The following is a 259,056-nucleotide window of genomic DNA, read 5'->3' as shown; positions in this document are numbered from 1 at the left end:
TGTTCTGTTGTCTATGGTTCAAGAGCAGATTTATAAGAAAATGTGTAATTTAGGGAAAGATACAGATTGCTTTGCTGACATGACCTACCAATAGTCATAGTCTATGAGATTTGAGTTTAAGATAAATTTGCAGTGTAAATTTCTGAATATTTTCCATCAAAGCAACAGGATTTTAAAAGTAATGAATGGTTAAATTACAGAATGGCTTACTTAAAAACAGTTTATTTTGTAATCACAATTCACATTGGAGTTTTCAATTATTGAGATGCATTTTTGGTATCATACATGTTGTGGCATTTCGTATACTTGGCTGGCCTGACCTGAAGTCGTTTTGATTTGTTAGAAAAAGGCTATGTCCATTGCGTGCAAATACTGTTCAGTACTTGTGGAACACTTTAAACTACTGCATGTGAACTAAGCCCAGCTGGACAAAATAGGGCAACTCAGCGGCCAGTCAAGTTGGGACATACTTGCCTATGCAAAGTCAGGGAGACACGAGCAGCTCCTGAGTGAGTAAGCAGTGAGAAGATGAGACCTACCAACCAAAAACTGATTTAATTATTCTACTCACACATCCGATGACAAAATGAAAAAAGAGATGTCATGGCCATTATGTCGCTCCCAGATGAGAGGGAATAATTTTAATTAAAAACAAACTTTTCAATTAATAGAGGTGATGTGAATATAGTTTCTAAAAAACTGATGAAATTAGACTTTTTGAAGAATGGTTTAAAATAAACAGCTAGGGACTTTCCTGGTGGTCTAGTGGTTAAGACTCCATGCTCCCAATGCAGGGGACCCGGGTTCGATCCCTGGTCAGGGAACTAGATTCTGCATGCTGCAACTAAGACATGGTGCAGTCAAAAAAATTAAATAAATAAAACAAACAGATAAAATTTATTTTATTTTATTTTAGCTTTGAGGCATTAACACTAATTTTCTTGATTATTTTTCTACCTAATTTTAATACTGTGTTTTCAGATTGTAGGGTTGAGACTATCGTGTGCAGAAATGGGTTGGTGAATGAAAATACGTTTATAGCAACATAACTGCATTTTCTAATACAATGCAGGGTGCTGAATGCAATCAGAACAATGGCAGTGAGTTTACAAAAGGTGACCAGGCAACTGCAGATTGGTCACAGAGAGACCGAGGCCACGCTGTAGCAGGGGGTGAGCAACACAGTCACAAGCCAGTTTGGCTTCAACCAGCAGGCTGGAAGGATAAATTAGGGAGAATGCCAACGCTCCTACTGGCAGGGCTCCTTTGTCCACTCTGCTTCAAGCTTATAGCCCCACACCTATTGCACCTGAGATTTCAGGCCTCAGAGATTACGTGGCCCTGAACCAGTTCGATTTTCAGTTAGGTGTATGGATTGTCCTGCTGCATTAACTTCAATGGAAGTTTTTAGGTTGGTCTTACTTCACTATTTACATATATCCACTTCTATTTAATAATAAGTTAAAAAATGAACAATGGGGCTTCCCTGGTGGCGCAGTGGTTGAGAGTCCGCCTGCCGATGCAGGGGACGCGGGTTCGTGCCCCGGTCCAGGAAGATCTCACGTGCCGCGGAGCGGCTGGGCCCGTGAGCCACGGCCGCTGAGCCTGCGCATCCGGAGCCTGTGCTCCACAACGGGAGAGGCCACAGTAGTGAGAGGCCCGCGCACCGCAAAACAAAACAAAAAACAATGAACATACTATCTCTCTATATCATGTATATTATATGTATTATATATTATTTATATATAATAGTTACATATATTGCTTATTTAAATTGTGAATTTTTAGTTGGTAGGTCTATTCTACATTCTACAGTGTACATTTAAAAAATGTAGCTATAGGAAGCTACTAACAACAAATGCTACCTAGTAACAAATGTATGTTCCCATTTAGAAGAAAAAAGCAGCATATGATGTGGAAGGTAAACAGTACTGCAGAAATCTGATTGTACTGATTGATGCTTTTTTCATTCTTGTGAGCAATTTGCAAACTGGAAACCGTTGCAGAGCCCTGCTTCTCCCATTTTCTAGCAGTTCCCTTTTCAGCTATCTCTTGCCTACTTAACTCAGTAGTCACCAAGTTAACTACTACTCTAGGTAGATTAGAGAGAATTTTAGAATTGTAGATTGTTTCAGCATCCTAAGGTAGTTGAGGTTATAATTACTTACATATCCTCTCTCATATTTTCCAAATTAGCAGAAGTTGGTTTAAAATAGCATCTGCAGAATTATACCTACCACCTTTCAAGGTCATCAGCAGAACTGAAACGTAAAGAAATTAAGAATTCAAAGTCATTAAAATCAATTATTTTAATTGCTTAAATAAACATAAGGAATTAAAGTAGGCGAGGGAGATCGGAAGCAGTTTGATGAAATTCTCAGTGTCATCCCATTCACTGCTAGAGACGGTCAGAAAGAGCCCCATCCTGTGGACAGAACTGAAAGGGGGCACTGAGCCTTCAAAGACATGCACTTCGTACAGGAGTCCAAGCAAAACTCGAAGCAAATAATTAATAGCTACATGTTTGGAAAATATGTTGAATTACACAAAAAACAAGGGTCGTGACCAACTGTGTACCTGCTGGAGCCGACATTTTAAAAGATGACAATCTATGAATACTAAAGTGTGATGGTCACGTGGTCCATCATCAACACAAATTCAAGTGGAAATCATTTAATTAAACTTTCAGGAGAAGCCATTTGAAGAACAAGGTCAAGGCCTGGGTCTTCCAGTGGGATTCTGGTCTTCATATCCGGATGCGCGCGGGCAGGGCAGGGTCCCTGGAGGCGGCTGCGGGCGTGGGCGGGGCCCTAGCACTGCAGCTCCTCCCCCTCGGCCCGCCGGGGGCCACCGGCGGAGCTCTGCGCGCTGGCTTGGGCCGTGGAGCTCAGCACCTCCTCGAAGCTGCCTCCGCCTTGGTTCGTCCCGCCTACTTTCGTCTGAAACGGATTGAGACGCACACATGCAGTTATTTCGTTATTTCTGTAATTTTAAAAATAAGATTGATTGCTTTCAAGTTCACAAATATACTTGTCTTCTTGAAAGGGGATGCAAAGGATGTAGAGAAGTTAGTTTCCTTTAGCAGGGGGCTAGGATATCATTCATATTTGGGTTCTGCGACTGGACTCGAAACTTTAATTTGTACAGATTTAGTGACTCTCTGTCTCTTCTACATCAAAATTCTCAGTCCCTTCAGGGGCATATGCAGATCTGTGGATTTGCACCATCTACTCACTCACCCAGAGAACCGATTTAATCAAATGGAATGGGATATTAGATAAATTCCCCCAATTTCACAAATGTGTGAATGCCTTTTAGTGACTCCAGCTTGAGTTTTCCATTTGGGATTTAGCAAGGCAATCTGGATTTCCGAAAAATGTCTCTTGAAAAGCAGAGTGGCTCAATGGAACATGATTTCTGGTTTCTAATACTTTGAGAGTTGGAGATGAATCATGGCTTAAGCACTGCTCCTCTCACATCTTTCCAGGCAGTTGTCTTTATAGGAGGAATATACCTTAAAATGCAAAGTTATGTTTTACGAAGCTCTCTTTTTGTGTACTTGTTATTGGCTAATAAGAATATAGTCAGGGGCTTCCCTGGTGGCGCAGTGGTTGAGAATCTGCCTGCCAATGCAGGGGACACGGGTTCGAGCCCTGGTCTGGGAAGATCCCACATGCCGCGGAGCAACTGGGCCCGTGAGCCACAGTTATTGAGCCTGCGCGTCTGGAGCCTGTGCTCCGCAGAGAACAAGAGAGGCAGCGATAGTGAGAGGCCCACGCACCGCGATGAAGAGTGGCCCCCGCTTGCCACAACTAGAGAAAGCCCTCGCACAGAAACGAAGACCCAACACAGCCATAAATAAATAAATAAATTTAAAAAAAATTAAAAAAAAAAAAGAATACAGTCAGGAAGAAATCAATTTATAATTAAGAAATATGGTTAAGTATTTTGAAAAATTCCGTATTATAAGTTCTCTCAAAAGAATATTTAATGGTCCAAAATGCTTAATGCAAGTCTTGTTAATGGCCACATCGGCCTTCCTTTAACCGTTAACAATATGGAAAAATATTTTGAGGAAAAGAAAGGTATAGAAGATGTTGCTCTTCCCAAAATGCTGTCTACACCTCACTGTCACTTATGATCACTCACAAGGACATAAACCACACTGGGCAATGTACCTGCCAATTGCCTGGCCTGCCCTTTTAAAACCTTAACCAGGATTTAAAAGCAGTTCAGTCATCGCAAATCACACACGAACTTTTCTCCCATTGTCACTAAAATCCCTCTCTGCCTCTGTAAATTCAGTTACTAAGTTGAATTTTTCCACTCTGCTTGGGATTGGAAAACTCATTCTGGAAAGTGACAGATTATAAATATTTTAGGCTTAGGAACCACATCATCTCTGTCACAAATACTCAAATCAGCCATTGTAGAAAGCAGCCAAGACAATACATAAGTGAATGAGCATGGCTGTGTTCCATACAGGCTGTATGAATGGACAGTGAAATGTGAATTTCATGTAATTTAATTTTCAAATCACAAAATATTGTTCTTCCTTTGATTTTTTTTAACCATTAAAAAAAAGTGAAAACCATTCTTAGCACACAGACCGCTCAAAAATAGGCAACCAGCTGAATCTGGCCCATAAACCTTAGTTTGCAGACCTCAGGGACAGAGCACTGATTCCTCCTCCACTCTGTGCTATCTTAGCACTGGAAAGAAGCAGGGGGTTGGTTTCAACTATCTGATTGTTCACTATGGTTATTTCTTTTCCGAGAGAGGCAAGGTTAATTCAATGTAATTAACTCTATTAATAGTTCCCATCTTCCTCTTTAGTCGCATTCTCTTTAGCAATAGAAGTCACACACACTGTTGAAATCAGGTGAATACCAATTACTGATGTTTTCTTCTGGGCTTTGTTTTGTTCTTCTCTTCTAGTTCCTGATTTCTCAAATCAAAATAGAAAAATAAAGAGGGAGGAAACCACTTGGAAATAAAGCAGTTTGGCCAAGAAAGGAGTGGACTAAAGGGGTTTCCTAACCATGCAGGTTTAATAACTACACACGACAATACTTTAGCCAAGGACCTCCTTAAGCAGAGATGTGAACAATAAGCTTCTCCCGGACCCTTCCCTTCAAAATGGTTTTTCATCCAAGAAGTTGTCACTGTGTCCCCAACACTATAACTGCTCTTTGCAAAAAAATGTTATTTGAATTACTGAACTGGGCTTCCTGATCTTTCTTAATAAAAGTATCCGGTTGAAAGGACACAAAGAAACAGTAAGTATATCTTACCTTTTTTTATGGTTTTAATTCAGGCCATACAATGTGCTCACCAAAAAGTAGGGGCACTAAAAATATGTTCTGCTTGACATGGGTGCAGAACGGTCAGGGGGGATGTAGTTGCTCATGATTCACTGGAACATAGTAGAACATTCCAAATATGGTTTCACAGGAGCTGATTCTGTTTTCTGTTTGCTTGTTTTAGATGAAATAGAAATTGTGCTTATTGAGTGTACAGGTGACACCAGCCAAGATGTCAAGTAATACATTGATGTATTACAAGGATGTAGGCAGAAAGGACGAAATTTTATATGATTTTGATGAACTGGCAAGTTTTTCATGGGAAATCAAACTATCTACACAATTGGGTATAAAATAAGAACTATCCATTGGGTGCAAATGCCAGATGGTGTGACAGATTGTGTGCAAAGATGGCAGGAACGGACCTCGCTTCACAGCAGAACATTACTTCTAATAGAACGCAAATATGAACACGATTCCCTCTAAGTGGTGTTTGAAAAATCAAGCTTAAAGCAGGATGTGTGAGTGGAAACACAGCATATAGACCTGCAAGGAATTTCACTCATCTGTACTGATTCATGAGTCATTCCCTCAGCAGGAAATAACCTCAGGATTGAAAAGTTACAAAAGTTTTGGAGAAGATTCAGAACACAAAAGAAAACTATGCAGAAAATAAACTATACACAGAAGGGTTAAATATCTATTGTTTAGTCTGGAGGGAAAAAAAGGAATGAGAAGTTTGTAATTATTGAGGAAGTGGGAGGTCTGACACACAGCATGACTATTAGCTATTCTCTTGTTGCCTGTGTGGGCAGAGAAAGAGAAACTAGGTGGTGGGTGGGCTGTGAGTCTTGTTAAACCCATGGACAATCATGCAGACATAAAATCTGCTTTCAGGAGGTCTTGACACAGGCTAGTATCCAGTTGGCTGAGTTAGTTTTGTGCATGTCTGAGGAAGGAGGCAGGCTCTGTACCTTCCATCCAGATGCGGTGAGAAAAGTGAGAGGCTGACAGTGTGGACCAGACACTTATCTCATATATGAACTGTGAGCTAACCAGAGTTTCCTAAAAGCAAATGAAAACAGGTTGTTCTTTATTCCTCTTTTGCTTCTTCATACCTCCTTCTTCTAAAGAAAACCTAAAAAGCACAACTTCTCCTATGTCAGAACTTGACAAGAGAATCCATCCTTCTTGGATTGTCTTAAGGCTGAGAACCAAATGTTGAGAAATTAACTCCTGGGGTTTTTGGAATCTTTTGTTTTGAAACTAGATATTCTGGCATGAGAAACGTCTGTGACACTGCAGGTCTCTACCCATAAAAAGTTTTTCCTACAAACAGCGGCAATTTAATGGCTCCTCTGGGTCCCTAAATAAATGATAATGTTGACAGGCAGAGCAGTAAAACTGCACAACTAGAGACTGCTGGTAAATGAAATCAATGAAAGCACGGTAAATGTTGAGTAATAATTTCATTCTTGAGCCTTAAACACCTAATCACAGGTCTGGAAAAGAGAAGACTACGTGAAAGCCTCTTCTAAGGGGAAAGACCCTCCAGGTCAAAATCAATAAGAGCATCTAAGACCTCGACTAAGGAATAACTTATACCCTCACAGACTCTCATCAGGCAGCACATGTGAGGGTCATATGATTCAGAAGCAGCTGGGTAATCAGCACGAGCCTATATGTGCTTTTGATCTGATTAAAGATCACACATATTCTTAATTTTCCTAGTAATAGGGAAATATAGAAATGGATTGTATGTAAAATAGTGATAATGATATCAAGATGTAATTAAGTTTAGGTGGTATCTTTAAAAAATCTTAGTAGTATCAATGACTTTTCATGTTTTAAACGTTCTATACAGTTAGGACTAGACTGATTTTACTTTTGCTCTTTTATCCTCTGTACATTAACTTATCTATGCTCAAACAATAAATTCAATGATTTTTTTTTTTTTTAGCACCTACTATAGAACAGGCATACTTTCAGTTTATACCCAGGGAACAAACGCACTATTACAAAATAATGCATTTTGTGATTCAGCTTTATTTTCCCTCCATGATAACCACGCTGTGCTGTGCTCAGTACGTGAGTGGAGTAGGCGAGTGGTGTTGATGGGCGGTGGATGGCAGGACAGCGCATGGAACCAAGTTCATTTCTACTGGTCCGTGTCCAAACCAGAGGAGCTCTGAGCTGTTACTGAACTTTCACTTACACTCTGATTTCAGAGTTCACAGATCCTTTGTCCTATCCACAGTCATCTATCACATATCTGCTTCTTGGGGGATAGCATTAAGAGTTCTAACCAGTGAACAGATCAACACAAATCCCAATTCGCTTTCATGAACAGTTCACTTCTGAATGATTTATTTATATAAACAACTTGGTATGGCTACAGTAACACTATTCAATATTGGTTTTCTTTATAGATTTATATTTGAAGAAAAGTGACTTTGTGCAGTGCTGCCTTCAAATGCTGGTAGCCCCGCCTTTGAAGCCAATGGCAGCAACGCCTAAGCTGTCCTGATTCAACGAACCCAGCGACACAAAATTCACTTCATCTGTACCTTAAGGCTTGTGACAGTTGTCTCAACCCTCTCCTCAAATGATTTGAAAGTAGGAGAATTCCTAAAATAACAAAAAAAGAGAGGTCAGCTCCGAAGACCTAGCTGTCTTAGCAGTCGTGCTGTGCTGCCTGTTTTCTGCTCTTACTTGCAAACATCACCTCTGCACCAGAGTTAGTTGCTGACTTGCCACCTACACCAACCATGTTTTCAAATTTATTTCACTTCTGCTAGGTTAGATCCAGAAACCATAACCCGACATGGAATTTTTCTAAGTAAAATAGATAACTATAGAATAAATAATATAGCATTTGGCAAGGATACAACTGTAATAATTCCATGGTGCACCGTACATCATTTCCAATGAGTCAAAGGAGTGATAGCTTAATTTTTCATTTACTAATTAATTGTTTCTATCGTAACACTCCTTTTCCCAGCTCAGTTATTTTATAACCAATAGAAAGTCTATCTGAAGAACGTCACATTCGAGTTTTCCCACTTGGAATTTTAAAAGTCATTTATTTTAGTGAATGTGACACAAGACAGAAATAGCTAAAGGAAAAAAAAGGTTCAGATGTTTTCAAACTTTAAAGTTTTAAAACTAAGCATTTTCTCAACATCCAGGAAGCAGTGTTTCTGAAAGTCAGTGCGCCCATTATTTTAGGTTGAAATATACTCACTACTCGTTTAATGCTTGATCAAAGTGGTGATATTGGCACGTGTTATATTTCCTCCCAAAGAAGATACACTTACTTGTTCTTACCAGACAGAACCTTTGCTGTCTATCGACAATTTATTTGTGACTCATTCACTGTGTTAAATAATCTACATACCGTCTTGTAACTTTAAGATTTAGATCTTTATCTGGTGCTTTTTGGTTTCCTATACGGGATTTGGCCACATGACATTATGAGTTAATGACATCATCACCATTAAAAATGATATCACCAAGTCCAACTAAGGAAACAGGAACTGAATTAAAAATGTGTCCTAAATCTTGTGTTCATGTTGGCTTTCAGCAACGACTGCCATCATTTTCAGGTCAAAAAATTCAACTGAACGTTACTATACTTGATAAGCCACTTGCTATTCTCTCGAGTGCAGAAGAAATAAAATAAGAGGAATGGCCTAAAGAAACTTCATAAGGGCGGATGGTTATAAAATACGGGCTTCACTGTATGGTGTGGGCTGTAGCATGGCTCTAATACTATCAAGAGGAAACTAATGTAGAGGATATGTTTTTGAATGAATTTGGCTTCATTAGGGATTGTCTCCCAAGACTCTGATGCTCCGGATGGTCACAAATGCATTTGCATCCAGGCTGTATGAAGTAACAGTGGTGAGTGCAGAGGGCCCCAGCATGGCATCACACCTTGTATATGACTCAAACATGAGTCGAATTCCTGTGAGGAATCCTCCACCGTACCTGTCTCATGATGAAATATTAGTGAAAAGAATGATTCAGAAGTGTACACTTATTAGCACTTTACTTCCACTACATGTTTTATTTGGCCAAGCTGGTCACATGACTAACTACCTGTCATCCATCAGTTGCACAGGACCACAGTGGGCAGACAGTTCAGCCTAATGGTTCAGGGTTTATGTTAGTTGAGCAAAACCTTTTTTTTTTTAAAGTTAATTTCAGGCAAGCTCACAAGGAATACATTTGACCCATAAGTCACTAGATGGATTCCTGGTTCACAGAGGAAAACCATATTTTTTTTTCAAGGCTTTTTTGGACACCCAGACTTAAAATTTAACAAGTAAAGAAGCTCAGAGCTGCAGGCTGCACTGCTCAATTCTGGTGCTCTTATTCTAGGGGCAGCAAGTCATTCAAATATGAACTAAGCCATCTTGAATCTATGGTCTCTACTTACCACCAAATTAGGGAAATCAAATGCTGTGGTTAAACTTCCAAAGTAACCACATAACCCCAGTGTAGAAGAGACATCATCAGATATATAAAACAGACATTCCTCTAATCAAATTACACTAGAGTGCATGCTGGGGAATACGGAGAAACTATTTATTCAGATTTAATCATGTCATATACAACTACAAACTTGTAGCACTGCAAATGACCCTGGAAAGAATTTGGCTTCAGTGGGCTCAAACCATTTAGAGTAACTGAACTCCCTCTAGAATGTATTCACACCACAGTATATGATATAAAGCAGGAAGAAGAGGCACAGTTCTGACTGAAGTGAGGGAGGGTCCCAGAGACTAGATCCCCTCCCATGGAGCCCCAACCAGGGCAGCCCAAGGAAGCACTAGGGCTCCTGGGAGCACCAAGGGAAGAGCAGTAAAGCTGGTTCTAGCCTCTTATTTTTAAACATGATGAAAATGCTGTCACTGAGGTGACCTTCCCAAGGCTGCCAAGTTCACCCCTCAGGTCACACCAATCAAGAGTGGCTGGACTTAACCCAGTGCGTCTGGTCAATAGCCCAAGCCCATGACACCTACAATACTTATACAGGGTTGTCAGCCTTTCTTCCTGAGGGCCCTCAGAAAAGAGCATAAGATAGGTCATGGCATTTCCCTTTACATAAAGAAGGAAAAAACCCACAAAGTATCAATAAAGTTAACACTTCATGCACATTATACACTGATATTATGTAAAATAATTTACACAGATTACCTCATAGCAGGCATACTTATGGAATGGCGAATGGAGTAGCTTCAGGGCAAAAGCAGATTAAAGGGAAAAAAAAAAGAAAGAAAAAAAGATAGCACAATATAAGTACATGAGAAACTCCCTATTCACAGTTTCAAAACAGCAATTTCAACTATCTGAAGTGTTCCCTGCACACCCCACCAAGATGAGATTTGTTTTTGTTGGGTAGGATGGGCCACAGTCACTTCCAAAGGAATAAGGAGACCAGGTGGTCCATGGCTGCATATTATTTCACTTCCTGTAGGTTCCCTGTAGGCCAGGGAGGAGAGGAGGAGACTGTCTGGTTTGCCCTAGGTCAGCCCAACAGCTGGTGCACATGCTCACCTGGTCCAGCTCCCTTCTCCTGTTCAGGAAGACAGTAAGGGGCAAGGGGCAGTGCCTAGCACATACAGCCAGGCAGCTGAAAGCTCATCATTCCATTGCAGAGAAGCACTCCAGAGGACTGTGTGTAGTTAACATGAGTCAATCAAGGAAACACATGCCAGGTAAACTCAATTCACACAGTCCAACATGGTGGCAGGGCTTCTGCATCCATCCCAGGACATCCGGTACAAAGATCAACTTTTCTGAGAACTCTTAAGATCATCAGCCTTCTCACCCTGTTGATCCTACAGCGGCTAACTCGCCTTCCCTCTGATCGACTGCCCGTTATTTCTACGTGAGTTCCACTCGGAAATCAGGCTGCAGGAAGGGAGCAAGCAAAATGGGGTCCATTTTCCTAGGCTAGCATGTCCTCATCCAATTTCCACCACAGTCCCGGCCTTCTCTTCTTCCAGGAAGCTAACAGGTAGGGGATCAGACTCATCACCTTCCCCAACAATATCCACTGAGGTCATCAGTAGGGGCGGCACTTTACTAGAACTCAGAAAGAAAAGGACAAAGAAGTGCAGGGGATACTTACGGTCTTACCCTAGACACTCCATTTAGAAATCATAGGCAAATATTTCCTCATAAGTTACATTAAAAAAAGAATTACTAAAAGAACTTCATCAGCATTATAAATTATTCATCTCTTTAAATACAGGTAGTTTTCTTAATAAAAAAAAATTTTTTAAGGCATGTAATAAGATTCTACCTAAAAGGAGGCTTAATTCAGAGACCTGGGACTGACAGTTGCACACTTGCTAACATTTGAGCTCTTCCGGTGGCCTTTCTCCTCTTCAACTTCAGAAGGTACAGAGAGTTGAAGGTAAATCATCTGCCTAAGTAACAGTTACTAGGAATTCAGAAAAACACAACAATCCAGAGGAAAAAACTCCTGTTTCTCGACTTCACTTTCTGAAAGTTTCGTAAACATACGCAACTCGCAATTGCCACTTTCCTCTTCTTTGAATCTAAGGACCTTTGCCAGTGTAAGAAGGCATGATGCAGAAGGAGATTCCTGAGGGATGGCTCAGCAAGTGAAAGTCGTGTAAATGATTCAGAAGTGAGATACACAGGGGCTGAAATAGATTCAAATGCATTAGGTGCCCTATACTCTGTAACTCTCCCTAGTTGTGAACACTCTCAGCAACAGAGACCTGGTCTTTGGCTGAAGCGCACCCACAGTGGGGCTCCGGGGAGGAAGGGAGCTGCTAGGGAGCTGGCAGGGCCCTGGGGGCAGCGCTTACCCGATGGAGTGAGACCTGCAGCCGGAGCAGCACAGGAGAGAAGAGCAGGAGCAGGGTTAGCACATCAGGATGCAAGGAACCGGCCTCACTGCCCACTGTCCCCTCTTTGAAGAGCCCCAAGGAAAAGACGAGGGGACCCCATTTGTTACTCTTTTTGAGTACACTGACTTTTTAATGTCTTCACAATTACTTTACCAACCTACCGTATGTGTGCTTCTCACTATTTTTCTCATGGACATATAGAGGTGGCTGGATTCTCTAATAAAGTCACACGCCTCCTCCAAAGATTTCCTCTCCACTAGATCACACGCAGTTTGAACAAATTCACTGAGAAGTCCCAAGAAGATGGCAACATTATTAATATAAAAGTGATTCTAATAGCTTGCATTTCTTCAGAGTACTTTCATAAATGTGACCTTATTTTAACTTCAGAGAAAACAGTCTAGTTAGGTAGCTATTAACCACGTTACCTGACAGGTGGAGAAGAAGTCAGAGCAATTCCGTGACCAGGCTCAGGGGCCTTCACTTAGTGGCCGTCAGGAGAAAATGAGAACCTTAGCTCAGGAAATCTTATTTATTTTTATAAAACATCTAAATTAAATCCTAACATAGCGCTTTTCATCCAGTTATTAAAAGGCCCAAATTCTAGGTTTTCAAAACCTGTAAGCATTAACTTTTAATTATTTTAAAGAAAAACTGAGAGGGGATTCCCTGGAGGTCCAGTGGTTAGGACTCTGAGCTCTTACTGCCAAGGGCCAGAGTTCGATCCCTGTTCGGGGAACTAGGATCCCGTAAGCCTCGCGGTGCAGCCAACAACAACAACAACAACAACAACCAAAAAAAAAACCCCACAAAACTGAGAGGTACTGTTTTTCTTCTCAGGTATCTGAATTTTTCTGTCAATCTTTTTGAAGAAGTTCAGAAATTTGTTCCCAGAATTCACAAAAGAATTTTATGGTATAACCAAAAAAATATAAAATAATATGATACTTTCAAACTGAAAAGGGGTTCAAAGTAAAATGCCTGTGATAAAATTTTAAAATTTCCCCACTATCATTTTATAAATTGGCAAATTAATTTGAACGAAAAATTTAAAACTTACTAATTGTTCTCTTTTGAGAATCATTATTATATTAAACTTAAATACTTTTCAAATATGACTTTTACATATATTACTTGTTCTAGTATAAAAGTAACAATTCTTTGTAAAACTTTTTGCTTTCACAGAGAGTTATCCTCATTTATTTCAAATGTTAAATATTATAGTTTGAGAAAAATATAGGCCTGAAAATATAGGTCTACAAACTATTACAGGCCCATATTTGAATGTGGACTACATTTCCCAATATTTTTAGCCACAGTTTGTAATGGAAGTTTTGTATCCTCTACACAGAGCAATAATTAATGAAAAGTTTGGAACTCCTGGGAAACAGGTTATCCATTGTGCTAAAACAAAGCCACATTGAAACAGGAGGAAAGGCAGTCAACACAACCTTGATATTATGCCCAGCTCTTGTAGGAACACGAGTATGTCAACATGCTGCACGTGTGAAACACAGTCCTCGTTCTCTACAACTTACGAAACACACTGCACTCCTGTTCACGGACTCTCCCAATTTCAGTCCTGTGGGGTCACCTTGTAACTGAGACAGTCACTTAGTAAAGGTAAAAACTGGCATTTATTGAGTGCTTAATACATAGCAGGCTCTCTTTTGCTACTTGTATAATGAACTGAAGACGTTGTTACTTTTATCCCCATTTATAACTGAGAACAGCCACAGATTCCCAGACGCCACCCAAGACCTACTGAGGTGCAACCTTGGAGAGAGAGGTGGAATCTGGGAATATGCATTTGTCAAGTTTCAGAGGTGTCCCTAAGGTCTGCTACCGTTAGAGAAACACTATTCTAGTCGGCAGTATGATGCCACTGAATCCCAGTGTTCAAGTGAAAGGTTTCAACTAAGTATGTGGAGAACAAACTTTATAAACGTGACAAAATATATTTTCTTGGATATAACTGGTGATAAGGTCTTTCCTGTTTTAAGGAGTTATTTAATTAGTTTAGATAAATGTTTTAATGCCACTGAAATGACTGCAAATTTTTATATAATAAAGTTAGGGTTAATTCATAATCCAGAATATCTACCGTTCATCACACACTGCCTCTGAAGAATTTTAACTGCTTTTTGTTATTGCTTTATTAGCAAAAATGAAGAGAAAGCAATGTACTCAGATTCATGCACATGTACTTACTTAACTCTAGCCTCATGAATGCCAAGTTGTTAAGATGATGCATAAATTTGGGGCACAATCCAGTAATTTTTGACGTCAAAAAATAACTTAAACACAAAGATATAAATATTTGCCTCTAGGTATCAAAGCTGCAGGGTAACAAAGAAAGCAATAGTTTAAGAATCCAGTAAAATAATACACACATATTTTTAAAAAAGAAGAAATATAAAATGTACTTGAGAAGTTTTTAAAAAGTGAATTTGATTTCTAGAGAGAAAAATGATATTGATTTATACGAAAAATCTCCTAAACATATCAGCCAAATTCAAAATAAACTATGAGAGGTATTTAAACAAGCAAAAAAAATGAGAGTAACAACTCTATGTAAGAGAACTTCCTAGTACATAATATGAAAAATAAAAATGGTCAATACTACATTGTTTTCCTGGTGCCTATAGTGAGGTCATTTGGTTCCCAGTTCAATATCTTGATATTCACCCTAATTTTATATAACAAATACTGAAAATAACCAAAATGAACAAAGGGACTGGTTTAAACATTTTGCTACAGCTATGCACTGGAAGATAATACAGCCATTAAAAATGAAGATGTAAGGACTTCCCTAGTGGTACACTGGTTTGGAGTCCACCTGCCAATGCAGGAGACAAGCAGGGTTCGATCCCTACTCCGGGAGGATCCCCTGTGCCGTGGAGCAACTGGACCCATGAGCCCAGTGGCCCCTGCTCTCCGCAACTAGAGAAGGCCTGTGTGCAGTGACAAAGACCGATGCAGACAAAAATAAATAAATAATTTTTTTAAAAATGAAGATGCAATAAACATTTATTAACATATTCACAATATATTGCTAAAGTAAAGAAAGAATACTACCAGGAGCATACACTATATGGTACCTTTTTAGAATAAAAGAATAAACTATGCATTTAGCATAGAAAAAATACATGTACTAGTTGGATATATACAAAAATGTAACCAAGAATAGTTTATCAGAGAATATTCCCTGAAGGCATATTTTAACTTATTGTTTAAATTACAGTGATTAAAATTCAGTGTGTGCTGCATTCTTTTGAAATCTCTCCTTATTACTGGTGATTAAAGGCACCCTCTATCTTCTATTTCTACTAGGTCGGGTCCTAGTGGAAAGGGCATCTCTGGGACCAGGCCCACTAAGCTGACCTTCAGGCAGAAAATGTCCCAATATAAAAATGTATCTCAGTCACCAATACTGTCAGCCACATAAAATTTTAATCCAACTTAAAAAAAAAAGGATGTGTTAGGAAGACCAGTTGAGATATATATATATAATGCTCCCCTTCTCTCAGAAAGCCAAAGGCTTAGCCCCATTCCCGTGGTTCTTTCCCACAGTACCTCATGTCTCCAAACTTCTTGCTGATGGCCGTCCCAACGTTGCTGAAAGCTGCAGTTGCCTTCTGCCCTGCGTGACTCAGAGTTTCATGTGTTTTCTTGTAGCTAGAAATAAAACAAAAAATAAAACAGAGAAAGATAATATCATGATTTCCCATAAAACATTCATCTTACTTCTCTCTCCTGACTTTGAAAACTCCCTTTCCAAGCCAGATTTAGGAAGATGATCCACAGAAGTAATTGTTTCTATTCATTGTTTGGGGAGGATGGGTTGGTGGCCGCTCATCAGAGGGAAACTCAGACCATTAAATCTGAATTCAGGAAAAATATACAAATATAAGTCCAGATCTGAATGTGCAGATCTTTAATCACAAACAGTGGAACTGCTCTGAGAGTAGAGAGTTATTCTTGAAGAGATGTATTAACTCTATGAAGTGACGATGAAAGCTCTAGCCATCAGTGGTAACACTAATTAGAAAATGTATATTTCAAAGGGAAATTTAAGCTTTTACTGCTTATGTGGGTAAAAGTAACCATAAAATGGCAAAATAGAACTAGTTACTTAATTTTCAAATACTTAGAGCTGGGAATAAGAAGGGTGCATAATCTTAATATAGTTACTTTTTTTAAAACAGTTTTAGGAATATAGTACTGCAATGATCTGTTCACAAACCTATGTCCCCACAACGCTGACTCCCTGAGGGCAAGGAAGCCATTCATCTTTGTGTCCCCAGTATGTGGCAGAGGGATACAGGGGAAACTTAATAAATATTAGAGGAATGAATCAATGATCAAAGAGGAAGCTCCTCTGTAGCTCTGAACTAGGAGTCACGACAGTAAGAACAATGCAGTGTGATGGATTATAGAGAGAGAATGGACGGACTTGACAGGAGGTTATAAGTGACAAATGGAACAAGACGAATAAATTGGTTTAAGGTTTTGAGCATGGTGACAGGAAAGGTGGTGGTGTATCCACTGGGCTAGGAAATTTCTAAGTGTTAACTAATAAAGTAGAAAACAAAAGGCACCTAACCTGAGGGAATAAAAAGAAATCAGCCGAAAGTTTTGTACACCATTTCACAGTATATGTAAGTCAAGTCATTATGCTATACAGCTTAAACTTATGCAGTGTTGTATGTATTATATTTAATTTAATATACCTCAATAAAACTGAAACAAACCAAACCAAAAAGTGTTCAACTGATTTTTAAAAAATAAACGAATTCTTTTTTTTTAACATCTTTATTGGAGTATAATTGCTTTACAATGGTTTCTGCTTTATAACAAAGAGAATCAGCTCTACACATACATATATCCCCATATCTCCTCCCTCTTGTGTCTCCTTCCCACCCTCCCTATCCCACCCCTCTAGGTGGTCACAAAGCACCGAGCTGATCTCCCTGTGCTATGCGGCTGCTATGTGGCTGCTTCCCACTATAAACTAATTCTTATAATGCACATACCATCTTCTTCCCAGGTAAGTTCCCCCAAAGCTCCTTGCTTAGCCTAGAACACTTGCATGCATATGGTACATCTAAGAAGTCTATGCCCTGTGACATTCATTGTGTAGGAACTTCCGTTATCCCTCCCACCCTTCCACTTCCCACAAATCATCCGGCCCTAATTATACTATCAGACTCTACACAAATGCTTTAAAACATGCTCCTTGGTCTTCCTTGGGACTGAAATCACTTTATTAACATGGTATTCTATTATTCTTTTTTTGTTAGCAGGAAGGAATGAGTCTGATATTATCAGCACCGTATGTTATTTATTTACACAATGCCTGTTTTTCAGGAAGTGTAAAAATCAAGTATTATCTAGATGATAAAACCAAACCAAATATTCATTTACTAAACAGACATTTTCTAGGGAATAGGGAAAGACTGACAGGAAAAAGGGTCAAAGCAGAATTTGGTGAACGGGAGGTAATTTGTCTCTGGGGAGAGGTATGTGATTAGGGGAGGTGGACCCCAGGCGGCTCTGGGTCAAGCAGCAAATGAGAAGTGGGAAGATGAAAGAAAGGAACAGCTTTTAGAATGTTTGCTTAATTTTGTTCGCTGCCAAGTTACAAAAATATCAGTTATTCAAATTACAACTTTCTTTTTACATTTCACTATAGGATGTTAGGTTTTAATTATGGCGGGAGAATATTTCTGATCATGTGAAATCATGGAATTGCAGGCAGATTACACATAAAATAAAATATTAATCTCTAACTTCTTATTAGTGATAAGGCAGTTAATATAGCACTAAATGTGGACCAGAAATAAAAACCTCCATCATTATTACAAGAATTCAGGAGATGTGATCTTGAAATGGCACACGCTGAGAATCCTTCAGAAGAAACATGCTACTAAACAGGTTCCCAAAGCAGTGTCCTGATGCTTGGATTAACTAGGCATAGAGAGAACCTTTAAAACAAAGATTTAAAGGTAGTAGTTTTAGCCTTAAAAACAAAAGGATTTATTTACAAATAAACAAAGGAAAATGTGGAATTGCTATTCCAGTTATATTTTTAGGATGCTGACAAAGTTTACACAAAGCAGTAACCCGGCCATGAAATCAGATCTGTAGAGGGAACGCCCTGGCGGTCCAGTGGCTACGATTCTGTGCTTTCACTGCCGAGGGCGTGGGTTCGATCCCTGGTTGGGGAACTAAGATCCCACAAGCTGCACAGCATGGCCCAAAAAACCCCCAAAAATCAGATCTATGGAAAATGGGCTGTAAAACATGAAATCCATACATGATGGAAGTGAGGAAGACACTATATTATACACAGATGAAACACGGTCTTGCACTATGGACTGGAATTTAGAATTAGGCTCAGTTCTAATTAGCAAGGAAAACGTTTCCCTATGCAAAAGTTTCTCAGGCATATTGGTGAGGAAATAATCCATTAAATAACCCAAAGAGGAGACTTTGTATCTTCTCTTCCCTTCTATTCCTTTCACACTCCATAGCCAACCCGTCAAGAGACCCTGCTAGTTCAGCCCTCCAAACAGATCTCGAATCTGTCTACTGTCTCACCACCTCTACTGGTCTCTGCCTTAGTTCAATTCACCATCATCACTCACCTGGGGTCTTGGCCAAGTGAGTGTCAGAGGAACAGAGTTGGGTTCTGGGGGGAAATGGGCACAGAAGAGGGAATCAAGGAAGGCCAAGGGAAGACAGTCAATCGGGTATCCACTCAGTACTGCATCTGTAAGGCCTGAAAGGTGACTCAAGGGAAAAGTAAAAAATTACTCTGTCACACTGTGGTCTTTGCATGAGGTTGGGACTGGGTACCAGTTAGAGAATTCCTTCTTGTGTTGGTCCTGCATTTCTTTCAGGAATTTCTTGCAATTAAAGCAAATATTTAATTTACCTGTAAACTTTCCACGTAGTTTAACTTTTATATATTTGAGAATGCTTTGAATTTTGAGGTAAGAAGTGGCTTTTGAACACTTTGTGTGTGTGTGTGTGTGTGTGTGTGTGTGTGTGTGTGTGTGAGACATTCTAAATTTAATGGCTTCATTTAAAAATAGCTAGTCAGGGAGAAGTACAGTTAGCCCGTCGCGTCTGTGGGTTCTGCATCTGTGCATTCAACCAACCACAGATGGAAAACATTCAGGAAAAAAATTCCAGGAAGTTCTAAAAAGCAAAACTTGAATTTGCCATCAGTGGGTAACTATTTCCATAGCATTTACACTGTATTTAGAACTATTTACACTGCATTAGGTATTATAAGTAATCTAGAGATGATTTCATGTGTATGGGAGGATGCATATAGGTCATGCAAATACTACACCATTCTATATAAGGGACTCGAGCATCCACGGATTTTGGTATCTGCATGGGTCCTGGGACAAAACCCCCGCAGATACCTAGGGGTGACTCTACATATAGTAAGCAATAAGTGTTAGCACACTATGTTTTAAACACGCTTCTGTATCAAAATGTGAGACAGGTGTTTACAGGCATCTGACTACTTTAGTGAGGTATTAGGGACATTTAAGTCCTCACCATGAAAAATGCATCTCTATATCTATGTGAAATTTCAAAGTTAAAATTCAAACGTATGGAGAGCTCAATGGAGTGTTAAAGATTTTAGGGACTGTTAACTCTTTATTTCTGGGAATTATAAAATGTTAAATCTGAAAGGCACTAGAGCCCGATCCCTTAAGACTACAGATGATGAAACTGAGGCCCAGAAGAGCTGAGTGACACTTTAATGACAGAGGTAGGGTTAGAGTAGGCAGTGTGCCTGCCTTCCACCAGAGGGTCTTGTTGCCTAGGAGATGACAAGGGTGAATTAGATCAACTCCAGTGTTTGTGGAGAGAAATAATAATACTATATTTCGAGAAATTTTAAGATGCACATTTTCTACCCACACTTTTAGGCCTCTTCCCCTAGGCTAACCACTACATTTCTTGAAAACAATTAGTAGTCCTTATATACATTACTTAGAGACCAATCATTGAGGACAAGAGATTTCTAGGGGTTAGGCAATGAGAGAGGGTTATACATGGGGAAGTGAGCTCCACGAACAAAATAACTAGGGAATCCATGAGAAATAGGTCAGCAGGCTCAGAGCATTTAAAAGCTCCAAGGAGTACCACACACATTACAGCCTAAGTGAATGGTCCCTCTGGAGTTGTGTACTGCACAGACCCTGTACCTTATGGTGCATCCTAACTGGGCTTGATCTTAAAACTGAATAAGTAATATACATCCTCATCCAGAGGCTAGGAGCCTGTGTCTTGAAACAATGCTCTTCTGTCAGGCCACAGATAACCCCCAAGGAAGTCGGTGTGTTTGCATTTTACTCCCTTTATTGTGCCATGAAATTCTGTACATAGTTTGTACTACTAATACTGAAAACTGTTTTTTCAACTCTATCACATAAAATTATGTTCAACAATATTCAAATAATGAAAAACAATTTAAATACTAACATTCTGATTGACTTGACAACCTTATAATTTAAATGGAAGTGGTATTTAGCATTTTACATTACTAGCATCTCTTATTTTAAGCTAAAGATAAATTATACCATTGCTGAGTTCCATAATTGATAGAGCGGACAACTAACACATTTTCCTTAAATAAAAATCAAGTGTTAAGATATCCTCAGGGACTTCCCTGGTGGCACAGTGGTTAAGAATCTGCCTGACAATGCAGGGGACACGGGCTCGAGCCCTGGTCTGGGAAGATCCCACACGCCGCAGAGCAACTAAGCACATGTGCCACAACTACTGGGCCTGCGCCCTAGAGCCTGCAAGCCACAACTACTGAGCCTGTGTGCCACAACTACTGAAGCCCGTGCTCCTAGAGCCCGTGCTCCGCAGCAAGAGAAGTCACTGCAATGAGAAGCCCATGCACCGCAACGAAGAGTAGACCCCACTCGCCACAACTATAGAAAGCCTGCGTGCAACGATGGAGACCCAACGCAGCCATAAATAAATAAATAAATAAATAAATAAATAAATTTATTGAAAAGAAAAAAGATATCCTCAGGTTGCTGTCAATTGTGCACTGGGAGGCAAGAAAATTGGGAGTATTTGCTTCAAGGAGTCTGTGTTGGGTGCCTCTCCTCAGGGTTCCCATAATCCCCTCTGCACAGCTCTTTGCAAACATCCTCCCAATGTGCTGCAATTACGGTTTTTAAACCTCTCTCTGGGACTCGCCCGAACTTCCTGAGGGCAGAACCACGTCTTTTTCATCATCACTGTATCCCCAGTGCCTGAATCAACTACAGCAAGAGTCACGTGAGTTTCCTCTGGATTCTGGAGGCTGGGATGCCCCAGCTTCAGCTACAGGTGCAGAGTCAGGGCTTGGCAGTGCGAAGTTTCTAACTCTGGAGAAGAGCCACGGCGACCTTAAGGTGAGTGAGGGCAATTCTGCCTTGCGTGCTCTAAAGCAATCCAGCTAACAGTAGCTTTGGAGGAACCTGCACTTCCCAACAAGGCTCGAATATGGTCCAGTGTTGAACCTTTCTTTGGCAAAAGTTTAACTGTGATAAGCAAATGGCAGCTCACATTTATTAAGCACTTTGTATGCGTTAACCTATCGAAGATGCATTTTGTTTGCTTGTTTGGAGTACAAGTAATCTTCCTCTTTTCCAATGAAAGTCAACAGAAAAATAGGCTTTACTTTTCAGAGATTCAGTTTGGCTGGAATGGATAGCTTCCCCCTTCCCAGCTTTACTGAGGTATAACTGACGAAACAAAATTGTGAGATATTGGATTTGATATACATATACACTGTGAAAGGACTCTTTTCCATCTAGTAAATTAACATATCCATCACCTCACATACATATGTGTGTGTGTGTGTGTATGTGTGTAGATGAGAACATTTAAGTTCTACTCTCTTAGCAATTTCAATTATACAATACAGTGTTACCAACTATAGTCATGATATTATACATTAGATCCTCAGACCTTATTCATCTTATAACTGAAAGTGTGTATTCTTACCAACCTCTCCCTATTTCACCCATACGCCCACCTCTAGCAACCACCCTTGAACTCTGTTTCCAAGAGTTTGATGTTTTTTTAGATTCCACATATAAGTAATATCATGCAGTAACTGTCCTTCTCTGACTTACTTCACTTAGCATAATGCCCTCAAGGTCCATCCATGTTGTCGCAAACAGCAGGATTTCTTTCTTTCTCATGGCTGAATAATATTCCATTGCACTCGTGCGTGTGTGTGTGTGTGTGTGTGTGTGTGTGTGTGTGCGCGCGCGCCTTTAAGGAATGGGTAGCATTTAACTGCTACAACAGGTGAGCTGTTTGGCCAGCACACCAACAAGGGTGCTCTTCAGTAGTGTGGGGTAAGGTTCTCTGCAAGCCAAATAAAAGGCATTCTGTTGACTTTTCATGCAGATTCCTCTTCATGTCTTACAGATTTGAAAGTCAGTGTTAATAGTCAAAGGAGAAAGCGTGTCATCTTCTAACATGTTCTGACTTAAAGCATTTTTCTACATACAGATCGAAGAAAAAAATTTAAATTCAATAGTCTTTTTACAAGAAGATATCTTATAGCCCAAATCTGTTTTCTATTACGGAATTTAAAAGAGAGCATTACTTGAACGGTTGCATATGCAGCATTTCACCAAAGACACAAAAACTATTTAGGCTTCTTTTCTTCCAAAGCTTCCCTAAACACACTATCAAAACATAGATTTACCACTTGAATCTAGAAAAGCAGAACCTACTTCCTGCCTTGTGTGATAAGATGAAAGCCGAAAGGTAAGAAGAATGAATGACCATGTGAGAGATGCGCTACGTGGTCTTTTAAAATTAGGTCTTTAATCTTCACTGGCACTTCTGAACCCAATGGTGCCACAACAGGCTCCTCATAAAAAGAGATAATAATCTTTACTGACCATAATAAGCTGGAAGTCTTAGAAGCACAAAGCAAAGAGTAAATAAATCATAAATTGAGCTTCAATTTTCAAGCACTGTGCTTTTTTTTTTAATGCTGAATGTTAGAGTTTTACTCCTCTGTATATAGGATGAAGTTATTAAGTTTTCTGAAAAGATGGAATGGTTTAAATTCCATTCCACAACCTTCTCCCCTTTGTAGACCTGCCATTTGTTCTATGATACAACTCAGTGTTTATTGGTGGGCAATTTCACCGGTTAGCAAAGACTGAACACTCACTAAAATGAAGCATATCAGTTTTAACAGCCCCCCACGACATCAAGCTTACAAATTCCTTTTCCTTCTATTTCCAGAAGAGATTCAATTTCTCCTCCAGTGGTCTCCCCACCTCTTCACCCCAAAGCCGCCCACCTCCCCCATGCTTCCTTGAAGCCTAAAAACATTAAAAAGCTTCAAAGGATGAGGGTGGGGGGAATTTTTTGTGAGTGTTCTTAGATTCTCCAAAATCAAGGCAAATAAAAAACTATGACAAAAACAACAGCAACGACAAACCCAGGGACACAGATGGCCTCTCGACCTACTACTGTATGGTTATCTTTCTATAAAGGAGATACTTTTAGTCTGCGGTGTAGTTATTCCTACTCATCTGGTCCTATTCCAATTTGAATCCTACCACAGACTAAAATATGCCAAGATCTTTCATTAACATATCACAGATTTTCTTTTCATTATAAATCAAACTAAATAGGTCATGATTGCTTAATCAGTATGCAAAGTATTGCCTCTGGGATACCTGCAATACTCTGACAGCTGAAATTCTTTTTGGTGCTTTGAAATCTAATTCTATTCAATCTAACCTTACCCCAGTTCATCATTCCCCCACATCAAAATTTCATTGTATGAGGTACAGATATTGTTCTAGAATGGGTATCATGGACACTAATAGCAGGGATCTAAATATTCAGGGGAAAAATAGATTCTGCTTTTCTGTCCGCCCCCCTCCCCCCAACATATGATTAAGACTTTTCCCTTTCCCTCAGCAGCCAAGAAAAAATGGTGGGAGAAAGATGCTCTCCTGAAACTATGTTGCTGATAGACTCATGCCTCCCTCTTAAGAAAGAGATTTATTCTTCTTTACCAAGGAAAGTTCGCATCATTCCTAAAGGTTAGTGAGTCCATGATCATCTGTATTTATTAACTAATCTCTGAGCAAATCTCATCTAGGTCTGCAGCTTTCAATGCATCAATATGTCGATGACTCTCAAATGTCCATTTCCATCCCTGACTTCTCCTCCGAGTTGCCCTCTCAATATATAAACTCGTTTATCTACTGGACATCTCAGACTGCGCACAGCCAAAGCAGAATTCTTGGGTGTCCTCACCAGGCCTGTTTCCTAGAAGAGTAAACAGGCCGACAAAGTATCAGACACTGTTCTGCGCTCATTGAATCCTCACTACCTACGATAGGCACTAATACGATCTCATCTCATGGAGGCAGGGGACCTAGATTTCAAACCAGGCAATTGGTTGGAGTCCACAGCCCACCAGCTTAACCACAATGCTAAATCCCCACTGCTGTAACCAGTCTCAGTATTCACCCAGTAGCCCAAGTCAGAGACCTAATGTCACATTTGATCCCTCTATTTCCCTCAACACCCCACATCCAAACCACTGGGAAGTCCCACTGGGTCGACCTCCAGATCCTGTCCTCTCTCTGCTCATGACTCTCCATCACGACAACCTGGGCCACTGCAACAGTCTTATAAATGATTTTCTGGTTTCCATTCCTGCCTCTTCACAATCAATATTACACAAACCAACCAGAACGTTCTTTTTAAAAGGTGAATTAGAACAAGTCACTTCCTGCTGCAAATTCTCCAACGGCATCCAAAGCTCTTGGAATAAAATCCTCACTCCTCCCCTTGGCCTGGGAGGCCCCAGAGGCTCTGACCTCAAGCTCCTCTCACTACACTCCAGACACAGCCCTTTCCTCTGCTTCCTGAAACCTGTAAAGCTAGGTCTTGCCTCAGTGTCCTTGTGGCAATATTTTCCTCAGCCTAAAAGCTCTTCCCCAGATCCTCACAAGATCATATCTTTCTGTCATTCAGGTCTCAGCTCAAAGAAACCTCCCAGGACAGGATTTCCCCGTCAGGGAGCCATCAAGGCAGCTTCCACCCTCTCCGGCAGGCAGGTCACTCTCTAGTACCTCAACCTATGCTGTCTTCATCATAGCGTCCCGACGGATCCTCATTTGTTTGCTGCTTGTTTCATGCCCTTTTCCCTTGCAACATTCATAGAGATTAGGAACTTTGTCCATCTTGTTGAATCCTGTATCCTGAGGGCTTAGATTAGCCCCTGGGTAATAATGCCTAATAGCAGACACTCACTAACACTTGTTGGGTTAACAAACTGTCAGGACCCCCCCTAACAGCTTTCTATTGCCTGTGGATAAAGAATAACTCTGTTATAAACAGATGCCACAAGCCCCGGCCCCTTCTCCCCACCATCTCAACAAGCCTAAGTAATTGGATGGATTTTCCTTAGGAGAAGGAGCCTTCTCTGCCAGCCTCAACCAGGCTGTGCCTGTGCGTCCCCCAGGACGTCCCTCCTGCCCCCCGTGGCCGGATTAAACTCCAAATCATCCTCCAGAGTTCTGCTTAAACATCTTACTCAAAAAAGCTTCCCTGAGACCCCAGGCAAGGTTCCATCCCCTGTTTTACACCCCCTACAATACCCTGGATTTGCCGTTACAACCCTGTCACACTTAGCTTTTAACCGGTTACTTGTAAAAACTTGTAAAATAAACAAAAACAAAACTCTGTTTTCCTGACCACGACTTTAAACTCGATAACCCCAGGGAATAACTCTGTTCTATTCATTCAACAAAAAGCTTGATACTAAGTGTACTGCCTGACTATAAAACCAATTGGTTTTTTCAAACATGGGAAAACCAGAAACTATATATTCTCCAGTGTGCAGAGGCTACAAGCCTTCCTTGAACTTGCCTGCTTTAATCCCATGTCTCAGGAGACCATGACCCATGCCCCTCACTCCCCGCCACTGCCTGCCCTGGAAGACCCAGAACAAACTGGCCACATCCTCTGCTCAGATATTCGCTGCTCCCTCCCTCCTCTCAGCAGCAGAAGAGCCAGATTGCCCTCCCTCCATTGCGTTCTCTTATCCTTGCAGTGTGGTCAGGGAGGCCAAGCAGAAAGATCCTGCCTGGTTCTGACACCCCAGAAGGAAGTTCAGATCAAGTGACAAGAAAGCCCGGGATTAAATACAGAGGCCACCAGACCCAGGGAATTAGAGATGGCTCAGCCTCACCCTATCAGGGCCATTAATTGGTGTAGGCCACCAAAGTGCAAAGACAAAAAGCAAAACTACTGACAGATAAGCTCATTTAATTTAGTGCCTAAAATCCAGCTATCCTGAATTTTCAAGAGATTGTTCATATGGTGTTGGCGATATATATATATATATATATATATATATATATATATATATATATATATATATATATATATATATATATAAATTTTTTTTTTTTCTTTTGTGGTACATGGGCCTCTCACTGCTGTGGTCTCTCCTGTTGTGGAGCACAGGCTCCGGACGCGCAGGCCCAGTGGCCATGGCTCACGGGCCCAGCCGCTCCGCGGCATGTGGGATCTTCCCGGACCGGGGCACGACCCCGTGTCCCCTGCATCGGCAGGCGGACTCTCAACCACTGCGCCACCAGGGAAGCCCGATATATATTTTTTAAATTGATAAACATCAGTGTGTAGTTTCTTATCTTCGTCCATAATCATCAGGTTGGGGAAGGTTGGTTAACCTCTGGAGAGACACTGATGGGCTCCCTGGCTCCACCCTGCCCTACTCTGGACTGTGTCCTTACCCTTTCTGGATGAGCCCACGGGGTGCACATGCACAGATGCAGATAGAATTGCTAGGCTCTTAGAGCTGGAGAGAATATTCCCCTTTACATGGACACTAAGGGAACCACAGTGTGGAGACGTCAGGCTCCTCTTAGATCTAACTCCTCATGCAAAGGGTATCTTCACTAAGATCTTAGATCTTAGTTCTCAGTAACCAGCAGGCAAAGTTGGCCCCCAGCCAAACTGAAATAATTGCTGTCTATCATGGGTACCTTTTCTTACTACCAGGCCCCTCTACGCCTGGGAGAAAAGTACCAGCAAAGAGAAAAGTTGTTTCCCACTTAGATACTAGCAATGTAATATCTTTACCTTCCAAGGAGGAATACTAGGGAAGAAAATGCATAACACAAAGACAAAAATTTCTTGATGGTGGAATCTGGGGTCAAGGGATAGGAAGCCTCTGTGGTTTCTCCATCGGCCCCCAGCTCCCAACACACAAAAGGAAGCACAATCGCATTATGACGCGGGCACCTTCTTCGCCTTGGCACAAGACCCCCTGGCAAGCAAAACATTTTAAATCATAAGAGAAGTACCACAATAGTTAAATATTTCACATAATTTAAAAAGTAACCCCATGAAAGCATGATTGTAGAACGCCCAAACCTATTCTGTACCTTGCCTAACATCAGACAGGAAGATAATGGCAAAGCTGAAAAACATTTCTGTTGGTCTAAGTAAGAAAAACTTGCTTCTCCTGTGTTTCTCCTTTACTCTCACATTACTAGCAGACTCACAATACTTCTGACATCAGCTATGGGGGCGTTTCCACACACCAAGCAATTCCGTGACACCAGCTGGGCATCCTACAATTTAACTCAATTCTGACACTATCTACCTGGAGATCGAGTCAGATCCCACAGGTTAAGGGCTCAGCCCCACAAGACTGCCCCCCACTCACCTCACTCCAGATGCCAATCGCAAGTCCAGATTATCACCAGTGCTTCTGACCAGTGGGCTATAAATCAGAGGTTCCCACAACCTCCTCCTTGAGTTCAATTAATTTGCTAGAGTGCCTCACAGAACTCAGGAAAACAGGTTTCTTACGGGGTTACCGATTTATTGTAAAAATGATATGATAAAAGATACAGATGTACAACCAGATGGAAGAGGCATGTGGGGATGGGTACCGAGCTTCCATTCTCTCTCCTGGCACGCCACCCTCCCGGCACCTCCATGTGTTCAGCAACCCTAAAGCTCTCCAAACCCCATATTTTTGAGATTTCTATGGAGGCTTCATCATGTAGGCATGATAGATCACTTCCAGCTCCTTTTCCCTCTCCAGAGAACGGGGGTGTGGGACTGACAGTTCCAAGCTTCTAATCATGGCTTGGTCTTTCTGGTGACCAGCCCTCATCCAGGAGCCCACCAAGAGTCACCTCATTAGAACCCAGGATACTGCTATCACCCAGGAAATTCCCAGGGATCTAGGAACTCTGTGTCAGGAACCAGGGTCAAAATGCAAATGCTAGAACAAAAGATGCTCCTGGTGTAGGAAATTATAAGGATTTTGGGAGCTCTGTGCCAGAAACCGGGGGCAGAAACCAATATATTCTATTATTTCATGTGGCCTTAACTCAGTTCTAACATTCCCTAGAGTAGTGGGGATAAAAGCACACCCCCAAACATGAGAGGTACAAGCTTTTCTTTTCATGTAAATGGACAAAAAGTCTGTACAGTTTTTAAAGCTGTCAACCATTTTTGATAGTAACTCAAAATATGCAGTGAATGCCAAGTATTCTGAAGATTTAGAATTTTATGAGAAAACATAAGGAAAAAGTATATATTTAACAAATGTTAAAAAATATATATATAATGAAGAGAAAGAACTTTAAACTGTACAACTCCATAAAAGTAGTCTAAGTGAAAACAGAGTGTTGGTGAACAAAGTTTCATTTCATGAAGCTACTTTATAGAGTCTGCATCATATTAATGATTATTCGTATTTCCTTATTTTACTTCTGGAGAAAATATTTTTCCCTAGCCACCAGTATGAAATCAGCCTCATGGGAAAAAGACCTGAAGAGGCAAGACAGCAGGCTGAGTGATTTTTTTTTAAGAAAAACGTATACTCACGCAGTAGTAGTCTGCACGTCATGCCAGCTTCTGCTGAAGTTCTGTTTTAATTCATTCATCAAGTTCATGCCGAGTTTTTGTTTTATCTCAACCAGACGCCTTTCTTTCGCTGATAAAACTTGTCGTAATGTTGTAATTTCGTCTTCTAGCTACAGGTAGGAGGGAAAATGGTGGGGAAAGAGGTCAGACCAGCTGAAACACACACGGGTGCCCTCGGTGCTCCAAAGCAGCCTCTGCGCCCTCTTGTTTACATAGCCCAGTGCATGGCCTTAGCAAACACATCCTGTAGAGAAGACCGTCTAATATTTAAAAATGAAAGTAGATTTTTTTAGCTTTAATAATTCTAAAAGAAATCACTACTCCTTGTAAAAAATTCACTCATACAGGGGCTTCCCTGGTGGCGCAGTGGTTTAGAGTCCGCCTGCCGATGCAGGGGACACGGGTTCGTGCCCCGGTCCGGGAAGATCCCACAAGCCACGGGGCGGTTGGGCCCGTGAGCCATGGCCACTGGGCCTGTGCGTCCAGAGCCTGTGCTCCGCAACGGGAGAGGCCACAACAGTGAGAAGCCCACGTACCGCAAAAAAAAAAAAATTCACTCATACAGCAAAATGTAAAGAAAATAAAAATCCTGTGTAATCTACTAGGAAACAGCCACTGCTTAATTTTTTTGGTTTCTAATCATCCAAACGTTTTTCTAAAATTATACATAGATATAATTTTTGAACAAAAGACTGTTTTTGTAGTCTATGCCTAACAAGTTCTTTTAAGTGTTATTAGTCAGTGTTGTTTATTTTTTGCCAACCACACCTAGCATATGTTGTGGTTTGCCAAGGTGGTGCCTCAGGAGAGAATGAACAAGGGAGGAGAGGAGGTATGCAAGGGAGTGATTTGTGTTAATTTTTCTTTTTAACAATCTTAACTGACATGTAATTAACATACAATACACTGTACACACATAAAGTGTCCAATCTGTAAGTTTTGATATATGTATACTCCTTTGAAGTCATCGCCTTAATCAACATAGTAAAGAAATCATCTCCTCCAAAAGTTTTCTAGTTCTTCTTTGTAATTCCTCCCTCCCTTTTCTCTTCCCTCACCCAGGCAGTCACTGATCTTTCACTGGAGTTTACTTTGTATTTTCTGGAATTTAATATAAATTGAACTACACAGTATAAACTCATTCTTGCCTGACTTTGTTCACTCAATATAATAATTTGAAATCATTTGATTCATCCATGTTGCTGCATCATCAATGGCTTTTCCTTTTTTCTGCAGAGTAGTACTCCATTGTATGGATATACCACAGTTTGTTTTCTATTCAACTACTGAAGGATATTTGGGTTTGGCTAATGCAACTAAAGCTACTATTAACATTCATGTAGAAGTCTTTGTACTGATGTATCTCCTGTTTCCCCTGTGTTAGCAGAACAGTAAATCTCTCCAGCATCATAAAATTGCTCTTGTACACTATGGAAAACATTATGGAGATTCTTGGAAAAATTGAAAATAGAATTCTCATATGATCCAGCAATTCCACTTCTGAGGATTTATCCAAAGAAAATAAAAACACTAGCTCAGAAAAGATACATGTACCCCCCCCATGTTCATTGCAGCATTATTAACAATAGCTAAGATATGGAAATAACCTAAGTGTCCATTGATAGATAAATGGATAAAGAAGATATTTTACATACACACACACACACACACACACACACACACACACATACACATACAGAAATATTATTCAGCCATTTTAAAACGAAGGAAATCTTGCCATTTAAAACATGGATGGACCTTGAGGGCAATATGCTAAGTAAAAGAAGTCAGACAGAGAAAGACAAATACCATATGACTGTATGATCTTATATGTGGAATCTCAAAAAAACCACCAACCCCACAGATAAAGAGAATAGATTGGTGGTTGCCAGTGGCAAGGGAGGGGGGTGGATGAAATGGGTGAAGGGGATCAAAAGGTATAAACTTCCTGTTATAAAATAAATAAGTCATGAAAAAACTGCTCTTGCAAATCTAATTTCTAATAAAGGAGTTCTGTAAAATACCCAGATTTTAGAGAGCATTGCTATATTTTGTGAAAATAATTTTGAACCTCCTCAAAGTCTCTGATTCCAGGTATCATACTTTATTCCATTGTCACACTCTAACATATTGCCCTGGTAATATTGCTTAAATTTACATCTTTGTTTTCTGAAAAGTATAAATATTTGTGACTTTCTTTGTGAAGCCAGAAGAGAATCAATAGTACTCCCTTAGTATCCCACACGCACAGAGGTAAAAAAAAAAAGTGCCTGACACTTTATGAGATTATTATTTTTTTTAATGGACATCTGGGTCTCATTTACATTCTAAGTGTCACTCTACTTCTGACCACAAGGAGCATCACTAACCCTGTCAGTCATCTTGCAAATGTGTTCCTTGGGTCACCAGAGACGTAGCTGCTAAAAAACACATCTCAACAATGACAGTTACCTTTGCAAAAATTAGTCCTTTTTATTAGAGCAAGGAAGATTTTACCGCAATGGTGAACAGACAAAAATAGCATTGTAAACCTTCGTATTCACAAAAAATCACTTAAGCAAAACAGGCAGAAATACTGAATCAAGCATCTTAAATAATCTAGTAGAAAAGAACAATATCTTGGAGCTTTTAATATCAGCAAAATGTCCTAGTAATCTAACATTATCCATTTTTTTTATGGTTATGGAACATTTCTTTTATGTTCATGGAAATCTTTCTGAAATGAATTTCACCTTCCATAAACATGTTATAATCAATAGCACCCTGTCTTTTCTTGATGAGCAAGAGTCTTCAGTATGCAGACATATGCTCATTACTGCATAAGGAGTGTACCTAGGGACCAGCAAAGGGGATCATGTTTTTAGTCTTTCCATTAAATGAGAACACACTGTCATTTATTTTATTTATTTTTGGCAGTACGCGGGCCTCTCACTGTTGTGGCCTCTCCCGTTGCGGAGCACAGGCTCCGGACGCGCAGGTCCAGCGGCCATGGCTCACGGGCCCAGCCGCTCCGCGGCATGTGGGATCTTCCCGGACCGGGACATGAACCCGTGTCCCCTGCATCGGCAGGTGGACTCTCAACCACTGCGCCACCAGGGAGGCCCAGACACTGTCATTTTAAAGTCAAACCCTTCTATCCTTTTGCTCTCATGTTATATTCCACTTTTTCATCTTTGTCAGTGTGTTCTTCTGCATTTAGTTTGCTGCCTAAGATTTCTCAAGGTTGTATCTCTATCTCTCTTACCATAGAAAATACGTGGGCTTCATTTCAGCCTTTTATTCTGTATTAGAAAGACCTTTTTGGCTTTCTTTCAGTTTGGGTGACTGAAATGACTAGGAATCTGGTTTTGTACATATATAAGGTATTACTGTAGTTTCCAACTTGTAACAAAATTAATGGGAAGTTTTTTAACTTGCAAAAAGAAATTAAAGATGTAGAGAAGAAGAAAGAGGTTTAAACATCTTGGTATTCTCAACCTTATATCTATGGAACCCCAGAAATTTATTCAAAACTATGGGGGACAGTAAGATATTCATTAGTTATTTGGGGGTGGGAGGAGTGGGTAAAGTATTCACAATTTTCTAATGAAATCCACGATCCCCAAAAGTGCTAGAAACATTGAAGTGACCAATTTACCAAACAACATCCTAAAGAAAGATAAAATTCCACACCTAATAATTTAAAAATCGAAGCATACGTTAAAAGGCATTTGTAGAGAAAAAACTTCTAATGATGGAAACATGAACTCAGTTACTCTGTTGGGTCTATTGTCAGGTTCTATAATGAAAGTCTCACCATTTCAATAAAATGTAAGGCTCACACTTCTTAAAGCTTTCATTTATTTATCAGTGATCTAAATATATGCCAAAATATCTATGAAGCAAAACCCAGAAGGTGAAAAAACAGATAATCTTAAATTACATTAACATGCCAGCCTGGAAATGGCCAATCTCATCTCTCTCAGCAGAGCAGAGAGTCCTGACACAGCAGAAGGGCCTTTAATCACAAATGGTTTAAATGACAATCCTGGTAAGATTCATTCACTTATTTGACTAATGAGAATTTTTGGCCTAGTTACACCAGTGGTTCTCAATTTCAGTTTATATAAAAGTCACTCAGAGAGCACATTTAAAATGCACATTCCAGAAGTAGGTCCCTTTTAATGCCCTAAGATTCTGATATCTCAAATTTGGTGAGGCCAGCCTACATATATTTTTTAACAAGCACCCCTAGATATTCTGATGCAGGTAGTATGCAAATTCTACATTGTAAGTACCTCTGCAGCCATATCAAATTCGTTTTGGAATGAGCTGGAGAGCAGGTAAATCATCAATTAAAGTATTTAAGATATCCTTTCCCCTTTAATTTTAAATTAATCATATCTTCACTAGAAACTGATAGTCTGGTTCTTTGGTTTCTTGACCCCTTAGAAGATCCTCTTTTTTTTTTTTTTTTTTTGTGGTACGCAGGCCTCTCACCGTTGTGGCCTCTCCCATTGCAGAGCACAGGCTCCGGACGCGCAGGCTCAGCGGCCATGGCTCACGGGCCCAGCCGCTCCGCGGCATGTGGGATCTTCCCGGACCAGGGCACGAACCTGCGTCCCCTGCATCGGCAGGCGGACTTCCAACCACCGCGCCACCAGGGAAGCCCAGAAGATCTTCTTATAGGATAAATATTTATGCACAAGGTTAGATATTTCAACTTGATTACTCAGATATGAATGAATAGGAATGAAAGTGTTGGTGAGGATGTGGAGAAATTGAAACCCTTGTTCATTGCTGGTGGGAATGAAAAATGGTTCAGCCACTGTGGAAAACAGTCTCTCAGTTTCTCAAAAAGTTAAACATGGAGTTACCATATGACACAGCATTCCTGCTCCTAGGCATATTCTCCAAAGAATTGAGAACAGGTACTCAAATAAATACACGTATATGCATGCTCAAAACAGCACTACTCACAATAGCCAAAAGATGAAAACAACCCAAATATTCATCAAAGGACGAATGGATAAACAAATTGCAGTGTATACATAAAATGGAATATTATTCAGTGGTAAAAATGAATGAAGTACTGATATAAGCTACAACACAGGTGAACCTCAAAAACACTAGGCTAAGTGAAATAAAGCCAGCCTCAAAAGGTCACATATTGTATGATTCCATTTACATGAAATACCTAGCTAAATCCACAGAGACAGAATGCAGGCTGATGGCTGCAGAGAAGAAAGAGAAATGGGAAGCAACTGCTTACTGGGTATGGGGTTCCCTTTTGGGACGATTAAAATGTTTTGGGGCTGGACAGAGATGGTAGTTACACAACACTGTAAGTTTCTAAATGTCATTGAATGGTTCAATTTAAAATAGTTAATTTTATGTTATGCCAATTTATTTCAATGAAAAAAATTATAAATTTAGTAATGAGTTAGCTTCAATATGAAATTTATATTAGAAGATTGAAAACTTACTTTTCTATTTAATCTGCTATATTACATAAAATATCTAACTTAAATCCAGAAAAAGAAATACTTTTATAAACTATTAAGTATCAGTATGATGTTTAGGAGTAAGAGCATGTGGTCTCTTGTACACACTGCTTCAAGTCCTGCCACTTCTCCTGGTTACTCCTGCCTTGGCTAAAAATATGGAAGAATTAAAATTAAAACGCAAATAGTATCTGGGAGGGTGTGACAGGCCATGGGGTGCCCAGACATTTGGTCAAACATTATTCTGGGTGTGTCTGTGAGGGTCAGTCTGCATGAGATTAACATTTGAATTGGCACACTGAGTAAAGCAGATTGCTCTCCCAAAGTGGGTGGGCCTCATCTAATCAGTTGAAGACCTAGATAGAACAAAAAGGCTGATCCTCCCTTGAGTAAAAGGGAACTCTATCTGCCTGTCTGCTTTTGAGATGGGCCACTGTTTTGTCTTGTTGTTGTTGTTGTTTGTTTTTTTGTTTTTTCCTGCCTTCAGATTCAAACTGTAACATTGGCTCTTCCTAGGCCTTCAGACTGGAGCTACACAATCAGCTAAGTCCTTATAATAAATCTATTTCTATATACATATATATATCCTATTGGTTCTGCTTCTCTGCAGAACCCTGATTAACACAGAGGGGTGTTACAATAAGACAGTATTGGTTGTGAAGATTTAGTTGTTCACCAGCTCAGTCCAGAAAAAATGAAAGTCTTGAAGGAAAAAAACTGAGAGAGGAAGGAAGAGCTTAGGGCACTTCTTTGGAAAGGCTAAGAGATGGGTGGCTTGAGGGCACTGTGTGCTTTTCTTGGGGAATGACACACTGAGCAACAGCCATTGTCTACTTGATGATGCTGTCTGGTATTTTTCCTACTATTAATGCCCATTTTTCTTGAGTCATTTTATCTAGGGGACATTGGCAGTACTTGATTGTTATATAATCATAAATTTATGGTTCTAATGCTAACACTTCATCCTTTTCAAAAGGCAAGCCACATTATAGAATACTGAGCATCAAATGCAGCTTAGCGAAATGAAAGTGGGAGTGGGATGTCAGTAGCACAGAAATATTGAGCAAGTTTATCTAAAAAGGGAGAATGGAAAAAACAACCCACAGAATAGATGCATAAAAACCTCAGGAAAGATGTTAGGAGCAGCTGGTAATAAGACTAATGAGAACAAATATCTGAAACAAAATAATATTTCTTTATATATTGACAAGATTTGTAAAAAAAAATATATTCTTCTTCCAGTATTCACAAATATAAATGTTTGTTGGTGCTATGATTCAAGCTATTTATAAATCTTAATTGCACACCTTCTGTGCACAAACTACTGCACCAGATCAGAAGTGATATTGGCCCCGCACTGAAGGAACTTTTAAAAACACACATATTGCGTGAACATAATAACAAACTCGAGACTGAACTGTGTTAACGACAGATTACTCTTTTAAGATGCAGACCTCAGCTAAGATGTAACCCCTTGGACAATACTGGCTTATTTTATGTCTCTCCCCACAAGGACAGGTCTTCCTTCTGCCAGCACTTGGTAAGCACAGCAACGTGCTGGCTGTGTGGCTGAATGGGGTTACAGGCTCGCTTGAAGTCTAAGGGCGCCCTCATGAGAATACAGACCACAAAACAGTGCAGGGTAAAGCAGTGGGGCGGGGATCCAGCACAGTCAGCAAACAGTAGGAGAATCTGAGGACACAAGGGAGAGGAGTGTACAGAAGAGGAGAGCGGGTGCCTGGAACACCCCAAGACCCCTCTAAGCAAAGCAATCAGACGTAAGAAGTCCTCCTACACGAAGCTCTTGCTTTGGATCACGGCCACAACTGACTGCCTGAATCAAAAGCAGTCTAATAGGCTGACCTGTGAGGTGTCCTGTTACCCAAGTGGCTAACAGACCCAGTAGGATGTTCCCTCAAACAGAGAGGGGTTGCTTATGACCAGGGGCCCCAGAGGAATATCTGTGGAGAATTGAGGCGGAGAAGCTGAGCTGTCTGCACGATGTCTCAGTTCTTCATAGGGCCAGCCGTGGGACTGCTGAGATGTCCTTGATGCAATTAAACCCTAGCATTTACAGTAATCTGAATGCATGTGTGATCTGAAAGAACCTAATTTGTGGTGTGTGTGTGTGTGTGTGCGCGCGCACGTACGGTGTGAAAGGGCAGAGAAAGTGGATTTAAGAGAAGAATGAGCAGAAAGCAGAGGTGGCCTAGATGGAGGGAGAAGAAATGGAAATGTGAAGAGGAAAAATAGCAAAGATCCCCTCCTTTGCTTTTTGCTGGGCCTGAGGCAAACAGCTGTGCCCAGTGCCCCTGGAGGTTACACTGCTACCTTTGGCAAGACATGGCGCTTCTCCACCCCTGAGGAATCCAGAAGTAAGAGACAGGAAGCATGGAGGCTAATGCATCCTAAAGGATGAAAACATCAATCCTGGTAACGTGAAAAAGTAACAAGGAGTCTGGTGTTATTTTCAGAAGTCAGGCTCAAAAAGTCTTAGGAATGAGACACACTGGAGGGTCATTAATGTGGCCAAATGAGACAAGAATGTGTGAAAACACTGGGTTTTTATATTCATGGGGGCATCCATTGAGAACCAAGGCTTACTGTTTCTTGATTATAAACATAATACTTGCTCACTGTTGAAAGTTTAGAAAATACAGCATGCAGGCACACAAAAAACACAGATGTATGTACGTGTGTGTGTGTGTATATATATATATCCCAGTAATCCCAGAACTGAGAAAAATCAAGTCATTTTATAAAAGTTGGTCTGTTACAGAGGTTGTGTATGAACTTAAACTTGGACGATAACAGTGAAGGAGTTAAATTTCAGCTTAGAATCAGTTAGCTGATGACAGTCTGCAGAATATAACTTTAGTCAACACAATTGACAGGAACAAGTCATAATCCAGGATTCCAGGCCCTAAGAAAACGTGGAGCTCAGATATTCTCTGTTTAGGTTGACTTTGGTCCATGCACTCTGGCAGGTGTGGCCAATCTGAAATAAACGAGGTGGCTCTGGATCAGGGCCACAGACAGGTCCAGCTAAAGAACCAGGCTATTTGATCTGAGGCACTGTCCTTACTAACAAAATTTCTGCTGTACTAGAAGAACAAGCTTCTCCTTCATTTTATCATGAGGTTATTCTAGGGTGTGTCTTACGAAAGCACCTGAAATGTCTTTAGTATTATTATGAGCTGTCATAAACACACACTATCAGAACCTTAGAGCTTGGAGAGTCTGGGGTGGACACGGTGGGGTGAAGCTTAATTTAAAGCTGTGTCTCCAGCCTGTAGAAGAGGCCAGAGGAAGAAGACAAGCCTTGATTCCAGCTGGACCAGGAGCTTCCTACCCTCTGGGCCAGGGATTCAGATGGGGAGGAATGCTGGCCCCTTCCCCTCTTGCTCTACTGCTTCTTCTACTTGAGAAGCTCCCTTCTCCTGCCCTTTCCTCCTACAATGTAAATGCTCCCTAGCAAAGTATTTAAGAGGTAGCAAAGTGTATGTAGTGGGTGCTACAAACAAATGGCTTGAACAAAGAGATGTCTTCACGACAAGCCAGGCACCCTCCTCATCTCTAGGTCCAGATGCCCACGGCAACTACACAAGCTCTAATGAAGCCTAAAGTCCTCATAGCTTCCCTCTCTACCGCCGGAGCTTTATTCTTCTGAAAAAGAGCACATCAACTTAACAAATTCAGTTGCTTCTATGAATGAAGTTTTCATTATAAACATAAATCCTTTCACAGTATTTGTTGAGCTAAGCTGCTGACCTAAAACAACAACTGCTCTTCAAAGGCAGCTTGCGACTGTACCAAGGTCTTGAAGGAATTCCATAAGGTTTGTAAGTGATTTATTGTCCCCATAGCATTGTGATACTAAGAAGAGTAAGAGGTGCATATTTACAACTAATTATTGTTGCTTAAGCAGCATAACCGTTTGTTTTCCTATGGCCACCAATGGATAATGGACAATTAGCATTACAAAAATACCTCAGAAAAATGAATCATCTTACAATATATCACTTATTAAATCTTATTAAATGAAAGACGACATAATTGTAATATGCAACTTATATCAACTAACAATAATTCTCAGGATTTGGAGATAGACATAGCAACAATAAGAAGATTACTAAACATACCTGAACTAGTTCTGCCTTTAATTCTTCTTTTTCCTCCTCAGAGAGCATGCTAGGGAAGTCAGCACTGGCTCCTGTGTCTTCATCTCTTCCTTGCAGTGGTTCAGTCTCCAACAAACCTTTAGGCAAGATTGGCAAAACATAACGCAAGTTAAAAAATGAATTTAGGGCTTCCCTGGTGGCGCAGTGGTTGAGAGTCCGCCTGCCGATGCAGGGGACGCGGGTTCGTGCCCCGGTCCGGGAAGATCCCACATGCTGCAAAGTGGCTGGGCCCGTGAGCCGTGGCTGCTGAGCCTGTGCGTCTGGAGCCTGTGCTCCGCAATGGAAGAGGCCACAACAGTTGAGAGGCCCGCGTACCGCAAAAAAAATAAAAATAAAAAAATAAGAATTTAGCCAAATTCTACTTCCATGGTCTGAAGAACTAGATACTCTGACTGACCCTCCCACTGAAAAATAACTAAAAATTCCAGAAGAAAAAAATCCTTCTAAATGTGTCCTGAGCTGTCAAGAAAGTAAAGAATACTAAGAATCCCCAAAACTAAGTGAAAGTGGGAAGTGGAGATGTAAACAAAACAAGTCTTCATTAATTCTACATTTACCACCCAGATGAATCCCAGCCTCAGTCTTTACTGTCCCATGGGATGCAGGGGGCAGAGGACAAAGCCCAGGGCCACGGAGGGAGAGAAGGTTATGGTGAGACCCTCCTGCCCACAGGGCTACACCCTGAGAGTAAGGTGACCTGGAAGTAAACACCTTCACTCCCCACAGGCATCTGCAAGGCAAATTGCCTGCCTTGACACTCAGCATGAAATGGACAGGGCAAAAGGGCTTCCCCTGAGAATTCACAACCTCCCAGGTGATCCAAAAGAACCTCGAGATAAGAGAGTATTAAAACTTTTTTCCACTTCGATGTGGAAATATGCAGATACGGAACCTGGAGCAGCTGCAGCCGTGAGGAAGTACTGTGGCCACACTGACTCTGTCAGAGGGAGGTGGGAAGTGCCTGGACATCGCAAATGCATATGTCCTCTGTAAACAGGCGCACATACATACGGAAGCTTTATTTATGACACGAATTATGACAGAGCTGGCATTCATACATCTCTGGAAAAAGGGAGGTCTTTTAATAAATTGTCCTGGAACAAATAGTTTTCCATATAGTAAAAATAAAATTGGACACCTTCACACCATTAACAGAGATTAAATTATAAATATTTTAGAAGACAATATGGGACTTCATATTTATGAACCTCTGGGTAGGAAGGGATTTCTTGAGACACACAAAAAGGGTAAATCATGAAAGAAAGGATGGATAAGATTAAGAATGAGTTATCACTTCACACCTGTCAGAATGGTTATTGTCAAAAAAACCACAAATAACAAATGCTGGTGAGGAGAAAAGGGAACACTTGTGCACTCTTGGTGGGAATGCAAATTGGTGCAGCCGTTATGGAAATAGTAAGGAGGTTCCTCAAAAAACCAAAAATAGAACTACTATATGATCCATCAATTTCATCTCTGGGTGTTTACCCAAAGAAAACAAAAACACTGACTTGAAAGATATATACACCCCAATGTTCATAGAAGCATAATTTACAATAACAAAGATCTGGAAGCAACCTAAGTGTCCATCAACAGATGAATGGATAAAGAAGACACGGCATATATATATATATATATATATATATATATACACACACACACACACACACACGCAATGGAACATTAGTCATATAAAAGAATGAAATTCTGCTATCTGCAAAAATGTGAAGGGACCTAGAGGGTATTATGTTTAGTGAAATAATTCAGACAGAGAAAGACAAATACTGTTTGTTATAACTTATATGTGGAACATAAAAAAATAAAACAAATAAAACAGAAACAGCTCACAGATATAGAGAACAAACTAGTCATTACCAGTGGGAACAAAGATGGAGGAGGGAAAAGATAGGGGTAGAGGATTAAAAGAGACAAACTACTATATAAAATAAATGAGATACAAGGATATATTGTACAGCACAGGGGATATAGGCAATATTTTTAGAATAACTTTAAATGCAATATAATCTATCAAAATACTGAATCACTATATCGTACATTTGAAACTAATATAATATTGTAAATCAATTCTTAATCAAAAAATAAGAATGGGTATTCCCTGGTGGTGCAGTGGTTGAGAGTCCGCCTGCCGATGCAGGGCACGTGGGTTCGTGCCCCGGTCTGGGAAGATCCCACATGCCACGGAGTGGCTGGGCCCGTGAGCCATGGCTGCTGAGCCTGCGCGTCCGGAGCCTGTGCTCCGCAACGGGAGAGGCCACAACAGTGAGAGGCCCGTGTACCGCAAAAAAAAAAAAAAAAAAAAAAAAAGAATGTTTCTTCATCAAAAACACTAACTGTATGGAAAATAAAAAGACAAGCCACTAATGGAAGAAGATATCTCCCAGATGTAGAACTAGCAAAATTAGTTCCCAGAATAAACAGAATTCCTACCAACCCACATAAACAATGGAAATAACCCAATAGAAACATGGGCCAAAAAACCCAAACAGATTCATTACAGGGAGAAATCACAAGTGGTTAATAAATCCCGAATAACATGCTCAACCTCACTGATATTCCGGGAAATACAAATTAAAACATTTCATACCCACTGGATTAGCAAAAAGTTAAAAGTTTGATGATATTAATAAAAGTTGATGACTATGTAGAGGATGGAAACTCTGATACACTGCTTACAAAAATATAAATAGATACAAATAACTTGAAAAAAATGTATCATTATCTAGTAAAGTTGAACATTCACACACCCTACAATCCAGCATTCCACACCTATGGATATACCCAAGACACTCATACATCAGTACCTGAGGTCATTAATAAGAACTTTCATGATAGCAAAAAACTGTAAATCAGCAAAAGTCTATCAACAGGAGAACATATAAGCACACCGTGGTCATTTACACCAAGACAGCTCGACCCTAGTGAAATGAGTCAACTACAGCCATGCACGCCACATGGGTGAAACTCAGAAACAAGATGCTGAGTGAAAAACACAAGTTGCAGAAGAATAATAAAGTATAACTGCACTTATATGAAGTCTCCAAACACACAAACTAAATAAAGTACTGTTTAGGAATAAAAGTAAAAAGACAAGCAAGGCTATGGTAAAAAATTCAGGACCATGGTTTTCTCTGAGGAGTGGGGGAGACCAATTTCAATGCTAAGTATTTCTTTTTCATGAGTAATACCTGTTCGTTGTAAAAGATAATAAAATAAAATGACCCATTAGTCATTAAAATTACTATTAATCACACTACCCAGGAATAATGATCATCTTGTCCATCCTTTCTGGTCTTTCTTCTATGCATTTGTTTACATTTTCTTGTATATATTTACATGCATTTACTGTTGTGAATTTAATTTACTTTTTCAATAGGATAACATGATATCCTTCATGTCTCAAAACACATATCTACCTTTATTTATTTTTATGGTTGTACAGTATTTTGTCTCATGTATGACTGATAATTTATCCTGTTTATTGGGGAGCTGCAGTGAACATCTCCTTGCCAAGTCATTAGGCAAAATCTTGATGATTTCCTAGACACTGGGTTACAGAGGCAAAGGCCACGGACATTTTTAAACCTTCTGCCTGGTTATCCCCCAGAAAGGTGGTGCCAATTTTATGCAAACATCAGCAACCTAGGAGAGTATCTCTAGATTCTCCGTACAAGAATGTTAAGTAGGTCATTTAAAAGGTTTTAAACACTGTCATTTATTTTTGCTGGTAAATATTTATGTTTACATGTGGCCAATATATTTTTAGTCAGTGTTCTAGGATAACTGTCTAAATCAGGAATCAGCAGTAATTCCAAGCACAGTTTTAAGAGATGCGCCCAGAAGGTAAGCTGCCCACCTGCACTGGGGGCTGGGGAAGAGCCATAGGAGGAACCTGTAAGACACTCTGGTCTTCTCCCCAACTCAGCCTGGCCCAGGAACTTAGCAGATACTGCTCAAACTTAGCCAGAACCTAAATTCTCCATCTTCTCCTTTCTTGACAGTATGAGAGGACATGTACCAGGGAACAGAAAACAGTTCCAGGCAATTAGACTTTTCAAGACATCAAACGTCTTTAGTATCTTCCTATATTCTAGGAAGATTCGAAATCCATTTAAATTGCTCATATGTGAACTGGGAAACTTCTACCAAATTTAGGGAAGGACAGACCTCCCCTTATCCAGCAGGTAGCTTCTACTTTTCAGGGGGAAGGTATATACATCTCATAAAGTGAGATATTTCCTGCACTGGCTTCAGCTCTGATCTGTCACACATGCCACTCCTCAGAGACATCATGAATCTCAAAGTTTCTCTCCCAGAAAGCAGCCATTCAGGAAATCTGCCTGGAGCCCAGAAGCTGCTAGTTAGATCAGGTCTAATTAGACCAGCTACCTTCTTTACTCTTGTCTTTGAAATAAATGTCAGTTCCCTATCATTTTTTTGACTCACTGCGTTAGGGAAGCAGCAATCACTCATGAGGTCAAAGGATAATTCCAGAATCAAGGAGTAGGGGGAAAAACGAGTTCAATTTTAAAAAGTGATTAAACAGTGAAAGAGTCAAAATCAGAAAGAAAAAAAAAGCAAATAGGAAGAGATACCAAATGACAGATGATAATGTGAGAAGGGCAGTAAAATGAGAATAAAATAACCTAGTTACTATGGAAGAAGATATTAGAGAAGATTAAAAACATATTTTTAATAAAAGCAATAATTAGTGGGCAAAACTGTTCAAGAAGCACAATTTTTAGCGGGTACCAATACATTATGAATTTTGTTCTCTTTTCCAAATGTGCAGACTATGCCGCCTTTACCTGGCATAGAAGAAAGAGTACTACAACAGGAGTTGGGACACCTGGAATTCTGCCTACCTGTGGGCTTGCCACTAACCAGCAGAGGACACTTGACCTCAATTATCTCATCTGTAAAATGGGTACCTTACAGGATTGTTGTTAAGATTAAATGATGTTAAATCAGATAAGATATGTGAAAATGTTTAAATTTCCATACAGACCTCAGCAACGTATTGGTGAAATTTGGGGGTGACAGTTTTTAAAAGTATTAATGTGCTATGTTCTCTTTTGTGTTTTAGCCTCCCCAAGATATAGTATTTTCCTAGCTGATCTAAGGCATCCATCTGTCTGAGGTAGAGAAAGGAGCAAAAGAAACACAAAGATTAATATTTAGATTTTTGGCATCTGAAATTGGATTTGCCAGGAAGACAACAGTTTTGCAAAATAGGCAATATTCTTAAGAGAGGATGTTCTCCACATCTTTATTTCCCTCTTTGTACATCAGAAGCCAAGGCCAGGACATCCAGGCCAGGAAGTTCCCCTTAGGTACACAGTGCATGAGGATTTACCAAGGATGTACATACCTCCTGCTCTGTGCCCCGGAGCAGGGGGGAAGAGGGAAGGGAGAAAGAAGGAGAGGAGCTGTGAGGTGTGTATGTCCAATCTTTCCCTTTGGGTTTTGGCCCAGAAAGATTTATAGAGGAACCTGCTGGAGGTTCTGTTTGCTTCTCCAGACCCACCCTCTATCCTCTTCCACTCTGCTCTGTGCCTGGAAGACTGGCCTAAGGATTACATCAACATGTTTCCCTCACCCTTCTGCTTCCTTTCTGCATTGGCCATCAGAGCCCCAGCGGGACCCTGTGGGACAGAAAGGGGCAGGGACTGCCTCTCTCCCTGCCAGGCTGCACTGTGCAGTTTTATTTTTCCACCACCAAAGACCACAGCTTCTGTTCAGTAGTTTTCTTCTACAGCTCAGCTCTTGTCAAGTTCCTAGAACCCTGCCCTGTCCTCCAGCCTAGGGATTGTACTGACTTCCTGCTGCTATTGCTCTGAGGAGCTTCAACATCCCCTGTTGGTTTCCCTTAATTCTTCCTATATTTCTAATAGTCCCTTCATTAAACTCTTGAATCAGGCACCCCTTTTGAGCATGTCATCCATTTACTTCTTTCCTGGTCCCTGACTGATATAGGAAGCCTGCCCCACTCTGATTTGGAGGGCAGTGGTCGCTCCAGAGAAAACTATCTTTCAGGCTGTGCTGCACCAACCTGGAGCACAGCCATATCCCTATCAACAGGTGCTGGGTGGTTGGGCATCTTGGCCCTTGGTGTTTAGTTCCCCAATTCACTCTTCTGCAGTCAGTTAACCACACATGGGATCCAGAACTCCCCTTAGCACTTAGAGAGAAACTTGCTGCCTTGGCAAAGGGTTGGTGCCCCTGCAGCAGGAGCGGAGGTTACTGGCCCTGGCCAGAGGTCTGGGTGGAGGGGGTGGAGAAATCAGCCATCAAGAGCCAAAGTGAAGCTGAATCAGCTTGGAAAGGTTACTGGGCCCAGACTCAGGTAAGGAAGACAGGATCATAAGTAACACCTGCAGAAAACGTCAGCATCGGAAGACTTCATGGTCCCAGTGGCCCAAAGAGCCAGAGGAGAAGCCAAGGCACTACGTGGGCCCTTCCTGCTTCCATATACCAGACATCCCCTTAGCTGGGACAAGGAAAAGGGGAGCTGAAAAAGGAGAATTCTGAGCTAGAGGGTAATTTTACTAAGGAATTAAGTACTATTTAAAGGGACTTTTAAAATGATTGTATTGGAATGGACTAAAGCTATTTTTTCTTCCCCACTATCCAAAGCGCAAGGGTAGTAGAGGTACAGGTATAGGTCAGGTATGGAGCACAAGTATGTGCAGCAAGGTGTGGTGTGAATAAATCTTGCAAACCTGCTGTGGGGTATTTTGCACTTCAAGATGCCCATTTTACTTTCATTAGTACATGCAACAAAATATACAGACCTGTGTTAATTAAAGTAACAGATATTCACAGGAATGACTCTACCGCAGGAATTGTGCTTCTGCATTGGCCAGGTGACATCCTGGTCTGTAAATACTTGTCAAATGCTACCATCCGCCTGCTTTCACTATACCTACAATGACCCAGTGATGACTCATTTAAGTCCCACATATGGGACTGAATGACACAACAAACTGAACCAGATCCAACTGAGAAGTCACTGTGGGCCAGTCTCAGCCTTTGCTAATGGGGACCTTCACTCATGGGACCTGGGTTCAGAGTCTGGCTCAGCTACAAGTTGCTGTGTTCTCACTTAGGTTAGTCTGAGTCCTAAGCCTATGCCTTTACCTGGCTTACAACCATCTGAAGAATAGTAAACAAAATGCTGCTGAGTACAAGTCAAGAATGAACTTTGGATGAAAGTGCCTCCCCTCCAACCTTGAGATGAAATCACCTGTTGGCATCAACGTACTTGAATGCATCCGGCCAAGCACTCCCCTGGGTTAGGCTGTGGCTTCATGCACATACTGAAACAGCACAGATAGCTATGAGGTAAAATGATTATGAACTGTGACTTCAGACGAGTGACCATACCCTGAACTGTTGGCAAATATATAAAAGTTCCAGAATTTCTTTTAAATAACAAAAGAATCTTGCATGTTTGTGTGCATACACCATATTCAGGAATTAAGAAATAAATCCAGCGAAGGAAGTGCATATTTTCAAAAAGAATACAAAGTTATCCTAGGACTTAATAAAAAAAAAAGATAGACCTGGATAGACCTAGAGTCTGTCATACAGAGTGAAGTAAGTCAGAAAGAGAAAGACAAATACCGTATGCTAACACACATGTATGGAATTTAAGAAAAAAAAATGTCATGAAGAACCTAGGGGTAAGACAGGAATAAAGACACAGATCTACTAGAGAATGGACTTGAGGATATGGGGAGGGGGAAGGGTAAGCTGTGACAAAGCGAGAGAGAGGCATGGACATATATACACTACCAAACATAAGGTAGATAGCTAGTGGGAAGCAGCCGCATAGCACAGGAAGATCAGCTAGGTGCTTTGTGACCACCTGGAGGGGTGGGATAGGGAGGGTGGGAGGGAGGGAGACACAAGAGGGAAGAGATATGGGAACGTATGCATATATATAACTGATTCATTTTGTTGTAAAGCAGAAACTAACACACCACTGTAAAGCAATTATACTCTAATAAAGATGTTAAAAAAATTAAAAAAAAGAATGCAATAAAATAGCATAAATGAAAATTCACCATGCTTTAAATAATAAATCTACAACTGTAATATTTATTACTTAATTATATTTTCTTCATGATGTTTGGTAAAAATAGCTTCAGGCATTCTTTTAACATAAAACTTCAAAATATCTCCATTTATTCCCTAAGGGAAAAGCTATTGAGCTAATCTCACTATTGTTGGATTTATGATTATCTCTGAGTACACACACAAAAAGCTAATACATGATAATTTGAGGAGGGTAGAAATTAAAGCTATAAGACAAACTTGTTTATTAGAATCCCTTCTGCACATTTACTAAATCTTCCACACAAAAAACCAAAATATTATTTCTTATGCACCTCCCTTCTTGAACTGCTGTTCATTCATTTACCAGAAACTCGTATCTAGCCTATTGCTGAATCACATGTAGAGCAGATAGGGCTTCGAATGCTTCTCCTTGTTTTGCCCTGTAGTTTTGGCAGAGGGCTCAAATGCTAAGAACAATATAATGAGAGCTTTACACTCCCACATCCTAAAAGCAAGGCTGGAACCCTAACGTAGGACACGCCAGTGGGATAACCTATCTCCAGCCTTTGAGACAGGGGGTGACACATAAACCCCAGCTGCCACCTATGGCAGTCTGTAGCTTTAATATATGCAGGGTCTCCCACTGCTGAGCACCGGGAAGAGTCCACGGTGGGCTTTCATCTCCCAAACCCTCTCATATAGGAGTTGCTCAACTAATATTTGTTGAGTTAATCCCCTAGAATAGAAAATCAAGCTATCAACTCTTCTTTTTTTTTGCGGTACGCAGGCCTCTCACTGTTGTGGCCTCTCCCGTTGCGGAGCACAGGCTCCGGACGCGCAGGCTCAGCGGCCATGGCTCACGGGCCCAGCCGCTCCGTGGCATGTGGGATCTTCCCAGACCGGGACACGAACCTGTGTCCCCTGCATCGGCAGGCGGACTCCCAACCACTGCGCCACCAGGGAAGCCCCAACTCTTCTTTTTTTTAAAAACACTGAAGTATTGTTGATTAACAATGTTGTGTAAAGTGATTCATTATACATATATATGTCTATATATTCTTTTTCATATTCTTTTCCATTATGGTTTATTATAGGATATTGAATATAGTTCCCTGTGCAATACAGTAGGATCTTGTGATTTACCTATTTTATATATAGTAGCTTGTATCTGCTAATCTCAAACTCCTAATTTATCCCGCCCCCAATCCCTTTCCCGTTTGGTAACCACAGGCTTGTTTTCTACGTCTTACCAAGTCTTCCTGATGCCCTTTGTGTATCTTTTCATCATCTATCATATCTGTCTATCCTGAATTTTCATTGCTGTGACACAGTACTGCTTGCTGTGTATACTGCTTGCTGTGATTTAGGGTTTTTGTCACTACACACTCAAAATTATTTAAATCTTAGCTAAATTTTATCTCCTTGCTTATAGTCTCTTTCTCCACCACCCAATCTACACAACACTCAAATTAATATTTTGAACACATAACCTTCATCATGTTAAAACCCAGTTGCAAAAACATTACATGGATGGAATGGAATTGCTTCTAGCCTAAATTTGAAAATTCTTACACTAGCATTCAAAACCTTCCACGGCTGGCTACAAGTGGTGATTCCAACTAGCCTGCCTATGATTCTCCCGCCAAGGCCTCAAAACCCACCAGGCTGTCATATGCAGTGTTCCTCACTCGTGTTCTATTCATTCTTATGTTTTTGTGCCACTCCATCTCTCTCGAAAGCCTCTCTTCCCTTCCTCTTCAGTTTCTCTTCTAAGAATCCTACCAAGTTGCCAACAACACTAGAATAACAAGTTAACATGTCGTGTGCCTTAAATTGATCTAAAATGGCTCTTTTGCTTTCTCTGTGTATTACGACGCACATTACTCTCTATATTATGATATACATTATTCTATATATTACTACTAAATATTATATAGAGTAAAAGCTACATTACGACTTGCATTTTATAAATTGCATTAATACACATAATACTATATATTACTATAATTATAGTTAAACAAGTTTATGGGGAAAATATTTCAGGCACTGTCCTGTAAAATTTTATTATCCTTCTTAAAATATGAAGAACACATGAGTCACCACTACTAATAGCATTATTTTCTAAAGCTTTGGTGTCATTTAATAATGTAGCTAAAAAAGATCATCTCTGTAATGCTCAGCCTGAGAGTGTACTAATCAGTTGAATACGGACTTTATGCTTTTTATTAAGTATTTTATCTAAAGATGCTTCTGAGGTTGTAGACGACTAAATTAAATTCTTATACTCCATCTTTCCCCTTTTTTAAAAATATGCCGTTTAGGTAATAATCCACATAGTCATATGCTGGTTAAAATAGACTCTACTCTCTAAAGAAAAATTTGTGACTGACCAAAACCTAATGTTGGCTAAAGATGGAAGTGACATGCTATTACAGATAGAGATAAACAAATACATGGAAATATTTCCTTCCATTTCTCATTTACCCATATGTACAAGGTAACTGTCTTCTGACTGTAAGAGGAAACATACCCTTGATATAGAATTTTTAGGTGCATTGTGTATTGATGAGGTTACCAAAATTCAATAGGATACTAAAGTTAGCAGAAAGTATATGGCACGCAAGAGTTAAATAAGTACTGCACAGCCCTGAAGGGCAGGCCATCTTCAAGGAGCTCAAATCAATCAGGGATGCACATAAACCTAAATTATCATTTCTGTGACTAAGGTCTGATTAGGACTCTTACCTACCGTCAGGGATAAGATCCCAGACAGTCTGAACTGGCCCCATTTACCCAAGGCTTCCCTGGGCTCATGCCCAACCCACGCCTTTAGGGTGCTTCTGAAGGTACTGAGAGCTGTGGAAATTTGAGGGATGGAGAGGCCCTGCTCCCCTTTGGCTACAGTGGTGCTGCCCAGGCCCATGGGAGTGGCTTGATTTGTGGTATCATTTAACTGGGCTAACTACAGAAAATGTCCTTGCATTAAGACACGGCTTCAATTATTGTGAAAGACCAGCTGGCCATTCAGGCTGGGATCCCCAGGTTGGCTGCATCTTTGAGAGATGTCATATCCTGTAGTCTGTTAAGTCCAGATATTTTATTTCACTACTTCACATTGTGGTAATCAGCCTCTTAGATGACAGTTTCCACTAACAAATCTTCTGGGAGATTGATTTGCCAAGAAGACCAAATTTCTTTCGGGAAATTCTGTGCTCTCTACTTTCTCAGAACAAAATCTACTAGAGAAACCAAATGAACAGCAAAAGATTATCTGGTAAGCATTGGGAAGAATAAAGAGTTTGACGACGTCAAGATATTTATCACTTATGCTATATTTTAACCGCACAATTCATTGTCTTTCTCCTCCTTCAGATTATGAGGTACTTTATACACTCTTAATACAAGGTTCTCCATAAATATCAATATTTGTGGACTAATTTAATTAGCTCTCATGACCTTACATATATACTATTCAAATGTCTATAAATTAAATCTGATATTCAGTCAGGGGAGCCTCTGTCTTTTTGCAGTGTTGAAGACAAAATGATCGAGACTTACAACCATTAAACTCTTAGAGGAAAACATAGGCAGAACACTCTATGACATAAATCACAGCAAGATCCTTTTTGACCCACCTCCTAGAGAAATGGAAATAAAAACAAAAATAAACAAATGGGACCTAATGAAACTTCAAAGCTTTTGCACAGCAAAGGAAACCATAAACAAGACCAAAAGACAACCCTCAGAATAGGAGAAAATATTTGCAAATGAAGCAACTGACAAAGGATTAATCTCCAAAATTTATAAGCAGTTCATGGAGCTCAATAACAAAAAAACAAATAACCCAATCCAAAGCTTGGCAGAAGACCTAAACAGACATTTCTCTAAAGAAGATATACAGACTGCCAACAAACACATGAAAGAATGCTCAACATCATTAATCATTAGAGAAATGCAAATGAAAACTACAATGAGATATCATCTCACACCAGTCAGAATGGCCATCATCAAAAAATCTAGAAACAATAAATGCTGGAGAGGGTGTGGAGAAAAGGGAACACTCTTGCACTGTTGGTGGGAATGTAAATTGATACAGCCACTGTGGAGAACAGTATGGAGTTTCCTTAAAAAACTACAAATAGAACTACCATATGACCCAGCAATCCCACTACTGGGCATATACCCTGAGAAAACCATAATTCAAAAAGAGTCATGTACCAAAATGTTCATTGTAGCACTATTTACAATAGCCCGGAGATGGAAACAACCTAAGTGTCCATCATCAGATGAATGGATAAAGAAGATGTGGCACATATATACAATGGAATATTACTCAGCCATAAAAAGAAATGAAATTGAGCTATTTGTAATGAGGTGGATAGACCTAGAGTCTGTCATACAGAGTGAAGTAAGTCAGAAAGAGAAAGACAAATACCGTATGCTAACACATATGTATGGAATTTAACAAAAAAATGTCATGAAGAACCTAGGGGTAAGACAGGAATAAAGACACAGACCTACTAGAGAATGGACTTGAGGATATGGGGAGGGGGGAGGGTAAGCTGTGACAAAGCGAGAGAGAGGCATGGACATATATACACTACCAAACGTAAGGTAGGTAGCTAGTGGGAAGCAGCCGCATAGCACAAGGAGATCAGCTCGGTGCTTTGTGACCGCCTGGAGGGGTGGGATAGGGAGGGTGGGAGGGAGGGAGACGCAAGAGGGAAGACATATGGGAACATATGTATATGTATAACTGATTCACTTTGTTATAAAGCAGAAACTAACACACCATTGTAAAGCAATTATACTCCAATAAAGATGTAAGAAAAAAAAAGACTTACAACCAACGCAGTGGCCATTGACAGAAGTATTAAATAACGCAGCAGAGAAGTAACAATCAGCACACATCAATGTATCAGCTGTCCTGGCACCATCACTACATTCTTGTTACTGCATCTAGTCCCTTCAAGAACTACATTAAGCCAGAGGCTAGCTTTCATTCTATCAATGTTCTGCTTTAGTTTATACCTTTATATTCCCCAATAAAACAATTCTGTTTCTACTTCCTTGAAAAAGATACAAGTAATTAAAGGGAGAAAGTTTAAGAGGAACTAGGATCCTCAAGACATGATGGGTGTCCCTAGAATATTAACCCCATTTGGTAACAGAAAACACCTACAGCAGGATCTTACCCAACATCCCGACAAGTTGAAAATTGACATATACCTGGGACTATCTGTGGTAGAAAGGTGTCCCTTCATGTCACCCAGGACATGGTTGTGTTACACTGTCCAACTTCTGTGTTAATTTAGGTTGTTTAGAAAATATCAATAAAAGAAAACTTTAGTTAACTGTGAATACTGTAGAAAAAAATTTCTTTAAATGTTTAAAAGTGGGTCAAGGGAACAAGTATAGAAAACACTGGGTTTTCTTTAATGAAAGCCAGAAACAGAGAAGCTTAAGTTCCTTACAGTTGATGTGGTAGATGTGTTCCTCCGGGGGCTGCTTCTGAAATTCACTCATGTGAGGCCAATGTGAATCACAACCAAAGAGTGAGCCACTCAGACCTGAGTTTTTATTCCTCACCTGAGGTCACATGGCCTTATCCACACCAATGGCTTCTGTTGGTTACAAGCATTTCAAGTGACCACACTCAAAGCCATGGGAAAAAACCACGAAGTCAATTTTCAATTAAAAGATGTGACACGAGGCAGGCCTGGATGGGGAGGCTGCAGGATGGGGAGAGGGGACAGAGCCTGGAGCCGTGCCCCATGCTCCCGGCTGGGACATCAAGGCTGTCCACGGGGCCCGGTCTGCCGTGCAGGCTGTGCAGCGGGTCCGCAGTAGGCTGCCCAGGTGGGTGCGAGGGACAGGAAAGCAACCCTGGCAGGTTTGTAGCAGCCCACCCGGATGGACCCCTTTTGAGGACAGCAGCTTAGCTTGCACTGAGGACTGTGAAAGCATTTCATTGAGCGCTTGCTATGTGCCGAGCCTGGTTCTTGGCACCAAACGGACTGTGCCAGCCATGCAGAAGGGGAGCGTGGGAGGAAATGGACGGTTTCCTGAGCGACAGGGACCTTGATGACGGCCGCTACCTGCCCAGGCCCAGGCCGTCCGCAGGTGGAGATGGCTATCCCTTGTACGGCAACCCACAAGGCAACAGGATAGCAAAATTCCTGTCTCCTATCGTGTGCAGGTGGTGACCCTGGTGGGGTAAACGGCCAGCTATTCCCAGTACAACAGGAGGAGGAATTGTTTCAGGACAAATGAACCAGAAAACATCTGAGGCCTTGAAGATCCACCCATTGCTTTGAGAAAAGCTCCACCCAGCAGCTGCCCTGAAGGATTTTCTCTTCTGTCTGCAATAAACGTGCTACCTAACCAAGAATTCCTAATTCCTCAGACACCTCAGTCATGATGAGGTAGACAGCTGGACCTTGGGTTGTAAAAAGATTGCTTGATCTGTTGGTTCCATCGTGAATCCGGACAGATTCCAGCTCTGGAATGAGCTCCAAAACTACCTCCTGGTGTGACCTCAGGCCATGGCCATGGTCACAAAACACAGGGGCAGCAGAATGACACTGGGGTCTTGGGCGGGAATGCCATCGGCTTCTAAAAGATGGAGACAGACTGCTGTTTGGGTTTCCAAGAAGCTGGTAAGAAGCTCGACTGATGCTGCAAGTTCCTTAGTTATGTCAGGAATCCAGACCCGCTCATCACCGCCCATGAATCGGGAATGAGTGATTTCTGACACTAACGGCAGAATTTGAACATTATTTCAGCTCACAAAAGTATTGTCATCTGCAGAGGATGAGGCTGGATTTGGGAAATTTAAGTGCAAGATTGCTGATGTGGAAACCGTCTCGGGGAAGTGATCATGGGGTGCTTTTTCCTGTGACATAGTACAGTTTCTACATTTTTTTGTAGAACGTGGGGTAGAAATAGAGATTTGCAGATGTTGAGGCTTTTCGTATTATTTTTGGTCTTTGATCCTCTGTGGGTACCAGTTCTTAAGGTGACGGCAATGCTTTCCTTGGTTTATACTTTTCTTTTTACTGGACTAGATTATCTTCTATCTTCAAACATCTAAAAAGTATACTATATTTTAGTAATACTTTAGGGGAGAGGAAAAAGGATGGTTTGGGCAGATGAGTATAGTTTGATTCAACTGAGATTAATGCTGATAGAATTTGAGAGTTTAAATATTAGAACCAAAGAGGAAACCAGTCACCAGAATCTGGATCTCATAAAGAGGACACATTAAAATCCCAAATATGCATGCTTTGTGCTCACCCTTAAGGATCGAGAGCTAGGTCTCCAAAGAGAAGTTGAAAGCAGAAAGCGTTTGAAAGAGCTTCCCCAAAATGGAAAAGAACTTAAAACTAAAGATCCTGATTAGATGTGTCAGAATTGCATGACTTCCGTCCTGGATTTACAAAGATTTGAGCCATTTGAAGACAGCCTGCATTTCCTATTTTAATATGAATGTCCTAGGCCTCTTCCCAAATCTTGTTGAGCTTCCCCAGAAGTGAGGATGCCCGCTACACATTTCCCATATATGATTTTTAGTGGAGAGTTTAACTCTTGTTAAAAAGTGCGTGTATGTACACACACAGATGTACATAAATGGAACTTAAGCATTTTTAAGGTAACTCCATCCATTTTCTGTAACTGTCATGGGCAACTTTTCGTCATTTAAAATACATGTAAGAGAATAAATAAATAAATAAATAAAATACGTGACATATTTATCATGAATCTTCTTGGCTTCTCCAATTGCCTACGTTTCAAGTATAAGATTAAGGCACTTGGAATATTCTTCCCATTCCGAACCATCATTTGCTATTCTAGAAAGGCACAGTTTGACACACACAAAACAGATGCACAGTGGATAAATCTGCAACTCAGACCAAAACAATCCAAAAGCAGAGTGATAAAAACGCAGCAGCCACAAAGTTGTGAATAAAAAACCAAACAAACAGTTATGGAAAAACAAAAAATAACTAATCTTCCTGATGGACAGACTCTAGGAACTTCCTTCTCTGAATAAACTCCTACATTGATGTGGAAAAATAAAACTATTGCAAGAATGTGTATAGACAAACCAAAAATAGGTAGATCATTTAACTTTTAAATAATCCTTTTTTTGTATCCCCATCCTCATTTCACAACCCCCAGCCCTATATATACATATTCAACTTTACCTCTCATGAAACTTGGAAAAGGAAACCAAACCTGACAAAAGATAAATCCGCGGAATTTAACACCCAGCCTTAGATTTTTGCCTTGAACAAGAAGGAAGACAGTCTCACTTATATTACAAGAAAAGCCCAAGGTAATAAACTATCCTGTTTTCAAACTCATCAACAAAAATTAACACTCATTTAAAAAAAAGAAAGAATCCCTTCTCCTTTTCTCTCTACTTCTCCCCTTTCTTCTTACACCATCAGAAATAGACTCGAGAATTAGATTTTCCATTTATTTATCTGGTGAGTCATCTTGAGATAACTGAGCTACAGTCAAGGGACCTGGGACCAGTTTCTCATTTCCTCCAACCCCTGAGGGAGTGAGACAGACACAAGCTTGCCTATGGTCAGCTTCACTGGACAGGCTACACTCCCATCCTCACTCATTCCTTGAATGCTCATGGGTCTTTGTAAAGGTCTGGGTCATTCTTCAGGGCAAGTTCAAGCAAAAAAAGTAAAACCATTACCTTTACAATAGAAGACATCTTCTAGGGACTCAAGCAGAACAAAATATAACTTCCCCCCACACCGCATATTTACAGAAAGGGGTAAATAGTAAGAAAGACCTCCATAGGACCAAGGTTCTTTTTTTTTTTAATAAGCTTTTAAAAGTTCTTTAGTCCTTATACAACATTATGGCTATGGTGAGAGCTAAAGAATAATGCCAAGATGCAGCCTATTGGTACCACAGGCAGACTTGAAGGCCTGATCATTTAAAAAGCATTGGCCAGAATTATAGGCAGCCTTCCCTTTACTGTTAACAATCAGTTCAGTAGCATTCACATTTCCCCAGTTTTGCTTATCAAATCTTTAGCATTTCAAATAGCTGCTACTGACAATGTCCAAGAGAAAATCTTTTTCTCCTGAAATCTCAGTAGGAAAATAAATGCTAAAAGAGATGGAAAGATGTGTTTCTGCATCATGAAATGTTTAGCAGAAATAAAGTATGCAAGAACTAGGAAAGTTTAAGGCAAGTCATATACAAGAAAATACAATGGCTAAATAATATATGAAAAGACAACCTTACTAGTAGAAGGAAAATGCAAATTAAAATTGCAAAGTGGTATGATTTTTCGTCTAAGAGATTAGCAAAAATTCGAGCGCTGGAGGACAGCCTGTGTTGGCAAGGTTGTAGAGAAACCGGTCCTCCACCACATCACTGGCTTCCGGACTCTGACAGCTGATTGGGAGAGCCTCTGACCCTGCCATCCCACTCTTGAGAATCAATCTTACAGAAAAAAACGAGAAGGTGTAAGAAAATAGGTATAAGTATTTACTGCAGCATTGTTGGTAGCGGCAGAAAACTAAAAAAACCTGGCTACCCGTCAGTAGGGGAACACCTGAAGGAAGTACAGGATTCCCATACTGCGTACTATTTTTCAGTTATTAAAAATAATGAACTGGATTGACATTCATGGACCAGGAGGAATGTTCACTGTATGTTGTTAAATGTGTAAAGCAACCTGCTACATCATGTTCACCCATGACCCATTTGGGGACAGCAATGAAAACTGTTGGGGAAGGCAGTCTCAAGCATGCAGTCTTTGGACCCCCATTTGGCTGAACGAGAAATGGGCCTTGTGCCTGGAACACTTCCTTACTAAGAGAGAAAGAGCCCACATAGCCTGTGCTGGGCTTATCACCTCGTGAGGGAATCTCTTTCCCTATCTCAGGCTCAGTGGTGCTCTTTTGCTCTGCTTAAGCATGTGTGTCCATGGCCTTCAAGTGCACCCCAGCTTTCAGTATTTCAGACTCCACAGGGGTGCAGTTGGGATCATTCCTCTCTATTGCTGATGGTGGTAGAAAGGAGAGGGATGAGTAAGGTCAACTGCCCCAGTCAGCTGCTGGGGGAGGGAGGGGACCTGCTAGCCATGAAGGACCTAGGCACAATACTGAAGCTGACCTTGCTTTCTCTTCTATACAAGCAAAGCATTGTTCCATCTAGAGCCTGACCACGTTGTTGTATTTTCCTTGGCAACTCCAATATCAAGATACAATGGACAGGAATGTTTAGAGTCCTCTCCTAGCATTGGTGCACAGTGCTCTGCTCCCGTGGGATTAATAACCAGCACACAGTACTCTGCCCAACAAAAATACCTTTTATATGTGGACATGAATGTCTGTGTGTTTGTAAGAACACTGAGGAAGGTGAGAAAAGATACACCCAAATCATTAATGCTGTTCTCTTCAAAAGGGTGAGATTGGATACGGAAAAGATTAACTCTGTTTTACATAGCTCTGTATTACCTGGCTGGTTACAGTAACTGAATGTTTGTGGTCCCCAAATTCACATGTTGAAATCATAATACCCAATGTTATGATATTAGGAGGTGGGGGGTCTTTGAGAAGTGATTAGGTCATGAGGGTTGAGCCCTCATGAATGGGATTAGTGCCCAGAGAGATCTCTCCCCACTTCCACCATGTGAGGACATAGCAAAAGATGGCCATGTATGAACCAGGAAGTGGGCTCCCACCAGACACAGAATCTGCTGGCACCCTGATCTTGGACTTCCTAGCCTCCAGAACTGTGATAAATAAATTTCTATTGTTTAAGCCACCCAGTCTATGGTATTTTTGTTATGGCATCCCGAATGGACCAACATAGCATGTAATTGTTAAAATTTTTCAAAATTTGTAATTTCAAATTTCAAATTTATGTATAAGTAAAACTTAAAAGGATTACAAAAGTATAAATATAGATATAAGATACTACCTATCCTAGTTAATTCAGGTAAGAAAGCTAATACTTAAATCTTGGCTATTAATTTTTAAAATATCCAGAAAATGGGTTCAGGAGTCCCATGGTTGCAAATATGTCTCACAATTGTTATAGTAAGGAAGTCCTTTCTAATGTCTAACTCAAATTATTCTCACTACCATCAAAGCAAATGCCTGATTTCCATTCAGGTCAACCAACATTTATTTATTTACTATTTATTATCTTTTGTCAGTGGAATTAGTGAAAAAATACACAATATCACTGATGTGGTACTTTTAACAATATTAACTGGTATGCTCAGCAAACTATCTTAAAGACAAATATCGAAGACTAACAACAAAAAGGGTGAAATATGTTAAATGCCAAAAACTGGAGGACTATTTATACACTCTGGCAAATCCATAAAAAGGAACATTTTGCATCATAAAAAAATCATTTTCCAGAAAAACAATTAATAATAACATTAAAAGTTAAAAATATCATGTTAATTTTAAAACATATAAAACCATAGTTTCAAATTTTATATCAAATATTAAAGTGCATAGGGCTTCCCTGGTGGCGCAGTGGTTGAGAGTCCGCCTGCCGATGTAGGGGACACGGGTTCGTGCCCCGGTCCGGGAAGATCCCACATGCCGCGGAGCGGCTGGGCCCGTGAGCCATGGCCGCTGAGCCTGTGCATCCAGAGCCTGTGCTCCGCAACGGGAGAGGCCACAACAATGAGAGGCCCGCGCACTGCCAAAAAAAAAAAAAAAAAAGTGCATATATTTTCTATGCATAGAAAAAGACTATATGAAGGAAATCCACAAAAATCTTAAAAATGAATATTACTGGGAAGTGGATTTACAGGTGATTTTTTTTCATTTACTTCCACTTTCCTGTATTCTTCAAATTTTCTAAAATAAATATATATTAAGAAGAAAGTACAGATCTTTCTAGTTGGGTTCCTCAGGGTCCCTACATCATTCCTATCCTGGTCTGTAACATCACAGTAGAGCCTTTGATGTCTCTTTACTGGATTCAGAATAGAATATAACCCTCGAAGCAGAGCATCGAGACTGAGTAGAGCCCCTCTATGCTGGGCCCTTCAGCCTTTCTCCATCAGGCAGCCTACTCTCCAGCTGTACCAGCTCACCAGTCATTCTCGGAGCCCTGGGCAATCTCTGCTCCCATTCCTCTACTCATGCTACTCTTTGGCAAGTCATGCCCTTCCCTACCATCTTCATGTGTCCAACACTGCTTCGTCCTCTAAGCCCAGGTCAAATGGTGCCTACACTGTGAAAGCTTTTCTCTGAATTAACTGCTTCCTCATGTATGTGTCTTATCTGTTCTCACTGGTTCCATTCCGGCACTCATCACATTGAATTTAGGGCTTATTAGTCCTTACCCATGAACTCTTCAAGAATAGAGACACTGTCATAATCATGTCTGAATCTCCAGCACTTAGCATCGTTGTGGCATATAACAGGAGAATTATTGGAACCTCCAGCCAAAAATCACCAGGAAAATAGAAAAAACAAGAAGGATCACTGGATCAAGGCGACCTTTCTGAGCAAGAGAGTCAGAGTCTTACAAATTGCAATCAAAAATCAAAATCAAGGACGATTTTTAAAAAGCCATACGTGGGAAGATAGATTTTTTACGTATGTAAGAACGAATATGTAGAACGAATAGATGAGTCTTTTCAATTGTGTCAATGTTATCATCAAAGAACAGTATATATACAGTATATGTATAAACCATTAAATAACTCATTCACTTTACAGTTTTGGTATCAGTGGGAGACAATGCACACTTCTAAATCATGAATGGTGGTTTTCATTTCAAATACAGAGTGGGCGAAGGAACATGCATGAAGAAATCCTAACTTACACAAACTGAGCGAAATGGACCCAGGCAAAGGGGGTCTGGCTTTTCGAAGGTGGCTGAGGAGACAGTGCCTTTGGAGACAGCCAGGGAGGTACAGGGAGAGCATACAGTTCCAGAGTTCCCGCCCTCCCTGTCTCTCAGACAGTGTTCACATGCCCACCGCAATCAGAAGTCTTCAGAAGCTGGTCGACTGTCCCACACTCGCAGACACACAAGCCTTTGCTCACTCTGGGGATAAATGACTATTGAGGAACATTTAAAAATTAGCTCACACTGAATTATTGAGAAACTGTGTATATCATTTGTCTCTATTTTGTGAAAACATTTCTGATATTTTCAATGCACATTTTTTCAAAGAAAATACATTAAATCTGTGGCTAGTACAATTTTGTACACATGTCGTCAATTTTCAACACATTTTTAACAGATGACTAAATCTAGAACTATTTTTTTTAAAAAGATCAAAGCATTTATTAATGGAACTTATGGCATGCTAAACATAGAAGCAGGAAGAATCCTGGTCCTCTTTTAAAATCCTTCCCAGTCGGTGGCAAACAAAACTTAAAAACCAGACTTCAATAAGATGACTGAAAGAAGGGTTTAAATAATTATCATGGCTTTAAAATGTATGTTCTTCTAGAAAGGTGCCACCGCAGAAGTTCAACACAGCTACGAAACATGGCAGTGACTGCAGGCTCACCTACGTATCCCAGGCAACGCAACCCAGGCAGGCAGTGGTAATCACCCACTAAGGAGACTTCATCTAATGATGCAACAACGTGGAAACACAAGGCAAGTCGAGCTTTACAAAGTGCCCTATGATTCTAAAGCATCCTTGTGCAGTAAGTCATTTAAAAATTTTCAGCAACATCTGGTATTTTGTGATACAAGTGCTCAATGCTAGCACATTTTCTTGTATATTAAGGCAAGCTGAACTTGATATCTTCTTCCTTTAGAGTTTCATTTGAATTGAAGTAAGTGTCTAAACACAGAATTTAACACTTGACCTTTTCTTGGTTTTGTGTGTCATGCAAACATCAGTAATTATTTAGTAAATCATACAAATCTAGCAAAACATTTTTTAGGCTGTATGATTGGTAAAAATTAAAATCAATAAAATCCAGCCTTAGATCCTTCAGTCCACAATCAAGAAACCAGCTGAACAGATAGGATTGCTTGTTTAAATTCAAACAAACAAACAAACAAAATACCTTTACTTTTGTCTTCTTTCACCACAATCAGATTTAGTTTCATAGCACTGTCTAGATTTTATAGGCAGTTTCTTTAAGTGCCAGAAGAGGTCAGTATTGTTATGTTATCATGTATGTTCTTTTTCCTAAGGATGAAGGAAAATGAGCCAACCTTGCCCTTTTTTGCTATGACTTTTCAGTCAGATGGGTTTCTCAACCCCAGCACTATTTGACATTTGGGGCCAGAGGATTCTTTGTTGTGGAAGACCGTCCTGTGCATTGTAGGATGTTCAGTCATTTACAGGGCTTCTGCCAGACAGATACCAGTAGTACCCTTCCCCCAGCTGGGACTATCAAACTCTCTCCAGACATTGTCCCGTGTTTGCAGAGCAAAACCACACCCAGTTGAGAACCATTAAGGAAGCTCTCCTGGGGCACAGAGGCAGCCCCACATCCACAATTATGGCTGCTGGGAAGGAGCTGACACTTGTGTTCTTCATGTGTCAGGCCCTAGGTCAAGGGGCTTGATGCTCATTAATTCATATGGTTAGGCATCCCTACCCCTAATTTATAGATGAGAAAATTGATGTTCACAGAGAGAAAACGGTCGAGCCAGGTTTCCCTGCTTTTTCTATATTCAGGCAACGTATCATCTCAGTGTGTCCCTAGGCCTCCCAGCTCTGGAAGCTGCTCATGTGTTTGCAAATAGATTTCCCTTACTCCATGCATCTAAACGTGTGTAGAGGGGTAGAATAGGGGCAGCCACTGCAAGTGAGTAGACATGTAAAATAAAGAAGAATTTTGTGATTTTTTTTCCATCTCCAGTGAATAACTGAAAACTCACTTAACCTGGCCACTACAGGTTTCAAACACTACACAAGATGCCTTCAAAGACAACAGACACAGAAGACTCAAATTGCCTTAAAGGGTTTAAAGTACTGTCAGAGCCTCCCAGTGGCTGAGAGCCTTTGCGGCTGCCTCTGCTGTAGTCAGGATCCACTGGAAACTAACCGCAGATATTCTGTCCCTAAAGGTGGACAGACCTTGAGTTCCTCCATTCGGGGAGCAAAGCAGAGTTCAAGATCAAATGAAGATGGGGCTGAGGGCCAGGGTCTCAGCTTGAAGCCCTGGGCACAGTCCTACTTCCTGGTAGTGCTTTGACAGTGCTGACCTTCCCAGATCCTGACCCTTACTTATTTAACTGGAGCCACGGGCTCACTCAGAGGGCCCTGGGCTGCCTGATCCCTCGGCCAGCCTCACGCTGACCCAGAGCTGCAGAGGCGCTGGCCAGCCTCACCCACGTGGACACCAGCAGTGACTGTCACTAACCACACTTGGTTGTGACATCCCCTACCTCTCTCTTTTCTTTTTTTCTGGAGACACTAGTGCCTCTACTGTCTCAGGTAAAGGACACCCAAATGCCTCTTTGAAAATTGGGTGGGGCAACCCCTCACCTCTGAGGTTCAGTGGGCTTCATTCAACTCCCTTTGGGTTCTTCCACATCACCAATTATGTACACTTTCGTTTACTTAGTTCCTGCCACCCATCTGAATCCTTAGCACTAAGATGAAAGGAAAAGTAACTTGGCAAGTTTTTAATAATCTTTTGGGGTACAGCTTAGTTAAGAGTAATCACTGGAAAAGCAATCTTGTTTCTGAAGTGTGGTCTAACTTTAAGAAAGTATTAAATTATACATTATTTTAGAAATAACTAGTTTGCACACCTGATTAGAACATTATACTTTACTTTGGGTAGAAAATAGCTTTTGCTTAAAAAAATTCGTCCAACTATTCTGCCTCTTACGGTCCTGAATCGTACACTTGACCCTCAAAAAAGTCTTTACTTCAGGGTCTCGCAGGACGAAAGAGGGAAGTGCCTCCTGATTGGGGGGACAGACATTTCACTAAAATACTCTACGGAAGAAAAGGAACTCAAAGAGACATGAAAATGAGAATGCAGAAAAATAAGAAAAGTTACGTTTCCTGCATTTCTGAGCATGTGAGCTTGATTCATACCGCTCAATACTGAACTGGATCAAGGGGCAGATATGTGCTGTTTAGAACTATTTAATTAGAGATTATGAAGAGAACAGACCTACCAAGAAGAAAGAGTAAAATGGTTCAAGGATTTAGAAGGTCAAAGTGATAACATATAAACAGAGATTTTACTCTAGAAAAGTGACATCTCTAGAGACTGTTCATATAGGGAGGTGTGTTAAAAGGAAAACGACAGCAGCTCTTCTTTTCAGCAAGCAATAAGAAAGATGAAATAAAATTTCGGCAAGCAAGATTATGAGTCTATGTTTGGAATATTTTCAGATTATAAATTAAATGTAGTTCCTCATGATCTAGAAAAGGTTGGGAAAATCCTTGCTGGAGCTCCTTAGTGGGAGATTCACCACATGAGTGTTCTGATTAAAAGCACAGACTTGTCCAGATATCTCTGAGGAACAGTTTTAAGGTTGTTGTTTTTATTTCCCTGCCTAATGATTTAGGAATATGACTACACTTTTGCTACTAAGGGGGAGGAATCCTGATGCTGGGTCTGCCGCTCACTGGGTAAGTGGCTCTGGGCAGGAATCTTCCTCACTCTCACCTCTGTGCCCCATGTGTAAAATAAGGGGCACAGCATGTCATAGTCATAAATCTGTTTAGATACCATGGTGATGAGGGAGGTGGAGAGTCTAAGAATAAAGTCTGATATCAAATACACAAATATGAGGAAAAAGAAAAAGTTCTATTTCCACTGAAACTTGTTTTACAATTTTAATGGAAGCTGATAAATATCAAAGTACATATTATGGATAAAATAAACATTTATTTCAAATACATTACTCAGTGCCATGTATTTTATATAAGCTAATAAAAAATAACCATTTAACATGTAGTATATTTCTTAAAAATAATTTGGTGATTGTTGGTCTTGCATTGAGACAGAAAGCCGGATGATAATTATATTTCCTTTATTTGTAGGGCGACATACCCAAACTCGTTTCAACATTCAAACTATAATTAAGCTCTTAACATTACTGAAACGGTAACTAAAACTTTGGAACTGCCCCAGATGCTTCTTTGGCTAATGTAAGTTCATGTTTGATCTTCTTATTATCTCTCTGTGACAGTCACGAGGATTAAGGATATGAGATGAGGTCTTAAAATAAAATATAGGAAGTCTTATAAACAACCACAACTTTGGAAGCTGTGGAAAGCTTATCTTTCCTTGTTTTCCTGAGCTTTTGATGATTCATACATTTAGAGCTAAATTTAAGGGCATCACTCCAGGTCAACTGAATTGGAATCTCTGAAGTCAACTTGGCACATCTGTGTTTTTTTAAGCCCCACAGGTGACACTGGTGTGCAGCCAGTGTTGAGAACCACTGATTTTAAATAATATAATATGATGTAAGTGATGCCACTGTGAAACCGGCCCTGGTCTAGTTCTTAGATAAAGCCTCTGCTCTCATGAAGCTTAAGAGACGCTTGATGAGCAGATAAGCAACAACTCTCGTGGCTGTGGCAGTGCTCTGGTACAACAGGGCACCGTGACAGAGCAACTGGAAGCAGGGTTTCTGTCTCAACACATGACCGACAATGATTTGAGAAGTCAAAGGAAGCCTTGCTAAGATGGGTCATGTGTGCTGACCCCAAGAATGGGCTGAAGTTTAAAACTCCCAAAAGGAAAGAGAGCTCCAGGGAGAGATAACAGCTAGTTCAAAAGCCCTAAGGTTAAAATCTCTGCTTGGAACATCAAAGAATCAAAATATGCAAGTGATGATTAGAGCAACTCGAGATGACAATGCTGATTTGCCCAGTATTATCAGGGAATGTCACATCAGTTCCTTTTCCATAGATCTAAAGTTTACTTAATGTTAAAGCATTTTAAACTACTCATTTTATATAAAATCTTTCTCTCATTGAAGGGTGATACAAAAAATGCATGACATGCTTCTTACCCTCAAAGAACTGAGTAGGGAGCCTTAGTGTACTCAGCTAACTATAAATTAAGAATGTATTAAACACTTTAGCCAAGGTCTAAACAATGTATTATTAGCATAAATAAGAAATGTTTAACGCAAAAACTTATCCTGAAGGTCTTCACAGAGATAATGTTGTTTGATTTTGGTCTTACAAAATAGGAGAATTTTGACAGGTAGAGATGGGGAGGGAGATCTTGTAGGAAGAGCACTGGCAAAGTATAAGAACCAAAAAAGTTCAGGTATAGTACAAGAATGAAGAGTTGGTTAACTATCTGAAGTTAGGCTTTTAGGGGAAGGAGTTAAGGAATGTACCAAAAAGCATGTTTGGTCTAGATCACAGAGGATCCTGAATTGGAAAAAAGATGGAAAGGAGACTGGAGGCAGGAGAGGAAAAGAGAAGCACAGGTTGAGCAGAGGAGTGATAGGATGTGCTTAAGGAAGAAAACACAACTTTCCTGATGCTATGATGTGCTCATGGATGACCTCAGGGGCTGCTGAATTATGAATGGCCCTTTCATCCTTAAACAGAAAACCCAGAAATGCTGAGCTTCCAGATCTATCCCTGTTTCTTCCAGACTTTTCCCTGTTGTGAACTGCCACTTCTCATTGATTGCAAACTAGACGTTGCCAAGGGAAACAAAAAAGTCGCACTCAATATTAATCATTAATTGAGTAAATAAGCTTGAATTCCAAAGGTGGTCCTAGTCAGCTCTTAGGGACTAAAAGGCATGGAGCCTTAGTATTTGTTTTCTGGGTTTTTTGGGGGGGGGGTTTAGATTTTTTTTTTTTTCACGTGGACCATCTTTAAAGCCTTTATTGAATTTGTTACAACATTGCTTCTGTTTTATGTTTTGGTTCCTTGGCCGCAGGCATGTGGGATATTAGCTCCCCGACCAGGGATCAAACCCGCACCCCCTGCGTTGGAAGGTGAAGTCTTAACCACTGGACCGCCAGGAAAGTCCCTATATTCATTTTTTAATTCTTTTACTTTTCAGAAGACTTTTCCACAGAATTCTCTGGCTGTCTAAATCTTGATGATCTAAAAGAATGGATCTATAAATAGAACTGTCAGTATTATCCTCAAGAAAAAAAGTCCTTTGGGTTGTGAGATCCTTAAAGGCCTGGGCGTGGCCTTCAACCCCACCAACTCCCCAGCTCAGTCTTGCAAGTCTCCAAGGAGAACTGCTCCGCAATGAACATATCACAGCTTTGCACCCTTACTAAGGTTGATGCTGGAATTGGGAGAGGAGGAAACACAAACCTAGAGTCCAACACATACACATCAATATCTATACCTAGGTATATAGATTCATATATAAAATATATGTGCATATCTATTTTCTCATATATGTATGTATTTTTCATGTATATGTTTTGCATATGTATGTTTTCCATGTGTATATGCACTTTATATACGTTTCCTTCTTTTGATATACATACAATTCTCATATCCAGAGAGGCTGTTTTCCAGCCTGCCTTAGCACTCTGCTGCTCTGTGCGCCCCCTGAAGCTATGCCGTCACAGCGAGAACGCCTCACACTGAAAGTCACAGAAAAATTCCTTGTGGATTTGTTAGCCTTCCTTCAGCCCACTGGTTCTCAGCTATATTCCATCACGGTGCCCCTAAGGGCTGTAGCATAGCCCTCAGAACAGTACTCAGTGTGGCAATGAGTGGCAATGGTGAGGATAGGCACTCCCCTATTCTGTCTACCCAGGAAAGTACATCAGAATAGGAAAAAGGAGGGGAGCAGAGAGGAGTGAGGAGGGACATGGGAAGGGAGAATATAAACACAAGCAGCTTGAAAACAAATTCACTAAGTCCTTCTGCCCTACCCCACCGGGGACAGGTCGTAGCCCCAGTCTCCACCCTCTATACTGAGAATCGCAATATAACTTAAGAATGTCTCTTTTGGAATAAGAAGGGCCTGAATCTAGTCTTGGCAACACAATTATTAGCTGAGCAATCCTGGCTATCTCACTCAGCTTCTCTAAGCTTCACTTTCCTCATCTGTAAAATACAGAAAATAATAGTAACTACCTCAAAAAGCTGTCTGGAAGATTAAATGAGATTAAGTTATGTAAACTCTTGGGTACAATGTTTAACACATAAGGATAATGAATAGATGTTAGCAATGATTACAGAGCTGAACTGCTCCGTCAGTGCCCTTATAATTGAATGCTTGCCAGGGAAGACATGGATGCTAATAAAATCTTTCAAGAAATCAGGTGGGACACTTGTGACAGAACCAGCTCTCACCGGAGTGGCCACACATGGGCCTGACTTTATCAGTAAGGTATGTGTGCGGGTCCAGAGCAGAGCACGGGGGAGGCGAGCCCCACAGGGGTCAGTGCAGACTCAGGCCCACCACCAAAGCGGACCACTGTGGTAAAGCCCTTGGCTGGTGTTTGGAACCATGGCTAACATTCTCTTTTCTCTCCGAGTTCTTATTAACTCTCAGAAAAGTGGACTTAAACCTAGCTGGTAAGTTAACCAAGGGGAGAAAAATCAATGCTTACTTCCTTAGAACTGAAGATGGGCAGTCAGCAGGAAGACTCCCTTACGAGGTGCTGCTGTACTAAAAAAACAAAACAGAGCAAACCCAACCCCTTCTTCCTTGCCGTGAGGTGCTAGCAGCACATCCCCTGGTGGCCAGGTGATGTCATAGCAGGTGTTTTTCCATTATGGGGACAAAGTCTGCGTAAGTCACATCTGCATGTCTATTTCTCCTCCCCTTAGTAGATTACGTTTCAAGTTACTAGCATGTACATTTTGGGATCCTGCTGAGGCACTTGCAGATAAGGAAAATAAGGATTTTCCTTTTTTCTCAAAATTTGTATTGCTATGGATTAACCCAGACGAACTTCATGATGCTGGTTCTGAAACCCTTGGCATTAAGGGCAGGTGTCAACATGGCCGGGTGATAGTCACATGCCTGGAGCTAAATGTCTGGTGTCCTGAGTGCTAGCCCAGTTCATCAGGAGAACACCAATTTCCACCTGGAGTCAAAGTCATCCTCAACCCCCCTACCCCCCACTATTCTCCTGCAACAGAGGCCCTGAGGGAATAATGATGAGAGGACAGGTTTCTCCAACAACATGATCAGGAGAGCTTGATGGCTGTGTAGTAGCTATTTCAGGTCCTTCATTCATAATTCTGTTCAAATCTTTTATGATTCTAGTTTGTGCCTTGAATAGCAAGTTCCACATGTTATTATACCGTGTGAATATTGGTTCTTTTTATTTTTCTTGAACTTACCTTTTAAAAACTAGTAATAGTTCATAATGACAAGGTATGTAGGTGTCCAGTGAGCAGAAGAAGGAGAGAGAAAAGTCAAGTATCAGAAGGCCAGTGAGGACTTCGATGTCCCACAGTTGTTCATTTCTTCCTTTGCTCTGAGCTCTCTCTCTCTCCTCAGATGTTAGGGAGAAAGACACACTCAGAGAATGTCTGGCTTTATACTTAGGATATCTGCACCCTGTTTTTCTATTTTGACAAACTACATGTAAGAATAGCCAGCCAAATGGGAAATACTGCTGTTCTTGGGCATCTACAATGCTGCACCATGATATTTGATAGTGGGTAGGTTCCTCTACACTGTTACAGTTAGAAGAAAGAATATTATTCACCCAGTTTGGAACGCATCATTAACCCTTCACCATTTCCTTCTGAAATTAAAAATAATTAAGTCCATATTTTGATGGAACCTGGAAGAGGACATTCAGTCTCTCTCTTCTTCATTTAGGAATGCTTCATTTAGGAATGGTTTGGAAATTCTTCTCTTTCCATTTGAGCATATAATTTTAAAGCCTAAGTGGAAAAGATAATCTAAGAATGTTTAGGGCAGAGGTGAAATCAACTGAGATGCCTTCTATTTACACCAAGACAACCCACATTCTTATGACAGACCCAACCGCTGGAGAAAAATCATTACCTAAGGCATCTACCACAGCAGGAAAAAAAGTATTTGCTCCCATTTTAAGCTAATTCTCTAAAAGTATCACAATGCTTTGCCTAAGACTGATGAACCTGCTTCCTGAATGTCTTCCACATAAGCTGGCCTTACTGGCATATACTCAATAAAGCAAAGCAAGCCTAGGTCTGGATTTGACCTCACTGAGTCACTGCCTTGACAGCCCAGTGGAAATCTTCTGACCGTGGAATGCCATGCACGCAGCTTGATAGGAATCTTCTAATGCAGTATTTTTTTTCAAACTGTAGGTCACTACCCCATTTAGTGGATCACTAAGTCAACTTAATGGGCTGTGACTAGCATTTTTTAAATGAAACAAAACAAAGTAGCCTAGTAATATGACAGATGCATTAGTTTTATTCCTTTTATCTGTTTGGATTTCTGTTTAAAGTCCTTTGTTTTCTATATATTTCTATATTTTTCTTCTTTGTTTTTATAATTTGTTCTTTTTTAAAAATCTATTTTACTTAAATATAGTTGATTTACAATGTTGTATTAGTTTCTGCCGTACAGCAAAGTGAATCAGCTATACATATACATATATCTCCTCGTTTATGGACTTCCTTCCCATTTAGGTCACCACAGAGCACTGAGTAGAGTTCCCTGTGCTACACAGTAGGTTCCCATTAGTTATCTATTTTATACATAGTATCAATAGCGTATATATGTCAATACCAATCTCCCAATTCATCCCACCCCTCCCCCCTTGGTACCCATAAGTTTTCTCTACATCTGTCTTTATTTCAGCTTTGCAAATAAGATCATCTATACCATTTTTTTAGATTTCACATATATGCATTAATATGTGATATTTGTTTTTCTCTTTCTCACTTACTTCACTCTGTTTGACAGTCTCTAGGTTCATTCACATCTCTACAAATGACCCAATTTTGTTCCTTTTTATGGCTGACTAATATTCCGTTGTATATATGTATCACATCTTCTTTATCCATTCCCCTGTTATGGACATTTAGGTTGCTTCCGTGTCCTGGCTATTGTAAATAGTGCTGCAATGAACATTGGGGTGCATGTGTCTTTTTGAATTATGGTTTTCTCTGCATATATGCCCACTAGTGGAATTGCTGGGTAATATGGTAGTTCTATTATTTTTTTTTTTTTTGAGGAAACTCCATACTGTTCTCCATAGTGGTTTGTATCAATTTACATTCCCACCAACAGTGCAAAAGGGTTCCCTTTTCTCCACACCCTCTCCAGCATTTATTGTTTGTAGATTTTGTGATGATGGCCATTCTGACCGGTGTGAGGTGACACCTCATTGTAGTTTTGATTTACATTTCTCTAATAATTAGTGATGTTGAGCATCTTTTCATGTGCCTCTTGGCCATCTGTTTGTCTTCTTTGGAGAAAAGTCTATTTAGGTCTTCCACCCATTTTTTGATCGGTTTGGTTTTTTGATATTGAGCTGCATGAGCTGTTTGTATATTTTGGAGATTAATCCTTTGTCAGTTGCTTTGTTTGCAAATATTTTCTCCTGTCTGTCATGTTAGTAAATAAAATGGGATAAATTTTCCTCAAGAGAAATTTCTCCAAAGAGATCATAAAGCACAACCCAACTACACCTGCATAAAACTATCTAAAAACTATGTGAGTTGGAGGAGGTCAAAGATAAAAGTATGTGAAATGGTATACCAGATGGAGGTAAATAGTGAAAACAAACAAAAAGAAAATAAAAATAGACAGCTGAAAATAATAATAATAGAAGGCAAGATTATAGTCAAGGTAAAAACCAGTCATGAGATAAAGAGGAGCATTTCATAAAGAAAACCATCACAGGTGGATGCCTAACCAAATCACCCCAAGATCACATACTAAACATGAACAGTAGAGGTAATACCAGCATTTGCAGGGGGTGGATCCAGGCCATTTCCTGGGGCTACTGGTTGTGACATCATGGAGCGTATAGTCCCCCACTGTCCCCTTCCAGGAAATCTGTTGACACCCTATACCCAAGGCTCTTGTTGGAATATTTCAGTTGCCTTATATTTTCTGGCTGCTGTAGTGAAAGTGTGAGAAGAAATCACTTCACAGTGCCTTGGTTTCCAGGCTCTTGCTGTGAGGACCTGTGACATCTGAGATGGCCTAGATATTACTGACAAACAACCATTGGCCTTCCTTGAGCAGAATATTTTGGACTTTCTTCCTTATGATTTTCCCATATTATTTCCTTTCTTTTCGAATGAATTGCTGTGTTTAATTCCGGTTTTTCCTCTATTACATTGAGAGCTATGTCCTCTAGTTTTGTTCTATTATTGATTACTAGAGAATTTTGACACTCATACTTAAAAATATATACTTAAAAGTCCAAAGTTTAACAATATTTCTACACTCTCCTTAAAAATTATAAAATGCTGAACATAATCCCTCTTCCTTTTACATATTTATAAAAGCTCAAATTTTTAGTTCTGTCTTTTTAAACCTAAATGTTCCATTTTTCTAAACAGTCAATTTTCATTTGGATTTCCTTACCTATACTGATTTATTTTTCAGAATTATTTCTTGTATCTTCTTCTCCTCCTCCTTCTTCCTCTTCTTCTTCTCCTTCTTATACTTCCTTTAGAAGTAACTTTAATGATGGCTTATTGGCACTAAAATCATTTTTTTCCACTAAAATATTGGCTATGGGTACATTTCTGGTTTTCAATATTCTCTGCCGCATTCTGGCCTCCGATGCTTATAAGATGCCCGCCATCCAGTGGTTAAGAACCTGCCTGCCAATGCAGGGGACACGGGTTTGAGCCCTGGTCCAGGAAGATCCCACATGACACAGAGCAACTAAGCCCGCGCGCCACAACTACTGAAGCTCACGCGCCTAGAGCCCATGCTCTGCAACGAGAGAAGCCACCACAATGAGAAGACTGCGCACCGCAATGAAGAGTAGCCCCCGCTCGCCACAACTAGAGAAAGCCCGCGCACAACAATTTAGACCCAATGCAGACCCAAAAACTAAATAAATAATTAAATAAATTTTAAAAAATTAAAAAAAAAAAGATGCCCGCCATCAATTTTTTTCTTTGTAGTTAATCTGTGTTCTCTTTATGGATACTTTTAAGATGTTTGCTTTACCTTTATTGTTCTCTGCGGTATACCTCGGAGAATTGTGGTTTAGTTCCAGACCACCTAAGTAAGGCGAGTGTCACAATAAAGTGAGTAATAAAAATTTTTTGGTTTCCCAGGGCATATAAAAGTTATGTTTATACTATAGTATAGTCTATTAAGTGTGCAATAATAGCATTATGTCTAAAAATATCACACTTACTACAGGAAGAAGATCCACTGAAGGATAAAAATTTGTCCTTCCACTTAGATAACAAGTTGACAGAGGAGAGAGTCACTGTAAAGTTTCCACTGGAGTCACTAGTGTTCTCTGCTATGGTAACTTGTCTGAAACCTACCCAGCTGTGAAGGCTTTGGCAGAATGTACAATACGCTTGGATAACTATGGGATATCTTATTCAGCAGGTGATGCCATAAAACCTGGCCACCTTCTCAACAGAAACTTCCCAAACAAGATCTCTATTAGTTATTCTTAAAGGTGAAATGCTCCCTTACTCCTCCTTCCGAATCCCAGGTAAAAACCTTTATGCCTTAACACCATAAAAATCCTCGGTAGGGCTTCCCTGGTGGCACAGTGGTTGAGAGTCCACCTGCCGATGCAGGGGACACGGGTTCGTGTCCTGGTCCGGGAAGATCCCACATGCGGCGGAGCCATGGTCACTGGGCCTGCATGTCCGGAGCCTGTGCTCCGCAACGGGAGAGTCCACAACAGTGAGAGGCCCGCGTACCTCAAAAAAAAAAAAAAAAAAAAAAAAAAGTCCTCGGTAAATGAGGAGGTATAAAAATAAAAATTCATCTGACAGTTTCTGGATTTGAGATAACACAAGACTTTGTTTATTCTCTGGCAATGTGTGTATGTATGTGTGTGTGTACATGTACAAATATCTAATTACACATACACATGCACTTTTTTTTGCCACTGTTTGAGAAAAATAGCATCATATTTATATACTCCTCTGTCTCTCGCTATTCTTATTTAACAATTCACAATGAATATACATGCTAAATGGTATAGCTATAGCTAATTGTTTTAAGGGACTGGTGACTATTCCATGATAAGCAAATGCTATATGTATTCAAGCATTGCCCCTTCGATGGACACTTATTTACTTCACTTTTTTCTGGATGGGGAAGGGCCTACTATAATCAGTGTGGCAATGAGTATCAGTGCGTGTATTATTACACAAGGTAGTTTTAGTTCCAAAAAATTTCAAGAGAAGAATTTAAATTTTAATAGATGTTGCCCGATTGTTTTCCAAAAAGACTGAAGCAATTCACATTTCAACCAGCAGCATATGAAAGTATTCCTTTCCTCCATCCTTCTCAGTTACTGGAGTTATCACACTTTTAACTTTTTACCTATCCAAAGTATATAACACAATATCATATCATTACTCATATCTGCATTTGTATAATTAATTTAAGCATCTTTTCATATGCTGTCAGCCAACTGCATTTGCTTTTCTGTAAACTGTCCATTCAAATAATTTGCCTATTTTCTACTGATATATCAAAGTATTAGATTTTTTTATACTTTATTGATATTAATCCATTAACTGCTATATGTGATGAAATTTTTTCTCCCACCTATTATTTGCTGATGGAATTTGATAATACTTTTTGTGATGTAAATACTTTAAAATTTTATGTAGGATAAAATGTTTATTATTTTTCTTTTCTGTGTTTCCTTTCTTAGTAAAAACAGTCTCCCCAGTCATTACATGGTACGTAGCCATGTCACTTTTCTTTGAATATTTGCATTTTTTTACAGTAAAGATTTTAATCTATATACAATTAATTTTTTAAGGCATAGAATAAGAGTCTGACTTTATTTTTTTCAAATAGTCAATTGTACTAGGACTTTGTTATTAAATATTTTCCATTAAATTCCAGAATATTCTAAGATCCATTCTGGACTCCATTTTGTGGTACTTATCTATGTTGGCATTACCATGCTGTTTAGAGTGACTTTAGGGTATATATTAATAGTACATAAGGTGGGACTTCCCTGGTGGTGCAGTGGTTAAGAATCCACCTGCCAATGCAGGGGACACAGGTTCAATCCCTGGTAGGGGAAGATCCCACATGCCGCGGAGCAACTAAGCCTGTGCACCACAGCTACTAAGCCTGCACTCTAGATCCCGCAAGCCACAACTACTGAGCCCACATGCCACAACTACCGAAACCTTCACGCCTAGAGCCCATGCTCCACAACAAGAGAAGCCACCGCAATGACAGTGTGCACTGTAACAAAGAGTAGCCCCAGCTCGCCGCAACGAGAGAAAGCCCGTGTGCAGCAAAGACCCAACACAGTCAAAAGAAAAAAAATAAATAAATAAAAATAAAATAAAGTAGTAATATTTTAAAAAAGAAAAAGTCCATAAGGCAACTCCCTCCCACACTTAGCTGTCGTTATCATAATGCCTTGTCTAATCTCACATATTTTTTCTTTATAGCGACTCTTAAGAGCATTTGTCCAATTCCAAAATATCTTATCTATACTGGAACTTTAAATGGACTTATATGAAATACAGTTATTAATTAATCTATTAAAGTTTTCAATTCTCCTTGGATTAATTTTGGTAGTTTATATTTTGCTATACTTCCTCTGGTTCAGGGGTCAGCAAACTATGGCTTGCAGGCCAAATCTGGCCCATTGTCCATTTTTGTAAATAAAGTTGTATTGGATCATAGCCATGCCCATTTGTTTTTATAATGTTTGTAGCTCCTTTTGTGCTACTGTGACAGAATAGTTGTGACAGAGACCATATGACCTACAAAACCTAAAATATTTACTGTATGTCCCTTTATAGAAAAAGTTCACAGGCAAAAACCAAAATAAATGAACAAACCAAAACAAACATGTAGATACAGAGTAGTGATTACCAGAAGGGAAGAGGGAGGGAGATGGTGAAATGGGTAAAGGGGGTCAACTGTATGGTGATGGATAGAAACTAAATTTTCGTGGTGAGCACACTGTAGTGTATACAGAAGTAGAAATACAATGTTGTACACGTGAAACTTATATAATGTTGTAAACCAAGGTAACCTCAATAAAAGAAAAGGAAGAAAAAAAAAGTTTGCAGATCCCTGCTCTAGGTTTAAAATTTAGTTTCCAAAAAGTTATATGTGGTATTCTTCAGCTTCTAAAATTTCTTCAATATTTTAGTTTTGTTTCTTTTTTTACTTCTAACTTTGCTCTCTTTTTCTCTGGAAATAGGCTCTCAAGGGGTGTGTATCTTTCCAAATATTAACTTTTGATTTACCCTTTCTACTATTTTTGTTGTTGCTGTTTTCATTCATTTCTGTTTCCATCTTTTAAAATTCTCTCTTCTTTTAGTGTGTTTTTTCTAATTTCTTAAGTATTAACTTTTATTATTTGTGGTTACTTTGTATCTCATAGATTTTGGAGTGTTTTCCTTTTCATTGTTTTCTAGACAGTTCAGAATTCATTTTGATTTTTTTCTCTGGCCCAAGTATGTTTATTTCTAAATTTCTAAAAATTTGGGGTTATATTTTGATATTTATTTCTAATTTCGTTGGACACTAAAAAATGTGGTCTGTCATACACTAACAACAAAATGTCAGAAAGAGAAATTAAGGAAACAATCCCATTTACCATCGCATCAAAAAGAATAAAATACCTAGGAATAAACCTACCTAAAGAGGCAAAAGACCTGTACTCTGAAAACTGTAAGCTGCTGATGAAAGAAACTGAATATGATACAAACAGATAGAAAGATATACCGTGTTCTTGGATTGGAAGAATCAATATTGGTAAAATGACCATACTACCCAAGGCAATCTGCAGATTCAATGCAATCCCTAACAAAGTACCAATGGCATTTTTTACAGAGCTAGAACAAAAACACTTTAAATCTGTATGGAAACACAAAAGACCCTGAATAGCCAAAACAATCTTGAGAAAGAAGAATGGAGCTGGAGGGATCATACTCCCTGACTTCACACTATACTACAAAGCTGCAGTAATCAAAACAGTATGGTACTGGCATAAAAACAGACATATAGATCAATGGAACAGGATAGAAAGCCCCAAATAAACCAATGAACCTATGGTCAATTAATCTATGACAAAGGGGGAAAGAGTATTCAGTGGAGAAAACACAGTCTCTTCAATAAGTGGTGCTGGGAAAACTGAACAGCTACATGTAAAAGAATGAAATCAGAACATTCTCTAACACCATATACAAAAATAAACTCAAAATGGATTAGAGACCTAAATGTAAGACCATATACTATAAAACTCTTAGAGGAAAACATAGGCAGAACACCCTTTGACATAAGTCGCAGCAATGTTTTACTGGATCCGCCTCCTAGAGTAATGAAAATAAAAACATAAATAAACAAATGGGACCTAATTAAACTTAAAAGCTTTTGCACAGCAAAGGAAACCATAAACAAAAAGACAACCTTTGGAAAGGGAGAAAATATCTGCAAATGATGCTACAGACAAGGGATTAAGTTCCAAAATAAACAAACAGCTCATACGGCTTAATATCAAAAAAACACAAACAACCCAATAAAAAATGGACAGAAGACCTAAATAGCCATTTCTCCAAAGAAGATATACAGATGACCAACAGGCACATGAAAAGATGCTCAATACCACTAATTATTAGAGAAATGCAAATCAAAACTAAAATGAGGTATCACCTCACACCTGTCAGAATGGCCATCATTAAAAAGTCTACAAATAATAAATTCTGGAGAGGGTGTGGAGAAAAAGGAACCCTCCTACACTGTTGTGGAAATGTAAACTGGTGCAGCCACTATGGAGAACAGTATGGAGGTTCCTTAAAAAACTAAAAATAGAGTTACCATATGATCCTGCAATCCCAGTTCCTGGGTGTGTATCCACAGAAAACTCTAATTTGAAAAGATATATGCACCCCAATGTCCACAGCATTATTTACAATAGCCAAGACATGGAAGCAACCTAAATGTCCATCGACAGATGAATGGATAAAGAAGATGTAGTGTGTATATATACAGTGGAATATTACTCAGCCATCAAAAAGAATGAAATAATGTCATTTGCAGGAACATGGATGGACCTAGAAATTATAGTGAGTGAAGTAAGTCAGCCAAATATCATATGACATCACTTACATGTGGAATCTAAAAAAATGACATAAATGAACTTATTTACAAAACAGAAACAGACTCACAGACAGAAAATAAACTTATGGTTATGAAGGAGGATGGGGGGGATAAAATAGGAGTTTGGGATTAACATATACACATAATGATATATAAAATAGATAAACAACAAGCACAGGGAACTATATTCAATATTTTATAATAATCTATAATGGAAAAGAATCTGAAAAAGAATATATAACTGAATCACTTTGCTGTACACCTTAAACTAACACAACATTGTTAATTAACTAAACTTCAAAAAAGTAAAAAAAAAAAAAAATCCCATTCCACATAAGCTAAAAAGATAATGTTACTGTCAGAGCATGTAATAAATTCCTCATTTTCAACGTAAAAAAAGTATGTGGTCTGTAAAAGCTGTTCTGAAATTTTTAAGCTCTTTTTTGGGCCAAGTACTTCACTAACCTTCCCCATGTTTCATGGCACCAAGAGAGTTAGGGAAAGAACATGAAGTTCTATAGAAAGTTCCATAATATATCCTATCAAGTCAACTTAATGGAATCACCCAAGGCTCTTTTGTCTTTACCTATTATCTACTATCTCCTCATTAAAATACATCACTATAAAACTGAATTATTAAACAGTTATCCATGCAATTGTGATAGCTTTTGATTATGCATTTCTAGTTGCTATGCCATTTGGGCATAGAAGATTATGACATCACAAAGTGTGACTCTTTTATTGTTTTGTGCTTTCCTTCCAATACAAATATTGTTCCTCATGCTTTTATTTTGTTTGCTCTTTGCCTTGTATATTTTTGCCTATCCCCTTCTTCCCTCAACCTTACAAAACATTGCTTAAGTATATTTCTTGTAGCAACTTTTCTCCATGCTTTTATTTTTATCGCAACAGTCTCTTTATTTAGATCTTTTACACTGTAATGTAACAATGGTATACTTGATTTTTTTAATTTTATAGTTACGATTTAGTTTGTTTTCTCCTCTTTTTTTCTTTGTTATTTTGCTGGCTTGGTAGACTTTCTGTTCATTCCTTTTTCTCTTGTTAATTTGAAATTTCTACTACTCTTCTCAATTCTATAAGTTGTTGCCTTTCCTTCACAAATAGTGGTACTAAAATCTTCTGAAAACAAAGTGCCTAATACTAGTAATCAGACAAAATCGAATGTTGGCGATCTTATACAAAGCCAACTATTGCTTCCTTCCAGATCCATTAATCCTACATCACTTTCTCCTTTGTCCCTGTAAGGCGAGAGCTTGCATTCTTCTCTCTGTGGATATGCCCGCCTCTACTGCAAAGTCCCAGAAGCTGGCCTCCTTGGATGACGCCGGAGGGCCTCATGTGACTTTGGTTTGGTCAGCCAGAGGTTTTCCCAGGAGATCTGTGAGAGCAGAGGTAGAAGACTCACTTCAGCCGTTTCTGCTCTTCCTGCAGCCAAGCACAGTCTTGGAGGCATCGGCTTCCTGTGGCTGAGGTCCCAGTGTTTGCCCCCCACCAGCTTCATGATGTGAGCCATCCATTTTGCCGGTGCAGACAGGAGCAGGTGTAGCTCAGTTCTGAAGCCAATGGCAGGAACGGCAGCTTGGTGGCAGCAGGTCCCGATGGCAGTGGCTTCCTGATTCCAAATGCTTCTTAATAGTAGCTGTGGCAGCAGCAATATGGGGCCCCAGTTCTGGGAGTAGCTTTAAGAGTTTTTCCTGAAAGCTGAGTCTGGAGTCTACTCCTTTGGCCACTATGATTCTGTGGCCTTTTAACAGGGCTCTGTAACAAATTCCTTCCTGTTTAAAATGGATGGGTGCATTCTGTCCTCTGCCGTTGGACTCTAAATGACATGCCCCCTTCCTCCCCAAAGGACTCCCAGATTTTACTGAGATAATAATTAAGTACATTTGGTTTAAGACAGTTTCCCTTTCAGTATGTCTCTTCTACGTCAAGACTCCTTATTTAGCTCATATTACACATTCCCAATCACTATCATGATTTATTTACATTTAATCAACATCTGAGTGTCAACCAAGTTGCCAGGGATTAGGCTCTGCAGGAAAAACAACTGCTAAAACTTGATCCCTGGCTCATATAGTCACCTTCACAAGTTTCACAGGTTTTATAAATATTTTCCAGTTTCATTCTCATACAATCCAGTGATGCTTTGTTCATTGTTTTCATTAAACGTCCTTCCCTTACGATCTTCCAGTGGAGTCATACAAAGAAATAACAACAACATCAACCCTTCTTCTGTTCAAGGCCCTTCAGTAGGCACTCTTCATCCATCTATGCTTCTTTCAAATACTTATATCCTATCACTCCTAAATACAAAACCTAGCTCCAAGCTCACCCCTCCAAGAAGTTCTCCTATATAGTTCTGATCCAGGCTGGCCACCCTGAACCTTCTGGATGCTTCAGTGTTGCATATGCACCTTCATGCTGCTTTCATTCCCATTTTTCATTCCCATTTTCTTTTCATTTTTGTTTACTGTATAAGGATTGGCTCTATTGGAAATTCCTCAAAGAAGGGGAAGTTGTCTCTTTGGCTGTCCTCAGAGTTTATAACACAGTGACTGGCATGAAGTACTCAAAATAACATGCCTTGCATGCTTAATCCCCACCGTGTGTGTGTGTGTGTGTGTGTGTATTCCAATGTGGTATATAAACACACACACACAGAGTAATTGTTTGAGTACTTGGTGTGCAAATTACTTAAACTCTCCAGGCCTCCATTTATTAATCTGCAAAATGAAGATGCTGTCACCTACTGCTTAGCTATATTTTGATGAACATGAAATAGGATCTTATATGGCAATGCTCTGAGCAGTGGTCCAGGGTCCAGAGGTGAGGAAATGGTAGGGATGATGATGTCTGACAGCCAAGCCAGTGCTCATAACATCCTGACTCCCTCAGCTGTTCTCAGCCAAATTAATTTAATGTCTTCTTCTTTCCATGGACTCCAAAAGCAACAGCTCCTTTAAGAAGCTGCATCCAGAGCCTGGAATGTCATCATCCATCCAAATGGCAGGTTCCCTCCCTTTCTACCTTCAACCACCTCTCAGAACCACCCCCTCGGCAGGCAATCCTCTCCTGACTGCCTATACAGAGGCAGCCACTGCTCTCCACCTCACAGATCTAAAAGCGTAACTCCTACACTTTGCTCACGACCTCAGCTCATGAATCCTGAAAAACAACTTGTGCTTAGATAGCTAATGGGAAGCAGCCACATAGCACAGGGAGATCAGCTCGGTGCTTTGTGACCACCTAGAGGGGTGGGATAGGGAGGGTGGGAGGGAGACGCAAGAGGGAGGAGATATGGGGATATATGTATAGCTGATTCACTTTGCTATAAGGCAGAAACTAACACACCAGTGTAAAGCAATTATACTCCAATAAAGACGTTAAAAAAAATAAAACTAGAAAAAAAATGCCACAGCGCTGTGCGTTTGTTCAGGGTTTCCATACTTCCCCTGTGCCTGTGTGCTTTGCACATCTGCCTTAGATGCTGTTTAAACTGCTTTGTACGAGGTCCAGCCAAGTAACACACATTTACAGCTACTGGCTTAATAAAGTCCTCCCAGCATTGACTCAGCACCTATGCCTATCTGCCTTCCTAGGGACTCTTGGTCATTATATGCTTAACTGGTTTCTAGAAAGTACAGCTGCAGAGGAGCATAGCAGTGCCTCCGTAAAGTCAGAAGTATCCTAGAGTTAGCCTTGCCCATAAGAACCGCCCCGAAGGGGTGATCTAGGCAAGAGCCACCAGGAGAGCGGCAGTCCAAACTCAACATTCCGAATGAAAGCCAACTGCCCCAGAATCTCTGTAATGTCCTAGAGACTCCTCAGACCCTGAAATCAGCGCACCACCTAATAACAACTCACTCCAGCTCTCCTTTGACAAACTGAGAGAAGAGAGAAATTGTCCAGAGATCTATGGCTCATACCACGTCAACGGAAACAGATCAAGCCTGGAGGCTCACAGTTATCTGTGCTGACACATTTTAGCATCCCTCCTAGTTCATCACTGTATCCCAGAATCTATACATTACTCAGCGCCCAGAAGATGCTCAGGAAATGCTTGTCAGTAAACAAATGTTATCATATGCCTCTATCTAGTTCTGTCCTCAGTGCTAGTGGAAAACACCCAAATCCTATAACTATTCTTAGTCTGATATTTAAATCCCATGATGTGGTTAAATCTCAGTTTGGTTTCCTCTCTCTTTTTTTTCTCTAGAAAATAGCATGTACATAATCAGGTAAAATAGCTGGTCTGCCTCGACACTATCGCTGAAGTCCCCAATGGTTAGCTCTTTTGGTACTGTGGCCGATATGTTTCTTGAGTCTCTTAGGTCTGTTATGTAGTTCTCTTGTTTATTCCTAAGTCCTCCTGAAGGTCTTATATTACAGACTCTTAGTCTTCCTGAATTTTGGTCTTGGCATTGCTACTTATGCTAATCATTTAGATCACATATTATCAGGTTTGTTACCTCATTGCTACAAATTAATCACTCCAGTATATAAACCAATCAATTAATTTGACATCATATTCACTGCTTGGTTCACTGCCATCAGATTCTTTACTCTTTCTAAATCTTAAAGAGAAAAACAAACAGTGGGCTTGAACCCAACTTCTAAGATTACTTTAAGCCATCATTGTTTCCCCTCTTCTGGTTCTACCTTTGTAACCTGCACAAGAGCAACACCAGGCAGCCTCCTTCGCACTACCAGAAAGTACTGTGAATAGTCACAATTAGATGTACTGAATAGCATTCAGCAAGTATAAAGGGCTATGGTAATAGCAAGTCATTTGGCTGCCATTCTGTGGGCCACCAGAGCTGGAAACTGGTGGGATTCTGTTTCTTTATTTAAAAGAACTCTGAGCAAGTAAATAGAAAACATTTTTGATACCTGAATGTATCATTAGAAAAAACAGGAAACAGTGTTTTATATAGATGTTAAACAGTCCCACTCATGTTTTCAATTATAAGTTGAATTCTACAGAATAGGGTAATTCACACTCTCCTTTATATTCTCTGATAAAGAAAAGCTGAATACATAACACATACATATGCTGAATTTATTTATTTACTTAAAAATTATGTATCACATTTAATTTGAAAATTCCAATTTGTTGGTAATGTCATGACCTTCAAAGTTAAAGTGAAATTTTGCTCAATTTAGAGAAGTTCTAAACCATGCTTGGCACTAACTGGTCGATTAACCATAGCAGATGGTAGGGAACTCTGGGAAAAGACTCACTTTCAAATGTCTAGCTTTGAAATCTTAATAATACAAGCCTGCTTTTCTTTTCCTTCCTTCCCTCCCTTTCACCTTCGCTCCATAACAGAGTCGAAATGGCTTACGACATCATATATGATGAAATAATAATTACACAAAAATAAAACAGGGCTTGTGCAGCAGTTATGGAAAGACAGAGAAGAAACTGAGACATCTGATGATTCACCAAGACTCTGAGCAGAATAATTATTCACATGATAGAGCGTCAACAGAAGAACAGTAATAACCAGAGCTATGGATTAGAGGTGATGAAAAGGTAGGATCAGGATGGTATCGGAGTTCTGCCTGGTGGTGGATTCAAGTGCATTCAGACACCAGTAGAAAGTGACTTTCCTTGTTGAAATGGCTATCAAACACTCTCCCTTAACCAGATTGCCTCTAAGAAGCTGCTCCCCAGAGCAACACAGCCCTCTTAAAAACCATTTCCGAATTTTTCTTAGAATGCTCAAACAATGCTATCATGCACGAGAGCAGAAAAGACTCACGTCAAATAAGAGCTGCCTTCTCAGCATTTCTGTCCAAAAAAAGATCGCTGGCATTCAGAGTAAGTAAATTGAAGGACTAGAAAAAAGAAGTTAGTACCACTGAAAAGAAAGAAATGAAAGATCATTCTGCTACATTGAAGCTATCCTGTGGAAAAAAACTTGTGCCTTCAATATATACCAGATACAATAAAATTATCAGCATTGTGAAAACAAAACAATAGTTCAACTTGCATTATCCTAAGCCTAAATAGAAAGGGAAAAAGACGATCTGCTTGTGAAGTGCTTTGAGGGATTTACAGAATAAACATTCAACCACGAATACCACGGAAAATTAGCATTCCTGTAGTGGTTCTTAGTTAACAAAGGTCTTTGAGGCATGTGGGGATTATTATAATTCTTATTCACACTTCAGGGAGTCCAGCCGCTGAGCAATTGCCTTTAACCTGGAGGCTGAGTGGGACTACCCTGTCTTTCTTTGAGCAGCTCTATACTTGCTGCCTTTAGCAACAGGGTCTACTTGGGTAATCCACTGTCTTCTAAGGGTCTACTTGGGTAATCCTCTGTGTTCTACAGAACACAGTGATAAACGAGAAACGGAAGAGATCTAAGGCACAGCGTTTTTCCTCTTGAAGTTCACTGTTGCCTGGAGAGTTAAAGTTGATCAGGCAAGCGACTGGGGAAGTTGTGTCCAAATTGCAGGAGAGAACCATGAAGGATGGCTGGAATGCAGTCAGGTACGTCTGTTAAGATTGAGCGGTCTGAAGAATAGGAAGGATTTCAGAGGGACATCAAAGGTCTTTAAGGTTGGGTGAAAAGAATGTTTATATTTTGTGAGAGGCAAAGAAAGAATGAAATCCAATCAAGTGATGTGGGGCTACAGGTTGCCCTTTAGAAGTCACGGAGTTGTGGACAGAGCAATTATAAGTTCAGAATATTCACCAGGGTCACCAGTGGGAATGCAGGCAGCGTCCCAACCCAAATCTCTTCTCCTTGTGCAACTTCAAGTGTACTCAGAAAGCCACGTCTCTCTTCTGGAAAGTAAGCTCAGTTAAAGGCTCTGTGCAGAGTATCAATCCCAGAGAGAGGCAGAATCATCTACAACCATCACTCCACCCACCACCTTCAGCACTTTACTGTTTTCTTTAGCACTGACCAACAACTAGTATACTACATCTTCAATTAATTTAAGTTGTTTACTATTTGCCTCTTCCCTAGAATATGAACTTCCTGAGGGCAGAAATTGTCATTTTGTTTGCTTGTGTTTTTCTGGAGTCTAGAACAATGTCTTGGCACATAGATATTTTATTTATTTATTCACTTATTTTTTAGATTTCTTTTTTTTATTGAGGTAAAATGGTTTATAATATTATATTAGTTTCAGGTGTAAATATTTTAGATAATTATTGCACAAAGAAATGAATGAATGAAAAAATGAATAAAACCAAAGCCACAGAACTGGGGTACTTGTGGGAAGACATCTGAGTATTTGGTATTTTATATTATGTTTGAGAGAATTTCGTCTATTGAGAGACAATCAGGTTTATAATTACAATTTTAAGTGTTTAATTAGGAAATTGATTTAAATGTGATTTTTAAGTGGAAATCTTACTAAGTTTGTAAGTAATATTAGAACATTTAAGAGAATTTTAGATTTACTATATTTACATATTTAATTTTTAGATTTACAAGATTTAAGTAATTGGGAAGGATGTCAACTAGAAAATTGAAGTACTCAAATATGAAATTGACTATATGAGCTAAATTTGTATGTCATACTATTTGACTGTCATACTATTCAAAGTTCCTTTAAGAGTAATTATGAGCATTTGCTAATTTTATAAATAGAATAAGATTTGCAAGCTGAACTTTAGAGTGTAAGTTTTCTGAATCTGTCATGAATAAAATGTTTGAATGAAAAAATAAACCTCCACATAGTCTTTTCAACAAGACACAGGAACAAATCACCACAATGTGCTGCAGAAGGTGGAAGGCTGCACGTGACAGGATCACAGGGCTGCGAGGCAGGAAGGAAACCCGCGTTCTGTTCTAGTGTCTCCACTTATAAGAAACTAGCCTGGGGCAACGCCCCCATCCCCCCTCCAGATCTCTTGGAGTGTTTTCAGCCACAAAATGAGGAGACTGTATGAGATCATTTATTAGTCCCTCCCAACTCTAAATTATGATGCTGTTCCTTAAGGACATAAAACAGATTCCAAATGCCATGGAAGTTGACAGAAGAGGGGGATTACCTCCAGGGAGAAGATCAGAAGTTCATTAGTAGCGGGATGGGATCTGACAAGTTGAAATGAGAGGAACCAGCATTCCAGGCGGACAAAACCACCTGATGGAAGGGTCTAACATGGGGAAGTAGAAAGTGGGCTTGGAAAACGAAGGGACAGGAAAACGTCCAATGATGAGCAAGCCATCCAGTGCGGCCAAGAGAGCACTTCACCAGTGTGTTGATGAATACATCGCATAGCTCAAAAAGCTAGTGTGTTAGTAGCAGCCTTTACTGTATCTGCTAGGACGCCAGAGATATTTTCATAGCACAACGGTAGTATTTACACAGGACCTAAACAAACACTTGATTATCAAAATTATGACATCTACTTGTATTAAGATTAGATTTGGGAAGAAAGATATGCTTTTACATTACACAGTTATTTCTTGGGAGCCTATTTTAAAATGACCTTATACTCTACTACTTTATTAGTATAAAAGGCTAATCATGATTCAAGTATTCATTTTACAGAATTCATCTTGAGTTCTATGAAACAGAAAGAATACCCACATCATCTGATATTTCTGTAAGAGGTTTCCTCTTCTCTAAATTCTCAGCAAAGCTAAAAATACTCTCCAGTGAAAGGTCAGTGAAAATGGGAGAAAAATGGACTCACATTCATCAATATTTCAAACCCTCACAGGTTATCAGCAAAGACTTGGGGGAGGTGGCACATTCAGGGAAGGAAATAAGTGTTTTTCAAGTTCAGTAACTTCTTGCAACATGCAGAATAGTGGACATAAGAATATGGACAGGGCTTCCCTGGTGGCGCAGTGGTTGAGAGTCCGCCTGCCGATGCAGGGGACATGGGTTCGTGCCCCGGTCCGGGAGGATCCCACATGCCGCGGAGCGGCTGGGCCCGTGAGCCATGGCCGCTGAGCCTGCACGTCCAGAGCCTGTGCTCCGCAACGGGGAGAGTCCACAACAGTGAGAGGCCCGCGTACCACAAAAAAAAAAAAAGAATATGGACATATTTTCTCATAAATCTCTACAAAATAGAAAGCAGAGCAGGTCACATGCACATTACAGAAGAAAATGCTACCAAATTATTGTAGCTTTTATTTCTATAAATGAGACTTTCATTTGTCCAGTTAAAATAGTTTGAACAGGTTTGCTGATCCAAGGTTTTCGACTGCACTGAAAATCAGCTGCTCAGGTAAAGCATCCCCAAGGGACTGGGCTGCAGTCTCTCCTTCTCGTCCCTCCTCTGCCCTGTTGGACCCTCCGCCCCAGGACAGTCAGAAAAACCTGGGCACCCAAAGCACACGGTTCATTTGCACATCTCATACTGAAGACTATTAAGTATTTGCTCAATATTTGCTTAATGGAGATTGGGAGAAACTGAATATCTATTTCTTTGTTTGCAAAATATACATCAGGTGTCCAATGACCTCTTCTCTTTTGAGCTGTCTCACGAACAAAACTCTATGAAAAAAATGTGAAATTCTATATTGAATAAAGATATCACAGGGGAAACTAAGAGGTGATGATAGCATTTCCTGGGAAAGCACCATTAGAAGCATCTCTTGTCCTAAGTTTCTCTCCTCAGCCTCCAGGCATCTCTTCTTCTCTCCTGCTGTATTTCTTTTTCTCCTGCTAAGGCTCACTCTTTGTGGGTCCTTCCCTCCCTGCTTCCCATATTTCTCCCTTACCCTCTCCCCCGCCCTCTCACTCTCGTTTTCTTAAAAGGAGCAACTTAGTTCTACCCCAGCTTCTATTTTTATGTTGACTCCCCAACACCTAAGTTTAATATCTTCTTCAACATTTCAATCTTGGAAACATTCTGTGACAATGAAAGAATACTGAGAATTCTTACTATCACTCTAGCACTTCTTTAATCTGGAGAGCTTTTATGAGAAGTTATAATAAAAAATTTAAAAAATTATTCATTTCTTATAAAAGTTGAAATGTTCATCCCCTATTACACCCTGCTGGGGTTACATAAGACATTATCCACTCAGTTCTATTCATTCATTCATTCATCGTTTCCTCCATAAATATTTACAGAGTGCTTTCCATGGGCCAGACATTGTTCTGGACACTGGGGATATGGTAATAAAGGAGACAAAGCCCCTGCCCTCAAGGAGCTTAAATGATAGTTGGGAGAAAATGAAGACAAATAGTTATGCATAATATAACATGCCATAGTGCTATGAAGAAAAAGAAGGTAGAGTAAAGGGAATAGATTGTGATGGGGTCTTATATATTTATATTTATACATAAATAGTTTTCATTTGTGCATTATTTATTTTTTGAAACATCTGAAATAGCAAGAGCAGAAATCTGCATTTGTCATTAGGAGCTTTACAGAATATTCAGAAATCTCAAGCATGCTGCTAAGCAACAGAAACCGGGATCTTCAAAGGCCCGCCATCCAGAATACACACCTTGCTCCACAGGCTCTGCATTCCTTCAGCAAGGTTGCACTGTAATAATCAACATCCAAGCCACGAGAGATCAGAAATAAGATCAGCTAACTGAAAAGATAAGCACTGCCAGCACTCCCCACCACCCCGATGATTTATTAAATTATTATGAGAGAAGCAATGGAAAGGAAAGCAAAAAATTTAACCTGTTCGTCCTCAAAACATGTCCAAACGATGAACATTGCTTTGTTATACCTGCATATCTCTAAGCTTTTACCCAAGTAAAGAAAGAAGGAGCCAAAGAGCAATCATTTAAAATATCCTCTTGGGACTTCCCTGGGGGCGCAGTGGTTAAGTGTCCGCCTGCCAATACGGGGGACACGGGTTCGAGCCCTGGTCCGGGAAGATCCCACATGCTGCGGAGCAACTAAGCCCATGAGCCACAACTACTGAGCCCGTGAGCCACAACTGCTGAGCCCATGTGCCACAACTACTGAAGCCCGCGCTCCACAACAAGAGAAGCCACCATGAGAAGCCCGCGCACCACAATGAAGAGTAGCCCCGGCTCACCGCAACTAGAGAAAGCCCGCACCAGCAACGAAGACCCAATGCAGCCAAAAATAAATAAATAAATAAATAAATTTATAAAAATAAAAATTAAATAAAATATCCTCTTGTTAGCAAAACTGCAGTGTGCTTTGGTAGGTAAAATTTATACTTCAGAAAAGAACTTTGCATGCTGGCCAGATGTCCAAATTCCATCAACTTATATACTTATTTCTATCTTCAACCTACTCATCTTTCCTTAGCTCCAGAGAGCTATATTTAATCGTGTGGTAGGTGGTGTACCAAATCCAAAGAATTTTCTGATAAAAGAATGCATTAAACATAGTAACTTGACACCTAACTGCTTCAATAAAAATAGGGTGGTAAGCTCACAAAGAAATGCCATTTGTTTAATAAATACATCTCACCTTTCCTTTTAATTACTGTAATAGTACCCAAGCACCATCCCAAGGGCTTCACGGGCATCATCTCCCTCAGTCATCACCAAACCCACTGGGTGGCCACAACTCTCACCGTTTTGCAGATGACCAAACTGAGACTTGGTTAAGTTAAAGGTCACACAACCAAAAAATGACTGAACTGGGACACGAATCCAAATCTCTGTGACAACATCTGTGCTCTCCACCACTAGGCTAGAGTTCCTTTATCTGACAGAACCTTTATCTTTCTTCTATTTCTTCCTCCTGACTTCTCCCCACATGACCGCACTCATCTTCTCAGCCTGGAGAAACAGCTTATGTGGGTGTACAGTCAATCTCTAAATGAGAAGTACCAGTATCCAGACTAAAATATTAGGAATTACGTTAGGAAATGAAAATACCTAACTTGATTGCAAACTTTCCATATAGAAATGCAAGCAAGCATAGTTCCATCATGGTTGTTTTATACATATAGGAACAGCAGCTCTATATATATAAACATACACACATTTATACGTGTGCATATATACATAGATACATACACAACTTTTTTATTTTTAGAAAGCAACACGGATAAAAGGACTTGAATGAGCCTTTCAAGAACGAGCTAGTCAGTACCTCAAAGGACATCCGATCCAACCCCTCATGTAAGAGGTGAGTAAACAGACCTGAGAGGTGAGGCATAATGATCTCAAAGCCAAGGGTTTGATCAAGAGACAGATGACAGAAACAACAGAAAGCATCTACCCAGGGAAAAATGTGGATTTATACTGAGGAAAGCAGCCAGGGCTCTCTATAGATATCCTTTGGACCATGTGCCTGACTCAAAGTGGAGAGTCCTTTGGGGCAAATGACTGAGCTGGCAAAGCCTGGTAGTTAGGGGAAGGGAGAGAGGAAAATGGGGCACAGACCAGTGGGGAAGCTGGACTCTCTCTGCCTCCTGGATTCCTTCTGTGAGCACGTGATCACATCTACAAACTGACCGCACAGTCGCCAGTCTGCCACAGTAAAAGAAGAGGCCTGCTGATAGAAAGTAAGGGTTACCTTTCATGGTGATACTGGTAGATGGACTCTGGTCTTGCAAGAATGGCAAACCCTGGGTCAGTTTGTTCTTTTTATGGTGGAAGTCGCAGGGAATGGAACACATTTTTTTCATTTATTTAACTACTATGCTTCAAACTATTTTCTTCACATTTTTTTTTTACCATTCATGCAATTATCCAATACTGAACTGAGTCAGTAGAAAGAGCCAGTTGATTTCAGTGGAGCACTAACAAGGAACCAGTAGACTCTCACAAAGATTGTAGCTTGCTTCATTCATTTAATAAATATTGATTGAACCCCTATTATGTGTAAGCTCCAGGTACTGGAGATTGAGCACTGACGAACACAGTAAAATATTTTGGCCTCAGTGAACTTACTTTTAGGAGGGGTAGGAAAAGCCAAGGAAAAAAAATACATTAGGTAAAATATACAGTATGTGAGAGGGGAATAGCGGCTAAAAAGAGAAATGGAAAGCAGGTTAGGGAAATATCAATAGTAAGTGTCTGTGCGCGAGTGGTGAGGGTGTAGGGTGAAGTGTCATGTAAAGAGGCCACGACGACATGATCATCACTAACCTTTGCAGGGCCCACGGCAAGAGCGCAAAGCAGGCACACAGCCTGTCCTCTCTTCCCGCAGACACCCTGCACCATGTTAGCTACCAACTGCCACATGGCATGTTACCATGAAGTTAGCTGCTTCAAATGACATGCTTCTATTATCTCTGAGCTTCTGTGGGTCAGAAACCTGGGCACAGCTTGGCTGGGTCCTCTTTCAGGGTCTCACAGGGCAGTAAGCTGTAACCCAGGTGTCAGTCACAGTACACTCTCTTTTTTCCTTTTTTTTTTTTTTAATTTATTTATTTATTTTTGGTTGCTGCATGTGGGCTTTCTCTAGTTGCAGCGAGCGGGGGCTACTCTTCGTTGTGGTGCACAGGCTTCTCATTGCGGTGGCCTCTCTTGTTGCGGAGCACAGGCTCTAGGTGCACGGGCTTCAGTAGTTGTGGCGCGCGGGCTCAGTAGTTGTGCCTCGTGGGCTCTAGAGCACAGGCTCAGTAGTTGTGGCGCAAGGGCCTAGTTGTTCCACGGCATGTGGGATCTTCCCGGACCAGGGCTCAAACCCGTGTCCCCTGCACTGGCAGGCAGATTCTTAACCACTGTGCCACCAGGGAAGCCCAGCGCTCTCATCTAGAAGTTTGACTGGGGAGAATCCACTTCAAGTCTCACTCAGGTTGTTGGCAGAATAATTTCCTGGCATCTACAGAGCAGAAGGCCTTAGGTTTTTGCTGCCTTCCTCAGGTCCTAGAAAACACCCTCAGTTTCTAGAAGCTGCCCAAAGTTCCTGGTCACGTGAGCTTGTCTAACACAGCTGCTTCCTTCATCAACCCACCAGGAGAGTCTCAACTCCAGTCTGCTAAGACAGAGTATTATTAAAGTAACATAATCAAAGGATAACATCCCATCATGTCTGTCACATGCTGTTAGAAGCGAGTCACAGGTCCCGTCTGAAATCTCAGTGGAAGGACCAAACAGGGGTATGAAAACTGGAAATCATTCATCACCTGGGGTCACCTAGAGGTCTGTCCATCACAAGCACAAACAGGGGCTCCTGTGCACGTGCATGGGGAAGCCTAGCCCAGTGAGTTTATATCGGAACTCTCAAACAGAATGTGCATCAGAATCATTGGGAGGGCATTTTAAAACACAGATGGCTCGCCTCCAAAGTCTCTGATTCAGTAGGTCGAGAGCGGGGCTTAAGAATTTGCACTTCTAACAAGTTCCCAGGTGAAGCCCATGATGCTGTCAAGGGATCACACTGACAACCAGTACCCTAGCCTGTATGTCCAAGCGACTCCCACTGCCAACTCCAAGAGCAGCCTGCCCGTCATCTCTCAGGATGAAGAATGTTCACGCTGGCAGCACGGTCTACTCTTGGAAGGCACAGGCAAGCCTGGTAACACACTGAGGGCTGTTTGGGCAGAGAATTCTGGAGTCCCGGGTACCCAGAGCTCGGTCTAGAAGAAGAGGCATACGTTCTAGGTGGGTCTATAGACTACTCATTCCAGACAAGGCTCACACAGAAGGCTAAAATGGGGTCCTCTAAAGTTAACGGCTCAGGAAAGGTGTCAAGAATTGTGAAGTGTTGGATTTTGCCCCACTTGCAAGCAAACAAATTAGCCTGCCAGTTTCATAGATGTTGGCAGGAGATACAAGACTCCTGGGTCACAGAAAAAAGAAAATGTATTACTCACAACAATAGCAGTAGCCATGGCAACATCATTGCACCAGTTCCCTAAGCCCTAATTCCACAAGGGTGACGTGCTGAGGGCCAGTGGTGCCTGATTACACAGTGGGATGTGTTTCCGTGAGTAGCACCGAGATTAGGATGCTCCGATTTTATACAGGGGCTGCTAGCAAATCTGCACGACATGGGGTCCAGAGGGAGTCCTGATCTTTATTATCTCGGACGGTAAATCTACCTGCCCCTAAGGGAGACAGTCTCTGTCTTCCAAGGCTGCCTGCTATGCAAAACCTCCTTGAAAAGAGCGTCAAGGGAAAATTAGCTGTGAATGCCTGTGCTCACAAGACCAGTTGCGCAGAAACTTGAGAGACCGACAGAGAACTGTCTCCTGACAACAGGGGCCCAGTTGCCAGGACTAAGGGTAACACTGAAGGTACTGTGGGAGAGTTAGGGAAGGTAGCTGAGGGAGAGTTTCTGAGGCAGAAGGCTCAGAAGGCTCAGCTGAAAGGTTCTGAAGAGGCAGCAAAGGGAACTCCAAAGGAAAGCATTAGGAGATAAGGTCGGGGAAACGAGGAGGAAGGGGAATCACGTAGCACCCTTGTGGCCACAGAAAGGACCCTCCTCTCTATTCTTAGTGAAAGGAGGAGTTCCTGCAGACTTCTGAAGCGAGGCATGGCATGACACTACCTGTTTTGAGACGATCACTCTCGTTACTATGCTGGGAATAGACTGAAGACAGGCCAGGGCCCAAGCAGGGAGACCAGCTAGGAAACTCCTGCAGGAACTCAGGTGAGAAATAATGGTGGCCTGGACTAAGGCACGGTCAGCAGAGAGGGTGGGAAGCTGTTCCACTCTCAATATATTGTGAAAATAGAGCTGGCATGACAGACTGGAAACGGGATATGGATATGATGCGGGGGGAACCCCAAAACAAAAACCTTTCCTGGCATAGGTTTTGGGCTTCCATGTTTGAAATGGAGTTGCCATTAGCTGAGATGGCAATAACTTTGGGAGATACTGGGAGACTAGGGTTATTTCAGAGGAAGAAGATCAGAAATTCAATGTTAGACATGTTAAGTTCAAGATTTTAGACATTCATGCAGACGTAGTAAGTGAGTAGCTGAAGGTGAGGGCCAGGTCCAGGCTGGGAAAATAAATTTGGGAGTTGCTGGTTTGTTGGCGTATGGATGGAACTTAAAAGCACAAGTCACGAGGAGCTCACCAAGAGAGCGAGTGCATATAGAAGGCAAAGGAAACTGAGGGGGGGCTTGCGAAGAAGGAGGGGGGGAAAGTGCTTGGCATCCTGGAAACCAAGAGAACAAAGTGCTCCAGGGAGGAGGGAATGAGCAACAGCGCCAAGAGATGCTGGTATGTCAACTAAGATGGGGACGGTCGGAGGACTGACCACTGGATTTTTTTTTTTAAAGAGAAAGAGCTAATTTTCTCTTTCCTCAAAGAGAACCCAAATTCAAAGCAATTACATGGGACCATTATAACTCCACCATATATAACAGGTCCCATTACATTAATCCAAAATATCTATTTTCCCTCAGCCTTGAGGAAGGAATAAGAAGAAAGGACAAAAATCTGAGGAAGGCAACTCTGCAGAGGCAGGCACAGGGCGTCACGGGGAAGAGAGGGCCAAGCAAAACACTGGCATCAGTTCTTTTTTTCCTGAGGTCAGATCTCCACAGGAGGTAGTCTTTGTACTTACATGTTGTGAATTCCTGGGTCATTGCAAACAAGCATATTTAACTGTAAGTACACAACATGTGGGATGACACTAAATATAAGTGGGTTTTTTCTCTACAGTAGCAAAAGTCATAAAAAGTTATATTTGTATCTAATTGTAAGATTTGGGATAGTAGATTATAAAATGTTAGTGCTAATACCACTATTATTTGTCCAGTTCTCTTAATGAGGGAAGTCAGCAACCCCATAACATACCTAATCAAAGAACTTAAGTCAATGTGGTGTGGGCAATATTGTGATTCCAATTCTTTTCAAATGTATACCTGAATCTCTTTTCAGATGTGTGTTTTACCGCTGTTTTTTTACTGTTACTCAACCGGCCTCCCTTTTTCTTCCAATACGAGATTTGCTTTTCAAATGTATTGGATTTTTTATTTGTAAGTACAAGGGCCTTTCTCCCTTGTGGAGGCCAAAACCCTTGCTCGAAAGGAGGGGCCTGGGTCTCAGGCCTTCTCCTGCATGCAAGAGAATCTGTAAAGCATATGCGTTGAGCACTGCCATGAAGTGACCACCTGCCTTCTGGCTGGTGGATACACTCCCCTTACGTCTTCACGTGCAGATTTTATCAAAATAGCAAGATCATATTTCAAAAAATTTCTGCATGTGTGTTCTTGTCTCTATACATTGTATCTATGCATCTTATCTCATCTGTATACATTCTCTGTCACAGGGAAAAAAACGCAAAGTCCTAATCCTTCTTTCAGGGACAGTGTCATTGAGAGTGGACTATGGGAACCTGATGGAACATCTCATAATGACTGCAACCATGCCTGGCACACAGTAGGCCCACAATAGATATTTTCCTTGTCAGTAATGTCCTTCATGGAATGAGGAAAATAGAAATAGGTGAGTGCTTATAAGAACCTTCCAATCACCTGAAATAAACTTTGCAGGAAGAATGAATATCTTGAAATTTCCAGATGGAGACCTGGGGTATCAAAAGAGGAATAACGAGGCCAAAGACTTCAATTTCCTCCTGGCCTAACTCTTGTCCTAACTCTTAAGTAAGGGAACCATCTTTCCATGATGTCTTCATGTAGAAATGAATCCATTTTGAAATCCCGAATGTTGGAAATACTTATAAACAATTTTCTTTTCTGCTCTCATTATTGCTACTCTCAGCTCATTCATGTGCAGGGGGGAACATCGGTGAAAAACAAACAAACAAATATCCAACAGCCAGAGACTCTGAAACTGAGAAATCTGAAGAGATCCCTTCTCACCGTCCCCAATCCCTAGTTATCTTTTTCTTTTGAATGAATCAGTTCTGTTTCCAGGATACTTGACAAGGTGCTCTTGTTATTGATTGACAAAAGAGGTGTCTAATTATAAGAAAATTGCATTTTGCAATTTCCAAGGGCTTGGAGGATTCTATGTTTTAGATACACAGCAGGGAAAATGTAATTTGCGTAAGGTGCAAATAACCATGGATAAGTCTGGAGATGAGGTGTAACATATACACACATTTTCAGTGTGTGGTACATCATTTGGCTATAGCACAAATAGTCAAGTGTCAGATTTCTGTCTTTTGAGAAAGAAGCAATATGGTGGTGAAGAAGGGGTACTCTTGGAGATTTGTGGTTTTATTCTGGGAATTTCACACCCTCTGCATCAAAATGTAACACTTATAAACGACTCACACTGTGAGAAACTATTTAAAATTCATCTTTCCTTGAGGACCCAAAGCTTTCATTTAGCCAACTCAAATTCATTAAAATGTCCTACTGCCTTCCCTGGTACATTAATAGTGATTCTTAATTTAATGTATAGATTTTAAATAAATTACACTTCATTTCTAAAATATTCAGTGAAAAGCAGAATGACAGGCTGGAAAATCCACAGATTGGGGTCATCCTTTACGTGTTCTTAACTGCATCCTAACTCCATAAGTTTAAAAGGTGGCTTCAAAGTGTTGCTGGGGACCTTCCAAAATTGCAGTCATGATGAACGTGCACATACATGGAGAGCAAGCCAGGTTGATGACTGGGACTGCCACTCTCTTTTTTTCAATTGCCATTTTAAAAAATTAATTTTTATTGGAGTATAGTTGATTTACAATGTTGTGTCAGTTTCTGCTGTACAGCAAAGTGAATCAGTTATACATATACATATATCCACTCTTTTTTAGATTCATTTCCTATATAGATCATTACAGAGTATTAAGAAGAGTTTCCTGTGCTATACAATAGGTCCTTATTAGTTATCTATCTTATATATAGCAGTGTGTATATGTCAGTCCCAATCTCCCAGTTTATCCTTTCCCCCTCTTTCCCCCTTGGTAACCATAAGTTTGTTTCAATTGCCATTTTAGACCACAGAAGTTTAACACAGAGATTGCTACAGTAGCTTAAGGACAAACCCTCTGACGATTCAATTTTTTCCACTAGGTACCTTCTTAAAGTAGGTATTGTGCTAACATGCTGGGAGACGGTTAAATTAAAACATACCGGGGTAAACAAGTAATTATAATACTCATGAGACTATAAAAATCTTTCTTTTTTGGGTATTCCTTGAGATGAGTCTTTTTAGCGGGCATCTAGAGTGTATAGACCCTACTTTGTGGAGACAAGCAGGTAGATCCTATGCCTTTTATTTATTTTAAAGTCCTGAGATTACGAGATATAGGTGAACACGAAGTGGAATGACATATTTGAACCATTCCACCTTTGAAATGGCTTTTCCTTGCAGCTGCTGATAAAATTCCGCACTGTTCTAAGCATCACATGGCCTGTGATTTTACAGAATTTCCCATCTTGAAAACAGAACTAAAACAGCCAGCTGTTGCTACATAAGCACCCCTACCCCAACTTGCCATAATTCGGGGCTTATTCTTGCAGACCTCAGCTAATCTGGGTCATATGCCCAGACCTAGACGGTGCCCATATATGCAATGGACAGTATGGTTAAATTCTGCCCTTTTAAAACCCCCTTGACCATACAGAATGTCAAGAAAAATCTATTATTTTTAACTTTGCACAATGACCACTTATACACACCAACTTAAGGAGATGGTATAGAATATTAATAAAATCCCAAAGTGTGCAGTCAAACTCTCTGATTCCAAATCTGGGCTCCAACACATCCAAGATCTATGAATTAAAGGAAGTTGTGCAACTACTCTGTCATTTAGTTTCTTCATCTGTAAAACGAAAATAGCATTACCTTCCTCTTGACTTTGTTGTATTTAGTAATAACATGATTTTTTTTAAGTGCATAATAGCATGGCATCTGGCACTTTAAAAAAATACAGTATTATTGTTTTTATCACCCTCATTGTGAATTAGTTCTAATTAGTACTTTAATACTCAAAAAGTCCCAATGAGATGGAAATATATCATCTAGTTAGTTCTGTGTGCCATTACCCATAGGAATGACTCTTCTTGGTCGACCTCCCTGGAAAGATGACCCATGCCAATCAAACACATCTTTGCTTCCCGTTGGCATATACTGCCCATCACATACTGAGAAATGGTGTAGTATAGTGGTGGAGCTCACACTCTGGACTCAGATGGACTTGCAGTTGAATTCTGCCTGCCTCACTGAATTTTTCTGACCTTCAGTTTTCCCTGTCTATAAAATGAGTTAAAAGTAATAGTATCTATCCCATGGTGTCATTAAAAGATTCAATAAGATAATGCATGTAAAGTTCTTTGCTACTAAAAACATCAGCAAATGTTTACAGAGTACTTACGAAGTGTCAGGTACCGTTTTAAGCACTTTGCATATATTAACTCGTTAAATCCTCATTACAATCCTATGAGATAGCTGTTATTGTTTTCCACACTTTATGTATGGGGAAACCAAGGCCCAGAGAGATCAAATACATTTTTCAGGGTCATGTTAATGATAAGTGACCACGGTAGGATCAAAATACAAGCAGTTTGACTTGATTCTGGAATCTTAACCACTATCCCCTGCTACCTCTCAATAGTGTTTATTGAATATTTGCTATTACTATAGTAATCAATAAATATTTGTTGAAATATTTATTTGACAAATCATTATTTGTCAACATATCAATACTTATATATTATTTACTTAGCTCCCTAAGTACCAAATCTTATGACTGGCCAGAAAAATGGACTTTTTTGCTTATAAGTTTTTTGAAGCAACTTCTCAGATTCTGCCTAGCAAGAGTATCAAGAAAATAAGGTGTATATTAGGGAATGCAATTCAAAATAGGTTCCAATATACTATAATATCTATGATTTGTTATGACTCCATTTCATAAGAATTTTAATTGCAACAATAGTACATGATTTGTTGCAAATGATTGACTTTATCTTATATAAACATCATTAATTACTTTAAAACTTTTATTTAGAGGGAAAATAAAAAAATAGAAGGTAGCTCTGAAGACACTAAGAATGCTCTTCATAATATTTTCAAAAGTCATTAATCAAAATGTGTAATACCTAGCTTCCACAGTTTGAGGTTTATGATTATATGGCCTGAAATGTGGAAAACAGATTTTTTTCCTTGGGTATCTGATCCCTACAATATAAGAGACTTGACCTGTTGCTATTTATGAGAGAAGGGATTATTTTACTGCTTTGTAAAGAAAAAAAAAAAACATGCCTTGTTTACAAAGCAAGAATTTGTTTTCATGGAATATTAATAAAAAGGTTATAACTGTATTCATTTTTCTAGAGCTCATTCCTTGCTTCATTTTCTGTTCTTATCCTGGCTTGTTTTCTTTCATCTGTTTCTAATTTACATTACCTCGCTGTAATGTAATTTACATTACCTTGTTTCATATATCTGTATAAACTGCCCTGAGTTCTTCCTGGAACAAGATCAGTGCAAATAAATGTCCTTTGAGAAAAGTAGAAAGTAAGGTAAATATGACCTTTTCACTTTAATGGAATCTGCAAACAGGATTAATCTGATGTTTACTACTTTATGTCATTCATGGACTTATGAGAACCCTCCTGAGCAGAATGTCTGAATATAAAAAATAGTTACTGGAATTTGGCTGAATAATGGCACCCAAAGATATCAGGTCCCAATCACCGGAACCTCTGAATGTTACCTTATATGGGCAAAGGGTCTCTGCAGATGTGATATAGTTAAGGATTTTGGGATGGGGAGATTATCTTGGATTACCCAAGGGAGCTCTAAATGAAATCACAAGCATTCTTAAAAGAGAGACAGAGGGAGATCTGACAGACAGAAGAGAAGGCAATATGACCACAAAGGCAGAGACTGGAAAGATGCAGCCAAAGAATACCAACAGCCACCAGTAGCTGCAAGAGGTAAGGAAAAATTATCCCTTAGAGCATCCAGAGGGATCGAAGCCTTGCTGACATCTTAATTTTGGTCCAGTGATAGTGACTTTGGACTTCTAGCCTCCTAACTGTGAGAGAAAACATTTCTGTTGTTTTAAGCCACTAAGTTTGCAGTAATTTGTTACAGCAATTATAGGACACTAATACAATTATTAATCTGAATACATACAAGTGTGAAGTGAAATTTTGCCTTTTAACATTAAAGACAATGGGAAAGACAGAAAGTTATTTCCTAGAGTAACGAAATATTGAAAGGTAGTTCAAAAAGATCAGGAACTTTTTACTTTAAAGGACTGCCATATGTTTCAGGAAAATGCTACATTCCTAAATAAATTCTCTGTCTAATATATCATTTTTATGAAAGCAAATTCTCTACTACCAGGAAAACAACTGGCAACGTTGGCCTCCTCTGGGCCTCTCACTGCATACTGTTCTCCAGGCCCTCTTCGTGGAATGGTTCTGCTCCTAACCCCACTTCTGTGTTTTACCTTCTACCAAAGTCAAAGAACATATCTGCAGCATTTCACTTAGGGAAACGTTTCTAGGACCCGCTGCTGCATTTATGGAGCGATGTGTGCAAATCATGTCCATAGCATTTGTGGGGGGGGGGGGGGGGGGTCCCCTGCAAAGTACATGGGGATATCTTATCAGCAGCTGACCACTTAACCTCATTCAGTTTTGCTTTTCTCTAGATCAAGAGGCAGAAAGAGAAGCCATCCCCACTCTAGATAATTCTAAAATAAACGGTGTTGAGGATAGAAACTTGCATTTAGGAAATCACAGGACTCTCTTAGAATCTAAGAGGCAATTCATTTAGCCAGAGTAATGTCCAAAGGGGCAAGAAGATCTTGAACTTGATGTTACAAGAAATTTACATCTTTGACCTGTTTCCTTTCTGGAGAACGGGAAGGACAACACTACCTAGCTCATGAGACTGCTGTGAAGAAGAAATGAGTCAACACATGTAAAGCACAAAGAGCAGAAACAGGGACACAGTGAACAAACTCTGCTGGTTTGATTATCACCTACTAGGCCGGGAGATTTTTCAGGCTCTTGCTACACTGTGGCCCTCTTCTTGTCATTAAGATGCTTGCAATTTTACATTTTACTTATCAAATAACTATCAAATTAATGTCCATCTCTTCCTCTACTGTAAATTTCATGAAGCAGAGATCAAGGCCGTTTTTGCTCCTCCTAGCACAGTGCTTGGCCAAGGAAAGCACTGGAATATTTGTTAAGTATATTTCTCACGTAAAGCAAACGAATAACGCTAGTGGGTCCAATCTGTAGTTTCAGTAACCTGATGAATGTTTCCTATCTGCTGTGCCAGAGTAACAGATTCTGTTACTCACTCACTGCGTGAGTAACCTCACTGAGTAACAGATTCACCTGGGAAGATTTCAAATATACCCATGCCCAGGCCCCAGAGATTCCAATTTGATTGGTCTGGAATCTGCCAGGGCCTGTATTTAAGACTGCAAATAATTCTAATCTGCAAAGCAGGTTGGAAAGCTCCAGCCTTGTTTCCACCTGCTTCAGCTTAGGAGTGAAGGCCTCCAACCTGACCTCTGCGTTTGAATTTGACCAACAACGGTTGGTTGAATTCTCCTTTCCTATTTAGAGAGTGCGGGAAAAAATACTGGAACTGGCAGCTTTATGCACAGGATCTTGGCTGATGGTAAGAACGAGGATGGTTTGTACTGTTCAGACCATCGTAATCCTGGCAGCGAACCTGCTGGGTGGCTCCAGGCCCCAGTATCTGCCAAGTCGCTCACATGCAAGACGCTTGGCCTCTAAAGGGCGAGCACATAGGGTCATGAACCTCTTCTTCCTTTTTTTTTTTAAACGGGTTTTTTATTTATTTTAAAAAGCCTTCACAGAATTTCCCGCAGTGTGTTAGAAAGGTGGTGGTGATTGTTTTAAAGGCTGAACTCTGCCCCCGATCCCTTCTTGGCGTTGCTCCCAAGATAGACCCCAGAGTCAGTGTCCTTCCTACCGGTCTCCTGTTCCACCTCCGCCCACCTCTGTTTCTTTCCACCGACCATTTACTTCCACTCTTGTACGATTCCTTCAGGATTCCCTAACCCTCGTCCGCGTGTGACCCCAAGACACCAGGCTGCCCTTGGTGAAGCGGTCTCGGGCTCCTCGAGCGGGCGACCGCAGGAGCTGGGAGCGTGGCGGCCAGACCGTGGCCGGCGGCCCTGCGCGCCTGGGGAGGCAGAAGTCGCTCCCGACCGTGGGAAACAGGGACACCCGTGTCGAGCTGCTGAAGATCAGCGGGCGGTAACGCTCTCCCGGCCTCGGAAGGCAGGTCCCGGCCCTGCAAACCCCTCGCGTAGCCGGGAGAGCCGGGTCCCCGCGGAACCAGCGCCGCGGCGCGCGCCGCTCTCAGCCCGGGACTTGGGAGCTGCGGAACGCTAGCCCTCCGCTCAGGGCAGGAGGCGTAGCGCTCCCCGCTACTCCCCGCGGGGAGAAGGGAACGAAACACGGACTCCGGTCCCTGCCCAACAGGTTCTTTGGGCGCCCACGAGGCTCGGGAAGCGTGTGGGCGACGGGCTGGGAAAGGAGTAAGGCATTCCGCTGGCGCATTCCCTGCGGAGGGTCCTCTGCACTTAATGCGTCCTTCACTGGTCCCCAGCCCCACAGCAAGTCCTGAGTTTGGGGAGCAGGAATTGCCCCGCAAGCGCGGGTAGGAGCGGAGTTGCGGGCATGTGGTGCGGTCACCCATCAGCTCGGTCCGGGAGCAAAGTTAGGTGATGCAGGGAAAGGGCCTTTACGTTCCCCAGGGCCTGACCCTCAGGGCGGTCGGCGACCACTCACCTCGTGCCTGCGCCTCCATGGTGGCCGACTTCGGACTGAGCGCGGCGGGGGCGCCCGGCGCTTGGAGGAGAAGCAGCAGCGGTGCCCGAGCTCGGAACGCAGCTGACACAGCCGCTCGCGTCCTCTTCCTGCACGCTTGTAGCGAGCGCAGCGCTGAAAGGGCGGGGACCGCGAAGCGGCCTCAGCTGCCCGCTTCTGGTTACCTCCGCCCCTTCCAGTCCACCTGGCCCAGGCCTCGCGGGGAGGGAGCCTACCGCTGGGCGCCACCTGCCGGCCGCTCCGCGCATCGGGCGGACGGCGCCCGCTCCGGGCTGTGGGCGCGTGCTCCGCCCTACGAAGGCTTGAGGTCGGCTGTACCTTCACTGTTTTGTGTATTTGGGTTTTTTTTAGTGAATACATTTATTGATACCCATTTTATATAGTTCAATGAAATAATCCACAAATTTAAAAGCATTTTTCTTTTGGATATCACCATGGTCCATGTAAATACTTAACCGTCAGAATCGTCTGCAAGTAGCACTCCAAGTCACGTGTTTAAGTTTACAGACCTGAATATACATATTTCATTAAACAGTGGCACTTATGTACTCAAGTGATCCAGTGGCTCTGGAATCTATGACTACTGGGCATGTGGGATAAAAATAATCTGTACGTTTAAATCAAGGGAAGGGTATCAATCATCAACAAAAAGAAAAATTATGAATTAATATCCTAGGTGAAGAAAGTTCCACAGTTGACACTTGGTGTCAGAATACTGGAGATGAACTTTTGTGTGTGTGTGTGTGTTTTGTTTTTGTTTTCATGGGACAGTTTATTGTGAATGATGTTGCTAGGCCAATGGCGAGATCCGTGGGCTGCAGCACAGCGGGCCAGTGCCCCGGGGAGAGGAAGGAGGGTGGATTTACAGTAAGGAATCATTGCTCCTGGTAGAAATACAGTGCTAGGTTCCTCTGACATTCTGGACCCCAAATTTTTGTCAACTGATCAGTATATAACTGTTTTATGTGTGTTTCTGTTTAACGATACATCACTTAATACATGCTGTTAACTCATTAACATTGAGCTCCCCGGTCAACAGCCCTATTAAGCTTATTTAACTTAGGAAACCTGAATGAAACTTCTTAAGCTTATTCAATGGATGCATTTCTCCCTAAGGCACAGACTGCCATCTGGCACTTAGGATACCTGACAGCACTTCAGCACTAGGCTTGGGGATCGTTTTAAATAGCAAAATCACCCTCCATAACACACAAAAATAGCCTGTTTATAGTCTGTGAGAAGGGCACTTGTTTCTAATCTGAGTGCTGAAACAAGAAGGTGGAGCTTAGCCTTTTTAGACCTTTGCTGGGAGGTGTGCACATGTTTACCCAAGTTTTTCAGGCCTCTACCCCTGTCCGGGAGGGACCATGAAAGCACTTTATTGATTCTGGTGTCACAAATAAATTTTTGTGGGGAGGCAAATTCACAGATATGGAATCTGCAAATAAAAAGCATCAACTGTGTATATATTTTCTAATCTGAAACCCATGGGTTGTATCTGTAAGTTGATGAAGCAGTCATATTTTCAGAGAAAAGACTAGAAACTCACAGTTCTCTTCTTGGCCTGACCTGGCAATGTGACTAGAAAGCCTGGCAGGGACTAAGAAATATCACCTCCTGTCTCACCTCCTCAGGTCCTTAGCTGTCACAGATCTTCCCCTTTTCTTCCCATCTATACCATCCTCATCTGCAAAAGACAATGTAGTATTTACTTACATTTGCTCTTGAATGATTTGCTGTATTACTCAGTCTTTTTTCTCTCTTAGATGGTAAAGTCTGTCAGGGTCCAGTGTGGGTCTTATATTGAGCCTCTCATATTTCCTGCCAAAGAGCCTTATACAAATTCATAGCTAAAAAAAGATTTATTGAATAAACAATTAACTAACTAGTAGGTTCTATAGTTACTCTCAGAATATAGTCTAATAAACTTAATAGAATCTTACATTTTTGCTTGAAAGAAGGAATACTCATGATTGCCTGGCACATGTATAAACACATTAGTGTTTTTTGTTATGTTGAAGATGTCCTTGATTTGTAATCAGTGCCATTAAAATTCCTCTATAGGGCTTCCCTGGTGGCGCAGTGGTTAAGAATCCGCCTGCCAATGCAGGGGACATGGGTTCAAACCCTAGTCCAGGAAGATCCCACATGCCGCATAGCAACTAAGCCTGTGAGCCACAACTACTGAGCCTGCGCTCTAGACCCCATGAGCCACAGCTACTGAGCCCGCGTGCTGCAACTACTGAAGCCCACGTGCCCTAGAGCCCGTGCACCGCAATGAAGAGTAGCCCCTTCTCTCCACAGCTAGAGAAAGACCGAGCGCAGCAACAAAGACCCAATGCAGCCAAAAATAAATAAAGTTATATAAAAAAAATTCCTCTATAGATCACTAGGCATAGGTGATCTATAGAGGAATGGTTTTTGGTGATAGTGACCATGGATGCACAAAGTGATGAATCAGAATTGGTGATTAAATCACTTTTTAGAGTCTATTCCGTCGTTCTGGTCCTCTCTACGCTGGAAATTAAACACCAGGTTACAGCTGACTCTTAGCTGTTAAAAGGAGCTAAAAATAGTTAACGATGTTCTAGCTTGAGTCATCTAAACTTCTTCTAAACTCTGACTTATTTTTCTGATTTATGAAATTTTAAGGTCTGCCCTCTTAAACTCTTGTATCATTGTTCATAATAATGAAATATCGATATTGATTCAGAAACAGCTACTGAATATCTTCTATGTGTCAAGGACTGTGCTAGATGCTGAGGATACAGGCAGAGCCATGATCCTTTTTACCCGGGGAGTTTATGGTCTCGTGAGAAGGAGGGGTAAAGAGATGCTTTATAAAGCAGTGCAATATAATAAGTCTGTACCAGAGTTAAGTCGAGTATGCATGTGAGAAATGAGGGGGGTCTCCTAACTCAGACGGGGGAGGAGATAGCTTGCCTCACCTGAGTCTTGCAGGATGAAGGAATTAACCAGGTTTGCGGTGTTATTCCCCACATAATGGTTTAGGCCAGGAAGACTGTGCTATGTCCTTCTTTTTCCTTGCCACTTAGGATGATGAATTTCCTTCACATCTTTAAAGCTTAGGAGAACAACCATCTTCAACCTCTTGTTCTTTGTTCCTGTAGATACTCCACATGGAAAACAACGGGAGGGTGTTTGGTTAAGTCAATGAAAACCTGGTTCGCTCCTCCAGAATTGATCTTTCTACAGAGATGGGGATGCAGTGGAAATCTTAAGTGTCCAAAGGGAAGGTGTACTCAGCAGTCTTGCCTAAACGAGTCTTGGTTACTTATAACAAAGATTAAAAAAAAAAAGTAGTAATTTTCTAAGGTCTTGATACAGAGTTTCTTAACCTCAGCACTGTTGCTATTTTTCACTTGCTAATGTTTTCTTGTGCTATAGGATGGATAGGAGCATCCCTGGCCTTTGTTCACTACATGCCAGTAGCAACTCCTCAGTTGTGACATCAAAAATGTCTCCAGACGTTGCCAAATGTCCCCTGGAGGGCCAAGTTGCCCCCTGGTGAGAACCATGACTTTAACTCTTTCCTGAAGGTCATTATGAATAGAATCATATGAATAGAAATGCTTACCGTGTGTAATATAGGGAGGCCCACAGTATACAGAGCCCTCTGCACCTAGCCAGGGAGGGATCCTTACCCAACATTTCCGCACACAGCTGCTCCGGAACTTTCCTGTCATCTTTCTTCTTCCCTTATCATCATCACTCCTCATCTGCAGACGCCTTATCCGAAAAAGGACTAAGAGGGGCTTTACCTCGTTCCTAAAGAAAGAGGGGAAGAGAAGGAGAAGGCAGAATGATCCCTGTGGTTTTTCTCTGTAACTCTGTATGAGGAAAGTGCTAGAAGTTCGTTCTCTTTTTTTTTTTTTTTTTTTTTTTTGCAGTATGCGGGCCTCTTACTGTTGTGGCCTCTCCCATTGCGGAGAACAGGCTCCGGACGCGCAGGCTCAGCGGCCACGGCTCACGGGCCTAGCCGCTCCGCGGCATGTGGGATCTTCCCAGACCGGGGCACGAACCCGTGTCCCCTGCATCGGCAGGCGGACTCTCAACCACTGCGCCACCAGGGAAGCCCTCGTTCTCTTTTTTGAGGTTGAACGTGTTCATATAAGTTCTGCCCAACTACACACTTGACCTTACAGTGACAGTGTTCTTAGCCCAATCTCTTTTCCTGGGAGACGGGTAACAAGGAGGATGGGGAAGACATTACTTATATGGGCCCTCAGGTTGGTTCAAAGGTGCAATTTCTTTACAAAAGGCTCCAAGATGGCTTGTTGCTGATTAGATAGCTCTTGTGGTTAGTGGCTGTGTTTCCAGTGGCCGCCTTAGCCAGGGTTTGACCTCTAGATAAACGGATATGACCACACCATTCTCGTAAAGCAAAAGTGGAAAAGCAAGTATCGGCCCCGCTTTTTCAAACACAATGTACACTTCTGGCTTTGTTGTTTACAAGTGACATTGAAAAATTAGAGAAAGGTTAAGTAGAACGTCACAGAGATTATTGATAAGGTCTTACAGGAGCCAGGAGGCTCGTTCATTTTGTTAACAGAAATCTGGGTGATATCTTAATGACAGCCCACGTCTCTCATCCACGGCCACAGGATAGACCACAGACAATGCCGCAAATGGCAAAGGATTGTTTAGTGACCACAATAGCTATTTTCTAAAACTTCAAAGTGACTTTGACACTAATCTAAACTGGGTCTTAAACAAATGTGATAGACAATACAAATTGATCATTAAAATTGCAATAAGTCAATAAGAACATGTCAACGTAAACTGTTACATCAGCTTATGTCAAATTCAAGGACCTGGGCTGGTAGGTAGGCTTGTCTCAGTTTAAGACTCAATCAGAAAATCAGCTCTGCTAGGGTTGTGAATGAGTGAATAGTATTAACTTTTCATTTTGCAAACTATAAAATGGAATAAAGCCATTTAAATTTGATTTGAAATGCTGTATATTGCCTAGTGTATATATAATATACACTGTATAGTGCCAACATATTTGTGGAAGAAGAAAAAATAAACCCCAAATTAGTAATTATTAAAAAGAATCATTTTGGAGTTGAAAACTTCTTAAAGCACTATAAACTTCAATTGATCAAATATTCTAATGATAATATTTAAACTTTTGAATAAAAATGAGCATATATGACTTGTTCAGAGGAAAACATTTTCATGAGCTCTCTCTCAGAAGTTTTTGTTTTTTGGTAGTAAGACTTTCTCATGAGTGAGGAGAAATCTGTTTCTCCAGGGAACTTTCCTATAATAAGCTGATGAAGCAAATTGTGCAGGAAAAATTAGCAAGTCAAATATATCTCATATAGTATTAACTTATAATTAACTTTGGAATTAACTGCATTTTACATTCACTAATTTCAATCAAACACATAGTTTATGTAAAAAAAATCTGTAAATTTTCTTTTTTTGTTCACATATACAGTTGTTCTCAGTTAATTTCAAAACTTAAAAAAAAATCTATTATGAAAATCTGTGAAATGGTTTTACCAAGACTAAACAAAACATTTTTTGAAGTTTACTTTTAAAATGGAAAAAAATCCAAGAGTTTTTAATAGTTCTTTTAAGGTTCTGATTAGGAAGTCTGACAATTTTCAATTTATACATCACCTTATACAGGTGTATAAGGTGTATAATTTTCACCTTATACATCAAAAGTAATTCCACAGAAATTAAAATATCAAATATTTCTAAGCCATAGAAAAGCTAAAAGAAAATATAACTGAGTATTTATTAGGTTTTGCAGTTTGAGAAGTACTTTCAAAGTTTAGATATGATAGAAAGGGAAAAACGAACATATTTGGCTTCAAAAAGTAAAACTTCTATCCATCAAAAATAATCAAAATTAATAATATGGAAAATAACTTACAACACCAACAATAGGAAAAGGGATGAAATCTCTAGACTCTAAAAGACCTTGTACAGCTGTAAACTTGATACCCAAACCCAACAAAGGCAGTCCTAGGAGAGAAAATTATGAAAAATTATTACTATCAATGCAAAATTTCTAAATAAAATGAAGGCAAATAAAATACAACAGTATATTAAATGTGTGTGTGTGTGTGTGTGTGTGTGTGTGTGTGTGTGTGTGTGTGCGCTTATCACTTTATCAATCAAGGTTAAACCGAGCAATCCAGGATGGTTTGACTTTAGAAAATACAGTAATGAAACCAGTGGAGTACTGTAGCTGGCTTGTACTGACTTGTGAGATTGTCGAATCTTCAGGAAATAGGAAAGGATGTTATTCAGGAAAAAAGAAAATGAATCTAGATGTAAGGTCAGAAATGCAGAATGGAATGGAAAACAAATGGTGACTATAAGGGGTAAAGCATAAATACAATTTAAAAAAATGCTCAAGTTTAGAATAATATGGAATTTAAAGATATTGCACAATTGTGTATATATATGTGTTATATATATGTGTTTTATATATATATATACATATATATATATATACACAGAGAAAAAAATATTCACAAAAATGTATTTGTGGAAAATGATTATCATGAATTTGCAAAAATCCAAAAGATCTGAGTGAATTATTAAATAAGTTGATTTCTTTACTTAGAAAACATTAAACGTCCTTTAAAGTTATGATTCCAAAGAGTGGATGATAAAACAAAAAATATATGGTACTATGAAAAAGAATATGTTATAAGGTTCACTAAAAAAATCAAGGTATAAATTATATAGAAAAATACATTTCAACCATGTTTAAAGGCAGGGGACCTATGCTTTTAAAAGACTGAAGGAAATACGACATGTTAATAATAGTTGCTTGAGTTATGGAACTAAGAATGATTTGATTTCTGAGTTTTTCCAGTTGTGCTTTAATGAACACATATTACTTTTCCATTGAATAAAATAAACATTTAACTTTTAAAAATTATGTTAAGGAAAGGAACACATTTTTGTCGGACTAAATACATAATATAATTTATGTATCCATCTTCCCCTCAAATTTTTTGAGTCGTTTCCTTTTTTTGCTATCATAAACCAGGGCTATTATGCACATTGTTGTAAATATATTCAGGTGTAATTGTGCAACATTTTTGTTAAAGTGTATATCTAGGAGTGGAATTGCTGGCTTGAATGGTATCAAATATTCAATTTTATGATATAATTATAAATTATTTTTAAAATTGTTTCTATTTTGTCTCATACTCTCTTGGTATATAAGAATTCTTCTTGCTCTGTACCCTTGCCAACATGTAAAAATCCTTTGTAAATTTTTAGGTTATACAATGAAATGGGCTAATGTGATCAATATTAATCTTTATAATTATCTGCACAAACTTCATCAATATATGTTTTTCTTTATGAACTTTTTACTTAAATAGAATGTTTCTTAAGTGTTGCCAATCTAGTGTGTGTAAAATTGTATTTCATTGCAGTCTTCATATGCATTTCCTAGAATGACAAGATTAAGTATATTTTCATATGATTATTTACCATTCTGTTTCCTCTTTTGTAATATACATGTTTTTTCTTTTGCCCACTTCTCTACTGGGTTGTTTTGCATTATATGGTTAACATTTGGGAGCTCTATACACATTCTACATACTAGTCTTTTGTCAGTTACACATATTGCAAACATTTTCTCCCACTTTGTAGCTTCTCTTCTCACTTGTTTTCTATATTTTTTAATTGATTGGCATTCTAATTTTAATATGGTGAACTGTTCTATTTTCACTTACTTTTTGTGCTTTTCTGTTTAGTAAGAGAGAGCATTTATTGCTCTGGAATCATAAATATATTCTCCCTATATTTGCTTCTAAAGGTCTTAATATTTTGTCTTTCACATTTAAATAAAATATTCTTTCAATTTAAGTGAATTAAATTTTGCTTATAGTGTGAAGAAAGAATCCAAGTGCATTTTCCTCCATACCGTTCTAGGTCAATTATTAGTACACCTTTTTTTTTTTTTCCAACAAATTTGCAATGCCAACTCTGTCATATATGACATTCCCATACATACGTGGTTTAATTTCTGGAATATCTATTCCATTCCACTGATCAATTTATCTATCCCTAGGCCGATATTACAGAATCTTAATTAATGATATTTGATACTAAACTGTAAATCTGCTCAGGAACAGCTTCTAGCTTGTACTTCTTCAAATGTGTCTTGGCTACACATAGCTCTTTATTCTTTCACAGAAATTTCAGAATTAGCAAGACAAATTCTACAAAAACTGCTACTAGAATTTTGATCAAAGTATCATAGAACCTATAGATAAATTTTTAAAAATTTGAATCTCCCATCCATGATCAGAGTAACTAATTCCATTCATTTATGTCTCCTTTAATATCTTTCAATTAAGTTTTATCGTATTCTTAATACAATAAACACCTTGAACTTCTTTTGTTACATTCATTCCTAGGTTCCTTGTATTTTTTGTTGAGTCTAAACTTTATGAAGACTATTCTTGCATTTGACTCCCCATTTTTTTGTAGTTACAAGACCTTTTTTCTTATTTCTTTCTGAATGGAAATAAGAATCTGCATATGCCTCCAAGGTATCTTACTTCCCCAGATATCTGCTCATAATTCACCCCTGTCCTCATATCTCCCTTACTATTTTTTAGCCTCTTCTCTTCATTTAAAAAGTGTATTTAAAGTTTTCAATAATTTAAGAATATTTACGTTTTTATCTAGTGGGGTGGTATCAGGATCTCTGGTCTATCATATTATGAGAATTAGAGATTTGAGGTTTTCATTTGCCAAATGTAAATTTACTAATGCAAGGTTTTCTCATTCCTAGTTTTCCTTACTTTCTAATCTTCGAAGGAGCAATAGACTTCACATGTAAGTATTATCCTGTTGATCTATGATGATCTTATGTATGGGCAGAGTGGACAGGCAACCACTTGGAGCTGTCAATACAGCCTTTTGCCAAAAATTACTCCTGACTCTTGATGATTGACATTCTCCCACTAGGCAGTTTTCTAGATAACTTGAAGGCAGTTGTTAAAAAGTAAACGTGTTCTGACAAATGGTTAATATACTAATTTATGATCATATATATGGATACCTTAAAAGAGAATTATGGACCTGTGCGTGTTGACTGGGAAAAGTGAAGATAGAGTGCCACCTCTAGGTGACCATCCGGTTGGAATCTCTAGAAAATAGAAGTTAGGAAGGCTGGGCAGTAAGACCAGCCACACAGGAATGGTGGGTTAGTTCTGGGAATAAGTTGTAGATAAGGTTGGATAAATCAGTGGAACCCAAGGAGAATCTGAGATGCCAAATTGTTCATACTATTAGAGGTCATGTTCTAATTTTCATTTTGAAAAATGAAACCCAAAGTAATAATATTGATTTAAGTTAATATTAACAATTTAATTTTAGACTGTGCCACAATGATAAAATAATCTCTTGCACACACATAAAGTCTCTTTGAAGAGAGGTATTTTCATTCACCTTACAGACAAAGAAGCTGAGTCTTGGGTTGTTTAACTGGCTTAGATCAGACAGCTAACAACTGTGGAGCTGAACTATGAACCCAGATTAAATTCCTCAACCTGTGTTCTTAACACAGATGCCAGACTGCCTTCAGTTTCTAATTTTCTTTCCCTCCATTCCTGGGAACAGTTAAAAAAATTACAACCACAATTCATTCTGTAATAAGATTAGGGAATATTCAGTGAAAATATAAGTTCAAAAAAATTTTAATCGATTAAATTCTCCTGAAATAAATGTTGCATAATATCAATGGAAGAATTTGAAAAAAGAAAAAAATTATGTTGACTTTCTCTTAAAAACATTGACTTACCTCTATACCAGGATGCTTCACTTTCTGCATATCCAGCAATATCTGTTACCCAATCACCTGTCTTTTTCAGAAGAGGAAGAAAAGGGCTGCTCTATTTATGAGCTGGGTCAACAGTTTAAAACATTCACTAGAAAAATGAAGAAAATTAACACAATCTGACAAGCTGAAGGAACTCTCAAGCAATGTGACATTTCAAACCAGTTCAGTAAGGAAAATGTGTAATTATTCCCCATAACTGTCAAATGAGTAGAGCAGCTGCTTTAAATGTTAGTTAATAAAATCAATTTGACAGCAAACAGGATCCATCAAACTGCTTGAATAATTCAATATCCTCTGGAAAAAAGATTTTCCTCCCTTTCTACTTCTCTTAAATATTCAAGAAGTTTTGTTTTCTACTTATGAGATTTAAAAAATAATTCCACCTCTCTTTATCTCCAGCTCACTTTTGCCAGAGTATTACCCTGTACTAACATACATATGTTCACAGTCTGGTTTTGAAAACTCATAATGCTAAGAGTCACAATTGATTTCTATTTCATAAGCTAAAGTGTTCCACCTACATCTGTCATTTTCAATAAAAGCAGCAAGAAACTTTTGAAGTACGCAATATAATTATTCAAATAGAAAGGAAGTAATTTTTTCTATAATTTGTTACTGTTGAGCATTTATCATACCTTTTATTCTATCCTCACGATTATTTTCTGTTACTCAGATTTGCCTGCCATTGTACTAATTTCTTGGCATGGGATATTCCTCTATTTTTCTAAGAATTCTCTCCTTCTGTCAGTTCTTTATGTCTCTTAGGTTTTGTCATTCCTTCCAATAAGCTCCATTACTTTATTTAATGTCTCTTTTTTTTAAGGCATAAATTACTGCTTTCAAATTTATACTGCCCTAAAATTATTTTTAGCTATTATAGTTTAAAATTCATGACATATGCAGTGATTATGTTACATTTTCTACATGTACTATGGGTGATCCAGCCATAATCTAACTCATTTGGCAGCCTCTAGTTTTTTTTTTCTTTCAAGTCCGCCACCATACTGTTACTAATGATTCTTCTAATCATGTTATCACTGTCTTTATAAAAAAAAAGAACTCTCCATAACCCAAGGAAATTTCTTACTTGCGTTGTCTCACAAGTAAGACAACATTTAAAAAAATAAACTACTCCAAGATCAAACATGTTAGGAAATCTGCATATTATAATGTCCTCTTAGAGTTTTACAGTGCTGTGACAACCTCTGCAATAACAAAATACTGTGTAATTTGATTTAACTCAGCTTTTGGCAAACTCGACACCACATACATACACATAAACACTTTTGAGGGGTGATGAGGAGAAGTATTTACTAAAATCTCATGGAACTCAATTCTTGGGAAAACGATGACTCTACAGGAAAGGAGTCCACCGTCTTCCCCACGACCCAGGAGGCCTTCCCTGATGTGCCCACGTCCACCTCTCTCCCTGTACCGGCCAATTACTCACTTGTACTCCGGGGTCCGGCTATTTGTAACCGCTTGCAGTTTCCACCATGAGGCAAGTGCTTCCACAGCCCTCTGCATTTACATGTACTTTAATCTCTGTTGGGAAAATCCTTTGTCCTCTTGTCCATCAAACTAATGTCTCATAATTCTTTGATTCAATTTTTAAAAATTGCTTCCTCTTTTGAAAACTCCCCTAACCCTTCATATAATGAAATCTATTGATATAAAATAATGTTTCTCAAGTGCTGTATGAGGTATAATTCTGGTTGGTACCCAAAGTACAGTTTTCTATATTAACAGTTATGTATCTAACAAATGTTAAAAACATACTGGTTTAACATTTATCATAATGATACAAAATTTATCATAATGATACAAAACTGGTTTTGGAAATATATTGATTTTCCCTTAAGAAATAAGTCAAGTTAAATAAAAATATTAAGTAAGTAACAGCTCTTTTGGATTGACAAAATAGTATGTAAATGATAGTTTGAGGAAATACTGATCTAAGTTAGCTTAACACTACTAACTGATTCAAAATTGCAGTGCCCAATAGGACCACCAGAGGGCTCCAAATCATAAGCACTTTAAAACATAAGCATGTACAAGACCTTATTTCAGCGGCAACAAATCCAATGATGATAATAGCTATCATTTCTTGATTATCTATTTTGTTTTAAGCATTTTGCTAGGCAATTTACATATATAAACTGATTTATTCCTCACGATATCCCTTGAAATGAGCTATTATTATCTCCGTTTTCTAGGTGAGGTTATTTCTGATAGTAACAATGTTTTGTTTCGATTTGGTCTTTTGAATGTAACATTGTTCCATGCACTGTGCAGAGGTTTTGATATAGGTCATCTTAGTTATAATTTTCAAGAACCCTGTGAGTTAGGTTATATTGCATTCCTTGTTTATAGTTGAAGAAACTGAGGCTTAGAGTGATTAATTAATTTGCCCAAAATTACACGGTAAGGCAGTTTTTGGTGAGACACGTCTGTCTGAAACTAAAGCTTCTGATTTCATGAAGTCAAACAGCTTCTCAAGCATTTCACAGCACATCTTTCTCTTCATGTGCATTGAATACATAACGTTTAGCATATTCATTACATCACTCCCATAACAGTGTGGTATTAGGTTAAAGTGTTAAAAGCAATCATCACACAAGGTATAACAATGTTGATACAAGTGTTGGATGTTTATTACAATATTCTTATGTATATTTATCAGCAAAAATAAAGAAGCAAGGGAACGAGCAACTTAAGTAAATTCACCATTGTATACTAAATGCATTTCATGATTTAATAAAGTGACACGTATCAAGGTAAGAATAAATCCTAACCTAAAGCCATTGTTGGCTACGTGACTCTGGGTCATTTTAGAAATGCAAGGGTTATACACCTTTGTACCAGTACCAAGAGAGTTATCTATTAAAAAAGAGATAGAGACCCAAAGAGAGATTCCAGGGTAATCACTATAATGATTATGGCTTTAATAACCATGTCTTGGTTCAACAAATATTTATGCTGCTGACAGCATTTCACCAGCAGCTGAAATGCTGAACACTCACCAGAGTGTTCCCCACAAGAATCTTCTATTTTAAAGTTTATACTAAAGTGGAAGCATCATGAAAGAAATTTAAATTGTGAAATTTCAAATGCAATAGTAAGGACCTGCCTGGTTAGGAATCCACCTGCCAATGCAGGGGACACGGGTTCGAGCCCTGGTCCGCGAAGATCCCCCATGCCGCTGAGCAACTAAGCCCATGTGCCACGACTACTGAGCCTGCATTTTAGAGCCCACAAGCCACAACTACTGAGCCCATGAGCCACAACTACTGAGCCCGTGTGCCACAACTACTGAAGCCCGTGTGCCCTAGAGCCCATGCTCTGCAACAAGAGAAGCCACCGCAATGAGAAGCCTGCGCACTGCAATGAAGGGTAACCTCCGCTCACTGCAACTAGAGAAAGCCCGTGCGCAGCAACGAAGACCCAATGCAGCCAAAAATACATAAATAAATAAATAAATTTATTTTTTTTTAAAGTGCAGTAGTAGTCCTACATTAGAATATTTACTTTAGTAATAAATCACCTGGGATAAATGTAAATAGAATAGCCCTGGTTCCTGACAGCAAAGATAATCACAGAACTGAAGCATTGGCTTTTGCAGAAGTTTTCCCCTTGTGTATGTTCTGGCCCTCTGAACAAATACTTCTCTGTGACAAGCTTTGTTATCTTTGGTCACCAGATTGTCCTCTAAATTGGGTGAAGCTTGTGGATCCTAAGTTATAAGTAAGATCTTTCAAACCACAAGAAGTTATAAGTAATATGATGAGTTCAATAGTTTGAATTTAGGCCCCAAATGGCTGTGTTTGAATTTTAAAACACACTTGTTTTTTAAGGGACTTTGAAATGATTGGAGGACTACTCGTGTTACGTGGCCCTGTTCTTGAATGTCTGATAAATTTCATGCATATGCTGGTCAGGTCATAACAGATTGTCATATGGCTACTATCTCAGCTAGAGGTCTTTTCTTTCTTCCGCATTTAATCTGTGGGTTGGTAGGTGGTGGCATTAACATTTTGCTCATGCTTTCAAGTTTAGTCCTTCACAGAAAGGCTCCTGTGATAGTTTCTATTTTGGAATCAAGATAGTACTATTTTTAAATTTAATTGATTTTTATTATTTCACCAAAATACAATTTACAAATAAGTTAAACCTTTGTCATGTGTGTCTCTGTATAGGCACCCACACGTATATATGGGTACATACACGTAGTAGTCATGTGCTGGCAAACCAGCTCTCTGCCCCACTCCCACCAAACAAACAAACAAAAATGCTCTGGTGTGTAGAGACTGCCAATTTCTGTAGTGTAAACACACATCTTTGCTGATTTGAAACTACTAACTTGCCGTTACTGAACGTAGAGTCTGGAAGAGATGAACATAATTGATTCTTGAAATCTGATGGAAGCCAGTGTCAAGACATGCGTGCGTGCGCACGTGTGTGTGTGTATCAGAGGCTAACGTGATTAGCCTAACAAACTGTCTTATTTCTCTTCTTTGTTGGTATATTTATCCCTACAACGCTGCATTGCTACCGCTTATGCTCTCACGTCTCCTCAGCCCGGGCTTTTACTTTGGCCGCACAGAGGCAATCAGTTGCTGGCAAAGGTAACCTGGCAGCCCCTTCCTCAGATTTCCATCTTGGGAGCTCTCTGCCTCTACTTCACTGGATGCCCTGTGCAGACTTCTGAGCCCTTGAAATTCATGTACATGGAAGTATGAAGGAGTTACTGTTCCACGGAGCAACCCTCAACTAATGGGCATCAGAGCAAGTGGATAAACTTGTCCTCTTCTGTCTTTGGGGTGGGCAATTCTGAGGAACAGATTACATGGCTATTCTCAGGGACCTCGAGGATTGATTGAGGTACAGTTCCCACAGAGACAACTGTGCCTTGATAATGCATCCTTAGATAAGCCTACAGTCCTTTCCTGTTTCATTCTCCCAGCTGTTCACTTGGGTTCACTGTTTCTTGGGTTCACATCCCAAATTAAATGATTACCTTCAAGCAAGATCTTGGGCTCTGCTTTTTGGAGGGCACAGCCTGAGACTCTAGGCTTATTGCTAAGGCTGTATGATGAGAGTGAACTGATGAAATGTAATCACCACCAGCAACACCGAATAGGTGTTTTTTTGTCGACAAAAATTTTTGTCTACAAAACACTTAATTTGCTTTCTCCTTAGTTTAACTTCAAATTAAGATCATCTGGCTTAGACTGTAACTTCTAACTAGAAAAAAGACAGTTATGTGATAAAACCCAAATGGCCTTATAAAAAGGAGAAAATACTTGCAATACAATGGTTTACAAAATTGCCTTGGGCTTCTTCTATTTAAGGTTTATATGTCAGCAAACTATCAAAGAAAAAGAAATATACATTTACTCAGTAAACTATCTATTTCTCCTGCCCACATTCATAAAATATGAGTTCTTATAGTCATATACCAGAAGTAATATGTTTAAGAACGCACAAAATTCTTATGCAGGGTTTAAAATGGTTATGGAAACATTGTCATAATATAATAGCAAAACATGGTGACTATGCTGATTTTCACATCAGTAAGTAAAAAAATTAATAATGAACTCAGAAGGTAATTTTAACCCCTACACATCCTGTGTTATAAATTGGGTTATACTATTTTTAGCTTAGGTTTAAAACATTTAAGTATGGTAAGACAGCTATTTTTGATTTATACATTTCTGTGTTTTCCTTCTCTTTCAAATAACCACAAATCAAAACTTAATAGGAGGCATTCTCATTCAAATAAAATGAAAGAAGAAACACTCTAAACACACAACATATCCAAAAGATAAGACATATATAAAATTTAAATTTTCTTTAAATCTTTAATAGAAAGTACCCAAATACATAACAAGATGAGTAATACTATATTTTACCTAAGTTACTTATTTAGAAACAAATAATTTTAATTTTTCCCAATTTTAAAACATAGAACTTGAACACAAAAAAAGACGTGTATATAATGAGAATTTAGAAAATACAAAAAAGACTATTAAAAGAAAACCAAAAATCTTATTTGAGTGTAAGAACATTTCATTTTCTTTTCTTCCTTTTTATTTTGGTGTGTGTATGTAATTAAAAATTTTAAAAACCATTTCATTGATATACAATTGACATTAAACTTTTATATTTAAATTTAAAATGTACAATTGAATGAGTTCCCACATGTGTATAAATCATTACCACAATCAAGTTAATGAACATTTTCCAAAAAGTTTTCTTGTGTCCAATTGTAATCTATCCTCCAATCTCTTTCTTCTCTCTGTCTAGGAGTCCAAGTGCACAAGCATGAGAACTTCTGATATTGTCCCACAGATTCTTAAGATTTTATTCATTTTTCTTCAATCTTTTCCTTTCTGTTCTGCAGATAGAATAATTTTTACTGATCTAGCTTCAAGTTTACTGACTCTTTACTCTGCTATCTCCATTATACTTTTGAACTCTTCCAGGGAATTTTTCCAGATATTGCATTTTTCAAGTTTAAAAAATTTCATTTGATTCTTTTTTTTTGCGGTACGCGGGCCTCTCACTGTTGTGGCCTCTCCCGTTGCGGAGCACAGGCTCCGGACGCACAGGCTCAGCGGCCATGGCTCACGGGCCCAGCCGCTCTGTGGCATGTGGGATCTTCCCAGACCGGGGCACGAACCCATGGCCCCTGCATCGGCAGGCGGACTCTCAACCACTGCACCACCAGGGAAGCCCTCATTTGATTCTTTTAAAAATAGTTTCTATTTCTCTGCTGAGCTTTCCTCTTTTCATTCATTTCTCCTTCTCCACTCTCTCCCCTCCACAACTCCCCTCCTGCCCTCTCTTCTTTCTGTGGTTCTGAAGGCAGGTAAAGGTAGCAGAGGGTTCTACTGGAACTTTAGCAGCTGTGTCCTCTACAATCATGCCTTTGGAGCAAAACATTAGAGGTAAACAACAGAGACATCCCACCATGGGGGTTGCTTCTCCACGTTTGATTTTCGACCACAACCTGCCTGTTCTTGTTTATTTTAACCTTTTCTGGTACATGTTTTTTGTTTTTGTTGTACTCACAGGAAAGGGTCAGCTATAGGGGGTTTATACCACCATAGCAGAACAAATGCTCCCTAGAAACATTTATTTTTGTTTTATAAAACAAATTTTAGATGAAATAAAAGCAAAGAGCTAGACTTTTATAATAAAAAATGGCTACCTGTAGTTTTAAACACATTTGTTAAGCCCCAAAGACATTTGGGGGATAAAGACTTGGAGCCTTTCTTGGCTTATTTAATAGTAATAATACCAAGTTAACATAGTTGAAATAAGTTTCAGATGGTTATTGTGCTGTACTTGATACTTCCTGGTTCTGCTCCTGAACCCATGCCTAATGAATTAGATTATTGCAATTTTCCAGGCCTTTATTAATTCATTTGTAGAGAAAATATGCAACAAGAATAGTGTTCTTAAGGGCTCTTAGCAAAGATGAGAGATGTTTGACGCTGTTTCCTAATGACCTGGTAACTGTTTAGCAATGATGTGTGAAGTGTTCCAATACAAACCTCTTACTCCCTCCAGGCTTTAAAAAATGATTCAGCTTTCTCTTCACAATTACTCTTAGTCTAATACTGAGCAAAGTTTGAATACAAAGTCATGGAAGATAAAAACTGTGGGATCATGCAATCCTGTTTTTTATGCTTTTCATTTAACAAAACACCATCAGCATTTAGTCACGTTGTAGATATTTGCTCGTCATTCTGAAGCAACTCCAAGAATAATGGAATGATTCTGAGTGCCTCTGGTGGTTACAGGAAATGTTGCAGTGATGTGTGTGGTGTTTAGCTCACAGATTTCCTCCTCAGAGGACCAAATGGTTCTAGCAATGAGCTAGCAACATGACTCCAAAAGTTCTTTGAGCAGCCTTTATTCATGCTGCTTGGGACTGGGCTTATGGCCTCCTGGAGTTAATTGCAGCTGCCAGTCTTTCCTGCAGGGCCAGCTGCTTTTTATGGTCAGAGGAGATAAACAGAGGCTCAATAGGAGATCTATTTCTGGATGTTGAAAGGGCCTCTGTGCTGCTGCTTGCAGGGGTGTGTGTGTGTGTGTGGGGAATCATCCAGCCTCCCTCATGGAATGCCTGGATGATTTCTCGGGCTGTCCTCATGCAGGCACTTCCTGTACCCAATTTAAATAGTTGATCGGCTAAGAGAAACAAGTGTTAAAGCATCTTACAGTATGCAATGGTGTCTAACTTGGCAAGCCAATACGTTAATTCAAGGTTGAATTAATGACCAGGGTAAGAAGCTTACTAATTTGGGGTCACTATTACAACCCAGCAATTGTTAAGGACATTCTCTGGGTCAAGTGTGATTTGCTTGAGGGAAGGGAGAAGGGAGATTCCATTCATTGAACACTACTTTGAACCTCCTGCATGAACAGTATCCACAGTATGTTTATTCCCATTGTGCAGTTGTTACAGCAAATTTAACTTTATACAATTGTGAAAGAGGTTTTTAACTGCCGTAGTTTAACTTTATTACATATTACTGTTCATATAATGTGTGTGTTAGCGATCTGGTCCCCCCACATTCAAGGAAGGGAACTTGGCTACAGAAAGATGGAACACCTCCTCCAAGGCCAGGCACCCATGAGCAGGCAGTAGAAACCAGGCCTTTGGACTCAAGTCATGCTCTTTTCATTACCCCAGAGCACCTTATTCATGTGATCTAAGTTTCTTGGTTAAGAATGCAAGTCAACTGGAAGTTTATACCTCTTTGCGAACTTCTAGTTGCAAAATAAATGAGTCACAGGTACGAAATGCACAGTGTGGCATATATAGTCAATAACTGTGGAATATCCTTGTTAACATATGGTAACTAGACTTACTATGGTGATCACTTTGAAATGTATAGAAGTATGGAATTACTGTGTTGAGTAACAGGAACTAACATAGTGTTCTAGGCCAATTATCCTTCAAAAACAAACAAACAAACTCATAGAAAAAGAGATCAGATTTGTGGTCAACCAGAGGCGGGGGGTGGGGGGGAGGGGGGATTGGATGAAGTCAGTCAAAAGGTACAGACTTCCAGTTATAAGATAAATAAGAACTAGGGATGTCATGTACAATATGATAAATATAATCAACACTGCTGCATGTTATATATGAAAGTTGTTAAACACTAAATCTTAAAGTTCTCATCACAAAGAAAAATCGTTTTTTTCTATTTTTAAAAATTTTCTATCTATATGAGATGATGGGTGTTCACTAAACTTATTGTGATAATCATTTCCTGATGTACTGATATGTAAATCAAAACATTATGGGGGCTTCCCTGGTGGTGCAGTGGTTGAGAGTCCGCCTGCCGATGCAGGGGACACGGGTTCGTGCCCCGGTCCGGGAAGATCCCACATGCCGCGGAGCGGCTGGGCCCGTGAGCCATGGCCGCTGAGCCTGCGCGTCCGGAGCCTGTGCTCCGCAGCGGGAGAGGCCACAACAGTGAGAGGCCCGCGTACCGCAAAAAAAACCCAAAAAAACAAACATTATGCTGTACACCTTGAACCTTTGCCTAGCACTGTCTCCACTAGACCAGTGTTGGGGCCTGGCCTTCTCCTAAATGCATATACGCTATATTTCTTATAACATAGGAGGAGCTCAATACACGTTTACCAAAAAACTAATTAACTGAATAAAAAATATCAAATAGATTTGCAACAAATGATTAAATCAAAGAGAAAATAATTGGCAATATTCTGTGTGCTCGCAGACATGCTGTCTCATTTGATGGGAGCCTCAACTCTCTATGCGTGATTATTCCCTATTTCCCAATGTTCCTTCGTAAAAAATTGCAGATGTTGAAAGACTGCTTGGGTAACTTGCCTCGGATTCCCTGGTTAATAAGAGGAGATGGAGAAGCAATCCACTGCTGTGGCTCAAATCTCAGCTCTGTCCCTGACAGGCTGTATGACGGGGCAAGTTATTTAGACTCAGTCAATGCTAACAAATAATGTAACAGTGGTAATTCTAATGTTTGGGGGGAACCAGGACACGCTAATGTAGAGGAAAGAAAATTGCCTTTGGGACTGAAATCAGATGGGGTTTACAACTGTCTTGACTTCACTTCTCCGGCTCCTTTTCCCTATTCTAGCTTCTTAAATGTCCCTTTCTTTCCTCTTTCCTTTCCCTTCTCCCTTTCATCCCGTTCTCCTTCTGTTCCTTTTCTTTTGGGTAACGTTTTTAATGAGATGTAGAAACTTTATCAGCCAGGTTTATGAGAAGTGATCTGGCAAATGGAAGCTGCGATCAGAACACTGCAGGCAACTGTCTTCTAGCCTCCCCATAAAATTAGTTTAATTTAAAAATTCACCTCCTCAATTAAAAAACAAACAAAACAACTTTCTTCCTTTAAACATGCAGGCATGGGATGTGTTGCTGGCGCACAGACGTCGCAGCCTCGCTGTCCCTCCCCTTGTGCTCGCGGAGGGAGACTCGCTTCTCCCAGAACCCCTGTCCAGAGGAGCGGGCAACAGCTGAGGTTGGCGGGGGGAGGGAGGCGGCGAGCAGCGTCCGGGCCGCAAGCGCCCCACCCGTGTCCCCGCCAGACGCCCGGAGGCAAGGCGGTCACCGCCCGCAGCCAGTCCGACTGCCTCGCTCAGGGCAGCCGGCGGCCTTGTGCGGGGCTTGCTGGGGACCAAGATGCTCGTGGGCACTGGCTCCGCCTCCCCCTAAGGAAGGCTTTTGCAACCCCTGGATCCCAGGACTGTAGTGGTCCTTGGGGCGCCTCCCACTGGACCGGGTGTACCTGGTCCCGGCCTGCGCTGGGAGAGGATGCGCGGAGCGGGTCTCTGAGTGTAAGCTCCTGGCCGGAGACGCCCACTCTGCTTTGGACAAAGGCAACCCCAATTTGTTTTTGTTGCGGATTGGGGAGAAGGATGTTGAAACTGTGAAATGGTATTTCCCTCTCCCTTCCCTTCCCTTCCCCTTTCGTCCTTCCCTTCCTTCCTGCCCTCTCTTTTCTCTTCTCTTTCCGTCTCTTCTCTCTCCCTCCCTTCTTTCCTTTCTTCCTTTCCTTCTTTCTTCCCAAAAGATATCAGAATTTTCCCAGGGGAAGGAACTACCTACTTGCAGGCAACAGCCTGGAGTTTGAATGAAGGCGTTGCTGCATGACTTCAAACAGATCACTGAACTTTTGGTATTTTTAGTTTTGTTTCATTTGTAAAACTTACAAAATGGGGATAATATAACACCACAGGGTGGCTGTAAGGATTATATAAGAATACATGTGAACATACTGGATGAACAGAGATCCTGTATGAACACATAACAGGTTCATGTCAAGCATTATCCATTAAAATAATTTGCCTTTTGGCAAAACACGATGTCTAGGAATGATACCAAGCTAGCATATTCCAGTACTTGTGAGTGATATCAATGAATCATATTGTATGGGCCAATGTGTCCATAATGAAACGGTCACTAACAATAATAAGCGCTAACGTTTATTGAAAGCTTGTTAAGAGCAAGGTACTATTTTAAGTGCTTTACGTGTTTTTAAAACTCAGTTAACCCTCACAGCTCACTTGGAGGCATGTGCTGCCCTCCCCAGTACATAAGAGAAAGCTGAGCCACAGAGAGGTTAAGTGACTTGGCCAAGGTTACACACCCTGCAAGAGGCAGAGTTGGGGTTTGAATACAGCAGCCTAGCCACCCAGCTGTGGTCTTAACCTCTTTGCAAACCTACTTCAATTGCGATCTGAGGATTAAAACCTGGCCTATTGTAAGTTTCATTTCTAATAATCTGGTTATTTTATATTAAATTCCTAATAGTACCTTGTCTAACACCCACATGAAGTGATACAATATTTTTTTATCATCCCTTCCTAGTCAATAACCTGCACCTCTAAAGTAACGAGTGTTGTGGCTTCTGTCACCATCGATTAGTTTTATCATCATATAAATATATCCCCTTTTGTGTCTGGCTTCATTTGCTCAACAGGTCTGTGAGATTCAACCATATTTTTGTGCACTGCTCTGTAGATTTTTAAGAATTATTTTTTCATTGTTGTTGCTCTGTAGTTTTCCATGGTATAAATCGACCCCAGTATACTTACCCACTTTACTCTTGATGGGAATCCTTATACATGTCCTTTGGTCAACAAATGCCCTTGTTTCCCTGATTACAGATCTAGGGAAAGAATTGCTAGGTTAAAGAGAAGGCATATATATTTAGCTCTAATGGTTTACTGGTTTCTACTTTCCCCACTCCAGTCCAGCCTCCTCTGTCTAAAGAGCAGTCACCACCCTAAGCCTAATTCCTAATTTCACAGTATTTGCTTCTTTATCGCACCCCATGCAGGAATTAAGCCTAATTCCTAATTTCACAGTATTTGCTTCTTGATCGTCACTGTTCTGTGCGCTTTCCTCAAAACATGCCACAGCAACACAACACAATCCACCTTCCAAAACACACACTCATGAATTTCTAGGCATTCCTGCTTCTCCATTCTTAGAATCTAGCGCAGAAATGACTTCGATAACTTTCCAAATTTACTTATGTACATGTAACTTTGGCACTGCCAAATTTTATCTTTTAATTTCTTTAAATTCCAAATCTATTGGAAAAAAACCCCAAGAGTCTTCTCTTTTAAAAACTTTTATTAGGCATTGCTAGATGACGCTGCACGATGTCTTGCACACATCATGCGAGTAAACAGCACTCCACAGGAATCCATACAACAGTTCATACAGTGACAATCAAAGTAGTTGATTCCCATCATAGTTTGCATCCAAGTAGAGTGAATGTCCTTACACCCCTCCATGAGATCTGATCTCACAATTAAGATTACCGTTCCATTCTAAAACAATCAACCAAAAACAAACAAACAAAAAAAAATAGAAGCCCAACCACAACAAAAAGCCATAGGGATGTTACTGAAAGTCCAAAATTGGACTCCAAAATTTCACAAAGTATCAATCTTTTGAAAGACTAGCCCCTAAATTTTAGGGTAGCCCCTAAAATTTGTGTGATCTGACACTTGGGTTGCTTTTACCGCCAGCAGCAAGTGAGATTGTATTTACGAAGAAGGATCATTACACTGATATATATCCACTGAAAATTCTTGAGGTAATAGATTTTTAAATCTCATTGCATAAAAAAAAAAAAAAAAAATCTGTTAATTTCCATGTCCTGTCCAGCAAGACATATCTGTTGGCAGGAAGATTCTTTTCCTCTTTTTTTCTTTGTCAAATATTTACACATATTTGCATATACAACCTGTGTCTTTGTCTTTTCTAAGCACATGATTTATTTTAATTATTCACTATACATTCATCAGGAAACATTGAATTGCATACTATAGTACATAAAGAAGACAACAAAACAAGCTTTTTGTATAACACAAAAGGCAAAGACCAAGAAGAGCAAGATAATATACTGTACAAAATGTCTCGATGTCGATAAAGCCCACTGTGAGTTAATAACTCTATGTAACTAGCAAACACCATCATTCTTTAGCATCTGTGTGGAAGTAGATTACAGACGAAATATAACCAAAGACAACTGGTAGTGAACTGGCCGAATTCCTGAAGTACCATATAATTTCTTTTATTTTTAATGCTTTTTGTAAAGTAATTTTGCCCTAATTGGAGCTATAGATAAAGACTGATAACCATTTCAACTCCTGTTTTAAACTTTAATAATCAGCATTCTTTTTGGTGGTTTAAAAATACATTTCAATTATAATGGCTTCAATTTATGGTGTTTACGATCCTTTTTAAAATACTTTAGCTTAAAAATGAGCAATGAATTTAAGAAAAATATATTGGCTAACCTGTTGTTCTAGAGATAATACAGTGAATGAAAGTAGCAAATGCAGCCTATATATATATATATATATATTCCTAGAGATACACTGTCTCATCAGCACTTTAAATAGGACAAAAGAACACTCACAAAAAATATATGGCTCTTTAGATAAGAAATAAAGTCAAGTGAAAAAAATAAGGCACTAAGAACATATATAAATGTTTTATATTCTCATCACACAAAGCACCGTATGGAAGGTTAAAGGGACTATACATTAGTGCTATTGGAAAATGGTAATAAACCCAGTTTCCCTGACTTTTATTCACTAATTTCTTCTTTTCTTATAAGTGATTAATGTATAAACACTAAAATGGTGGGGGGAAATTATATATTCTGCTAAAAGCACAATTCATGGAACCAACAGCATGAAATAATCATTTGGAGATAAGAAGCAGATTGCTCTAAAAACGTAAGAAATTAAGGTCTTAAATACTCCTGATTTTTCAACATTTTCATCACAAAAGAATTTGTTTCCTTTCCAGTTTTCTTTTAGGAATTTCTACAAAAGAGTATTAATATTTTCTATTTTCTTATTTTATTTCTACATGCCTCTTTCTTAAAATATATTCATAATGGTTTCCTCCACATAGTTTTATGAATACCAAAGTTAACAGTATGACTAATGAAATGTAGACAAAGTTAAAAAGTAAAATTATATAAATACTTTCAATATCATTGAAAATGTAAAGAAAATCTCTTTTCAACCAGGCTCATATATAAATATGAAAAGTAGTATGACATTATTTGGAAAATGGCTACAAGTTTTACAGAAAATGAAAAACGTGTAATGTAATGAAACTATGGACAAGATCTAGTACAAACTACTAGTGAAAGTCATTCATCTTAAAATTAAGAAATTCTTCTCATTTGCCATTGTTTGTGAGGATGTAATTATTGATAAAATGGGATATATTCTGGTAATTCAAACAGGAAGTAACAATTATTCTTTAGAACTGCAATTTCTAAATATACAGTAATGACAGCGTAAACACCCAAATGTTTTTCTTTTTAGCATTTTACATTCTTTGAGTAAAAGGAGAATGTGAATACAGTAATTTAATAGGCCCACAATTTTGCAATATATATATACATATAAATAAATTTGTTTCATGAATATATCTTATAACCAATTTTGTTTACAATAGAAACAAAACAACTAACTGTTGTGGCTGCTTAATAAATAATGTTATGTTAAAATGTGTTAACATAACAACATTTTTATGCCACTGTTTTTGTGTTCCTTCTACACAGAACTATTTCTGTTCTCTCGGAATTTACTACTTATTAAATTAATAATTTCTTTCATAAGCAACATATATATATCATATATATATACCAATTAGTGTTCTAGGTTTCATACAAAACATAAGGTTGGTTCACCTTTTTCAAGACCATCTACAGAATTTAAATTATGATGAAAATGATCAAATAACAAAATTAAGCTGTTGCCACGTGGAATAAAAAAAATAGGTCTTATGCAGACGTAGAGAATGGACATGAGGACATGGGGAGGGGGAAGGGTAAGCTGGGACGAAGTGAGAAAGTGGCATGGACATATATACACTACCACATGTAAAATAGATACCTAGTAGGAAGCAGGGGCATAGCACAGGGAGATCAGCTCGGTGCTTTGTGACCACCTAGAGGGGTGGGATAGGGAGGGTGGGAGGGAGAAGCAAGAGGGAGGAGGTATGGGGATATATGTATATGTATATGTATAGCTGATTCACTTTGCTATAAAGCAGAAACTAACACACCATTGTAAAGCAATTATACTGCAATAAAGATGTTAAAAAAATAGGTCTTAGAGAAAGGGTTTGTAATCAGTTGATAAAGTCATACTTTATCTAGAATTTTCTTTATAAAGGAACATAAAGCATGCTAATTTTGTTTAAACTGAAAAATATTCAGATATTTCTATCAAATATTTAGACAGTATTTACTCTAGGGAAACAATAAAGTTATATTTGGACATAGAGGAAGTAATATATTAATGAAAAAATATTATTTTTAAGAACTTGACTGGATTATTGACATGATTTCTCCAGCTGGGGCATGAGATGAACACCTAACTTTACAGGGAACTGATGACCGATGTGGTCTGCCAGCTACAAGGAAAAATCTGAAGTAACATCATCTCAGCAATTTGAGGGGATTTTTAACACCCAAGTTTGACTATCCCTTGAATTTTTCCATATCATGTAATAAACCTATGCTAAATATATCTTGAGTGTGGCTTATATCTAAATCATATCAATGAAAAAGTTGAACATTGGCAAATGATGCATGGTTTCTCTAGAATAGGGCTGCTATTAGTTACATGTAATACCACCCACTTTAGATTATCAGGAAGTCTAATAACATTCCCAGAACTAAGAATCCAGTCAAGTACAAATGCGACAATATATTATAAATCCAGCCCTAAGTCCAAGCTGTGCTACTTTTTGTTGAAACAAAGACCCCCAAACCACACATCTGGTCATTTTGGATGAATCAAGGACGATCTGGGGTCAGACTGGATCAATGTCCACACGTGCTTTCTGTCCAACTAATAGGCAAACACAATATTGACCTTATAATAATCATGAAACAATTTCTGAAGCTTGGTTTCAGAGTATTTCTATGCTCTCTGATTCAAATAAGGTCTCATTCATTTTACTTCTTGTCAGAGGGCTGGGCAGTGTTCTCCAACTCCTATCAGGAAGAGGGACGTGTTCCAAGTATTCCTGAGATGTTTTAACTTACAGATAAAAGAAGCCAAGGTATATTATGTTTACTACCAGGGCCAGATTCTGGAGTCCTTTCAGTTTGAATTTCATTTGAGTCAAAAAAGTTAATGGTGAGAGAATTTATCCCACACTTCGTCAAGATGGGAAGGGGACTGCAGAGGGAAAAAGCAAGATAACCAGGAAATCTAAAAAGAAAACAGAAACTTGATGTTGAAGTATGTGAGTATCACTTCACAAGCAGGGAAGAAAGTCATTTAATATGATGGAACAGAGTGACAAAAATGTGGGATAGACCTGAAAAACAAAAAAAAATTTTCTATGCTAATAAGTCTGTGTAATCTAAGTAATGCAGTAAGTAAATATACCTAATGAAAGTTCTTTTATAAGCTAAAAGGAAGTGGCCAAAAAAAAAAAGGCAGTAGTAATTTTTTATGTTTTCTTTTAAATTTATTGCCTTTTAAGTCCATATTGTTATTCTCAAAAGTCACTTCTTTAGTCAAAAAAGAATATAGTTTATAATATGCATAATTACATGCTGCTAAAATTGGCACTATGTATGAGAAAATGTAAGGTATGTGATATATGAAGACTTCAGCTAATGCCCCAAATAGACAATTACAAGTCTCACACTTCTGTGACTCTCTGCTTCTTGGATTTCGATAAAATGACTACAGTCCAGCCTCAGAACAGTGATGTACAATAAAAGCCCCACTCAACAGTTGGTTATGAAATGAGTATTAGTTCCATCCTCTAAACCAGAGTTACAAAGGAATGCCTTTCTCTTATAAAGATTTGCATTGAAAAGGTAGCATTTCACAATCTTGAATACTCCCCAAATTTGGAACTTTGATTTTGTTCAGACCATAGTTTAATGCCTCTATAAAATTATTTCAGTTTTATTAAAGTAATAATTATAGATATTCATATTAAAATGGGACTTGCAACTTATTTTCCAGAGCAGGAAAATGTCATAATTAAAACACAATGATTTGAAAAACAAAATATGCTCAAACTGGCTGTTGATGGTAGTTTTGATTTACTATGTTACTAATCAGTGGAATTTCTTTTATAGATTTCATGAAAAATAAAAATGCTGCTAAAACTTTCAGTAGAAACTAACTTAATATTTTAAACAAACATTCCAACTAGGTTATTAGGTAACATGCATTAATTACTTGCTACGTTTGAGCTCCTAATACCAATTTCTAGGATTACTATAATTTCAGAAACTTGGCTACATCTTTTCCAGGTATGTTTTACTTGTTTTAAATTTTCAGCTTGATTCCACCCACCCCCCTCCCTGCCCCCCCCCCCCGCCAAATTTAAAGAGGTGACGTATATTTGCTAATACTGTTATTCTACTGTGTCTCCATCAAAATACTGCAATTAGTTTCCTCAACTCTGTCAAATTGCTTAAATGGCACAAGTATTTTAAAGTGCATTATTGGATCTTAAGGCTATATTTATACTAAGCATTAACACAAAACAATAAAGTTGACCACAGGAAAGATTACTTTCAATAGTTGGGATAGATTTCAGCCACAAATATGAAAGGTTAAGCATACGATCCAATGGGAAGACTCACATTAAGGCATACATGCAGTCTGCATATAAAATTCACATATAAAATGGCGTTTGCCATGAATTTTTATTTTGGTACTTAGTGAAGTTACCAATGGATATTATTCAGGCCACTAACTTTTTATAATTATGAATTTAACAGAGCTCATAAAAGTCTAGTGTTAAAAACAACTGCATTGTTTAACACGGGAGAAAGCAGATCCATCTGGCGGCACGTGTACTCAATCTGACAAAGGTCTGGAAGGAATGCTAGGTGCTTTGCACGTGCCTGAGTGAGTTTTTAACCCACTCCTTTCTCTCCTCCTCTTTTCTAGTGTAGAGGAGCTGGTTAGAATCTCAAAGGAGTGTAGAAAAATGAGGTTGCATTGTTTGGGGACTGGAAGAGTATTTTGAAGGTCCTTTAGGGGATCCACGGGCCATGTATTTGGGTGATAGGATTGAAAGATAAAGACTACCTGTGGCCTTGGGACTCAAGAGATGGTGGGTGACACAAGACAGGGAATTTCCTGACAGGCACCACTGAACCCTGATATTACAGCAAGGAAAGTACAATTAAAGGTACCAGGTTGTAACCCGACCAGTGTTTAATTTATCTTTGATTGTTTTCCAGTCTGTTCTACCTTTAGGATACAATAGCACTTATCAGAAAATCAAGGTTGGTGGCAACAGAATGTTGTTTGTGCCAAAAGGTTTGACCCCTCTTTTCTTAACTTCACATACAGAAGTTCTTAGGGAAATGCTGGGATTCATTGTAAAATAAAGGTTTCATGTTATTCCAAGTTTATGAGCAACCCAACAAACCACCAAACCTCACATACAGTCAAAATTATTTTTCTGTGGAGAATGTGGTCATTCATAATCACCAACATGTTGCTTCCTACTTTTCACAACGGCATAATTAAGTTCCTCTGTGGAGCAACATGCATGAACATGGAGAGTGTTTTAAAAACCGTGACAAACATGATCACTTTGGCTATTTCATGTAAATCCCTCAAGTTTTAAAACTAGGCAATCCAAATGTCAATGCATCTTTCTCACATTATCTTATAGACATCTCATTGCATTTTATTTTTATTGGAATAAGGTGAATTTTCTTTTGTAAGTGTTGGCAAGATATTTATTTGGCTAATCAAGCATGGGGGGGAATTATCCTGCAAAAGATGCTTTTCTTTAAAAATGATGCACTTTTACACAAGTCTTTCTCCAAGAAAAGGGCCTTAAGTATATCATCTCTATGATCTCATTCATTGAAAGTGCATTAAAATTTTATTACTAATATAAAAACCGAATTTAAAAACTTATGAAAATGTTCACACAGTGACAAAAATATATGTAAAGCATCTTCACTAATGCTTTGTAATAGAGAAGTGAAAACAAACTTGATGTTCATTCAATAGGAGACTGATTAAATAAAGTATAGCCCCACAATGGAATTTGTAGTAACTGACAAAAGAATGAGGTACATCTATTTAAACTCTTATGGAAAGATGTCTACCAATTCATAGTAAAATGAAAAACAGTCACAGGACAGTAAGCATATTATTATTCTATTTATACAAAATGAATACACACACAGATACACACACACACACGCATACTTATTTGTATATTTATAGATAGTATCTGGAAAGACACATACCAAATTATTAACAGTGGTTACCCCTAGAAAATAAGGGGTGGGGAAAAGCAGAGGAAGTTGTATTTTATAATTCAATATAGTTGATATTTTTAAAAGGAGCATATATTAAATTTACAATGAAAACATATCAAAAAATGACAAGCCTTGGATAAAAAGATATTCATCTTACATGCATGCTGCTTTTGTTAAAGTCGTTTTTAGAATTTACCCCAAAAGGTGCGACTGTTTTACCTTCAAGTTAGCACTAACATATAAATGATCTTTTATTTTTCTCCCTTTTTAAGATCTTAACGATACTTAGCAAAAAAATTCACAAATAACGATTTTAAGTCACTAGCAGGGAAAGGCCTGATATATACCAACTTTGAAAGCGAAAAATGCATATGTTAATTTTTTTAAATCTATGCAATAGAAAAATGAAAATCCTGTGAGCACTGTGCACACTATCGCGAGCGCTGATGAAAGAGCCTTCACTGATAACAAACGCCGCTCTGTAAGTGGAAAATTGGAACATTTCCAAATAATATAAAAATATCTCCAAAAGATAAATTATTCAAAGAAAGGAATAAAAATCCCTGAGTAGGCCAAAGACAACAGATACAATAACCTAAGAAAATAGATTATCCAGGACCAGAGAGTATATTATTTAGCTAGATGGTATATATGTATTCATATACAGCTATGTATATGTCTAAGTATATATACATACACATACATAAACACATCCACTAGATTTAGAATTAATCATATTCACACATTGTCAAACTAACACCCAAGTCTAGGAAAGGGCAATTTACATAAATTAAGCACTTTTATAACAGAATTACACGGATTTAGGGCTAGAAATTCCCATTCTCTCAGTTTTAATACTAGAGCAAGTAGAATAGGCACTCAATAAATATTTGTTGGATGGATAGATGGTTGGATGAATGGAAAGAGGAATTTGTGAAACTAGATTCTTCTTGTATCATGTTATGCTTTAGAAACATGCTATTCCAGGCCATAAATGGCACACCCTCCTCTAACTGGAAATAGACTAGTCCAAAGTATAGCTTTTCTGAGCGTTACTCAGAAAAGGATGGAAGTGCTGGCTTGTTATCCATGAAAGCAAACTTCACTATTACAGACTTTCCAGATCAAATAAGAATGATAGATGTTCTTATACTCTGGAGCCCAACAAGACAAACTATCCATGTTAATGCATGTTTTATCACATAATCTATTTCAATTCAGAAAAGGTTGTTGAAGAATAAATGCTACATCTACGCCAACAGCTAATGTTAAGGATCTGGAGACAAGTGGAAACTTTAAGCTTCTTAGAGGTCTTTAATTCCCTTCTGCTGATGAACATTCGTGATGAAAACAAAAAAAACCACAGTTTAGTTACTTGTCCTTTCCTTATTTTTAAAGATTTCTCAGCTTGGTAAAACATCCTGAAAATATTTTTTTCATTTTTTTTTGTTTCCTTCTCCAAAAGCAGTTTATATTTTAGATAAACCCAGGAACACAAAAAGTTTTGTTTTAAATCACCCCTCCATAAGAAGATACCAACACATTATTATGCATTTGAGCAATAAACATAAGAAAAATCCTTCAAAAACAGTATTTGTTTTTATGAAAAACTTGAGGAGTAAAAGAGAGAGAGAGAGGGAAAGGAGAGGTGAGAGGGTGGGGTTTTAAACAATATCATATGCTTAACCTAAAGCATAATTATTGTAATCACAAGTTGGTTAAAAAATTAGCAGAATAGGGATATGTTTAAAGGCCTCAGCAGTTCTCTCTACAGCACACTTATTTAAATTAATTATAGAGTGAAGCAAGTATGCCAACATATAAGAAATCTGAAAAAGAAGACAGAACGTTCAGGTCTTGAGAATTTCCTAGAAGCAGCCTATTAGTTTTATCAGTTTATAAAGTTTGATAATCCTTGAGGTGACACTGCACAAATTTCTGTGTGTGTGTGTGTGTGTGTGTGTGTGTGAGAGAGAGAGAGAGAGAGAGAGAGAGAGAGAGAGAAAGAAATAGAAATGGTCAACATCAAAATAGCCTGTTGTGTACGTTGACTTTAATTCAGTACATTACCAAATTATGCCCACAAAGGAACAATCATTTTTAAATATGTCTATGAAAATGTGGAAAAATAGTGTAGGCATGGAACTTGACAAGTACAAGGTATTGGACCTAGTTTTAATACAGATATGTATATACACACACATTCACACCCCTACACATATACACTTCAGTAACTATGATTCTTCTCATTCGTTTAGTTTCATTAGTTCCCTTTTGGGCATTGAGATTTTTAACAATTATAGCATCTGAAGGATGAAGGAATTATACTGCTTGGGTCACGGATGAAAATTGGTGCATATGGTGAGCCTTCATCTTCTGAAAAGTGGCCTTGCTTGTTGGTACAGGTGGGACCTTCAGTTATTCACACCAAGTCTCAGAAGAGGGCATGGAGGGAGATTCAGGTACAAAGACGGTCCAAGCAATGCTCAGGAGATGCATGCTCAGACAGTTGTGAGGATAACTGGTTCTAATTAAAATACTTTCTTCCAAGAACCATTAAGAAGATCAGAGTTATGATATAGATGTTTATAGTCTATGAAAGTGACCATTTTGTAAAAGCAGCAATCTGTATAAGGAAAGGACAGGATACCATGTCGGGAATGCACCGGAGCTAGAGGCATTGTGGCCTGCACAGAACACAGGAGAAGAGATGGCAAAAGGGTCCTCTTGGCAGTTTTCAAGAAGTGACCCTCAGACAGGTGTATAATTCTGTGTAGCTCCTACCCGGACCAGCGTAGTCAGATGAAATCATCTGCATTTACCAGTGCATTCCTGTCCGTGATCGTTTTCTCTGTTTTTTACAAAGGCAATAGATAGGAAATACAAATAAACCTGGGGATTAAAAAAAAAAAAAAAAAGATTAAAGCTAATTAAGAGGACAGGCTTTTAGTATCATAGATTTGAAAATTTTCTATTTTCAAATTTTTATTTTGCAAGCTATTTATAAATAATCATTATTTAGTAATACATGAAAATGAAAAGAGGGAAGACACCTATGCTATGAAATGTACTTAGTTCTTCAAGATTTCATTCTTTATTATTTTTCTTCAGCTCCTTCTCCCCCTTTTAATGAAGTCTGTGACACCAGTTTGGATATGAATGTTTTTTATCAAAATATCAAAACTTAAATCTTCTTTATTATCCCTAGTCATATCACTTGCACACTGATATTCATGCTTCAGTTTCAGGCCATATAGCATGTTACTTAAGAAAATGGGCAGTGGAGCAAATGTCAGCTTTGATTCCCAGTTCTACCACTTGTGAGGTCCTAGTAAAGCCTTAATTTCCTCAACTGTAAAATGCAGATAATAATAGTATTTACTTCATAAAGCCTCATTCACCGTAAGAACTTAAATGTTAGTTACCTTATAATTCTATCTGTCCTGCACATGCAAATTACTTGCTAAACAGAACTTTACATATAAAAATCAATTTACTTAGGAAACAAGAGAAATCCCATCTACTATGTGGAACAATCATCAAAGCAGCCTTTAGCTCTAGTGTTTAATTTTAAATCCTCTACAGCAATGGTTCTCAAAGTGGGATCCTTGGACCGCCTGCATCAGCATCACCTAACTTTTTAGAACTAGGTCCCTACACTGAATCAGAAACTGTGAGTAGGAACCAGGAACCTGTTTTTTAACCAACCCTCAAGGTTCTTATAAAGCACTCCAGAGTCTGAGAACCATTGCTCGAAAGTACGTATTTTAATATACTTGTATGAATAAAACTATATTTATCACTGATACATTTTCTATTTGTTAGTGCTCAAGTATATGCTGGGTACGTGTTCCTATCCACATCAAAAGCATCTTTTTGACCCAGGGAACCCTTTTACTAGAACTAACCGAAGACCCAAAGGTGTAACAGAGCCTCTTTTCTTCAATGTTCCAACCTGAACTCAGAATTGGAAAATCTGGGTTCTTGTCTACTGGAATCTTTTGCTAAGATACTAGTTACATTAACTTTTGTATTAAAAGGGGACTAATAATGCTTTATAAGAAACATGAATCAAAGTGTTCATGGACTGAGAAAGTGTCACACAAATACACCCTGTACGAAACACGCTCCTCTCAATCTATAAATCATGTGCTGATTGCTTATTTCTAGCAAGCATGGAACAGGTACCATCTACACTTAATACTGACTCACTATTACATTTACACTCATATTCTCTCTGTGGCACTCAGAGAATTCTCATCTCAGATACATTAAGTATTTCTTACCGATTACAACTGCTATGGCCCCTAGTGCTAATCCCAAGACCAGAATTAGAGGTGCAATGAATAATTTTCCAGCTGGAAAACAAAAGGCAAACCATTTAGAGAGTCTTAAACTAAAACTAAAAACAATTTCAGCAATGCTTTTTAATATCACAATGTATGTTATTTTTTAAGGAGTCATTAAAATTAAGGCAATATTTCTCTAAGGAAATGTATCAGGTGTAGAACAAATACACATATGTAAGTTCAGTAACTTCACTCAAGTCCTGGGCACACGTGTCATACATCACATAAATCATCCTTTACAAGCAAGAAAATACCAAAGCTACTGGTTCACTTTATTCCACCAGGACCATTCATCTTTGTGTTTTTCCTTTCGATCTCTTCCATTTTAAATTTTTTAAATTCTGAAAGATTAAGAAAGGAGTGACATTCTGAGCCGGCAGGAGGAAATCTAATTAGCTCACAAAATGGAGAGCTAGTAGGTGCTACAGAGGGCTGTGCCCAAGTCCACATCTGAAAATGTGATTTATTTATTTCCTGGGTCCAAAATAAACTAACTATATGAACACCTAATACACTGAATTACAAATGGGATGTTTCAATACCATTGTTAGAAAAAATTCCCAATAAACATACAATATATTGAAGGTTTTTCAAATGAATCATTTTAACAAACTTAGAAAGGAAGCACTTATAAGGATGCCAAATGGCATCAACCAGCACTTTTTTTTCTAAATGAATAACTGAGCAGTGATTACAATAAACTCTAGTTATAGCACAGAATTCACAACTGGAATCCTACTAGCGTTAAAAGGCACTAGCACAAAAATAGAGGCTAGTAGTTAATATCTTGTCATTACATAGTAATCTTGATCTTAAGACATGTGACAGCAATAGCTGTACAACCCAAACACAACAAGAGAAGAGGAAGGAATGGAGGGACTTTGCAGTAGACTCCCTTAGCTGTTGAAAATAAAGCAGCAACACCATTCTATAAATAAGGACAGTAATTTGGAATAACCAATTACATTAAAAAACAGAAACATAATGCAGCCATCTGTTGGAAATTTGTCAGAAAAATATTAACTTCTTTATTCTTAAGAAAGGGGCTTTGGAACCACAGAAAAAACATAGATTAAAAAATACAGTTTTTAATATCTAATTTTGAAAAAACTGCCATTCAATTGACACAATGTCTAACCATGGGGTTTACTTACATTTTTCACCAATGACAGAATCAATCAAGTAATACTAAATCACATTGAACAATTACATTTTGTACATTCTTAAAGCTACACTTGAGTTTATACTATATTGATTTGCATATTGTAAAAGAATCTGGTTTTTTTCCTACACACGTAGCTCAGTGAGCTCATTCATGTTTCCTTTTTAAGTAATTATCAATATATTTTCATAATAGTGATGAAACATGACTGCAAGGTAACAGCACTATTTTTTTTTTATTTTCAAATATCACAGAACTCAAATAACCAGATATGTGCTCTTTCTCTTTTGGAAGTAATAAACTTATTACAATCATGCAATCAATGTTCAGTACACGTTAAGTCTACCTTTGAAACTGTCTTGAGGACATTTAAGCACAGATTCTCTAATTCCTAGCTCAATAATAATTCTTTTAAAATACCATTCTCAATAGCTGAAATAGTATTCTATTATATCCATATATTCTAGCTTATTTAAATATTTTAGTATTTATTTTTTGTTCCCTTTTCTGCTATTTAAAATTATACTTGCAAATAAACCATTGTCAACCTAGATGTTTTATCATGTTTTAAAATATCCTTCACATTATTATCAAATTTCTTTGTAAAAGAATTGCACAAAATTTCCAGTTCGTTCAATAGAGTATGGATGTCCAGCATAGAGTATTAACTCGACAAAATATTTGCTAATCAATATCCAGAAAAAAATTTCATTTTTTACATTTCTCTGACTACTAATAACACTGAATCTTTTAAAACATGTTTATTGGCTATCTGTATTTCTTCAATTCTGGTTCCAGACTTCTTTTCTTTTTTTTTTTTCTTTTCTTTTTGAAAAATGTGATATTTATTTTTGGAGGGGGGCCTCCATTGCTTTTGTTCATATAAATTATTTGCCAACTAGAAATCAGTTAAGGACCTGTATGTTCTTTATTATTATATGTTTTAATGTAATATTTTCAATATTTGTATGGAAGTATATGAGAACAAAGCATTCTTTCTGTCACTTTTATTCCCAACACCATTCACTGAATAACCTACCTACTCCCTACCAGGGAGATACCTGCATGTCAGAGGCTGCTAATTACCCTCAAATCGCTGTTCTCCCTTATTCTCTAGAGGCAGAACCTCTGATCTATGGCTGGGCAGATGGTCACATGACCATCCTTGTTTTCCAACCTCCAGCTGTGAGAGGAGGGCAGGCCCTTTCTCTGTCTCTGTCCAAGGACATCTGCAGGCTGTGGTCCCAAACTGAGGAGCAAACTGGGTTCCATCATGCAAGGATGGAGGGCAGGAGGGCTTTGCTGTCATCCATCTACTCTCTTCCATGGCAGGGAGAAGGTAACCTTGGGACTTACAGAGTAACACCTTTTCCTACCTTTTGTAGGGATGATATGTTTGAAATTAAATTGCTCTTTTTATTTAAAAACATTGCTTATAAAATCATTCTGTCTGATTTTGTAAAATGTAATGGGTAACATGAATTATTGTATTTTTTCCTTGTTTGTCCACAGGAAAAAAGTCCACATTTCCCTGCTATACTTGGAGTGATGGTCCAACAGCAGTTCGAGGCGGCTGTGCTGGAGGTGCAAAAATATGTGTAGGAGGGAGAGCTTATCATAGGGCCAGCTGCTCCCTCCTTTGTCAGGTTCATCCTGACACACACGAGTACACACACATACACAGAAAAGAAAATGGGCCCAAAAGAAAACCATTTATAGAAAGCTGACCATAAAATTAAAAATAAAAACAGAGAAGACTGTACAAAGAAAACACTTCCCTGCTGACAATGTTTATGGGCTGTCCATTCTACAGTCTGTTAAATATCTTGACTCTATTTTATGACCTGGAAAGAGAATTCTAGTGGCATCTAGGCAAATGGTGAAAGGACTCAAAGAGAATGCACCCAAAATATTATTGAACAAATAGGGCAGGAAATGACTTTCCTTATTTAAGAATGACTAAACAGAAAAACGAAAAGGAAAAAAAAAAGCATGGTCAAATCAAAGATTATTTAAAACAAAAATGAAAGGAAACACTTTGCCACAAAATGGCATTGAAGTAGGAAAGGAAAGGACTAACAGTGCAGGAAATGTAAGGATTTTGGTTTTTAGGTTGCTTTCTGTATGTACAGACTGACTTACAAATAGGTTACAGCTCAAAACTTAATTTTGCAGTTAGTTTTCTCATGGTAATATTGTTATAAATAGTGGTTAGATTCCCTAGCTATCCCTCTAAAGTCTGTTTAACTAGTAAGTATATATTGGTTATATAAATATAATATATACCGTTATAAGCAACTAAACAGAAAAGCACTGAAAATCATTAAAACCAATCTTGACTATATTGAATGCTGTTGGTTGTGGGAAATTATGTTTAATTAAAGCTCAGTAAGGGTGTTTTTATAGATATCATATAAGATTTTAGAAAATGATGGCACTGGTTTCCTCATGATAAAATGAAATTTAAAATATATGTTCTATTGTTTACCTGACAGAAGTATATTATTACCATCAGCTTTGTTCTGATTAGCCTGACATGATTCTAGCGAGGACAGCGGTTTACAATAGTAATGAAGTGATGGAGGGCTAAAGAGTGATATAAAGATAGGCTCACAAAGTAACCAGGCACAAGTAAGTAGAAAGCAAGAAACGTAGACAATGTTAAAAAGTATTGTGTATACATGAGAAAGACTGCCAGAGAAAGAAATAATGGAGTTCTGCATGATGAAAAAGAAAGAAATCTCACAGTAGGTATATTCCAGAGGAGTAGGGAGCCATTGGAGAACTACTAGGCCAGAAGAACACTGCATCACTCAGAGGTGGTGACACTAGGCCAGAGCAGGAATCCGTGTTTATCTTTGCATATTTGTATATGAGACTGTGTGTTGTTGAGGACGAAGAAAGGGGTAAAAAATTCAATCCATAAAAGCATTGCACTTGGATATTTAAACTTGGGTTTGTATGCAATGAGGGCATTTGATGCTCATTTAATTAACTGTTAGCTATTAATATTAACTACTAATACAAGAGAAAATATATACAAATATATACAATGGCTTATCAACTATATAGGTACAATGGAACTCCATTACAAGACTCTGAAACATAGGGATTTTTAAAATTGCATTGTTTGTCTTCCATGGAAGAATAGAGGATATGCCTAAGACCCACTGCTAGGTACTGTCACTACAAAAGAAATGTGACATTGTCCCCTTTCATCAAGTGGCTTACAATAGGTAAGTGGCTTACAGAAGACTAATGACTTCATATTTCTGCAGTGTAATAAATTATTTGTTTTTTGAACAAAATCTGCTTGCTCATGTAAGCAGTGCCCTGCTAACAAACAAGTTTTTTATTTTAAACTCAAAGGGAGAGAGAACATTCTTCCTCCTATTTTGAGCTAAAGGCTCTACTAGAATACCTGGCAGGTGCTGAGATGCGTCATGGCTATTCTATTACATTCCTAAGTTCTATCATCATCACTGCTTCCTTCCTGGGGAAGATTGTATAAGTCACGTCAGACACTCACCACAGACTGACCCTCGCACTAGTCTCCTTAGATGAGGTCTCTCTGGGAGGTAGCGGTATTTGCATCCAAATATACTGAGGTTTGATGTGTGGTCTCCAAAGAAACGGAGCTGGCGGTATCTCTCCCCACATCGATAACAAAAATTAGTGTTACATTGTGAACAAGTCATATGGTCACACCCTTCCGTTCTCTGGATGTGGATCTGTACCAGCGAAAGAGGGAAGGAAAAAAAAGGTTACTAAATTTTTTATAAAGTAGAATCTGGCAAATGTATGGAATAACAGTTACTAGTTTCACCAAAATAAAAGCCTTACAAAGCATTCCTGAGGCTGTAAGTTTGCTTATTATCATGCTCTCCCAGGCCACCTTTGTATCAAACATTTTAAACATGTGTAAAGCTCAATAACATTTCAGGTGCTCAAGCTGTTGACTTATTTTGAATAATACAGATATAAACAAACACATCCCAAAGAAAACTCACTTATCTTTCCAGACATGCATCGAACTCAATGATTAGGAGGCAATTTAAAATGCTGTGAAGGTGAGAAATGCAAATCAAAACTACAAGGAGGTATCACCTCACACCGGTTAGAATGGGCATCATCAGAAAATCTACAAACAACAAATTCTGGAGAGGGTGTGGAGAAAAGGGAACCCTCCTGCACTGTTGGTGGGAATGTAAATTGATACAGCCACTATGGAGAACAGTATGGAGGTTCCTTAAAAAACTAAAAATAGAACTACCATACAACCCAGCAATCCCACTCCTGGGCATATACCCAGAGAAAACCATAATTCAAAAAGACACATGCACCCCAATGTTCATTGCAGCACTATTTACAACAGCCAGGTCACGGAAGCAACCTAAATGCCCACTGACAGACGAATGGATAAAGAACTTGTGGTACATATACAAAATAGAATATTACTCAGCCATAAAAAAGGAAAAAAATTGGGTCATTTGTAGAGACATGGATGGACCTAGAGACTGTCATACAGAGTGAAGTAAGTCAGAAAGAGAAAAACAAATATCATATATTAATGCATATATGTGGAATCTATAAAAAATGGTACAGGTGAACCGGTTTGCAAGGCAGAAATAGAGACACAGATGTAGAGAACAAACGTATGGACACCAAGGGGGGAAAGCCGGGGGGGGTGGTTGGTGGTGGTGGTCGCATGAATTGGGAGATTGGGATGGACATATATACACTAATATGTATAAAATAGATAACTAATAAGAACCTGCTGTATAAAAAAATTAATAAAATTCAAATTAAAAAAATGCTGTGAAGGTATGTTTTGTTGATGCTATGATCAGCAAGAACGAGGTGGCTTGGGGAATAAGAAGAGATGAAGAGGATTCCTTAAAAGAAAAGATTATGTAAAATTTTTGTAAATAAATGTCAAGGAAAAGAAATCCTGTTGTGGAAGGAAATGATAGCAGGTGTAAGTGTATTTGCAGTACCATTTTAGTTTCCAGCTCTAATTTCATTTGCAAATGCTTGTACAGGACTGTGTATACAATGCTACCTGTGCAACTAAGCACCTCCCTCTGTTGTTGCTGTCAAGTTACAGGTAAGTACGGAGGTTACTTCTTATCTCCCAAGCTACAATTTAGATGATATTACTTACATGAGAATAAAAATGTGATAATATACATACAGTGACTAAAACATTTTGGGGGCACATATTGAGTCAGATCAGTATAATATTGGTTCCATCTATCCCTTCCCCTTCACCTACCTAAAAATGTGAGAAACTAAATACCAGGGCAATGCAACTGACACTCCCTGATTGCCAGGTGATCTCCTTTCTCACTTCTTCAATTGGGTGATTCTTAGGCTGATGCTAGACTAGAGTACCTTCCTGGATAGTTGAGGGCTAGCTTGTGGTTAAGGGCATATAAGCATCTGTGGTCAAGGGTAACTACCAATCAATATTTGGTCAGTAGAAGCAAAATTTGTTTTTTCTGCTATTGGCCACCTCATCTTTTTCAATTACGTTGAATTCTTTTACCTGACAGTCCAGTGAGAGTCCACCCAGGTTTTGTTGGGCCTGAAGGTTATCTAATTGGGGGGCCCTCTTAAAGGAGAAGCATGTAAATTACAAATGCAAATTAGATACAAGGCCTAAGGAGATCTGAGCAGGTGAAGGTCTCTGCAGCTTGAGTTCTTTAGCTTCCTGGTAATTTCTCCCTTAGTCTCCCCATTGCACTTGTTTCTATGAATGATTCTGAAGAACAATTCCTATGACCACGTCCATTTAGCACAGCAGATGGCATTAAGGAATGAGGTAGGCTAAGGCCCTACTGAAACTTTGAACTATTTCTCATCCTTTAAACTACCTGAGCACTAGGAGAAAACGTGTTCAGAGACAGCAGCTGAGCACCCAAAATAAAGGCTACTCAATCATATGCTCAACTTTTTGACTGTATACTGTAATTGCTCTTAATATGGAGGTAATTAAAGCTTAACAGATTTCCTGGCCACATAGCATAGTGTTGTATGTGACCTGTAAAGGGAAAAGGACTAATATTTGTTTAGAGCCTATTAAATGCCAAGCACTGTACCTAGCTTAGCGCCTTTAAGCCTCATGACCACACCATGAGACTGGCATGCTTATTCATAACCAGAGCTCAGAAAAGTAATCTGCTTGAATGAATGGAGAAAGTATTTTGATTCTTGTCTGTTTCTTTATTATGCTAAGCAGCCTCTTATTATAAACTTTAAGATAAAACCAGAGGGTCAATTGTATTCTTTGCTAACTGACAGAGTAGTCATGTCTGCCCTTCTGTACGAGACATGTTCGAGTCTTTCTGCTTGTTTTAGCCGCTCGGGCCAGTTCACATTCTTCCTTTAAAATAATGTCAAAAATTTTTCTGACAAGAAACTTGCTCTAATAAGTTAAACCTGTCACTGACAGTTCATTTGCCTCAAAATTTCACATATCATTTTTACTGTCATTTTTATATCTGCTTGTAATATTGTTTCATTGTGTTCTAAAATCTTTACATGGTATACTTATTATTTCATTTAAATAGTGAAGACTGCAATTTTTAGCCTCTTTTAACAGTCTTTCCTCATTTCTAAAATAATATTTGAAACACAGCAGGCAACTAAAATACTGTTAGTCCAAAAGTATTTCTGCACAAGAAGTGATAAATTCTAAGTTCTGACAATACTCTACAGGAACCTTGTACGTTGCAGGATTATATAGTTCTATAGATTAATTTGAATATTTTACTCACATAATGGCGATGATTTAATCATGAAAATGGTTTCATAATTTCCAACTATCGAGTACACAGTGCTTCCTTTAATACTATTGCAAATATATATTGATTATGTATGAATATTTTATAACTTCATGCTAAAAGAGAAATGAATTGACATAATGCAAGTTAACTTGTAACAGAAGACATTACTTTTCACATTTGCTAAGAAGCAAGTTGTAATTTTGAATTCCTAACACCCAGAGGCTAATAAATTTCATATGATAAACGACTTCCCTGAATATACCTTTAAAGGTCACACTTTGACAATGCCATTTTTGTTTTTAAAACATAGAGCCTTAAAAAGTAGGTTTAAATTACATTTATGTAAAGTCCATTTTATTTCTCAGTGAAACTTTAAAAGTTTTTTTAATTATAGCTTCAAAACATTCATCAGATTAGCTCTGCTAAAAAACATACCAATCACCCAAGTGGCTGTAATTCAGCATCAAAATTCTGTTCTTGGGCTTCCCTGGTGGCGCAGTGGTTGAGAATCCGCCTGCCGATGCAGGGGACGTGGGTTCGTGCCCCGGTCCGGGAAGATCCCACATGCTGCGGAGCGGCTGGGCCCGTGAGCCATGGCCGCTGAGCCTGCGCGTCCGGAGCCTGTGCTCCGCAACGGGAGAGGCCACAACAGTGAGAGGCCCGCGTGCCGCAACAACAACAACAAAATTCTGTTCTTACTTAAAGGATGGAGACAGAGTAAGACAAATGAGATATCTCTAACCCATTAAACAGACGACCCATAAGCCACAAACATCATTTGATTTGTTATCACTAACAGGGTTTCTTCTCTCCATCTACACCAAATAAGGATGGCTGATATGTAAGGAGTTGAATATTTAAGCACTAAATGTCGCTTACATAGCTCTACATTTACGAACCATGAGATAAAATGTTCAGGATATGCCAGATATTTCTTTAATATGAGATTGATATTAAGTCCACATAGTAGTAGACAGAAATGACAGCACGGATCGTTTTTGGGCCTATGACATTCTTTATAGTACATATCAACACCTGTAATAAGAGAGTAATCAATATATGTATCTGCCCTCTTCAAGTTGTTTACATTTAGTTTAATAAAATGCCCACAAATTATCTTAAAAAATAGAACTAGACCATTTAGGGGGAAGATGGCGGAAGAGTAAGACGCGAAGATCACCTTCCTCCCCACCAGAAATACATCTACATGTGGAACAACTCCTACAGAACACCTACTGAACGCTGGCAGAAGACCTCAGACCTCCCAAAAGGCAAGAAACCCCCCCCCCCCCCACGTACCTGGGCAGGGCAAAAGAAAAAAGAATAAACAGAGACAAAAGAATAGGGACGGGACCTGCACCAGTGGGAGGGAGCTGTGAAGGAGGAAAGGTTTCCACACACTAGGAAGCCCCTTCGCGGGCGGAGACTGCGGGTGGCGGAGGGGGGAAACTTCGGAACCGCGGAGGAGAGCGCAGCAACAGGGGTGCGGAAGGCAAAGCAGGGAGATTCCCACACAGAGGATCGGTGCCGACCAGCACTCACCAGCCCGAGAGGCTCGTCTGCTCACCCGCCGGGGTGGGCGGGGCTGGGAGCCGAGGCTCCGGCTTCGGTCGGAGCGCAGGGAGAGGACTGGGGTTGGCGGCGGACTGGGGTTGGCGGCGTGAACACAGCCTACAGGGGGTTAGTGCACCATGGCTAGCCGGGAGGGAGTCCGGGGAAAAGTCTGGACCTGCCGAAGATGCAAGAGACTTTTTCTTCCCTCTTTGTTTCCTGGTGCGTGAGAAGAGGGGATTAAGAGCGCTGCTTAAAGGAGCTCCAGAGATGGGCGTGAGCCGCGGCTAACAGCGCAGACCCCACAGACAGGCATGAGACACTAAGGCTGCTGCTGCCGCCACCAAGAAGCCTCTGTGAGAGCACAGGTCACTATCCACACCCCCGCTTCCGGGGAGCCTGTGCAGCTCTCCACTGCCAGGGTCCCGTGATCCAGGGACAACTTCCCCGGGAAACGGACGGCGCGCCTCAGGCTGGTGCAACGTCAGTTGGCCTCTGCCGCCGCAGGCTCGCCCTGCACTCTGTGCCTCTCCCTACCCCCGGCCTGAGTGAGCCAGAGCCCCCGAATCAGCGGCTCCTTTAACCCCATCCTGTCTGAGCGAAGAACAGACGCCCTCCAGCGACCTACACGCAGAGGCGGGGCCAAATCCAAAGCTGAGCCCCTGGGAGCTGTGAGAATAAAGAAGAGAAAGGGAAATCTCTCCCAGCAGCCTCAGAAGCCGCGGATTAAAGCTCCACAATCAACTTGATGTACCCTGCATCTGTGGAATACATGAATAGACAACGAATCATCCCAAATTAAGGAGGTGGACTTTGACAGCAAGATTTATGATTTTTTCACCTTTTCCTCTTTTTGTGAGTGTGTATGTGTATGCTTCTGTGTGAGATTTTGTCTGTATAGCTTTGCTTCCACCATTTGTCCTAGGGTTCTATCCATCCTTTTTTTTTTCTTTTTCTTCTTTTTTTAAAAAATTTTTTTCTTAATAATTATTTTTTATTTTAATAACTTTATTTTATTTTCTTACTTTATTTTATCTCCTTTCTTTCTTTCTTTCTTTCCTTCCTTCCTTCCCTCCTCCCTCCCTCCCTCCTTTCTCTCTCTCTCTCTCTCTCTCTCTTTCTTTCCTTCTTTCTTTCTTTCTACTTTTTCTCCCTTTTATTCTGACCGTGTGGATGAAAGCCTCTTGGTGCTGCAGCCAGGAGTCAGTGCTGTGCCTCTAAGGTGGGAGAGCCAACTTCAGGACACTGGTCCACAAGAGACCTCCAAGCTCCACATAATATCAAACAGCGAAAATCTCCCAGAGACCTCCATCTCAACACCAGCACCCAGCTTCACTCAACGACCAGCAAGCTACAGTGCTGGACACCCTATGCCAAACAACTAGCAAGACAGGAACACAACCCCACCCATTAGCAGAGAGGCTGCCTAAAATCATGATAAGGCCACAGACACCCCAAAACACACCACCAGACGTGGACCTGCCCATCAGAAAGACAAGATCCAGCCTCATCCAACAGAACACAGGCACTAGTCCCCTCCACCAGGAAGCCTACACAGCCCACTGAACCAACTTTAGCCACTGGGGACAGACACCAAAAACAGGAACTATGAACCTGCAGCCTACAAAAAGGAGACCCCAAACACAGTAAGGTAAGCAAAATGAGAAGACAGAAAAACACACAGCAAATGAAGGAGCAAGATAAAAACCCATCAGACCTAACAAATGAGAAGGAAATAGGCAGTCTACCTGAAAAAGAATTCAGAATAATGATAGTAAAGATGATCCAAAATCTTGGAAATAGAATAGACAAAATGCAAGAAACATTTAACAAGGACCTAGAAGAACTAAAGATGAAACAAGCAACGATGAACAACACAATAAATGAAATTAAAAATACTCTAGATGGGATCAATAGCAGAATGACTGAGGCAGCAGAACGGATAAGTGACCTGGAAGATAAAAAAAAACACTCTATGACATATGTCACAGCAAGATCCTTTTTGACCCACCCCCTAGAGAAATGGAAATAAAAACAAAAATAAACAAATGGGACCTAATGAAACTTCAAAGCTTTTGCACAGCAAAGGAAACCATAAACAAGACCAAAAGCAACCCTCAGAATGGGAGAAAATATTTGCAAATGAAGCAACTGACAAAGGATTAATCTCCAAAATTTATAAGCAGCTCATGCAGCTCAATAACAAAAAAACAAACAACCCAATCCAAAAATGGGCAGAAGACCTAAATAGACATTTCTCCAAAAAAGATATACGGACTGCCAACAAACACATGAAAGAATGCTCAACATCATTAATCATCAGAGAAATGCAAATCAAAACTACAATGAGATATCATCTCACACCAGTCAGAATGGCCATCATCAAAAAATCTAGAAACAATAAATGCTGGAGAGGGTGTGGAGAAAAGGGAACACTCGTGCACTGCTGGTGGAAATGTGAATTGGTACAGGCACTATGGAGAACGGTATGGAGGTTCCTTAAAAAGTACATATAGAACTACCATATGACCCAGCAATCCACTACTGGGCACATACCCTGAGAAAAACATAATTTAAAAAGAGTCATGTACCAAAATGTTCATTGCAGCTCTATTTACAATAGCGCGGAGATGGAAACAACCTAAGTGTCCATCATAAGATGAATGGATAAAGAAGATGTGGCACATATATACAATGGAATATTACTCAGCCATAAAAAGAAACGAAATTGAGCTATTTGTAATGAGGTAGATGGACCTAGAGTCTGTCATACAGAGTGAAGTAAGTCAGAAAGTGAAAGAGAAATACCATATGCTAACATATATATATGGAATTTAAGAAAAAAAAATGTCATGAAGAACCTAGGGGTAAGACAGGAATAAAGACACAGACCTACTAGAGAATGGACTTGAGGATATGGGGAGGGGGAAGGGTAAGCTGTGAGAAAGCGAGAGAGTGGCATGGACGTATATACACTACCAAACGTAAAATAGATAGCTAGTGGGAAGCAGCTGCATAGCACAGGGAGATCAGCTCGGTGCTTTGTGACCACCTAGAGGTGTGGGATAGGGAGGGTGGGAGGGAGGGAGACGCAAGAGGGAAGAGACATGGGAACATATGTATATATGTAACTGATTCACTTCGTTATAAAGCAGAAACTAACACACCATTGTAAAGCAATTATAATCCAATAAAGATGTAAAAAACAAAAAAAACAAAAAAAATAAAACTAGAATTCAGCTTTCTATTTTCATACAGATTCTACTTAATTATAAGGTGGAAGAATAACAATAAATGAACTGCTACATATCCAACCTCTTTTATAACTAAATCAGTACACATCTGCCCACAAGTATTTATCTCCATTTTCACCAAGAATTGAAGGCTTATTTTATTCTTTAAGCAGGAAATGATAAGTAAATTAACTGTTATGTATTATTGTTCCCAACAAATAATTTACTCTATGTATAAAATTATTTTAATATATGTATTTGCCTCAATGGCTTTGATATGGGGGGAATTAATTAGAAGCAATAATTATGAGGAAAGTTTTAAAAAATCCCATGAGTAACTCTCAGTTCCTTACTTATCTCACTATACCAATTTTCCATAACACAGGGATTTTTTTTTAACATCTTTATTGCAGTATAATTACTTTACAATGTGTGTTAGTTTCTGCTGTATAACTAAGTGAATCATCTATACGTATACATATATCCCCATATCCCTCCCTCTTGCATCTCCCTCTCCCCCTCGCTATCCCACCCCTCTAGGTGGTCACAAAGCACTGAACTGATCTCCCTGTGCTATGCGGCTGCTTCCCACTAGCTATCTATTTTACATTTGGTAGTGTATATATGTCCATGCCACTCTCTCACTTCGTCCCAGCTTACCCTTCCCCCTCCCCATGTCCTCAAGTCAGATTCTCTACGTCTTCGTCTTTATTCCTGTCTTGCCCCTAGGCTCTTCAACACAGGGATTTTTAAAAAGCAAACATCTACACAAAGCCTTCAAAGACCTCATTAAAAATATGAACCTAGAATTGTTGTCCAATTACAAAATAATTAATATATGGGGGTAAAAATGAAACAACTCCAGAGATGCTAAGACTCCTCTGTTCCTTTTCTGGTGCCATGACTTAAGGAACCACTTCATTAAGTGAATGCGCAAGTCAAGAAAAGACAGTGTTACTACATACCAAAAAAGTTGTAAGAAATCTCAGCAAAAGAGCTGAAAAGCAGTCAGTCCAATTTAGAACAGGAAGTCAGCTGGTTTCAAGAACATCTTCAAAAAAATAACAATGGAATATACACCAAGCAATAAAATTCCTGAGGAGCTAAATATTAAATAACATGAGAAATAAAGTGGTATTTCTATTCCCAATAAGGAAGAAAGAAAAACAGTAAGGGCTTTCAGGAAAAACAAAACAAAATGAAAGGCATGTAAGTTCCAAATATGAGGCGTAACAAACTACAGCATGATTAAGTAATTGACAGTGAGCAAAGATGCAAAAGGCATTTTTCCTAGAAGTTGTGATCTCATGGAAAAGGAAATGTAATCTTTGCTCCATAATTATATGTTCTTGATTATGTAAATACCCAATTGGTTTTCCCATTTTAGAATTATCCTTTAGAAATAACAGAAGTATTAAATATTATATTAGAATAGAATGTGAATGTTATTAAATTTGACAATATAAAAACAAAGTTACAGCTTACAGAAAATGGGAAATAGAGAAGTGGAAAGAGTTGTAGGAGGGCTAGATCCTCCTATATCACCTAAAATTGTTAGACTATTGAACCAACATTAGAGTATATTATTTAAAGGTAAAAGATAATCAAAAGAAGAGCTAAAATAATAATTATCAAAAATTAGAAGGAGAAGAAAGGGAAGGGATAGATAAGCAGAATGAATTCTCATCTTCATGTCAAACATGGTGGCCTCTATTATGGTAAACTATATTGCAAAAAATATATAAGATGATTTCAAAATCATTTGGTGTCTCCTGCTATGTTAGCTTTTTAAAGCCAATGCTCTAATTGTCCTCCAATGTCCTGGTTTTCTTAGTTATAGGAAATTTCGTACATATTTCAGTCTCATGATTGATTTATGATGACAAATTCTTTGAAGAAGTGTAGAATACTGTCAAATTCTCATTCCTCACGGTAGAGTGTACTACAAATTAGCCCCTCATTTTCTTCCTTCTTCTTTACCGTACTTCCCTTAGCCCCACACCCCATGTTCTCAGAAATCTCCAGATGTGAGTTTTCCCCTCCTTCCCGTTCATCTTTCCCCTTTCCCCTCTGTGACTGCACGACTTAGCCAGCTAATAGCTCAGGTGTCTCCCCATCCTAATAAATCCTTCCTTTAATTCCACATGACCTTCTAGCCTATGATTACTCCCACTCTTCCATTTTAACCAAGCTTCTTAAAAGAATATTTTCACTGCTTTTCTTACTCACCTCTCAATTCTTCTTCAGTTGACAGCAACCCCATGTTACTGCAGTCAAATGTTCTACTGCTGAGCTATATACCGACAACCCCATGTTACTGAAACATCCAGATCAACTGTCTTTCTCCGGGAAACATTCATTCATTCACTCAATAAATATTTATTTGTCCATTGATAAAATCTGACATGGCTTCTGCCATTAAGGAGATATTAGTCTAAGCTGTAGATAGACATAATCAATTCTGTAAATAAATAGACACTCATAAGCTATGAAGGAAAAGGATAAGGTATGAAGAGAATACTTAAGAAGCTTGATCTGGTCTAAGGGTCAGAAGAGGCTCCTCTAAGGAAGTGTCAGTTGATCTGAGAAATTAAGAGTAAGTTAAGTTCACCTGTTAAGAAGACTTGGCGGTAGGGAGACCATTCCCAGCACAGCATATTCAAGGCACTGTATCCATGAAATGAGAAGCAAGCTGTACTTGCTTGAGTGAGTATTTCTCACTCTCTATTTTCAAACTCTTTAATTATATGTCTCTGCTCAAACCCTCTCCCAGTTGATAAGATCTGAAAGGGCCCAGATCATGTACATCTTGTTTGTTATTTTATTAAAGGGAGTTGCACTGATCCTGTCACATAGAATGTTCTCAATAAATATTAAAAGAACAAATGAGTATTATCCATGACCCTCTAATTGCCAAATCCAATGAACGTGTTTTTAATTCTTATCTTATTGTATCTCTGTGTCATTTAATCAGTTGACCACTACTTTCCTCTGACCTTCCATATACTCTTGCTTCAGTGACACCTTTTTTCCAGGGGCTCCTCTTACCTCTCTTAGGTTCCTATTTCTTCACTTATGTTTTTTTTTTTAACATCTTTATTAGAGTATAATTGCTTTACAATGGTTAGTTTCTGCTTTACAACAAAGTGAATCAGTTATACATACACATATATTCCCATATCCCTCCCTCTTGCATCTCCCTCCCACCCTCCCTATCCCACCCCTCTAGGTGGTCAGAAAGCACCGAGCTGATCTCCCTGTGCTATGCGGCTGCTTCCCACTAGCTACCTATTTTACATTTGGTAGTGTATATATGTCCACGCCACTCTCTCACTTCATCCCACTTACCCTTCCCCCTCCCCGTTTCCTCAAGTCCATTCTCTATGTCTGCATCCTTGTTCTTGTCCTGCCCCTAGGTTCTTCAGAAGCATTTTTTTTTTTATTCCATATATATGTGTTAGCATACGGTATTTGTTTTTCTCTCTCTGACTTACTTCACTCTGTATGACAGACTCTAGGTCTGTCCACCTCACTACAAATAACTCAATTTCGTTTCTTCACTTACCTCTTAATCCCATCCATGAATCACCACTTTGCACATACTCTTTGGGTGATCTCTTCCATACTCAAATGGCTTCAACTTCCCTCCACTGGATCTCATTTCCTAATTTCCACTGCAGACCTGGCTCCTGAGCTGCAGAGTCATGTAGCAACTGATTGAGGGTCATATGCACCTGTATGCCTTACAGCCATTTCAAAGTCAAATAAGCAAAACCAAACTCATAACCATTCCAAGGCTCCCTAGCCCAACAACAAGAAAACTCCATCTCCATGATTTTATCACAGTTTATGGTATCACCATCTATTTAGATACTCAAGCTAAATACCCTGTTGTTATCCTCTTCTCACTTCTCACCTCCAGCCACTGAACAAAATCAGACAGTTTTAGCCACAAGATATTTATCGAATACTTCTCTTCTCCAGCCTTTGACCATTACCTTAGCTCATACAATCACCATTTCCTTCTAGATGTCTACAACCACCTTCATATAATCAACAGCAACCAACCTAAAATATAAATTGGTTACCACCATTCCCTTGTTTATAACTTTTCAGTCTGGAGGATGTAATCCAAGTTTCTTAACATTGCATGCAAAGCCCAGGCTTCTGTTTGTTTCTACAGCCCCACCTTTCACCACTTCCTTCTGTGAACCCTACCCTAAGGGAACCACAAAGTGCTTGTGGCTCTGGTACACAGCACTCATTTCCTGGCTCTGTGCCCTGTCCTTTAAGTGTAATACTCCCACTCCTGGATACCTTTCATCATGCCAAATCCACCCAACAATCCTCAACAACTTAGCTCTCCCTGCTTTCCCCGAGATGAACGGAGATGTCCCCTTTACCATGAACTCTCTTATAATACTCTACGCAAAGCCCTGCTGAAGTGCAACAGTGTTTTATCGTCTTCCGTGTAACCACTGCATCTCCCCTTCTGTGGGTTTCAAGAGAAAAAGGACCATGCTGTACAGAGCACACAATGGATTCTCACTAAAAGTACATATAAGGAGGAAAGAAAAATGACATTCATTCATTCAACCATTTTCTGTTTAGTGCTAAACAGTGCCCAGAACTGCTCTAAAGGCACAAGGTACCTCAAGGATCAAAACAGATTAATATCCCCGCTCTCATGATGCAAAATATATCCACTATTTTAAATAGTGATAAGCAATATGGAACTATGGAAAAAAATAAAGCCTATAAGGAGCATATTACCTATTGAGGTAGGGGAAAGTGATTACTGAGAAGCTGAAGTTTGCTCAAAGACATGAAGGGAGAGAGCTGGGTGTGTAGATATCTGGGGAAAGAATATTTCAAAGGGTAGAGCAGGCATGGACATCCTGAGAAGGAAACATGCCTCATGGTTTTTTTTTTTTTTTTTTTTTTTTTTTTGGGGTACGCGGGCCTCTCACTGTTGTGGCCTCTCGCTCCAGACGCGCAGGCTCAGCGGCCATGGCTCACGGGCCCAGCCTCTCCGCGGCATGCAGGATCTTCCCGGACCGGGGCACGAACCCATGTCCCCTGCATCGGCAGGCGGACTCTCAACCACTGCGCCACCAGGGAAGCCCATGCCTCATGTTTTTAAAGCACAGCCAGGAGGGCAGTGTGGCTGGAGGAGGGTGAAGGAAGTAGGAGATGAGGTCGGAGGAATAATGGGGTGCGGGCGTGAGCAGAGTGTGATGGGGCACATGGTCACTGTAGGGACTAGCTTTTGCTTTGTGTGAGATGGGAGCCATGGAGGATTTTGAGCGGAGGGGTACGTAATCTGCCTTAGGTTTAGCAGTCTCGTTCTGGCTGCTGGGCTGCTGGGTTAGGAACATTGTGAAGAGTAAGAATCCAGTCAGGAGGCTATTGCAAAAATCTTAGAGGGAGAAAGATGATGATGTCCTGTACCAGATTAGTGACAGCAAGGGTGCTGAGATGTTGTCAAATTCCACATACATTTCGATGGTACAATCTACAAAAGTTAATGACTGACAGTATGTGTGGGTGTGAGAGAAAGAGGTCAAATTCTTGACTTGAGCAGCTAGAAGGTTGCAGTTGCCATTTACTGAGATGGAGAAACTATGAGAAAGCCCATCTTGGGGACAGGAGAGTGCACTGTGCTGGAGAAGCTCACTAAGGCAAATGAAGACATTGCTTAGGAATTTGGATATAGACCTTTTCTCATAGTTCTCCAAACTTTGTTGATCTGCCTACTGATTGCTGCTACCAGCAAAACTTGTATCCTGTTTGGAATTCTAAGTTGAGTTTGCTGCAGAAAGAAAAAGCAATTCTTAAAGCGTGAAATCAAATGAAAAGAAAAATAAATGAACCATCTTAGAAAGCTTTAGATCCTTTAGCAAAACTGGCCCCATAGGTATCCAAATGGAAAATGGGCAGATTTTTACTCAATTATTCCCTGTCTACACAGCTCATTGGCCTTCATTCCTCTCAGAAGTCCTCATCTCTAACAGGGGCTCTCCACAGGGTCTCTCAGGCCCCTGGAGATGCTTCAGAATTTCTTTGGTAGGGGAATGTTCAGTTGTCACAAAGGTGGCTGATACTGGCATTTCGGGCTGTTCTTCAATGTTTGGGACATCCCACACAGAAGAGATTTAGGTTCCACCCATACAATTTTCTGACACACTAGACATTCATATAGGTGAAAATCTGTTTATAAATATTTGAACATGTTACCTAATTTCATTTTATATATAAACGCAAAATAATGTTTGTACGGTTTTACTAGATAATTTTTTAGTTACTGTATAACTACGGTGTAAACTGAGAAAGAGTGATTGTACTCAGAATCTAACTTCATTTTATATATAAGCCCCAAAGAGGTATGTATGATTTTTTTTTTAATTTTTTTTTTTTTTTTTGCGGTACGTGGGCTTCTCACTATTGTGGCCTCTCCTGTTGCGGAGCACAGGCTCCGGACGCGCAGGCTCAGCGGCCATGGCTCACGGGCCCAGCCGCTCCACGGCATGTGGGATCTTCCCGGACCGGGTCACGAACCCGTGTCCCCTGCATCGGCAGGCGGACTCCCAACCACTGCGCCACCAGGGAAGCCCCTGTATGATTTTAATGTATCTTGAATTTTCTAGCAATAAAATTGTATACATTCATATGTACATATGCATACATATATAAGCATACATATATATACACACATATATATATACATATACACTAATTTTGTCCTCATTTTAAAATGTCAGATAAAAACGATAGCTATTGATAATATTTAGGCTTCACTTCATGGTTTCTTAAATCCAAATTTATGCATTTTAAATGGGTTCAAAAATCTGCTACTTTTTGTCTTTTAATGTCATGGTACCTGAACATTTACATGTTGAAATACATATTATTTCATTATATTTGCACTTATTTTTATTCTATATTACGAGGACAATATATTGATTTTTAATGAAATGTTATATGTACTCACATTATACATTTAATCTCAGACAGTAAACAAATATTGAAGTTATTAGTCATAAAAATGGGGCATTGGATGAAATACAGTTTATATCCTATAAAACATTTGTCACCAAACAATCAGGCTCTTCTCACAACTAAGGTCTAGGTTTTGGCACTTCAAGAAAACAGTAGCAGTGATAACCGCTGCTTCAAATTTAGTGATTTCAAGCAATCTGGAGAGTTAAAGTGGGTAATTAGTGGTCAAGGAGAAGCTATTTTATTTTCTGCAACGGGCACTATTTAAAAGCAGTCACCAGCTGCTGAACATACTTTTGCAGCGATGTGTGAAGTGCTAGAGAATTGCAGGATTATCTATAAAATCCAACATTAATACCCTAAGTTCTTTCCTCAGTAACCATAGGCTCTATAGCTATAGCTCAGATATAAGAGCCCACAGACAGGGTTTGTGCTAATTTGATGTGAACAGGAGCAAATTAATCTTTTCTCTGAATCAATACATTTTTGCCAAAAGCATCCTATTACAGGATTTAAGAGAATAAAATATCTGAAAGGAAATCTTTTGACGAGCAAATTCCTTTAATTCCAAATTCTCAATAAATTATGAATATAATGTACTTTCCCCTGCCTGACTTTTGGTTCAGTTACTTAACCTCTCTGAAACTGTTTCTATATCTTTAAGTGGTGGTAATTACCCCTTTCTCACAACTTTCCTTTGAGATTTAAATGAGACAACAAATGTAACTCACATACTATTGAACCTATCATTTTATTATTACTGTGAAACACCTTCAAGTTTTATCAAAAGGCATTTAATAGTTAAGATTTGGAGGGCACATTGGAACTTAGCATCTTAGTATCACATCTGAGGATCTGATGAGATAATATGCGTGTAAAACTGCAATGGAGAGTAATATGTAGTAAATATCAGTACATGTAGATAGTATTGCCATTATTATTACTGTGCTAACACTACGAAGAAAGACAGAGCGTTGTACAAAGGCATTTTTATGAATAAAATAAAGCTGGCATATTAGAACTCAGCACTCCCTGCTCATATCTTGGCATTTCTTAAAAAAAAAAAAAAAAAGTGACTGTCCTGTCTCCTAAAAATAGGATATATGTTGACCTTGGAATAAAATAAATGACTTAATTACCCTTAATTCATAAATCACATTACTTATATATTAGCCTATGAAAATGTATAACTTCCTAATTAATTATCCCTATTCAATGTTTTGTAAAATGTTCTAACTAGAGATATGTTATTACTTATATAAAAGAAAAATTAAAGTGGTCAGCTGCATGTCATCTAGTTGGCTATGACTATATTTGTACCACATTATATAAATGTTTACATAAGTATTTCTCTTATCTGACATTAAGGAAGAAGGTAGTTTGGGGTAGGGATGTTTGAGGAATTCCCCTTTAATTTTCCAAATTATGAAAAGCTAACCATTTTGAGAAATATTAACACCAACTTTGCTTTAGTAAGCCCAGTATTCTTAGAAACATTGAACTTTTACCTGAGGAAGGAAAAAGAAAATGTAATAGTCAAATCCTTAGAGATTGCAGAGGCAAACAGAGATGTGTAAGCAGCTCCAGAAAGCTGTGATGTTAGAGTCCTTCTGTTCTCTTGTTAGGTTTTACTTATTTTTACTCATGAAGTATTTCCAACATTTAAGATTTAAAGATGATAGTGTAACAGACATGCATGGATTTACCACTGATATTTAATAATGTTAACATATTACAATATTTCTTTCAGAAATATTTTTGAAGAGATAAAATTTTCTTTATATACTGCCTTTTTTATAAAATTGTTTCTTAACTTTAACTTCCTGCTGGCTTTAAACTGGCTCGCCTCAAATTATTGGGTAAAAGGGCCTGAAGGTGTGTCCAGCTCTCTTTTGAAAGTACGTATGTTAAAAAAATATACTCAGAGGGCAGAAATCTGGCCTTTGTCGAGTTTTGAATGTTAAAACCCCATTTTAAAAAACATTTTAAATAGAAAAACATGATATAGCTAAAAGATAAAACCTGGTTAACTAACACTAATTGACTAGTATTAAACCTTTTGAGGAACAATCAGAAGATTGGATCATTAACCATTCTTACAGAGTTCTCATTCACATTCCTGAAGGTTCATGATTGTTTTTATCTTTAATGATGCTTATTATAATATTAGACAATAATATTAGAGATTTCTAATTCTTCTAAAATCTAAAATTGTTCAGGCCTTTAGAATCATCCAGCTGGGGTTTGCTATGACCTAACACACATTTATTAATAAACTAAAATAAATAATAAAAAGACTTTCGGGGAGTTCCCTGGTGGCCTACTGGTTAGGATTATGGGCTTTCACTGCTGTGGCCAAGGTTCAATCCCTGATTGGGGAACTGAGATCCTGCAAGCCGCACAGTGCTGCCAAATAAAAAAAAATGACTTTTTATAAAGTATGCGTTGAACAATAAAATTATAGGTGGTCGCCATTTTCTGGAAAAAAGGAAATGATAAAATAATTTCTTTGTTTTTTGCTTTTAATTTAGTTAGTGGGGTATTACTGTACCATTTAAAGAACTATCAATGTATACTTTGGAATAGTTTAAGTATTTCAGGCTTTCAAATGATAATATATATTAAAAAAAATTTGCACTTAATATTGTTTCCAAAAGTTTTTATGAACAATTTAAATCTAAAGTATACAAATGAAACTGCTTACAACTGCTTACTTATTTGTTTTGTATTGTATAATCTCATGTTTGTTAATTTTTAGGTGTGCATCTCACTTTTCACTTTCTTTGACAATTTTTTTTCATATTAACTCAGAGTTTAGTATCTAATCTGTGCTATAAGACACAAGTCTCAAATGAATTTTTGCATAAAACTGAACAAATATTCTAATACCTCCAACAAAATTTAAATCTGCTATTTGCTTTAAATTTAATTTAAAATTATCATGAACTAGATTTAGTCTTGTGGTAACTATTTTCCAGAGAGACATTTTAAAATTAGCATATATTTCTGGTAGGTTAAGAATTTATACAAAATAGAAGACACATTTTTAAGATAAAAATTGGTGTCTCACAAGTGACTGAAGAATACTATGAATTAAGGAAGCAATGAGACTCAAAAAAAATGGCTAAGAAAAGTTGATCTCACTATGCTACTATTAATTTTTCATAAAAATGTCCTATAAATAAATGACTTCCATAAATGCTTGTATATTTTTACACTAGTATTAAAAAAACACACTTATGAATAAGTATCTTGATTGTATATGGGAGAAAAAATGTTTTAATACTCATTCTGATTATCTGCCAAAATTCAATTATAAATAATAATTTTGATTTCTCAGCATAAGTCAAATCTCTTCATAATATTATACCACCTATTAAACTGATCTTTCCACTTGAGATAAAGATAAAAACTCATTACAGGATAAATAATAATTATAAGCTAATGAAAGAAAAGTTGGTTTATTTGGAATACTAATTGAAATAATGAATTGATTATCAAACCTTGTATGGATGGGAAAATTTTACAAAAGCATAATCATTTAACACTCACCAGTACAAGCACAGAAGTTTTTTAAAAAAATTAGCAGCTACAAGATTAGGGAGCTCAGAAAAGAGCTCTTATATATATTAATTTAACATATGTTTAGAGAAAAATTACAAATCAATGGGTAAGGGGACACATTTAGATTAGATGTTATTAATTTGGAAAAAATTAGTGTATATATCCAATGCATAATAAACATCAAAATAAGTAATGGGTAGATCAAAGAGTTAAAATATTTAGAAATCAAATACTAAAAAGAAAGAAAGAAAATAGACCATTTATCAAGCTTCTGGATGATAGATAACTTTTTAGGCTTAGTAGTAAAATATTTATAAAAGATATATAAATATAAATATATTCACATATCATATATATGTGTGTGTTTATGTGTTCTTTCTTTCCAAAAATAAAAAGAATGATATATTTGGTCAAACACAAATTTTTAAAAATTAAAAAAATGCACACACATAAACCAATTAAGTTTAAAACAAATTATCACTGATATAAAAGAAAGTAATAAAAGATACGAAAAAATATGTCAGAAAAGGAATTAATATTTTCAAATAGAAAATAGAGAGCTCATATAGTTTGATAATAAAAAATATCCCCAACCTGACCTAAACAAGTGGGCAAAGGATATGAACAGTTAATTCAAAAAGGGGCATTTCAAACTCAAAAATACATGAATTCGTACTCAATCTAAAAGCAAACAAGACAATTCAAAATAAAAGAACAAAATATTTTTAAAGTATTAAATATGCATTTAAAAATACTTGAACTGCTAATAAGAAATGATCATACAGAAATAGGTTCTCAGATTTTTCTGGTGGAATTATAAATTGTTTCAGTCTTTTTAGAAAGCAAATTGGCACTATGTACCAAATACTGAAAACACTGATATCCTTTAACCTAGTAATTCTGTCTTCAGGAATATATGCTTTTAAGGGTCCAAAATATGGAAAAATACATATTCAAGATGAATATCAATACACTATTTATAATATATAGATATTTTTTAAAAAACCCCGAACACCAACAAAGCCAGCTTTGGTAACTAATAGCAGAAGGATATTTAAGCAAATATTACTTAGTTAATAAATGTTACGAAAACTATTTAGTAACATAAGAAAGGTTTGACATGTTAAATGGAAAAACAAAGCATATCAAATTATCCCCATACTACGATTCTATTTTTTTTAAAGCTACTTAAATAGGGGAGAGACCGAGGAGACACTAATATGTTAACAGTGAGTATATTGGAGTGGCAGGATTCTGGTGAATTCTTTCCCTCTCTTTTCCAAATTTCTATCATATGTTATATGACCTTTATGAACAAAACAAACATTTAAAAATCAAAATAGGGCTTCCCTGGTGGCGTAGCGGTTGAGGGTCCGCCTGCCGATGCAGGGGACACGGGTTCGTGCCCCGGTCCGGGAAGATCCCACATGGCGCGGAGCAGCTGGGCCAGTGAGCCATGGCTCCTGAGCCTGCACGTCCGGAGCCTGTGCTCCGCAACGGGAGAGGCCACAACAGTGAGAGGCCCGCGTATCACAAAAAAATAAAAAATAAAAATAAAAATAATTATTAAAATTATGAATCAATCTAAGCAAATATACCTGTGCAGGGTACATAAATATACTTTGGTCACAACAAAATTTTAAACATATTTGATCATTATTGAAAACATATTCATATGAAAATATATGATAATTCTTTTGTTCACCTGGAAGCACTGTGTGAAATTTTTTTCATAAATTCCTAGCATCTTCCTTTTTCATATTTATAAATTTTAAAAGATTATTTATAAAAATAAAGCCTTGGAATATAAAATACTAATACACTGAATAACATCTCCTTGTGGATTTCTAGTATTAGAGAGGCTTCATGGGCAAAAATATAATCTTATGGTCCAACAACAATGACAAAAAAATCACAATTAAGAAAGTGCAAAACTTTAAAGTCATATGCTTATAAAAGCCCTGAAACTATCTGTATTCAAAACGAGTCATAAAATACGACTTAAGCTGACATAAATTTTATGGAACCTGGATCTCACCAGCAAGTAGATTCTCCACTACAAGGTAGTCATGTAAACTCATTCCAGGGTTCTTTGGCTCCTTCCCCTTCAGCTATTTAAAAGGTAGTTCATTTTCAAACCCCAACCTTTTAGCTATTATTTCAAAAGAGAACCAGCATGTATGCATCCTCTTAGCTGTTTATCTATATTTGTAAAAACTGTGGGAGCTGTTAGTGCATTCAGTGAATTCCTTACAGCTGGGTGCTTTTTCTTTCAATACATCGAGTTCATTTAATGTTAGATTGAGGGATTACAGTAACAAATGTATGTTTTTATGTATTACCTCAACTCATTCAGAAAATCCCTAACATATAATGCTGCAGTAGTCCTCATTTAGCGCTCATTCTTAGAGCCAGGCCAACTGGTAATTGTTTCACAGCTTTCCAGAGGGACATAAAGTATACTTAAGAACAAAGTGTCAAGCAGAATGACTTAAACAGCGCTCCTGAATTCCTACTGGCCTTTATTTAGTTTGAAACTGAGCAGTACCTCTGAGTAAATTGGAAAGGCAACACAAAGGGGGAAAGGCCTCATCTTCCCATTGTTCTTCAATGGGTAAAAAATAAAAATCTACGGAGCAATTGATGCAGTGATCTGAAGCAGCCTTACTAAAACACCACTGTAAAGCAATTATACTCCAATAAAGATGTTTAAAAAAAAATCAAAGGGATAATTGTAAATGAATTTGCCTTCTACATGGAAAACAAAGAAAGCTTTAACTCAAACATCTGTAGACGTCACTTTTAAGAGAGCCAGGCCATCCAAACTATTTCAAAAATTTCTTCCAATTGCTAAGAACATAACATGTTCCAATTGATAAGAACATAACGTTATTTCAGGCAATGCCTTACTTACTATACATATAAACTAGTATGTGAATTTGGTGTAGTGAATCTGTGCATTATATTTATTCTCATTTATAGGCTTCAGAATATACTTCTACTACTTCAAGCTTCATTCACATGATTAATTTAAAAAATTTTCCTGATAATTCAAATTTCATTTATCTTGGTGCTAAGCATCCTGGAAGGAATTGCAAAATTATTCTTGAAAGAAAATTAGGCCCGGTTTAGACATGATTATCAAAAATAAATTTGGCACAAAATGGAAACCACACGTGGTGGAGTGTACATATGCATTTACATACATATAATTTTCTAAAGTGAGCTTTAAAAAAAAACAAAAACTTCAAACTTCAACAGACCCGTATCCTGTAAGAGTCAAATCCGAAGTTTTCTGGCTGGATTTACATGCTGATTTGTCTATAGGAGATCGTTCCCTGGCTGTCTGCATGGTTGACTTTCAACATCTAGGTCTCTGCTCAAATGCCTGCTAACTCTCGATTACTTGCATGAAAGTAAAATGGGATTCATAAAGTCCTGATTTTAGCTCTTAGCTTCTACGTCACCAGATTTACAAAAAGGGAAATGACCAGTTTAATGTAATCCTAAAGTGATAAGCAATGGCAGAGGGGAAAAATCCCAAAGGATTACAAGGATTCAGTGCCTACCTAATTGAGAAGTGATTATAGTACATGTTGGCAAACTAGAAATAATACTTTATATCATTTTTATATGAGCTTTTTCCTGTATACACATCTCCATTTTTAAATGGAAAATTAGAATTTTGAAGTTTAAGATCCATATTTATACGTAGCCTCCTTAAATTCTGAAATGTAATGTAAGAATATACATTGTTTATATATAAAAATCTTCATTTTAGTTATGTAATGTAATTACTCTTCTAAAATGAAACAGCAAATATTCTTTTTCTCCACCTCTGCATTAAGAAAGTTATACAGAGACTTCACTTCAATATTGTAAATAGTATTGTTCAGTGATAGCCAGATGCACGTGTTTGTTTCCTTCCCTCCCGAAGTTTGTCTCTCACCTTGCACTTCGGACACTTCTGGGCGTTCCTCTGCCCATGCTCAATTTCGCTGGCCCAGTGACGCAATAATTTGTCTCCTTTTTTGTACTCCTTGCAGTTAACACCTTCATGCCAAGGAGAGTGGCACTTAAAACACCAGACGAATTGGCAAGTGGGGCACTGGATCTGCATAAGGAAAAGTAATATTAAGTACTAGTAGATATATTAAATTGTCTAAAAAGATAAGAATGGTGATGCTTAGGGAAATTAGCTAAAAGGCTGTAATTGGTCCAAATTTAAAATACCTCCCCCTATACAAAACTGAAACTAGAATAAGATATGACTGTTCTGTTATTAAAGGAGGAAAGAATTGCTTTGGCATGGGTGATCTGTTTGTAGACCACACTAGAATTAAACCCTTCGGATATTCTGGAAATCAATTTGGCCTTAAGAAAACCCCCTAGATTGAAGCACAGAGTAAAATCTGAAGGCTCACAAGGCCCCAAATCCACACTCAGGCTTCTGCCCTTGAACTCGCCTGTCCCTTGAACCAATTTTCCAGGCATTTCCATCGCTCTTCTTACCAATGTCTTCATTCACTTTTATAAAATCAAAGCTCCACAGATGCTTCATCAAATGAAAAATGCACTGGCAAATAAACTACTATACCAGCATTTGCTATGATAATGGATATCCATGGTTTGCTATTAATCTAAGGGAGGTTAATTATAAAAATAATATAAAGGATCTTATTAGAAATATATACGTATGGTGGTCCTGTGGCCTGTACCTAGGAAACCATCAGAAGATGTCTTCGTACGTTCACTATGTGGAGGTGTATGTGAAAATGCATGTGTATGTTTTGAAAATATCTGTCTTCCACTTGACATGAAAGACACTTTATCTGACTTCCTGTATTTTGAATAACAGTGCAGCATCCCATTCTCTCACCATATTTCTGGTCCTCACTCTCTACAAACATGTGAGCATAACTTGACTTTCCCCGTTCTGTTTGATTAAAGTGAATTAATAAAATGTCTCACTATAAACAACTATTCTCTGTGCTCCTGCAAATTACTTCACTGAGCATGACTGAATTTACTGACTACACTTTGAAGATTAGTTAGAATTTCTTTTGGTAAACTGTATACAATATCACTACTTTCTTTTTTGGAAAACCACTTTTTTGACAATGGTGGTTCCAATCTATAGATTAACTGAGTGGCAATTACAATCAGCTCTTATGTTTATACCTCAAAGCACGGCAGTATTCATCTATGTCAAGGATAGATAATGTTATTCCTATGCAAATATGAGTAACAAAAATACTTTCTCTTTTACTTTATATCAAAACAAAATAGTATTTTGTCATAAAATTCTAAAAATCTTCATGTTTATTTATTAAAATGCTGTTATATGGTAATGTTTATACTGCTGCATAACATGCATAATTTATCTTTATCAACGAAATAATGCTGTAAAGTCGATATGAACATCATAAGTTTACAGATGAGGAAACTAATGCTCACAGATATTAAATAACTTGCCCAAAAAAACATAGCAAGTAAAGTTCTCTGACTTCAAGGCCAGCATTGTTTTCACTGGCCAAAACAATTCCTCATACTAAACAGCATTCTTGCTTTGATGACTGAAAACCAAAGTGTAAAAGTCAAAGAAGGTCATGTGGTTAATCTATTCAGTAAATCAGAATTCTATATGACTATCAACATAAGGTGAATTTTGAAAATCCCTTTCAAGATTTTACTCCCATAAATTAGGAGACCCCTTGTTTTTTTTTTAAAGGATGATACTATTTAGTCATTTAAAATAGCCATTTTTGCCTTTTCTGATCATTAAAGTTAAAATAAGTTATTTTTAAAGTAAGAAGAATGAGTCGAAGCGGGTAAACTCCAGATAATAAAACAATGTAAAAAGATCACTTAAAACAATGAAGAATACGTGTGAATATGACATGGGGGCCTACGTGAATGTAATTTTTGAATGTAATGAATGAAACGGGGAAGTCGAAAAGACTCACTTTTCCTCCTGCTTCTGCCACTACGTCAGAAGGGCTGGAATATTTAATTCAGTTCTCTTCTATTAGACATTATACATAATTCTAAATTACTGAACTCTAGCACTGTTAAATTAAAAAAAACCAAACCTCTGGTTTTTAATCAGTCAGTCTTAGATTATACTTATGAAATGAATAGTAGAAGAATGACTGTAATGGGGGTTTTGAAACTGGGATTAACTCAAAGGAGGTCAGACATTATAATGGTTCAAGGATCTCTGTGACCAAGTGCTGAACTATCGTATCTATGGATCTCTAATGAAGACAATTAGAAATGTAGGTTCCCCTAAGAATGATAAGGAATCTAATACTTGGTGTCCTTCCCAGGGACTCTGGCTCCCAACTTCACATAATAAACAACTAAGTTTCACTGCCGATCCTCACAGACAACACAGACTTGGTTGCAAACTATGAAAGGAGTTTTGCAGCAAGCTCTCAAGTGAAGATAAATAATTTAAATTCAGACTCGCCTGCTTACTGTCTCACTGAAAACATTAAAATAACTACTGCCTTGCTTTGGATTAAAATAATACAAGGACTAATCACTAATCCCAACCACCTTGTTATTCAAAGACTGCACTTGAATTGTTTAATTACTGACTTTTTGGTTTGAAGATGCCTTATTCATTCCAACCATAACCATATTCAAAATTGTAGACATGAACACTGCATCTTCCTCCACACGAAATGCCGTCTCACAGCCACAGCCCTCCCACACAGAGTGCCTGCCTCCTGAGTCATTATATTCACACAGCGGTCACCACACTCTATGCTGGCTACTCAAAGTGTAGTTGGGGAAGCGGCAGCATCGGCAACACCTGGGAGCTTGCTGGAGACAAAGAATTCATGTCACACCCCCGACCTACTGAACCAGAGCCTGCATTTTCGTCCCCATGTTAAAGTCTGAGAGCATTGCTCTGTATCATGTGACCCCACAGCACTGGCCAAAACTGATTACACCAGGGATGAGTCCCCAGGCTAAAAGCAGGGATCTACTTGTGGGCAAGAAGCCTACGAGGTGGCTGGCAGGAGCTTTGGGCAGAGCATGTTCCTTGTTGAACAGAGATTAGCCAAGACAGATTTTCTCTCTTGAGGAATGAAAAAGGGATACACGTGCACTCTACCTTGGCTGCAGAGGCAAAGACAGAGAAAAGCTAAGTGAACACAGTGCAGGTCACTGGAGAAGGGAACAGCAGTCATTTTCACTTCTAGTAACACAACAGAGGGGCTCTCATGACCTCAGAGCTAGTGTCTGGTTCTCCACGAGGCCCGCCTGGGTGGCAGCTGAGACTGCTTTCTTGCCCTTCCTACTACTTCCCGTGCAACCTTATAGTAAAACGCGTTAAGTGAGGGGGCTTGAAAGACAGCAAAGCTCTGCTTCTTGTAATTGGAGAAGGTCCAATGAATACAATCTGTCTATTGAAATCTTAACCAGATGAAATGCTACTTGCTCCAAGATGTCTTCACTATTTCTCCCAACCAGATTCAGTATCTTGCAGAACTTACATTACAGCTACATTACACGTAGCTATCTAATCTCCCTAACAGCCTACAGGTTCACTGAGGGCAAAGGCTGCTTCTCATTCACTCTGTTTCCTAAGTAACACAGAACTTGTGGCACATGGTAGGCACTCAGTAAGTTCTTTGTAAAATGAATTATTTTGCACAGAGCAAGTACTGCATATTGGCTAACATTACATAAATTCCAAGAAAACCCAACATGTCTAATTTATGACCAGTGGCTGAGATGGTATCATTGCTTCTTAGATTACCAAATGATGTTTACTAAATATTTTACCCACATAACATTTTACTGAACATCATGATTAATGTGCAAACTCTTCTACAAGAGGCAAGGCTAAAAGTGTTTCAAAAATAAAGTTATCAGAGTTAGGACTCTTGGCTAACTTGTTCTATAATCCATCAACAATAAAAGAAACTCATATTACATTTTTTTTACTTTTGAATTCCCTTAGTTTTTCTAGAATTCTGGGCTACAGTGACACTCAGATGACAAATTAAACCAACCTACTTGCCCGAAGCAAATGGTATTTTCTCTTGACAGTTCATCATGCCAATAAAGAAATAACCCACATAACAAAAACAGAATTCAAAACCAAAGAGCATCCCAAATAAGTCTTTTCTTGCCTAAATACTATACACTCCTATATTCATAATTATTTTAAATAAATCACAAAATCATTACTTATCAAACTCAAAATATTAGAAAACATACTCGACAAAATCGAGTACGAATTAACTCGATTTTCCAAGAAGAATCTGCTTTATTAGAAATTCAGATTAAGACAAATACTCAAGAATGAAACATTCATCAAATCATTTGTCTATTCAACAGATACTTATTGAGCACCTTCAAGTAACAGATACTGAGTGTACTGATTTTAGGCACATCGAAAAGAATGAAAATACTGTCCTCAAAAAAATTACTGAAGGCAGACAGATATAATAAACCGCAAGAGCTATAAAACCATGTAACACCTGCTAGAGTAGACGCTTGGACAAGAGCGTGCCATGAGAAATGTGCCTCAGGGAAGGCTAAAGAGTAGAAGTCAGAGAGAATACGGCCTTGGAAGATAAGTGGGATGTCACTGGGACAAGTGACAGGATAACACTTCAGGCAGAGTCCAGCCTGAGTCACCATTGAGGCCTGAGAGCACACGGTGCATTGGGGAAATAGTAAGTGCTCCAGTGGGGCCCCAACAGAGGTGTCACCTCAGCTGGGTCAACCCTGAGCCTTGTAGACGTGCCCAAAAACAGGGTCCAATTAGTCTTACATTAAGGTTCCTATACTCCTGATGTGTCTTTCAAAACACACTGTGGTCTAGAAACTTCTTATACGAACCATATAGAACTTATGGCTGTCTGACTAGTATGTCCTAAAGAAACTGATCAATATACATGTAAATAATCACGACATCTTGTAGTTATAAAAAGTTTTGTAACAACTTAAGGAGGTTTTCTTGAAGAGAAGAATATTGTGAGGAAGTGCTGGGTGTTACAGACAGGAGAAAGAAGTCTCTTATGCGTGACTTCAAATACTTTCAAGGAAGCACGATCTGCTCCCTTATAAGATCAAATGCTAGAGCAAGAGTGGCAGTGGCGGAAGGTTCCCCAAGTGGGAAAGATGACTTAACTTCTTGCCTTGATTTTATTCCCTAAGATTTTACCTCCTACTTGGGAACCTCTCCCTGAATGTAGTGCCAATAACACATGGGCTTCATGAGGCACTGCTCCCTAAACATAGTCCAAACGTGGTCAAGTGAGCCTTCCCTTAATTTCTCACAGCATAGCTTAAACTAAACTGGAAAATGAAAGGGAAACTTTCCTAAAGGTTGGGGACCAAATAAGGACAAGAATGCATAGTAACTCATGACAAGATAACCTAAATGGAGATAGAGCGTTTATTCATATAAATAACCTTACCGACATCCCTCTTATGGTTCCCAGGCTCCTTTTACATGTGCAACACACTATTTATTGCACAATACATTCACTTCAATACTAGCTTTTATTTTCAACGGAGAGGCATGCTTTCCTAGGGCAGTATATCGGAACTTGGGAATGGGGGTTTTGTTCTTTGAAAAGGGTCCTTCCTCTCTCCCTAATTTGAGAATCACTGTTCCATACTAACCCATCTTGCTTGTATTGCCAGGAATCATCTTTAAGCATTTATAGACTCTTCCTCCAAACCTAGAGAGCAAGGCCCAGAGGAATATCTGAGTCTATTTCTTCCACCTCTTCATAGATGAATATAAAGTGTACTGGAAGATTCTGCTCTGATTTGCATAACCCAAATTCACCAGCCAGAGCAGGAATGGCATCATCTGGTTTTCAAAAGGACACGCTATTCTGAACACAACACAAAAGGCTAACATCTCACAGAGATACCCACGGAAAGAAGCAAGAGGGCTAAGTACAGAGTGTACATGAGAAAATGGGAGTATTCTCTGTAGCCAATAGGTGAAGCAGAAGAAAGAGATCTCAGCCTGAAGGTAACAATGAATCTTTCAAAATGGAAGGGAATGATTTTATAAGTAGCAAGTTTCCTAACAATGGAAGTGTTCAGTGTCTGAATGGTCACCTGGTAGGCATTTAGACTAATGCATGGGGTTCCCTTACAGTTCTGAGATGGCAAATATGGAAAAGTAGAAATACAGAGTCAAGTAGGTGAGAAATGCACAGTCCTAACATCTTCCAGATCATTTTATAATGGGCGCAAGGCTTGGCTTACTTTCACCCACTATTCAGCAGGTCGTCAAAGAGAAATGATTCTTCACTTGTCTCCTGTGCTGAAGATACAAGGGATGATGTGATGAAGTGAAAAAAACAGACAGTTCTCAATCCCATGGCTGGTCAATTTATGGTAGCCATGAGCCTCTATTATTAAAATTATTGTAGTTTTTTCTTTTTTAAGGTCAGATGAAGGCTAAAATTTCAAATGAATTCCAATATTTGGCTTTTGTTGCTAGAAGTTCCAAGTACAAGTAAAGACTCTATCAAATATTACGGCTAACTTATGCATCAAGACAGGAAACAAAGAACAACTTTAGCAAAGCATCTCATTAGTAACTAGAGGGAGAAACGCATCCTAATAAAACTTAGTAGGCTTGCATCATAGCTGAGTGCTATACATTTGTTTAGTGGAAACATATATAACACACCCTTTGTTTAAGATGGCTTCTTTATTTTTTTTTAATTTTTACTTTCTATTGGAGTATAGTTGATTTACAATGTTGTGTTAGTTTCAGGTGTACAGCAAAGTGATTTAGTCATACATATATCTATTCTTTTTCAGATTCTTTTCCCACTTAGGTTATTACAGAATATTGAGTAGAGCTCCCTGTGCTATACAGTAGGTCCTTGTTGATTATCTATTGTATATACAGTCGTGTGGATATGTTAATCCCAACCTCCTAATTTATCCCTGCCCCACAAGATGGCTTCTTTAAACTGGGCTAGAGGACTTTTATCTTTATCTCCCTCACAAATCTATGCTAGCAACAATCATTTAAGAAACTACACTTGTTTTCTATCGGCTCCTGACATCAATGATGCATTACTGCCAAGAGAATTCACTGTGTGTCGTAAGCTAAACTGATCTTGCCAGGCTGATGCACAATCTGACTCCCAATTTGTAAACACTGTCAACCTAAAGTGATGGTGTCGAGGGAAAACAGAAGAGCAGAGCAGCATGCTAACTACACTTTCATGTGAAAGCTTTAAACATTTTTATAGATGGAAAAAATTCCTCACATCATGTTTACAAGAAGGAAGCTTAAGCACATTTTATTCATTTATTTTTTATCTATTTCTATATAAATGAAAATTGCTGATTGGAAGTACAACTGAAGAGGTACAGCTGGGATTTGAATAAACAAAGGACAGGCAGGCCCCCAGAAGCAGAAATAGTGGGAAACCATTGCCATCCCTAGGGCCAAAGAGACAAGGGAAGAAAGAATTTTCTGGAGCCCAGTGAGAATTAGAAACATGGGGTGGGGGACTATCTAGGGGGAAGCCACAGTCATGGAGGGACATAGCTACTGCCAGAGCTTTGGCACTGAATTAGGAAGGGAGTAAGGAAGTAATGCATCAACTATTCTCCTTTCCATCCTCCCTGCCAATGCCAACCCTTGGTTGAACCCAAATAGAGACTGAGATGGTAAGGGAGTTGGGAGAAGCAGTCCAAAGAGGTATCTTTCTGGAGTTTAGGACAGGTCATCGAGGTTTGAATAATTGACAAAGGAAGAGGGTAAGCTGGGTATTACTAGAATTCCAGCCTTTCACTTAAGCATATTTTAAAGTACACCAATTAGGAACAACAAACCCACCGACTTGATTATACTCTTAAAGACCTTAGAAAAGTTCTTTTCCGCATGAGGAAATAATGTATTTGTGCAGTTTTATAATATAAAATGTGATTTCAACCCAGAAAATTTATGATTACAAGAGAGAAAAAGTAATGCATAATATACAAGGTAAGAACATACAGGGAGTTTCCTCAGGACATTTTATTGGCTTTTTTCACCTTATGATGAGTCAAAGCACTGTTTTGTGAATTATCAAGGTTCTGCTTAATATTTGTGGGAGAAGAGTGGGGATTATTATTAGTTTTGCCTCAAGGAAACCATAAAGAGGATTATCTCCAACATGTTCCCTGTGTTGATTTATGCATGCCCTTCAACTTACTCCAAATCAATATGAAAAGGGGGATCGTTTCTTGGTCTACACTTGGAAATAAGAAGGAAACCCAGAACTGCCCCTACCTCAGTAAAACTCCTAGGAGTAAAATAAGTACATTTAAGTATCTGCAATCCTCTCCTCTCTCCCGTGAGAAACTGTAACTTTTCCCACCTCCCAAAACATATATTTCTAATTTCTGTGAATTCAGGGACCTCCTCCCCTCCTCAAATATTAATGCTTTCCATCAGATCACTCCTAGCGTTAGATCCATGCTTCTTGGATATCTCTTTGATGCCCCAAAGGGTCTTCAAAATTAACTTTATCCCACATTTCAAATGAATTAGTTTCCTATTCCCCAAACCTGCTCCTCTTTCTCAAGACACAGTCTGTTTCACCCCCCTTTACTCTGACCATCCATCAGTCACCCCAACTTTTATTCCACCTCTATTCTTTTTGACTCCTCAGTCCCTTCCCTAATAACCCAGGGTTGTTCATTCTGCTGCCTTTGCCTGATAGTGATAATAAGCATAATAATTTCTAGCATGTGTTGAGCACTTAGGATATATCAGACATGGTGCTAAGCACTTTATATGTGGGAACTTGTTTAATCCTTATTACACTCTTATGACAGGTATTATTACTACCACCAGTAAAAGATGCAGAAACTGTACTCAGAGTTACAGAGCTAGCATACGGCAGGCTGAGAATTTAAATTTGGTTTGAAGCCTGTGCTCTGACCCACCTTTTCTAGCATAGCAAATTCAACATTTCAAGGCTTAGTTTAATGTGTTTGCCCTTTACTGAAGCCTTCCCAATCTCTCCTGTCTTTTCTTCTCCTGTGCTCTCAGCATATTCCACCCACATTTATTAGGCATTGGCCCATTTATTCGTTCCCTCAAGACATATATTTTGAGAGAATACTCTACCAAAGTGCTTGACACAGGTTATCAGCAGTAAGCAAGTCTGGACCTGGTCTCCTAGAGACCAGTGGGAGAGACTTTAAGCAAATAACCACACGAATACATCATAAAATCTTAGCTGATAATTGCCATGGAGAAAACCTTCAGGTGCTGGTGATGTGTCTGTCTCCAGGCATCACCTGAGAACCATTACAACCATAACTCCAACATTTTTGTTTTCTTGATGCTAACTTGTTCTCTGTATTAACATTCATTTTGAGCTGCATTAATAAATTACAGGAACTGTTTAGGTTAGAAATTAGATTTCTAAATGGAAACTGAAGTCAATCGTGTAGAAATGGAGTGGTAAAACTTTTTGGCTTCATGAGTTGCAGGGATGAGAAGGCAAATGTTACGAATGAAAAAGACTGGATTTGACCAAAGGCAAGGTTGTCTCAATGTAAATTTCTCAATTCAGGAATATGCTTGTACTATTTCATATAGTAAGAGTTTTATTGCGTTCAGAACATAATGGAAAGCTCTATTTACTAAATTTTTGCCAGAAGATGTTGAGTGAGGGAGATCAGTTTATCCTAGAAGGTTAAACTGGCACCTAAAAGGTCTTGTTACTGCTTGTTGATATATTCTGTTTATCCCTTTTCCACCAGCAGTGTACAAAAAATTTACAAAAACCTATTCAAATGAAGTACCCAAACATGATATTTTATATCTCAAATTTCATATGTGATATACTCAAAGGTATTTCCTGCTATAAAATAGCTATAATATTTTCAAGCAATTCTAACCTTGTATGTTAAGTGCTTCTGAATTGACAGCAGAAACCATAATAAATGCTCAAAGAAGGACATCTTGGATCAGGACATTATAACTCGACTCACAAAGAATAATATTGAAATATACATTACAAGGGTTTTATTAATAGATACAAAACACAATTTAGGCTCTAAGCAATATTATGAAGAGAGTTTAAATTGCTCAGACATGTTAGACATTAGCAGTAAACTTTTTTTCTATTTCTGTTGCCTTATGACTCAATTTATTTTATTCAAGTACTTGAATTCACTGCTCTTAACGTTATGACAAACTATACCCATTTGGAAGTGGGTTCTGTTATTAGGAAAACTGAATTTTAAAAAATACAGCAAACCTAAAAAATATCCATTGCTTAGCCCCAAAGAATGATGATATTAGTCTCAGTTTAGGGTGCTATACTGTAATCATGAATATCACAGTGGCTTTGCTGGAGTATCCATGCCTGCGCTCCCTTTACTCATAATATCCAGACAGGTATGGGCATGTGAATCAGGTAGTTAATACTAATCTGAGAACTTGGAGTTTAATGATGAAAATGCTATAGAAACATTAAACTAAACATATAAACTAAACACTAAAAATCATTGCTTCAGGAATTGTGTAGAACTATGTAGAATATAGAACAGGGGGATGGATAATTTACCTCTTCTGTTATAGATCATCTTTTCTGTAAGAGTAAATAAGAGTAACAACAATAATCATCCCCAAGTTCTGCAGTAGCTTTATTTTTCTTGAGAGCTGCTTAATAGTTTCACTTTAGGTTGAGATTTTTCATCCCTCACCTATTACCAACGATTTTAATTGCTTCATGATCAACAACATCTAGTTTGTATTGATTTCTGCTTCATTTACTGCAAAGGTTCCCAATTCTGCTACATATTAGAGTCACCTGGTAAGGTTCAAATAGTTGCAAGACAGTTCTGGGGTGAGAGGGCTGTGGGCTGGAGACCAGGCACTGGTGTGTCTAAAAGCTCGCCAGGTGATTCTAATGTACAGTTAGGGCTGTGAATCAAGGATTTGCTCCCACAGTTGTTGCCATGGTTGCCATGCCTTCAGTCTTGCCCTCCTCTGACATCCTCTATATGCTGCCAGAATGATCTTCCTGCAATGCCCACAGAATTAAACTCAAGCCTGAGCACAGTGTAAAAGACTCAACATGATCTGCTCTTAAATACCTGACCAGCTGCCTCCCCGCTACTCTCTCTCCCTAGCTCTATCAAGCACTCATTTCCAACACGCCTGCCTCAGCCTCCAGGCCTGACGCTTACTCATCCCTTGCTCTGAAATGCTCTCCACTGTTTATCTGCCTGGAGAACTGCATCTTCTCCATGAAGCCTTTCCTGACACGCTAGCCCCCCTCCTCGGTCAGTGTTCTCAAAGCACGAGTGTATTGGGTTTCACGTTTTTTGACTACTCATATTGAACTGTCATTTTAGAACATATGTCTCTCTCACCTTCATTAGACATTTTTATGAGCAAGGACTGTGTCACATTTGCCACTGTATCCCCAAAACTTAGCACACTGCCTAGCATATACTGGCATTTTGTATTTGCTGAATAAATGAATAAACAGCATATTATACTATTTTCACTTATTATAGACAGAACCGGAGGAGGACTCACATTGGGTTCACTGAAAAATTTAAGCTTGTACTAAATTTTTTTAAAAGACTTAGTATTTAATATTTAGTAATAGCAATGATAATTACTTTAAAGATTAGTCTTTCAGTTAGTGAATTTTACACAGGTTAAAGCCAAAGAAGTTTAATTAAATCCTCAATAGTGCTCTAACGATGACAATCATAGCATCCCCAAACCATACATTTTCAGAATCATCGCCATTGTATACTCACCTTGGACTCGATAAGGGAAGGAAGCCCACTTAATGCCTACCACAAGTTGGCCTAATTTGGCTGTTCCCACCATGTGCCATCTAACCCACAACTCTGGTGAACATGCTTACTTTGTATTTGCTTTCTGATCTGGAAGGGGTGGGAATATGTCCTTTTTTCTTGAAGGTTGTAAAGTGCTTGCACTGAGGACATGGCTTGGTGCTGGAATCAATACGGCCAAGTTCCAAGAAGTACTTGTATTTGATGGAGTCTTCATGCGTTAAGTTATAGATAACCGTTGTTTCTTCCAAGAATTCAAAACATTCTGTGATAGGGCATTTGATTTCCACTTGGCCAAGTTGTACCTGTGTGAAAGAGCAAATGGGAGAGAAAAAAGGTGCCAGTTATTAAGCTTCTCTTCTTTTTTCTTTTTCTGTTTTCATACCGTACTGCTTATTTCATGATTACTGTAAAGGATTATCTGTCATTTTTCATGATTCCTAACATAATAAATGATAATCACTTTGGTACCTATATCAGACAGTACCAAATAAATAATACTATATAATGTTTCCAAAATGATTGATAGCGTGTTTAAGCATTCTCTATCATTAAATATAATGATAATCAAATATGAGAACTTAAATGGGCCTAAGCCACAGGCTCACCTAGAAAGCAAATTCTCATTCCATCCTCTGGAAACTGCAGGATGAGATAGCATTCAGACAATGAGCCAACTAAAGGAACAGCTAGGATGAAAATGTGTTTCAGATTTTTCAACCTTACTACAAAGTTTCCTTACTACAACCTTACTCAGCAGTAAACCTAGGGCACATTTAACTACTTTAAAAAGACAAAAAAAGAGGATTTTGAAAGTATGTATATATACTACATCTAGTAGTTTAAAAACATTGCTAGAGGGCTTCCCTGGTGGCGCAGTGGTTGGGAGTCCGCCTGCCGATGCAGGGGACACGGGTTCGTGCCCTGGTCCGGGAAGATGCCACATGCCGCGGAGCGGCTGGGCCCGTGAGCCATGGCCGCTGGGCCTGCGCGTCCGGAGCCTGTGCTCCGCAACGGGAGAGGCCACAATGGTGAGAGGCCCGCGTATCGCAAAAAAAAAAAAAAAAAAAAAAAAAAAATTGCTAGAAAAACCCTCTATTTTCCCTGACTCTTCCAGGCAAAGAACATATAACTGTTCCCATGTCCTCAGAATCATAGGAACAAGTAAGAAAACTAAACCAATCCTAATGCTTTAAAAAAATCCCTATGAGATCTGGCTACTACTGAGGTAATTTATAAAATGAATTTCTTCAAAGAACTACAGAGTTAGATTAGGAGAGAGGAGAAGGAATATACTGGAATGCTGCATTTACCATTTATTTGGTAGGGGATTCTACAAACGGTTAGCATTAAAAATTACAGTATAAGATTCAAGTACAAAGTGTGGCCACAATTAAATTTTAAAAGATGAAGAAAATAAGCTACTTTGAAAGAAGGAGGACATGGAATTGTTTTCCACAAGTAGTGAGCAAGAACTCTTTATATTCATAGCATCATAATCTCTTTTTGCTCATCTTAGGGTAGCAGAGGGAGGTAGTGAAAGCTCCAAAAGGCAAACAACACTAAACCATTTCTTTTTCACTTGGGTGAACCTGACATTCTGAGAAGGCAAAACACATTGGCCTTAATGAGAAAAGCACGCTATGAAAATGGAGGGAGGAATGAGGAAAAGCCACGTGATCCAGGGAAAGAAAATCTCTGCAGTGAGCAATTAACAAAACCCCTAAATTCATAGTAACTTTTCTTTTAACTTTGCTGTGTATCTGGCACAGACTTGAGGAAAGGTAGAGAAGAAGCTACAGGCTGAAGGATGCCTGGGAACAATATATTTCATACTAGTAAAAAACATGAACCAGAAGGATAATGAAATGAAAACATCTGGCTTTGGGTAAACCATTTTATTAGTACTGACCTGCTGAAATGTAAGTTGCTCTATCATCTTATGCTACAATTGTACAAAACATAGTCCAGAGAGGTCTTTCAAATATTAGCCCAAAGCAATTTTTTCTACTTTTTTTGATGAGTCTGCTTATAGTTACAATCAGATTTTATTTTTATACTTGTTACAGAGTTATTATAACCCAAATTATGTTTTGTAATAAATTATTTTCAGTTACAGCTGAAGGCAGAGGCTGTACAGATGAACTGGGCTCAGAGCAGGAGGGCAGAGCATGCAGCCATGTTAGGAGTCTGAAGTAGACACCTAAGAAAAGAGAAAACTTCCGTTTTCAGCATGTGAAAGACAATTTCTTTTCACTCCATATAGAAGGAGTCCACTTGGATCATCTCAAGGGACTCTCGCTTATTGAAGAGCTGCATACTTTGGGGAGTAAGAGCTGGAATGTTTTACTCCCAGGTCAATGTTTTAACCTGGCCTCCCTTGCCTCTAAGTTTATTTATTTTAAGTATATAAATAATAACAATGGAAGCAGTAATTTCACAACCACCCAGAGAGTCGGGTCGTATAGAAATGGACCGTGGTATAGGGACCAGAATCATCCAAGGCAGCTCAAGGGAGAGAGTAATCTGGTCACTCTTCCTGCAGTGGGTGTTCATTACCACACCACACTGGGACACCTACCATCTAACGTCCAACCAAGTGCCTTTTCTTCTTCAGTGTCTCTCAAATCTGCCTGTAAGTCTATTCTATTTCCATAGCACACACAATTTCCTTATGCTTCACACCCTCTGCATTTTGCGTATTCCATACCTTCTCTTCTCTCTGAAAGCTCCAAAATCCCTACCCCACTACGCTGAGCCAAATGATCTCGTATTTTATTAAACAGACAGAAGCAATATGATCACATTCCTTTATCTTCCCACTACAAACTCTCCCAATCTATGTCTGTCTCCATCTTTTCTGTCTTCCCTCCTTTTTTTTGTATTCTTCCCTGTTATTTTTTTTAAGGATCATGCAGCTTGATCTATTCTCTTCATCAGATTTTTTTACAGCTTTTTAAAAAAAAAATTATTTATTTATTTATTTATTTGGCTGCTTAGGGTCTTGGTGGCAGTACTCGGGATCTTCGTTGTGGCCTGAGGGATCTTTAGTTGCAGCATGTGAACTCTTAGCTGCAGCATGTGGAATTTAGTTCCCTGACCAGGGATCAAACCCAGGCCCCCTGTATTAGGAGCGCGGAGTTTTAGCCACTGGACCACCAGAGAAGTCCCAAGTCTTCCCTTTTTTTCAGCTTTTATGTTTTTCTTTCTTTGTTTTTAATTTTTATTTTATATTGGAATATAGTTGATTTACAATATTGTGTTAGTTTTAGGTGTACAGCAAAGTGATTTAGTCATACAGATACATATATCTATTCTTTTTCAGATTCTTTTCCCATATAGGTTATTACAGAGTATTCAGTGGAGTTCCCTGTGCTATACAGTAGGTCCTTGCTGATTATTTTGTATATAGTAGTGTGTATATGTTAATCCCAACCTCCTAGTTTATTTCTGTCTTCCCTCCTTTTACAGCATAAGGCCTGAATCTACTTCCAGGACAACTGCATGAGTCTCTTGAAGTGTTTGTTGAGAATTCAAATTTCCTGGCCCACCTACGGCTTATACAATTTGAATTATTGCTGGTAAGCTAATATTTGGCAGTTTGGAACAATTACTCATACAATCCTTTGAATTACTCATACTTCTTCATACTAACAATATCCCCTTTTTCATAATAAAATGCTACTCATGACCTATGCAATCTCTTGGCCTCTACATGTCTATCTTTTCCAAATAATTTCCTCAATTTCCGAATAACTTCCTCAAAAGATCACTAAAAACCAATAATCATGATTAAGCAAAGTGCATTCATTTATTTATTCAACAAGGTACATATTTCATCAATTCATAAGTATTTCAGTATGGGTCTAAAGAAAATAAGAAATCTTTAAAAAACATAATCACGATACTAAATATTTCCTAAAATGACAATAATTCTTTAATTTCAATTTAACAGTTTCAATAACATCATCTAACTTCTATTTATAGGATTTTATGTACTTAACATCCTTAAAACAAAGGTCTAAATTTCTGTTGTGGTCAATGCTAATACTACTATTTATATCACTGAAAAATATGCTCTCTAATTCTGAACAAAAACATGTCCATTCTTGTAAGACAAAATTACTTAATTCTAAAACAATCTCCAAGGGTGTTAGTAAGAGACACAATTATCCACTAGATAATTATCCACTACCTCAAGCTAGATGGCTAATTTGTCACTTGGGAGAACTCAAAAGTAATTTAATGCCACAGCCACAGGTGAGAGAAACCACTGGAAAAGTGACAGATTAATTAATTAACTCTTTCAAAAAACAAAAAAAGAGAAAATATAAACCTTGGATTCGAAGCTCAGTTTATCAAATGCATGGTTTATGAATTTGATCTTGGTTTTAAGTGTTGATCATGATAGTTTAACAGTGTGCCTTGGCCTTTTGTTCACTTAATACCAAGGGATTTCAGATTTCCTCTATCATTAAAAAGGAACATATTAATATGGCAGAGGAGAAGAGAATACCACAACAAAAGCAATAACAATAGTCATGAAATGTATGCAGCACCTCCTCCATGCCAGGCACTGTTAGAAGCACTTTCTGTGCATTAATTACTTTGTGGCAGAGAGGCACAGTCATTTTTAGGTTCTACATTTCTCCATAAGGCTGCTTTACTGATAAATATGCTTCTTTGTTTACTCAGCAGGTATTACAGAGCATTGTGCTGGATGCCTTTGATTTTTTTAAAAAACTAATGAAAACCATCAAGTCAAATATCCCAGAAGTTCTCTCAACCCCAAGCAAGAAAAATGTAAGGAAAATCCACTTAGGCACATCAAGTAAAAGTGCCAAGTACCAAATACAAAGGAAGTATCTTAAAAGCAACAGAGGAAAAAGACATTCCCACATAGAACACTTCAGCCCCAGGTCCCTTGCTGGTAAATTCTACTGAGAATTTAAGGATGAAATTACACTGATATTACAAAACTACTCTTAGTGAATAGTGATAAAAAGGGGGGGAAAAAAGGGGGGGATCACTATTCAGGTTGTTTTATGAGACCAGCATAATCATGATACCAAAACCTGATAAGGACATTTCAAGAAAGGAAAACTACTGACTAATCTCTTCGTAAACACAAATGCAAAAATCCTAAACAAAACATTAACAAACCAATCTAGACAATACATGAAAAAGATAATATATCATAATCAAAGTGGGCTTATTCCAAAAATGCAAGATTGGTTTAACATTCAAAAATCAATTGCTATAGGGGCTTCCCCAGTGGCGCAGTGGTTGAGAGTCCACCTGCCGATGCAGGGGACACGGGTTCGTGCCCCGGTCCGGGAGGATCCCACATGCCGCGAAGCGGCTGGGCCCGTGAGCCGTGGCCGCTGGGCCTGCGTGTCTGGAGCCTGTGCTCCGCAACGGGAGAGGCCACAGCATTGAGAGGCCCGCGTACCAACAAAAAAAAAAAAAAAATCAATTGCTATAACTCACACATTAATAAAATAAAGGAGAAACATCATATGATTATCTCAATAGAAAGAGGAAAGGTTATCTGATAAATTCAACATTCATGCATGTTAAAATCTTAGCAAACTAGGATGAAAATTCCTTAATCTAATAACGAGTATATATAAGAAAATCTACAGTAAACCTAACACTCAATGGTGAAATATTGAAAGCTTTTTTCTTAAGACTGGAAATTGGGTGAGTACGCACTGCCACCATTACTAAATATTGACTAGAGCTAGCCAATGCAAGAAGAGAAAAAGAAAAATGAAAATAAAATAATTAGAAATGAAGATATAAAATCCCCCATTTTTTGCAGATTGCATAATTGTATATGCAGAAAATCCAACATAATCTACAGATAAACTATTAGGATAAATAAGTGAATTTAGAAAATTTGCTGAATAGGTCAATACACAAAAATCAAACTTACTTCCATACACTACTAACAAGCAATTTCAAAATAATATTTAAGAAATAGTATCACTTATAACATAATAAAAACATCAAATATGAATAAATGCAACAAACAATGTTCAATACCCCTGTATAGAAATATCTGAAATATTTTTGGGAAAATGGAAAGAAGCAAATTAATGGAGAAATATATCAAGTTCTTGAACTGGAAGATTCATTAAAGATGTAAATATGGTCCATATTGACCTACAGATTCCAGGCCATCTTAATAAAATTCCCAGCAATTTTCTCTCTCTCTTTCTCACTCTCCCTCTTGCTCTCTCTCTCTCTTTTTCGAGGGGAATCATCTTCTAATTCAAAATTAGAAGATGATTCTAAAACTATATTAATTACAATAGTGTGATGCTGGCACAAGGATAGATAAGGATAGATATCAGAAAAATAGAACAGAAAAAGAGTACAGAACAGAACCACTTACATACGAACACTCGATGTTTCGAAATTATAGAGCAGTGGGGACAATGTTATTCTTCAATAAAGTGTGCTGGGTCACTTAAATATCTATTAAAAAAATATGTTTGATTCCTACCCCAAACCAGGTAGACTGTAGCTATAATTATAAAAGGTGAAACAATAAAACTTCTAAAGATGGTCAAGAAGAATATTTTCATGTCCTTAGGGAAGGGAAAGATTGCTTACACATGACACTAAAAAAACTCACCATTTAAAAAAAGTGATAAATTTGACTAAGTAAAATTTAAAACTTCTGTTCATCAATAGATACTGTTAAGAGAATGAAAATGCAAATGAGAATTGGAAAAGATACTTGCAATATGTAAAGAATAAGGTTTTGCTTATCCAGAATACATAAAGAGCCCTTCCAAATCAGTAAAAAAAAAAGGCAGACAACCAACCCAACAGATAAATGGTCAAGAGGATGTTCAAGTGACCAATAAACATATGAAAATACGTTTAACTTCATGAGTTGTCAGGGAAATGAACATTAAAACCAAAATGACATGGAATTTTGAAGGAATTAATTAATTGAGCTCTCATAACTCTCAAAGATTCAGCAAAATAATGTTTAAATAGTTAAAACAATAACTATACAATTAGTACAGTATTAATTTTCTATTCAATCATGCCAAATGTATTTTTCTATAGACAGTCCTCCTTTATGTTACTTAAACTTCTTTCTTCTTTCCTCACTACCCAAACTTTCATGCTCCCTTATCCACTTAAGTAAAATTTTATCCAATAGGTGAACTGCACGTTCAGATTTGGGAACTCAAGCAGTAAAAACTGTTTCTTAATATGTGGAAAGAATTATAAACTTAATCCAATTTTTCTCCTTGAAAAGCACACTGAGATATATTATTAGGTTTAAGCAAACAATTTTTTAGGATTCTATAGCTTATCTTGATTCTTTAAGAAGATAACACCCAAATTATAATCCATCCTCAAAGAATATTAATAAGGAGGGCTTTTTCAATGCAAATCACTGAGTAAGTATTTAGACTGAGAGAGAAATGCATAGTGTGTGCTCAGATAAACAGAATGCGTACATATTCATTTAACTATAATCAATTTTACCTTTTGAAAGGTAGAAATTTTAGAACAGGCTAGATATTTGGATACACTAGAAAGGGAAATATTTCTAAAAGAAAAAAATTTGAGCTTACTTTGTTTAAATGTTGTCCACTCTTTTTCATCATTACACTCATTTAAATCAGATATTCCAATTTATTACAATCAGAAAATAAAGATACTACATAGGTAATTTATGAAAAGAACCCTGGAATGGAAATCAGATATAGGATTCTGGTGTTATTAGTATTTATGTGGCTGCATGTCCTTGAGTTCCAGGGACACACACAACCAAATCTCTTAGAGATGGACTGATTCACCTTTAGGATTCCCTACTGGTGCTAAAATTGTATAATTATAATATATGCTCTAACTGACAAAAAGTGTATGTAAGCTCTAAAGCTTTAGCTCTAGCTTAAAAAGTTGTAGAGGTTAATAGTTAAAAGAGTAGATTCCAGACTCAAATTGACTCTGCTCCTTACTACTGGTTGCTAAATCTTTCTCTTGCCCAGCATCTGTATCTGTAAAAATCGGAATTTACCAATCGAATTTGGTTGTTTAGAGGATTGTATGAGTTGACTTACATAAAATACCTGGAACAGTACCTGATAGGGATACTCAATAAAAGTTTGCTAATATTTACCTTTGTTGATATTCAGAAAGCATTATTTCACAAAATTAATTTCAGAAATTAGAAACTCTTTTATGCTTATTTCTTATACAAGGAGAACATTTTAAATTCTGTAATCATCCGTAATTCATAATTCAGTACTCTCATTCATAATTCAGTGTTCTTCCTCCAAAAGCGTATATGTAAAGGAAGATAACTAAAAGTACAAATTACATGAATATACTGTAGAACTGAATGCTGAGATACAAAAGAAAAACAAATCATATACATTTACATCAAAGGTGTCCCCATTTTAAAAATAAATTTAACCAAGAATGGAAATACAGATGCATAATTATGGAAATGTACATATATAGTTCACATTAATAGACATAAAATAGCTTTGGAAATATTTTAATCAATCCAGTACCACAGATTAATAATCAGTATTACTCTAGTGGGAGAGGGAAACCTTAAATTTTGTTTTACTCAGAGGTTTAATTTCAGTTAAAAGTGGCAAGTGAAAATTTCAGAGACTAGAAACAACTTTGGAAGCTTTAAAAAAATATATTACAAAGCTCACAAGAGACCTTTTATAACTTCTCTCTCCCCCTCTTCATTGGTGTCTTTCCCTTGGCTTTCAAACTATGCTTAAATATCCTAAAAATGCCAAAAGCAAACAAAAGCAAAAGCCATCGGTGGTTTAGTTATGGAAAAGTATTTTGCCCTTCCACAAATCATACTAAATTCGTTTAACAAGTCTGAAAAGTGACATAAGAAAGCAAAATTTTGCAGATACAGGTGATTTTGAGGATTTACGAGTATTAGTGCCCAGTTAGAGCCACTGACTCAAGTGTGGGTATATTTAAGGTACTGGATTCAAGGAAAATTATTGCAAAACAGACATGTCAGCCCAGACATGGGTAATGTAGTAGCTCCTCCAGTTTTTTCCCCTGTACACACCAAGGTAATTTTAAGTCTCTCTTGGGTCTTGTAGCATGTTTACCCACTGTTCTTGGTAAGGGACTGTTAAATGCTTGAAGATAGCTGTCGTGTCCCTTCAGTCTTTTTTCTCAGGAAAACATCCCACTTCTTTAACTATTCCTCACCTATTGTTTGAAGATTTTCCTTCTTCCTACGTTGTTGGTTTGTAAAAGTGTGATACCCAGAAACCAAAGCCATCATGCAGGTGTGGTCTGGCTACTGGGGAAACAGGATTATCCTCAACCACAGTAAACTGAAAGAAAGGAAAAGGAAAAGAAAAAAGTCCTCAGGAATTATAAGTTACCAAAATGAACCCAAGAAGAAGTAGAAAATGTGAATGGGCCAAGTATAATAGAAGACATGAGGGTATGTCTTCTTCTAGGAAGGCCATCTATTTCCTAGATTTTCACCTTTGTTGCAATTGAATATTCTCTCACTGAGAATATTCTTGATGAAAAATAATATTCTCTTTCTGTGGTTTTTATTTCTTTCCTTATCTTGTCTCTTTCTCATTTTCATTACTTTTACTTTGGTCCCTAAATCAGGCTCCCCAAACAATTAATCTTTTGTTTCTTAAAATATTAGCTTTGGGCTTGCTTATCCTTCATATTGCTTTTCTCTCTTTTAGTTTTCCTTTCTTTTGATTTTTACATTTAGTATTATGCTCTCCCTGATTCTGTCTCATTTTGTTACTCTTTTTCTAGTTTCTTATGATCACTTTGTTTTCTGCTTTCTCTTTAGTAATGAATACAGTTTTTGCTACGTTCCAAAAATTTTGGTATGAAATGTTCTCTCTTCATTATTTTCTAGGCAGTTTATAGTCTGTTTTTACTTCCTATTTAAGTGTTTCTTAATTTCTATGCAGTTAAAACTTTCTTTGGTAACTTTTTTTCTAAAATTTACTTGATTATGAATAGAGTAGGTAGACTGTAAAAACTATTAATTTTGATGTATTAAGGTTCTTTTCTAGCCAATTACATAATCTTTTAAAAATGTTTTTTGGATATTAAAAATATTTAATCAAGAGAAGTAAGATTCTCTATAGATTTCTATTAAATCACAGCTTTGATGATTTAAGTCAACTTCTCTATAGGCTCATTAATTTATCTACTCAATCTGATTCTGAAAGAGGAATATTGAAATTGCTTACTATAATTTTTTTCAAATTATCTTTGCACTTCTAGTTTTTATATTTTTGGTTTATATGTTTGACTGCAGTGTTTCTTGGTGCATACAGGCTTGTGACATATCTTCATAAATAGTCTTCTCTCTATCTGGTGTTTTTACATTTAAATTCTACCTCAACCTCATCAGAAATTAATACTACCACTTCCTCTTTTTATTGTCATTTTCCTCCTATGGCTCTGCTCATTTCTTCTCACCTCAACTTCATTTTAAATCACTTTGCTGGAAATGATTCTATGGATTAATTAAATACTCAAATATTTATTCAGTGTCTACCATGGACAAGACACTCTACTAGCTACTGGGGGGAATTTAAAAATGAATAAACTACCTTCAAGCAATTTTCAGTTTATTAGGGGAGAGAGACTTGGGCATAAATAACCACGGTTCAGGCGGAGAAGCACAAAGGAGAATTGGATTTGACTGCTCATGGAGAAGAAGGTATTTTAGTTAAACTATGAAGAATGAAAAGGATCGCAATGAGTAGATTTGACTATGTCTTATTTCCTAAATAGAAAAAAAATGAAAAATAATATGAAATACATATCTGATAATGTTAGGTCAGAAAACATAATAAACATTGCATTTGTATATTATAAATATGTAAAAGCATATATGAAAAAACATATAAACTGAGAGGGAAGAAGAAAGAATTACTAAAACGATTTTTCAGGTTGTGGGATTATTTTTTTCTTATTTAATGTTCTAGTATTGGTTTTTTTTAATAAATTTATTTATTTTTGGGGGGCGTGTTGGGTCTTCGTTGCTGTGCGCGGGCTTTCTCTAGTTGCAGTGAGTGGGGGCTACTCTTTGTTGTGGTGCACGGGCTTCTCATTGTCGTGGCTTCTTTTGTTGCGGAGCATGGGCTCTAGGCGTGCAGTCTTCAGTAGTTGTGGCATGTGGGCTCAGTAGTTGTGGCTTGCGGGCTCTAGAGTGCAGGCTCAGTAGTTGTGGCACACGGGCTTAGTTGCTCCGCGGCATGTGGGATCTTCCGGGGCCAGGGCTCAAACCTGTGTTCCTTGCATTGGCAGGCAGATTCTTAACCACTGCGCCACCAGGGAAGCCCAATGTTCTAGTATTTTTGTTACAATTTTTATCATTCAGTAATTTTTTTTTGCATCAGTGTTTTCTGACTCTTAATAGGTGACAGATACAGAATAGATAGCAACACCAGTAAACCAAAACTTTGCACTGGTCTTGAAAACAAGAGAGAATACTGAGAATTATGGGTCCAGGATTTTACTTATCAAAACTAAATTATGAACATTATTTAAGTTTGTTTCTGAACACACTTGGTGGTCTAAGTTTATAGCCTCTACCATTGCACTGATGGATTCTGGGCTCTGTCCTAACCCTCTGCAGGGTGCAGTGGAGAAAGCAGACATTTCGTAAGTCAACTAAACCCTGTGGGAATCTCATTCCACACAGTCCTGCCATCATCACAGCTACTTCACAAAAAGCAACATTCCTTTCACGGAGCTCATGTCAAAATAGTTTGTTTTTTGCTTTTTTTTAAAAAAAATAATATCCAGAAACCTTTCTTCTTGAAACTTGTTTAACAAATAGAACAACAAAATCACTCCTTACGATACTACTTGTAAACCTGGAGGTAGTCCAAGTTTGACAAACTTTAAAAATACATGTTCTGTATTTTTATTCACAGCCATTTCAATATTTGGTGGGGTTTTTTTTCCCCTACAGGTTTTGGTCTTTCAATACTGGCAAGCATCAGTGCTTTCCTAGACTTTAACCCAAGTTAACATCATTTTTTAACTTAAAAAGAGCAATTTCAACAGAGCCTTTTCATGCCAAAAACAAAGTATCTTTGTGCACCATGCACCCAATTCTAGGAATAGTCTGTTCATTACCTGGAGTTTTTAGATTCGAGAAAGAAAAATATAATTCCATTCTTGGCTTCTATTCATTATCTCCAGATACAAAACACTGTTTAGTGTAGAGTGACCAAATTTTCCTTTCTGTCTCCCAGGAATAAAGTTAAAATGTATATGAATATGAAAAGAGGAAAAAAATGTGTTTTTTTTAATAAAAAGTGTCTTCTCTTTTGATGTTTGAATTTTAATACCTCCAAAGTAGGGAGAAATCTTTGCCTAGGAATACAGAAATCTCTTTTAAAAATATGATTGAGCTAGAGAGGTATCCTAAAAGGCTAGCCTGGTGAATGAAAAGTTTTGTGGTTAGAGTGAAAAAGGGTTGGAATACCTGGTATACCCACAGTGTTAAATGTCTTGATTTACTGCACATACACTTGAGAAAACCCCATCCTGCTTCAGCTGAGCTTCTTTTCTTTAGGAGACTACAGTACAATGATGAAAACCTCTTGACTTTGCTGCTGGCCAACGAGGTAAATACTGCTCTTGCATTAGAACGGAGACTGCTCAAATGAGATTGTTTTCATTGAAATAACAAATCACTTAAGAAAATTAGCTAAGATAAAGTATAGAGGAAGATGGTAAAACAGAGACCACAACAGAAGACTGTGAGCTATACGGAAAGAATAGAACACATCACCATATTCTAACAGAGAAAATAATCATAAGTAAAAATGAAATTCAAGTTGTTTTTAAAAACCCTTATACTTGGGCTTCCCTGGTGGCGCAGTGGTTGAGAGTCCGCCTGCCGATACAGGGGACGCGGGTTCATGCCCCGCGGAGTGGCTGGGCCCGTGAGCCATGGCCGCTGAGCCTGCGCGTCCGGAGCCTGTGCTCCACAACGGGAGAGGCCACAACAATGAGAGGCCCACAAACCCAAAAAAAAAAAAAAAAAAAAAAAGGAAAAATTGTAAAGGGAGAAAAATAATTTAGAAGTTTTTTATAAAGCACTTATGAATACTATATAAAAATACTTTATATATATACTAATACTGTTTTGTATTAGTACTATTTCCAGTTTTATTATATGTTCTTACCTCATTTTTATATTGAATTACAATAAATTTTGCCATTATATTCCAGGAGTTAAATCCTCTTAGAACTACTCAGAGTGTATACATATATATATATATATGTATATCAGGGGATCCTAACCTGGGATCCTGAAATTATCTTTTACTATTACTATTACTCTACTGTTACTCTTTGCATGTGAAAAAAAATGCTACTGTACTATGAGTACATTGTGGTTCTTTTGTATTTGTTTTAATTTTTTTCATCTAGTAAGGGAGACAGATTTGGGCAGTTAAATCATTTACATACCCACCTGTTCTTCCATGAAATCAAGGGTCATCCAGGAAAGCAATGCGATTCTTAGAGAGTTTAGGGATTGCATACGGAAACCTGCCTACTAAAAAGACTCAACTGATAAACATCTAACTTTGATTCTTTTTTTGTGAGAAAGGTTTTTAATATTTGTTTTAGTTTTGTTCTCTCAAAACAGGAATGCCCAGTGCCTTTTGTCATTCTTTCTATCACAGAAAAGTGGAGCTCTGATGACATGTTCGTGCTCTATAGTAAAGGCTTAAATTGTAAACCTTCCTGAAACTTCTGGTATTGTCACAGTGAACTGAATGATGGTGATGATGACAGCAGCAGCTAATACTTATTGAAGCTTTAATCCAAACCCAGTCACTGCCAGAGCCTGGACACATTGTCACTAAGCAAGCCCCTGCAGACGCCTCTCCAGACTTGGCAAAATTAGTCACCTGGAATAATAATGCCATGTCGCTAGAGGCCACCCAGAATTCTTAAATGCCTAATGAAAAGCAGCACATGCCTTTCGAAACATGATACTTGGATGAGCATAAGCAGTCTGTAGACAAGCAGATGGTCCCAAGCGCATCTGGGCTGTCATCATTGAGCAGCAGCCTTTCTCTGGGTCCCTCTAGGTCACTCCTTCTTTACCTATGAAACAGTTCTAATTTCCACCTCCTCCTCAAGTCCTCACCCCAACCTTTCCTTTCAGGTGACTGATACACATGCAATCAACAACCTCACTCCCACTTGACACGGTAAAATATAATGTGTTCAGCTGAGAACCCCTTCAACTTTCTGTTCCCCATACATTCTCTTCCACCCTTCCTTCCTCTTTGGTAGAAAGCAAGGCCTTCCAAGCTTCCCAAGATGAATATTTCTACCTGCCTTGTCAGGAATCTCAACTCTCTCTGGTAACTTCAGACAATCAAGCATGTGATTCAAGCATGTGAATCAAGATGTGCTCAAGTTTCTCCCATCAAAAAAGCAAAATGAAATAAAAACTCATTAGGACCCCTATATGCCTTAGTCTCTACATCTTAGTTTCCCTCCATTTTTCAGCCAAGCTAACTGAAAGATTATTTAATGTTCTTGTCTCTGTGTCCACATTTAAAAACCCACTACAATCTGTCTCACCCCTCCACTTTAAGTCACTCTCTACAAAATTACCAATGACCTTCTCCTTCCTAACTGCCCTCATGAATCCTTATCTTACTTGCCTCCTCTGCAGCACTGACCCTGCTGACCTCTGCTCCTTTCTTGACCCCTAGGACATCACATTCTCTTGGTTCTCAGTACTTCCTTCTGTCCCTTTTGTGAATTCTTCCTATGTCTATCTCTTAAAACTTCCGGGGTTTCCAAGGCTCTGTTTATTACAGATTGTTCTCTGAGAGTTATTCCTTCACCCCTATGGTTTCAAGTCCACACATATGCAGAAGGCTTCCCCACGTAAACCTCCAGCCCAAATCTCTCTACTGAGCTTCTGATATCTACATGCAATTACTTACTTGATGTCTTCAGTCACATACCTCAAACTCAGCCTAAAACCAAACTCATCACCTCCCCATCTCTCCCTGACAGCTCACTGTCCTTCATGTTCCTTATTCCTGTGAGTGGCACAGAAACCAGAAAACAAGGTATTCTCCCTCCTGACTTTTCTTTGCCTGTCTCTCCCTCAACCAATCAATCAACAAAATTCCATTTTATTCATACTTCAAAGAACCATTTATATCTTTTGATCTCCACTGCCATGAAGTTAGCCCAGGCTCTGGAGTACTCTTTCTAAAACACAAATCTGGTCATGATACTCCACTAATTAAAATTTCAATGATGATAACTTTGTGCTTCAGGATTAAGTGAAAACCCCTTTGTATATGAAATAAAGATCCAATTAATGATTTGATGGCTTTTCTGGATTCCCTATTGCCATTGCCCCATCGCAAGCTATGCCCCAGTCATACACTAGTTTGCCTCTAGAACCTGCTGTTCCTTCTACCTGGGACATGATTCATGCACATGCGTCTTGCCTAAATTCTGCAGGTCTTAGCTTAGACGTCAAATCTGTAGCAGCCTGTGCTCATTCCTGTCATTTTATTTATCCTATTACAGACTGATTGCTTGTATTTTCCATTATCCTATAAATTTTTTTGAGGGCAGAAACTCTGCCTTGTTTATTCTTGCATTTCATATACCTGACTCACTACCTGGCACAGGATAGGTGCTTAATGAATATTTGCTGAAATTCCAAAAGAGGTTAACATAACTAGTGTTGGTTTTCCAGGTAGTTTTCAGGTAATGGATCTCTAGCCACAGAAGGCTAAGGGTCAAGCAGGGAGCACAGATAGAGATGATAAAGGGGAGCACGGGGCCACTAGCCCAGGGGAAGCACTAATTATACGGGAGGAAATGTGATTTTATTTGTTTTGTCTAGTGTATACTGTAGGCTTGTAGGAAGAATAATTAATGTGCTGTTCTGGATCATTCTAAGGGGTTCTGGGAGGGAGGGGGGTGACAGTCAAATTAGCCTTGATCAATAGCTCTAAGAAGATAAAAAGATCAGTTATAACTACCAGGGCAGAGAACTCACATGGGCTGGAAGCCCAGCCTTCCTTAAGGGGAAGAGACACATCCTTGACTGGACACAGGCTCAACTACTGTACCCAACATGTTAATGGAAAGAAAAAAGGCTGGGAGGTAGGAAAGGAAACACTTCTGGGCCTCTCTAATGGTCAGCCCATCCTTCCTAGTCCAACTCCTCTAAAGTGTCCCTAGGCTGCTCCGATTAAGGGGCACTGATTTTTTTTTTTTTGCTTTTGTTTGAATGCGCTAGCTGCCAGCAGTGTTACTGGCTGACCAAAATTTCACTAGATCCTTACTATATACAATGGAACCATGTAAGTTTTGTTAACTGTTGAATAATATCATCATTTTGAGGAAGAACAGAAACATATTTTTTCTCCCTAAACGAAATAGGTCTGGTAGACCTATTTCTCACTTGCTAGAACTAACTGGAAATCAGATATCAATCATACTGGGGCCCTGGAGTGTAGGGAAGTGTTTGATAATAGTCTTGGGGTCTCTTGTGTTTGTGCATAAATGATTTTATAAAGGAAATGTGGAAAACAGAAAAAGGGGAAAAATTAGGTTTTGTCTTATCATCCAAATGTGAACAATATTAACACCTTCATATATATCCTTCTAGAATATACTGTATTTATTCTACATGCACACTAAATTCAATTTGGCATCCTGCCTTTCCATATAACACAACATGAGCATTTTCCATGTTATTACCACTTATAATCATCATTTCAGAATGTTGTATAATATTTCAGAAAGTAGAGGACCCACAGTTAACCTGTGGAGACTCCTTCCAATTTTATGCTATTATAAATAATGTGGTGATGAATAACTTCATGCATGAAGCTTCTTCTGTATTTCAGATTATTTCCTTAGGATAGATTCCCAGAATTGGAATTATTGGGTCAAAGAACATGATTATTATTAAGACTCCTGACACATACTGCCAAACTGCTCTCCAAAAGCCGTATTTATTTACAGTCCATGATAGTAACCATTTCACCACAACTTGCTCTGATTAGTACCATCATTAAAAAAACAAGCATGCAAAGTAAAACAACCAAAGAAAACCTCTAATACTTTTGCCTTTAATGTGATAAGCAAAAATGGCAATATTTTTCTTTTTTATATGTGTGGTTTAAACATCTTTTTTTACTAATTGTAAGCTTTCGTATATACGTCAGTATATTTATTTGTTGTTTTCTCCTTTCCTGTGAATCTTCTAGCTATGTGCTGACTTGAAACAGTTTGATGACCTATACATACTATTCAGTATTCATGAAGATTATATAATACTCCATGTGAAGAAAGAATAGTTTCCAGCAAGATGAGCCAAAGCAACAAGCCTGCATCCAGAATCCAACCCTGAACAGATGTTTGCTTGGCAGCCTAGCTGCAATAATTAACATCAGAAAGCAGGGCAATTAAAAAAAAATACAACCAGATCTCACATCTATGAATCATGGTTCTGTAAATGTCCCAAACCATCTGGATGACTGGGCTCCAATGCTCCATTTTGAGAAAGACCTGAACGATAGTACTAAAGACAAGGGACCTCTGAATACCAAATGCTCATAGGATATTGTTTGTTGCCTCTTAAATCACTTCTCATCCCCTACCTTTTAATAACGGATATTGATGTAACTGTCTCAAGCCCTCTTTCCCTGGATTATATACTTCTCTTAGGCACATACCACATGTGATTTATCTTTATATCCTAGGGAGCACCAGGACCCTGCCCTGCATACAGTAAGCACTTTGTATTTGTTTGTTGAAGTAAATTGAAATAGAATAATCAAAGCCTTGGCAGATGTCTGACCCCAAGCCAGAGGGTGTCTCTTAATTGCACTGGTAGTTGTTTACCATTACGATAAACAGCTCTGTCTAAAGCCCCGCTGATGGTGGGAAGTCGGCACAGGAAAGCACAGCAGTGCTGCGGTGAAAAGCAATGTAAAGACAGAACAGCCCTTGGCTTCTGAGGCAGGTGGAGCGCCTTCACAGCACGTATGGTGCTTGCCCAGGTTTGCTGTGTGGTTCTTCACAAAGCTGACTGAGCTAGGAGGCAAACAGTGATTCAATTTCATGTGCAAAATGGAAATATACTATTATTTTAATATACATTATTTTAGCTAAGGATTATTCATTTTCCCAATAAACAGATGGTGACAGGCAATTCTCAAAGGGAAAGAGAGGATTGCCCACCTGAATTACCAACTTAGAGAGATTTTCATTTAAATTTCTCAGTATTATTTGATCGAATATTTTCAAAACATTTAACTAACATCTCTCCCGCATTTTAGGAAACATGCTAATTGCCTCCAATCCACATCATTTCTTTTGCAATATTAAAATCTTCACTAAATCTGTTCTGGCAAAGAATTTACTAAAGCACTTTTTAAAAAAAGAATGCATGGCATAATCTGTTCCTCAAATTATTTCCTTCCAGCTTTCAATTAATGAAACATTTCAAGTCTCTGCCTCTCTGCCTCTCTCTCTCTCTCTCTCTCTCTCTCTCTCTCTCTCACACACACACACGCCTCTTACTTTTTTCTTCTTTTTTGCTTAACCACTTAAGAGAATAGGGGCATTATTTTACTTAATCATGATATAATCATCTGATCAGGAAACAGCACAGGTAAAATATTCCTACCCAATACACATTCTATATTCATATTTCCCTAATTGTCCCCAAAATGTTCTTCATAGCTGATTTTTAAAAATCACTCAGGATCCAGTCAAGGATCATATAGTACATTTTGTTGTCATTTCTCTTTCATCTGTTTTAATCTTTTAGTTTTTTAAATAAAATAATTTGTTACTAACATTTTAAGAATCAGGCGAGTTGTTTTGTAGAATGTCTCACAATCTGGAATTGTTTGCTATTTCCCCATAAACGAATCTGACTTAAACATTTTGGGTGGTGTGTGCTTCCCATGGTGTCAGATCAAGAAGCTTGTACTTTCAGTTTTCTCCATTGTTGACGGTGACAGTTTTGATCACTTGGTTATGGTGATGCCTGTGCCAGCTCTCTCTATTTTAAAAGTACTTTTCCCTCGTAATTAATCAATAATCTGATTGATATTTGACTATGGGACTATATTTTATTCCCCCAAAACACTTTACTCAGTAGTTTTACCACTGAGTATCAAAAACCACTGAGCATCATTGTCTCTAGGCCCTTTCAGTCATCAGACTTATTAAATATATATATAATTTTATACATGTGTATATTATAAATTTAATGTATTTTAAATACATATATTATTAATTATTTTTCCTTTATTTTAAATCAGCATTTTATACTGATGCTTCCACTTATAACCCAATGCTACAAGGGTTCTTTCTCACTTTCCCTCATTCCGTACTTATAACTCTCTTCTGCCATGGTTAGAAAACTGATATCAACATATTTATTTATTTGCTTTATCTTCCAGTACATAAATAAGAATTTCCTAATTACTGTATCAACAAATTAACAACAATAAACCACTACAGAAAAATAAAGATTTGTCTGAAATTCTCTTTCTGCTCATAATATATCCTACTAAGCATACACTCAGAGTACTGTGTTTAAAGTTGCCTGAACTCATTCTTCTGTGTCTATGCAATTTGATAAATAGTTATACCCTTTGCTTCTGTTCATACTCTATCTTCAGGCTTACTTCTTTAAAAAAATTTTTTTAAAGTTCTTTTTGACTGAATTTTATTTTTGATAAGTAGAACATTAACATGGTTCAAAAGTCAAAACTACATTGAAAGGCATACTCAGAGTATGCCTACTCTAGCTTCCACCCCATTCCCACCGCCTCTATAGGTAACCATTTCACTGTCTTGTGTATCCCTCCTATGCTTCTTTTTGCAAAAATAGGCAGATATATTCATATATTCACATTTTTTTTGTATTTTGCCCTAAAGTGTTTTCAGTCTAGTTGAAGAGATACAGCATTCCCAAGTAAAAAGTTAACTAAAGAATACAAGGCAGAATATTAGTGACAAAATAGTCCAGAAAATACATGCGCTAGTACTAAATGCTCTGGAGGTTTTCTTCAGTACATCTTCAGAGACAGGTTTTAATAACCTGTTTATTCATGCACAGGATTAAAAAAGCTATAAACATCCAGAGCTTTGCATTGCCAAAGATATAATACAGTAAGAATAACATTTTCAAAATTAGCTAAAGCAAGCTGTAGTCATTATTTGCACTCATTCTTCACCATCAAATGAGCATTCACAATCTGTCACGTACATGACAAGAAGGAATAGTTATCATTATACAAAAGACAGCGGAAATCATGAAAGTCCACCTTAGAATTTTTAAACATTTAGCAATAGAAGTCGATATACGCTAAAAGCTTTTTATTTTTTCTATTTTAAAATAGAATACACAAGCTAATTCTTCACTTTAAAACAGCAAACTTAAAGAGTTCTCATAAATAACTCTAACTGGCCTTAGAAGTAAAAACTTTATTAGTGATAGGACCTTTGGCTAGAAATTGATTAAATATCCAGACATGATCATTTCTGGTTTTAAAGGTTAATTAAGTAACTATTCAGTTAAGTGCTATTCAGATGTAATCTGCTTTCCCATAGCTTATCAAAAACTTAATGGATTAGAGAGGCAAATACATCTGTATTAAAGTAGTATTAATAATACCCAACATGGACAATACGTACCAAGCACTATACCAAATGCTTTGTATGCGTCATTCTCTTCTCTCTTTATAACATTCATATGAGGTTATTTTTATTGTTATAATCATCGTCATCATCTCCATTTTGCAAATGAGGAAACTAAGGCTTCTCAAAAGTTAAGTAGCTTTCCCAGGGTCATAGAGCGATACAATACTGTCTATGCAACTGAAAAATTAGAGTTAGGTAAGTCACCTATATGTGATTGTTCACTCTATTTTTATCAATATCATACTTGCCTGTTATTTTAAAAAGTCAAATGATTCTTACAAGGTAGGTAATAACAACAGAAACCCAACTCTAACCCCTATTCTGAGAGGGAAACAGTTTTTAACATAACTTTCTTCTGTTACCTTTTTGTTTCTAGAGAATATGCTTATGCTCCTAATATTCGAAGATTAGAATTTAGAACTCTCCCACTTTTCTCATCATTTTACTTATTTCCATCCTCTCTGTAGTTGTAACACACGTTTTTGTTAATTAAAAACTCATTTTAAAATATTGTGACTACGTAAGTGATACTTACTATTTACTAGTGAGCCTAATATTATATTCAATGTCATTTCATTTCTCACATAAGTCTTTTTTTTTTTTGTAGTACGTGGGCCTCTCACTGTTGTGGCCTCTCCCGTTGCGGAGCACAGGCTCCGGACGCGCAGGCTCAGCAGCCATGGCTCACGGGCCCAGCTGCTCCGCGGCATGTGGGATCTTCCCGGACCAGGGCACGAACCCGTGTCCCCTGCATCGGCAGGCGGACTCTCAACCACTGCGCCACCAGGGAAGCCCTCTCACATAACTCTTTAACATTTCTAGGGCTTATAATTTTTATTTTTATTTTTTAGCTTTTTATATCCCTATTACTAATATTTCTTAAAACTCTGCAACTGAATTACAAACTTCTCTTGAAGATTATTTTGCACATAATCAGATGAACTAGTTTATCAAATTCCATTTCTTCTTTCTCAGAGCATACTTTCTGGAGCCCTCTGTCCTGCTCCAGTATGGACTGTTGCTAAGCCTAATACTTTTGCCTTCTGTTGGAGCCCATAGCTTCCTGGAGTTCATGTTAACCACTATCTTGCTTCATTTCTCCTGTTTTGCTGAAGAACATCTCCATGGGGGAGTCATGCAATCCACATTTCAGAGTGAGAGAGCAAGAAGCTGATGGGAACATCTGTGAGCCAGCCTCACTGGCTGACTGCACTGCTAAAATCAGGTGGCAAGCTGGCCTTTTTGCTGGGAAATCACCAAGTACCAGTAAGCTTAGGTATTTTCCCTGGAGCTATACACATTCTCCAGGGAAGAATCCTCTGGCTTTATGCCTGGAAGCGTATGTCCAACAGCCAGTGCCAGAGCATGTGGCCAAACCGGGTGTGGGGGATTTGTTGCCTTTTGTGTGGACTTGCCCAGATCCCTACTGTCAGTGCAGAGCCTCTATCTCATCACACTGGGCCTGCAGCATCCCTGCTAGAAATCTTATTACTCTGGAGGAGGGGCAATCACCTTGCTGTGTAAAGTTCAGAAAGGTGAGGGGGGTGGAGTTCCTACTCTTCATTCAGATTTTCAACTAATCCTGCTACCTTCAGCCCCACAATACACCACCATCTTAAAAATATTCTGAGACTTCCCGTTCCAAAGACTTTCTGAGATTCACTGGTGCAGACTAACCTCTTTCCTTTTTTTAGTCATCCAAGTTTCAACTAGCTCTAAGTCAGTTATCCCTCCATCCATTTTGTCCTTCTGAAAATGGGTCTGGATTTCTGGTCCACTGTTGTCTTCTCCCTAGTTCTCATTGTCTTTCTGAGTTGAAATCCAAGCTTTGTGAATGCTAATGTGTTTGGAAAGCCTTCAACTAAAACAAACAAGATGTTATGTTTTCAATGAAAATTCTTCTACTCAAGGAGATTTGTCCTTGAAATAATACAATGAGCTCATTCTGTTGTATCAAAATGAGGTATGAATTAGACCAAGTTTTGGAAAAAAAGGGTAAATAATTCTAATTTTTAACACAATACCAGTGACCCCTGCATTTCCAGCAAGTCACTTGATCTTATGAAAATAAAGATAATTGTAACTTTCCTCAAGTGTAAAATGGAAGGCTTGAGTAAGAAATTATTAAAAACGCTGTACAAAAACAGATATAATGCAGTAGCATTTTTCGGTTCTGTTCTTCATTAACTGATGCTAATGCCAAAGAAAGGAGCCAATTTACCATGCTTCTATAAAGAATATAAAGCTTTTCTTTAATACTTACAAGTTACTCTATCGTAAACTTTTGAATAGCCAGCATTAGAAATGACTAGTGGTTACACTTATAAAAACTCTAATTCTACTGTGTACTATTAGAAGATTGCGTGTAAACATATGTTTAAATGCATCAGAAAATTTGATTAAAAGAAATAGTGGTAACCTCTTTTGTAAAGTGAATAAATGCTTCTCTGTATCACTGGCTTTGTAATTCTACATGTTTTATCTTAACCTTTTACCACTGAATGTGTTAATCTATTTATAGTGCTTTGCTTGTGCCAAAATAACCACTGAATACAATTTGAATAGAAAGATTAATGTGACTGATGCCCACACTGTAAAAATATACACTCAGCTAAAATTTAATAATAACTTCCCAAAAAGTCAATGACATTCATATATACATAACTAAGGAAAGAATTTAATCCCTATTTCAATCATAGGATTATATACACTTGAGCTTAAAGGTCTACAAAACACATGATCGTAGTATCAAGTAGAGGGAAATGTGTACACTCCCTAAAGCAACATTACTTACCCAGAAATCTTTTTACTCCATGTAGGTTATTTTTATCCTTTTATGCCTCCATGTACATGTTTTCTATACCTAACTTATAGCTTATGGTAAGACATACAAATAAAATAAAGCTGCAAAATAAAGGCAGAAGAACCCCTGTCTATGGGCTTCCCTGGTGGCTCAGTGATTGAGAGTCCGCCTGCCGATGCAGGGACACAGGTTCGTGCCCGGTCTGGGAAGATCCCACACTCCGCGGAGCGGCTGGGCCCGTGAGCCATGGCCGCTGAGCCTGCGCTCCGCAACGGGAAAGGCCAAAACAGGGAGAGGCCCGAGTACAGCAAAAAAAAAAAAAAAAAAAGAACCCCTGTCTAATCTTGCTCAGGACAACTCCAATTAATCCCGAAATTTAACTCCGTGTTTCCCAGTGCAAAGACAAATGTGAAAAGCAGTGGGGTGAACGTCTGTTAGTGTTCAGTAAAGAAAAGCATACCAACTCACTGAAACATTTTTTTCTACATGAAATTCTAAGAAAACCTGTATGACTCTTCATATAAAACACTGAATACCATGAAAGGCAGAGTCACCAAAGATATTTTTTGAAAGATGTTTTCACGTGGCCATGTCTTTTTTTCTCTTTAGTTGTATTCACAGCTAAGACTTATTTCAGTAAAAGGGAAAATAAACAAAGGGAAAAGGCACATGGAGTGAAGTCCAGAGGAAAACAGGTGCAAGTTTCCAAAAGTGCTCTCGCAGTGGAGTCACACAGAGGGCAAGTAATTCTGCCAGTAACAGACAATGCATGTGAAGTCTCACAGTCCATTAGAGATTCAGGGCCCAAGGTTTTACTGGGGACTGCTCATGTTAGCTGCCTCTGCCTAGCACAAACCTAAATTCCAGACTCCCAGAAGACAGGCAGGCTTTCAGGATAAATTGTACTCTGTGCACAAACAGTTTAGGGACAGTGACCCAACCTTACCATTTGGGCAAGGTTTTACTTCAGTGTAGGAAAATGCTTCCCACTCAAGTTCCCATATGTCAGCCAAGGGTCCAACTTGCAAGTCGGACTTTCTAAGGATGGTGGGCTCAAGCCTGCTATGTTAACTCCTTTCTGCACAGACTCCATGAAAATGAGGCACTAATGACCCACTAAACTGACCTACAACCTATTAATGAGTCATGCCAGTTTGAAAACACAGTTTTAATATTTCCCATCTTAAACAAAGAAACAAACAAAAAATCCCTTTCTTGACACCCCATTCCCCGAAACCTTACAATTTTTTTCTTCACTTTCCTTCACTGTAAAATTTTTAAAATCTAGAAAAGTAAAAGAATAATGAATGAAACATATTCCTGTCATCTAGTAATAATAATTATTAAGATGTTGTATTTGCTTAGACTTTCATTTATGTGTGTGTATATGATTTATTTAGTTAGCTATTTATTTATTTAAAGAAAAAAAATAGTACAAATACTGAAGTCGCCTTTAACTAGCCCCATTTTCTTATTTCTTCTCCCAGTAGCATCAACAGTCATTAGATTGGCAGGCCTCCTTCTAGTCCTGTTTACACTATTAGGTAAAAGTGTTTTATTTGCCTATATAGTCAACATGTATTGTTCTATATTGTGCCTTTTTCCACTCAGCATTTTTTGAGACCTACTTATGTTGGTAGATAAAGATTTAATTTTTTGGCTGAAATGCTATATATAATGTTTTATCATACGATATGTCATATTTTATTAATCCAATATGTTTTTAGCAGACTCAAGGTTGTTTCCAAAGTTAGTTCTTAGAAATAGTATAGCAGTGAAAATGCCTGTACATGTTAATATATCTGTGAATGAGTATCTTCAGAATTAAAATTCTTGGGTCTTGGAGGAACTATGGCTTTTTTTACATTACTATTTTTTTTAAGATAATGTGAAAATACGGAAAATACAAAAAAATGATATATAGTAGTATCTATAATTTTATAGCATTCATATTTATAACTCTATATGATTATATGCATATATATTTTAAATAAAATACAGATCATACTATATACACTATTATGACTTGCTTTTATACTTATTATATCATATTTCCTAAAATATTTTAAAGTGTCTGCATATATGGGTGTCCCATTATTTAACCAACATCTACGATTCAGCATTTAGAGTTTTCCACGCTTTCTCTATTATATAATATAGTGATGAATATCCTAGTGATAAGTATTGGTGTGTGTGTGCATTTCTGACTGTTTTCTTACAAAAAATCATAAAATTCCTGACTTTAAAAGTATGAATTTTGAGGTCCTGGGATCAAGATGGCGGAGTAGAAGGACGTACTCTCATTCCCTCTTGCAAGAACACCAGAATCACAACTGGATGCTGGACAATCATCGACAGGAAGACCTGGAACTCACCAAAAAAGACACCCCACATCCAAAGACAAAGAGGAAGCCACAATGAGATGGTACGAGGGGCGCAATCACAGCAAAATCAAATCCCATAACTGCTGGGTGGGTGACTCACAGACTGGAGAACACTTATACCACAGAAGTCCACCCACTGGAGTGATGGTTCTGAGCCCCACGTCAGCCTTCCCAAGCTGGGGGTCCAGCAACTGGAGGAGGAATTCCTAGAGAATCAGACTTTGAAGGCTAGTGGGATTTGATTTCAGAACTTCAACAGAACTGGGGAAAACAGAGACTCCACTCTTGGAGGGCACACACAAAGTAGTGTGCCCATCAGGACCCAGGGAAGGAGCAGTGACACCAGGCGAGACTGAACCAGACCGACCTGCTACTGTTGGAGGGTCCCCTGCAGAGGCGGGCGGTGGCTGTGGCTCACCATAAGGATGAGGACACTGGCAGCAGAAGTTCTGGGAAGTCCTCCTTGGCGTGAGCCCTCCCAGAGTCCGCCATTAGCTCCACCAAAGAGCCCAGATAGGCTCCAGTGTTGGGTTGCCAAAGGCCAAACAACCAACACGGAGGGAACCCAGCCCCACCCATCAGCAGTCAAGGGGATTATAGTTTTACTCAGCTCTGCCCACCAAAGCAACAGTCAGCTCTACCCACCACCAGTCCCTCCCATCAGGAAACATGCACAAGCCTCTTAGACAGCCTCATCCACCAGAAGGCAGACAGGAGAACCAAGAAGAACTACAATCCTGCAGCCTGTGGAACAAAAACCACATTCACAGAAAGAGAGACAAGATGAAAAGGCAGAGGGCTATGTACCAGATGAAGGAACAAGATACAACCCAGGAAAAACAACTAAATGAAGTGGACATAGGCAACCTTCCAGAAAAAGAATTCAGAATAATGATAGTGAAGATGATCCAGGACCTCGGAAAAAGAATGGAGGCAAAGGTCGAGAAAATGCAAGAAATGTTTAACAAAGACCTAGAAGAATTAAAAAACAAACAAACAGAGATGAACAATACAATAACTGAAATGAAAGCTACACTAGAAGGAATCAATAGGAAAATAACTGAGGCAGAAGAACGGGTAAGTGACCTGGAAGACAGAATGGTGGACTTCACTGCTGAGGAACAGAATAAAGAAAAAAGAATGAAAAGAAACGAAGACAGCCTAAGAGACCTCTGGGACAACATTAAACACAACAACATTCGTATTATAGGGGTCCCAGAAGAAGAAGAGAGAGAGAAAGGACCTGGGAAAATATTTGAAGAAATTATAGTCGAAAACTTCCCTAACATGGGAAAGGAAATAGCCACCCAAGTCCAGAAAGCGCAGAGAGTCCCATACAGGATAACCCAAGAAGAAACACACCGAGACACATAGTAATCAAACTGGCAATAATTAAAGACAAAGAAAAATTATTAAAGCAGCAAGGGAAAAATGACAAATAACATACAAGGGAACTCCCATAAAGTTAACAGCTGATTTCTCAGCAGAAACTTTACAAGCCAGAAGGGAGTGGCATGATATACTTAAACTGATGAAAGGGAAGAACCTACAGCCAAGATTACTCTACCCAGCAAGGATCTCATTCAGATTCGATGGAGAAATCAAAAGCTTTACAGACAAGCAAAAGCTAAGAGAATTCAGCACCACCAAACCAGCTCTACAACAAATGCTACAGGAAATTCTCTAAGTGGAAACACAAGAGAAGAAAAGGACCTACAAAAACAAACCCAAAACAATTAAGAAAATGGTCATAGGAACATATATATCGATAATCACCTTAAAGGTGAATGGATTAAATGCTCCAACCAAAAGATACAGGCTTGCTGAATGGATACAAAAACAAGACCCATCTATATGCTGTCTACAAGAGATCCACTTCAGACTTAGGGCCACATATAGACTGAAAGTGAGGGGATGGAAAAGATATTCCATGCAAATGGAAGTCAAAAGAGAGCTGGAGTAGCAATACTCATATCAGATAAAATAGATTTTAAAATAAAGAATGTTACAAGAGACAAGAAAGTACACTACATAATGATCAAGGGATCAATCCAAGAAGAAGATATAACAATTATAAATATATATGCACCCAACATAGGAGCACCTCAATACATAAGGCAACTGCTAACAGCTATAAAAGAGGAAATTGACAGTAACACAATAGTGGGGGACTTTAACATCTCACTTATACCAATTGACAGATCATCCAAAATGAAAATAAATGAGGAAACAGAAGCTTTAAATGACAAAATACACCAGATAGATTTAATTGATATTTATAGGACATTCCATCCAAAAACAGCAGATTACACTTTCTTCTCAAGTGCGCATGGAACATTCTCCAGGATAGATCACACCTTGGGTCACAAATCAAGCCACAGTATATTTAAGAAAATTGAAATCACATCAAGCATCTTTTCTGACCACCACGCTATGAGATTAGAAATCAATTACAGGGAAAAATACGTAAAAAACACAAACACACGGAGGCTAAACAATACATTACTAAATAACCAAGAGATCACTGAAGAAATCATAGAGGAAATCAAAAATTACCTCGAGACAAATGACAATGGAAACACAACAATCCAAAACCTATGGGATGCAGCAAAGGCAGTTCTAAGAGGGAAGTTTATAGCTATACAAGCCTACCTCAAAAAACAAGAAAAATATCAAATAAATAATCTAACCTTACACCTAAAGGAACTAGAGAAAGAAGAATAAACAAAACCCAAAGTTAGCAGAAGGAAAGAAATCATAAAGATCAGAGCAGAAATAAATGAAATAGAAACAAAGTAAACAATAACAAAGATCAATAAAACTAAAAGCTGGTTCTTTGAGAAGATAAACAAAATTGATAAACCATTAGCCAGATTCATCAAGAGGGAGAGGACTCAAATCAATAAAATTAGAAATGAAAAAGGAGAAGTTACAACAGACACCACAGAAATACAAAGCATCCTAAGAGACTACTACAAGTAACTCTATGCTAATAAAATGGACAACCTGGAAGAAATGGACAAATTCTTAGACAGGTATAACCTTCCAAGACTGAACCAGGAAGAAATAGAAAATATGAACAGACCAATCACAAGTAATGAAATTGAAACTGTGATTAAAAATCTTCCGACAAAAGTTCAGGACCACATGGCTTCAAAGGTGAATTCTATCAAACATTTACAGAACAGCTAACACCCATCCTTCTCAAACTCTTCCAAAAAATTTCAGAGAAAGGAACACTCCCAAACTCATTCTATGAGGCCACCAACACACTGATACCAAAACTAGACAAAGATACTATGAAAAAAGAAAATTACAGACCAATATCACTGATGAATATAGATGCAAAAATCCTCAACAAAATACTAGCAAACAGAATCCAACAACACATTAAAAGGATCATACACCATGATAAAGTGGGATTTATCCCAGGGATGCAAAGTTTCTTCAGTATATGTTAATCAATCAGCGTGATAAACCATATTAACAAATTGAAGAATAAAAACCATATGATCATCTCAAGAGATGCAGAAAAAGCTTTTGACAAAATTCAACACCGATTTATGATAAAAACTCTCCAGAAAGTGGGCATAGAGGGAACCTACCTCAACATAATAAAGGCCATATACGAACAACCCACAGCAAACATCATTCTCAATGGTGAAAAACTGAAAGCATTTCCTCTAAGATCAGGAACAAGACAAGGATGTCCACTCTCACCACTATTATTCAACATAGTTTTGGAAGTCCTAGCCACGGCAATCAAAGAAGAAAAAGGAATAAAAGGAATACAAATTGGAAAAGAAGTAGTAAAACTGTCACTGTTTGCAGATGACATGATACGATACATAAAGAATCCTAAAGATGCCACCAGAAAACTACTAGAGCTAATCAATGAATTTGGTAAAGTTGCAGGATACAAAATTAATGCACAGAAATCTCTTGCATTCCTATATACTAATGATGAAAAATCTGAAAGAGAAATTAAGGGAACACTCCCAGTTACCACTGCAAGAAGAAGAATAAAATAGCTAGGAATAAACCTACCGAGGGAGACAAAAGACCTGTGTGCAGACAACTATAAGCACTGATGAAAGAAATTAAAGATGATACAAACAGATGGAGAGATATACCATGTTCTTGGATTGGAAGAATCAATATTGTGAAAATGACTCTACTACCCAAAGCAATCTACAGATTCAATGCAATCCCTATCAAATTACCAATGGCATTTTTTACAGAATTAGAACAAAAAATCTTAAAATCTGTATGGAGACACAAAAGACCCCGAAGAGCGAAAGCAGTCTTGAGGGAAAAAAAAGGAGCTGGAGGAATCAGGCTCCCTGACTTCAGACTATACTACAAAGCTACACTAATCAAGAAAATATGGTACTGGCACAAAAACAGAAACATAGATCAATGGAACAAGATAGAAAGCCCAGAGATAAACCCACACACCTATGGTCAACTAATCTATGACAAAGGAGGCAAGGATATACAATGGAGAAAAGACAGTCTCTTCAATAAGTGGTGCTGGGAAAACTGGACAGCTACATGTAAAAGAATGAAATTAGAACACTCCCTAACACCATACACAAAAATAAACTCAAAATGGATTCGAGATCTAAATGTAAGACCGGACACCATAAACCTCTTAGGGGAAAACACAGGAAGAACACTCTTTGACATAAATCACAGCAAGACCTTTTTTGATCTACCTTCTAGGGTAATGGAAATAAAAACAAAAATAAACAAATGGGACCTAATGAAACTTCAAAGCTTTTGCACAGCAAAGGAAACCACAAACAAGACGAAAAGGCAACCCTCAGAATGGGAGACTATACTTGCAAATGAATCAATGGACAAAGGATAAATCTCCAAATATATAAACAGCTTATGCAGCTCAATATTAAAAAACAAACAAACCAGTGCAAAAATGGGCAGAAGACCTAAATAGACATTTCTCCCAAGAAGACATACAGATGGCCAAGAAGCACATGAAAAGCTGCTCAACATCACTAATTATTAGAGAAATGCAAATGAAAACTACAATGAGGTATCACGTCACACCAGTTAGAATGGGCATGATCAGAAAATCTACAAACAACAAATGCTGGAGAGGGTGTGGAGAAAAGGGAACCCTCTTGTACTGTTGGTGGGAATGTAAACTGATACAGCCACTATGGAGAACAGTATGGAGGTTCCTTAAAAAACTAAAAATAGAATTACCATATGATCCAGCAATCCCACTACTGGGCATATACCCAGAAAACCATAATTCAAAAAGACACATGCACCCCAATGTTCAATGCAGCACTATTTACAATAGCCAGGTCATGGAAGCAACCTAGATGCCCATCAACAGACGAATGGATAAAGAAGATGTGGTACATGTATACAATGGAATATTTCTCAGGCATAAAAAGGAACAAAATCAGGTCATTTGTAGAGATGTGGATGGATCTAGAGACTGTCGGAGTGAAGTAAGTCAGAAAGAGAAAAACAAATATCATATATTAACACATATATGTGGAACCTAGAAAAATGGTACAGATCAACAGGTTTGCAGGGCAGAAATTGAGACACAGATGTAGAGAACAAATGTATGGACACCAAGGGGGGAAAGCAGCCAGGGGTGGGGATGGTAGTGTGATGAATTGGGAGATTGGGATTGACATGTATACACTGATATGTATAAAATTGATGACTGATAAGGACCTGCTGTATAAAAAAATAAATAAAAATTAAGAATTTAAAAATAAGTATGAATTTTCTAAAACATCTCATACATCTAGTATATGGCTATTTTAAAAATCAACACTAATTGTATGAAGAGATTTTTTACAAGGACATAAAGTAATGCAGTCCAGGTTTGTATCTTTCTGAAGATGTGACTTCAGACAGGACACTTAATGTGTCCCTTTGTTTCCTTTTCTGGAATATCAACATATTTTGCTGACCTTCTAATAACTAGCTAGCATACACATTGATATCAAGAAAACTGCTATGTGGCCATTAAGTGTTAGGTGAAAGTCTGTAAATTTGGACACTAGGATTTAAATGGTAATTTTGATGGCTTTCTGTGAGAATAAAAACACACTACTAATAAACATATATAGTTGCAGGGCCAGTCCATCTCAGGACACAGGTGGCCTAAACAATATCATGAGCAGGGTTATGATTATATGATTCATCAGGAAGCAGCTCTGGATTTGCTCAAAAGTTCAATCAAGCAAATGACTAAGTTCCCATCAATACTATACTATAACATACGTCAACAGATGACCTTAATCTGAAATAGTATTAGTTTTTAATTAAAAAGTAATTTCCCTTCATTACAAAAATGGATTCTTCAGAAAATTGTACCCTAGGTAAATGAAAGATTCATTGGAGGAATGAAGTCTTTGTTACTGTCCATCAGAATGCCAAGCATCTAACCAACATGAAAAGCTTAGTTTTGGTGTGTTTGATTTTTGAACTGTTTCTGACAATAATTGACTGAAAGATTGAGTTATCTTTCAAGACTAATTATTCTACCTATAGTTGGATGATGGAATCTGTGTAGAGAAGAATTCATATCCTGTTTCCATCATCAGAAAGGATACTGTTCAATTAATAGCTATATCAAATAATTTAATCCTAATATTAACTAGTGAAAAGTAGAGCTTTATAGCAATTATAATTTTATTTTTCTATCTGTTCCTTAGTTTCCTCATCTGTACATACGTCACAGAGTTTTTCCAAGGATTTTGTGAGCTAATCCATGCAAGGCATTTCGAGTACAGCCTGGAATGCAGTATAAACTCAACTAAGTGTTAGTGATTATCATCATTATTCAAAATCTTTTCCTATCTACTCTACAGCGGTATTTTGTTAAAAGCACAGAAGAGATTCCAATCTATTCGGGGATCACCTAGTTTAGTCAGGGCAATCCATTTTGCCCAAAGCCAGGGAATATGTTATAAATGTACTACCTGGGGCTGTCTACCTAAATAGCACTCTCTGGAGTTGTGTAACACATTAGCCTTGAATTTGGTCCAGAGACAGTTCCTATTTAGAAAATAACAAGATGATGAGTAAAAAGGGTTGGCTGACTTAGTATAACTTGCATATGTAGCTTGGAGGGCATTATATTTCTAGGATTTATCCTAACATTTCACAAATGAATTTTCTATCTTACAGCAACAAATAATAACTGCTTTTACCTCTTGGTGCTGTTTTGTGTCATTTATCTTATAAACATTATCCAGTAGGTAAATAACAGCCAAGTAGTGATTTGAACCTTGACCTGCTAGGTGAAAAATACTGTGCTCTCTTCCAGTTGCCACTCAGTGAGATGACACACGGAATTATTAAAATACAGTGAGTATACATGGAGTATTCTTGTTATGTCCTTTCTTTCAGAATCCATATACTTCTCTTTTACTATATTATTTAATATGAATTAGATATGGTAGATGAATAAGAACTGTGCAATGAATAAATTGGCATTAAACATAGCCAAAGCTTTTAGACTTTTTCTTTTTTTTTTAGCACAAATATACTCTGGCCTCAGCACTTTTGTGCCTGCTCACCCTTCTCCCTGGGGAAGAGTGAGGTCTCCTCCTCTGGGTGTTCACATGCCTCATTCGCCTGCTTCACTCAGGGCTCTTCTGAACCATCCCATCACGCACAAAGCCTTCCAAAAACAGCACATGAGCTCACACGTGTGCGCGCGCGCGTGCACACACACACACACACATTACCTACATCTACCTATCTACCTTTCCTCTTACCTTGGTTCTGTTCTTCTGGCAATAACCATTATCACCACTGTCCTGCTACGTATATTTATTTATTATCTGTTGCTTCCTATGAGAATGTAAGCTCCAAAAACTGCTATATCCCTAGAACCATGACCAGTCTATGCTATATATAGTAGGTGCTCAGTAATATAATAATGCTGAATCAGTAAAAACATCAAAATTAAATATCAGTTATTTAAAATATTTTTCTTTTTTTCCCCAATTGGCTTTGAAGAATAATTTTTAAGAAATGGTAACTTTCAGGAAACAAACATTTAATATTCTATATCTGAAAAACCACCATGACAAATGAATGTGTTGCTCAAAGATATTTTACTCAAAGCTCTGAAAAGATACTTTCAACTTGAGGTATGAAATAGGCATTTAAAAAGGACATGGAATACAGTCATCAAAATATAATGAACATTGAATGAGAAATTCAATGATCAGTGATTAGTCAATAAAGCCAAAAATCAAATTAAACTAAATCATTATTTCTAATTTATTCAAATATTAATGACACAAGCACATTACAAAAGTCAAATATAACTTGAAATCTCACAGGCTGTCTGCTACCATAGTTTTGCTAAGGAGCACCAAAGGAAAACATGGGACAAATTCTTGGAAAATTTCAAATAGAAAAAATTTCTGTAAAACACAAAACTAATGCTTTCTAAGAATATAAAATACTTGAGTTATAAATCTACCTTTATCAATAAAGCTCATGTTAAATTACAGTAATTATCAAAATATATTTTAAATGGAAGCCCAAAAGCAGTGTATACAATTGTGAACCACTAGGCAAAATGGATATATGCAGTGTTAATACAATTAATATATGAAAACACACTGCAGAGATGATGGAGTACACTTAAAATGTTATATTCATTATAGATACCTTATATTTATCAGTGAATGTTAAGTTACAAAAATTTCCCGAATTCTGTCAGGTGAGCTATTCAAACTTAAAAGTCCTCAATCTGTTCTGTTTACCAGGATAGGTCTTTATAATGCTTTCTATTTTAGTATTATATATATTTAAATATATTTTAAATATTTAGAAACATCTAGAATGCCTAATTCCTTTCTATTCTTTGGAAGTTTCTTATTGCTTCTTTTTAAGGATGCTTTAAAGAACTAGATGCCAAACTACCTTTGATTACCTCTTTTGTTTAATCAAGGCCTTTAATCAAATTCAATATCTATTTGTTCAATAAGTGTCCTTTTAAAAGGAGAAAATGGCTTGATTTAAAATTGACCTCTGGCCAGCACCTCCTGATGTGACCCTTTCAGCTCCCACTAAAATGCATATGAAGACAAAGGAAAAAGACAAGAACTCAGTAGCAAAAGCTAGGGCTGGCAGTTAACACCCTACCAGGAAGAATCTCTTTAAACACCAGGGTTGAGGAAGGAGATACAGAGGAGGAGGAGTAAAGAAAAAACAAAACGCAAGGACAAATAGAGAACTAAGTGGAAAATACCATGAAAGAAATAATATTCGTTCCGATTAAACGCTCATTTTTAAATTAAAAGTGACTTTTTCATAACCTAACATTTCCTTGTTCTCTCATGTAAAACTTTTGGATCTAATTCAATGGAAGACGCATCCACACTAATGAATGTTGGCAGATGCTTTAAGACATTACCTAACCAAGTGATTTTTGAGTAATTACATGAAGAAAATTGTTAACAAGGCTAAGATAATCAGATCAAGAAACTGAAAATCATAGACAATGGCATCTGACAGACACAGTAGATAATAAACAGTGGCTATTATTATTACCTGTATCATTGAAGGTGACAGCCCATTTAACACTCAGGATTTGCTTTTAGTCTTTAGCAGTAGTCTACTGTCCCTGAAGATTAAAGTTTTTGTGGAGCAAAACCTAGGCAAACTTTAAAAGAAGAAAAGTTTGTCTTATGTGTTCTGCCTCCTTCCCTTTTATCTTCCCCTTGTCATTTCTTGAATTCTTGGTTCCCTTTTATCACCACCATAAGTATACCTTCAAAGTTATTGCTTTCCAGAGTGATTTAAGTCTAAAGAGCCTGTGCTAATGTGTCTGAGATGCCAGTAGCTTAGTGTGTTAACCTTGCCAGGTTTTTACTGAATTTCACCCCCTGTCTTTTTGGAGACACATCTTAATTGAAATCATGAATCTAACAGCAAAACTTTAGGTTCCATGGCAGACCAGGGAGGGGCAGACGTGGGAGCTGGCAGATCTTAGATCATTTCTCAGATCTCTTTTCTGCTGCACCCAAACATAGCAGGCTAGGGAGACTACTAAAGGCACTTGGACCCCAGAGTCTCTGGCTTAACTGGGATGTCATGGGGTGGCCAGGAGCAAAGAAGCAAAATGCACTCTTTCTGTAAATTTTGCCTAAGATATTAAATAGTTGGGGTAAAGAGCCAGTATATATTTAAACAAAAGCAGTTGCTGTTTTCCTTAAATTCTAAAAGGTACACTATTTTTTACACAGCAAACTTTTTATTGAGTTAAAAAAAACCCCTCAATTGAAGCATTTTTGAACATTTCCTAGAGATTCAATGTGAAATAGTTTGTGCCAGAAGAATAGAAATTGGTACAGGCATTCAAATCTGCAAAATGCAATTCTCCCTTGAGCTACTTTGTGAACTGCTTATTTAGAGGGCAGTTATAGTAATGTAGACATTCAATTAAATATTAAATATCAAATCGGTTCATACATTAGACTTCATTAGCACACTCCAACAAGGAAGCTCAACTGAAACTAAAGTTAAACATATACGATTACTAATAAACCAAGAATAATACAAACAAAAACTTGGTAAATCATTATGTTCTGGCAGTTCCTATCTTAAGAGAAAATAATTTCTAGTCATACTAGTAGTTTTGTGCCTGTTACTTAAACACCATCCTCATTCATTTAGAGCAAACACTCAAGAATAATAATTTAAGAAAATGCTTTTCATTTCAATTATGTGAAATGTATGAGATGCAAAGAAGACAGTACACCCGGAGGGCAACTGCTGTCCTTTCTTCTTTTCTCTGTGAAAGCCACACCTATCAGTCTGAAAACCTGTCTGACCCTTAGATTGCATAAAAAAAAAAAATTGCTAAGCTGTTTTTGCATCAGCAAACAGAGGTGGAGGAAGACAAGCATGAACCAAAAAAGCTATTTACTGAAACTAGTCTAAAATAACTGGAGCAATAGAGAAATCTGATCATTTTTAAAGATTCTATAACAAGGGTAAGATCAACTGGAAATAAAATTGCAAGGATATAAACAGTTTTTTCAGAAATTTCTCCCAATGAGTATGCATGGAGAGACTGCAGCTTGTAGCAGTTTATGTCTACTAGTTAGGAAGACAAAGGCTTTTATATTTGTCTATATCTTTCAGGGGAATAACACAATAGAAATGATAGAAAAAAAGGGAAGGAGGGAAGGAGGGAGGAAGGGAGGGATGGAAGAAAGGAAGGAAGGAGGGAGAGAGAGAGAGGAGAAATAAAAGAGAGAGTAAGAAAAGAGAGAGAAAGACAGTCAATATCAAATTATTATGCCAGGAGAACAGTCAGCTGCCATGAACCGAAGTCCTGTGGCATCATGATGCATTATTACATGGATATAGCTCTCCATGGCATATATTCATATTCATTCTCTCTCTCTCTCTCTTTCTCTACCTCCCTCTCTCTCTGTCTCTTGCCTCCTTATTCTTTCTAGAAAGACATGGCATCATTTGAAAGACAATCACCTCTGCTTCTAAGAACGTGAAAAAAATTTACTGTCCATGTCTGTGAGAGGGCTTGACAGGAGATGTTTTGAAGAAATCACAAGGGCTCCTGCAGCACAATTAAATGTGCCCTTTGTCTACATAACCTACCTTTATCCCTTTCTTGGACTGGCTTGTGAAGGTGGATGAGAAGAGAAAAAAAAACTAGTTACGCAAGAGCCTTGATTTTCATCCTATGCCTTTACCCAAGTTCTGGCAACAGACCCATGAATACAAATAGAGAAAAAAAATGGTTCAAGGTCAAAGAACATATCCTCTTATATGTACATTTTGGACACCTCTGCTCAGGGAAGCCCACTCTACCTACTTTTTTATTCTCTGTGAACTAATTATATAAAATTACATGCAATGTGGTATAAAAGTACATATAATAAGGTATCATTTTCAACCATTAAATCAAGTAAAAACATTTTAATTGATAACAGTGAATGTTAATATCAGTATGAAGAAACTAATAGTCTCATGTATTGCTAACGGCATAGTAAATTATAAACCATTTTTGCAAATAATTTAGTGACTCCCGTTCAATATGATGAACTCAGTTGATATGCAAAATTTATCATACACAAACACATAAAAAATACTGAATGAAATGAAATATTTTTGCTATCTAATTAAGCTTGAAACCAAGAGAGGGAAGTCACCAGGATCCAGAGAAAGAGGGGTCTCCAAGGAAGGGGCCAGATACAGGCTATAGCTGAGGGCAATCGAGGGAGGGGAAAGGATCCAATCACAAGGAGATCTTGATCTGAGCTAAATGCACAAGGCCACAGAGGGCTGCTCCATTTGCAGGACTAAACAATACCCCACCAAAGGTAAGAGGGGAAGCCATCAGCCTTGATGGATGGTAGAAAGAGAATCATTCCAAAAAGTTGGAAACCAAGGCTTAAACTGTGCTCAGGACGGGGATGTCCAGACTCACAGCACTCTGTGATTCGTGGACCCCGAGCAAAAACTGGATATGATGACTGGTCTGGGATTAGGTAATGCTTAGCTTCTTTGTAAGTATGGCTCTCTAACCTGGAGCACAAGGGATGTTTGTGGAACACAATCCCAGTAAGGATGCATGTAACCATAAGAAAGTGCAAGGTTAAGAACAAGGAAACATACATGCACGAAACAAGTCACCACAAATGAGATTTCTGCAGCCCAAGCAATGGACATAGCTGAATACATGAAAAAAGACTTTAAGGTAAGTAGGTTTAAAACCTTCAAATTTAGTCAGGGAAGAGTAGAAACTATTAGGCAAGGATAAGGTTGCTGCAGGAAAAAAAAAGTAAAAGAGGTCAAAATGTAGTAGATAGAAATTCTAGATGAAAAGCACAATCACTGAATAACTCAACCAACAAGTGGATTTCTAGGCTCAACAGAGTTGAAGACAAAATTAAAGAATTAGATGATAGATCTCAGAAAATTATCTAGAATTTAATTTTATATATATGTTGAATATACATATATTAAATATATGTATATATTCAATAATTGTATTTATCGAACAAAATAATTGTAACATACACTGATAAGACTACGAAGTTGTTATAAATCCATTTAGTGGAATAGTATGCTTTCTTTAAAATTAATTACAACGTCTGTGGAGCAAATTGGTAAATCCATAAAAAAGAAATCTAAGTGAAAGAAAGGATAGTAATTTCTATGCAATAATTATGAGTATATAACATATACAGAAATATATATAGCAATACAACATCGTACTAGTGACTGTGCTAGGGAAGTGAGGTTATATACTTTAATCTCTTCTATAGCCCTGTAGTTAGGAGTTGAGTATTACTAATCACCTGTATTAGATAAGTCCTCTAAAATTTCTCAACTCCCAACATCACAGTTACAATGTAAATTTTGGAATCTAGAGAAAAAAGTTCAGGCCTCTTTTCTCTTCATTAAATACGACTTAACATCTCCAACAAAAGGGGTACTCTACTTCTATGCCCCATTCTTCATTCACACTTTAAATGACACTGTTATGGGAAAATGGCCTCTATAAAGAAGCAGGAGCTCTCTGGGAAGTGTGCTCAGACCTCTGGTCCTTTGCAGGAACTGCCAGAGATGATGCAGACTTTGACAGCTCTTTCCTGGACCTGGCAGAGTGCCTCAGAAAATATCTGTTGAATCAATAGACCATTATTGAGTCCTTAGAAATGGACACATTTTCTTACTGATTTTTCAAGGCTGTAGGACAGAGTAGAAATCTTCTTTACCTGCAGTTTAAATATTACTCCTAGAAAGTGTGATATAAATCAAGCCTGAATTTGCTACATAAATAACAATTTCCCATAATTCCTAATTATGCTCCAATGCCTTATGCTCTAGAGAAAACCATATTTAATTAATTAGCAACCTATACTTGAAAGCTTTCTACTGCATACAGTTCAAGGAGAATAGCATAAATTCGTATTTTTAGAATATAACATGACACATGAATTTCTAGCATTACATCCTAAAAATTCTTAAAGGTTAAATGTCTCTTCAAGATTGCAAAGATTTGGATTTAAGAAAAAAATTCTTTCAAAAGATTTTCAAAGGAAGCTTTGAAGATCTGTTATTGGAAGCTTAGGCAATGACCGCTTGATGACTGAAAATCCTATCCAGATATCTGCTTTTATCAAGAAAGATTTTCCTGCAAAGATCAAGTTTCTCATTCTGTTGCCTGCAAAACAGAAAGTCTTTCTGCTTTCTCATCATCTTTAAGAAGTTTCACCTTATACCCTTATGTTATGCAAGATCTATCTGTCTTTAAATTGCAGAGTCAACATTCTTGCATGGAATTTTTTATCCTTTGATGTCTCAATATGCTGATATTTCAATGTCAAAAAGCTTCAGATACTTCCCTGAATGACCTGAGGCACCAGGTTTGAGGCTGAGTTTACAAAATCAATCCTTTCCTTTGTGGCTATAAATCCTACATACAAGCCCTTAGAAAATACCTTTTATTTTTCTTCCTTTTGTCAACTACTGAAAAAAACCTGAATATTCATGTGACTATAGAGTAGTGAGATCACTGTAGTATATACAGAAGTCGAAATATAATACTGTACACATAATCATAACAAAATTTTATTTAAAAAAACAAACAGGGAAAGTCTGAAAAACTGTCACAGCCAAGAGGAGCTGAGACATGATGACTAAATGTAAGGTGGTAACCTGGATGGGATCCTGGAAGAGAAAAAGGACATTAGGGAAAAACTGAGGAAATCTGAATAAGGTATGTACTTTGGTAAATAACAATGTATCAATATCGGTTCATGTGACAAATGCACCATACTAATGTAAGATGCTAATAATAGGGGGTACTGGGTATGGGTTATACAGAAACCGTACTATCTTTGTAATAATTCTGTAAATCTACAACTGTCCTAAAATAAAAGCTTATTTTAAAAAATAAAAAAGAGACTAACTTTCACAGGAACAAGTCAGAATTAACATTTCAAAATGAGTGTGGCTCTTGTCCTTTGTGTATATAGTTTGCATTTATAATTTTACCTTTCCCTTTACACAAAAGGCTTGTAATCAACACAACAGAGGATCATAAAAAAGATTCAGACCCTCACAGAACCTCACTAAGAGCTTTATTCTTCTTCTACCGATGCTATCATGGCTCAGAACACTTCTGTACCTGCCTTTGGGGACAATTTCCTAGCCAGGCAAGAAAATCATTCTCATTATCTTGACTCTGCCAGGCATTTATTCTCCCCAGGGCTAGGGCCTTGACTGCACTGCTTATCTCCCCTCAACTTCCACCCCCATACCTCTTGCCTGTGATTCACCAGCCACAGGAAAACTATCCTATCTGAATGCTGGTGGGTGTGGTTTGAGGGTGAAGGCAGAGGAAAAGGCTAGGACGCAGGCTAGAATTGCAGTGTGATGACAGCCATTCCTACACCAGCAGCCTCCCACTCTTAGGCACACAACTGGACCTTAGTAACAGGGTTAAGACAGGATGTAGACCGTACGTCAAAAGAGAAATACTATCATTGGTATATCTTGTTTCTTTTAATAATTGGTTTTAGATCTTATTTATACATTTCTCTAGAACTTTCCTACTGGATTTTTTCTAAAACTACCTCTGAGAAAGGTAACCTTATCTGATTGCTGAATTCTAAAGAAAAAAATTTTAACTCACCATTAAAGAAAAAAGATCAGAAGCAATTTTAAAACATGCATTTCACGTGCAGAGTTTTGCAGAGCTTGAAGTCATTTGGCTGCTGGACAATGAAACTAAACATAGATGTTGGGATCAGTTAGTTCTAAGTTCCCATCACGGGCCTTCCCTAACTTCTCTGACTGAACCTCAATTTCTTCCTCCCAAACCATTTACCTCACAAGGAGATTTCAGGACTAAAAAGGACAGCATAAGTGAAGGGGCACAGTGTGAGATCTGACAACAGCTACTCACAAACAATAAACATTTAGCTTTTCCTTTACTACAATTACCTTTCATAACGATGATGATGACATTGCTGTCTACCAATCCTCGAGTGTTCACTATGTACTAGCTACTGTATCTCCATTATAACATGAGGACCAGGAGACTTGGGGAAGTTAAATACCTTTTCCAAGGTCACAAGTCCACAAGCCGCAGTGCTGGGAGTTTACCCCATATCTGCCTTAATCCGGAGCCAGTCCTGTTCGCACTACGATGCTTACTCCCTCTTCTTAACAGTTGCTGTAGAAACATGTAGGCTCTCCACTCTGCTTCTTACTGACCCCGCCTTGAATAAACCTATCGTATGTAACGATGTATTTTAGTTTGATTTTAAAAGAATAAATCCTGGATTGCCAATCACAGCTATGTATGCCACATTTTGGTAACAAATACAGAAAAATATTAAAATAAGAGGAAATGATGAAAAATGAGAAATCTGTTTCATTCCACTCAATTCATTCTAGACTAAACACCAATGCTAATTGCTAAATCATATGATCTCAACACTGCAAGTCAAGACTTTAAACATCACCTCCTATACCCACATATCTGATTCTTAGCCACCTTTACCTGTCTAACCACATGTGCATATGTGTGTGTGTGTATAAAATGATAGGAAGCTCACTAGTAAGGCAGGCCACTCAGTCTTTGGCCACCGCTGTTACTAAATCAATCTTTCCAATATACAACCAATTTTTTTCACTTTCTCCTTATCCTACAGTAAGGTTCCCAGACTCCATGGCATGCTGGTTGCTCTTATTCATCTGACATATCTGCCTTATACCATGACTCCAGAACTATAACAATATAACGAGTAGCCTCTTCTGACCAACAGAGTCCTCAAAACTCCTCTACATATAATAGAACAAAATAGATTCTACAATATACATCAAAGTACTCAGTTACAAAATAACATAATAGGGAAGATTCTACTATAATGAGGGATATGAAGCCTCATAAGCCAACACAAAAGTCACATGGACACTGGCAGAAAGTAGAGAGGAGGAGGGAGACTGCCAACAGGAAAGCGTAGGGCCAGGGTTAAAATGACAACAGAAAGCAACAAAGGAAAATAGGGGGCAGCAGTAGGTAGGAGTCAATAACAGGGTCAAAAGAAATAATAACTTTCGGGATGAAAGTCAGGGAAGGGATCCAGATTGGAAGTAAATGAGGAAATGCAACCAAAACAAAGCACAGAGAAGCAAGCAATTCTTCTAAGTCCCATAGGGAGGTGAGGAGTGGCCAGGAGAGCATTTAAATATTGAGATGGAGGCAAAAGTAGGACAGTAATTCAAAGAGACCTGGGCCAGTTAGAAACCTCATCACCTCCAGTGAAGAGGAGGATTAGAAGACTTAAGGTCATCGATTACTTAATCCACAAATGAGCACATTGTTGCAGTGCCTGGAAAGTGGCAGCTAAATTCCTCAGCAGCCAAGCAAGCTTCCTCACACTCAATAGTGACAGACCAGACAGAAGGACACTTCATTTAGAAGCTAACAACTAGACAAAGACGTTCCAATTGGGATAATCAAAGTAGGCCACTGTAAGGATTGTTATTCTTTTCAGTATTTTACTCTCTGACAATACCAAAATAATTCAACCCTTAGAAGTTTGGAGTTTATAAAAACTTGTCATTAAAGATCCTATTTCATATTTAGAATACAAAAGCACTTAAAATATACCTGCACAAATCATTTTAGTATGCCCTGCCTAGCTGGAAACACGGGAATTCTAGAGGTCGGCTTCAGATACTCCCTCATCTGTCAGAGATAATTGATGGCAGTAACATTTGTTCTTCAGCTGCTGTGCATTTTTTCACTTATCGTTGCTTTGAATCACACCACTGAGGATTAAAAGATAATCACTTCGTTTCCCTCTCTCAGCACAAATAATAAGGAATCCATGCAGTGATGCATGGAGGATTCCGTTACAATGTATTCCTATCACACGAGGAAGAAATCCTATGCTTCATTCAAAATTGTAAAATTAAAGGAGAAAACCAAGACAAGTGTGTGAATTCTGGACTAGTAAGTAAATAATCCCTAAATTTAATGACTGTGATTAAATTTTAACTGCACATTTTAACACTAAAAAAGTGTATTTATAATTAGGAAGAAACTAACTTATTTCAATTTATTTTTATTGTCATATTTAATTACTAGTTGAAAATGTATTAGTACATCTTTATCATAAGATACTAACAGGTGGTAACATTAATATGGGATTCTGTGTACCTCAGCTGTCACTAGATCCTTCATTCTATAGTTCTTAAATTAAGTCCAACAAGCTTAAAAGCACAGTTCTATTTATTGCTGACCTCAAAGGCATAGCCTCTAAAAATAAATGGTAGCAAGAATGGAGTATAGTAGAAGAATAAACACACAGGAAGACCAATAACAAGAAAAAAACACAGTGAGAATACTAGAAAATTTATTTAAAATTTCACATCAATACTAGACTCAGCATTCCTTAACAGAACTCTAATCTTCAGAATACTTTTGCCTTCTTTTATTTTCCTCATGAGAAAAATCTCATAAATAAGCAGTAGGTGCATATTAATTAATAAGGAAATCAAAGGACAATTTAAAAATTAATATTCTGCAAAATGCCAAATCAATAAGTAAAAGGTAATCTCTGAGTTGACGATTGAAAATTTGAAACTCTATATTCCAAGGCCTTTTTGGAATTTTTAAATTATGTGTAACTGAAGTATAGTTCTCATACATCATATTTTTATACATATGAAACGCCTTATAACATTAAAAGTAAAAGGAAGAACAAAAAATGCTTAGCAAAAGCATGTTACTGTTTAAGTTTACCCTATTTTTAGAAAATCTTTTTACATAGTAATCCGTTCAGGACTCTCTCTTCCCATTAGTGGAGCATGTTGCTGGACTACAAAGCCCGATTCAAACTAGAATATGAAAAACTTCCTCAAAATGTATTGGGTCACAAAATTATTTCCATTCCCTTTAAAACATACTTCAGTCAATATATTTAGATAAAATATATTCTAGAGTGTCTATTTCTCTAATGAATACAAATCTGAAATGCACCAGGTTTTCCTAGAATATTTGATTAACATGAGGACCAAAATTTTCTTAGGAAATCAAGACAGAATAATATTTAAGGGTAAAAGAATCAATAGTTGTGTTTTTCAAAAAATAAGAAAACGTTTTCTTTACAGCATTTACATTCATATAAAATGACAGCGAACAAATTGTAACTGTTGTCGGATACCTCTAATACCCACCCCTTGCATTTATACATTATGTGTTATATATAACACCTCATATATTATAACATTATGTGTTAGTGTTTCTGAAACTGGAATCCAGTACACAGTGATCATCACTATACTCGGAGTTTTTTTAAAACCCGGTTTTAAAGACAAAATTCCTTTTTGAGTGATTATCCATGTCTTACACCATTTAATAGAATATGTCTAGCTTCTAGATTCTTAAATAAATTAAAACACTGCTTTAAGATCAAGATAATGGTACAACATGGCAAGGTTTTGTACTACCAATTGCCAAGGGCTAAAGGGAAAGGAACAGAGATGTTAATGTAGAAAGTAAATATTAAACGATGAAACCCCATTATATAACCAGGGTTTCTCAGTAGTCTGAATGGAGAAAGGCTTGAGAGAATTGAGTCATCACATGACCAATGGCAGACTAACAAGGATAACATTCATCTACACTGATTTAGTTTCAGGAAAAAAAAATATTCATTGCATTAAACTGATCTTGTAAATTTGTAGTTAAGTTACTGGTTGTGTAACTGTGTTGGGACCTATGTTAAAATTTGTTTCTGTTTTATAGCTGTAGAACTGCATGAGGGGAATACGTGTAAAGCATGTGGAAAGTATAACTGCGTGTTTATGTATATTATAACGTTAAGTCAACAGCAGGGAGTCCATGACAATTTTCTCCTTTCAAGGTGGTCTGAGTATTTCTCAATTTTAAGAAATACTGCTGCATACTTTCCTAAGCAGTCTTTATCATTTCATCTGATCCTCAGAGCAGCCCTGCAGGGCTTATCTCAACATTTTCAAGATTAGGCAAATGCGGCACAGTTGGCTTACCTGTCCTGCCTGCAGTTATACTTTCGGCTTTGGCTAAGTACAGTGCTTTCTCCATAATACCACAAACATATCAGTGAGTGTGAACTACAATTTTAAACCTTGGGAGGAAAAAAAAAAGTTTGTATTTGCTATTTTTCTAAGAGAAGTGGGAGAGATGAAAGAAGAGATACACTTATAGGTATTCACAAGGCAGAAAGCATCCAGTGAAACCGAAGAAGAGCTCTGCTGGGCCTGTCAGCTGAGGAAGCAATGAATCCCTGCCAGCGCCAAGCACCAACTTCCCTGTGCACCTGCGGTTAGCCACTGATATCATGAGCAGGCTAAAAATGGAATGGCGTTTCTACAAGAGGAAATTTAAAATAAAATATCCCAAGACCAACCACTCTCAGGACTCGACTAGGAGACTCAGAACCAGAGCTAATAGGAGCTAGCAGGCCCTGCTTGCCCTCATCGTCCTATGCGCTGTGTTTTTCCTTGTTCATTCATCAGAGGATCCAAGTCACCCTGAAACAGGAAGGTGTGTTTGATGTCAAATTCTGCTATACACCAACTGCAGGTTCTAGACCATAGGTAAAGGTGTAAGAAGACATGTTTACACTTGAAAACAAAAAGTGGCAGCAAAAAGCACTTTTGAAGGACTCAATTCAACATCTACTTATTTAGTGCCTACTATATGCAAGGCATTGTTCTTCACCAAAATGAGAATATAGATTCCTTGTCAACTACAAGTTTATAATCTCATAGGCGTTTATAATCTTATGTTGACAAATAATTACTATAAATTTGATAAGGGCTATGACCAATATAAACATAATATGTATGGAAAATGGTATTTAGAGAATTTAGAATTTTGAGATGTTGGGCAAACTGAAGATTTAGGTAAGCTAATGGATTTACATGAGCATTTAGGAAACCTCCTGTCAAATGAGACTTCACTCCCCCTTGTCTATACCCCATGGTAGTTCTTTTCCTCAGCTCCTTTCCCCTGTTTCAGACTGAGGAAGAAAAGGCAGATGTAGGTGACACATAAGGTGTCATCCACAGAGTGGGATAACAAAGGTGCAAAGGGGAAAGTGACGTGCGAAAAACTGAGGTAATAGTCAGAGATGACCAAGATTTGAGGCTAAGCAACTAGGAGGATAGAGATGACAGTAACTGAGAAAGGAACATAGGAAGATGAAGTGGTGAATGTTCTGGAGAAAACATAAAAACTTTCTTTTTGGACATATTTAATTTGAGGTATGTCAGAAGCAATGTCTCTTAGGAGATGCCCCCAGCTCACAATCAGAAAAGAGACTCTGGAGCCTGCAGGAGAGATCAGGGTTAAACACAGAAATTCTGGAGTCACTCCTGCATAAGGGCAGCTGAAGGGATGGGAACAATGAGGTCAAAGGAGTATGTACAGGGTGGAAAAGTGTGAAGGCAGATCATGGAGAAATACACTAACTGAGAAGACAGGGTCCAGAGATGCCATCAAGGGCGAGACAGCAATAAAGCTAAAGGTAGAGAGAATGGAAAGACAGCAGGGACAGCAGTGTTCAGGGCTGTAGAGGGTGAACAGATAGAAGGCAGAGCATTACCTTGAAAACAATGTCAGGGTTTCTCATGTGCACTGGCTCCCTTCAAGGTCCTAGGAATGTACTCAAAGGGTCACGTTTTTGCAGAAATAAGATATTTCAACTGCAACTGGTTAACACCACTTTCTCCTTCCACTCTGACCTCTCCCCATCACTGGGTCAGCTATTGTTATTGCAGCTATGAGTGAACATTTTTCAGATCTGAGAATTTGAGTTGGTGATATAAGAAGTGAGAGTTTGGGGGGATATGTCGATGAGATTTACCGTCACTTTTGAGTATAGTTAACTAATTGGTAGGGCCCCAGGGTAGGAACAACTTCCAGGAATGTCTTACTTCCTCCTGAAATGACTCACCTGGATCATGACATAAGGTACAAGGATTGTATCACACAGCGTCATGTCCTACAGAGCTCAGGGTGGGAAATATGCATGCCATGCAAGAGAAAACAGGTTTGAAATGTAGGGAGGCAGACATTTATCTGTAGAAAACTCCTTCTCATCGTCAAACACAAAGCATTTAAACAGGGATTTTATTCGCTATGCTTAGGTCAAAACGGAAGTTCTCTTCAATCAGTTTAACAATTAAAGACACATCATACTTTTTTTTTATAGAAATATGACATAGAATTTATCAGCATGCCTTTGTCTATAGGACACAAATTTGTAGGAGTGCTACAGGCAAGTTTGTATGAGAGACATGTTTCACACATCCCAACTATCAATACTAAAAACATATTACAGATGTATGAAGCAGTTAATACCATATTATATTTTAAAATTGTGTGACTTTGTAGTGTTTTTCAGCTTTCTAAATTTGTAATTTGTTTTGATTTTTCTAACCATTTTCTTTTGCACCTAATTTTATATCCACAATTTATGGTTCTTTGTCTTAAAGACTACACCCACATGGCATAAGCTTCAGAGTCCAAAAACCTAGGTCTACCCCTGATTACAGATCTTACTTTCAAGACAGCTGTATCAGTAGAATGGTGGGGGCAGAACTCAGATTGCAATGGATTAAAGAGATTTAAAACTCTTCATAAAAAGAACATCATAAAAATAACAAAAGGAAAACCATGAACTGGGGAAAGATATTGGCAACACTCATAACTAACAAAGGATTAGTACTGTGAGTATAAAACGACAACTCCCATGAATCAATAAGGAAGAGACAAGTAACCCAAGAGACAAAGAGAAAAAATGTGCTAGACCTGAAAAGGCACTTCAAAGAAAACATGAATGAACCATAATGTAAAAAAAAAAAAAAATGTTCAACCACATGCACACATTAAATTACGAGATTTTTTTTCATACCCACCAGATTGGTCAAACACTTAAAGTACTACAAAGTGCTCTTGAGGTTATGGAGCAACAAGGACTTCCATCAGTTGTGAGAGCAAGTATAAACTGGCACAATGACTTTGGAAAACAATTTGGCAACACCAAGCCAAGCTAAAGATGCACATTCTTATGAAGCATCATACCTTCCTGGATATAAACCCTGGAGAAATTCCAGTACCTGTGTGTTGTAATAGAAACAGTAAACAACAACATCAGAAACAATGCAAATGTTTATCAATAGTATAATGTCTGAGTAAATTGGGGTTTATTCATACAATGAACTACAAAACAGCAATGAGAATGAGCAAATTGCTGTCATGCACTTCAATATGGATGAATCTCAGGAATTTAACTTTGAATTTAAAAAGCATGGCATAAAAGAATATACAACAGGGGCTTCCCTGGCAGCGCAGTGGTTGAGAGTCTGCCTGCCAATGCAGGAGACACAGGTTCGAGCCCTGGTCTGGGAGGATCCCACATGCCGTGGAGCAACTGGGGCCGTGAGCCACAACTACTGAGCCTGCGTGTCTGGAGCCTGTGCTCCGCAACAAGAGAGGCCGCGATAGTGAGAGGCCCGCGCACCGCGATGAAGAGTGGCCCCCGCTTGCCGCAACTGGAGAAAGCCCTCACACAGAAACGAAGACCCAACACAGCCATAAATAAATAATAAAAAAATAAATTAATTAAAAATTGCAACCTCCCTTTAAAAAAAAAAAGAATATACAACATATGTTTTCATTTATATAAAGGTGAAATTAGGCAAAAATAATCAATACTGTTTAGGGATACATATATTTGTGGTGAAAATATATTAATAAATGATTCAATAAAATCTGAGATATTAATTATCTCTCAAGGAAAGAGCACAGGAATGTTTTGGATGGGTATCACGAGGCAATAAAACAATATTAACTTAAAAAATTGTGTCAAGAAGATAAAGGTATAAATAACAAGTCCCAAACATCTCCCTATTCAGGGTTCTAAATACCATCAAGAATTAGCAGTAATCTTGTTTCAATTCTTTCTTAATGGATATATAAGTTTTCCATAGGTAATATTTGAGTACCTAGCATCACGGTTTTGCATAATACTAGCAGCCGGGATTTACAAATGATATTTTATACACTTATACCATCAGAAATTCTTGTACTATATCCTTGACTATCTCAGTGCTCTCTCAGACAGTGAGCTCCAAATCCCTGAGGCTGTCAATAGTCAGCCACAGAGCTATAAAATTCAGAGTCAAGTAGAAGATGTAAATTTTCAAGGATAATTCTTACTCCTAAAAAGATGAAAGCATACTTAGAAATATAATGCCACACAACTGCCTACTGTAGCACTGTGAGCACTGAAGGAAACACAGGGCAGCTCAGGATACATTAGTTTCAAAATACATTTAAAAGTTGGTTGTAGAAATTTTTGTTACCTACTTAAAGTCATGCTAGTAACTATCTTCTTTCTCCAAATTGGAAGCAGCAATTGCAACTGAGGGAGGTTTGGAGTCAGAAGTCTGGGTAATCTTGGTTATTTCACTTACAAGCTTGTGAACTATGGCACTTATGAGGCAATTGGAAATTTTAACACTGACTAGATATATGGTGATATTAAGAAATTATTGTTAATTGTTTAGGTGCAATAATATATTCTGGTTATGTTTAAAAGAAAGTCTTTATAGAGATACATACTGAGGTATTTGAAGATGAAATTATGTCAGGAATTTGCTTCAAAATAATAAAGAGAAGGGAAATTAGTGAGAATAAAGATGGAACAAAATTGGTCACAGGTCACTGACTATTGGTAGTTCCGTGATGGGCATGAGGGGATTACACTACTCTGTCCATTATTTTATGTTTGAATTTTTCCATAATAAAAAGATGCATACACATATTTATAACACACACATATCCCTTACATACTTTTTTCTCTAGGCTAACACTTAAAAATTACCATTTCTTCTAGTCTCACTTTTTCCTCCTCCTCCCATGATGATCCCCTCCCCTTCTCCAACCTTTACACTCAAGGAGAGCAATTCATTTTCTAAAATGTAAAAACATTGTTGCTTCAATGACTCCTCACTGCCTGCAGGATAAAGGCCCAAATTCCCTGCCCTTGATTACAGATGCAGAGCTTTGTGGCTGAGTCCTCTTCACGGATCAATTGTGTCTTCTGCTTCTACTAAAGTCACTTCGATTCAATGGAAGAGCTATGTTTTTGCAGTCGTGGTTCTCTCAGGCCTGGAAACTCTTCAGTAGCCCCTTCCACATCTGGCTAATTCCTTCTTACCCTCAGATCTCACCTGAAGCCTGACTGGGTTCTTAATAAAACCCTTCCTAACAAATAGCCTACCTATCCCTCCTGTGTGCTGTTCCAGCACCTGCACCCACCTCTAATGTAGCAACTACTACACTGCAAGACAAGGGCTTTTACTTATATGCCTATCTGTCTAGTCTGTAATTCCTTGACTTAAAAACATCGTATGTTTGCTTTGCGTCCCCAGGACCTGGAATAGTACGTGTAGTATCTAGAAAGCACTCAGTGAATATTTGTGCAATTAGGGAATAATCTTATTCTCTCATAGTTCCTTAGCCTTTTCATCAAAAAAAAAAAGGAGAGCTAAGCAAATAGTGGTCAAGATGGGCTAAGGATAATAGTTTTAATTATAACAATAGAAAGGTGGGAGAGAAGACGAGCTAATATGTATTAGTGCTTACTACCTGCCAGTTATTGTTCTAAGCATTCTATTTATATTAATTCATTTAACCAGAAAACCCAAGCCTCTTGTTAAAAATTCAGATTCCTGGGACCATCCCAGAATTACTGAATTACTGAATCAGAATTCCTTAGGGGCTGGACTCAGGAATCTATTTTTAATAGGTGCCTCATACATTTCTGATGTTAAGTCAGCTTTAGGAATAACTAGCAGTACAGAGCCAAAGAAAGTTCGTATGATAGCATGTACACTTTTCATTTTGAAGTTCACTGTTACATAATATTTATTATTCCATGATATTCTATAAATTTGTGAATAATCCTAGTGTAGGCAGAGTCAATGACATTGGTTTCTCAGCCTGTAAAATGGACAAATATTCTGTTAAATTGGAGAATTTAAGAGGCTTCACAGCAGTGTCTTTTTCTGATCTCTAATTATGACATCATCAAGGAAACAAATTGTTTTAGGTAAGTGATGGCTGGTCGTTTAGCAAGTAAGGATAAGATTAATAAACTTCCAATTGCTTTAAAGTTAGAATTTGACAACAAATTATATTATAACAAAGAATAATATCCTGCTGAATAATTTACAAAGACTTGGAATAGAAATCCCGTGTTTTATCCTTCAAAAGTTAATTTCCAACTTCCTAAAACCAAATACAAATTCTGAACAAAAACAAAAACCATGCCAATTTCAACGAGAAAATTCTTCTCTCCTCCTACTATTCTAAACTTTCATTATTTTGCTCTAGGAATCAGCAAACTGGCCATTACTTTACATCTACACACCATTAGAAATATAAAGCAGCACAAAGCATCCTATGGCAAGTCCATTCTTAAAATGAATATTCTACAGCTTCTCAGTTTCTTGCTTGTTCCTGCTTGACTATGTATTATTTATGAAGCTTTCATCTGAGAACAGGGAACACATTTTAATATATGTAGCTGTCTGTGAGACCAGTATTTAAGATACCAGCTCGTTTTATTTAAGAAACATCCTAATTACAAAAGTACACCTTTGTGATAATAATAAGTGTTCTACTAAAATAATATTAAAAGGAAGTATTTCTTCACATGTAGAGGGTACTCTCTAGCCTTACTACTGAATATGTGATGTTCCACACCAGCAGCACTGGCGTTCCCTTGGAGTTTGGTAGAAATGCAGAACTTGAGCCCCATCCCAGACCTACTGAATCAGAATCTGCAATGTTAACAAGATGCCCTGGGCCTTGAAAGTGATGTTTTATAGTTTTCATAAATCATTTGAGTCCCCTGAGTTCCATCTCAATTCTGGCAACCTGTGTGGCCTTGGAGGAACCCACCTGACTCTGAGCTGTGCTATCCAATAGAGCTTTCTGTGAACTTTCTGTGATGATGGAAATGTTCTATCCCTGGGCTGTCAAACACAGTAGCCACTGGTCACACGAGCACTTGAAATGTTGCTATTGAGACTGAGGAACTGAATCTTCAATTTTATTTAATTTTCAATTTATATTTAAATAGTGCCATGTAGCTATTAGTACAAATCTAGAAAGTACCGATAGTATAAAATCCCTTCCAGCTCTAACTTCTTACAAACTAGATCCAGAAAAATGATTTACAAAATCATATTCAGGACTGTATTTAAAACAAATATCTGTTGAGTTCCTACTATGTGTCAAGCACTCAGGCTTCATTAATGAACAAATGGAACAAAATCCTTGTCCTCATGGCTTACAACCTTGCAGGGAGAGAAAGACAATAAAATAAATACAATAAATAAAATGTAACATTATTAGAAGATAATAAGGCTATGGGAAATAGAGGAGAAAAGAAAGGATGAAGAATGGTGGTGCAGGAATGAGAGCTGGTAGCATTTCATGAGGTGCTTGCAGAGAGGAGGCCACCAGGAGAAGCTGACATTGGAGCACAGCCTGGAAGCAGACAGGAGTTAAACATGTAAATATCAGGAGGAAGAATGCACCCATAGAGAGTAAGAAGCTACTGCAAAGGTCACAATGTGAGTAAGGGCCTGATGTGAATGAGAAACAGTAAAGAGTCTCCGGAAGCTGGACCTGAGTGAGCCATGGCAGGAGTAATGGGAGATGGATCAGAGAGGAAACAGCAGGGAGGAGAGGGTCATGGGTCATGCAGGGGCTTCAGGCGACTATAAGTCTTTTAACTTTTATTCTGAGGAGCCACTATAAAAGAGTAATGTGTCAGATCACAGTTTTTAAAACGATCTCTCTGGCTTCATTCTTGAGATCATTCCACAAAGGCTCCAGGGCAGAAGCAGGAGGAATAGTTAGGCTATTATTGCTGGATTCCTGGTCAGAAATGATAGTGGCTTGGTTCACAGCAGTAGCAGGAGAAATGGTGAGAAATGGCTGGATTCTGGATATATTTTAAAGGTAGAACTAACAATAGTGCATGAAAATTAAGAATGTAGTATGATAGAAAGAGAAGAGTCAAAGTTGTTTCCAAAGTTTTTGTCTAAACAACTGGAAGAATGGAATGGCCATCAACTGAGATGGGAAAAACTATGGGTGGAACACATTTAGAGGGAAATATAAAGAGTGGAGTATTTGACATGCCTATTATACATCCAAGTAGAGAAGTATTACACAGAAGGATAAACCAGTCTGGATTTCAATGGAACAGCCAGAGCAGGTGATATAAATTAGAGAATCCATGGTATGTAGAGAATATTTGCTAGAAATTGAATAAGATGACAAGAGCAGTGAACATAAACAGAGAAGAGAAGAGGACCAAGGCCGTTCAGAGTTAAAACAAAAGTTAAGAAGTAACTCAAAAAAGGAGGAATTAAGAAAGAATCATACAAGAAATATCCAGAGTAGAAAGGAAAAAAATCAAGAGACCATGGTGTCCTTGAAGTAAAGTGAAGAAAGTGTTTCAAAAGGGAGTGATCGATTATGTCAAATACTGTTAAGAAATTAAGTAATGTGAGAGTGAAAAAATTACCGTTAGATGAAGCAATATGAAGGCCAATGGTGACCTTTATAAGAACAGTTATAATGAAGAGGTAGAGGGAAAGCTTGACTGAAGTGTGTTCAAGAGACAATGAAAAGAAAGGAAATAAGAAATGGGGAATATAGACAACTTTTGCAAAGAACTGGACTGTAAGGAGAGTGGAGGAAAGGAATGCTAACTACAATGGAAAATGGGGCCATATGAGGGTTTTTGTATTTATTTTGTTGTTGTTTTTAAAGAAAAGAGCAATAACAGAGAGTTTGTATGCTGATGAGAAAGATCCAGGAAGGGGAAAAATCAATGATGTGGGACAGTGTTCAGCTAACTATTTGACACGTGGGCCAAATCTGGCCCATTGACTATTTTTACAGCCCATGAGCTGAGTGATTTCTACATTTCTAAATGTTTGAAAAGAAAAATCCAAAGAAGAATAATATTTCATGAAATAAGAAAGTCACTTCAAATTCAAATTTCATTGTCTACAAATAAAGCTTTATTGGAACACAGCCATGCTCATCATTTACGCATTGTGTATGACTGCTTTTGCTCATTATGGCTGAGTTGAGTTGTTGTGATAAGGGATTATATGTGACATTTTCATTGATTCCCACTGTTGCACAGAGCTCGATGAATCACAATGATAGTTACTGTTATAACTTAACAGTATTTCAAGTGTCATATATATCGCCATACCGTGCACTTTATTTTCTTATTACGAATGCAAAAAGAGATAAAATGAACTTGGAATGTCATGCTTTGAAGGCACAGTGCAGTGTGGATTATTTTGCTATTGAATTAGATGGCAAAGCATTTTGTTATGTAGTAACATGATAGCTATGCTAAAAGAATACAGTATATGTCAACATTACCAGCCTATGCACTTATCACAATACTCCCAACTCATAGGAAAGCAATAGTCAGTCAAATTAGAATATTTAAAACAGAATATCCCATTACAGCAGAATTTCTTCACAAATGTAAAAAGTAAAATGAGGCTGCAACAAAACTTAATTTTGCAAATGGCATATTTGTTAGACAAGCCAAGAAAGCTGTTTACCAATTGCATATTAATTAAATTATATTATACTGCAGTTGCCAAAGATATGTTTCTAGAGAGAATAAGCTTATTTAAGACTAAGCCTTTTGGTAAGAACACTGCTCCAAAGAGTTGAAGAAATTGGAAGCAACATCAACAGTCAATTAATTTAAAAACAAGGCAAATGATTTCAAGTCATTTTCCTTAGCTCTTTACATGTCAATAGATGTACAGATACTAATTAATTGTTATTTTTTTGAGGAGTCAATGCTATTTGAAGTGATAGGAAAATTAGCCTCATATGAATAGTCTGCATGAAATAAACTACAGGCAAGAATATTTTTAAAGACGTTGAGAAAACATAAATTCAGTATAACCTGAAGTGGAATCTGTTAAGATATATTACAATGGATTTGTGGTAAAAATATACGTAGAATAGAAAAAGGTTTAGTTTGTCAAATTCACAAAGCTAGTGAAAATTTAATGTGTTTAAAGGTTAGGATTACTCACTGTTTTATTCATTAACAGGTACTTTATGAAAAATATTCAAATCTATCATGTTATTGAACGAGTAGTGTTAACAGTGGAATTAATTGCTTTCATGCAGTGAATTATGATTAGCTCTGTGCATTTTGTCAGCAATAGAAGTTGAATATACTGACTTACCTTACCACACAGTACACAGTAGTGTGATGGGCTATTAGTGGTAAAATTTAATTGCAATTTTTTTAGCTCAGATCAGTTTGAAATTTTTCTGAATGACAAGAACCACCTTTAACCACCTTTGGAAATTAGATTTTGCTGAAAACCTTATGTTTATTAATGAATTCAACCTAAAATCACAGACAAGACAGCACTTGTATTCAAGAGTTATACTATAGTAAAATCATTTTGACAACTACCATTTGAATCACAAGTAATGTCAAGCTGCTCTATAAATTTCTTGTACTGTTAAAAATTAAAACTAGAAGTAAAATATCCATTCCCACACAAATTTGAAGCTGATATTCTTTCTGAGCTCAAACTGCAATTCAGTCAGCATTTTTTTTGGACCCTGATTGCAATGCAACAGAAATTTCATATTTCAAAATTCATTTCAGTCAGTCACAAAGGACCACATATTGTATGATTCTATTTACATGAAATATCCAGAATAAGCAAATCTATACAGGCAGAAAGTAGATTAATGGTTTCTTAGAACAGGGAGCGATGTCGAGGGGGCAGGGAGTGACTGCTAATGGGTGTGGGATTTCTTTAAGAGAGAACTAAAATGTTCTAAAATTAGATAGTAGTAATGGTTTTACAACCCTGTGAATATACTAAATAACATTTAATTATACACTTTAAATAGGTGAACTGTATGATATGTGAAGTACATTTCAATAAAAATGTTTTTAAAAATCCATTTAATTGTGCATCAAGGAGCTTCCACCCAACCTTTGATTGGAAGTAATCAATTTGCAACGTAATGACATTCCAAATGCAAATAAAGAGAAAAATCTACTAAATCCTATAAAGGACTTCCAAAGATAAATAGAATATATATACAGGCCAGTAGCTTGATACCAGTGTTTGACAATGCCTATCTGTGTGAAAAGACATTTTAAAGATGAAATATGTAAAATCTCAAGACAGATCAACATTGACAGAAGACTTATTTGCAATTAATACTGATGATAGGGGACACTAACTTTGAACCCCAATTAAGCAAACTGTTATCCCAAAAGAAAAATTCTATTCTTTTTTTTTTTTTTTTGCAGTACACAGGCCTCTCACCATTGTGGCCTCTCCCATTGCGGAGCACAGGCTCCGGACACGCAGGCTCAGCGGCCATGGCTCACGGGCCCAGCCGCTTCGTGACATGTGGGATCTTCCTGGACCGGGGCACGTGCATCGGCAGGCAGACTCTCAACCACTGCACCACCAGGGAAGCCCCAAAAATTCTATTCTTATTAGTAGATCTGTATTACATATAAAAAATCCTCTATTATTTTTATTTTTAAGTTTGTCAATAAAAATGTGGAAATTTGTTTTATATTCTTGGAAGTTCTTACATAATATTCTTGAATTTGTCTCTTGGCCTGCAAAACCTAAAATATTTACTATGTAGCCCTTTACTGAAAATATTTTTCAACTAATGATATGGAAGAAAGAACATACAGATGTTGGAAAATCGTTTTGAGAAAGCAAAAAAGGGGAGTTCTTATACCACTGGAGAGACTTAATTCAGCCTTTAAAAAAATCTATTAGAAATGATTAGGTACAATGACCTAGCATGAAGGTAGGACTTACAATAATCAAAACAGATTACAGCAAAGGTCAAAGACAACTGGGGGAAGAAATCAATGGTGGAAGCCATGCATACAATATCTTTGTAAAATTCGAAGGATATGTGAGATCAGTAGTTGAAAATAATATCAAAGAAAGTTTGTGGTCTGATGGCTGTCCCCCTTTTCTGCTAACCACAAAACTGTATCTTTCTAAATGTGAAAAAAATATGCCAACATGGCAATACCCAGAAACAAGGTCAAAATAGAAGGTAAGGCATTTATAGAAGTAGTGATCTTCAGCTTTATAAAAAGAGATAGTTTAAGATCAAGAATAATGTCAACTTGGCAGTGAAGACAGATGTGTACTTCCACTTAGACGAGAAATTGAGAATTATGCTCCTTTAATGGAGATGATTATTTCTACTTTTGTAACCTATCTAGAATTCATTTTAAAAAATGAAAGAACTGAAAGCAGAGAAGAGTGGAAGATACAGTTTTCATTAAAAACATGGTGAATAATTATGGACTATCATCCATAACTTCTATCAGAGAGGTCTCCAGAGCTTTTGCAAATGCACAGTCGACAGTGGTAGGGCAAGAGACCCAAGAGGGTGAGTTTAAACCCAATTATCTCTATGGTGATACCCTACACTGTATTTTGTAGATGTGTGCTATCTACTAAAAAAGTGCTAGTTTGGTCCCTGCAGTGAGCCACAGCCACCCACCACCTCTGCAGGATACCCTCCAATACTAGCAGCCGTGTGGCCGACAGGGTCTTGGTGCTCCAGCCTGGGGTCAGGCCTGAGCCTCTGAGGAGAGAGAGCTGAGTTCAGGACATTTGACTGCCAGAGACCTCCCGGCCTCACATAATATCAATCGGTGAGAGCTCTCCCAAGATTTCCATCTCAATGCTAACAAGCTATGCATCAATGCTAGTAATGGATTAAATGCTCCAGCCAAAAGACAGAGACGGGCTGAACAGCTATGAAAACAAGACCTGCATATATGCTGTCCACAAGAGACCCACTTCAGACCTAGGGACACATACAGACTGAAAGTGAGGATATGGAAAAAGATATTCCATGCACATGGGTATCAAAAGAAAGCTGGAGTAGCAATTCTCATATCAGACAAAATAGACTTTAAAATAAAGTCTATTATAAAAGACAAAGAAGGACACTACATTATGATCTAGGGATCAATCCAAGAAGAAGATATAACAATTGTAAATATTTATGCACCCAATACAGGAGCACCTCAATACGTAAGGCAAATGCTAACAAGCCATAAAAGGAGAAATCGACAGTAACACAATCATAGTAAGGGACATTAACACCCTACTTTTACCAATGGACAGATCATCCAAAATGAAAATAAAAAAGGAAACACAAGCTTTAAATGATATGTTAAACTAGATGGACTTAATTGATTTTTATAGGACATTCCATCCAAAAACAACAGAATACACTTTCTTCTCAAGTGCTCATGGAACATTCTCCAGAATAGATCATATCCTGGGTCACAAATTAAGCCTTGGTAAATTTAAAAAATTGAAATAGTATCAAGTATCCTTCTGACCACGCTATGAGAGTAGACATCAATTACAGGAAAAAAACTGTAAAAAATACAAACACATGGAGGCTAAACAATATGCTACTAAATAACCAAGAAATCACTGAAGAAATCAAAGAGGAAATCAAAAAACACCTAGAAACAAATGACAATGAAAACACGATGACCCAATACCTCTGGGATGCAGCAAAAGCAGTTCTAAGAGGGAAGTTTATAGCAATACAATCCTATCTCAAGGAACAAGGAAAATCTCAAATAAACAACCTAACCTTACACTTAAAGCAATTAGAGAAAGAAAAACAATAAAAACCCGCAAGTTAGCAAAAGGAAAGAAATCATAAAGATCAGATCAGAAATAAGTGAAAAAGAAATGAAGGAAATGATAATAAAGATCAATAAAAATAAAAGCTGGTTCTTTGAGAAGATAAACAAAATTGATAAACCACTAGTCAGACTCATCAAGAAAAAAAGGGAGAAGACTCAAATCAACAGAATTAGAAATGAAAAAGCAGAAGTAACAACTGACCCTGCAGAAATACAAAGGATCATGAGAGATTACTAAGCAACGATATGCCAATAAAATGGACAACCTGGAAGAAATGGACAAATTCTTAGAAAAGCACAACCCTCTGAGACTGAACCAGGAAGAAATAGAAAATATAAACAAACCAATCACAAGCACTGAAATTGAAACTGTGATCAAAAATCTTCCAACAAACAAAAGCCCAGGACCAGACGGATTCACAGGTGAATTCTATCAAACATTTAGAGAAGAGCTAACACCTATCCTTCTCAGAATCTTCCAAAATATAGCAGAGGGAGGAACACTCCCAAACTCATTCTACAAGGCCACCATAACCCTGATACCAAAACCAGACAAAGATGTCACAAAAAAAGGAAATTATAGGCCAATGTCACTGATGAATACAGATGCAAAAATCCTCAATAAAATACTAGCAAACAGAATCCAAAAGCACATTAAAAGGATCATACACGATGATCAAGTGGGGTTTATCCTGGGAATGCAAGGATTCTTCAATATTTGCAAATCAATCAATGTGATATACCATATTAACAAACTGAAGGATAAAAACCATATGATCATTTCAGTAGATGCAGAAAAAGCTTTTGACAAAATTCAACACCCATTTATGATAAAAACTCTCCAGAAAATAGGCATAGAGGGAACTTATCTCAACATAATCAAGGCCACGTATGACAAACCAACAGCGAACATCATTCTCAATAGTGAAAAACTGAAGCCATTCCCTCTAAAATCAGGTACAAGACAAGGATGCCCACTCTCACCACTATTATTCAACATAGTTTTGGAAGTTTTAGCTACAGCCATCAGAGAAGAAAAAGAAATAACAGGAATCCAAATTGGGAAAAGGAAAAGTAATGCTGTCACTGTTTGCAGATGACATGATACTATACATAGAGAAGCCTAAAGATGCTATCAGAAAACTACTAGAGCTAATCAATGAATCTGGCAAAGTTGCAGGATACAAAATTAATGCACAGAAATCTCTGGCATTCCTATACACTAATGATGAAAAATCTGAAAGAGAAATTAAGGAAACACTCCCATTTACCATTGCAACAAACAGAATAAAATACCTAGGAATAAACCTAAGGAGACAAAAGACCTGTATGCAGATAACTATAAGACACTGATGATAGAAATTAAAGATAATACAAACAGATGGAGCAATATACCATGCTCTTCATTTGGAAGAATCAACATTGCAAAAATGACTATACTACCCAAAGCAAACTACAGCTTCAGTGCACTGCCTATCAAACTACCAATGGCATTTTTCACAGAACTAGAACAACAAATTTCACCATTTGTATGGAAACACAAAAGACCCTGAGTAGGCAAAGCAACCTTGAGAAAGAAAAATGGAGCTGGAGGAATCAGGCTCCCTGACTTCAGACTATACTACAAAGCTACAGTAATCAATATGGTACTGGCACAAAAACAGAAATATAGATCAATGGGACAGGACAGAAAGCCCAGAGATAAACCCATGCACATATGGTCACCTCATCTTTGATAAAGGAGGCAAGAATGTACAATGGAGAATAGACAGCCTGTTTAATAAGCAGTGCTGGGAAAACTGGACAGCTACATGTAAAAAAATGAAATTAGAACACTCCCTAACACCATACACAAAAATAAACTCAAAATGGATTAAAGACGTAAATTAAGTCCAGACACTATAAAACTCTTAAAAGAAAACATAGGAAGAACACTCTTTGACATAAATCACAGCAAGATCCTTTTTGACCCACCCCCTAGAGAAATGGAAATACAAACAAAAATAAACAAATGGGACCTAATGAAACTTAAGAGCTTTTGCACAGCAAAGGAAACCATAAACAAGATGAAAAGACACCTCTCAGAATGGGAGAAGATATTTGCAAACGAAGCAACTGCCAAAGGATTAATCTCCAAAATATACAAGCAGCCCATGCAGCTCCATATCAAAAAAAAAACAACCCAATCCAAAAATGGGCAGAAGACCTAAATAGACATTTCTCCAAAGAAGATATACAGATTGCCAACAAACACTTGAAAGGATGTTCAACATCACTAATCATTAGAGAAATGCCAATCCAAACTACAATGAGGTATCACCTCACACCATCAGAATGACCATCAACAAAAAATCTACAAACAATAAATGCTGGGGAGGGTGTGGAGAAAAGGGAACCCTCTTGCACTGTTGGTGGGAATGTAATTTGATACAGCCACTATGGAGAACATTATGGAGGTTCCTTAAAAAACTAAAAACAGAACTACCATATGACCCAGCAATCCCTGTACTGGGCATATACCCTGAGAAAACCATAATTCAAAAAGAGTTATGTACCACAATGTTCATTACAGCACTATTTACAATAGCCAGGACATGGAAGCAACCTCTGTGTCCATCGACAGATGAACGGATAAAGAAGATGTGGCATATATATACAATGGAATATTACTCAGCCATAAAGAGAAACAAAATTGAGTTATTTGTAGTGAGGTGGATGGACCTAGAGACTGTCATACAGAGTGAAGTAAGTCAGAAAGAGAAAAACAAATACCTTATGCTAACACACATATATGGACTATAAAGAAAAAAATGCTTCTGATGAACCTAGGGGCAGGACAGGAATAAAGACGCAGACGCAGAGAATGCACTTGAGGACATGGGGAGGGGGAAGGGTAAGTTGGGACGAAGTGAGAGAGTAGCACTGACATATATACACTACCAAATGTAAAATAGATAGCTAGTGGGAAGCAGCTTCATTGCACAGGGAGATCACCTTGGTGGTTTGTGACCATCTAGAGGGGTGGGATAGGGAGGGCGAGAGGTAGATGCAAGAGGGAGGGGATATATGTATGTGTATAGTTGATTCACTTTGTTATACAGCAGTAACTAACACAACAATGTAAAGCAATTATACTCTAATAAAGATGTTAAAAAACAAATTATCACAATAAAAGAAAAGTGCTAGTTTACTTACAAAATAAACCTATATTACCTGTCACCAGGGATGCCATAAGAGGACAATGATTACAGAATACTAGAGCTAGAAGAAATCTTGGCAATTATAGTATTCATATTCCTGAGTGTTTAAAATGAACTTAAAAAATAAAAAATATCAACCAAATTTTAAAAAGTAGATTAATGTAACATACATGTTTTCACAACACCCATTATTAACAAATGCTAACATTTTATCATTCTGCTTCCTATTTTTTATACAAAAAGATAGAACATTACAGATAAAAAGTACTTACCATTCTTCTCTCCTGCTGCAGAATTATGCACTCTTATAAATCTGGCTTATGTTTATTTTTTAATACTACACTAAAAACATATCTTTGAACAACATATCATGACTTTATATGTTTTTTAAAATTTCATTGCATTGAAACTGCTTGAATTCTGAAATTTGGTTGGTTTTTACTTAATATTGCATTTTCAGTATCTATATTTATGTTAATACATATAGAGAGATTTAGTTGATCAAGTTTAAGTGCAGTTGAATAGTGTACTTATGAATATACTAGAATTCACTCATCCATTTCCTAATGATAGAAATTTGCTTCCAATTTTTCAACTATTATAAATAATGTTGCAATACATACCTTGTACATACCTCTCACATATGTGCAAGAGTTTTTTGGGGAACAAGCAATGTCTAAACGTCCCTTTGCCCCATATCCTAACCAGCACTTGGTTTGCATCAGACTTTCTGATCTTGCCATTTTTAAGATCAAAATGTTATCTTGTTTTGTTGTTGCTAATTTGTGTTTTCCTCATTAGTATAAATTGTAATGCGTCTTAATAATGAGTATGAACTTTTTTGTATACATTTACTGGCCATTTATGTCATTAAACTTTGCATTTTCCAAGAGTAACTAGTCTTTTTCTTATTGATTTCTAAGAGTTCTTCTGTATAACGGATAATAATTCTTTATGACTTGTATATTTTATTTTATTTTATATTTATTTTTTTTTTTTGCGGTACGCGGGCCTCTCACTGTTGTGGCCTCTCCCGTTGCGGAGCACAGGCCCTGGATGCGCAGGCTCAGCGGCCATGCCTCACAGGCCTAGCCGCTTCATGGCATGTGGGATCTTCCCGGACCTAGGCACGAACCCGTGTCCCCTGCATCGGCAGGCAGACTCTCAACCACTGCGCCACCAGGGAAGCCCTATGACTTGTATATTTTAGAAAATGATATTTGCAGGATGTGAATTGACTTTAACCCTAATTTATAGTATCATTTTCCTCCCTCAGAGATTTTTCACTTAGATTGAAACTTCTTACTTTTAATTTTAATGAATGTATTTTCCTCACCTATTGAAATTATTGTATGGTTTCTCTCCTTCAATCTATTAATGTGATAAATAATATGAAATAGATCTCTCAATGTTAAATAAAGCATTTTGCATTCCTGAGATAATTGATCATGATGTAATTGTGGTTTTTAAAAATGCATTTGCTGGATTTTATTTGCTAGCATTTAGTTAGGATTTTAAAAATTAATGTAAATGATGTAAATGGGACTACAATCTCCTTTTTCTTACTCTTATATTTGTATTCTCCCAGTCTGCCTTTATTTATCAAGCTCATATGAGCTTCATAATATAAACATTTTACAATGTGTAAAGGTTTCACATACATCATCCCATTAATTGACTTTTCTAATAGTCATAGGCTTATAATATAGCAAAGATTGAAACTCAAATATTCTAACTCTAGACTTCCTTTTTACTGGTCCAGTAAGAAGCACTACATTTGAAATAGGTCCACAAAGCACTGCAGGAGATTAATTAATTAATTAATCGGTTTACTAGGGGTGAAAGGTCACTATTATGTTCACCCACACACACACAAAAGTGAGGGTTAGTATTTTTTACTGGTCATCTCTGTTCACATAAGTGTATGACTGAAAAGAAGGTAGCTTTGATACATAGATATCTACCTCGAATTAGATGACCTCTAAGGTTCTTTCCAGTAGTGAGAGGTTAGGACATAAATCCATTAAACCACCAGTCAGGCTCTAAATTTACACTTGTCCTGCTCATATTCCATCCACTACCTCAATCTTCTACTTATTGTGCCTTCCTCTGTACACTAAATAGACTGAATATTCCACATATTCATATCTAGCCCATATCTTGGTTATCATAAATACGAACACCAGAATTTGTCTTTAGCTCCCAAGATGTGAAAATCTTTCAAAGTTAGTAGCTCTAAAACCTTTTTTGGGTAATGGTCTAAAAACCAGTAAATGTTATTAACCTAATCACAAGAGAAAATGGATTTTGCATAGGATCTCAAGGCATTTATAACCCTTCTGAAGACAATCCATGAACTATTATGACTACCAAGTTAAGAACCCCTATTTGGAAAAAGGGATGCTGAAGTGATGTTGAACAGAAAATACATAGAAAGCTTTTCTTTTCCTTTAAAACAAAGTACTCTCTAAAGTGGCCCTTCCACTCTGACAGTTATATGTTTCTTCCCTTTTCTCACCAGACAACAAACCTGCAAGCCAAGGAAGGATGAATGACTTCCCTTTACAGTTCTTCAATCTTATTCAAAGAAAACATTTGAGTAATACAAACCCATTTTCATTCTTCTCACCAGAAACTGAGTAAATAACTTTCACATACTATAAAGTCATCAACTTTTGACACTTTCTCTTTAAAAATTTATCAATGGTATACCCAAGGTGACCTGGTAAACAAGTGTTTGCATACCATATAGAAATTTTTAAAGTCTTGAGAGAGTAGGTATGTAGGTAAAACAATTTTTTGTTTTCAGGTAGAATCTACCATAGCATCATATATAAATCGATTATTAATGATAAATAGTCTACAAGATGGCAATGGTTATAAATTATTATGTGAAATGTGTTTATACAAAACGCAATGCAGGAATATATATATTTTGGTGGTTGGGGATAGGGTTTTGACTATGGAATTTTTGAAATATCAACCACATTTTTTGCTATGGAAAATATCAAAGTATCTATAAAGTGAGATAAACATTGAAAAAATATCTTATATCACCTCATGAACTAGCTTTTATTTTTTAATAAAATCGATACTTCTGGGACCTCCCTGGTGGTGCAGTGGTTAAGAACCCACCTGCCAATGCAGGGGACACAGGTTCGATCTCTGGCCCGTGAAGATCCCACATGCCGCAGAGCAACTAAGCTCGTGCACCACAACTACTCAAGCCCGCACGCCTAGAACCTGTGCTCCACAACAAGAGAAGCCACCGCAGTGAGAAACCCGCGCACCGCAACAAAGAATAGCCCCCATTCTTCACAACTAGAGAAAGGCTGCCGCAGCAACGAAGACCCAATGCAGCCAAAAATAAATAAATAAACATTTTAAAAACACAAATTAATTGTTTAAAAAAATAAATAAAATAGGTACTTCCAAGAAAATATGTTAAAGTGTTGGGATACAAAATTAAATCCCATTCACATTTATAGAGGAAAAATAATGAACTGACTTTGAAATGAGTTGTTCTTGACAAGAAGATTAATACAGAGGGAAAAAAAGAGCTAAATTCTTTGCAAACAATTTAAATGAAGTATTACAAACGTAATGGATGTTCTAAACATAAAGTCCAACTTTTCTAGCTACTTAAATTTTTCTCAAATTGTTTTATAAACAAAGTACTCCTAGATGCTACCCAGTATCTGTGATTGCTCACACTACCTAATTTGAAAATATTTTAAATTTAGTAAACACTACTGGTCTTTAAATCACTTTTATCCAGCGGTGTTACATGGCAAGACAACTGAAAAACCTGTCATGATACAAATGCATAAGGTTTATATTCTTCTAAAATTTACACAACCCACACATGGAACAAATCTATTTTAAAGATAAATACTTGAGGTTTTCTCATAAATACTTTAAAAAATCGATATTTTATTACCTCCAACTGAAATATTACTGGTTCTATGATGAATAATAGAATGTAATTAGAGGAAACACTTCAGGACTCTGAAATAAACAAACGACGGTTCATAGGAGAGAGGGGAAACTCAGTTACTCAGCATAAAATCAACAAAGCAAATCTTTGTTTAAGTAATTACTTTATCAGTGTACCCTTACTAAAAACAAAGAAAAGGACAACCACAGTCAAAATAAAACAGCCACTGTACAGTTAAGCCATGACCCCAGGGCCTTTCCCATTAAAGGTAGAGGAAGTGGAACTGACACCCAAATAGAATACTGTTAAAAAAACAAGAATTAGGAGTAAGAGAGTGTAATAAAGTAAGAATTAATTGAGGAAGCAAAGGACAATCATTCAAAACAATGCAAAACCATAAGGACAAGAAATGAATAGAGTTATGAAATAATCCTAACTTCCTCTCAGAACTTACTGGTGGACCAGTGAGACCTTCGCCATCTGTGAGAAGGGGAGGGTGGGAGTTCCTATTTGTTTTAAGTAATGACATAAGCAAACTGTTGAGCATAAAATGAGGAAAGACTAAGAACGGCAAATTGCAAAAAAGTAGGTAGCAGAAAATAGCTCAACTTCTTTGATAAATTGATTCTGACAATCAGTAAAATAACAACTATGGACACCTATTCAAAAGATGTTTTCATATTTTTCGGTCAGTGATTTTCTACATGGTGTCTCTGGAACCAAACAATTAAAACCAAACAAACAAACCCATTGCAGACAGACAAAATGCAAGAGGGAATCAAGCTGAACAGAGGTTGATCATACACTGCTTGAAAGATAAAGACGGCAGCTGGTCCAGAGTTATACAACGTGGACCTCTGAACATTAAAGGCTGCAAGAACTGGCAGGACATTCTGCTAGACCAAAGGTAAAGCACTCCCTGCACCTTTTAAAACCAAAAGCCCAATAAGTGATAGGACAGGAGACAGAACCATTTCCACACTAGCGCAGACCACTGTCATCTCTGCCCTGGACTGCTGCAGACGCCTCCTAACCCTTTTCCCTGCTTCTCTTCCTGCCACCTCACCCCTCAAACACAGTTTATTCTCCACACTGAAGCCAGGCTCTTTTCGGAGCATTAATTATCATTTGACAGCTCTACTAAATTTTCCAATGGCTTATTATTACAGTTGGAATAAAGTACCAATTCCACAGAGGGGCATCACAGCTGTACGTGATCTGACCCACATCTCCCTCAATAAGCCATCTCCGACCAGGCTCCCTCCGTTCCCTGTTCTTGAGACACAGCACACCCGTGGGTCTAGCTTTGCAGAGTGATGCTCTGTCCAGCTGCCTGTGGTGCTCTGCTCTGTACTGAGGCCTCTGTTCCACAGACTCCTGCTCACCATTCAGCTCTCACCTCTTTACCTGTATTTGCATACTGTCCTTCCCAGCCCCTCTCTCTAGCCATGGTGACTTGCACGCCCTCCCTCTCTATTTCCACAAATGTAATTTTTTTTTTTTCTTTTTGCGGTACGCGGGCCTCTCACCGTTGTGGCCTCTCCGGTTGCGGAGCACAGGCTCCAGATGTGCAGGCTCAGTGGCCATGGCTCACGGGCTTAGCCGCTCCGCGGCATGTGGGATCTTCCCGGACCAGGGCACGAACCCGTGTCCCCTGCATCGGCAGACGGACTCTCAACCACTGCACCACCAGGGAAGCCCCACAAATGTAATTTTGAGTGTGTATGTGTGCTTGCTCACCCCACCTCACTTGGAGACACGCCCCACCCCTAACTCCCTTCTCCTACTCCCCCTGTACATCAACAACCACTTTTTAGATACTAGCCAAGTTCCAGCTTTTTCTACTCCGATAAACACAGCTTTCTCTTCCCAGAGCCACTTAAGTCAACAATCAGCATCACACAATGTAATTATAAACTTTCCCTAATATTTGCTGGACAGCTTACTTTTCACCTATTGAATTTCTAAACTCGCTGAGGATGGATCATAGACTACACTGTCTCTTATAGTGATCAGCATAGCTCTAAACAAATATTTTGTGCTCTGTAAATGTTTTTAAGAGAATAAGAATGCTCTAGTTCCCCCTCCCCTTTGATTCCCTTAAACCTACTGAGTACTAGAGAACAGATCTTCTACAGTGTGACTACAGTGAAAGAAAGGAAAGTCTTGTCCACTTGAAAAGATTTCTCTATATAAAGGTCTCTGCAACTCACTAATTATCTAGTAGAACTTTTTTGGTCATGTGTTTTTCCAGAAGTGGTGATGAGATGATTAATAGTAATCCTTCCATCTTGTCTCAGCTACAGTCTTATGAGCAGAAGCATACACTTTATATGTGACTGTGCAGGGTTAAGGGTAGGGTTATGGTCCCAGATCAGTGTCCTTAACCAGCCTGTGATGAGACCTCCTGCTTTACCTTGACCCCTGAGCAAACCAACAAGGTTTTGTCCAATCCATCTAGACTATAACAAGCCAAAAGAATCCAAAAGTTGCAGTGATTTTTTTAACATCTGAATCTTATTGTATTAATGATACAAAACATCTTATCATCACTAATAGAATGAATAATAATTGTGAAAGCAATGTGTTAGAACCAGCTTTCTTATTTTTAAAAATCTTTGTTCAGCATTTAGTGACACTGAGTCTCTAAGGTCTATGTTCAATTTATTTTGATATATTGCTTGAAAAAGCACCACACATAGACACAAGAGAGGCAAAACAAAACAAAACAAAACAAAAAAACCCTGTTGCCTGGGCTTACTAAATCATTATACTTATTTTTACATCTCATCTACCAAGTATTCAAAGATTGTTGATGAAATTCAGCTAGTAGATGTACATCTTCCCTAATGTCAATCAACTATTCTTGCAGCTGATCATAAAGTGCTATTTTTTAAACAAGTGGGTCAAAACTCTCTGAAGCAATTCATTTGCGTAATTTTCAAGCAAGATTGAAAATTCTATTTCCAAATTTTGTAAGTTTGTAGTGATTTTTAAAGAGAAAAGTATATCTGGACAAACAGTATTTTTCAGAAATCCTAAAACCTAAAAAAAAAAAAAAAAAAAAAAGGAAGCAAACTCTTGGGAAAAGAATTACTATTGTTTCAAATATTTTCTTTTCAAGCATTCCTCTAAACTCTCCCTTTATCCTAAGGGTGAAGCCCTCAGTGACTCACAAAGTGACATATTAAAAACTAACAACAGAAAAAAGGTAAGCTCAATGGACATCTATTTTAGGTTGATTCAAACTAAACCTGAAATACATGAATTTACCTGAATGACTATACTCAGATTTTTACAAATCAAGATCAGCAAATAATCTTCTTGTAACACACAAATAAACTTGAGATGTTCACTCACACACACACACACACACACACACACACACACACACACAGAGTTTTAACGTAAAGCACCAGCACACTGAACACACAGAGTATTTCTTTTACTTTTAGGAGCCTATTATTTTCAAAATGTTTCTTTCACAAACAAACAATCTTGAGGAGGAAAAATGGTAATATAAGAAAAAAAAACACTAAAGTTAATAGTAAGACTAGTTAAAAGCAGGATTAAATTAGAACTCTTGGGATTGCACCTATCATTTCCCACCAAGGGCATCTCTAGCAGAAGAATAAAAACCCCCCTACTTTCTACGGAACTAATGAAAGAAACTCACTTTCCCTACCGAGGTCATATGCTCATACAAACATGGTACACTAAGATCTAGCCATATCCAAGTCATTTCTGATTTGACCCAACAGCTCTACTTAGACTTAAACTAATAATAAACTAAACTGTAAACATTGGGAAAAATGGCATTATCAAAGGAAACAAAACACTAGTGAAACACTATGATCAATTGTTTTATTTTACCTGCTGTTTTAAATTGTTAAGCAACCAGAGGAAAAAGCTGCGGTGATCTAACTTGCCTCTTACATCTTGGAGATTCAGGAACACTGAATATGTCCAATAATCAAGTGAGGAAATAAGGCAAGAATCAACACCACAAAAAGGGAAGTAATTTGCTAGGTAGCCTATAATTAGCCTCTGAATCTTACAGTAGAGAATATCATTGAGGCAAACAGCTTAGAAAGATTTAAAACGGGATCAGTCATTCACATGAATGCATAAGCACAGAATTTAGTTACCTCAGCTGGGGGAAAAGAAAAAGACCCATCATAAAAGCAATACACCTCCTTTGTTTCAGGGTGCACATATCCTCAACAAGGAAGAGATTTCTGAGCACAACACATTTGGTTCTGGAAACGCAAGGCTTACCTATTTGAGAGGACGCTAATCAAATGATAAAATCAGCCAAATTGGAATATCATAAACAATAAAAAACCAACAGTGGGTCAATTTAACAAAGGTTAACTAGGGTGGTTAATTCTTAGGTATCATTAAATACAATATAATTTCTGTATAGAATATCCCTGGACTACAAAAACTATCTGTTACATCAACTCTCTTTATTCAGCAAGGTATTCAATCTTTTCAAATAATATTTTAACCTCTAATGAAGCTAAAGTTTTGATATAATGGAAATTACATTATGTAGAATAATTTTAAGTGGTGTTAATAATTAGAAGCTGACCCTGATCTCAAGATATTTCAGTTACAATGGAATTATCTAAAATATTTAATTTTAAAAGGGAACAACTTTTATGTAAGCTTTACTTAAAACTAAATGAAGCTTTATTGTTAAATTATTCAAGGATAAAGCATAAAAAAACCCCACAACACCAAAGTAGAAAATCAATATAGTGATATGAATAGGAAATATATAATTAAATGATTGAAAAGACATGAAATTTTAAAAAAAAAACAAATTAAAATTCAGGCTCAAAACCTTTACTACCTAAATTCACAACATTCCTGATTTTTGTCTGAAGTAGTGTTGGTGGATTAAAAATATGGCCCCAAATTCTTTTACATGTTCACAAAAAAAGTTGAGGTCTAAGTCTCTTCCCCTTGAATCTAGGCAGCCTATGACTGCTTTGCCCAGGTGATGCTGAGTGACTTCCAAAGTTAAGACAGAAAAGATCACGCAGCTTCCACTTGGCTTACTTGAGACTCTTGCCCCAGAGGAAGCCAGCCTCCATGTAAGAAGCCCACTTCCCTGAGACTATCTTGCTGTCAAGGCCACATGTAGGCACTTCTGTACACAGCTGCAGCTGAGTATCCTGACAAAGGCCAGCCAGCATCAGCTGACAGCCAAGTGAGCAAGCTGACATCTGACTACAACTGCATGAGAAGCCCCAAGTGTGAACTGACCAGCTGAGCCCTTCCCAAATTCCTGACCCACATGCCATGATCAAAAAAAAAAAAAAAATGGTTGTCTTAAGTTCCCAGGTTCCGGAGGAATTTGTTAAGCAGAAGACATAGTAACCAGAATAGGTTTTATAATTAAAGAAGCATTTCAGTGATAGGTGGGATGCCAGGATAAAGACTCAGGCCATAGCATTCTGTTGCATTAAAAATTTAAATCTATTGTGAAATAAAATATCAAAAATTCAGCTTCAAAATCCTACCTTATTTTTCCTACCAACCTAAACTTACTATAATTTACAGTCAATCATTCACTCAGTCTTTTAACAAATACTTATTGAGCACCTATTCCATTCTGGGCTTCATGCTAAATGCTAGTTATAAAAGCAGCTCAAATAATAGTGGGGAAGGGGAGATAATTAATCAAACATCAAATAATCACACAAACATATCATTACAAAAGGGGATAAAGATACAATGGCTGCAGAGTAAAAAGGACTCTAAAAGCATAAACGGCAGGAATGATTCAGTCTGGAGACTCAAGGATGGCTGACATCTGAAAGAAGAGGAAAATTAACAGAGAGAAGGCTACACGCCTGATACACGTCTGATATAGAGCTGGAGGGACAAAGAGACTGAAGAGAGCAGAGGCCAAACCTCATCATCAGTGTTATGAACTGGAATCTTTTTGTGCAATGGGAAGGTCTTGTAGGTGTTTAAGCAAGATAATGAAATGTTGAGATTTTCATTTTAAATACCACCTTGGCTATCTATTCTCATACTCTGTATATTGACAACTAGCATCTGATTTATTAATTATTTATAGACTACGTAAGTCCACTACACAAATACTCATTTCATGTGTACAATATGCCAAGAGCTAAGAAATCAATCCAAAAAAATGAATAAGATTTCTGCATGCATCAAGCTTTACAGTCTAATGGGAGCATAGAGCAGGAAACAGGTGATTTAAATATAGTGAAATGAGAAGAATCTTATAGTGAGTCAAAGCGTTGTCACAGAATATAGAAAGGACGCTTAATCCAGATATAGGGGGTCAAGAAGAATTCTCAAAGGAAGAAATGTCTAAGCTAAGACTAGAAGAATGAATCAGTGTGAAAGAGGCAAACAGAGGTTGGGGGAGTGTGGGAAAAAAAGTAGCCCCCCCCCCCCAAGACAGAACCTAATGTCACTAAACTAAAGGATCATAATTAAGAGAGTCATAGAGTGCTCAAGGAACAAAAAGAAGTTTAATATGGCTAAAGGCTTAGGGGGGCACTTGATGAGAAACAAAGTTAAGAGTGGTAAACAGGAGTTAGATCACTCAGGCACATGTAAATCATGTTTAGATTCTATTCTACAAGCAACAGCAGACTGAAAGGCAAAGAAGGGGAACGCTAAGACCAGTCGTGCATTTTATAAGACAATGCTGACTGTAGTGTGAAGGACAGACTGGAAATGGTCAAGATTGGAGCACTAGGACCAAGCAGGAAGCTGTGGCTGGAATCCAGGAGAGAAATGGTGGAGGCCTCAGCAAATGCCAGTAGAAATGAAGAAAAGTAGAGTTGAGAAAATATAAAAATAATTTCAGGAGGTAGAACTGAAAGAACTAGGTGATTAGTTAGATCTGGGGGGTGAGGGAGAGGAAGAATTCAGGGACGATGCCCAAGTTTCTGGCCTGGGTATAACTGATGGAAACACGGAAGCCCAAAGGAAGGGCAAAGCTTTAGGGGTGTGGGAAGGAAGAGGAGGAAAGGGAGATTTCATCCCAAGAGGTTTAAGGTGGCTGTGGGTAGTACATGCAGGTGGCAATGTCGAGGAGACAAACAGCTACCTGGTACTGCAGGTGAGAAGAGTCATCCAGGCTAGAGACAAAGATTTGGAAGTCAAGAGCATATAGGTGTTACCTAAAACCATGGGAGTGGACGACATGACCCCACTACTAGTACACAGTGTGAGGAGAGGAGAGAGAGGGTTTAATATAGGACCATGTAGACACCAACATTAAGAGATGGTAACATAAGAAAAAGCTCAAACGGAAACAAAAGGAATGGCCAAGAGAATCAGGAAGAAAACGTCCCGTTTTCTGCCATTAAAACTTAATAGTAAGTCAAATCATAGCTCCTCTACACTCCTCTTGATTTTCGTACACGACGATGAGGCTGACTTTGGTAGAAATCTTCCTCTGGATCTAAATCTGGGCAAGAGACTTCCACTTCCTCAAAACATGTAATTAAGTTTCTTCTTGGACTGGAAGACTTGTGATTCTGTACAATATGGATATAAACTTAAAAGAAAAATGAAATAAATATATATTTAACCTATAAATAAGATAATAAATGCAAAGACTGTAAAAAGACCTTGGGTTTTAGAGCCAAATCCTGAATTGAAATCCCACCTTTGCCATTTCCTAGCTGTGTGATTTAGGGCGAGTTATTTAATCTCTCTAACCTTGAGTTTCCTCACATAACATTCTGCTACCTATAGTACAGAAATTGAGCTGTTCCTGTTTTCTTGAACCCATTCTAATCAGAAAGCCAACCCCACCAGTGCCAATGAAAACAGCACTGTTCACACTTACAAATAATCTCCTTGTTGGGAAATCCAGTGGTCAATTTTAATCTTTATCCTGCTGAAACTATCGGAAGCATTAGACAAAAATGATTACTCTTTCCTTTTTAAAACATCACCTTTGTTTGGCCTTTGGGTAACTACTCTGCCTTGGTTTTCTTCTTGCCTATCTGGCCCTCTCCCTTTCAGACTTTTTGCTGGTTCTTTCATACATCCCAGACTTTATATATCAGCAAACACTGGTAGGCCCAGACTCAGTCCTCAATCCTTCCCTATCAACTATCATGCCCCAGGTGACCTCATCTGGTCTCATGGCTTTAAATATCACCTATATGTCAAAAATATTCAAATTTACATCTTCTGTTAAGATCGCTCTGCTGAATGCCACACACCAGCTGCCTATTCAACATCCTTTCATGAATGTCTAAATACCTTTTCAAACTTAGCATGAACTCCTGATTCTCCTTAAAACTAGTCCTCCTACAGTATTAGTATTCCTCACCTTATTAAATGACAAACCCATTCTTCTAATTGCTTGGGCTCAAAACCTGAGTCATCCTGGACTCTTTTTTCTCTCATCCCACACCCAATCATCAGCACATTCTGCCAGCTCTATTGTCACAATATATTCAAAATTCCACCAGTGCAAACCATATTCACCTCTATCACCCTAGTCTGAACTGTCACACCTCCCCTCTGGCTTACTGCCATCGTCTTCTAACTGGTCTTTTTACTTCCATTCTTGACTCCCATAGTATATTGTCCACAGAGAGCCAGAGTACTTTCTCATAAAGGTAAAGTCATATCTGATTAGCTTAAAATCATCTTACAGCTTCCGATCTCATTCAGAGGAAACGCAAATTCTCTATGGCCTTAAAGCCCTTTCCGATCAGCTTTTCCCACTCTTCCTGCTGGTTTCTTCTTATCGCTCACCACCTCATTCCCTATGCTTCAGCCGCATGGATCTTTTTGCCATTCCTGGAACCCCCCCAAGTATGCTCCTGTCTCTGGAACTTTATACTTGCTGTTCCCTAAGATATCCTCATGGTTTGCTCTCTCACGGCCGTCAGAAAGATCTCTGCTCAAAAGTCACCTTGTAAAATAAACCCTCCCTGACAACTCCTAAAAACACTATAAATATATAAAGAAAAACCTCCTCCCCAATATTTCTTATCACCCGTCCCTTGTTTTTCTTTCTCTATAGCCCTTATTATCTCCTAATATACTAAATAATTTACTTATTTTATTATCAACCTCTCCCCAGCCTAGTATATAAACTCCATGGAGTAAGGGGCTTTATCTGTTACTGTTCTCTGTATCCCCAACACCTCCAACAGCGTTTCACATGTAATAAGTATTTAATATGTAAGGGAATTAAAATTAAATAATGAAACGTGTAAAAATGCTTGGAATATAGATGTTCAATTAATGGTTGTTATTATTTGTGGAAACTCAAGTGTAATTACCCAAAATTGATAGGGCAAATAGTACTGATAACACTGAAAGAGAATATTATTCTAGGAATTTATTGTCCTGCAGACACTGAATTTTTGTTTTAAGACAGAACTTGATTTGGGAAGGTTCATTTCGTTTATCACATAAAACCCTTCTGACACTGAATTTAAACCAAAAAAACCAATTCTCTGAAAGTATCATAACTTTCAAGATTTGCCACATTGTCATGAATGATCCAAAACAAACAGCAAAATTATGTTTTCTTTTAAGCAAAGGTAATAAATATTTTAAAAGAAGCAAAGTATTAACTAATATTCTATTTATCACAATTACAAAGAACTCTGAGAAATATGTTTATTAAGAAAAAAGTAATGAGTGGATTTATTACTTTGAAATAAACATAATAGGAGAAATAGTAATATGCTTACTAAAAGGTTAACTGGTATTCCAGAATCGGCTTAAGAAAATCCTCCCAGAAAGGAAGCAGAAGAGGGGAGACCCACAGCTGTCTGAGAACTTAAAGAAAAGCTTACTTATGCTTGGAAGACAAAGCTTGGAAGAAACACTGCCAACTAGTCTCTAAGATGGCTCCTTGGGGGCACTTAATACATTTAAAGATTATCTCATGGTCCTTGCCACACAGGTACTCAATAAATGTTTGTTAAATGCGTAAATGGTATATTAACAAATGAAAAAGTTAATTATAGGAAATTATGACTCAAGTATCTGTCTACAACCCCATCACAAACTCTTAATGAAAAGCTGGGAGCTGAAGTCCTAACGTTCTCCTTTTGCCGTCTCTCATATGAGGAGTAAGGAAGAGCCTTCAAGTGTAAACGCTGAGCTCTATCTACTCTAGGAGAAAAAAGAAAAAATCACCACTGTAAAGGTTTCAGTTGACGCATGAGGTAAGTAGTACTAGTCATGTTATTTGCGATCTTGTAGGCAATGGAGCACAATGCAGGGTTTCTCCACGTGGCGTCGTCATCTCCAGATGCTGGAAGCGACGGGAAGGAAGACACTCAGGCAGTGCCTGGACCAGGTCCTGCTGGCCCAGAGATGAGCCCCTGATAGGGGATTGATTCCTCTGTAGAAATAAAGTGCTGCTTAAAATCAAATTTTGAAAAGTAAGAGAAAAAAGAAATTATTAAAGAGAAATGAAGAAATTATTAAACGAGATATCATTAAAGAGTCAGAAGAGGAAAATAAGTAAGTGCATGAGTCAGGAAGGTATAAAAGCAAATGTTACCACAGCCCCCCAATACACATACACACACACACACACACACACACACACACACACACACACACTCATTCTGTACACACAAAAAAAGCTTACATATGCCTGAATTCTCACTTTTCAAATTCCCAGAGTGATTTAACAGAGTTCAGTCTCTTTTATTCTTCACATTTTTAAGACTACCAAAATCACACCTGGCATGATAGGATCTGTAAATCACCTGTGTGAAGACGGCTGCATGCAAACTCCATATTGAACAGGACAGATTCTAAAACTACCCAGGTTGTTTTAAGGTTTAAAGGGAAAAAGTAGGTTACACTTTTACCCATAAAAGTCTGGATGACTCAGAGTTTAATAATAGGATACAGAAGCTTTCATCCCTAGGTCACTGATTCGAGGGTGACTATGGTAGACAGTCATTCTAGGACATTACCATCTAGCAGCTGTTTTGTTCACAAACTGCAGAAGTAATGTGTTGCTTGTCTCTATTAATACTCATTTGACAGGTGTATACATTCCAAGTCATGCATCTGCCAATCGCGAGCACTTTGAAGCAGAGTGATGAAAGCGGCAACAGCCCTTACCTTTAGAAAGCCCTTAGGATGCCCAATTCTCTTCTTTCTTTACGTAAAGGACTAAATATTAATATTTCACATCATAACAGATTTTACTGTCTCAAAGCAAAATCATAAAAGAAAGATACCTGTGGAGGATTTTTTGAAATGAGCGCAATATCATTCTATGAAACAAGGAAAGCAACAATCTTTCCTCCTAGAAAACGTGGTAAAGGCCAAACCAGCTGAGGTCAGTACTCAGAATGGCCCTGTGACCTGCAGGAGACTGCAGACATCCCTGGGACTGTGCGCTCTAAGCCACGGTCATACGCGCACACACAGCTTGCTAGGAAACGTACTTCTAAAATTTATGTACCAAAGATTTATGTACCCAGGCAACACAAACCAGTTAAACTCCCACTATCTCCGTCATGGTACTCTACAGCCTTTAAGTAACTCCCCTATGTAAGTGCCAAAGATGATAATGTATCAGTTCAGTCCTTCACCATGGCAACTGGAAACTGGATGGTACCTATCGGCCAGTAAAGTCATTCCACTAAGAAGGATTCTCCAACAGCCCCAGTCACAGTGATAACTGAAGAAGAATTATGTTTTGAAAACCTAAAACTATCATTTTTAAAACACAGTATGGAAGTATTTAAGTCACCACCCTGCTATGTCTGCACTGAAATAATGAAGACACCTATATCTATCAGCCTTTGCCACATATTCAGTCCACGGCACTAATGGAAATAAGATTTATGATCTAAAAACCTGCATTCCTGTCTTCCAACTTTGTACCTTCTTTGAAAGAACTCAGCATCTCCTTTTAGAAGAATATTAATTTAACCAGGCAATATTCCAACTCACATTTAGTATGCATTTTTAATGTCTGCATAAAATGCTTAACAGGGACTCTGCTTTGTTTTCTTAAATGATGTTAAATAATACACTAACTATTTGGCACAGATCCAAAAGATGAAAAAGTCACTAATAACTTTTTATTTCAAATATATCATTTTACTTTAAAAGGTCTTAAAAGAGTCTTGCACGTTCAAGCTTGACAGATTTACTTCTGTCAAAACCAAAATGCCTTATAAAATGAGAAAGAGGGCACTCTCCATGCCCTTTGACCTGGTTCAGTAATGCAACAAAACAGTTGATTTGTTGTCAAACTAGGCCTGCAGTTTGATTTTGTTTTGCTTTAGAATTGGTGTGTCATTACAGATCATGGTCTGCAATCCCATTTCATTGATGAGGAAATTAAGACACAGAGAGGTTAAGTGATGTGGAAACACAGACTCTAAGTAGAAGGGACCTAATCATTAACACAGACCAGAATTATAACCACAGGCCTAGTTTTATCCAAGTGAAAGAAATGCCATTTTTGTATAAGCTGAAAGTTTGTTTAAAAACTCTTTAATTCTAAGTTTAATAACAAACTTAGCAAAGCTATTATTTTTGTCTACTTTAAGTCTTTGTCTTTTGTCTTAAACATCGAGAATCTCAGAGTAGAATTCAGTGCTCAAGCAGATCACCTCCTTCTAGCCGTGGTTTCTGGGGGCAGTTTCATCCTCTCTTTGTCGCTCAGCTCTTCATAAACTCAATAACTAATTAGTTGAGCATCTGTATGTGTCAGACAACATTCTAGGTGCTAAAGCCACAGTAGGGAATAAATCATGTGAAAACTCCTGTCTTCATGGAAATCAACTGCATAAGTACAAGGCAGAATATTTTTATCACTAGGGAGAAAATAAATAGCTGGAAAGGAGATCTAGAGTGGGGGGTGAGGCTCAACTTTGGGTGACCACCAAACAGGTGGTCAGTGAAGGTCACACAGGTGACATCTGCATACAGACCTGAGAGGGAGAAGGGGAAGGAGTAAGCAAGGGAATGGGGGGTGGGGGGGACTCCAGAGGGATAGTCCAGGCTCAAGGAACAACACACACAAAGCCCTGAAGTGGAAGCATGCCTGGCCTGCATGATTCATCTTTTTGTTGTTGTTTATTATTTCAAATAAAGTGTATTTTTTCTTTATTGAAATTCTGCCAAATACTTCAGAAGAAGGTCAGGAACATACATACGATCCTAAATACTGCCGACAACCTTCAGATACTACGTTCCTTCAGAGGAGCTTTTCCCAGTTGTGCATGGCAATGATTCTTCACTCACCTTGCCACCCTCCACTCCCCACCCCCATTCCTTCTCTTTCTCCACTGGAGATCAAAACACTGACTTCCTAAAACTAACTTATGGTGGCAAAAAAAATTTTGCTTTGGGGAAAGGGCCCACCTTAAAGGAATCAAACTGCAGAGTACCCCAACCTATAATGACCAGCTCCCTTGAACTTCTAAACCCACTGCATCTGTATCCAGCCCTTAAGAGGAAGTGCTACATGATATTGTTACTCCGCTTACATCTTATTATATGCTACCTTGCATTGTTCTTGTGTACACATCTTGTATACACACCAGGGGACTTCCTTGGAGCAGGGCCCATACCTTGGGAATGTCTGAATCCCACCACAGGGCTTTGCACATGGATGGCACCGGTATCTGTTGGGCTGTTTGACAGTGATGTTGTAGAAACTGACACGATGGGCAGCAGGCTTTCCTCCTTTTTCAAGCATCTGTCTGCCGATAACGCATGAAAGAGACATCATAGTCTCTCACAGGCGTTTGGATAATCTCAGCCATCTTGGCCAAGTCACTGTTTGTGTAACATTCCATTCTGTCTAAATTCCCCTTTGCGTTTGCCGTTGAGCAGGTTACACACTTTCAGTCTAGACACAAGCATGGATTAGCCACAATACACAGAGCAACTGCACCATGTGAAATCCTCTTCAGTTCGCTTCAGCCAATGTTATTCAACACTATTATGGGAAAGGATACCAACATGAAACTACCAGACACAGGGGCTATAAAACCCTGTCCATACAGTCTAGCCGGACAAACAGACACATATGGAACAACCTCAGCGCATGCAAGACATGCAGAAGTATTTTGAAAGTATACAAGCAGTGGCCTGGAGGGTGAGGTAAGGCTTCACGGAAAAGTTGGCACCTGAACAGCCAGAGTTTTGAAAGATGAATAGGCGTCGGACAATCAGACATGGGATCAAAGGGCATTCCGGATTGTGCAAAACACTGGCAGAAACATAACAGACTGAAAACTGCGGGAAGGACGCATTCACCACCAGGGAAGGAAAGCCGGTCTACTGCACTCTTAAACTTTCCAAGAAAAAAAACAAGTTTTCAAATAAGGAGCTGAGGAGGAAAGTTTCACCAGCACTTGTTTTGTTAAGCCTCTTAGCCTTGCTTTGCTTTGTTTCGCTCTTTCTGTTTTGTTCCCTCTCAGAAATAAAGCACTCTGCTGGCATAAAACTTCAGTGAGAAAAAGTACTTCAACTTAACTGAGAAAAAGGAAACTGAAAAGCGGACCAGGGCCAAGGAATAAATAAATTAGTAACACTTTTTCTGGATTATCTAAATGGAGCAAAATTTCAAATTCGGTATCATTCATTGCAACTCTTCTCTCCACCAACTCAATACATATTTATTTTCTGCCCACTATTTGTTAGTTTCTGGGATACCAGGCCTCTGAGGCACTCTCATTGCCCTCCTCTTTGAGCAAGCTCCTTGCCTGCAATCTAATAAAAGAAATAGCAGAAGGCAATTCACTTGTACCCTGTTCCTTCTATGGTTGCCAATCAAAGCTCGAAGCTCAAGCAGAGTTAAATTCCAGTCAAGTTAACCAGCGAAGACAAACACACTTAAACCAACAACCGAGATGTAAGAAACTGACAGAGGTCCTCCATAAGGGTGTTCATCACCTCTTCCTGTGAGCAGGGAGCTGGCGAGCTGTACTTCCTGGCCAGTGATTTGGAATGCTGAATGGGGGACAGGGGAGGGACAGAGGGGCTGAGGTTACCTGGGAGCTCAGGTAGACTTTGAGGCACTCCTCGCACACGGCCTTCTTGCAGCAGGGCAAGGGCTTGATGGGCTTGTCTTCCAGGCACACCCGGCACATCAGCACCATGAGGGGCGCATAGGGATCCCCGACCCCACCCAGGCCAGAGTAGGGTGGAGCTCCCAGCAGGCTGGGCACGGAGAACGGCTCGGGCGCCAGGTAGAACTCCAGCTCGATGCTGCCGCCGTCGGGGGACAGGGTGTCCGCTGGGAGCGACAGCCGGGGGCTGGGGAAGGAGGAGGGGGTGCTGGGAGGGTTGGTCACCGGCGGAGCCCGGGGTGGCGACGCGGGCAGCGAGAGCCGCTCCGCCGAGGGGACCTCGGGCAGGTCGTTCTCCACGCAGAACACGGAGCAGAAGACTTGTCTCTTGGCGGGGGGCGGGCGCCGCTGGCCCAGCACGTCCAGGACCAGTCCGTCTGGGGCCCCGACGCGGGTCCGGGGCTCCGGCTGCTCGCCGGGGGGCGCCTCCTGCTGTTCATCCCCTCTCTCGCTTCGGTCCCTCGCTTCCTCCTCCTCCTTTGCCAGCTGCTGTTGCAAAGCCTGGGGGTTGAGGGGCCCGGTGTAGGCCAGTCCTGCGGGCTGCGCCGGTGCCTGGTTCTTCTTCCAGCTCGGGGCCCCCCGGCTTCTCGCGGGCTCCGGGACGCTCGTGTCCGCGCAGCCCGAGTCGCTTCCGCAGCTGTCGCCGCTCGGCTCGGCGGAGGAGGCGCGCGGCCCGGGCGCCCCGGTGCTGTCCCCCGGCGGCCTCGGGGGCTCGGGGTGGCCCGTGGCGCCGCCAGGGGGGGTCCGCGCCTCCAGGGGCCCGCCGCTGCCGCTCACCGTGCTCTGCTCCTCGCCCATAGCCGCCCGCGGCCGAAGCCGCCGCCGCCCATCCAGCCGCCGGGACCCCCACCCGGCGCCGGCGGGCAGCGGGGGCAGCGGCTCGGCTCGACTCGCGGCTCCGCTTCTGCTTCCGGGTCCCTCCTCCGGGGCTGGGACGCCCCGAGCTCCCTCAGGGGAGCCCGTGCTCCCGGGCGGCGGCGCGCGGGGAGCCCGGCCCGGCCCGCTGCTCCTCCTCCTCCTCCTCGTCCTCCTGGTTCTCCCGCGCGGCCGGGCACCGCCTCGGGGGCGCCGAGGGCCGCTCGCTCTGGCCGCCGGCGCGCCCGCCCCACATGCAGGTCGGGGCGGCGCCGCGGCCCCCGGGAGCCCCTGGAGGGACAGAAGGGTCCGGAGGGAGGAGGCCGTCAGTCCCGCGCCATCGCCGGTCCCCGCTGGGGGCCGGGCGGCCGGAGGGTGGTGGTCAAAGGGTCGAGGGGCCTGTGGCGCCGCCGCGGCGCGCACCAGGAGGGGCAGCCGGAGCGCGAGCCAGCCGCCGCGGCCCCTGGGGGAGAGGCCGGAGCGCGCGACCTCCCGCTCCCGCTCCTCGCGCTTCACCTAGCGCCCTCCTCACCGCCCCTCACCCCACCCCTTTGGCACACACCTCCCCACACGTACACACGCGCGCGGGCACCGCGCACTCACTCACGCACACCCCGAGTGGGTGTGATCTCAGACCAGGATGCGCTCTCGCCCCCAGGGTTCACGCTCGGCCTCCACTAAACCCTCCAGAGCCGGCAGGCTGCCCTTCGGGCTACGCTTTGAGCAGAACTTCCTACAAAACTCCTCTTTACTGAAAGCTAGAACTAGAAAACCCTGGCTAGTTAGGATTTTGGTTTCGCTTGTTTCTCTTGCGTTCGTCCAATTTTAAATCCTCCAGAGAGGGAGTTCAGAGAATTAACGCTAGGAATCATTAGTTCAAAATGCTGTGTATACAACTCTCTGCTCTCTGCTTAATGAGGTAGGAAGGATGTTTGAAACCCACAAAAGTGCCAAAAAGCACGTTTAACCTACTCATTTAACTAGAATCCTTATGAGAGCTGGTAAATAATGAATTTAAGATTTATCCCCCTTTCCTCCTTTTCGATGTCCTCATAGGAACTTTTTTTTTGTTTTAACCCTTTGAATATTCCAAAATGGGTAGCATTAAGGTAGTAAGATGGTCTGGCCTAATTAATAAATCGGATCGTTGGAAATCATGAAAAGTTTCATTAGCACAACCATATTTATCCCCAAAACCGTTTCCAAGACAACAATTATAGTTGAGCCAGAGCTTAATTATGTGTTGATCTATCTTTATTTTCCAGGAAGTATTAGTCACCCAGACTGGTGCATGTTAGT

The 259,056-nt window shown here is 38.5% G+C and overlaps 2 protein-coding genes across 9 annotated transcripts; both read right to left on the bottom strand.

Moving 5' to 3' along the window:
• Positions 1-2,295: 2,295 nt before the first annotated feature.
• On the bottom strand, positions 2,296-101,825 carry TPD52L1 (TPD52 like 1). 6 transcript variants are annotated; one of them, XR_012324817.1, is made up of 8 exons: positions 101,660-101,825; positions 38,814-38,929; positions 29,150-29,298; positions 15,770-15,871; positions 10,866-14,532; positions 10,506-10,544; positions 7,871-7,931; positions 2,907-2,939 (listed from the first exon to the last, which is right to left on the bottom strand). XR_012324817.1 is itself a non-coding variant. In XM_073789561.1 (7 exons), exons 1-7 carry the CDS (start codon positions 101,676-101,678, stop codon positions 2,811-2,813), a joined length of 615 nt encoding a protein of 204 aa, XP_073645662.1. In that variant the 5' UTR covers positions 101,679-101,820; the 3' UTR covers positions 2,296-2,810. The 6 variants fall into 6 exon arrangements, 4 of the variants coding, with proteins under 4 accessions (XP_073645662.1, XP_019807490.2, XP_019807493.1 ...); XM_073789561.1 differs by lacking the exon at positions 10,866-14,532 and having other exon boundaries at positions 2,296-2,939; positions 101,660-101,820; XR_012324818.1 differs by lacking the exon at positions 2,907-2,939 and having other exon boundaries at positions 7,865-7,931; positions 11,140-14,532.
• Positions 101,826-131,253: 29,428 nt separating this feature from the next.
• RNF217 (ring finger protein 217) lies at positions 131,254-258,287 on the bottom strand. 3 transcript variants are annotated; one of them, XM_019951870.3, is made up of 6 exons: positions 256,825-258,279; positions 174,920-175,153; positions 162,970-163,134; positions 140,415-140,616; positions 135,661-135,732; positions 131,254-134,266 (listed from the first exon to the last, which is right to left on the bottom strand). In XM_019951870.3, the coding sequence occupies exons 1-6, from the start codon at positions 257,698-257,700 to the stop codon at positions 134,193-134,195; spliced, it is 1,623 nt and encodes a 540-aa protein (XP_019807429.1). In that variant the 5' UTR covers positions 257,701-258,279; the 3' UTR covers positions 131,254-134,192. The 3 variants fall into 3 exon arrangements, with proteins under 3 accessions (XP_019807429.1, XP_019807430.1, XP_073645660.1); XM_019951871.3 differs by lacking the exon at positions 135,661-135,732 and having other exon boundaries at positions 256,825-258,282; XM_073789559.1 differs by lacking the exons at positions 131,254-134,266; positions 135,661-135,732; positions 140,415-140,616 and adding an exon at positions 151,767-160,504 and having other exon boundaries at positions 256,825-258,287.
• Between the last annotated feature and the right edge of the window lie 769 nt (positions 258,288-259,056).

The sequence above is a fragment of the Tursiops truncatus genome, chromosome 12 (genome assembly GCF_011762595.2).
Source record: "Tursiops truncatus isolate mTurTru1 chromosome 12, mTurTru1.mat.Y, whole genome shotgun sequence".
Taxonomy (NCBI): domain Eukaryota; kingdom Metazoa; phylum Chordata; class Mammalia; order Artiodactyla; family Delphinidae; genus Tursiops; species Tursiops truncatus.
This window is presented reverse-complemented; position numbering and strand designations above follow the sequence as displayed.

What these genes read in the sequence shown, in the direction of transcription:
- TPD52L1 (XM_073789561.1), bottom strand. An exon ending in TAAAGGCAGAACTAGTTCAG is followed by an intron (nt 29,299 to 38,813) that starts GTATGTTTAGTA and finishes TCCTACCTGTAG; the next exon opens with CTAGAAGACGAAATTACAAC. An exon ending in AAGAAGTTTGGAGACATGAG is followed by an intron (nt 10,545 to 15,769) that starts GTACTGTGGGAA and finishes TTTGCCCTGAAG; the next exon opens with CTACTCCATTCGCCATTCCA.
- RNF217 (XM_019951870.3), bottom strand. Translation starts at nt 257,700, where the DNA reads ATGGGCGAGGAGCAGAGCACGGTGAGCGGCAGCGGCGGGCCCCTGGAG. An exon ending in AAGTCTACCTGAGCTCCCAG is followed by an intron (nt 175,154 to 256,824) that starts GTAACCTCAGCC and finishes TCTTTCACACAG; the next exon opens with GTACAACTTGGCCAAGTGGA. An exon ending in GATCAGAAAGCAAATACAAA is followed by an intron (nt 163,135 to 174,919) that starts GTAAGCATGTTC and finishes TTCCTTATGCAG; the next exon opens with ATCCAGTGCCCCACTTGCCA.